The sequence below is a fragment of the Serinus canaria genome, chromosome 4 (assembly GCF_022539315.1).
Source record: "Serinus canaria isolate serCan28SL12 chromosome 4, serCan2020, whole genome shotgun sequence".
Lineage (NCBI taxonomy): Eukaryota > Metazoa > Chordata > Aves > Passeriformes > Fringillidae > Serinus > Serinus canaria.
Genome location: NC_066317.1, coordinates 14,633,055 through 14,874,432, shown reverse-complemented (window position 1 = coordinate 14,874,432; position 241,378 = coordinate 14,633,055). Strand labels below are relative to the sequence as shown.

At 41.5% G+C, this 241,378-nt stretch overlaps 3 protein-coding genes and 1 long non-coding RNA gene across 14 annotated transcripts; 3 read left to right on the top strand and 1 right to left on the bottom strand.

Annotated features, from left to right (window-relative positions):
• Nucleotides 1–27,038: 27,038 nt before the first annotated feature.
• On the top strand, nucleotides 27,039–89,565 carry SMAD1 (SMAD family member 1). 5 transcript variants are annotated; one of them, XM_030239360.2, is made up of 7 exons: nucleotides 27,039–27,058; nucleotides 66,467–67,090; nucleotides 78,550–78,807; nucleotides 81,438–81,554; nucleotides 84,386–84,607; nucleotides 86,579–86,835; nucleotides 88,191–89,565. In XM_030239360.2, the coding sequence occupies exons 2-7, from the start codon at nucleotides 66,691–66,693 to the stop codon at nucleotides 88,332–88,334; spliced, it is 1,398 nt and encodes a 465-aa protein (XP_030095220.1). In that variant the 5' UTR covers nucleotides 27,039–27,058; nucleotides 66,467–66,690; the 3' UTR covers nucleotides 88,335–89,565. The 5 variants fall into 5 exon arrangements, with proteins under 5 accessions (XP_030095220.1, XP_030095217.1, XP_030095219.1 ...); XM_030239357.2 differs by lacking the exon at nucleotides 27,039–27,058 and adding an exon at nucleotides 46,205–46,390; XM_030239359.2 differs by lacking the exon at nucleotides 27,039–27,058 and adding an exon at nucleotides 46,534–46,650.
• Nucleotides 89,566–105,570: 16,005 nt separating this feature from the next.
• On the top strand, nucleotides 105,571–111,650 carry MMAA (metabolism of cobalamin associated A). 3 transcript variants are annotated; one of them, XM_009101353.4, is made up of 7 exons: nucleotides 105,571–105,607; nucleotides 106,192–106,667; nucleotides 107,695–107,817; nucleotides 108,935–109,105; nucleotides 109,401–109,486; nucleotides 109,846–109,995; nucleotides 111,295–111,650. In XM_009101353.4, the coding sequence occupies exons 2-7, from the start codon at nucleotides 106,247–106,249 to the stop codon at nucleotides 111,580–111,582; spliced, it is 1,239 nt and encodes a 412-aa protein (XP_009099601.2). In that variant the 5' UTR covers nucleotides 105,571–105,607; nucleotides 106,192–106,246; the 3' UTR covers nucleotides 111,583–111,650. The 3 variants fall into 3 exon arrangements, with proteins under 3 accessions (XP_009099601.2, XP_050829979.1, XP_050829978.1); XM_050974022.1 differs by lacking the exon at nucleotides 105,571–105,607 and adding an exon at nucleotides 105,621–105,985; XM_050974021.1 differs by lacking the exon at nucleotides 105,571–105,607 and having other exon boundaries at nucleotides 105,992–106,667.
• A 4,291-nt stretch (nucleotides 111,651–115,941) lies between these two features.
• On the top strand, nucleotides 115,942–134,389 carry LOC127059549 (uncharacterized). 2 transcript variants are annotated; one of them, XR_007777488.1, is made up of 7 exons: nucleotides 115,942–116,880; nucleotides 119,196–119,272; nucleotides 125,985–126,254; nucleotides 128,192–128,269; nucleotides 128,719–128,848; nucleotides 130,316–130,463; nucleotides 130,928–134,389. It is a non-coding gene; the product is annotated as an uncharacterized LOC127059549 (long non-coding RNA). The 2 variants fall into 2 exon arrangements; XR_007777487.1 differs by lacking the exons at nucleotides 115,942–116,880; nucleotides 119,196–119,272 and adding an exon at nucleotides 119,326–119,617.
• On the bottom strand, nucleotides 131,570–231,618 carry ZNF827 (zinc finger protein 827). 4 transcript variants are annotated; one of them, XR_007777485.1, is made up of 16 exons: nucleotides 231,287–231,544; nucleotides 206,390–207,397; nucleotides 202,198–202,370; nucleotides 191,919–192,402; nucleotides 180,316–180,549; nucleotides 168,800–169,039; nucleotides 168,045–168,102; nucleotides 163,463–163,566; nucleotides 144,960–145,097; nucleotides 143,248–143,419; nucleotides 141,599–141,765; nucleotides 138,471–138,662; nucleotides 138,199–138,376; nucleotides 136,817–136,961; nucleotides 135,728–135,892; nucleotides 135,326–135,459 (listed from the first exon to the last, which is right to left on the bottom strand). XR_007777485.1 is itself a non-coding variant. In XM_050973890.1 (15 exons), exons 2-15 carry the CDS (start codon nucleotides 231,327–231,329, stop codon nucleotides 134,652–134,654), a joined length of 3,999 nt encoding a protein of 1,332 aa, XP_050829847.1. In that variant the 5' UTR covers nucleotides 231,330–231,355; nucleotides 231,584–231,618; the 3' UTR covers nucleotides 131,570–134,651. The 4 variants fall into 4 exon arrangements, 1 of the variants encoding a protein (XP_050829847.1); XM_050973890.1 differs by lacking the exons at nucleotides 135,728–135,892; nucleotides 136,817–136,961 and adding an exon at nucleotides 231,584–231,618 and having other exon boundaries at nucleotides 131,570–135,459; nucleotides 231,287–231,355; XR_007777486.1 differs by lacking the exon at nucleotides 135,728–135,892 and having other exon boundaries at nucleotides 135,333–135,459.
• Between the last annotated feature and the right edge of the window lie 9,760 nt (nucleotides 231,619–241,378).

Below are 241,378 nucleotides of genomic sequence, written 5' to 3'. Positions count from 1 at the left end.
TTCAGCCAGAGCTCACATGATTAGTACAGTACTCTAAGTTTGATTTCAAACTAAGGATAGAAAATCTGCTCTATTTCCATTCCTGTCCCTGTTTGTACCTTCAATGCAGACAGTCTGTATGCTCAGTTGTGCAACTGTGTAACTGACTTATGTAATGTGCTTTCTGTAAATGATGAATCATATTCTTATTTATACCTGGTAATATGAGTACGGCTGGGAGTCAATTTGGAACTCAAGAAATAACATAATTAGAGCCACTGAGTAATGTAATTCAGTATTACAAATGTCTTGAATACACAAGTTTTATTAATATTAATGAAGCAGGAATGGACAAGGAAGACTACAGTGTGTGTAGAAAGTCTAAAATAAATAGTCTGTCCCATAGAATAGGCACATTCCCTTATACTGTTCTCCTTGTGTATCTCATCCAGTAATTGTACTGGGCTGGAAGGAATACTGGGAACAGTTTAGGCTCCAGTTCAGGAAAGGGTTAAGCATGTGCTTAAAATGACATGTGTTTCTATGTGTTTTGCTGAGTGCAGTACTAGGAGCAGAACATAAGAGACCAGATTCCCTTTTTGTGCTGGCAGTGTGTGTGTCTGTGGGAGCAGTGTTTCTATGGGTAACCATAAATTTCTCATTTAAGTACGAATAATGTTTTCTCATTTCAGTGTTTTGGCTCTGTACTCATAAAATTGGTTAGAGAAGTCAATTTTCATAAAAATTTTTGAACTAAAAATATATCAAGGATTTCAAAGGAAACTTGAAAACCATTTCTCTTCCAAATATGGTCCTAACACTGGGATCTTCCCCCTTAGCTAAACCACCTGTCATCACAAATCCCAAACTAGACTTACATGTGTGTGCCCCCATGTACACAGGCAGACCCTTGTGTAAGCAGTAGTTACAATGTTTCAGATTAGAGAAGTTGACATCCAGAGGTAGTGATGGCCCCCTCAGGCTGCCCCACACTGTCACTGATGTCCCCATTGTCACAAGAACTGACCCAGCTCCCAGCCCACCTCGACTCCTCTATAGCACTCTGGCTCCCAGTGTTCCCTTGCAGAATGAGCCTGTGCTGTCCCTGGGAGTTCAGGTGAAGTTGGTGAGCTGCTGGCCTGATCTGTGGGCCAGATATGCAGCTCTCGGAGAGTTCTTCCCAGCTGACTCCTGTGGAGAGTTCTTCCCAGCTGACTCCTGCTGGGAGCTGGAGCAGCTTATCACATTTGTGCTGAGGTCTGCATCAACCTCAGGACTTGCCCAGCTGGACTGTGCTAACAGAAAAGTTCCCAGTTTGGATTCAGCCTAGGAGGTACCATAGCTCCTTGAGGATTGTCTGTCATCTGTCCCTGTGGTTATCTGTGGGAATGAAGCACCAACAACTGGCATTAGTGGAAGCTGGGCCACTCACTGTGAGAGAGACATTGAGGGGCTGGAGTGAGTTCAGAGAAGGGCAATGGAGCTGGGGAAGGGTCTGGTACACAGGTCTGATGAGGAGCAGCTGAGGGAGCTGAGGATCTTTAGCCTGGAGAAGAAGAGGCTCAGGGATGACCTTTTCACTCTCTGCAAGTGACTGAGAGGAGTTTGGAGGCAGGTGGGATTTGGCCTTTTCTCCCAGGTAACAAGCGACAAGACAGCCTCAGGTTGTGCCAGAGGAGGCTGAGATTGGACATTAGGAAAAATTTCTTCCCCAGAAGAGAGGTGGCAGTGGTTCCAGGCAGTGGAAAAGGCTGCCCAGAGAAGTCGTGGAAGTGTCTCTGAAAATGTTGAAAAAACATATGGTTGTGCCACTTAGGGTGGTGGTTTAGTAGTGGACTTGGCAGTTCTGGCTTAACAGTGCAACTCGATGATCTTAGAGGCCTTTTGCAGCATTATTAGTTCTGTGATTCTGTAATCCTATGTGCAGAAATTCTCATTTGCTTACTAAAATTTGAAATGGACTCATTAAAATGCAGTGACATTTCGTCTTCCTCTCTGATGCTTAACTGGACATCTTTCTTCTATCACTTCCATCACAAAACATTTTAAACTTGAATTTTTGGGATATGGATGTTTCTTCTAGAATTACTAATTGGAGCCTACAATGCTTGCCTTGACACATTTCATAAACATTTTTTATGTTCTGTTTCTATTAGCTCTCTTTCTCCTAGCTGTCTCCTCACCATTTCCTTTGAGAGGCATCAAGATTGTTCCTCTGCCCTATTTCAAGACCTGAATAATTCTACAAAATTAATGCATGATGTCAAGTATGGGTAGAAATAAGCCATTATGTCCCTCATCACTATATTAGTCATTGATTTATTCAGCTCACTCTTAACCTTCATACAAATATATCACATCTTATAAAATTTCTGTCTGTTGCTATTTTTAGGGGATAAACATCAACCAACAAAATAAATATTTCCATTCCATAGTATAAGATAGAATGGAAGAAAATATATTTGGTTCCTCCTATTAATTTCAGTTGTCCAAGTAGTTTTTTTCCTCACTGTTTTTGTCTAGTCTTTGCCTGTGTAGACATATTTCTATAAATTCTGGAACAGGTCAGTTTTATTCTGTGCACAGCAACATCAAGTAAAAGAATCAGCCCCTTACACTGATGAGCCAGTGAGTAATTTTCCCCTCTCTCAGCCTGCAAAATATTCAGAAGTATATATGTATATATATGCATTTTTTATTACAATATATCTTTTCAGAGAATGTGAAATTTCTATAATTATCACAATGCACACAGTAAAGCAAGAGTACAGACAATTACAATTTGCACAAAGTGAATGGAAGTTTGTTTTCCCATAGTGCAGCAGGTAAGGAAAAGACATAAAACCTCTCTGTTGAAAAGGGATGATGTTTCCACATCTCTTACAAAAAGCACTTGTTTTGTAGATTTACTTAGTTCCACTAAAAAAATCAGGCCCAAGAAGGGTGAATTGAATGCAAAATTTTTTTAACTGTAAAATAAAATAGTACAGGGGTAGAAGTAGAATGTTCCAAGGCACTGGTCAGGCTGCTTTTGTACCCTTCAGTCCTGCTTCAGCATTTACTGCCATGCTTCATTTCCTTTCTCAAAACTGCAGCAATCCTTTAAAGGGATTTTTTCCCCTCTTTGATTTGAAATTTTTGCATCAATGCTTAATAAACTGGTGAATGACTTGCAAGAACCATGTGATGAGGACGTGCTTCTTAAAAGCATCTGACATTGAAGTATCTGCCATGCAACCTGGAGTTAGTTGCCTGTTTAGGAGACTGCTTACTGCCTCTTACACTACATAGTAAAAGACAGTCCAAAAAAGAATATAAGTCATTGGAATTCTGGTGTTGCAATAAAAAGAGGAGAAGTTCTTTCAAGCATTAAATTTATGAGTTCAGCTGGATTTTTTCCCCTCTAAGAATCCAGATTAAATTAGTTTCTGAAGTAAATCTAAACAGTTTCACTTGAAAATCAGACTGAAAACCTCAACATCTTGCATGACTTTAGTGCCCTCTTGTTTCATTTTGTTTGACATACCACAAGAGTCAGACACTTTTGTGTTCATGTTTCAGTGAACACAATTCTCAGGATAAATCAGTATTTACACATGAAGTGTCTTCACAGTTAATGTTAAAAGGCAGATACTTCTGAGCTTAATCGTGGCTACTGGGTATCAGTGCAGAGCAAAACCGAGGGACAGCTAGGAGAGAAGTGAGGTTCAGCTCAATGGAATATAGTTACCCAGGCCACATTTTCCCTATTCGTCTTCCTTCTAATCAGAGAGTGCTACAAGCTGTCTCTTTTCCTGGTAGGGAACCAGCTGTATCCTGCTTGCATACATGGAATCCACTAGGCCAGGACACAAGGGATACAGTGTCCAGCTCAATCATGCACCGGAATTCGCCGTAAGGAAACTGAAACTCAGAGAGAGAAACATGATTTTCTCAACCATCTCTCTAGGGCACCTGAGAACCATTCCAAATCATCCCACCATGTTTTCTCTGTCCAATATGGACTTCTTAACTCAATGACACTATTAGGAATATATAAGAAGGTAGCTTCTCAGAAGCAAAATAGCAAACACTTAATGAGATATTTCATAACAACCAAACAACACACTGCATACCATTCTACAAGCTAAAAATTATCACACTTCAATTCAATTCAATTTCAATACTTGCTTTTCAGTTTGTGCAATAATACAGAAGTAGATTTGATTTCCAAATGATGTAGCTTATTAGAACAGCTGGTTTCACACACAAAAGCTGTGAATATTAGCTTTGAATGAATATTAGCTTTGAGTTCTACTTTTTGCAATGCTTTGAGAGTCATGACTAATGTATGAATTATAGAGAGGATGTTTTATAGATTTTATTTAGCCTAATGTATAAATTTGTGATTGCTTCTTAAGTTCACTACTGGTAAATATCCATTTGCCATCTTTGAGAACAAATGTTTCAAGTATCAGAAAATTAGCTGTAATTTTAGCTGTATGATACACCAAGAATACAAATATTGTAGCTACTGTTAAAATTTTCTGTATTGCAGATAAGTAATTTGGTGTGCTTTTCTATTTATATGATGCATTCTGATATTTGGAAACTTAAATATGTACATTTCAGTAATTTTTTTAATTTCACGTTCCTTTTGTTGTAACTCTCCTTCTGACTGAGAAAGGATTTTGAAGCCAATACCACTAAAATCCATGCAGCTACTGAAAATATTCTCCTCTCTCCAGCTGCAAAGCTTGCTGCCTAGTGCCAGAGAATTAATAAATCATGTCAAAGGGACAGTTAAGGAACAGCTTGACAGCTTGGGAAGCACTGTCAGCCCCTCTGCCCTTGGGTTCCCTGTTGATGTCTACTCCAGTGGCCCAGCTCAGGGCTCTCACCAGATGTGATCAGCCGCATTTCCCACTCGGGGCAGTGGGGACACAGAGAGCCTATTCATCCCTCTGCACCGTGCATGGGCAACTCCCACCCCCCCAGGCAGATCCCCAGGCAGCTCAGAGCCCCATCTGGTAGCCATTTGGATCATGTGAACCCAAATATTATTTGAAACTACTTCTTTCTTCTTTCACTAGGCCCCATTGTTGTGATGAGACATCACAGCTGATGTGAAGCCCAGAAGTTACTTCATGTTACAGCATTAGCAGCAAACAGTATTATGAACTTCTTCCAGCCTGCTCAGAAGCTTGGAGGATGCTTCAATGCGGAAACTGCCAAATTTCATCAAAAGTTTAAATAAAAGGATAGATTTAAGTATCTGTAATATAATTTATTTCAAAAGCATCTAGGAAAGGAACTGAATAATTATTAACCACTTTGGTTACCATCATCAAACATAGCTGGCAGTGAAAAGCATCTAAATTGTAGTTCTCTCCTGGTGTTTAATGGGTTACACCAGAATAGGAGCAGAAGAAATATTTCTATTCCCAGGCAACAGTATCTTTCACCTCTCATTTTACGTGTTGGCACTGCATTATAGATTACAATAAATGGGAGGAGCTAAGCAGATTTTCCAGATACTTCTCTGACTGTCACTGCCTGTAAATTATGGTTTATTATGTAGTATTTAAACTTACTTACGTAATACCAAGTTCTCCCTCATTTTACTCAATTTGTCAATGAGATTGCTGTAGAAATAGATCTGAAAACAGGAAAAAGTATGATATAATCAGAAGAGAAATGAGTCATATTTGCTGCCCTGAGGACTAGCCTGACCTATTGACATCATACACTCGAAGATCTTAATTAGCTTGTCAATTTTAAAATGCATCTCTTGGTATATGTATAGTCTTCAGCTGTGCACAAAAATAAAAAGGATCACATCATCCTGATTTGGTTATGAAATCAAAGGGTAGGATTTTAAAGTAAGAATTTTAACTAAAGGTTATCTAGAATGACTTGGATTTAAAAAATGAGACTTTGTAAATACAGAGATAATTATAGTAGTCTTATGTGAAGTCTGAGAAAGAAATGCCTTCTTTAAAAAAAAAGGTGAAGTGAGGATCAGAAATTAAGGTTTACCAATTCAGAATTTGTCTACCTTAGACCTTGCATCTGAGCACAGGAAAATCTTCAGCTCTCCAAGTCCACTATAGATAATAGGAGTCTCCTTATAGACCAGGAAAGCCCTCCTCTACTTGCATAAATGTCAAGAAAAAAGTCCTGAAATGTGTAACTTGAAATCAGAGGTGTCACCACCAAGTTTCTTCAGGAAAACACCTGACTTTAATTAATTCCCTGAATACAAACTCTACAAATCTGCTTTTTACTGAGGCAGATCTTGAGCTAGATGTATCCTGTTATCAGATGCAGCTCAATGCAATAGAAAGCCAGTAAAAAAACCACAGGGTTTGCAAAAGCTCCTAGAATGATATTCCAATATAGCCAATCTCAATTATGATGTCAAATTTGGTTAATTCAACCCTATCCCAATCCTAAAGTGAATGTGCTTTCTATGGTGCCTCAGTATATGACTGGTTGGCTCTTAGACCTATAAATATGAAAGTGTTTCAGAGTGCTCTACTGAACTGCTGTGAAACTTCAAGCACAACCAAACCCTGTTATACTTCACTACTGCTGGTGCACTTTGATAATAGAGATATCCACACCAGAATCCTCAAGTGTGGTGCCAGGATCACTTGCACTAATCTAAACTCAGGACTGGTGCCAAAAGGAAAGATCCTACTCTGCCCCGAGGTGTGCATTTCCACAGCCTCCCTCAGGCTTGACATAGGCATTAGAGCAGCCAGGAAATAGGCCAGATGACAAAATGGATGTGGCTTTAAACTGTCTCACTAGAAGAGAAGAACCCATCAGAAAAAAAAAAAGTGAGCTGGAATAGAATCTTTTCTTTATCATATAATGATCATATGGGCTTTTTAAGATACAGGCTGGAAATCTTCCTGGTAAAAAAGGACCTGTGGGTGCTCAACAGCCCCTGACCATGAACCAGATGTGCCCAGGTGTCCAAGAAGGCAAATCTCATCCCAGCCTGGATCAGCAACAGTCTGGCCAGCAGGACCAGGGCAGGGATTGTCCCCCTGTTCTGAGCCCTGGAGAGACCTCACCTCAAGCTCTGTGTCCTGTTCTGGGCCTCTCAGTAAAGAAAGTCACTGAGGGTCTGGAGCAAGCCCAGGAAGGGCAGTAGAACTGGGGAAGGGTCTGGAGCACCAGTCTGATAATGAGGGAAGTAACAGAAGTCCCCTAACTGTGTGGAACAATGAGCAATGGCATATGAATAAATTCTTTTTTTTTGAGAATGTTGTTGCAACATAAATTTATTTTAAGAGGCACTGTAAATAAAAGAATATTATCAGGATAAATGTTTCAATTGAGTTAATGTAAAAAGTAATCTGCAATATTAGGTCATAAATAAAAATGAACATATAGGCACTTTTGTCTCCAACTACTCCCAACACCAGAATAAGAGACACTTTGACAGAGGCCTATGCAAAGAATTACCTCTCCTCCAAAAAGCTCAAGATACTGATAGTGGGAATCCTACAAGCCAACAGTGGGAACAGGCTCATCAGTATTTGTATGGGAACGCACAAGTCTGTCTGTGCTAAGCTTGGCTGAAGCCACTGCTATGAGTCACTCACAAATTTAAACAAAAAGTGTTGTGGAAGATTAAACAGAGACTGAATAAGGAGTTCACAGTCTTCACCATGTGTATTTAAGATCCTGGTCATTTTACTACAGAGTGACAACATGAACAAAACAAGGGGGCATTTAACAAGTGTTGAAGACAAACGCCTTCACTGTTCCAGGTTTTGCCTCACTCTTCCTTCAACTCCTTGCAGCAAACTGAAGGCATCTAAAATAATTTGTTTAAAATAAGTGTTTTCTCATCAAAAACATCCTTCATATTTCAGTGGGGCTAGCTATGTTGGTGTAGTAGAGAACAAAATTTAAGATATGTTATTTGGAATGGTTATTGACAAATATTTTTAAAATTTAGATCTCTCCCATCTTTCTTCCTTACTGAGGAAAGCAGAATGTTGAGAAGGGATATCTCCAGGTTTGTGGGTGGAAAGACAGTAAGACGGGACATTTCTGTCAGTTTTATATAAACCAAAGAGGTGGAAAGCAGCAACAAGTGATACAGTCACTGTTATTCCATTACTTTACCAGTAAGTGCTGGTAGTTTCAGAAGGATGCAGAAAAAAAGGGATTGATTCTTCACCCTCTCTGTTCTGGTTTTATAGATCTCTGATGGTCAAAGCCTGGTATTCATTTTTCATTACTGGAGGCTTTTTAGGTATCTAGAATAGGTAAAAAATAAATACAGTTTAATATACTAGAAGAAGGATCCTATCTTCTTTGCCTTTTAGGTGACTGTCGAGTTAAGTTTGTACTTACACTCTGGATGTTTGTCAGTTGCCCCTCTGGAAGTAACAAATGCAGGAGATCGTTCCCTTATCTTGTAAATTAAATTACATTCTAGTCAGCTGATATGTGACACCACCAGTGTACTGCCGCACATCATTCAATCTGATTTCATTTTTCTCATCTTTGTGTGCCACTTGTTAAATCCAGCTGTATTGCCAAGCTCTTCAAACACATTTCCAGCAGCAAGATGAGCTGAACAAGAGCCTCTCATTCCTTGACAGACTCCTCAGGCAGCTGCGTGGGTGGCTTTGGAGCTTCTTTGTGGTCTTTCATGTGGTTGAGTTGCTGATGGGCTGTTTTGTCTGCTTTGCCCTCCTGGGTATCAGTTCCCTTTGATTTTGAGGAATTTACACATCTTTATCCATCTGAGAATATAGTTCTGGGTAAAACTCCTCTAAATTATGCAGAATCTACTTCTTTGTTAGAAAAGTGTATCTTCTAAATCCATGACCTGGATTACAGTGGGAGTGCATAAAAACTCAAAATCTGACATTGAACATTTGATTTAAATTATTTATTTATCCATTTTTAACAACAGGCATCCTTATGACACCCTGATTATAGTTTATGAAATATTAACAGAGAAATAGGAAATAGAAATTAAATGTTTTCCTGTGAAGTTTCTCAAGCTAAATTTTATGACTGCTGTATCCAAACAAATCATATGTTTAAGAGATATTGTTGTGTAGAAACCGGATGTCACTGAATTGCAATTTTAAACAAACTGTCAAAATTTTAAGAGTATTCTTGTTCTTTGTTGTTGTTGTTGTTGTTGACTGATTGCAGCTGCTGTCTGTGATCCCAAGAGTTTAGGGACACTATTCTTACTGTTCTTCTCTACCTGGCTGCAAAATAATACCATATGTAATCACATTCCCTCTAGCATTTGCTATTTCCCTACACATAATAGATAACACAGAATTAAACCACGGAGTTAATATGCCAATAAATATATTTTAAAATAGTAAAGATTAGTCCTGGGCTCCTAAAAATCTTTGCTTTGAACTGCTGAAGTGTGACAAACTGTTAGATGTAAAATCTTGGAGTGTTTGTCACCACCTGATAGCCTGTTACCACTTGTTACTGAGCTGGGCACTGTTTTTTTCCCTGAGGGTGGCTGTTTGTCAGGGAAGTTTTATCACAGCAGGGTTCCTGACACAACAATGTTTACCGTGTAGCAGGAACAAATAAGTGCTCCTGGCATCTGCAGATAAATATGGAGAATGTGAACAGCGATGACAGAAGGAGAATGTATTTATGATAGCTCAGCTAATTAGGATGATTAAATTAGAAACAGATGGGATAAACTGCAGCATACAGTCAAGTATTTTTTTCTTGACTCTGAGTTATTTTAGTTCACAAGATATTCTGAGTGAAATGGAAGAAGCCTCTAAACTGAACAAAGCACACTGTTGTAGTAAGTAGGATGACAGAGTAAATCTTTTTGCCACTAACTCCTGGGCTATATTGTTTTAGGTCTTTATGATCTAGGGATACAGGAAGCTCTCTGACAATAGAAATGGTAGCAGTGAGCATAAGAATATGTTTATTTCTCCCTTATAGGCTTACTCTTTTCCATTGGCAAAACTTTATTTGGGCCTCTCTTAAAATTATGATCCCATAAAGTGGTTTATATTCCAAGCATAAATTTTCAATATACTGGTTTTTAAAAAGAAAAAGTCACAGTAAAATAAAAAGCCCTACAGAACTGGTATTGTAAATAACCACATAACACATCTCTGTCATAACAGTGACAGAGCTGGTTCTGTCCATCCATTAACTGCATAAACTGGAATTTATTGAAAGGGTTGCAGCAAAAAAGGTGGGTTGCAGGTCTGCTTTGATGTGCCAGTGAAACCAAGGCTTATTCCTGTCCATTTCACACCATGGAAAAGTTTGTCTGGTTAAGGTGAGTACAGGTGAGAGCTACCTAGAGATAAGTCTGGGGCAATGCTGGCCCACGGGAAGCAGGCAAAGCCAAGGTGAGAATTGTGTCTGTTTCTGTCACAGATGATACAGATCTGCCACTTTTGTTCTCCATGGGAGTGGTTTGACCTTTTGACCAAGTCCATGAACCAAATCCATGATAAAACACTGTTGAACTGAGCATGGTTATTATAATTTGGTGTTTGTAGGCATGGTCTCTTTTCCTTTCATGGAGCAGTGAAGAGAGCAGGGAAGAAAAATGGGATTCAGAACTCATTTCTCGGTGTTAAAGTGCCTCTCAGTGCTTTGTCTGATGAATAAATCAGTTTGTACTCTGTCCATCCACCTTGTAGAAGGGAAGTGCCTTGGGCCACTCTCTGGGCCTAAAAGAGGTGAGGCATGGATGAGAATAACAGACTCATCAGCTGCTGCATCAAAAAATGGAAAGGAATTAGCAGAAATTTTATGCTACAGTGGTTCTGTCTGTATTGATGATAATTTCACCATCTACCATACAGACTTCAAAAATTATGATTTTCAGTAATGCTTTTCAGTAATGGTACAAGGGAATTGGATTTGGATCTGTCAAATCGTGGCTACATGAGATATTCAAACACACCATCTGAATCTGCATTTCTCAATCTGTTGTGGTGTTTTTTCAGGCAGATGTCTGAAAAAAAAATAAAATCCCTTCTGGTAGTTTCAGTGTGATATGGAATCCACACAGACTTGCTCACACAGACACTGAAACTGATATGACTCAGCAAAGATCCTGAAGTGACTTGAAATGATTTTCTGCTGCCATTTGCCCACTTCTTGGCTTACAGCCTCAGCCACACATCTTATTAGCTTCCCAGAAATCTGTGAAGTATAGAGCTCTGATGCTTTCCCTCAGCCACAATGAGATGTGAGTGCTTTAACCATTAGTCTCCTTTAGCACACCAAATAAATACGGTCTAGTGAGTTTGAATTAGGAGACTTGTCAGTATGGAGCTCCAGCACCTTGGCAGTTTAGAAGTAAAATTCCTATGATGCTCATAAAGGAATGTCAAGCCAAAATTTTGCTCTGTCTTTTAAATAAACTTGTCTATATCACTGGTCAGTTATCAAGTGTTGCTTATTGAATGCATAAAATACTGTCTCCAGTTATGGTAAAACATGCATGCTATTTTAATCAATATTGAAAGTGGTTATTGAGAGGATTTTGACTGTATCTGCTGACAGATAAATGTATATGAATAATGTACACAGATATGCTTTTACTGCTCTGCCAACTTTCTCTTCTGTAAGCCTAGAAGCAGCTAATACCAAGTAGCTGTACAGAAAGCAGGTTTTTGCTCCTATTGTCCTGAATTGCTTGTATATAAAAATCTAATAGGCACAGTTCAAATCATGGTCTTCTATTCAGCAGCTACATCAGTGGGGCCATATTGTTAAGGAACTGAGTTTGAGCTCTGTCATAAAATAACACTAATTTGTTTCCAGCCTGATACCTGCCGGAACATAAAGTGTGTGATAGCTGGTGATAATCTGCTATGAAAAATCAAATTCCTTTCCCCTCTGTCCTCACAGTGAATTGCTGACAGGCTTTCTTGATGCTCTCCTTCAAGTAGAAAAGCTGCAAGTATTTAAAAAAACCCTTATTCTTGAGGGAAAATAGATTTTGAAAAGCAGGGAGTCTGTGAGCACAAGGCTGCTATTTGGAAGTACTTTGCCTCACCGTCTGTGTGCGTCCCAGCAGTGTGAGGAGGGAGGGCTGCTGTGTGTCAGCAGTTTACCTCATCAGGAACCCAATCCCAGGGGCTATTTATTGGCCTCACTTTCAGACCAGTGGTCAGGACACAAGTCTCAGCACTTTTTATAGTTTTGGGTGGAAGGACAGAGCTGCTGCTGTGAGGGAAGCCCAGTAAGTATCTCTTTAGCAATCTCTTATCTCTTTAAAGTGTCTCTTGGAGCTTAAGTTTTAAGGAAGCTTCAAGAGACACTTGAGCACATGAGCACAAGGTAATTTTTTTTCTCGCATCAGGGGACAGATTATGTTAGAGGAGAGATGTAGCTGGAGCCTAGGAGAGTGCAAAGGGCTTTCATCTTTCAGATTGGGGCCCACTGGTTAGGATAAAGGAGGTTGTGGTAGTGCTGCTTAGTAAATATGCCCCCCTCAAGGATATCAGTCTAAAATTTTTCTTCAAAATTTGCTTTTTGATTTTTTATGTATGACAGACCTTCCATGTGTCCTTAACAAAACAGGCAATTTCCTTGCTTTCCCTTCTTGTGTTATAATTGTGATAGTGAGATTTGAACATGGCCACAGATGAAGTTTATTCATGTGCTTGGAGTAGATTATGCTTTGGGAAAATGACAATATTTGAGCTAGCTGGCAAGTATATTATTGTTGCTTGTAACACCCCTGGTAAACTAAATATACCTGTGTGGGTTACTTCATTCAGGATGAGAGGACATAGTCTCAAGCTGCACCAGGGGAGATTCAGGTTGGACACCAGGAGGAATTTCTTCACAGAAAGGATGATTAAAGATTGGAAAAAACTGCCCAGGGACGTGGTGCAATCTGGAGCTGTTTAAGAAAAGTGCCATAGTCTGGCTGACATGGTGGTGTTCAGAGGTTGAACTCGATGATCTCAGAGGTCTTTTCCAACCTAATAGATTCTGAAATTCTCTGATTCCTTATTGTAGGCTGCTACTCTGAAAAAAGGCTGTGAAAATACATCTTGTCTTTTCAAGAATTCTGTGATAAAGCAACTATCTTGCAAGTCAGTCTTGGCTAACAGGAGAAAATCAAGAGCTTACTTTAGTGAGTGAGACAAATAACTGGAATTCATAACAGAAGGAGCACTTGGGTTAAGCCAGAATTTGCTGTATATACAAGTCACTCAGAAAAGATGCATCCATACTCTTCCTTTCTTATAACTGATGTCAAACAGTCTGGTGTGTATTAGAGGTTGTCTACTTAGCCATGAAGGCCTAGCTCAGCCTTTCCAACACCTAGAAAGAAGAAAGTGGTTATCCCACCAGGATGCCTGTGTTAGGTATCCAGACCCTGGGTGGTGTCACTGGAGAACCAGAGCTCTGAGCAGGTGACCCTGTGAGTGGAACCTACGTGTGATGGGGAGCATCACAGCCCCCTGCTTAACATCACTGCTGCTGTGTCAAGTCTTAGAGAGACCACAAGCCCCACACATTTTGGCTAGCAATACCACCATTTCCATTTTTGTTTTTTGTACTTAGTCTACATTGCTTAGAAACTGAATTTTCCATGGAGCTTCACTATCTTGCAAACATAATGTTTGTTGCACCTGCAACAAATGTTTAAATGTATCATAGATCTGGGTGTGTGTTATCTGTGGTTGTAAAACTTCCTTTGTCTAGGTGCTACAATGTCTTGGGTTTTTTTTCCCATCTGAGTACAGTAATATATCATTATTCAGCTTATCTGCTCTCTATATGCCATGTACATATGGTCTCAGTTTTCTTCAAAGGGACTGCCTTTTCCAGGGCTCTGCATGTCAAGAGGTACAGGGATAAGTGGAGGCTGATGAGTTACAGAAGATGCAATAACATTTCTTTCTAGCTCCTCTTTCAGTGGCTTCCAGCTCTACTCAGCTAGTCAATGTATAACAAATCTTGTAAAAATATTAACACTGGTGATGTAATTTTTGAGATTTGGAACCAATGCTCAGCCTAAGGTAGTTTGAGGCAGTAGTACACAGGTCCTTAGATATGCTTTCCCAGTTATCAGTATCCTTTCTTAATGCTAATTTTTATACAATTGCTAAAGAATAGCAATATATTTGCCACAAAATAAAAACATTAAGTTTTTATTGGAAAAAGAACTACACTGAGGAAAGAGATAAATTGACAAGTCTGAAAATAACCAGAAATACAGACTTTTGTTTCATATGGTAGGTATTTTCTTTAAACTAAAATACCTAAGAATTTTCTTAAAACAGTATCTAAGCTCAGTATAGACTGAAATACCACAATGTGGCTTCAAGAAAGATTTTAGTAGAATAGATTATTAGCAATTGCTATCCCTATGGTGCATGAAAGTGGAAACAAAGTCTAGTGACTTTTTAAATAGTTTGGAATCAGAAGGGCCAAGGTCGCCTCTTATCCTCCAAACAAGGAGTTTCAAAGAGTATTTATCATTACGAAAAAAAAAAAAAAAAAAAAGTATGTATAGGAGTTCTTCATGGCACAGCTAAACGACTTGACAGCTATTTCTCTCTCTAGGTGTGTGTTTCTGATACCACTGCTCCCCTTCAATAATTGCACCAATAAGGTTTGGGTTATTCTGCACTTTATTCAGCTCAAGTGAAAGGTAAGCTGCAGAACGGATTTGCAACCATAAAGATTGTAGGGTTTATTTCTCTCCCTTTTAAACAAATTCCCTTGCTATCAGTAATGCCAATTCAGAAAACAATATGAATCTGAGTATAAACTTAAGCATTTTAAATCTAAGGTCATTAGCTCCAGTTGATCTCAGACAGTTTTTTTAAATGATTTGTTCAATAGGAGACAGAGTTCTTAGTTACATTAGGATTAATATGCTTTTCACTCTGAGCCTTTCTAAGCAGTTAATCCTGTGCAAAATCCACTTTCACACTCCTGATAGCTCTTGGTGTTGTTATTGTTGTTGATGTTTGTGGGGGGTTTTGGGCTGTTTTTGTTTTTGTTTTTGTTTCTTTTTTTCTTTTTTTTTTTTCTTTTTTGCTTGTTTGTAAGAGATTTTTGAGGTTATTTTTATTTCATTTGTGCATCTAAAAGTATTGGAATGCCTGGTTGTCTATCACAGTTATAACCTTACTGCTGAGGTTTGGTTATGTGCCACAGGTAATGGAAACAATATAACCATTCTATTGTTTTAAAGTTAAAGCTTAGCACCTTTGAAAATGTTCCCAAGTACAGAGGAGTTTATTCCTAGCTGTGGCATTGGCATCTGCTACTAGCTGTTCTCTTTATTTCATTTTTTCAAAACCAGTGAATGCAAATATTTGTGAAAGAGATGTAACTTGTTTGATAGTCACAGAAATTCTGGTATAAATACATCTGTGGCCTCTGAAAAGAACATAAACCCCTTAACTTAATCATGTGGCTTTTAAAACTCATTGTCTATATGGTGTTAGAACCCAGAAAGAATAAACCCTGTAGGTTAAAGTCCAAAATGTTCTCTTTCCTGAATAAGCAGTAAAGAATTTTGTTATGTCCCAAGTAAAACTGCTAACTGTAGTAGTGATAAGGTCTCTAACAATATTGACATATTAATTGATACAGATAGGATTCAAGGCCAGCACACAACAATGACTTTGCAAACTTCTCCAGATATTTCTGTACATGGACCTTGTATAAGCACAGATGGTTCCTCTTTAATTGTTGATAACAGTCTAGATCAGCCTCCCTGTTTGCAGATTCACAAAGTGTTCCTTATAGCAGTGCAGCTGTCTGCCCAGCAAACTTTCATTTGCTGATTTTAATTCCTTATCTCTCCATGACCCTCTGAAGCCACCCAGAGACATCTTGAGTTCCACAAGTTCCAGCATTTTTGTGGCTCAGCAGCTGAAAATTTTTCAAGGTTCTAGGCCTGTTCAGGGACCTGCTGAAAAAACTGTCAGAAAGATAAAGTGGTCTTGAAAATCTGTACTCTTCCACACATGCACAAGCACAATCACTTTTATTTTCAGTATAAAACATTAATGGAAGTTTATAAAAGATTTATTAATTCTTTAGCTGGTTAAAATATGAAGAGGAAAATTTGTGAATGTTTTCCATCTTATGTCCTCTTGGTTTTAATCTGCATTTAAAACCAATAGGTTTTAGAACAGCTTTTATGTTTTTAAAGAAGTTGAAATAAAATTCTGCTAACATAAATGAAAATACTTTACACTGCTCTGGCTTGAGAGGCTGAAACCATGATTTTCCCACAGATTTTGAAGTGACTCGGACAGCAATAAAACTGCCTATGGCTCTGAAAATCCTGCTGTCGTTGGCCAGAATAGCTCTCCAGAATAATTGTGCATATGTGAACTGTCATCCAAAATAAATCAATGATTTTGTGGAATAAAAATGTCACAGTAGGGAGTCATTCGGGGCTGACACCACCATTCCAGAATAGCTGCACTATTTGCTTTTCCTGTGCAGTCCTGCAGTGTTGTCCATGTTTTGCCCATGTTTTATTGCCTTGCCTGATTAAAAGCTTCTACTCGCTTGCATAAAGTAAATTTTAAAAGGAAGAAATATATTAATGGAAAGTCCCAATCTCTTTATGCTAGCAACAAATATTAACTCAAAGCCTGGATCATTTAAAAACAGTGACATTCTGGAAAGGTGCTTCTCTCCTCACTGCCACCATCACATATAGGACAGTATTTTTTATGAAGCACATATCAATTATGCAAAGAATGATTTGGGGTGAAGGGACTTGAAGATTTTCTAGTTCCACCCACCCCTGTCATGGACAAGGAGGCTGCCCATTAGATTAGGTTTCTCAGGGCCCCCATCCAACACCTGAACACTTCCAGGGATGGGGCATCCACAATTCTCTGGGCAACCTGTTCCAGTGACACAGCACCCTTTGAGTAAAGAATTTCCTGCTACAACTGATCTAAATCTCTGCTCTTTTAATGTAAAACCTTTTCCCTGTCTGATCACTATCATGTGAAAAGTTGCTCTCCATCTGTTTTATAAGCCCCTTTTTAGGGACTGGAAGGCTGCAATGAGATCATCCTGGAGCCTTCTCCATGCTGAGCAGCCCCAGCTCTCAGCCTGTCTCCACAGGAGAGATGTTCCAGCCCTCTGATAATATTCATCACCTTCCTCTGGACTCCCTTCAAGAGGTTCATGGCCTTCTGATGTTGTGGGACCCAGAGCTGGCCACAGCTTATGACACAGACTCTGGACAGTGTGGCTAAAACTAGTTGATGAAGAGCTAGGAAGTAATTTAGAACACAGTTAAAATACCTGAACGTAAGAACTGTTCACATGAAGACACATGAATCTGTGTAGCCTAACTTCCATTTTGGAGCAGCAATGGGCAGTCAGAAATGCTGAGGATAAAGACAATAAGCCAACAGATGTACTACCTGCTTGTTAATTGTCTGAGCTTGTGTGCCATCACATTCAAAAGGAGCTGGAAATTCAGGTGACCCTTGCATCAGTGTACTAGAGCATTCTAAACAGTTTACACCTGTTGCCCCATTCAGATGTTAGGTCAGGGTCTCATGTGCCAGGACAAACAGAGTCATTGCAGGCTGGATTTGGAAATTCTTTCAGACAGCTGGTGTGCCAAGGCCAAACAGAACCCGGTAAGATAAACCTGACTGTTCAAGGCCAAAACCCAGGAAAACAAGGACTCTGTTATGTAGGCCAAGTGCTAGAATGAGATGGGCTGGTCTAGGGATGTATTCACTCTGTTGTTTGACAGAGTGTCCAAGAATGTGCAAGGTCTGACTGAGTTTTGTTTTTCTCATAGTCTCAGGACAATATCCATAAAGGAGGACTCTGTGGATTCCCAGATGTTTAATAATTTTATGCTTCTGCCTTTCCCTGACACATACCTGATAGGCAAACATAGAGAAATATTTTCAGAGTGCTTGCCCTTTGTGCATTCCCTTTCTGCATAAAACTTTGTAGGAATCTGATTGCCTTGAGATCTCTGTGCTTTATCAAATCCAGCCACATGAATGTGAAAGGTATTCAGGTTGACAGTAAGATGTGCAGGGAGGCACTGGGATCATAATGATTTTGTTTCCATTAGGACAAAAAATAAAGAGAAATTTTATCAGTTATTTTTAAGAAGTTCAGTAACCTTTCAGCTTTCCAAAACTCCTAATGATAAAGGGAAAATCTCATATGCATTAATGCAGCAGACCTGCCCTTTACCTTCTCCAAAATGGGCCTTGTCACAAAATAATTGCATCTTACCTGAGGAGGGTGGTTCAGCCTGAAACCAGAATTCCATCACTGTGCAAAAACAAAGAGCTCCCATTCTCTAATGTGCCTTTGGCTTAGTAACCCCGGGGAGGGGAGAGATGTATTTTTGCTGAGGTGGGGGGTGTCAGCATTCCAGCAAGCTGCTGCTCATCTGGAGTACCCCTGCTCCATGTGCATCCCACTGATTCCTCTGCTGTACTTAAATCCTAGGAGTCACAGTGGGTATGCAGTAAACAAAGAGGGCATGTGCATGCTCTGAGCTCTGTATAGGGGTGCTGGTAGTGCTTTTCAAGGTGTCATGGTCAGTGGCTGTTTATTTAAGAGAAATTGCTGCATAGCATGACTTTTATTTGTAATTTGGGCAAGAAAGAATACAGTCTGGAAGACATCTCTAGAAAGCTGTCAATCCTAGTCTTTTTTTAGCCATATAGGTATCTTTTTCATGTATTATTGATTAGATCATATTGGTCTTCAAACTGGATGTGCTGCTGTGGAAGCTTTTTCTGTCTGACAGCAAAATCATTACGACTAGCATCACAGCTATTACCTTTGCTGGTAGTCAAAGTAAGAAGATAAAGTATCAGCTGCAAGTAAAGGCTAGCATTCTGTAGATTGCCAAAGCCTGTGACTGCCTATCCTTTCCAGTTTGTGAGGCTTGGAAGATGAAAGAGATTTTAAAATACTTCTGGTCTTTTTCCTTATGAAGAGTGCCTTGAAAATATAGCACAATTAAAAAAAAAAAATCAAGTGGAAGGCTGGTCACAAATTTTTCTGAGATTTAATAGGTTATTTGTGGTTCTCTGTCAGAAACCTAGATCTGGAGAGAAAAACTTGCCTGTATGCCACAGTTTTCTGGGAAGGCAATCTGTGATGCTATCAGCCAGAGCAAGAGGCTGTGGCAAACTCCCTAATAGGTATCAGGAAGGATTATCTGAATATAACACAAGGTGTAGCTTGACCAGGTGGAGCAGAGAACACTGATAGTAACTACCTGGCTGGCCTGTGAAATACAGGTCAAACATTCAAAGGACCTAAAATTGCATTATGTGTTGCATGCTGGTGTTATGGTATCACTGCTTACAAGGTTTTTTTGTTCCAAACAAAAAAACCTTGTAAAAAAAAAAGCATTACAGGATAGGAAAACTGGATTTTCTCCTACTATGGAAATAAGTTAAGGTTTCAGAACCTGTTTTATGTATTGGCAAATTCTGTAGGCCTTACACCTTGGGAAGAATTAGGGCAAAAATGAAAAGTGCTTCTTTCTGGCAAGAGGAAAAATACTTTCAATACCAAGCTTTTATTCTGAAAGCAGGTGTAAGCAGACACATTAAGAACAGCTCATCATTTGTGCTGTGCAGGCTCCTTTTTACAGACAGATATCTTTCCCTGGTGTCTGTGCAACTCATCCCTGCAGGGACTCTGACCAGCTCCACATTGCTTTTCATGCTACTACAGGCTGCTCATAGCTGACATGCTGACACTCAGCTGTAGTTGGTTTTTTTTTCTGAGCCAGAGTATCTGCAGGCATTACAGGTGAATTGACCAGCATTCTGCTCTGTGAGTCCCTCTTGCCATCAGTGTTGTTGCTGTCACTGTATCTTTACTTGTCTGGCTGCTTCTACAAAAGATGTTCTTTAATTGTTGTGGCAGCTAAATGTTAGGAATTTGATAGCCAAACACTGAGGTGCCAAAACAAAATAGGCTATGATTGAAAATGTGCATCCTAATCCCAGGACAGTGTCCTAGCATCAGTGTAGTACTGAAAGGTTGCTGAAAACCCTAGCCCATCTTTATTGGCCACACTTTGCTGTCTCTTAAGTTTCTTTAAAGTGCTGTCCATTGTTTTCTGCCAGTCACTCTTGATAAAGGGTTTTTCTCAGTTGCCTGATTTACAAGAGGAGATACACAGCAGCCTGGAGCTGAAGCTGCTCCACTCCTGGTATGACTCAGAAGCAACAACGTGAGTGGTACTACCAATGTGAAATCAGAACTGCTGACAGAGGCAGCACTGAAAACATTTGGAGCTTGTTTCAAAACAGTTGTGGTCAAATGGCAGGGAAAGGGTAGAGCAGAGAAATTAGCCTTCACATGTAAAACTACAGCTGAAGACAGATACCAGTGCCTGCTGTGGAACAGAAAGTACTGAAGGGAGAGGAATGCATTTATGTTGTGGACAACATCAACTATAAATCTTAATTGTCTGTGGCATTTAATAGTCTAGAATTCAGCTCAACATGTAGGCAGCATCACCTCACCTTTCACTGCTGTTAGCTCAGGCCCTGACTTGTTTGGAGAATTGTCATTTGAAAATATTATATATGCCAGCAATTATGCCAAACTGTTCTGTCAGTGGAGTGGATCAAGCAGTCAAAATGATGCAGCATTTACAAAGTGCTTAGTTTCTCATTTGCTTACTACAGCGTATGAATAAACATTAGGCCGTGGTCTACTCCGAAAGAAAACTTTCCCACAAATCCTTAGCGCTTCTAACCTATATTTGGGAAAGATATTTAAAAATCGCTGGTGGTGTGAAGCTCCAGCTCTGGGGACACACTGCACTTGGAAAGTGTTTATCGGGCTGGGACACCCTTCTTCACTCTGTTTCCAGTTCAGGATCCCGATGTATCTCAGGCTTTGCTAACAAAAAAGGGTTTCCTTCCAACAGCGCTGTGGGAAAAACACGGGTATATTTGAATATTGTCTGTATGACAGCTTCCTCAGGCTCTACAGCTGACAGCAATCCTGATTAAGGGTTACACGTTCAAAAAAAATCTCACAGTAGGCAAGGCCCTGCTGACTTTTATTAAAGTTACTCACATGATGACTACAAAATCAACAGTTGTTTTTCCCATATAAAGACCTGTTTGAGAAAAGGTCTTCAGGAAGAATTGTTTAAATACAAACTAAGTATTGGAATTTTTAAAAGAAACTGCCACTCAATTCACACTAGAACAAAGTCGGAATCATTCATTCAAGGATTTCTTTTTTTTCAATAGAACATTAGTAGAACATTGGTAGATTAGCAAAACAAAAGCATTCGTAGCTCAACGTCCTTGCTGCTATTGTAGCTTTTAAACAAACCCATTTCTGAGTTCTTCCCTGGGACCTTTTTCCCTAGACTGATTAGCCAATGTTTGTTGTCTGTAGTTTTGTAATTTCCACTTCTTTGGAGAAATGTAAATTAAGACAACTTTATTATCTCGGAGTTTTGTATTTCCGTGAAAAAAAGGCAAAAGGTTTACTGTTAAGGCTATGTGTGAAAAGCCACCTTCTCATATGTAAAGAGCTCAGCCGTCTGTCTTTGTTTTGATGTGGGTGTGGATTAAGCGTTTAACAAAAAGTGTTGGTAAGGTTCACACTACTTAATGCTTTTGGGAAAGCTTGCTTACATACAAACTTTCTAAAATAAAACGTAATTCAAGGCTTCTCAATAAACAAACGTATTTTAATTCCTTCTTTAACTTATTGATACTCACCTGGGAGCCTTTGCTCAATTATAATACTGTCTACATCAAAAAGACGTCCTGTCTTTTATATGTGAAATCATGGATGATTTTCCCATCCCTAACACTTGTTCTAATAAAAGGCATTACCTCTTCCTGCAAACATTGGTTTACATTATTGCAAAGCATAGCAGAAATAGATGGAATTCAAGAGGTTATTATGGAGAGATTTTTGAATAAGAGTCTGAAAAGATCAGAACTTTTTTAGAGAGGAAACCAAATACCTGGCCGATGTATAGTAAAAAAAAAAAAAAAAAAAAGCAGAAAGGAAATAAATCTGATCTGGTTTCATTGCAGGAGTTTATAGCCTGGTGACCAGAATGGAGTTTGTGTTAACTGTATTTCTGTTGCATTGGAAATGAAGTTTGTGTTAATTTAATTTTACTATTTTACCTTGCTTTTTTTTTTTTTTTTTTTTTTTTAATATAAAGATTAATAGCTTTAGCAGGAAGCTTCTGTGATTTGAAAACTCCCCAGGGAAAGGTTTACTTCTATTTCTTTTGCAGCCAGGTTAAAGTCACTTCCTACATCTGCATGGTTGTAGCACTCATACATGACAAACATGGGCAGGTCATCATGGTTTGTAATTAGGACATGTTTTTGGGACCCAGGAAGATCTTATTTTCCAACACCAACTCTGCAACTGATTTAATGAATAATTGTGGGCAAATCATTTGGTCTTTCTACTTCACTTGCTACGTTTATAACATCTCACCTCAGGAATAAAATCTGATGAGGCTGTGTGTGAGTTTTGATTAATATAAGAAACATATAACATATGTTCCTTATGTTAAAAAAGGATTAATGTTTATATTTCACATTATATTACAGGAAATATCACTGTACCATTATATACTGCAAACATTTTTGAATGTCAGTGGACTGAGACTTGGGAATATATTCTGAGCTAGAACAGTAAGGAGTTGACAATTTTCCTGTGGGTTTTTTTGTCTTTAATAGGAGAGCCAAGCTTGTCTTACTCACACTTTTGATATCAACGTGACTGCTATCTTGTAGGATGGGATTGGTGACATGCAGAGTAAGAGTTGTGAAGTGCTGCCCTATGAGGATAACTTTCTGCAGGATGCAAAAAAAATCTGTGATTTCTAGCAAGGCTAGTGGCAGTTATGGGTGAAAAATATTGTCATAGGGCTGGAAAGACAGGGGCATACACTATTCATTTTGATTTCAAAAAAATATTTTAAGTTATTATCCATTATTTTAACAAGAAATAACATTCCATAGTTCCTTGCTTTAAAAATAGATTTCCTGGGGAAATGGGTATAGTCTGTTCAGGTTTTCCTTGTTCACCAGGCTAAACCTATCTGCCGAATTGCATTCCACAGCATCCAAACTCTAGCATTGATTGGAAAAAGCCCCCAAACAAACAACAAACTTCTCTTCACAACTAGATTATCCTAAAGCGTTTAAAATGTATCTTTGTAGAGCCTAGTAAAGCAAACACTTCACCCGGTTAGTAGTTATCATGAGTAATTAACCGTTAACAGTGTTCTCAGGAAAAGCAGGACATTTTGTTAATGTTCTGCAGGAACACAGAAATACAACCAAGGGAGAAGTTTGTTGGGAGCATCACAAAGATAGCTGGCACGGAAGAACTAGAGGAGATTGTAACTTGGGAGGAAAGGAAGGAAGATTAATTACTGCTACATTTCCTGGCATTCACCTTTATGGTTTCAAATCTTGTGGTAGCATCTCTCCTCCAACCCATGAAGAAATATAGGAGTCTGACTCCTGTAAATTTAGTGAGTTTGTAACAAAGATGTGTTCTGTAGATAGCATTTTTTGTTAAAAGCAGTATTTCTCTTGAGTTTTCAGAAGCAATTGCCTTTTCCAGGTGGATGACTTCCATTTCACTTAACCCAGCACAGAATTACAATTTTGCTGGCTTAGTGAAAACTCTGTAGTAACTGAAAGTTAAGTTCCTATTTCATTTTTCTGATTTTGACTGGGACCTTTTTAAAAGGATATTCTTCTGCTAATAAAAGAGAAATTATTATGACAAAGTGATACAAATCTCATAGTGCCAGGCCACTGTCTGGCTAAGAGCACCAATGCATATTCCCAGCAGGACACTGGTATTATGTGTATTTCAGTCTTGCACTTCTTTTGGGCCAGGGTATCACCTCTCCAGGGAGGTCTGCCTAATATTTGAAGAAGCTTTAAAAAGAGAGAGAAAATAATATGCGTATCCTGGGAGAGAAGTGGGAAGAGAGACGAGGGAAAGGCAGCCGACAGGAGAAGGTATGGCAGTAGAAAGCACAGTAAGTTGAAACTGGGGAATTACGTGGCTCACACAAAAAGCCTGTGCTTTCAAGAGCATCCAAACCACTGCCTCCTTCTCCTCCTCTGTGCCCTTCCCTCTGCAGGCCCAGGGTGAGCCCCACTGCTGCCACGGCAGCTCGGTGGTTCTTCCTTTGCTGCCCGAGCCCGGGCTCACCGGTTTGGGCACGGCAGCTGTGGAAGGCAGCTCTGAAGGGCAAGGCTGGAGGGCAAGAGGTGGTTGTCTCAGGAGGTGCCTTAGCAAGCAGAAGGTGCAGGTATTAGGGAAATGAAGGGAAGGGCCCGGAGGCAGTGCTTTGATGAGGCTCTGAGGAGTGCAGAGAACCAGCTGGAGGTGCTGGGGGCTCCTGCTGGAACATGGGCAGTAGGATTGCCTGGGTGAAGCCTGCACATACTCTGCTATACATTTTTTCATGCGAAAACTTGTGGCAGGGAGAGCAGAAGGTGGGCAGTGTTTCACTTGAAGAACAGAAGCACCTGGGCTGGGACAGGCAAGAAAGTGAAGATAGGAGTAAACAGGAATGGAACAAAGAAGGATAACAAAAGGACTGAAAATGCCAACCGTACTTTAAAAAAACAAGTAGGAATTCGAAAACTTCCCAAAGCTGGGAAGTTACTTAAACTGGTTATAACTTAAACATTGTAACAGCCTTGAACTTTCTCTTGCTTTAGCAGCTTGTGAAGACTGTTCTGGGAAGCAAGGCTGGAGATAAAGACAACACCTTGAATGAAAAGTGGAACATCTCTCTTGCTAGCTAGGGATGGAAGAATTTCCTGTGTCTGTTTCTCCAGAAATTATGTCTGGTCATTTTAAGTACTTAGTCACAAAACCTTTCATGTAAGCAATGTGTCCTGCTGTTCAATATTAGCAATGGCTTTGTCTTGATTGCAAGGTTGTCTTTCAGTGATATGAAGTGGTTAGGAAAGACACCCTCCTTCTTGTGAGGCAGCTCAATAAACAAATGCAGCTTTTTGGAATACCTGACAAGATCTGCATTTGTGTAACTTAAAACAGATCAAATATTCCACCTGCCTCAGCGGGCTACTGTGGTGTGGGAGGAACAGTCAGTGGCAGGAGCAGAGGAAAACTTAATGCCTGTGTTTCTGTAAAATCCACATAGTTCTTTGAATCTGTATCATTTAGGATCCTATTCTACAGTGGTTTTGGTAGAATATTTGCAAGTTCCTTAAAATTCTTCCCTCTTACTGACATCAGCTTGAATTTGCAAATTTCTTTTCTCACCTTCACTGATCACTTTCTAATACCTGCCTGAGGATGCAAAAGCATGACTCAGTGGATTATCACCTGTTTATTGGTAAAGTCAGCATATGAGCCTCTAGAATCACTCACTCTTCAAATGTGCTTGTCTAGACTTGGATAAAATCTTAATTTTTGAGAACATGTTAGCTAGCTTCAGCCTTATCATCTAAATCTCATGAAATTGCCTGGTCACTATCAGAAATTTAGACCATTTTAGAGTTCACTCACCAACAAGCAACAAAATAACCACTCTATTATTACACTGAAGGTAAAACTTGACTAGTTTGGGGCATGCAATAAAAAGAAAAGGGGGACTCCTACATCTTAACAGGCTTTGGACAGAAAGATAATTGTTGGAAATTAACTCCACACTTCCATGGCTCTCAAATGTGTTGTGCCCTCACTTTTGAATCACTTCTGATCTATACTGCATGCTGTTGCACTCTTTGTTCAAAGTATTTGCCCTGCCAAAGTCTAGACACCTCCTTTCTGTATTGGATCCCTTTTCTGCTTTATTGGTGATTTAAACTGGCCTAGGAAATGGGTCTGACAAGCTCTGAGGGGTGCAGCTGGTGAGCAGAGTGATGATGATGCTGCTGTGGGAAGACTGGGCAGGCCAGGTGAGCAGCATTGGTGAGCTGTGGACTTCATTTCCACCACCTGAACATTTTTGGAGGGTTTAACAAAGCAAAGACTTGTGACAGCAGTGGAATCCACAGATGAGGTGAGCACTCTAAGACCCTCTCCTAACCTGAGCCCTATTCACATGGGTCATGAAAAAGCAGTAGGTTGAGTTGCTGCTTTGCTTGCCCGGGCATCTTGATTTGGCTTGAATATGTTTTGAGTTCCATTGAACTTTTTTCTTCAGAGGGACAGAAATCAAGGTAACTCCAAATAGTATTGAACTGTGGCACCAAAATGAGACATTGCTCACAGTTAATTGGGCAGGTCTGTGACTTTATCTCCTGCCTACTGCTGAAATAGTTAACGGTGTTGACATGTAAATTATCTTTACTGTTTGTTTAATAAAGAGCAGAAGTTGTTTCTTCCAAACAGGTACAGTCCACCCAATGAACCATTACACAAATACCCCAAGACTTGCTCCCAGCTACTTGGTTGCTTAATTACATACCCCACCTCTTCCTTATCAGACCAGGAACCCTGTTTCATCAGCAGCAAAACTGTCACAGACACAACATAGCCAGCAGCGCCGCGCTCCTCGGATAACTGCAATCCCTTCACCTCACACGCACTGCCAAGACACTGCTGGCCAGCTCATCCTCAGGGGACATGGCTCTCACAGTGGACACATCAGTGCTAGGCAAAACCTGCCTACCACAGGGCAGATTTCACCAGGCCTGGGATATTTGGACATGGCAGAATTGCCATCTCCAAGGCTCACACACTTTCCAGTCTCATTTGTCAGCCCAGCAACCCCAGGAATCAAAACTGACAACAGCAGTGGGAAAGAACCTCTGACACTATTTTACTTCTGTATCCTTCCCAGTCAGGTGAACAACTACCTGCCTTTGGGCTCCTTTGCTGCTTCTGGAGCCAGTTTAACTGGTTTGGATCTGGCATGGTCTGCTCTGCCAAAGCCAATAGTGCCTGGGGCACCCAGGACAGCCTGTTGTGCCTGTTGGTACTGCAGAGGGTGCTTTGCTCTTGTTCAGTAGCTTTTCTATTCCATGCTGGACGAACTTCTTAAGAAGGTTTCTACAGATTTGATGACATTGATTGTTTTGTGACTGTTTGGGTGAGTTTTAGAATTGTTTTAAATCTTGGTTTGGTTAAAAATACAAAATGCTTGCATAAATAATGAAGTGGACGGAGAATTTCTGTTTCTAAAAGCTATCTCCTGTTAGAGACTTTTACACAGAAATCAAATTGCATGTGTTCTGGCACAAGGCAGGAAGATGCTCAAGGATGGGAATATGCCAGGGGAAGCAAAAAGAACAATGGGGATTTTTGTAGGGAAAATATGTTCAAATATCTGTTTAACTATGGCCTCAGTCAGATGAGCATATCACACTATCTGTGTAGCTTTGCTGTGAACCAGAGAAGGCAATTAAGTGCTTTTAGTTCTTTTCCTTTCTTACAGCTTGGTTAGGTCCCTTATTCCCATTCCCAGGCACAGCTGTGCACACTGGCACAAGGGGAAAGATGCTGTAAGTGAAATTTGGACAGGTATAAACTGTGTATGTGTGCAGGGGGAATTGTTCAGCTACACAACAAACCAGTATTACTGCTGAAGCTACAGCCTGGGGCACTACCTCCCCTCAAAAATAAAAGGAGGCAGCTGAAATATTTTTATTTTGCCTGAGTTTGGATATCCACTTTGCAGCATAGTCCCAGAAAGTGGCGAAGCTGAAGGAACAGGATGCAGCAGCTTGAGGTCGGGACAAACAGAAGGGGGATGCTGGGAGTTCTTGCAGCCTCAGTGTCTGCACAGGGAACCACAGCCTTGGGACTTCTGGCAAGCTGGTGAAGTAATTTATGTGAAGGCTTGGACAGTAACTCAGCACAAATGAAGTTGTAGGTGTAATGATGTTTTGAATCAAAACAAACTAGTTCAAAATTTAAATCAATAACAAGTGCTTAAAGCTATTATTCAGGAGAGAACTACTACTGGCATAATGGTCCACCGTTTTGAAATGCAGATCAGCAAACCTCTCTGAAGGCCATTTGTTGGGCTTCCTGTGAAAATATATGTGGTTCCTGAGATAGGGCTTTAATGCAAAATGTGTATCAGCATATTCTTAACTGTAGGTATGTGAAGTCTTGTTTACCTGCATGGCTGAAAGGACACATAGGATGTTGTTTCACAATACTTTTAGCTGACATAAGCCAGCACTGCTGCCAAAAATAGTGCAAGAGTGGAATTAGAAGGTCCAGTTGAGCCAAACTAACAGGTCATTGCTGCTGAAAGGGGGAGATTTTTCTGTCCTTCTCCTCAGCCTGTCTCCCTGCCTGCTGGCCATGCACTCCTTCCACTTCTCTTGCTCTGTATTCCTCCTCTCCTTCGGTGAGCTGTTCCAGCTCCACTGCAGTTAAAACTCATCAGCAGTGTCCCATGGCTTAATGAGTTGAGCTGGCTCAGTGCAAGGTCACTTGGACTTTAGGAATGCACAAGCAAGAAGGACCTGGCTGCACAGCTGCAGACAGGTGCAGAGGAGAGGGGGAAGGAGGGTGTGGGACTGATGTTTTTGGCAGCAGCAACCCAGTAAATCGGCTTGGCTGCCTCTTCTAGCTGGAAGCAGAGCTAACCCTGCTGCAGTCCCACACAGCTCTTGGTTTTTTCTCCCCCCCGACCTCCCTCCTTGTGCCAGCACCAGCATTTGCACAGCCAGCTGATGAACTGTGCCAGGCTCCTTAGCCAAATCAGCCAAACAATTGCTCAGCTCTAACCAAGATCAGCTTCACAGATGAATGGCAAGGGGGCAGGAAGAGTGGGGCATGGGAGTGGAGGGAAAAGACTCTGGGGTTTCATTTCAGCAGCAGAGGCTGCTTAAGGTGTTGGTTAAAGTACATCCCTGCAGGCCTGCTACTGTGGTTAAGCCCTAGAAAATGAGACATAACCGAGTTTCCAGAGCAGATTTGCATGAAGCTCAGAGGGTAAAGGCTGTGGATTCCTCTGTTTCACATTTTGTTCCCTGACTTCTTCCAGAGGGTAATTTGACCCAGTTATCCATGTCAGGCAACCCCAAATTTCTCCTCCTGTTAAAATCACCCCATGATTTAGTAAGGAGTGTGGAAGTGAATCGCCTTGTCAAACAAGTGGGAAAAAACCCACTGCCTTTCACTTTTTGAACATCTTAACTGTTTGTTTGCTAGATATTTGCTTTAAACCATAATAACTGTTATTACTGCTGAGACAAACACAATGCAATGCCAAGAGCTAAAGTGGATTCACTGTCAACTTTGCATTTTTAAGTTCCAGTTACCCAGGCTGTCTGTTTTCAGTTCCAAATCATCACAAAACAACCAGTTTTATCTTCTCAAGAAATGTTGGATTTACTTGAAAGAACTTCATAGATATAAAGAGGTTGTTGGATGTGTTTTAGAGTTGGCTGTAATGGCTGAAGCTTAAAAGCTTGAATTTTAGATTACACAAGTCTAAGGAGGCTAGAGCCAAAAATGGAAAAGCTGCAGTGGCGATGGGAGTGTGGCCCACACATTGGCTGCAGGGCTGAATGCACAATCACACTTTTCCTCAAGAACAGCCCTGATAAGCTGCCCCACAGAATGCTCATGAAGTGGCTTGGAGGAGGAATGGTGCAACAGCTGGGCCCCTGAAAGGAACATCTGTATGGCTGTAACCTGCAGGGATGTGTTGGTGGGCTGCAGGGAGAGGGAGTAATGGTGATGTGGAGGGTGTGAGGCTACGCTGAGACTGCCACCAAACACCACCTTCAGGGAAATCTCATCTCCAGCTGTGGCCTTGTTTACATGTTTTTAGGGCAACTGCTTTTTTATTTATGATTGGGAAAAAAACCCCTCACTTTTCCACATTACAGCATATTTACTGCATTGCTTGCACATTTGAAAAGCCCTTTATTATTTGCTTTATGCCAGTGTTTAGCTGGCTGTTATTAGCTAGGTAGGCTATTTTAATGTGCAGGAATTTTCTTTTATCTATTTTCTTTCTACCTGTGAAAGTAAATTGAGCTTCTTCTGCAACTGAAATTTCCTTTCTGTATGCATGTATACACAAGTGTTCATGGGGAAAAAAGAAGGGTCAAGCAAAAGATGAATAAAACTAATTTTAAAATCTGAATTCACTTTAAATTTAAATTTTTTTTTTTTTGTGCTGCAATTACGCTTCTGAGTTCCCTTGCTCTAAGTAATCTGCTCCATTAATTGAATGTGTGTGTTTTCAAATTAACCCTTGGAATGACAGGCTAGATGAGAGCAGAGCATTTTAAAGATGTATTTTATGAGAGTCAGAGCCATAGTTACCACCAAATGCAAGAAATTATTAAAAGTCAGTCAAAATTTGAGATGAGTAAATACAAATCCAAAATATTCATTCCACAAGAATTCCACTTAGTATCAGTTTGAGCCAGGTTGGCCATGTACACAGATTTTTAGTGTGCTATAAAATGCTTTTAGGAACAGGCCATCTTTGGACAAAGTCCACTCTGGTAAGAAGCAAGAAGAGAAAAACTTTTTCACTCCAGAAAGAAATATCAAGAGACAGGCCCATATTATCACATCACTCATGATAATTAAGAACATCATATTTCATGGTATTAGAGCTACTTAAAAAGCATCTCCTTCAAAGTAGCAGCTCTTTTTTCAGTCATCTAAACCAATCTTGCTGCTGCAGCCCTTTCTTTGCACTAGTGCTGACATCTCTCTGAGCTGCCCCGTTATGCTCATCCAGCAGAAAGTAAATTCAATAGTTTTCTGCCACATAAGGAGTATCTCTACTCTCTACTACTCCTAACATGTCACCACTACGTATGCTTGTCTATAATCCCCTTCTCAATTCTTCTTGATATATGAAAATGTCATTTGGACAAGGGGAAATGATTTTAAATTACAAGAAGAGAGATTTAGATTAGATGTTTGAAAGAAATTCTTTACTGTGAGGGTGGTGAGGCACTGGAGCAGGTTGCAGGTTGCAGAGAAGCTGTGGATGCCCCATCCCTGGAGTGTTCAAGGCCAGGTTGGATGGGGCTCTGAGCAGCTTGATCCAGTGGGAGGTGTCCCTGCCCATGGCTAGGGGGTTGGAATGAGATGATCTTATGGTCCCTTCCAGCCCAAGCCTTTCTATGATTCTGTGATTGCTATGATTCTATTATTCCATTTCTGTAAGGTTCAATTCATATTTGTAGCTCTCCAGAGGAAATCACATGGCATTTTTTTCATCTTGCCCCATGACTATAAATCAAAATTTACTTTTTTTTAAATTTGTGTTTGTTCATGCATATATCTGTTTGATATTGGTTACCTATTTATGGCTGTGTGCTCTCCAATCTCTTAATATATTCAAATTGCATCAATTTGCACTGACCATTTGAAATTTCACCTATTTTTTTTTAATCTAAATGTAGTTTTATACTACAATAAAGATAAAAAGGAATACAAATATTTTATGAATTAAAAGTTCCACTATTTAAAATGAGGGCAAGTGTAATTGCATTTTTATTTGGTTGACCTTTTTTATACACCCTCAGAACATAATTTAAGAACAACTCCCATATTTTACAAGCATGGGGCAATAACATACAAATACACCACTGACACCTGAAAATTTAGATCCATTATTCATGTTATACTTCAGGGATTTTAGTACTTGGTGTCATGCATGCTGCTGAAATAAAAGCACATTACACCTATGCAATTTCATCACCTTGTCATTTAGACTGGACCAGAACAGAACCTGAGATGATGCAGGCGGGGAAAATACAACATACCACTCCTTTCACTAACTCACATGCAACATGCTGAATAATGTTGTTACTCCTTCTGAATAACCCTGTCATACCCATTTCTACTAAGGCTTCACAGCTCAGTCCTTGGAAGTTGCTGGTGAGGTTGAAAATGAAGAAGAATGATGAAAATACCATATGAACTAAGCTGTGAATCTCTCTGTCCTCTCAGTCTGTTCCCACTGTTGCTTTCCCTCAGACATGGTGTTGTAAGGCAATTAATATAAATTGAGATTATTCATTTTGCTCATCCCAGAAGTATGAAGTTTCATGTATGTATGCCAAACTTATTGTCTCATATATACTGTAGTTCATGTTTATCCATGTTTGGAAGTTTCAGAGAGCTCATCAGAGGAAAATAGATGTAGTTTTTCCATTGCACAGTGGAGCAGACACAACGCTATTCCAATATTGTACCTGTGTCCCATTGTAATATCTTTGTCAGTTTAAAGACTCTAAGTCCCTCTGGGAGTGTCACAAATCCATATAATGTCCCTCAGTGCTAGATTTTTATTTTTCTATCTCTGATTTAGTAGACAGATGTGAAAAAGCATATGATGCCAGATAACTCCCTAGTAACCACACAGCTGCAGATGTTGAAGAGAGCAACTTGTTCTGGCTAAGGCAAATATTAATTTGTGCTCAAGACTTTCCTTCCAGACATGCCATTTTTTGATTGTATAATATATCTTGCTGGTATTTTGGGCTGATCCCTCCCACATTGATCAAACTGTTTCCCCATCTGTGGCCTCTTCTAGCATGAAGTTGCTTTTCCTGGGCAAGAAGAGTAGTCTTAATTCACAGACAAAAACAAGACTGGGTTAAAAAGGTTGAGACAGCAGAATTTCAAGGCTTTATGATCTTCTATATCTACGAGAGTTTGCAAAACCTGTTTCCTCTCTACCTTCATCTTGTTATTTCTGCTCGGAAGGGCAAAATAATCAACAGAAAATAAATCCTCATTTTCTTTTGTCACTGGCCAAATTCTGAACACTCATGTCTCTTTTTCTCTTCCCTTTGATCTATCTAAACTTTGTACCAAATTTCCATTCTGCTCTGACCCCAGGTAGTTTAAAATAAAAGGGCTGCTTTGCAGTCAATTGGCATTAGCTAGTGGTCATTCACAGCAGGGTAATGTGGTTGTATAGTACTTTCACATTTGTGGTGGGCTTGGTAATGATGCAGTTTTAAAAGCTATTTTTAAACCATAAACTTATTTCCTTTAGCTTGGACAACTGTCTTTCTCATAAAAGAAAAAGTAAGTTTTAAATTTTTAAAGCATATTTTAGAAGATTCTATGTTAGTGGAGGTAATTCAAAAGTCTGAAAGTCCCTTCTGGCATCCTTCTGAGTTTAGTAGGAGCCTTCCCACCTTTGTCAAACATGACGGGGTGTTCAAAAAGCACAAGCATCCCACCTTCAGTGAGAAGGCTTGAAACACAACATGGAATGTTGCAGGCATCTGCCTTTTTGCTGTGCACCAGCCAGCAAAGTTATAGAGCTGCCCTAACCCAGCACTTTTAGCAGTTCTTACTAGTTCCAGCTCAGTACCACGGTCATGAAGCTGAAGGGCTTTAGCTCAGCTTGGAGCATGGAGCAGGAGCAATTTGCATCTGCACATAACAGGTTGTGTAGCTGCACCTAGAAAAGAGCACGCCACTCACGCATTGTCCAGAGCTGAATGGATCTATCAGATTAGGTCCGTGCACCAGCAAATAATCTACTGCCTCTGGGAGTAGAGCAAGAGGAATTCATTTGGGAAGGAATTTATTCAGGTTTGGAAAAGAGTACCAAAAGAAATGTCATAACCTACTGGGACAGGCTAAAAATGGTACCAGTGCTACCTTGGTATTATTACACAGAAATTAATTGTGCCTTCAGATGAATACCTGTCTGTGAAATATATGTCCTAAAACTTTCCTCATCTGGCACATAAACACCAGGTTCCTCACAGTAAAATCTCAGTCCTGGCCCATGATCACAAGTGGGAACAGACTTTTAATTGGATCTGTAGCAGCAGGACAAGGGACAAAGGTCTTAAACTAAAAGAGGGTAAGTTCAGACTAGGTATATGAAGGCAGTAGCACAGGGCTGCTCAAAGAGGTGGTGGATGCCCCATCCCTGGAAACACCCAAGGTCGGGTTGGATGGAGCTCTGTTCAATCTGATCTGGTTGAAGATGTCATTGCTGGGGGGTTAAAGTAGATGACCTTTTAAAGGCTCCTTCCAACCCAGTCCATTCTGTGACTCTATGACTTGTGTCACAACACACACTATTGTGGTGTTCATGCCTGGTGATGGAAACAGCTATTTTGTTTCTGCTCCTTACCAATTTTGCCTGCAGGTTTTCCTCCACATGCAACAAAGGTTCAGTGTTTGCTTTTAAGGCAGTGCCAGAGGATTTATTTTTCCTTCCTTGTAGCCACTTGGGCTGGAAACTAAGAGACAAAGTCAGAGAAAAAATGTATGGTCTCAAGAGAAAACAGCAATAAAAACAGCAGCAGCAGCAACAACAACAACAACAACAACAAGTTTTTGCAAAATTCGTATCTGGGGAAAAAATATGAGTAGACTGTTATGTTTGTAAATCAGTGACCAGGGATCTGGCCAAAGCATGCCATGGTTCCCCCTCAGTTAGAGTGCCTGTGTTTCTCCCCCTGTGGTGGAAGGCAAAGTGGGAGTCTGATGAATGAATGTATCTGTCTCACTCAGATAAAGCTGTAATGGCTGGCTTGCACATCCAGGAGTTTGGGAGCATTCTGGGTGCTTAAGTTAAGGTATAGTTTCTGTGATCTTTAGTCACAATGAACCAGCATGTTAACTGAGTGGGTTTAGTGTGGTTGTAACCTTTTGCATTCTTGGACTTTGGTGTTTATCTGGTATTTGTATCAGATACACATTTAAGGCACTCCCTAGATCCTGGTTTTGTTAGTGTGTCACTACTGCTTATGCCAGTGGTTGTGTTCTATTCTGAGAGGTGTTACTTTGTCAATATACACTGCCCCTTAAAATCACTCTTATTTATTGCCTACAGCACACATGTAATACCCATCTCGAGCAATTTGCAGATGATCTCTTGGAAATGCTGCCAAAATTCCAGGAAGGCTTCATGATGGCTCCCTTTACTTGCTGGATAGAGTGTTTAATGGCGAGCTCATTTCTTAAATGCTTGCCATGTTTGTTCAGCTGTGCACCTGCTTTGGAAAGAAATTTGCAGTGGAGCCTGGTGCTGCCCTCACAAGACAGAGCAGGCTAACCCCAGGTGCAGGATCACACCCGGCAGCAGAAATTCCAGTCACCAGGTTTTGCAGATGCCAGATCCCAAGCTTCAGCTCTCCAGCACTGAGCAGCAGCATGCCATGGATCTCATGCCAGAATCAAGGTTGCCTGCTCGTAGCATAGACATGTCTTTCATGTTTGAAATTATGTCTAAGGAAAAACCGGAGATAAGACAGATATTGGCAAAGGGAGAGAGGAGAAAGGAATTTCTACACTTATTAGTCATGTTATTGAAGAAAGAGGGAAGATTTTATCGTGCCTGTCTTGCTGAAAGCAAGGCTCTGGGTTCACAAGATTGCTGGCTAGAGTGTGTAACTGAGTCTACTTTCCTGCAGGTTGATGCTCGAAGGTTGCCGCTGCTTTACTCACAAAAAGGGGAAAAAAAGTTCTGTCAGCAGGGTGTGTGCTGCATGTGTGCCTCTGTAGAGACGGTCAGGAGGTGAGAATGAAGCTGGCATTTTTTCTAACCTTGCTAAAATGTGTGTGTGGTGGGGAGGAACAAGGGACTAATCCCCACAGGGATGGAAGGAGAGCTAATGCAATGCCCAGCCGGATGAAAGGGCTGAAGTCCTCCCAGATCCCCACAGCTTGGTAAACAGGTAAAGCGCTTATCAAAAACGACATAAAGAGTAATGGTGTGAAGAGAACTACAGCATTCCTACTTATGGAAATCCCTTTAATGGACAAAAAAAAAAGACTGACTGACTAATGGGTTTTACTGTTTCACTGGTGAGAGGAGCATGGTCCCTTTAAGAGCCTTGGCCTCCTTTTCTAAACGCTGTTGCTGAGCTGTGCCCCACCCCTGCATAAGCAACACCTGCATACCTGCAGGGTACTGTCTTCTTGATAGCTTGTACACCTTAATAATACCTGGTGGTGGAGTGGTCTAGGGTTGGGATGTTTCTCTATCCAGCCTATTAATGTGAGGACGCTGAGGTAGCATCTGCCAGATCCCCAGTGATGTCATAACACACAGTGCTCCTGATATCCTTCCTACAGCATTTGTGTTCGTGGTAGCCACCGAGCTGATGAGTTTTAAAAGGAAAAAAAAAAAAAGGACACAAAGGCATCTCCCTCCAAGATAAACTCAAATGGCAAATCCTAGCAAGCAGAATACAAACCAATTCCAGATGAGGTGGGAGCTGTGCACCACAGTTTTCTCAGCAAACCAATAGTGTTCCAGTTTCTCAGTGCTGAATGACTGCTTATGACATATGTTAAGCTGAACTGGGGTATGTGCAATTGCTCTGGATACAGAAATGCATAACATGTCCAGGAATCCTCAAAGTACAGATCCTATGTGGTCTGAGGAAGCCTGATGGATTTTAAGGAAGAATGAGGCATTTGGGAGTCATAGAATATTCGAGGCTTCCAGGAATCTTTCTTCAGCATGCTGTATGTGTTGTGCATTGCTCTGAGAAGACATAGTTAACTTGCAGAAAAAATGGAAATGGAGTAAATAAGATACTCTTTTGACAGAATTAATGAAATCTTCATTGTGTGGGAAGGAGAGAGAGAAAGAACAAAATCAGGGACACAGAAAAGTAGTTCCAGAGCATAAACAAAATGTAAGCTGCAGAAAGACACACAGAAAAACAAATGTGGGCTTACTGGGTTAGGACAACAGGAGTCAGAGGGATGGTTGGCAGGGAAAAAACCCAAGCCATGTGCATGCCCACCAGAAAGAGCTGCACAAATATTAGCCATGCTCTCCAGGACCAAAGAACAAGTGCAGTGTTTCAGTGTGTGCTTGTACAGAGTATAACACATGCAATTTCACTCCTGATTACTAGTAAAGACAGCGTATACACAATCAAGAATTATCACATAAAAGCCCCAGTAGGAAACGCAAGACAAGGGGTTGGCAAACCACTGGCTGACCTAGTCTGTCACTCCTTGTTTTGTTCCCAGTTACTCATTGTAGAATTAATTAGTGGCAAATTGCAGAACTGAAGTCATTAAGACTTAGAACTCCTTGTGTCTTCCCCACCTAATTTTAAAACTACTAGAGTGCTTTGGTAAGTTTTCTTTTTGTAGGCAATGCCACTGCATTCAAATCCCCCGCCCCCCTTATTTTGGCATTTGCACATGGTCACTGCCATCAGTAGGGCTTCTTTAAACTCAGCACACTGGCTGGAGATCTCCCAGTGCAGACACACTGCTGTTCTTTCCTCGGGACCGTCGTCATTCCCTGGAACAGGCAGGAGCAGTACCCAGATTCTGCCCCTCGTGCTTCACATCAAAAGGACCTTTCTTGGCTATAGATGGAAAACTGAGCTGCACTAGGAAAAACTTCCAGGATGACAGACAGCTCTGGAAAATCCAATCAGCTTTAAAGAGAAACACTGCATTCAGCTGTCTCCGTACTGATAATGAGCATTTACAATCCTGAGATCCTGACAACTGCACCATGCAGGGGTAATTGTCTGTTATAAATGGCACCAGAGCAAGGAGGAGACCAGTGATCTGTCCTTAACATGATTACACACCACAAACCAGCGATGAGGCAGGCATTGCTCCTCTGATTCACTTTCAGCAAAGATAAATGACCATAAGGAAAGAAAAACAAAAGTCAAAACAAAGCACATAATATGGGGATGCTTTGCAGACTAAAAAAATCTAGAAATTAATTCTTTTGTAGACTGATGAAATCATAGAGAGAATGCAAGCTTTATAAATTAATTTTGGCCTTGGCATTTACTCTGCAGCATCCTGCACCAAACAGCATGCAGGAGGTGTTCTGCTGAGAGGGCAATTAGAGAGCAGAATGAGTCCTGACCACTTGAAATTACCTAAATCCTTGAGGATCATATTTCTGTTTAGCCCATCATGTAATTTCAGTGTCCTGGCTAAATTTCAGTTTGATTTCAGTTACATTCTGACTACTTAATTTCCCAAGTAACATACTTGTCATCATCTTTGATTATTTGGAGATAAGAACTTGCATGGTTTTTTGAGAATAATAGTTATCCACAAAATTCTGCTATAATACTATATTTTTCAGGCAAAGAAAAATATACAGAATTGAAACCAAGGGGCTGAAAATAATTATAAAAATGAAACCACATTAGACCAGCATCTGGGGAAATTAGTTGAGGTAAACACTGTTAGGTGGGAGTGTGAATGGATGGGAAATGTGAATGTAAAGGAAAAGGAATGTATCTGTAAACAACAGATTATATAATTTTCTTTATTTTGCATGTGTCTTGCTCAAAAGTTCTCATGGTGTTTGCAGTCTTAGAGGAACTTAAATATCTTGAGTTTGGTGCCCTAGTATTGAAAAGCTTTAAAATGGGATTTTGCAGGGAGAAGACTAGCAGGTTGTACTAGGATCATAGAAACCAAACAAGCTTCTTTTCTCCATTTATGTTGCCTCTGAAAATGTCATGTCCACAAGCAAAGACAAGCATGATTTATTTAATTAATCACAAGGCATGACTGTAATTTTATTTCTGGTCTGAAAAATGAGAAATGTGGTTCCAGCAGTACAGTGCCCCTTCTGCATAACAGACCAGGGACCTGTTTGGGTACCTCAGACGTCTGGGAATCTGGCCTAAAATTGGGACCGTGCCTTGGGAGCTCTGTCAGATGAATCCTAAATCTGAATCCTTAACTGTTTCTTACAGTATCCATGTTTTCCCTGGAGTGTATCTCATCTGAACACTGACCAACCTTGACCTATTTTGTGCAAGATTTGATTAGATCACAGTGCAAGCCTGCAAGCCATAAATCGCAATCCTCCATCTGGTTGCTCTCTGACAAGTGAACGTGGTCCATCAGCGTTGTCTGCCAGGTGCTGCAGCCTTGGGCACACGAGCAGGGTGGAGTAGCTGTGGGGTCCCCCAAGATCCTGTCAAGTTCTGTGCAAATGGACATGGTAGCAGCTGGACCAGCTGTGCACTGACTGTGAGGCCTCTTTGACTCCAAGTTTTCAGACAGAATAAGGCAGCACTGCTATCCCTTGCCATGCGCAGTTTTCTCCTGGGGCCTTCTGTGGTAATGTCCATACTGAATGTTTGATCCCTTTCTGTAAAAATATGGTACTTTTAGACATCCAGATAAAATGCTTCACATTAAAAGCTACTCTTTGTCTGAAGAGTGGGCCTTATTTTTTTTTTTTTTAATTTTCACCCGTTTCTGAAGAGCCACTGACTGTGGTATTTAAAGCCATGTAAACCTTTCCCTTCTCTCTGACACCTCCAATAACAGCAGGATCTGGATGTGGACTGAATACTTTGGTCCTTTAAACTATATTATTAGTGGACTGAGATCATCACTTGTAATTCAAGTTGCCCAGTACATCCCCCATTGAGACAATATTGATTTTATGTGTTTAGAACATCGTCAAACATTAATTGTACTTGGTGTGTGCTTTGGGCAGAGTATATGTAGAAAATGTCAGTGAAACAGCTTAAGTGTATCTGAAAAGAGGATAAAAATAGTGCATTTATTTGTCAGGGGTGAAAATACAAGAGATTTTTTTTTTCTTTGAGAAGCTCTAAAGCTCCTGTTCACTCAAGAAGAGAGCTTAAATTTGGCAGGGAAAAGGAAGATGAGGGATGAGCTGTGTTGAGGATGAGCTGTGAGTCGCAAGGCAGTCTTAGTTTTGCAACTATTGCTAAACCAGTGTTCATAATGACTAGCTCCAGCATGAACCTGGGGAGAAAACAAAATAATTTCCCATTATTTGACCACTATTTGTTCAGTTCACTGAATAAGACAGGGTCTTTAGGAAGGAACATAAATGAGCACTCAATTAAAGACAGGTACCAGGATGCACTCAAACTGAGTTCTTAACTAAGATTATACTAGCAATGCTAATTTGGATGGGTTGCAACTTTCAAGTGTTGAATTTATTTTTTTTTTTAATTACTTATACACAGGATTTACCAATGTGATTTGTGTAACATTTTATGAAATGTGGAGGGTTTTTATATAAAAGCTGCTCAAACCTGTTTGTCAAAAATTTGACAATTTTGGGTGAAGCAAGAAAATAGTGGCATTTAAAATTGGTCTAAAAGCTTTTGTCATGTGGGCAACCTTTTCCAACACTTTGTGGGACTGCCAGGTTGTCTGAAACCTGCAAGGTAATTTCCTCCTCAAAGTGCAAAAGGAAACTAATGTAACACACATACATTCATTGTCAGGGCTGTCTGCTATTGAGAACTCTCACTAAGAGCACGTTGCCTTGTGATGACTAATTAAATCTGATTTACTTACTCTCCAAAGTTCAGTTTCTTCCACGCCTTAAGCAAAGAGCAAAGGAGGACTCTGGAGAACATGGGAAAGGAAAAAACCCATGGGAATGCAGGCATACCCAGTGCTGAGCTATCGGCTTCTTTTAAGCCAGCTGAGAATAACTGCCTTTTGAAGAGTCAATTAATATTTTTTGGTGGGATCCTTGCAATTCTTTAGCCTCTGGTTGGTTCATGAACAGCAAAAGAGCAACAGGTTTTTTTCTTTTTACCATGTAGTACAATGTCTAACAGCTGCCTTTTCTAATATGCAGTGATCACATCAGCTCACTGAATTTCTCAGTCCAGTCACACATTCTCCCTGTCTTTTGTTATTCACCAGTGAGCCCTGTGCATATGGTTAGCAGTTAGTGCAGTTCTAAAAACATCTTTGCAGTTATGCTCAAAATTAAAGTATTTTTCCTCGGTTTAAAAAAAAAAAAAAAAGCTTGCTTAGTCTATCACTAAGTTTCATAACCACCTTAAACTGACTGAAGTCAACAACACAATCAAAAAGATAAGTTTCACCCTTCCTCCTACCTCAGTCCTGCCTCTGCACAAGATCAGCACAAGGATTTGGACAACCACACAACGAGCTAGATCAGGAAACTGATCCAAATTAAAAATGAGCTTGGCCCCTGAAACATTTGCTCTCCCCAGCCATCTGAGTTCCCTAGGCCTGTTCAGCTCACAGCTGCACAACAACTGTGCCAGCACAGAGAGGGTGGGTGACACCGGGTTAGGGCTGAGCAGCCCTTGTGGAGGAGGGAGGGTGGGACTGGTTCACTACTGACTTACTCAGCCAAGAGTGACACTGAGCTCAGGCAACCCGACTTAGAATTCAGAGCCTTTTCCTTTTATGTTTTCAATCATCATATAAAATAGGCTGAATATTTTGTCACAAAACATCAACAAAAACATGGAAGTGAAGGGATGCATTTAGATGCAGTAGGTGTCATTTCATTAGTCTTCCATTGGTGTGATATAGTGGTCTCCTCTTTGGGTATAAATGAGACAGGACCCTCTGTTGAGACAATTTCCATGGTTTTTCCAGCCTTCACACGTTGCCACAAGCAGTTGTGCTCCAAGGCTCCTTATCCCGTGGATGCTAGTGCAGCTGGGTGACCGTGGCAGTCCTGAGTCTGGCATAGCAAGCTGTGGCACACAGCCACTCGCACAGCCCAGGCATTTGGACCCTGCTTGTGCAGCCACTGCAACTGAGGGACCAAGAAATAACACCTCAGGATTGCCAAACCACCTTTGATTTCTTTTCTCATAGAGTTATTAGCTTTAATTTTGTCTCTGCCACCTGTCTGAATAAATTTTAATATATCATCCTCTGGTGGTTTTCGCAACAAGATGTAACTGGGACAAGGACTGTAAGAACTTGAAAACAGTAATTAAAGTGGGAGATAAGATTAATCTTAGTGGTGTCTTCCAAGAAACCAGCAATAGAGCTAGGTTATTCCAGTTATGTAAATCTTTTTAAGCTGAATGACTGAAGAGAAATTTAATTTTCAAAGAACCAATAATGTTTGATTGCACTGAGTCCATTATCCCTTACTGAGGTGATAGCCAGGAGAAAGTGAAACTACCTTCAAAAGCTTCTACGTGCATTCAGGCAAGATCCAAAGGGAGAATTCCATTCTCTATAAAGTACAATACTGGTGCAGTGCAGTGGGCAGGAGTACTGTGTTTCGTGGAAGCACGTGATGAGCTGTCAGAACTGAGGGCAACCTCCCTTCTTTACCAGAAATGTAACATTGCTGGAGCAAAGTCCTTACTTTGGAGTCTGATGAGAAAACCACCAATAAAGGAGATAAGGGAGTGCCCTACTTAATACTTTGTTTCAGCCCAAACCTTTTGGAATTGTAACTTTTAATAAGGATCTTGGCAGCTTTAGCTGGGCCCATTAATCTTAAGAAAGTAATGAATTTAGGTCTGATTCCCATCATCCCAATGGTGGAAAAGATGAATGACTACTCAATCTGATCAAAGACCTTTCTGGTATCTGCAGATAGATTTATGGTAGAAGCCTTATTTAATATAACAGAGGTATACACATAATAACCTTGTAAAATTATCAAGTTCCACATTTATTCTATATGAATCCCACTTAATCATGGTGGGCCAGTTTAGGAAGAACTTCTGAGAGAGAAATGGATTCTCTGTTCTTTTGCCTATGACAGTGAGTCAGAACATTAAGGCAGGTCCAAAGCAGATATTTGACTCTATATAGAGTCAAACTAATGCAGGGCATATTCTAGAAAATGGCCAGACTCCCCAAAGCAGGACTACAGAGAGCCCTCGTGTCACAAGTGCTGCCTTCAAGGCCTTTCACAACTTAGCTCCTTTTTTCCTGGGCTTGTCCTGTGGCTATACAGGACCTTGTACAGGAAAACCATATGCAGTGTTTCACAGTTATGATGACCTCCTAAAATGCTCCTTACCTTCTCCCACATGCTGTCTTCTGCCTGAGGCACCTTTCCCAAACAGATCTATGTAGTTGCTAAGCAGTCTGCATATCCTACGTTAATAATGCTGAGGTGGGAGGCTTGTTTGATGCCTACTCAAAGACGAAGCAGACAAGCCATGAAGGATAGAGGGTGATAAATTTTATCAGCCAGCTCAAGAAAGAAGGGAATAATGAAATCCAGTATCCTTAGGAAGCTATTATTCTTCTTGAGAGAACTGCCTCTTCTCTCTGAAAATATTGTTGGTATTTTCCCACGCTAGGGCAACAGTGTAATGGCTGAAAAGAAAATTACTCCAGTGATTTTAATGTAAATAGTAAGTCGTCTGTTTGATATAATTTAATTATTTAATTATCCATGAAACTCTTAATTTCTGGCAGAAACCCGATGTACATGAAGGTGAAGCAAAGTTACTGACTTTGGAGCTAAACTGTCTCCAGAAGACAGTCTCCATCCCTGGAACCTCTTGAGTAAGCCAGATGAAGCCTGGCTGAAGTTAACAAGAAATACCAAATCATAACCTACATATAAACTTGGATTTTGGAGGAGGAGCGAAAGCCAATAGTTATTGTAGCCACAGCATTATAGCAGTAGTATTTCTTAAATACTTGTTACATAATAGAATAGTATAAAATATGCAGCATAATGAATGTCTTTTAGCACTCAGCCTTCTGATAATCGGTTTCTGAGACACAGATTTTAAAGGCGATTGGGCAGGTGCTTGGTGAGGTGTTAGAAAGTGTCTGTGAGATTAAAGATTCCTTTGAGAATCATATTAGACATTTATCTGCCTAAGTGCCCCAACTCCATTAAAATTCAGGTTCACAGGCCTTATGACTGATGATACCATCAGATTGTGCACCTAATCTGATGAGAAGCGAGGCAGTTTACAGAAGGAATGGTTCTTCTCTTTCTTCACTGCCCCAGCCTCACAGCCTGTTTTCCTTGCACTAGTCCGAATGATCACGTCGTTGCAGAGCAAAAAGAGAAAAAACCCATTCTCTGTTGTCTCTTGAGATAGCACAGCCCAATGCAGAGGAGCATCAAGGTTGATACCCAGGTGTACACACCTCTCTGATCTCCTTTTTTCAGTTTTCTTATGTTATTCAGAAGAGGCAGGAAGAAGTTAATGATTCAGGGTATTAAAGTAGCCAACGGAGTTAGAAGTGGTGAGTGTGCAGTAGGACACTGCTGATACTGCTCAGCCACAGAGTAATGGGTTTGGACAGTCACCTCTGCCTGCACATCCTAAAGCAGGGGCAGACTTGAAGTGTTGTTCTGGCCAGTGTGCCAGCCCAGCCCAGCCCAGCCCAGCCAGGGAAGCCTTGAGGCAGATCTGACCAGGGCACACTGTTCTGCCTTGTCCCCTGGCCTTTTCACACCACTGCTCTGTCTGAAGCCAGGCTACCCAGCCCTCTCCAGGACAACCACTCTGGTTATTAAACATCAGAGAAAGACCCTCCTAGGCTGTTTTACAGCCTTTTTCAGGGAAAGGAGCATATTAATGTGATTCTCCCCAAGCCTCAACGTAAGTAGAAAATAATTTCAGTCTCTCATGCCAGAGCCAACCAACCGGTCAACCCTAACAACAACAACAAAAGCAGTAAAAACGTGGTTCTAACAAGACACCTGACAAACTGCAGTGCTTCCCTAATTATCTCCTTGTCATTTCTGTTTAGTGTGAATCATGAATTGATACTTCAGCAACCAGGATCCAGTGGATGGAGCTTGTGCCTGCCAAGTCAGGGTGCAGAGCAGAAGTCAGGCACACAAAAGGCCTTTTCCATCTATTTCTCTGTGTGAGACTGGATCATTGAGACTGCCAAGCTCTTGGGGCAGATACTACTGCTGCATCCACTACTCTTGATCCAGGACACCTGGATCCAGATTAAGCATTTCCACAGTACAAAAGCCAGTATCAGTTTCATGTTTCTTCTGTACCTTGCTTGCAAATGTCTTCGTTACCCTGCCAAAATTTAAAGACCTTTCAGTTTGTCTTGAGATAAACTTTACCAGTTGTATCTGCAGTCCAGTGCTGCACTGTATCTGTGATTGCACGTAAAAAGAAAAGTTTACTTGCTAAGTGTAGTTGTGTACAGTGCAAGCACAAAATACACATTAAGCTGATTACAGAAGTTCACTCATCTTGAATCATTCATGGTTCAAAATTTAAGCAGTAAAAGAGTAATTTTATTCCAGGCTTTCCCCATCAATATTATGGCATCATCCTGTGTGGGAGATCCTCTACTATTATTGTAGCATAATACCTAACAATATAGTACAATTCACCTGTTTGCAATTTATGTGGTATTTACATGGCAATGAAATGGATGAATTTTAGTTTATGAAGTTAGAAAGAAGCGCTGATACCGTCACAGGCATAGACCTGGGTATTTTTTATTGCTGCTCCTTCTCTGACCTTGGTCAAGCCATTCCAGTTCTGTGTCTTCAGACTCATAATGCACCTGGGTGGGCAGGACAACTGTTCATCAGGTAAAACTCTCAGGGCCTTCAGTCCTCCAGGCCTCAGTGTTGCTGGATTTTAAAATGAGTTTAAAGTCACACCAGAACTGCCTATACATGTGAAAATTTACTGGCCTAAGTATAGGGATATAATTATGCATATAGCTGTATCAGAATATTTTGCCACGTAGAAATATCTTGCACTTGTTGCTACAAATCTCCTTCCAGGAACGATGACTGGGTAAAAGCCAAAGTGTTTGTTAAAGAATCAGTTCCAGTTCAATCTTGCTTGTGCAACACTTACCTGCCTACTGTAAAGATCCTGCGAGCAGGCAGGAGAGGCTCGCCCTTCCACATGTGGGCTCCAAACTTTCAGCCAGTTCCACTTTGGAGCTGACACTTGCAGGTGCCAATGGAGTTGAAGGCAGAGGGACAGCGGCGTGAGGCTTCATTACTGTGGCTGTGACTGCCCAAGAAGCCTCACGCACTGTAATGGCTCTACTCGCATGAGCGAGGACTAAGTGCAGCAACACCTATGGGCAGGAGGATGTCCACGTGTAAAACACCTGGGGCTAGAGAGTGCTCTGTCATTGGCAGGTATTACTGCAATTACTTCACTATTAAGACTAGACCAAGTCAAGGCTGAATCACCTGTGGCAAGCGGCAGGACATAATCCTGTTCCATCAGGAATTAACTTTAACTCCGACAGTATCTGTCGCTGTCCCCGAAACTCCGCTGCCGGAGCTCCCCAGCCGCTCCGGCGGGGCAGAAACACCTTTTAAGCCGCATTGAGGATACCGGAGGAGGCTCACACCCGGGGCGGGGGTCGTGCCGTGGGTTAGGACACACAGCGGCCGTGCTGTGGGTTAGGGCACACAGCGGCCGTGCCGTGCCGTGCCGTGCCGTGCCGTGCCGTGCCGTGCCGTGCCGTGCCGTGCCGTGCCGTGCCGTGCCGGGGCCGCTCTCCGGCGGCGGGCGCAGCGCTCCCAGCGGGACCCGGCGGCGCGGCGGCGGGGGCGGGAATTTGGGGAGGATCCCTGGCCGGGCCGGTGCGTGTGTGTATGTGAGTGTGTGTGTGAGTGTGCCGGTGAGCGGCGCGGGGCGGCTCCGGCCGCCTGACGCCAGCCGGGCCACATCCATCCTGATCCCGATCCCGGCGCGGAGGAGCTGCTTGCTGGCCGCCCGTCACTGTCCGTCAGCCGGTAACAACTTCGCGTTCCCCCCGCGCCTCTACCCTCTCACTGCCCCCGGCGCCGGGCGGCTGTGCCCGCGCATCCTCCTCCTCCTCCTATTCCTCCTCCTCCTCCTCCTCCTCCTCCTCCTCCCCGCTCCTTGCCCGGCGCTGCCGCGGTGGTCCCCGGCGGCGGGAGCGGCTCCGGGCAGCGCTGCGCTCCCGCTCTCCTCCCCGGCATGATGGCGTCCCTGCGGCGGCCCGGCGGGCACCGCTCCCGGCTCCAACTTGGTGGGTAGGTGCCGCGCCGGGCCCGGCGGGCGGCAGAGCCCTTCCCTGCCGGGAAGCCGCCGTCCTGCGGCTCCTCCCCGGCCTCGGCCCCATCGTGGCCCGCGGGGACGCGGCGGAGCCCCGCCGGTCGGGGCCGGGGCTGCCTTTGTGTGTGCGGGAACAGCCCTTCGCCTCCCGCCTCGGCCCGGCCGCGTCCCTCTCCCTCCAATTTATCTTCTTTCTTCTTTTTTCCCCCCTTCCTTTCTTTCCGCAGCCCCTTCCCCTCCTGTTTTTTTTTTTCCCTCCCCTCCCCTTCTTTCTTCTTTAATGACAAATCTGTGCTTAGAGGTCAAGGAAAGTTCACTTTTTTTTTCTTTTCCCTGTTAGAGGGTTTGGATGTTTGAGATTTTCCCCCTCTTCAGTATAGTTGCTTCATATACTCGTACAGCCAAGTAATCTTATCCTGAATATAGATCTTTAAAGCTTATTAAAATTTACTGGTGTGGAAATATTCAGTCATGCGTTCGAAACGATCTGGGCCAAATGCTGACTTTTTTCTTTTTTTTTTCTTTTTTTAAATATAAACTGAAGTCAGAGCGAGTTCTGACCGAGGCAGGGTTGCTGTGATTGCTCTTTTGTTAGTAGATCAATCTGAAGAAGGTACGTGGTCCGACCTTACAGTTTGCTTTTACAGTATCTGGATAACAGCTTATTCTGAAAATTAATCATTATTTCGGTGTATTTTAGGATAACATGATGCTCACTGCATGTCTACAGTTTTATTTGGGGAAGTATTTTCAACAGAGGCTAATAAAAACAGTATTGTTCGAGCCAGATGGGGAGGAGTAAAAGTAGATGTGTATTTCAGATACAGGGAAATGGAAAAGCTCATTGCCTGAAACATGTCAGTGTTTAATGGATGTCAGTGTTCAAAGATACTGCACCTTAAAACTAACAGGCTTCTTAGGAAAGAGCTGTCATAGCTGATAGTTTGAATCTGTTTTGCACTCAGAGGGGAAGTCAGAAAAAGAAAACTTGTTTAAAATTTTTTCTTCCGATAGTTATGTGTATTTTTAAGCAGCATTCAGGAGTAAGAATTAAAACTGTGGAGTCCATGGAGAACACTTTTCTTTGCAGGTGTGTGTCTGTAATTCTTCATGTGGCTTACTGCATGAACCTTGTCATTTCAAACAATAGGAACAAATCATTTGAGGGAATCTAAGTTTACTGTGAAGCTTTTTCAAGGTTCTCATTGGATTTTAGTGCAAGTTTTGAGTGCTCCCTTCTCTGTTGTGACTGGAAGAACATCACTATGAAAATGAGAGCGATCTGACCCTTTTTGGAGTCCTTGCTGTGGTCTTAGGGCTGAAGTCTTGCAATTTACTTCAGACTGTAAGTAGGCACTTGAGAGAAATTTCCCTTGATTTGGGTGATCCAGAAGGCTTCCACAGCTATGAGAAATGATCAGTTCAAGGCATGATCAGGTTACCCTAAGGGTAGGGATTTGTCCTTGCATCTGTTTTGACCCCATTACCATTGGGTATGTAATCAAATACATTTTTTTCCTACTCTGTTCTTTCAACTTGCTTTTTTGTGTACCCTTGAAGATGTGATGATCTGATACATTTGAGAGAAGTGACTGAGTAAACAGATGGAGATCTTTCTGTTTTCATATAAATAGTAACTATCAAATCAAATATTTGAAAACTGATGAGTTTGGTGTTTGCTTTTCCTCTGTAGTTTGAAAACAGAAGTAAAGAGTTGAACGTGAAGAAAAACAATACAGAGGTTAATAAAAGTGCTATGTGTGTTTCTGACTACTGGGAAATTATTCAGATGAAACTATGAATATCTTTGCTTGCTATAAAGATTTAAATTTTAAAAATGAAGCGGTTATGACTGTTTGGTTGTTTTTTTTTTTTTTTTTTAATTAAAGCATGAATGCACTAGATATTACATATTGCCAGTACTCTGCTCTGTGCAGCCCAAGCTGTGTGAGTAAAATATCATTTGAGTAGTCTTACAGGCCTAATGGAGGCATCATCTCAGCTTTATAAATAATGTAAGTTGTGTATAATGTGGAGTCCCCAGAGACTGCAGAGAAAGCATCATTACCAGCCTTTTCAACCTGCTGGAGATCTTAAATTGATTTACAGCACTGAACTGGTGCAAAATGATACATCAGGATGACACAGGGTCAACCTGTAAAAGTCTATGATGTGAGCCTGTTAGTTCAGTCATCATAATTAAACCATATTATGAGGGCAGCGAAGCAAGTGTCTGTGACATGTCCCATTGTGCTTCAGATATGGCTGGTTTAAGAATCAAATAAAGAGAGCACCGTGTGTGTTATTTAAGTTATGCAAAGAGTAGTTGGAATTAAAGTTTGTGGCCCTGTGAAGAGTAAAAGCTGAACCAGTTTAGGTTAACTCTCAACCTCTTCCTTGCAGTCCTTAGGAGCTGAGATAGACAAAGGCACATGCAGCTAGGGAATGTATGAGTGGGGAAGTGGTTGTGAGTGAATCTCTGAAATTTATACATCCTTTTTTAAAGGATCAGCTAGACTTTACCTGCTGACTGTGCTATCAGATATCAAAAGGAACAAACAGGCAAACAAACCAATTGTTTGGATTTTTTCATCCTAGTATTTCTATCCCACTCAAGTTTGTAACTGCCTGTTAAAACATTCCTGGAGATCTGAGTACTTGTATAAGATGGAGCATTTTAGTCATTTCTTGAACTCTATGGCCAAACTTCTAGACCAGAGACTGTAATTTTGAATATGAATTGGCATAGGTCACTTTTCTTAGTGAAGACAACTGAGGCTTCAGATTTGTGTTTTCCTCTAACAGCCCTAGAAAATAGCATGCCACAGGTAGTAAAATTTTTGCTAAATACTTAGCATCTTAAGTCTTGCTGTTTCTGCTGCTAAAGTCACTATGATGTGTTTTGGGAAAAGTCCTGCAAAAATGACTTTTTTTTTTCTTCTTTCTGCTAGTCAGTCTGCTGCTTGGGGATTTGAGAGTTTTGCATTTGTTAGTGTTTAAACCACCTCCTCATACCTGTAGTGGTGTGAGTTTTTAATCTCCTGAGGTTCTCTCAGCCCAGAAAGAAATGCACCTTATTTTTAGTCATGAATATAAGTTAAAAAATAATTTTGAGGCATGCAAGTGAAGCAGACAAAATAAATGGTCGCTAGTGGTAAGAGATTTATTAGTCTCCAGGTTCAGTTGCACCTCAAGAGTATATGCTTTAGCTAAGGTGCTTTTTGAGTGGCAGATAAAGAATTAAAGCTCACTTTGGAGTGCAGTGGCTTTTAAAACGTGGATGTGGAGCTGTCTTCTGCTGTGTCAGTGCAGATGAAGAAACTGTCGGAGAGAGAGCCATAAAATCTGTGAAAATGAAAGTTGGATTGCACAAATTGCTTTATGGTTGATTAAGTGATCTTACCGATATGTGGGGCTTTTGTTTTTTTGTTGGTTTTGTTTCTGGTTATTTTTTTTAATTTCTGGTTTAGGTTTTCATGACAAACTCACTCAGTTTTGCTTTCAGAGTGGGGAAAAATCTGTTCTGTCCATAAAAACTTCACTGTTTTTCCCTGTAGTAAGAGCAGACTAATGTTCTTCCACTGGCCTTTCTTCTGTGTATAGTATAAAATTGAATGCATACCAGTCTTAATAATTAAAAGATGATATGCAGTTCCTAGAAGTTTTCCTTTGAAATGTACTGAGTGGAAAATTCGAGTTTAAACTACAAACCCCAGCTTGGCAAATGAGGTTTGAAATGCTGGTGACTTACAGGCTCATCTACACAGGCATCTTGCAATTCTCAAGCTATTTTGCTCAAGCTGTAGAACAGCAGAGAGAATTTTTATATTAGAATGGAGGGTTTTGCTTGGGGTGGGAAGGAAGGTATTGTAAATTGATGTTTTTAAAGTTTTAGTGTTGCATCCCCGCAGTCTGGGGTATAACTGTTTCCATTAGAATGTTGCTACTTTTCAAGATTTGGAATAACCAGAGAAAGTGTTCCATTGGGCCTTCTGTGGAGGGCTTTACAGAGGGTGGATTTAGGGGTGAGGACAGCCTTGGCTATTGACTGCCACAAAGATCCCTATCCTTCTCCTCAGACAAATGGTAATTTGCATTACAGAAGCTTTTGGGGTTGCTGTATATTTGAGTGGAGGATGCCCCACGTGCTTTTTAATGGGATGGAGAAAGCAGATGTTTCATAAGGTATGCTGATTTCAAGGAATGAAACCATTTTCTAGAATGACCCCAGATCATACAGGATTCTCTCCCTGCATCCATTCTCTCACCTGCATGTGCTGGCCCTGGAAGTTCCTCCCAGTTTAATGGGAGCAAAGGTTGAGCACAGTACTCCTGATTAGGCTGTGTGAGTCCAAGTGTTCCTCACGTGAAATGCCAAACTCCGTCGAGCTGTGGGGATGGGTCCATTTGTATGATTTTTTTTTTATTTTGGGGGGAAAGGTGGAAGGATGTGTGGGGAACTGTGGCAGTGGGATTGCTCTGGTGGAAGGGTCGTGGGGCTGTAGTGCCAGACAGCAGCTGGGCTGAGCCATCAGTGGATTCCAAAGGGTTTTCTGCAAGCACGGATTGTTTTGCTCAGTTGTACTCTTCTGGTAACTGCTGTCTTGGGAGACTGTGTAGAAGCTGAGTATAGATCAAGAGTTGAAGCTTTTTTCTTCCTGTCTCTAGACTTTCCAGTGTAGGGAAGCTGACCAGTAGAGCTATTCTGAGCACTTGCACAATTTGGTTGTTCTAACATAATTTTGTAATTGTTGTGGACTACGTCACTTTAATTCCAATGTGTGTTATCCACTCGGGAGAGTGATATTAGAGCAGATGTCACCAATCTCCCATTTGGTTCTTCCCTCATCCTTTCTCCAGCATGCACAGGCAAAGTCTAGAGTACAAGGAGAAAAACAAATTATTTTTAAACATGTCTTTATATAAGTCATTATATTTAGGCACTGTTCAAAGCAGTATCATCCAAACCCAACTATTATGTTGAGTTGGCATGTAAGCAAATGATTAATGTGGTTCACCAGTGATTTCTGAAGCAGTATTTCATATTTCTGTACTTATAAAGGGAACTCTTCCCAACATGGCAGCAGATGAGACTGTCTAAGCCAGTGTAGACAGTCTGAATTATAGCACTTAATGGTATTCAGAAGTATATCACTTGTTGCATGTTTTTGTCATTAAAACTACTAAAATGCCAATCCACATCAAAGTGATCTATGGGCTATCAATCCAATATTAGGTAACTTGAAAATAAGATACCCATTAAAATTTTTTGTAGTGCTGAAGTGATTATAGACAGAATCATGAGAGTTTTCACTGTCTCCTTGTGTCTTTCCCCAGTATGGGTGTAGGAATCTCGTCTGCCCTCCAGTTTTGACTGATAGACTTGCTTCCTTCAGTACTTGGTTCATGTTTGAGGGGAAGCTGAAAATATAGATTTCAGCTCAATACAGATTTCATCCCTGAGCAGAACTTGGATTTCAGGGTTTGCAGCATTACAGAGTTTCTTCTACAGAGGTGGCAAGACTGATGTACATGTTTGGGCATATCTAAGTAGATGAAAGCAAAAAAAGCATATGTGCACACACTTGCCACTTCTGTAGCAGGTTGAGAGGTTTCCCATGAGTTCTGAGAATCTTGTACATTCAGATTGATTGGTACATGCAGTGACCATAGTTGATGATACCTCTACTTGGTTTTCTTTCTTACTTTGTTCAACACTGCAAACCGGTATCTCATTCTTCTGTGTTGACATGAAAGATTAAATTACTGAGATATTTTTTTGTAAATAATTTAGGACTTGTGATTTCAAGCATTTTAAGGCATTGAAAATTATATCAGCATTCTGTCTGGTGTAGCATGTTGAAACCAGGGCATGAGACTCTTAAATATATTTTAGTCTTACAATGGTGTGTGTATATAGGATCCTTCAAGTGGATAGGTATGCTGTATGTGTGTGTGCACAAATGAATACCTAAAACAATATCACTGCTGTTGAAAGTTAAATTGTTTGGATCAGATAAAGGTAGGCTACACCTATATATAGTTGAGACTGTAAATTTATCGAGGTCTGTGTATGTAGTAACTATTTATATATAAATACTTAAATGCTGTTTAAGTGCTTGAAATCAGTTTTGATTAAAGATGAAGTAAATAACTGGAGAATCATGTTGCAACAAATTGTGGCTTCCCCTTAAATGTGTTCCTAAGGGTGATAGGAGGAGGAAACATCTGCTGTTTGGTCAGATGCTGTTAATGAGCTGCATATTTGACTTCATTCTGCCAGTGTATTTCACCTTTGTATCTGTTAGGTTTCGTTTGAATATTGACGTGAGAGGAATTAATCAAGTGCCCTTGTTGTCTTACATGCATCTTACTAGGAAAGACTTCATTCAACTGATCTGTTGAGGGAAAAATACGTAGCTTGTAATCGGACATATTTTCCGTGGCAGGGGAGAGAGGGCTCCCAAAATTTTGCCAAGATAAGCATGGTAATATGTGTAAGAGTGAGTGAGGAAGGTGGTGTGGATCTGACATCTCCTGTTCTTTCAGTTGATGGTTTAAATTTCTGGGGTGTCCCTGTGATTTATCCAGAATTATATCCTGAAGAATAGCAAAAAATGTATGGGTTGGGTTTTTATTATTCTCCGTTGTTTTTTAACTCCTTGTCCTTTTCTTTTCAGCCCTCCCAAGATGTAAAACAAACTCTGATCGTGGTTTGGTAGGACAAAATAATTGGCAGAACACCCTTGCTCGCTGCTGGCCAGTTGTCTTTTTTCCAAGGGTTTCTGAGCTGTCTTACATGAAGCAAGAAATTTACTTTCAAGTTAGGCCACACACTAGCACCTGCTTAGGAGTGTAGATTCTGTTCCCAGGTCCTGAGAAGTGACTAAAACTGGCTCATTAATGAAACACAGTTCTGTTTGATGAAGGGTCTTTCTTTTGGTACCTAAATGCTCTGGTGTGAAATTTGACATATTTTTACCACTGTTATGGTTTCTGGGCTGAAATATACTTTGAGGAAGGTGGGTTTGGAATTATTTTAATATAGGAAGGGCTTTATTCAGGTTAGTAAAACTACAGACTACAAGATTTTTTTTTTTCCTGTTGACTTAATTCCAGGTGTAATAAAATAATCCATCCTGCCTTTGCAGATGGGCTGGGAGACAAACAGGATGTGAACATGACAGGGCTTAGTCATGGTTGCTTAAGGTATCTGGTGCTACAGTGATGAGCATGGGATGGGAACCTCTGTAGATCCGAATCTTCCAGTAGCTCACAAGCAGTGAAAAATGGGGTGGAAAAGTGGCTTCTTACCAGGGCTGTTTGTGAAGCAAGGGGACAGTGATGAGGACTTGTGTTGTAATTGAACAAAGCCATACATGAAGCCAAACTTCAAGTGTACAACCATAAAGGGAGGAAGAGTGAGGCAATTCAGAAGGCTTCTGGACTCTCTGAAGTGGTCAGAATCGGGGAGAAAGCAGCTTTCTTGTGTGTCTGCCTGTGCACAGCAAGCAGAGCTCAGTCCCTCCCTCAGTGATGAGACGTTGTAGTTGTGCCAAGGCAAGTGGAGTTCTATCCAGTTTTCTTGAACCAGTTGCTTTTCTGAAGTGTGACCAAATTAATTGGCAGGCGGTTGTTTTGGGAGTTTCCCAGAGTCACAGTACGGTTGAGATTGGAAGGGACCTCTGGAGCTCATCTGCTCCAGCCCCCTGCTCAATCATGGCCATATAAGTTGTCCAGGACCATATCTGGTTAACTTCTGTTTTTCCAGTTGTGTGACAACTGCTCTATTGTTTTGTCCCAACAGTGAATAAAGTAGATTAGAAATTTATTTGACCCTCAAAAGACCTGCCAACACGTACATGATGGCTTCAGGGATTGCTGTATGCACATGCCATTACACTGGTTCATTTCAAAGGTGTGGTAGTATTCCAGGAATCCCAAACACATCTAAAGCATGTGCTTGCTTCTCTGTACAGGGAGCGAAGAGGGAGATGGGAAAGACAGAGACCCAACTTGAGTGGCTTTGCTGAGGTCTTACCATGAGTCTCCAACATCCAAGACCAGAATTTTATCTCCCTTCACACAGTCTCTTGCTCTTTGCTCTTGTCAGACACTTTTTTCTTTTTATCACCAAGAAGGTAGGTAGACAGATAGAAAGATAGACAGATAGATAGATAGAACGAACAGACCTTGGTGATGTCATCATCTTAGTTCTGCTAATTACCTGGTGAATGCAGTGAAAAATGTGAATTTTGACCTTGCTGAATGTCTTGAAACAGCTGAGTTACATATAGGTTGCCATCTTGACTGTTGCAGTTTCCTGTTCTGCATTTTTGCCTGCTGCTGGCTTTACAGTCTGGCATATTTAATAACAGGCCCTTTATTATCCATGCTAGCTAGTGTCAGTGTTAAGTGCTTTCTCTTGGATGTAGTAGCCAAAGGAAAAGCCTTTGTCTTTATTAGCTTGAAACTTAGGCTAATGCAATTATAGTTTCTGTAATGTGTCGTGTTATATTTCATGTGGAAAATATTTTATAAATGCTCTTGGGTTAAAGCTCTGCAGTGTGTGGTATTTTTGGATAGATGGATATGAAATTGCTCTTTTTTCCCCAACTTTGCTGTAGTTACTAGAGCAGAAGGCAGTGGCAGTAGAGGGGGCTTGAATTACTTGCAGAAGTGTTTGGTTATTCAGAACCAGCTAAGGCGGGGCTCCTTGCTCTGGGGATGAGAACAGGTTTTGTAAATCAGCTGAAGTACTCGTGTCTGAGTGTTAGCTCATCTTTGACCTGGATATCACTTAAAGTTTGAGGGTGGCAGCTCCCTGAGATGGAAAGAACTCTTAAAAGCTGGGTTTCTCTCAGTCCCAGGCATGAATTTCTTCGTGTAGGCTGCCTGGATGACTTTGGTGCTCTGAGCTGATCCTGCAGAAGGTGTTTTTTGGTTTATGTTGGTTCTGCCAAGTTAGGAGGGTGAACTGACTGGCAGGTCCAGGGGAAGTTGTGTTGCAGTACCAAGGCTGGCACAAGGGAGTCAAGTTGCTTTTCTCTCTGGGTGGAAGTGAGCCCTTGGGGCTGCCCATTGGCTTGTGGACCTGTGACCTTGCTGGCCCAAGGCAGCTGCTGGAGGTAGCCAGTCACAGGCAGTGCTGGAGCACTCCCAGATGAAGACTTCCTTAAAGTGCTTGCCAAAGAAAGGTCTAATTTACAGGGGTTTTTTCCCAGATACTTATGTTGGTGATTAGCGGGGAGAGACTTGGCTGCCAGCAGTTACGTCAGCCACAAAGCCCCAGTGTAGCTCTCTTGGCAGGAAAATGACAGTGATTAATGGTGCAGTATCTTTTATGGGGGGTGAGGGAGGACGGAGGGAGAGCAACACTTCAACAAGCTCTCCTGGTCAAGTGTTGTTTTGCTAGTATAAACTGCAAGCTGTCTTAGAGATGTTTTTCTAGTTTAATGCAACTGCATGAGTAGAACACATCTAGTGCATGTGCTGTGTGAGACAGGACAAGTGTTTTCCCTCAGGAGGAAAAGAATGTCCAAGTTTAACTTCTTGGTAGCAGAAACTTTATTTTCCTCTTTAGAGGATGAAATAACTTGAAACAATTGGCAAACTGGGTACAGTTAGCAGCATTATCAAGAAATCAGAGAAAAGGCAAATATTAAATCCGCTAAAAACCCCTCTGTAAAGGCAGATTGGTGTTAGCAGCAATCACTGCCAGTGACGACAGCTGGGACACCTGAAGCTGATCTGTGCTGTGAGCCAGTGCAGTGTCTGTAGCTTTCCTGGGTTCTGCACCACTGCATAAATCACTTTCAAATTTTTGGCTTGTGATCCAATTTTCTCAAAAGAAAATTAGAAAGCATTTGTTTTGGTGCTACATGATAAATGTGTTTAGGAGCCCTTACTCATTTTTGTTACTTGCATCTTTGTAGTATATTTCTTAACTTTAAGGAATTAGACTATTTACAGATTTAAAATACAAACTGTAGGTATTTCCCTAGCAGCAGGAGCAACTACTTTTCCAAGTGCTGGAATGAGGTACTCACTGAATTCTCTTGTAGCCTTCTGCTGTGCCGGGGAACTCTCCAGAACATGGGAATCTGACTGTAACATCTTTCTCATTTTTATCTCTGGTTTGGCTAGAGGCTTCTTTGCAGAAAGCAGCAGCATAACTGGCATAAATGCTCCAGGGCAATTTACTGCAGTTGACTGGATAGCTGTTCCCTTTGCTCTTCTCCCCACCAGTTTATCAGGAATGACTCTTGCTCATGGTCAGACCCAATGCATCTCCTCTGGTTTGTGAGCAGGGAGCACTTGAGAAAGAAGTGGCAGTGTGGTGACAGGCTGCTTTGGCTCAAGTCTGATATTCCTGATTTTTTCTGTCACACCTTTGCCTACTTTCTTGCTTTCACTGATTTGGGACGTGAGGACTCTCAGTCTTCCAGGCCAGCCAGAAGTCAGGGTTGTTTGAGCCTAAAGGCTTCTTATTGTGGGAGCTGGGGAGTGCTGGTTTCAGCCCCAGAATTAAAGACTTCTATGGAATAGCTAAAAGACAAGGAGTCTGAAATCTTTGTGTCTTCTTTCCTTGCACTAGCCTGTAGCCTAGAAGTAAGTAGTCTTGGCAGGTTCTTTGGAACTTGGAGTTCTTCTGTCCATCCTCAGTACCAGGCCAGCTGTGACTGTTTGTTCACTAGCAGGCAGCAGTGGAAAATTTGGAAGTGTTATGGCTGTTTTAAGCTAGCCTGCTGCTGACCTTGCAGAACATGGGGTGTTTGGAAAATGCTGTGTTTCGGTGTCTCAGCTGTAAGAGACTTGCAGCTTTGCAAAACCTGACTTTTTTGAAACTTCAAACTGGTCTCAAAAAATTATGCTGGAGTGATTAATAGGTTGTCTTATTGCCATATGCAGTCGTACAGGCTCTGTTAAGAAGAAAAGCTTGCAGATAAGGGAAGGGTACTGAGTAATTCTTTATGTGGCTTGGTTCCTCTTCCAAAAGTCATGAAAAGCTTACAGATAACCAGGGAGTCAGACAGATTACAGCCCTTTTCTCCTGTTGTAAAACCTCTGTATTCCCAGTCAGCAGTGTAGGAGGATATCTCCCACTTCCTTTCAAGCTATGCTGTTCCCAACTGCTGTATTAACTATCAGCTCCTATCTGTGGGTTGAAGCCTTTGTACAGAACTCTCCAAAGCCTTGATCTCAGGAATATGAGAAAACAGTTTGACGTGAGATTCTGCAGATGTTCTGGCACAGGGCTATGACAGCTGCTTTTGCCTCATCCCACAGTTTTTTGGATCTTTCTGACTCCTCATGAATGTCTGCACCCTTGTTTTGCCCTTTTGGGAGGGGAAAGGTGTGTCTGTGACTTCTGGATCTGTTTTTGATGTTGACACACTCAGAGTTGTACCTCAACTGCTGGTAAAGGCTGCAATCAACCCTTTATGTGTGTTTGTGGGTGTATTTTGAACTTTGTTAACCCAAAGCGTCCTTGACTTGGTGTCAAGAGGATCCCTGATTTGTACTTGCCTGTAAGTCATAAACTTTAAAGAGCTTAATTGTCTTGTGTGTAAGCTGAAGGAGCATCTATAAACACTGTGATCTTCCATTTATAAAGGGTCTGTGACGTAGGATGGCTTGATAAATTCCTAGGAACTGCCACGGAGTATTTGCTGTGGTGGGGTTGTGCAGCTGCTCCTCAGTGTCCTGAGGACCTGGAGCACACTGGGCTTTGTGTCATCTGAAGTCCAGTCCCTGTTTTCAGTGGGCCACTCGTGGCATGCTGTAATTAAAGAATGTTTCATCAGATGGTGGAAGTGGGGTAAATATTGGTGTTTGTGTCTGAGTTGTATAAACTTGGCTTGGAAAGCTTTGTCATCTTTAAACACTTTCTCTGTCCAGAATGGTAGTTGTGAATTGCAGGTCACTTGATTAAATTCAACATGGACATTTTAAAGACATGAAGAAGGTACAGTGTTTTAAAAGTTGTTTAAAGGCAAAAAATTAGCTCTTTAGTTTTTACAGATAAGGCAAAAACCAGGAAAGCCGGAAGAATCCTTTAAATTGAGGAAAGCTGGAGGAATCCTTTAAAAAAGTAAAGAAAGCATGCATCTCATGAAATGCCCAGAAATGTCTTCAGCATTGGCAAACTGACTATTCTTATTTACGGTGCTTAAATGGTGGGTGGAGGACTAGTTTGTGGAAAGATTTATTTAATTTAGCATTACTTTTTAAATTTAATTTAGCATTACTTTTTTGATTTAATTTTCATCAGTTTGTTCTGCTTTGCTCAGGCTTGACCCAATAACTCTGTTATTAGTGAATAAGTAATTTTTCTTCTCAGTTTTTGTCATCCTTTGATTTGGTGAAGGATTCTGCTTTAAAGCTGGGATCTTGAGCTGTAATTTAACATCTTTACTTAATCTCTGATAAATGAGGTCTGGGTCACTGTCTTTAGAAGTGGTTAAATGCAGCTGATGTAACTGTATTGGTGCAGGCTCTTGGTGAAATGAATCATTTGTAGGAGCAGTGACTTGCCTCCGCTGAGCATAACTGGAGAGCATTTGGTGGGGTTCCCCTCCTTAAAATATACCCTGTTGGAGCACTGCTCTGGCTGGGGCTGACAAACCCCTTTTTAAATTCATGCAGTCTGTGCTAGACTGTCCTGTTCTCTGAAGACAAAACACATTTTGCATTTTATGAGCTTTACTCAAAAATTTTGATGCCTGAGTGGTGATGGGCATTTTTCTTTCTTTTCTGTTTTAAAGGTTTTCCTTTATGCTGCAGATGTATGTTTTAACTGCCTAAAAAACCCCCTGAAAGTGACATGTCAGTAAATTTTCCGCATCTCACCTGTGAAGGAAGTTCCTCCCGCCCTGTGCTGATGAATTGGAGGGAAATGCTTTTTTGAGCTGATAAAAAGACATTAAATTCCGTGCCCTTCCCAAAGGAGGAATTCAACAATTGGACAAGTGATGTGGGACCATGTGTTGGTTTGTAAAAGGATATAGTTTGTAAAGATGTTTCCTTTGATGCCTGTGATGAATATGGATGTGTTTCCCTTGGAGAGGGTTTTGATTAAATTATGCAATTAGAGCTGACCAGACAGATCTAAATATAGGAAGAGGTTTCAGTTATCCTGCCTTTGTGTGTATTAACACACCCACACAGATGTGTGTTTGTTATTGTTGTAAACAACACCTGTTTTCTAAAGACAGTTCAAAAAGTCAGGAAAGGGAATGGTCTTTGTGGAAAAAGGGAGTTACACAGGAATTTTATGATGAAAGGGAAAAAAAAATCTGTTTTCCCCAGAATTTTCACCTTTTAGAAAAGGTCTTCTAACTTACTTTTATAGGTGGATGTTCACAAAGCCATGGCCAGTGCTGCAGACTGGTCTTAGAGGTTCTCCTGGATTTTTGGGACTTGGTCTGTGTCATCTAACAATGCCGACCGAGATCCTTGGCTGGTCCTGTGCTCCTGAGTGCTCTTAGCGTCCTGGTGGGACAGTGTGTGGAGTTTAATACAACAGAGCACAAATGAAATGAATAAACCTGCCCCAAAGATGCACAATGAAATACCCCCTGCAGTGGCTGGTAATTCATAATGTCTCTGGACTACTGTTTCTTTGGATATGTTTTTCTTTTGAATGTCTTGCCATAGTTTGAGGATTTCTTTAAGAGGTCTTTAGCTTGGAGACAGTGAAGAATGAAGAGTCTCTTCCTGCACAACATTAAGGAAAAAAAAAAACAAACCACCTTATGAACACTATTCTGGCAAGTTTTGTGATTCACAGTCTTGTGTTCATCCTATAGGTTATTTCAGTGAAGTTCATATTTTGCAGTCCCATCTGTGCCAGAGTTTTGACTGAATCATCAAGTTACAGTTCCTTCCTGACCTTGGTTAAAGTACTAGGCTGCGGTTTTAGAGATAATCTTTGAAAGCACATCCGATTCAGTCCGGCTGACACCAGAAGGGGTTTGTGCACACCTGGGTGGATGTTTTGATCTATCCTACTTGTACTAGCCCTGCTGTGCACCAGGCTTACCCAGCTTCCTGAACAACTATCTTGGCAAACTTGGTTTTAGTTCTTTCCTGTAGTCTTGGTGATATAAAATATATATAAAATAAGCACGGCAAGGAGACCAGCAGGCGGTAAAGGAAGAGCTGGTGTTTTGTGACTTAGTGGAATCTCACATGCATCTGAATGCAAGAATGAGTAAAATTCAACAGTGTGTTATTCACCTCTGGTGAAAAAGGCAGGATTTGAGGATCTGGTGATCACTTAAGAGGCTGTATAGTGTTAGTGGTTTTTGTAAACATGGTAGAGATAAAACATATGAAGGATATGGTATTTAAATTTGTTTTCAGGAGTATGGTTTTCAGTGGGTCAAAACTGTTGCAAAGATATTGGGAAGAACTGTTCTAAACCAGGACAAGGGCAGGTCTGATTGTTGTTAAAACTGGGAAAGAACCTTTGCCATGTTCTTTTCTCACAGCGTTATACTTGCTTAGAAAGACTTCTGTGCCGTTTTAGTTACATTGTAACACAGGATTCGTATCTAATGTCTGTGGAAAGCGGGTATTTTTTCTGGGGAAGCAACAGCAAAGTTACCATAAATCTGGCAAATCTAGTACCTTCAAATCCAGAAAAGCTGTAAGAATTTGCTATTGTTTCTTACTCTTGCAGTCATGATAGTTGAGTGTTCAAGGGCAAGGAGCAGTGCCTTGTCTGCCAGAAGCCAATGGGGAGGCGAGCGGAAGAAAAGCTGCGGATCACTGTAGAAACCGGCCGAACACTGTGTTCTTGGTTTGAACTTTGGGGAGCACTGGGGAGAAGCTGGCAGATTCTGATAGTGTGAGGTTATCCCTTCATGCTCTGGACTAACAGGGCAATGGGCTTTTGGGTTTTTGTTGCCCTCCTCCCCTCCACTGGTAAATCCTACGTTGCCCCTGCAGTTTCATTTTGCTCTTCCCGCCTGCTGAACTAAAGGGTGTTTGTGGGTATCTGACAGGATTTTCCCTGAGGGCTGTACAGTGATACATGGGAGATTTTCTTGGAAGGGCAGTGCCTCAGCCAAATAGCACAAGGGATGGCCCAAGAGGAGTTCTGACAGAGTGGGTATTTTGGGCTGGAGCAGAGGTTACTTCACAGAACAGGCTGCAGATACCCATCCTCCTGGCCCTTGCTGGGTCCAGGTAAGGAAGGGAGTCCAAGGCAGTGTCAGGAAAAACCTTGCCTACTCTGTTAGGTACAATGAGGTATTTTCAACAATGCTGTGTTCGATGTGTTGTATATCAGAACACAGGATCACATATTTCAGTGGTTTTTTAATTCTTTCTGCCATGCCAAGACAACATAAAAGAGTTAATTTTTTTCCTTTTTCTTCTTGTCTTTTCCAAACCTACCAAGGAAGCCAAGTCAGGTTGTCAGCTCTCTAATGAGTTCTACAGCACTCTGATGTGAAATGTGCTTTCTTTTTGCATCTGTGTTGTAATGTTACTGAGGTTTATACCAGGTTTAGTGCATTTTTCCAAACTGAGCAAGATCTGATCTTCTGCCATAAGAAGGTGCAAAGAAAGAATTTGTTGACTAAAAGAAAGGTAATTCAGCAGAAGGCTCTGGACTTTTCTGTTTCACAAATCACATTACTTGAAGAAAGAAATTGAAAAGTTTTGCTACTTGCTCCAAGAATAGGGAGCTAGATTAAGTTAGTGCACAATATGTTGTTACACATTCTAGCATTGCAGCTGCTTAGACTTCATGCCTTTTAGTAATACATGGAAACTGTATTTATTCCTGCTGGAATAAAGAGACAGCTCCCTGCCTTCTATGCCAAAATCTGTTTGGGTTGGTTTCTTTTTTAAAAAAGGTCTAAATATTGTACTGATTACACGAGTTGCTGATAATATGTCTCTCTCAGAGAGGGTAAATGACTAAATATTTTTAAAGAAGCAAATTAAAATCTCTCTGCGTGTTATTTCTTTATAGTGTTACTAAGTAATGGATGCTGGGAAGAAGTATGTTGACTAAGATAAATTGGATTTTTAAAATGTAGTCATAGACTAGACAGTTTTCTCTATTAACAATTATCCTCACTGTGGTTCCTGCCCATTTTTATGTCTAACTGTGCTAAGCATATATTAAAAATATTTAATAGGATCCTTTTTGCCTGCATCACTGAGCCTGTAATACAAATAATGAAATTAGTAGAAGAGTTAGAGTCATTTCTTGTTTGCCTGAAACTTGGGCTAGAAGTTGTTTTCCTCCCCCATCCACCCCTCTGGGAGAGGATCATCTAATTGTCCAAACCCTTTCTCCACCCATAAAAACAGTCATTTATGCAAAGTGGGACAGTTTCCTATGGGATCTCCTGTGGGAATTTGAAAGCACTCTCATTGAATATTTTAATGTCTGCTTTGTGTTGCTGATGGAGTAAATATATTTTGTTTGAGGGACAGAAAAATAGGAGTTCACTCTCAGTGTGTTTGTTTAAATACAAGGCTGGTGGAACAGATATATATAGAGATATAATGTTCACTTATTTTTTTATAGGCTGCATACAGGTTTGTGTGTTAATCCAAAGATTACAAAAAAGACAGCAGCGGAGAAGGAAGACAAATAAAACAACATCGGGATTTGAAAGGAGTTTGTTGATTCCAACACATCCATCAGCAGACAGAACACGTAGTAAAAAGTGCATGGGTTTGGAAGTGTAGAGAGCGTCTGATAAGTGGGTAACAACTCAATTTCCTTTAAACTGATGCCAGATGCCTTTTGGAGAGTGTTCTGTTGTTTGGCCCAGGTTTCTGTCTCATCCCTACCTTGTGAATAAACAGACCCTTCCAGGGCCGGTGGTCACTTAGCTGCTGGAAATACTAACTCCCACTTTCCCAGAAGGGCACGTGGATTTGGGGAACAAACACGCAGACTGTGTCATCTGCTGACTCGTGGTTTAATCTTTATTTTGCACTTCCAGCTGATAAGACCACTTTGTGCAGAAGTAATACAGGAAATGATGCAGTGCAGAAACCAAGAGTGGCAGAAAGGGAAATGGAATGTACTGGCAAGGGCTCAGCCCTGCAGACAAGCTCTCTGCTTCTTGGAAACAAAAATCTCCACATACATTGTGGTTTGGGTTTTATTTGTTTGGTTTTATTGTTGTTTTTTTCTTTGTCTGGTTGTTTGTTTTATGGGGTTTTTTTTAGCTTAATATTGGTTTTGGAGCTTAGAGAAACTAGTGTACAGCAGCCTGTGAGTTTTGTCCCCCTTCCCTTATCTTGCTGCTTGTTCAGGGCTTGGGGTGTGCTTAGGCTTTGTTTTGGAGGCAGGACTTCAGCAGGAATCCCTGGCTGCAGGCTGGTGCCCAGCTGGGTCCTGCTGAGCTGTGTTATTTCCGAGCTCACCTCCAAGCACTGTGCCTAATGCTCTTCCTCCTGCTCCCAGCAGCTGTTGCCATAGAGATGCCACCATAGCTTTGATGGTGAGGGTGAAACTTGTTTTGGAGTGCATGATTGTGGGAGTGGAATATGTGTGTGCTGCAGGATTTGATCCAAAAACTTCAGAGAATCTGTTCCTTTGGTCTGACTGCTTGGGGCTGCATCCGAGAGTCATCTTAGTCTGTGCAGAGCCCGCGTAGTAGCCCATGTTAGGGATGGGTTTTCAGGCACTGGTGTGAACTTACAGTCTTGGCAGACAGGACTTCTCCTTTTTCACAGCAAGTAGCTGGGTGAAAAATGGGTCAGGCCTAGGTAGAACCATATCTGCAAACATTATCAATGTTGAATGAAGCTCGGGTCGAAATGTAGACTTTGTACTTCCTCCTTTATTAGTGCTTCAACTCAAGCCTTTTAAATCTCTTCTGTTTAATTCAAATGGAAGTGGAGGAGAAAGCTTTACTTGATAAACTACTGGAACTTGTAATTTCTGTGTGTGGAACTTGTATCTTTTGTTTGAAAAGTGCAGAAAAAAGATACTTAAGAGTATTGATTGAGATACAGACTATATATAAATTGGGAATAACTCAGTTACAAACATTTAAAGCACTGCACTGGGGTTCTGGTAATTCAGTTCTTAAACTAGCACAGCATTTTAATAGAGCACTTTACAGTGCATGTAAGGATAAAGTATACCTGGAGTATAGTCAGTGACAGTAATGGAGTTTTCAGTTCATTTAACAGTATAGCACATGCCCACGTAACAAAACAAATTCTTAAACTTGCCCCAGGCTCATGCAAATCTTCCCTTGCATTGACATTATTATTTCAAATACAGTTCTTAGCATAAAAGAAATGGGATGTACCAGTTTGAAGTGTAGGTAGATGTAGCCTGTGTCTTAGTCCATAATCATTACTCACATAAATGTAGTTTCTGCTGTCAGCCAAATAAAAATGAACCTCTGCAATTAGGTAACTGTTCTAGTGACAAGTTAATTTGAATAAAGTGGATGGTTTTCAGCTTAAAGTTCTTCAAATATAGTGGTATACTATGAAACCATCGCAGTGTATGACAGTCAAGAGGATAAGTGTGCCGTGGCATTTGCAGTTTTAAGGTCTACAATCTTTTCTTGGTATAGCTGTGAAATCCTGTCTGACGTGGGTGTGCTGACACCTTCTATTCTGTGTGTACAGATTGCTGGTTGGTTGGGTGTTTTTTGTGTTGTTCTGATGGCAACAAAAACATTCATATCCTTTTCCCCTTCCCCCTTCCTCTGCAACCTGTTGGTATCCAGTCCAGGATATGTTTCCTGTCTTGTCTGTCTATTTGAAAATCAGTGGTGTGGTGCTCTTTGTCTCATTTTCCACCCCCTGCCAGTCCTGGGTCTCTTCTGTTTCCCTTGCCAGAGCCTTTTGCCTGCTCCCAGCCTGGACAAGGACAAAACCTGCTGCTCACGGTTGGGACTCCTGCAGATGTGGCATTCCTCCCCCTCTTGACCCATCTCTTCAGTCCCATTCCTTGTCTCCCAGCTTGAGGACTACTGTGCTCTCTAAAATCCTCTTATCTGGACTTCCTTGTCCTTCCCACTCCTTCATGAGTCCTTGAGTATATCAGGCAGACATTGCAGCACTGAGGGTCAGTGGATAATCAGTGAAGTTCATTATAGCTTTCCCTTATGGGCTGCTCAGGAGCTCTGAGGGCTTGAGGGCTCTTGGGTGGGGTGGGCAGATGCAGATTTCTTTCTCATGTGAGTGAGTGAGGGATAAGATCTTTCTAGTTTCATCTTTTTTTTTTTTTCCTTTTTTTTTTTCTTGTTCCTCAAAGTAGGTAAAACTGTTTGGTTTTTTTGGTTTTTTTTCAGATTGAGTTATGCTCAGGTCTAGTGTAGTGATTTTTGAACTTCATGCCTGGCAGTTTTGGAGAGAGCTGGACAGCACATTGCTGTTGAGGAATATTGCTTCCAGCTGCTCTCTAAAATAAATAATAAAAAAAGCACTAGTGGTCCTGCACTGTTTCCTTGAGATGTTTTGCTGGTTAAGGTTGCAACAGCTGACAGGCAGATTGTAGCACCCCTCACACTTAATAATGACAAATTTAAATTGAGGGACTGTTTTAGGCTAGACTTAAGGTGAACTGGATTTCTCATATAGGGGTGTACTGGATTCAGCAGCAGGTCCTGCTCCTTAAGTTTTCATCAGATGTGCCTTGAGTCCAGTCCTGGAGGTTGTCAGCATTTGTTGTTGTTTTGTTGTTGGTTGTTTTTTGATCACACCACTCGTCTGGGTTGAGGTGGGAGACATTTTTAACTGCTAAAGGTAAAATCCTTTTTTCCCCTCTTTCTGATGCTCTCCTTTAGGTTGTCAACCAGAAGGATTTAGAATAATGAGGAGGTTGTGACCATCAAGGGGGGATGTCAGCACTGCCTTCCTGGGATTGGAGGATTGAAAAGGAGAAAGGACCAGAACTATTTGATCCAGGCTGCTTTTGACTTCTGACTCAATCTGCTGTACCCTGGTGGTGGTGGAAGAACAGGGCAGTCGTTCCTGCTTGGTTCTGTGGTATCACCACAGCGAGGTCACCATGAATGTAACAAGTTTATTCTCCTTCACCAGCCCAGCAGTGAAGAGGCTGTTGGGGTGGAAGCAAGGGGATGAAGAAGAGAAGTGGGCAGAGAAAGCTGTTGATGCATTAGTGAAAAAACTGAAGAAGAAGAAAGGTGCTATGGAGGAGCTGGAGAAAGCACTAAGCTGTCCTGGCCAGCCCAGCAACTGTGTCACAATTCCTCGTTCCCTGGACGGCCGGCTCCAGGTGTCGCACCGGAAGGGGCTCCCGCACGTCATTTACTGCAGAGTGTGGCGCTGGCCCGACCTGCAGAGCCACCACGAACTGAAACCTCTGGAATGCTGCGAGTTCCCCTTTGGGTCAAAACAGAAGGAGGTTTGCATCAATCCCTACCACTACAAGCGGGTGGAAAGTCCTGGTAGGTTCTTCCTTGTTTGTACCTTTACACCTTATCTGAACGATGCAAAGTGTGGCAATTAATTACGTGACTCATCGGCTTAAATAAGCAAAAGTGGCTGTTTGCACATGTCAGATTCTTCCTCTGCAGTTTATCTGGATGTAAGCATTAATTAGCAGTTCTGCCTTTCACAGGGGCGAATGCTTCACTTGCACAAATGTTGTAGCACTGCACAGAGGTAGCCTTAGTATGTGTCTCAGGCTGCTGGGCCTGGTATCATCTGGGAATGTTGGTACCCACTATCCCTCAGTTAATTCGTTGTTTACTCAACTGTGCAGACCTGTGATTTTGTATGAAGCATTGCAGGCTAACATAAAGGATTTATTTGCATTATCTGTGCTTGGAAACCATCCTGACACATAGCAGTAGTAATACTGCTAGTATTAGTAGTAGTAGTATTTTCAAATTATTATTTCACTTTATCACTACAGTTTCTCCAGAAAATAATATTGTTTATTGTGTCTCTCACAATTGTTGCCTTCTAAAAAGATTCTGAGTTTAGACAGCAGATTATAATCCCCTCATTTTGAACTTAGATAGCACTGTTTGATTGTATGTGAAATTCTACTGTCAGCTGTTCTGCAAACACAGTTTGTTTACCTGTTACCCACTGCCTCACTTCTTTATTTAAGGTGCCACCACCCATTTTCTCTCCAGTCTCCTCTTCAAGGGCCACACCTCTTTTTGATAACTCCGTGCTTAATTTCACTCATGCAAGTTTATTATCAGGGAATACTTCCAGGGACTAAGATGAACTGTGCTTGGACGTGTCATCACTAGTTTCCAGCTGTTTGTGAGGGTGTACAGCTGCAGAAATGCACTGCAGGCACAGGTGGACTTCCCTGGTTTACGTATGGGCAGTCCATCAGTGTTAGCCATTTCACAAACTCTGCAGCTGTCTGTAGAGTGGCAAGGATACACAGAACCATGATGGAAATGAGGTTGTTACAAGATTGTTTTGCTGTGGATGGAAATTGCATTTGTCTTGGATCTGCAATGCATAGTGCATATCTTGATGTTAAATATTTCCCTTTGCTATGTTAGTATTAACTTGGAAATCATGTGAACAGCAGATGCAATACCCATAATGTATGTATTTACACAGCAGCAGCTTGAACAAAGGAACTCAGCTCTGGAAAAACAGTTCTGAAAAAAATTAAAATTAAAAAAAAAAAATCTCAGCAATTTCATGTTAAGTACAGGAGGGATAATAAAATAGTCATGTACTTCTACTGCTAGTTGTGTGCATATGTCTGCATTGGTTGTTTGCATTCAGTATTCCAAAATACTGAAAATGAAGATTCCTGAAACACCTCTCTTTCTATCAGACTGAGCAACAGTGGGGCTCTTACTGTAATGCCAGATTTCATGTTCTAACCATTTTGCTTTAGTATTGAAAACAACTGCTGAGTTTGAGAACTTTCTCATGTGGACCATTCATGTCACATTTAAAACCAGGTGTTTGTAAATATCCAGTCACTTCACAGAATCACTCAGGTTGGAAAAGACCTCTGGGATCATTGAGTCCAACCTTTGACCAGACACGACCATGTCAACCAGACCATGGCACTGAGTGCCACATCCAGTCTTTCCTTAAACACCTTCAGGGATGGTGACTCTACCAGCTCCCTGAGCAGCCCATTCCTACATCTGATCATCCTTTCTGTGAAGGAATTCTTCCTAATGTCCAACCTAAACCTCCCCCAGTGCAGCTGGGGACACTGCCCATATTCTGTGTTCACTTCAATGAGTTATGCAAGACAGACTAAAACTTTCAAAAGATGTCTAACTGAAGTGTACATTTTCTGCTGGGTATGTAATGTAGGAGGGGTTTGTGTTTAGTCAGCCACAGATTGTTTTGAGGGATACTGCATGGAGCTGAGTGGGAAAACAGCTGAGTGGGAAACAGGGAGTAGCTGAACTCCCATTTGACTTGAGAGCTGTGCTCCATAACTTCTGACTTCTTTTTTCCTGTCCCTTTCTTGTTCTTGCTGTCCTCCAAACATGATCTTTATCTTCATTTCATGACAGTCACTCCCAAATTCTGCTAACCATTTTTCCCCATTTTTGCCAGGACACTAAAACACCTTTAGTGTCACATAAGTGCTTACACTTTGAGATTAATGGGTAGTGGGAATTCATGCACGTGTCACCTTTTACAACAATCTATGGACTCCAGCAGATATCAAGGTTTGTGTTTCCCAGAAGGCTTAGACATAGGCTTTCTCTTGACAAAGCAAAACTGGAAACTCAGATTGTACATGATACATGTTTTGTGTGCAAGGTACATCTCGAAGCTCTGGCTCTGCTTGACAGCGTGGTCTCTGTGTTTAACTGTTCTGTGCAGAACCAGCTGCTGGAGATCTGAAGGGTATGATCCATGCATGGGATGGCATCTGTTCCTTCATTCTTCTGCTGATTGTTGTGGGATTTGTTTCAGTGTTGTGTAAGGTTTGAGGAATGGATTAGTGGTAAATCCTCAAATATGTGAAGTAAGGTAGTGCTCTTTGTTGGGAAGTCAGTGCTGTGGATGCATCTCAGTTTCCACAGTGCCAGAGGCATGAATGGATTTTCTACCTTGACACCTTATTCCAACCTCACTGTTTAGCTTGTGAAGATAAGCTTGGAAAGCATGACAACTGGCACCCTGTGGTGTGTCTGCCAGCTACAAAGCTACACCTGAATCCGAGTGAGATTTTTTTGTTAGCCAGCCTAGATAGGAACAGGTTGTAAACAGTGAGAGGAGGCAGAAAACTATCAGCAGTCTCAAAGAGGGAATCTCCCAGTGTCCCTGCACAGGAGGGGAGTGTGGCACCTGGCAGGCACATGGGTGTGACACAATAGCACCGTGCTCATGCCTGACCTCAGCAGGAGGCTCTGCACAGGCACAGGGGTCTGTCTGTTCCTGTGGTGTATCAATCAAGAAAACTTAGCTCGTGGAAAACTGCTTTTTGGCACAGTTAACTTGGCAAGGTCAGTGCTTTCAGCTCGCTCACGTGGAGCCAGACGGGGGCACAACAGCATGGGGACCAAGGGTGGAGGTGAGGAAGGGTGGCTCTCCTGTGACACTGTGACACTCTTTCAGCCTGGAAGCAGCGAGCTGATGGAACGCTGGAGCTGTGCTCCACGGCAGGGTGCATGGGCTGCTCCTGCTCCTTGTGTTGTGCCAGCCCTCAGTTCCCTAGTGCTGAACTAGATCACAGGCACTTGTCCTCTGCCTGCTGTGTTATCTTCCAGGCTGATCAGGGCGGCACAGGGGCTTTCCTTCTGGCTGCAGGAACATCTGCTCCAATACGGCCCTGTGAAGGACATCTGGGAAGGAGTGGAGGTGGAGGGACATGAGAGGAGAAAACAGAGACTTGTTGCTGGGAGTGGGAATGCAGCCTTGCACTTTGAGTACCAGGGGGAAGTATCTCCTCAAGATGGGTTAAAGTAGCCCACTGCTGCTGTTCCCTAGTCTGTTGTGTGCAGGATTATTTCTGGAGCTGGGTAGTTAATGGCTGTTGGATTTCTCCCTTGGCAAGGCAAAGCCAAGCTGTTAATTAAGGAGGGCAAGGTCTGAATTTGATGCCTCTTAAAAACTGGCACACTTAGCTGAACTGGTGCTTGCTTGGCTGAATCTGCTGCTTCTCCTCAGTTTTATTTTTTGGTTTAGAGATACCTGTTGGGATTATCCTTACTTGCTAAATAATTAGGTGTACTGCATACACAGAGGCTGGGAGGAAAAACCTGACACAATGTTTCTCATCCCTCTGAAAATGCCACAGATGACCTCTCAGGGCTGCTGGAGAATGTGTCTCTCCTAAGACACTTCCTTACAGTCTCTTACTCCTCAGGTTTCTGCGGAGATGCAGCCTCTGCTGCTGCCTCTGTCCTCAGTTATGGCAATGGGACCAGATGAAAGCTATCATCCAGGATTTTAGGGGAAAAAAAGGCCTGGATCCTGTTTGCTCTGACAGCAAAACAAAAGGAATGGAATATGGAACAAGGAGGATGAAGAGGTGCTAAATTGCCACTGCTATTAAAAATAATAATAATAAGTCACACCTCTAATGTGGCTTTAGGGGAGGAGGTTCAGTTGTTTTGCCTTAGCTAAAGGGGAAGGAAGGAAGATGAAGAAACTGAATATTTAATTTTCTAAAGTGCTAGTGAACACTAGCTCTCCTCCATTCTGATGCAGATTTGTGTTTGCCTCTGCTGTGTTTGCCCCATCATCCTGCTAGGTTCTAAATTTATAATACGTTACAAAGGAGGCAAAAGAGAAATTAACTTTGTTTTCATGTTTAATGTGTGGAAGTGGTTGAAGGTGCAGTGTTTCTGTAGATGGCTATCCCCCACTTTTTTGCAATTACCAATAAAATGTAGATTAAAAGGGCTGAATGGTTTTCTTCTGTTAAGCTTCTCTTCTTCAGAGAGCTGGCTTCACCAAGCTGATGGTGCCAATGTTCCAGCCAAACTGGGGGCAAGCAGTGGTGCCTTTTTGGGGATGCAAATAACAGTGTCATAACAGTTGAATTTTCACAGCTGAAAACTGTGATGTTCCTTTCAATTAAAACCATGAATTCAAAGTGTGTGTCTGCTTCAGCAAGCTTGTTGCTGGCCAGAACCATTTTACCTGTGTGTACAGCTGCTTTTTGCCACAAGAGCAGGCCAGGTCCCCAGGCTCTGAGTAGAGTGGTGGGTGTGTCATGCTGGTTTTGCTCTTGGTGTGGACTCTCTGCCTATGACTTTAACATTATTATTTTCATACTTGTCTTTGATCTCCTCTGCTTTTTGCTCTCACTGAGGCTCTGAAAGGCAACACACCTACTGCAGGCTCTCACAGAACCAGGCCTGCTGGAGGATAATGCCAACAGTGCCAGGCATCTGGTAGAAGGGGAGAGGAGGGGGAGGAGTGGAAAAGGCGAATGGGAAGCTGCTTCTGGGGTGTAAGGGAGGGCAAAATTGCTGCATCTCTTCAGAGTTAATATGTAGAACCAGGTTACAAAAGTCCTTCTCCTGTATGATTCCCATAGCAGGATTTCTGCACAGTGTCATCCCTGAGAAATTTTGCTGTGCAGCCTTGTGTGCACTTGGGTGTGACTTTAAAAATAGCATTGCTACAACAGGTGGGCACAATTATAGGATGGTTCCCCAAAATAGCAAAAGCAACTGTCAGTTTGCTTGGCAAGCAGAATAAAACTTCCTTCATTTTGGCTTTGCAGAATTCAGCTCTAAAATTCCCCACCAGAGCCAAGCTGGGGGAGAGGAATTGAAATGAGGAGGTGGAAGGAGGGAATGGTCTAACAGCAGAGCTTTCCTTGTCTAGCCTCAGCATGTGTCAGAAAAAGAAACTGCAATAGAGGGATAAAAGTTATCAAGAAAGATATGTTTCTGTCGTATTCTGTGTGTGTTTTCTTTCTTCAAAATTAACCAGACACAGATGTTTCTTCTGATTTGAAAGACCAGACTTCCAAATTTTAACCTACTCAGTAGGATGGTGACTGTGGCTTTGGTACAGGTAATTTGAACTCTGGTCTGTGTAAATGTCTGAGTTAATATACACTATCACTGTGACTGCTCCTCCACCAAATCTGCTTACAAGGACTGCCTCACTAATGTGCATACAATTAGTACTAAATTCTGAAATTGACCTTGGCAAATGTCAGTTTAATCAGAATGTCAGCTTATCAGAGCATCCGCAAATAAAATCTCCTGTTAGCTGAATATTGTAATGCAGGAAATGTCCTAATATTACTTGTCAACTGCATTTGGACCAGATGTCTGATGTAAAAGCAAAGTCAGTAAAGTAACAACTGTTTTGCTTTTTTTTTTTTCCCCAAGACATACAGTCTTCATTTTTAACTGCACAAAATGCCAAATCAAGCTTTGGGGTCTCCCAAAACTGCAAAATAAAATTAAGAGTCGAGAAAACAAGACAGCTGTCAGCTTTCTCCTGGAGTAGAAAGTTTGTCTTTTTGTCACCCAAAACAGATTACTGAGTACCTATAATTACTAGAACAGAGGTTTGGAGTGAAAGTCTCAAAGACTGGAATTTCTCCTTTTGAGAAACCTGCAAAGCTGTGATACCACAGCCAAGGGTTATTGGAAGAGCTTTAAGTTCAATCCTCAGAGATGGCTTTTGACACAGTGCTTATTAATTGTATGTTTTTAACCAAGAATAACTCAGGCACATGAGAAAACCTAATGACATAAAAAGTTTTCTCTCTACCCAGTGTTTCACTGTTTACAAGCAAGATCTTGGCAAGGCTGGCAGTCAGAAGGCTTCAGTGGCTCCCTGGTGCTGCAGAGAGCAGCACGTCCAGCTGAGCATGTGTTGGTACCTGCTCTGTTCCCATCTCCCACCGTGGGACTGGAGTGCTCATCAGGATGCCACAGCCAGCTTCAGCTGCTGTGACCTCAAAGGCAGGAAATGAAGCTGGGAGTCTTCAGGAGGGTTCAAATTTATTAGTTTAACACTGCTGCTGTCTTTTGTTGCTTCTGTTTTTGTTTTTTTTTTCCTTCTCCTAACTCTTCCCTTTTTTTACAATTTAGCCTTTGCAGGATTTTCTTATTTCCAGACAGTGTGAACTTTTGTTTTAGGATTTTCCTCCTTCCCAACCTGTAGTTCTGTTTTTCTGGCAAAACATACGTGGCTTTGCATAAATTCAGATGAAAATGCAGCTATGTAATGCTTGGAAATTAAAGCACTCTGTCTAATGATAGTGTTGTCAGGTCTTCATTAGCACTGAGGGCCCTGTTGTGGTACAAACCCTTTTACAGAACATATGTCAACCAAGTCGTGGTTTTGAAGTCCAGCACCAATTGCTTATATTTTTCTTTTTTCATTTATTTTATAAATATTTTTTTTTACAAAAGGAGTAGAATCTACTTTGGCAAGGAAAGTGGATTAAAGTCTGCTTTCTTATATGTGGCCCCTTGTGTTTCCTTACATAGTCTTTCAATTTCCATACGTGGAAAGAGAGATACCTACCCAAATTTTCACATAACATGCAAAGGGTGTGGAAAAAATGAGCCCTTGAGGGAAACTAGCTGTCATCTGGGCCTTGTGTAAAGTAATCAAAACCCATCTGGATAGAAAATATGCTTCTTTGAAAGTACAGCAGGTCCTTTGGATTGGATTAGTTTGAGGTTTTTCATAGAGAAACTTAAAAAAAAGAAGTTATGTTCATAAATTGGATACTTTCTGTGTTTGCTAAAATCATTATCTCTGGAATGTGAAAATAGAACAAAAAAGAAAAGTAAGAAGATCTTTATTTAGGATAGCACAGCTGTTAGTTTTCTGAAGAAGAACAGGGTGACATACTGGAGATAAAAAGAGTAGAGATCAGTTAGTTTCTTCAAAGGCCACTATTACATTTTCATAAAAGCATTTCTTCCTTGGTGTGGTTAGTCAGAACATTTATCTGAACAGCCAGGTTGCCTTTGGTCTATCTTCTGTATTTTTGGCATTCTTGGCTCCTAGATGAAATAGCCCTGTGGGTTAAATTGCCCTGTAGCTCTAATTTCTTTAATATAGCTCCTCTTGTTTGGTGCAGGCATATTTGGTCTTATTTGCATGGTAAAAACAAGCTCCCCAATTCCCAGGCTGGCTTGACAGACACGGGATCTCAGCTACAGTTCCACAAACACACCCAGCCTGCTTCCTGGGGCTTTATCCCCCTCTTCCTTACTAGTGACCTTACTGGTAGTAGTCCTGTATTAACTCTCAACTGCAGGTCCACATTGATAGAAAAACTTGGGAGCAAAATTTAGCCACAATATAGCACATAAAACCTTTTAATCTGGTGCTTGAAGAATTACAGAAATCAAGCTGTCGGATGACTTGTGGTTCTACTCCATTAACTTTAATGAGCTTGAGTTGGCAAATCTGTTGCAGCAGCTTTTTAAGACAACAGTGTATTCAATATTATGTTTCCTCTAAATATATGCTGATGATACTGATGTTAAATTTTAAAAAAAGAAAGAAAATGAATTTTTTATTGTATCAGTGTTCCCTTCCGCTGAAGAGGAAGGGAGGAATTGTGTTTGCAAATGGTCAGAGCCACATCCTGCGGAGATCTGCACAGCAAAGATGTGTGCTGCTTCATTATTTCATAGCAACAGGTGTGCTGGCTTAGCACCGAATAACTCTCTCATGCTCTCTCCCCTTCAATTATACCTCTTCCTGGAGCTGGCAGCTGCAGCAGAGATCAGCCTCCTCCCCTGCTGCACTGAGCCTCAGTAATTTGTTATTCCATGTGGCTGAGGTCTGCAACCTGACCAGAAGCTCAGTGCCTTGCGCAGGGGCGAGGGGAGCAAGAAGGGTGTGCGTCCCCCTTATGGTTTGAACTCCTGGCAGCCTTCCATGCTCCAAAGGGCCCAGTCCCTGCTCATGTCTTTACTCCTGAGTGAGCAGCACTCAAATTAACTCCTCTGTGGCTCCACTGGGAGCAGCTTCCCTGCAAAAAAACTGGGAGCTGCAGAGAGATCAGGTTCTGGCAGTGAGTGACTTGGGGTTGGACTAATTATGGCACTGCAGGCTCTGTCCTACCTGATGTGGCCTTTCAGGGCTTTTCCTCCTCATTGAAGGTTTTGTGTATGCAGGGAGGATATGAATTAGGGGCAGCACTTAATAAAAATTCTGCAGTGATATTTTGGAGACTGTTTGTGTTGTATCAATACGAGTTGTATTCTTTTCCATGTGCATTTTGAAGAAGTTGGCATTTATTCACTTAAGGTTGGCGTAGTTGGACAAAAAGCATGGGTTTGCATGAAGGATACCTGGGAAAAGGAGACTTGTTTTTATCTCAAGTCCTTCTAAATTTTGCCAGTGGTTCTGCCCAACAGGAGAAAACATGTATATTTACCTTGGGAAAATCTGGCACTGCATTAATTTAATTACAGAAAACATACAGAAAATATCCTGTTCTCCTGCTATTTTAAAATGCCGTAAATCATTTGGCTTCCTCTGATGTCATGTGTGTCATTGTTTAATGTGAGGTAGGGGATGGGAAAGGTAGGTGATGTACTTTCTGCACAAATTAACTCCATAAAAGTTAATGGTTTGACCTTCATCCACAGGAAAGGAAGAGATAGGAAAGCTGTGTTTTTAATGCTTAGAGAAGTAAGGAAGAATCATAAAGACAGGAAAGGGAAAATACATTTTAACACATGATCTCATTGTTAATTTTTTCACTGGTAATTTATTATCCCAGCAAATGTTGACTATGACAATTAAATAGTACTTGACCTAGCTGCAAAAGGACTGCTTGATTTAACAGAACAAGCTTAATTCTGAGAAACCCTAATATCCAGAGAGCTTGGCTCTGACATGTTGAGGATGAGGGATTTGTGATGTCCACCTGAATGCTGAGTAACTTCTTTTATGACAGCCTTTTCCAGTGGCATGTCAGAATGGTTGTGTTGGAGCAAGAAACAGTCTGCACAGCTGGGGGAGATACAGCTTCTCCTGGGGTGTTTTGCAATTGAGAACTTCCACAGAATGACAGATGGATGTGTTTTGTTTCAGAAAACACCATAATTAGGAACTTTGCCTATGCCTTGTAAAGTGGAGTTGGGTTTTTTGACATCTAAACAAATCTACTTAAGGGTGACATCTGCCTCAAATATTTGAGATCTCTTGGAATCTCAGCAAAGTTTCTCTAAGAAATTGAGAGATCAGATTAAATGCTTAAAACCTGCTCCTGCTTGGGCAGCCTGAATTTCAGTAGTGAGGGTTTGGGTTTTTTTCAGTGTATGTTCAATGAAGATTTCTGGGATCAGACTGCTCCTGCATTAATGCCACTAGCAGGAAAAAACTGGAGCTTAATTACTCTCTTAGGCATATGCAAAAAAAAAAAAATCTGAGCAAGGGAAATGTACTTCTTTTCTTTTTAGTTAATCTGTGACTTTAGGAATAGACAGTGAGTTTTTGGTGAGAGTGAGGGGGTTTTTTGACATTCATTTATATCCCTTTTAAGCATGAACCTAGACCTCAGACCTGGTCTATGTGTCAAGGGATTATCCTGGTACTCTTGGACTCCAGGACACTAAAGTGCTGTTTCTGTAATAGCAAAATGCTGGAAGAGTAAAGATGCCCCGGTGTCCTGGAAGAACCTGTTTGTTATGTGAAGAAAATGTTTGGTTTTGGTTTTTTTTGGCAATTAGCTTGTAATTCAGGCTTTTAATAAAGCAGCTGTCTCCAAAACACCTTTCTTAATCTGAATGATAGCTATGTCTGTGTAGGCTTGTTGATCACACATGCTCCTGTTCCTCTTCTGTGTGCCCAGGTGTTGAGGCCAGAGCAGGAGTCTCAAGGAGAGGGGATGGTAGCCTTGGCTTGTTTTTCCTGGGTTTTGTTGGGTTTTTGGCACCCTCTCTTGAAGGCAGACTATCTGGGGGGGGTGGGGGGGTTTTCTTCCAGTCCTGCTCAGACATGGAGTTGGGAAACAGCGGTTCCAAAGGGGGAAGACGTGAAGAGGACTTGATTTTTTATTTCTCTCCCACTACATTGTGCATGGACCTCCCTCTCCCTGACCTTGTCTCTCTTCTCCTATCCATCACCCAAACATTTCTGTGGAAAGAAGAGCTTTTAATCCTTCGGATTTTGGACTTTGGTGTGAGGCATTCAAAGACAGAAGCTGAGGGGCTGGAAAAAGAATTGATTCTTTTATCTTAGTGTATCTGGTATCGTGTTCATATTCTCAGTTTGAAAGAGACCTTTGTTTCACAGCTGAGAAGGCTTCAGAAGCGTGGTGAGACTCGTAGTTTCTGATGTTTCTCTGATCCCATAGTGGCACATAGTTGCAGCTCAATTGCTGCTCAGTTGGTTTTTTTGAACTAGATAATTTTGTTTAAATTGCAGAGTTTGTAAACTGACTTGAAGAGTTAATAACTGTTTTAATAGAAACTTGTAAGAACATAGTCTAGGTTAAAAATAAAATTACAGCTGTTGGGACCAGACTGAGTTCAAGGCTTATTAGTATTGTCTTCAGAAAAAAAAAAAAAAAGGTGTTCTTATTAGCAAGGGTTTGGGTTACAGGCCATTAGGTGATTAGTCAGATGACAAGTGCATCAGGAGGAACTGCATGTCAGCATTGTCAGGCTCTTCCCCCAGCACCTCTTCGTGCGAGTGAGACCGAAACACAGAACTGTGGTTTGTTCTTGGCTCCTCTTCGCTGGCCCTGTGTGAGAACAGGCTCCCATCTGGCGATCTCGAGCTGCGGGTTTGAGCTGTGCAGTGTCCGGATGTGAGGGAAGGAAGGAAGGAAGGAAGGAAGGAGTTCTTGCTTGGACATGTGCTCCCAGCTTTGACTACCTTGTTTCTGAGGCACCTGCGGATATGCCAGGGCAGGGGAAGAACCTGGGCTTTTTCCCCCTGTACACCTTCAGGACCGAGTCTCTAACGCTGTGGCTTTTCTCTCTTTGTCCCTTTGCAGTTCTTCCTCCGGTGCTGGTGCCGAGGCACAGCGAGTACAACCCCCAGCACAGCCTCCTGGCTCAGTTCCGCAACCTGGGGCAGAACGAGCCCCACATGCCGCACAACGCCACCTTCCCGGACTCCTTCCAGCAGCCCAGCAGTCACCCCTTCCCACACTCGCCCAGCAGCAGCTACCCCAACTCGCCTGGGAGCAGCAGCAGCACCTACCCACATTCTCCAGCCAGCTCAGACCCGGGAAGTCCTTTCCAGATGCCAGGTAGGGTCAGCTTCCCTTGAGGAGGGAGAAGGTGGCTGGACATCACTGCTGTCATGGACTTTTTTGCTCAGTAACACCAAATGATCGGCCAACACTTGTGTTTAATAGAAAGCTAACACTTGTAAGGTAATAAAGAGTGCAGAATCTCTTTGTCTGGTAATATTGAAGGCTTTGAGATTGTGCCTCTTTCAAACACACTTCAGACATTACTCTTGTGATCAGAACTCTTGTAGAACTCTTGTAGAACTCTTGTGAGGTGTGGGGAGGGATCCAAAATGTTTTGGGGACCAGTTCAGCTGTTTAGCCCACAAAGTGTATTGTTCAATGCACCAGAAGTGTGGTGCTAGAGATCATCCTTGCTTATGATGATAAGTTCAGCACAAGGCTTTATTTCCTCCGAAATGGGATATTTCTCAAGGTGATCACGTTATTGCTACTTGATAAACAATTTCTTCTCATAGTGGTGTAATTCCAAGGAGCTTCAACTGAAAATCAGGCTCTTCAAATAACTCTTCAGGCTGTTTTACTAAATACAGTCAGAGAAGAGCCTTCCTTTGTTGACTGGTGTCTGAAGGAAATTCCGTGCAGCTGCCGTTTTTTGCTCTTTACATGAAGCTGGATAAAAATACTGCAGAAGCAATCTGTGGTGCATTTCTTGATCTAAATGCTGGGAGAAGGATGCAGTACAAATGCTTACTGATGTTGTTTGCCTGTTTCCTTCAGGGGCTATGGGGAGGGTATGTGTAAACAAAGCAACAGATTTGTGAAAATCTGTTTCCTATTGCATGAAATTAATATCCATAGATTTCTTCTCTTGCTAATTGTTACAAATTTTTCTCTGGTGAGTGAAAACTACTGAATTTGCTGGAAGGAAGGAAAGAGTTTGTATTGGCTTTTCTAAAAAATGTGAGAATTTGCTGTGAAACCAGTTAGCTGTCTTTTTTTTCTTTTTTCTTTTTTCTTTTTTTTTTTTTTTTTTTTTTTTTTACATGATTGCTGTGGTTGGGGCTCTTCCAGCAGAGATAAAGACCTAACAAGGTCTTCCTGAATGCTGGCTTGTGGAAGTTCACTTGATCTTTGAAGGTCTGTTCTGTCCACATGCCCTTAATGTCTGCAGCTGCAGTGAAGAAATTGAGTTAGAGGGGAGGTCAGGATACTGATGTCCTTGATGCTTAGGCCTGGACAGTTGTCCATCTTGCACTAATGGGGAAAGAGGCTGACATCTGGAAAATACAAAAACAAAGGGGCAAAGCAGTTAGCCTTGAAAACTTTCTAGATACTGCTTAATTTGTTGCCTGTGGCCTTGGACTCTTGTGCATGACCAACATCGTATTTGCACACACATGAGCATTTAAGGCTTAGTAAAACATGGGACTCAAAATCCAGTGCAGTTTGTTAAGCTTTTAATGCAACCCTGTTGCCATCTCTGCCTTTCTCTGCTGCTTTCTCATCCTGGATGTGTTCAAGTTACAGAATTAGCCAGGCACCTGCCAGCATTAGATGTAAAATACAAAATACCTGGTAAACAATAAGTTAGTTAATAAATTTCATGAACATATGTTTTCTTAAAAAATACATTAAAAACAATCCAATCAAAACCGCCACTCCACAAAAAACCCCCCCAAACTTACAGAGCATTCTCCTGCATTTTGTTAATGCTAATTTGGTTTTCAGAGTTTTGGAATCCCCTGTGATTGCTGTGGTAGTTTGCAATCCATACTCTCAGTAATGGAAATAAATGTGGATGAGCAGCAGCAGAGACATCACAGTGGTAATCTAATCCCAGCTTTTGCAGCAAAAGCTTGCAGGGATCAGGCAAGGGTTTCTAGCTCTTGGATGTACTTCTGTGCAATTGATCTGGAGGAGAGTGTCCTCTGGTTTATTGGGAAATGGTGACATTGGCAACTTACTGCAGCTTGTAGGAAATCTTTTGGGAAGCTTTCCCAGGAGTGGAATAGGCAGCTGAAGGGCAGTGCTGTCTGGGACACTTCAAACAGAGCTGACAGCCGTATGTTAATGAGTGTGGGCATTGTGCATGGGCTCCTGTGCTAGTGATGCAGCCCTGAGTGGGACAGGACAGAAACACTGACAGAGAAATTCCAGACCCACAAGGCCACTTTTGTAGGATTTGGGTTCCTGTACACTTTCTGCTATTCCCAGACTAGGGAAACAGAGCTAATACTTTGCACTGACAATGATAAGGCCCTGGATATAGCTGGGATGTTTAAATAATTTGCTGGTATAATTGTGTTGGAAACAGAAAAGCTTCTGTTCACTTTTAACATATTCAGTATCTACTGCTGGCTGGGCCCTGAGACCTTTTTGTGCCCTGATGTTTGTATGGCACTTTCAGCCTGCAGAACTGTGGGTTGGAAACACAGCTGAGCTTTCTTTTGTGGCCTTATGTGGGGGTGAAGTGATTTGTTTTTATTGCAGTTGTGCTTAATATACACAGTAATTCTTTGCTTTCCTTATTCGAGGTCCATGATTGCTTTTTCAGATTTCTGGTGGGTGGAAGTTTATAGCTGAGTTAGGCTGGAAGCATTTCCAGGCTCAAACTGTTTATGTGGATATGTTGATGTGCTTTAAAGAGAGGGAAGGACTCATGTATCTGCCTTTTCTATATTTAGCTGATACTCCCCCGCCCACTTACCTGCCTCCGGAAGATCCGATGACACACGATACCTCGCAGCCCATGGATACCAACATGATGGCACCTGCAATTCCCCCTGACGTGCACAGAGGAGGTAAGGACACCTCCTTCATGTTTTCTGCTTTGCTTCTAAAGAGTAAAGAACCTCCAGAACTTAGGAGTAATAACTGAGTTTTAATTTTGGATCAATGTTGTTCATGAAAATTTTTCTCTGTGGAAAAGAAAAAAAAAGGGACATGTAATTTTTCTTCTGCTGTTGTAAGGGATAAAATAGTAAAGCTGGAGATTATTTATAAATGTAAATATTTATTTAAGAGAGGAATTCATCCCATGACTCTTTAAAAATGTAGAATATATGGAGTTTATTACTTTCTTTCTCCCAGCCAACTCAAAGACCAAAGCAATTTTATGTTTTCTATTGGGAGCTTCCACTAATCTCTGAATGGAAAGAACTTCTCTGAAGTTGCAGAATACAGAGCAATCTGCCTAAGGTGTGGCATTGCTACAGATTTTAAAACTCTGTATGAAATAAAGGCCTATTGCTTTATGTACCGTGACCCAGACATCTTTTTACACACTGCTTGTTGAAGCCACAGCAGCGGCCGTGGCTGCTGAGCAAAGGGTTCAGTGCATTCATCATCACCTTGTGAGAAATGACCCCTTCAGAGAACATTTCAGCTTGCACACTTGTGGCCCATGCCAAGAAATGCCAAGAAAGAGCAGCAAGCTGGATGCTGTGCCAGGACGATTATCAAGATCACAAGCATATGAACAATTGAACTGTTGTGGTTTGGATTTTTTGGTGTTGGTGGGGTTTTTTGGGTTCTGGGGTTGGGGTTTTTTTTTTGGTTTTTTTTTTTTTTTTTGGTATTTGTTTTGCTGCTAAGGTCAACATCTTGGTTCAGGAAGTATATCTGCTCTCTTAGCACAATTTGGATGGCTTTTGTGTTAGCCTATTTACTCTCTGCTTGGAATGAGTTTTGCATGTGATAAACTCAGTCTGTAGCACTTCCATTTTTTGCTGATCACACAGACTACACTTTGAGGGTATAAGTAGTTTGCAGGAATTTTGGGCCAGAAATTTACTGTCCCAAAATACATTTCTCAAACTTTATTCCTAACTGCAGACCTGTGCATTTGTGTCTCTCTCCCAAAATGTGTATTATAGAATTCCTCTAACACATGAGAGATGACAAAGAAAAGAGGGTTTGTATTTTTCTTCTTGCTCTTTATAATTCAGCCATTTCAAAATAGAAATTGTCTATTGATATTTTTCTCTTCTAGTACTTTAGTACAGTGGATTTTCCTCTCTGTCCCTTCATTAAAAAGAAAGACTTTCAGGTACCTTCACATGTTTATTATTCACATATGTATGCTGTGATTGCGCTACTTTTAAAAAAATCTGCTGCAGGTTGTAGAAGAAAAGTTTTTACTGTGAACTTACTGCATCGTTTTTTGTTGCAAACTTTGTAGAAGCGTGTTCTTCATGGTGATTTGTTATTCTTAAGAGATTTGATTGAACAAGCTGCATCCTGTCAATGAAGTTGGGTAATTTCCATTGTTGGCCCATGCTGGGAATAGAGAGACCAAACGCACCTGCTCTGCATGACTTAAAGCAAATGTGAGGAAGTCAGTATGAAATCTGTGTGAGAGAGATATGATTAATTCTGTAAGAATGGCCAGCTGGCAAGATTTCTTCCTGACTTTGAGAACTGGGGCAAAGCTGCAGCTTTGATAGTTGCTGGCATCTTTATGGGAATTAAAAATGTAGCAACCTCTTACTAATAATTAAAGACTGTTTTTTCTTCTTTTTTTTTTCCTTTCAACAGTGATGTGAAGGGATAGAAAGTGCCAGATTATCAGGAAAGATCAGCTTTTTACCAGTGTTTTCAAGCAAGTTATTAGCAATAAACTCTATTTTCAGTAGTTTTGCCACAGTGATGTAGGATGTGTTATCCTGCTCATGATTATTTGCCACCTTTTGTATCAACTGTGTACTGCTGGTTTGTAGGGGACTTTGGTTTTTTGTTTTTGTAACAGAAACTCATTGTGGTGTGATCTGTGAACAGAGGAAAAAGTGAACACTAATCTTAGTTGATTGATATCTGTAAAATCTTGGAGCTGGGAGAAGGAAACCTCTGGCCAGAAAAAACAAGTTTTCCCATATTACCAGTCTGATTTTCATTTTAGCATTCTGCCCTGTAGTGGGATCTGCAAAATTGGTGTTTCAGCAGCAAGTCCAACTTTTCTAGTCTTAGTAGTGAAATAGTGTCTTTCATTTAAAAGAAGGCACACATAAAGCAACCACAACCCCTCAGCAGCCTCCTTTTATTTGGGGCTGTGCTTCATGCATGTTCTGCAGCCAAATGTCAATCTTTTTTGGGTTCTTTGAAGTCTCCTACCATTCTCCCAAAAAACCCAGGAGAAAGATTTGGTCATGCTCTGAATGCTGAAAAATTGATCTGCTGACTGTATATTTAAGCTGCCTTGCTGTACTTCTTTGTAAAGTGAGAAATGTTCTTTGATGCAGTCATGTGATGCTGTTTCTTCCTGTTGCAGTACAACTTTGCAGTAAGCAAACAGTTGACTTGTAGTTAGTTAGTAAAATGAACTGAAGCAGAAATCCATCTACTGAGTAGGAAAGAAAGCTGAGTTGTAGAGTTACAGCATTTCTCTGCTGTCTGGGCCTGCACTGTATCATGTTGTAAGAAAAAGGGGCAAGGACACTGGGGCACTGCTTGGGGTGTGCCCAGGAGCTTTCTGTACTTTTCTGGTCATACCTCGTACCAGCCTTTGTCTCTTTTGAGTCTTGAGTTGAAATTTTTTCACCCTGTGCAGCCCAAATCTGCCGGGTTAGGACACTTTTCTCCTCAAGCCTGTGTTCCTGCCCTGTTAGGCTGTAAGGTTTCCATTGTGGCTTTGCAGATGTCCAGGCCGTTGCTTACGAAGAGCCGAAGCACTGGTGCTCCATCGTCTACTACGAGCTGAACAACCGCGTCGGGGAGGCGTTCCACGCGTCCTCCACCAGCATCCTGGTGGATGGCTTCACTGACCCCTCCAACAACAAGAACAGGTTCTGCCTGGGGCTGCTCTCCAACGTCAACCGCAACTCCACCATTGAGAACACGAGGAGGCACATTGGCAAAGGTGAGTTTGGGATCTGGCCATCCATTCTAGGTGGGGGGGGGGGGTGTTTCCTGAGACATGACTGCCCTCAAGAGTAAACTGCTCTTGCCTAGCATGTGGGAGAGGTGCTTGTGTTGGTAAACATATAATTTTCTGGCCTAGTCTTATAAACAAAGTATTGTTCCTACCTGGTTTATAATTACAGGAAGCTTTTACCCTTAATCAATTTTTATTTGCCTGAAGGCTATCGAAATCTAAATTAGAGGTTAAGGCAGTTTGTCTAATGAAATGTCTTGATTTATCTTGATTATTGCTGTATATGGAAATCCAAATTGTGGTTCTTGGCACCAAATGTTCTAGCTAGCCTTAGTTTTAACATAAATTAGCTATCCTAACATGGATTTTGGGAGATAGCCTGCTAAAACAGTTTATTCCAAATGCATTTTTCACAGGCGGGTGACTCTTTCAGTGGGAATTTTGTGCTTCTCTTCTCTGTCTGTGACAGTCTTGCAAAAGATAAAATCTTCACCTTTATGCCTGACTATTTAATACAGTCCTCTTTTCTGAGAGCTCACCTGTAATGGCAGGCAAAGCTGACGTTGCCCCCTGCAGTGGGCCATTCCTGCAAGGCACATATTTTAGGTATTTACATTTTTAGTAAACTGTAAATTTTCTGAGACAGTTGAGGGTTCAGCATGCCCAAGCAGTGGGGTAGATGTGCCAGTTCATGAAGAGGAGAAAAAAACTGAAGCTGAAGAGAACTGTCAGGTCCTCAAGTCTGAGCCCCTGGTCTGGAGAGCTTTTCTCTTCATGAGAACTTGTGCAGCTTTCAGTAGTGTGCCACACCTGTGTTGTGCCACTCAAGTGTTAATACTTCTTCCTTCTTTTCCTCCCCATCCATCTTCCCAAGTATCAGGATATTTATTTAACACCTCATTCATTTTTCCTGTTAGGAATAACCCAGCTGCAGGCAGAGTTCTGCTGAAGCACTTAACTGCGTGTGTACCAAAGCAGAGTGTGGGAGAGACAAGGATGCAGTTCAATAAGTAAAGGTTTACAAGTAATGGTGATGTGGAACTGTTAGTCTTTGAGAAAGGAGGAGTAAATCCCAAACTTGAAGACGTAACCATAAATGTTTTTGCAGATCAGGTGAGAGTATGTATCTACCCACACAGTCAGTGGCAAAATCTTGCATGACAGAGCACAGTCAAGGCTTTCTTACTAGACTGCAGTCGAGTTTTCTAATTCTCCGTGTTCACCTCTGTGATTTGTGACATTGGGGGAGGTGAAAGGTTTAAGTCGCAAATAAACCATTTTTAAACACAGAAGGTAAATTTTCTTGCTTTCTCAAAACCTTTAGAATTGACTTATTGACACAAAGGTTCTCTGTCTGTTACTTTTTTGGGGCTTTGCTGCTGTGGATGACGGGTGAAAGAGTAGGCCCTAGATGGGGAGAGGACGGTAAAATTGGTGTGTAGCCTCATTTAGCAGATAGGTCTGAGGAATACAAAGGCCTTTTTTTCCCACTTAGCTTTCTTGAATTAAAGCTAGCTGACACAACTCAGGCTACCCAAATTAGCATTCAAGACTTTTCCAAAGAATCAAGCTTGGGGCTGCTTTAGTATCTACAAATGATGCAGCAGATTTCTGCTCTCTCTGCTTGCATTCCCAATTACTGCTTCACTTAAATATAATGAGAAAAAGTTCAAGTGGTCACGTTGTCCAATGGAAGGCATCAGAACTACTGTGCTTGCTAGTTTGGTGTTGTTGAATATACAACATGTTGATTCCCCATACATACATTCATGCAAACATGCATACATGCATACTCTTCTTTTAGATTGCCTGCTGATGAAAGAGAAAAGTAGAAATGAAGACAGATGATACTCTGATATGTAATTAAGGTTTATCTCTTTGAACAGAAGCCTATCTCTGTGGAGACAGAGCATGAAAACAGACACAGAGTGTGAATTTGCCACCTTCTCCTCGCAGGTGTCCATCTCTACTACGTTGGAGGGGAGGTGTACGCTGAATGTTTGAGCGACAGCAGCATCTTTGTGCAAAGTCGGAACTGCAACTACCACCACGGGTTCCATCCCACCACGGTCTGCAAAATCCCCAGTGGCTGCAGTCTGAAGATTTTCAATAATCAAGAGTTTGCTCAACTCCTGGCTCAGTCTGTGAACCATGGCTTTGAGACAGTGTATGAGCTTACTAAGATGTGCACTCTCCGGATGAGTTTTGTAAAGGTATGTGGGCAATTTGCTTGAGATTATTTTGTAAGCAAAGTAAACTATTTTTTCTTAGTGCAGTGATTTTGAATGGTCCAGTAAGTCCCTTCATCAGCCTATTTTAAGTATGGAACTGCTCATTAAGTCTAAGACAGATCTTAGTGAAATGAAGTATTTGTGGACAAAAAACCATCTGACCCACATACTTAGAAAGCTTGAGGTGACTTACAGAAGATGTTTCTTCACATAAGTCCTTTGTATCTTGACCAGCAACTCCCAAATTACGAGCTGCAGTCATTATTTAGAATAATATGCCATACCCTTCTATTCTTGGAAGGCATGCAAGGTCAGGATTTGTGATGTGGCTGTTGTGTGAGTGTCAGCATAGGTACTGATATGAAAGGGCTGGTCCTTAAATGAAAGTAATCAAATGAAGATGGTGATATGCTGCAGTCCTCTCCATGATGGGAGGAGGAGAACTTTCAGATGTGTAAAGACAGGGGTTCCTAAAATGGAATAGTTTGTTTACAGCTCTGCATCCATTGCCTAAGCAGTCAAACAGGAACTCTTGTGTATTGGAAGTTGCACTGCACAGTGTTCAGAGCTGCTGGGAGCTGGGAAATCCCTTCATTAGGGATTAAATTAATACAGAGCAGAGCAAACTGTACTTACAGATGTCATAGTCTGCTCTTCAGACCTGCTGCAAAAAGTTCGCTTACAAAAACAATTTTGAATGCTTTTAAATATCTCTTCATATCTTTGGTAATTACTGTAACAGAATTAGGTATGAGCTGAAACAAAACCTGTCTTAAGTAGAGAAACAGCCTGATGAGGGATGACCATGCCCTCTTTCTCCAAGGAGGAATGCTTCTGACTTACTGCTCCATTTATCATCCCCATCCTGAGAATGATACTTTGGTTCTTGTCAGACAGATGCCTCAGCCCCATTTCCACATCAGTCTTATCATTTCATCTTTTAAGTTTTTGATCTGCTTGGCAGCATTTCCACCCAATTTGTTCTATTTTCAGTCTTGGCAGAGAAGATTTGAATATCCCCCTCTTCAGAGGCTTTATAGGGAGCTCAGGCAGCTGGCAGTGATGTATGGGGAAATTTTGCACTGCTACAGGTTTTGTCTTCAAAGACTTCCATTCCAAGAGATCTGAAATGATACTTTTCCACATTTATGATTTTTTTAGCTTCTGATTTGTTTGTTGAAATGTGATAATAGTTGATGGGTGCTATGGGTGCTGTGCCACCCTGCTGATAATGACTGCTGAAAGCTATTTTGGTGAGAAGTACGCTTTTCACACATTTAGTATTATAATATAAGGTGATTTGTTTTTTCTTTCCCCACTTATGATTCTGTTTCCAGGGTTGGGGAGCTGAATATCATCGCCAGGATGTAACGAGCACTCCATGCTGGATAGAGATACATCTCCATGGTCCCCTTCAGTGGCTGGATAAAGTACTTACTCAGATGGGCTCTCCTCATAATCCTATTTCTTCAGTGTCTTAAAAGGTCCCAAGCTCCTGCATTTTGGAAACAGTTGAGCCTTGCATGTACTTGAAAGATGTATGAGTCAGACACACGTTTTTATTTTTTTTCCCCCTCCTCAGCTGGCAACAGCTGAAAAAGAGCCATGAAAACACTTGACTTCTGTGACCAACTGCTGGGTTCAGAAAACAAAGATAAATAAACCCCTTTGACATACTGTTGGTATAAAGAATTTTAGTTTACATTGTAATGTACTGTTGTGGAGTTGATTTACAGGGCTTAGTACAAGAGGGGCAACAGAGCCAAAGCCAAACTCAGTGTGCTGGACAGAGTTCCCAAAGGATTTTCCTGCAGCCGTCACTCTTAAGGTTCTCCTTCCTTACATTCAGCACTCACTTGTTTCCCCCATGTCCTCTGGAGCTGAGAGTGGATGTTGGCCAAGTCTACTTTCTGCAGCCCCTCTTCAGTACTTCTTGGAAACATTACACTGTTCTCTTTAAAAGTAAAAGAAAGCATAAGGTTTAATCTCAGTAACTGTGTGCTATCTCTGAAATTGTGTCCTGACCATACTGCTGTAAGAATGTTAGGTATGTTCTTTTGCTAAATGTATGTATGGTGTATTTGAAAGTTTAGAAATTAATTAGATTTAGACCATAAAAGAATTAGGAATATTTGAATGGGGGGAGGTGGGAGTGGGAGGGGAAAATGACAGCTGAAATGTAGAATATATTGTAAACATAGCGTGTTAGTTTAAACTGAGGTCTGAAATTTGTTGTGCATTTTGTTTTCATAGTGGCTTCATCTTGTTAGTTCTGACTATTTTTTGCCTCTTCCTTTTCCCCCAAAGCAATTGTGCAGCTTCTTTTACCCATGAAGAGGACAAAATTATTAATTACTGCAGTTTGAAGGCTGTAGCTATATGTATTTCAAGACAAATTTGTACAGAGTGCTCTCTAACTATTGAGCAGTTTTATACAGTTTATGTAACAAAAGTAGGCTTTTAATTTTGTGAGAGAATCTTGTTTTGCCAAACCTATTAACTGTTAATTGTCTGGAGGACTTCAGTATCCCTTTGGGGGGTCTATTTCAAACTTAAAAAATATATATATATTTTTAATTTTTTTTGCTTAGTTTATTTTCTTCTCTTTGCTGTTTTATATTCATGTAAGCTGTAGTACTTTCAAGTACTTTTATTCCAAAACTAGTGGGTCCTCTTTACTGGAAATTTTGAATAAAACCTGTTGTTACTGCTTACATTTGATTAAAACCTTGTCTTGTCCACTTCTTAGCAGACTCTTAACAAACCAGATAAAGGTGTGGTCTTGGAGGAGGAGCAACTAGAAATGAAGATGTGCTGAGCTTAGATGTAATGATTAGTACAGGTTAGTAGCCCTGCTAAACTCAGGAGCAAGGGGAGGCTAAGCAGCAGAGCTCATTGTGTGTTCAGTCAGATACAGAATTAATCTGTCTGTCTCTGTAATGAGTAATTGAGTGATAGCCCTTTTTGGAGTATGAGTCAATGCCACCTTTCTCTCTTCTTTTTCCTCCCTTTTTTTGGTGTTTTTGTTAAAGTTAATTCCACAGCTTGTCTCAGTATATACATTTTTTTAAATTAAAAAATTTAAAATTCTCCCCTTGCTCAGGGGAAAAAAAATCCATCATTTACAAGTTCCCTATTGAGAAGAACCTGCTGCTTTTACATCCCAATAACAGGTTTTTTGGTTTCTCTTCAGATTCAGTTTGACATATCTTTTTCATAAAGAAAGGGTCATAGCACAAATGTAAGTCTTAAAATTAAATAAAATCTAGAGATGACCAAAAAGTGGAAGAATGTTGTTTGCTGCTCAGGCACTGTCTTTGTTTTTGATATCTTCAGCCCCTGCTACAGAAACTCCCAGCTGTTCCCAACAGTTTCATTGCTTTTTATGGAATGCAGCTGCGAGGTAGTGACTTCTTTTTTAATTAGTGCTGTAACCATCCATCATGCAAGTCTTAAGGAGTGTTTCTACTTGGATGTTTTCCTATTTGGATGATCCTGTGCAAGTTTATCAAAACTTTGAAAAAACGTTGGAGTAAGAAAAGACAGTTTTATGTTGTGACTGCTTTGAATGTTACTGTGTTTTATGTTTTGGGCTGTAATGCCTCACTGTTTTTCCTAAATAGGGGTTAAAATTAGAAAATAGTAGCTCTGCAGTGCCTCAGAAACTTTCAGCAGTAATCTGAATTAAGTGGGACATGCAGGATCCCAGTTTTTCTAAGTTCCTTCTGTTATCAATTTTTTTATAATACTGTTGAAGCACTGGGTACGCAATATTTTCATTATCTGTGATCCAGCTTTTTGCTTGTGGTGTGGGGATACAAGGAAGAAGTGTAGCTTCATATGATGGCACAGAGTATCTCAGGTGCACTTCATTAAATGAGTGGATTGCAGTAGCACCTGAGACTCTCAGGTAGTTTAGTCTGGGTTCATATTTTTCCACAGAATTGGTATGGGGCTGTTTTGGATTTGTGCTGGAGACAGTGTTGATAACACCGGGATGTTTTCCTCACTGCTGAGCAGGGCTTGCACAGATCCTGGGCTTTTTCTGCCTCCCACCCCACCCGTGAAGAGACTGGGGGTGCACAAGGGGTTGGGAGGGGACACAGCTGGGACAGCCAACCCCAGCTGACCCAACATACATCCTGTGACGTATGGAGTCATGCTCAGCATGTAAAATGGGAAGAAGGAAGGAAGGAGGGGTGTTTGGAGTTTTGGAGTTGTCTTCCCAAGTTACAGTTATGTGTGATGGTGTCCGGATTTCCTGGAGACGGCTGAACACCTGCCTGCTTATGGGAAGTGGTGAATGAATTCCTTGTTTTGCTTTGCTTGTGTGTGCAACTTTTGCTTTGCTTATTAAATTCTCTTCATCTCAACCCACAAGTGTTCTTACTTTCACCCTTTCCATTTTCTCCTCCATCCCACCTGGGGTGAGTGAAGGAGCAGCCACTGAGTGGAGATTAGTTACCAGCTGGGGCTAATCTACAACAGACTATCAGCCAGAAACAGAGGAGGTAGGACAGAACTTACCTGGGAAGAAGCAACTGCTGGCTTCAGGCTGCTGTGAAAAGTTTTGGAGCATTTTGAAGAAGTCTTCCTTCTGATTTGCCCTGCTTTGGATACTTGGAGTCAGAAAGCTTTTAAAGGCACATGACAAGAATGAAAGGAAAAAGAGTTCCTTAGTGACCTCTCACAAAACAGAGAATGTTGAGAACTAAAAACATGGACAGAGCCTACAGTGTCAGCTCTGTAACCAGGTAAGTTCCTGTTGCTTATTTGGTTTTATTTCCTCATAGTTTCCTCCATCTAATCTTCTAAACAAGAGTTAAACACAGAAGATGCTACTTAAAACCAAGATGAGTCTGTTAGGAGAAACTAAAAAGACAGGGATATTTGTATTCAGGAAAAGCAGTTTATGTGGATGCAAATACTTCCATGGAGCTGTGTTTTGAAATCTCTGCTTTAGCTTTCGAGGGCTGGAAATCAAAATTCTCCCTGAGTGGAGATGACTTTTTAATCATTAAGGAGGACCTGGTGAACTCTTAAAAGATTTGTTGAAGGCTAAGAGAGGTAGTCATGCTTACCTGTACGTGTTTAGGAAGGTATGGAAAAAAAAAAATCATGTTTTATCATATCCTGTATCATAATCATGGGCCTGATCTTTTAATGCTTGCTAACCTGGTATTGCTGGCTACTTTGTTAAAGCCATTTGCTGCTAAATCACTGTTCTTGCTACTGTAGCTCTTGTGCTTTATTGTCTTAAGACAACTATAGTTGTCTTTTTTAGCCTCTAAGCAATACAGGTGTGAGTATCATTGTCTGAAGACAACAAATTAGCATAGAAGTGTCTGAAATTGATATGGACCTTTCTTGGTGTGCCTATCTCCTTGGCTTTTCCTTTGCCTTGTCCCACTCTAGGGTGGGACAAGGTGTTTTTGATGGACCCCTTGGAAGCTAGCTGTGATTTGGTGCTCTCTTTAGTAATTGCTGCTGGTTTGTTCTGTGAAGTACACTGTAGCCTCTTAGTGTGCTCTTGAGATTTGTGATTCATGGCCATGAACCGGCAGTCACCTTTTTCTGGACGCTTGCCTAGATATACAACATAACTCTACCATCACCACAGTGGTGGAGCAGGACGTTTTTTACACGCATCATCTCACAGCTCATTTTCTTCAATACATTTGTGATTCTGTGCAGGAGGGAAGGGAAAGTGACTTGTATTTTCCTCTGGCCCTCTCTGTCCTTGACTTAGTGAAGAGAGACACCCTTGCCATGTTGTCCTTCAGGGGATGTTCTCTCCTCTCTGTTCCTTAAGCTCCCCTCACTGACTTCTATATTCTGGATGACTTCCCTTGTTTTTCTGAACTCTGCAAAGTGCTTTTTGTCATCCCCAGGAGGTGCTGTCCCTGTGCTACTGTGGGTCATGTGTCTGTGTGTCTTCACGTGCTGGGAGCTGCTGAGGCAAAGTGCTCTGGTTCCCCAGTTTTGCTCAGTTTAATTGAGGTGTCTGACAGGTGGCTCCTGTTTCATTCACCCCACCTGCAGTCCCTTCAGCTGGGAGGGCTGTGTCCCCTGGGGTGTGTGGTGAACTGTTTTTCATGGGGCAGGTGTGATGGAGAGGCAGCCTCCTGATCAAAGCCTGTTGCAAACAGAAGTGGCTCCAGTAAAATTGACAATGTAAGCATCCACTGGGCTTGATGTGGTTACAGAGCTGAGTGGGTCTACTGCAGGGAATGGACAAGATGGGTACAGTTTTTGTGCAGGTCTGATGAATGCCTTGCAGTTAAAAATGATCCTCAGTGTATGTTCTTAATTGATCTTGTGTGACTGAAGTAATCAAAAATAATGTTAAACAAACCTCCAAATTTTACAAACAGTCCAAAAGTCTGGAATTTGATTCAATCATCTTTAAGGAATGTAAAGATTTTTTTTATTCTAATGTGTGCAGATTGATCTTTTTTTTCCTTAAGAATTGGCTTGTGATTTCCCCTTTTTATCCTGCTGCTAAGGCATAAATTAAAAAATCTCTGTGTTCTCTTCATGATCCTGCCAGCTCATCTGAGACTCTAAATCTTTAAAGCTCAGAGGAGGCTGCTGTAGTTTAATTTTGAAGAAGTAAGCACTGTCACTTACTCCAGATTGTAGACAAGAGTTAAGATATCTCAGAGTAGTGCTAAAAACCTGCCACTTACAGTTGGGTACTACAGTAAATAGAAAATGAGCTATAGTTATATGACAGGCTTTCTTTGCTCAAAGAGTTTGGTTTATATGGAGCAGTCACTTGCTCAGAAGTGCTGGGAGAGCACAGTTTGCCTTTGTAAAACATATTCTGATTTTCCTGTTGGAGCTTTCCTCAGTGTCCCTGTAACATGTAAAAACATTCTTTTCTCTAAAGAAAAATAGTATGCATAACTTTGCCTTCCCCTTTCTCCTAATATAACGCTGAACTTCTCGGTCTGCTGTTCCTTTAGATTACTGAGCCAAGCTTAGAACAAGCAGGAGAATGAGACTGGATGTGTGTAGTGCTGCAGTTACACTTTACTATTTTTTTGGAGCTCTTGGTTCTTGGCAGGAGAGCAGGGTCTGTCTCATCTCTGAGCCCTTCACTTCTGTCTTCTGTTGATACTTTAGAGATTGGTAATCCTGAGTGTTTTCAGATATACATGTGGAGACTGAAAGATGGCTGCTGTCCCATCAGATATTTCTCCAAGTTTGTGGACCAGTCTCCTCAAGTCAAAATCACCATAGGCCATAGTGTTGGCAACACCACTATTTAGAAACTGGATCCAAGCATGGCTTCATTTTGAACGTGATTCAGCCAATGGTTTGGCTACAAACACTTTTCAAACCTCTCAAACACAGCTTGATCCCTCTGTGTGCTGGATTTGGGCCATGCTCTTTTCTCAAGCAGCACAGAAAGAAGCTACCTTGATCTGCATGCACTGGAGACTCAAAAGTTCAGGAATTGGGTTTTTATCTTGTGCTTAGAGAGCAGTTCTGTAAATACTCTTTCATGGGGTAGCTTTGAATTGCAGTGTGGGGTTTCTTTGTACCCCTACTGCTGATGATTGATATGGCTCTAATTCAGAACACACTGGGCACTGGGGCCATTCTGTTTTCTGACCCACTGTGTTGCTCTTGGTCTTTCAGGAATCACATCATTGCCTCAGGTGTCCCTGTGATTTCCCCAGGTCACAGAAGCAAGTTTGAACAGATAAAGTGGTAGATCTTCAGTTGAATTTGATCTTACACTGACAGAAAGCAGCTTACAATCAAAATATTAAACCACTGAACTCTCTAGAAATTGACCATCTTCAAAAAGATTCTTAGGAAAGCACTGGGATGTCTTAATATTGGCAAGGGCACAGCAGTCTGAGCTGTCACCTCAAGGTGGGAGCCTTGAGTTTGGGGACCCTGATTTGGCAGTGTGTACTTATGAGTAAGGGGCCATCCATTCCCTCACAGGCTCTGTTGGCACCATACGGGCCCCAGCTGAATCCTCATTGTGAGTAATCAACAGAAGCAGCAGAAAAAGATCCATGTGTGTACAGTGGCAAGGGAAGGTTCACAGCCAGGTTTTCTTGCCATCACCTGAGGAAGTACAGGAAATGCCCATTTCTGTGCCAGCAGCAGTGGGTGGGTGACAGGGGTGGGGTAGTGCCATTACATGGAACAATCCCAAGCATGGTCAGACCTGGAACTTGGCAGCTGAGTGAGCATGGAGGTTGGTCTCACATGTGAGCATTTTGTTGGATAAAATGGGGGGAAAGAATCCCGACCAGACTGTGAGTGTTCTTGTTGTATTTGGTGTTTGTTTCCCTGTTGTTTCAGAGTTGTCTGAGTGCTCTTGCACTGTTGTTCCTTTGATAGTAAGGTGAATAAAAGGATATGCAGATTATGTGGGCTTTCCTCTTTTTTTTTTTGTCCATGTTCTGGTCACCCCTTGTGTTTTGTAAAACATTACTGTGTCTTCTTTTATTGGGAATTACCATGGCCTGACACAGGTGGGATATACAAGAAGCCCAGTCAAAATTCATTCTCTCTACAACTGTATGTGAAATGCCTCAAAAATGTGACATTGCCCATCACATAAACAGGAAACAGCCCTTGTAAGGGACTGAGCGTAGCTGAAAGCCTAACCCAAATAACATCTCCATCTGGGAACCTTTCAGTGCCACACAAGTTTGGAAAGCATGGTTGTGACTGGCTTCCACATGTGGGATGAATGACAGGTACCAGATGTTGCCTTACACATTCAACTCTTTTTCTCTAAATTCCATCTGAGACACAAATGTTCTATCTACAGCACTTGAGGGTGAAAGCCTGCACATGTGAAGGTTTTGGTGTTTGCACAGGAACAAGGCTGGACCTGCACCACTGGAAGCAGGGTCGAGGTTTCTCTGGTCATCAGAAGTTCCTGATGACAGTAAGCAGTAAAAACCCGAGAGGTAGCAAATTAAATACGCAGTTGTCAGAGGTGGAATGCAGCGTACTTCTAAGTGCTGGCTAGTATGTCTGTGAAAGCTGGCCTCATTTCCTCCAAAAGAACACCATGGAATGTAACAATAGACTGATGATATCCTCTTAGGGCATATGTAATAATTAGGCACTCTTAATTTCCATCTTTTCAAATTTATGGGCTATGGATTATATCTGGTGTCTGGTTTTAGTTTTCCAAATGTAGAACCAGGAGCTCCTCGTGAAGTTCCTACCTCTCAGTACTTGTAGCCTGCTCCCTCCTTCCACAAGCTTTCTTCCCCATACTTACAGAAGTTTGGAGAGCACACTAAAACAGCTGGTTACTGAAAAAAGTAGAGCATGAGTTCATGTGATACCATGAGAAGATACTTAGTGTATACCTGGAAAAACAAGCAGTTTTATGGGGGGTATTTTAATTTCTGTTGTTGGGCACTTTTGAAGTATCCTGTTTATTTTTTTGTGGGTTTTTTTTAGAAATGTAACTTCCAGACTACAAGTCTGAGATGGTTAACCTGGTATTGCAGGTTTGTTACTAAGGTACAAATCATAGAATTGTAAATAATTTAAAATTCCCTTTTTTAGAGAAGGCATATTCTGTAAGATATTATTCCTACTTTTAAGGAATAGTTTTGGTTGGGTTTTTGTGTTTTTTATGGAAAGCTGGATGAAAACAGGTGAGAAATTTACCCCCTCATACCTGCAGAGGGGCAGTACAGGGATCTGCTTCACTTTCTTCCCTTCCACCTCCCCGAAATGAATTATTCTTCTGTAGTTTTATGGGAGGAAAGGGAAAAATCTGGAGGGACTTGCTCCATGTGGTTTCCCTCTGGCTAAAGCTGACCCAGCCACAGGGAGAGAACTCACAATGGAACAGATGCTGTGTTCTTCAGATGAATTATGAATTTCAGCCTCTGAAAGAATCCATCTAAAAGCCAGAGGACTGTGAGGGGAGGGGAAAATAACTTTGAAAAACTAAAACATCGCTTTGGGTGCATAAAGATTTGAGAGAAGTTTTTTCAGGAATGCTGCATTGGAAGCATATTTGAGCCTCTTACATGTTCTACACACGCAGAAGTGCAGTAAATGCTGGTCAGGTGAGGGGCTGGCTGCATCGTGCATCCTTTCAGTGGTGTATGGGATGATCAGAAGGGCTTTCTGTAGGTTCAAAGTAAAATTTAGAAGGCACTTTGAAGCTTCCCTACAAACCCTGTTCCACTTATTAATTGCTTTTGTAGTTAGAATGTTTCTTCTCCTATTTGGTTGAAGTTTGCCTTGCTACAAAATGGGTTTGCTTTATAGTTATGTATTATGTCTGTGTATTTTTTATTGTCTTTTGCACTTGCCTTTAGTGATTGTCGCTCCACCAGAAATACAGTGGGTTTCCGTCATGTTTTCCTGGGCATCCTGAGGTATTCTTCATTTCATGATGCTTTCATAAGGTTCTTGTGAAAATGAGCAATGATTCTAGGAAAAAGTTGGCCTAATCTCAGGACTCTTACATAATTGAGCTAAAAAGTTTAAATTTTTTATCTCCTGGAAATTGATCATGTGGAATGACCAGATTAGTGCTCAGAAAAGATTAGTTAAACTAATTGACAAAGATTATCCCCTTAGATTAAGCTATTATTTTTGTTCTTGCCCCTTCCTTTTTTGACTGCTTCTCTGATATCTTTTACCACTAAAACTCTTAAACCTTTTGTTTGCTAAGTATTCACTGTTCTTTTTAAAATAAGAGTTAAACCATTTATCCAAGAAGCACCTGAGAGTTACTATTTTAAAAAATTGCCTTAAAGTGAGGAGGCAAAAGTTGGGTGGTTTTTTTTTTTTTTAATTTTTGTCTTATTTCAATGGGAAAAAAATGTATGTGCTGTCATCTTTTTCTTAGATCAAAAGGAACAAAAAGAGTTTTCTTTTGCAGGTCAGACTTTAAAATGTGGTCTTTGTTATTTAGAATGCATTAATTAAGAAAGTATGTGGTTAGATAACTAGCATTAGATATTTGTAGTCTTCTTCCAGAAAAGCTGACCAAAGGGTTTTCAGAAGTAACCTTTGCTGAATTACTTGCTGCCCTGCTGTCTGAGCCTCTGAGACACTGCACTCATCAGTAACTAATGCAGGAGTGTTTGTGTGCATGGTGGCACAATCAAGTGAGGAAACTGCCTGTTTATTAACTTTTGTTCTAAAACATCATGGTAAATAAAATGTGCTTTAAAATTAACTGAAAGGGTCAAACCTGGAAGTTTTGAAGCATGTGTAGGTAGCTATTCTGGGGAAGAAGAGTTAAATTCCTATTCTCTGCAAAGCAGAGAATAGGACAAGAAATAGCAGTCTTAAACTGCACAGAATAAAATTGAGTCTAATACTAGGGGCAGGGAGAAGAAATTTGTGTCAGTTAAGATATTAAACACTAACAAGTTATCTGGATAGGTTTTGGAGAGTTGATCATTGGAGATTGTCAATGTCAGGTTAAAGAAAGGCATATTAGGAATAGCAAAGGTGGTCTTGATGCTTTCCTACTGTGTGCTGTGTTTAGGGCATGGGCTGAACTTTGAAGAGCTGAATTCTGTCAGAGATGTTGAGGATACCTTTGTCACCCGAATATATTTTCATACCTACTGAGACATAGTGATTTAATATAAAGCTGGCAAAACTATTTTCCCCCTCTTCTTCTTGTTCCATAGGCCTGTGTAGTTAAGGCTGAGTTGCAGCTAAAAAATGCATTGATTTGCACAGCTATCCTAGTAACAAACCTCACTTCTGCTCAGGAGTGTGTTCTGTATGAGCATTTAGTCATCTTTGGGAGTGCTGGAGTATGAATGCCTCATATAAGACCATCTGGAAAAGAGCTCTTCCTGAAGCTTATCAATATTCCTAACAGGAACCTACAGAGTCTTTGCTCTCAGGGCAGCAAGACTGAAGAAGCAGTGACAGCTGTAATGGCAGGGTACTAATGACTTTGGAGAAGTGTTACTTGTGTAATTGGAAATGATACAAACACTGTCATTAAAACAGATTGTTGATGCCACCTTTATTCTTTTCATAGACTTAGTTACAAGAATGGATGCACTCTAAGGAGACGGTATCAGAATTTTTATGCTTCCCTCAACTAGATGGGTAGATCATGACACTTTAAAATATGAAATGTTGTTTTTCCAGAACACCAGCTAAAGGAACTATGGATTTGAATTACTGCATACTTTTTCTTCACTGGAACAGGAGCACTGGGAAGGTGAAATGTCATTATCATGTGATTCTGAAACATGGAGTAAGAGCTAAGAGCTCTGACTTGAGCTGTAATTTTCTTGCATTTTTTGATGTTGGCAGAAAATCCTTTATAGCTTCTTCAGTGTTCAGTATAAAATTTAAGAAGACAAAATCCATATCCCTTCCCTTCAAGAAACATCTCCTTTTGCAAGTAACTGCTGTTTTAATCCTTTCAGCCTCCACTCATTCTGTCTTTTTTAGAATAAGTTCATACAAGAAGGTAGCAGCAGAAACGGATGGTGATGGGGAGAGACTGCAACACAGGAGGCCTCCTAGAATACTTTTAATGCAACACTATCAATTTTTTTGCTTAATCCATCCTTTTACATTATTTTTAAGAACTAATGGGCTTGTAAGGCCTTCTGTCAGACCTCCACTGTTGGTGACTGCACACTCATTGACATACTCAGCATCTGTTTTAGTATCTGTCTTGCTTCATGAGAAGAAGGTAGCACCAGAGATATGTTCTCTTGGAATAAATGGCAACTCAGACTTATATTCAAGACTTTCTATGTCCATTTTTTTAATGTTTCATCCACTGACAATTTGAATAGTCTGTCTCTGGCTGAGCAAGAGAGAGCATTCCTGGAAGTTCCTGGAAGTGAAGTATTCCTGGAAGTTTCTTTCCAGAAACGGCAGAAAGCCTGAGTCTAGGCCAGACTAGAGACATGCAGATAGATACAAAACTAGAAATTTTGTACAGACCTAGTTACAGTTTTTGGCATCTGACTGCTGCTGTTTCTTTCCACAGCCCTGTGGAAAGAGCCATCTAACATGTCTTATAGATTAATTTAAATCGAATAAACAGCTGGGTTTTCAACGCTGAGAAACTGAAATGGAATAGCTGATCAGAAAAACAAAACCCACCCCTCAGCCTATCCCCTTCCATACAAAAATTCAGTTGAATCTGCTCTGAAAAGGATGAAGGATGCTGATAATCACAAGCCATCTGAGCTGTGAGTACTGCAGATTTCTTGTCTTCGTTCTAAACAATAAAAAACCTTTAACATTAATGCAACAAGGCAACTATTCATATGTGTCCGATAAAGATAAAGTTTTCTGTTTGTTTCCCACGCTGATACTCTGAGCAGATGTCTTAACACAGTAGCAGAATTTTGGTTAAAATGTATGCCTTGTATTTTGTTTCTGGTTTAGTTGGGGAAATAAGATGACATTTGTAAGCCTTATGTTACCCAGAGATTCCTTACTTGCTGCGGTGACCAGAGACAGGGCAGCAGCAAAATCCTGCTGGGAAGTCAGAAACTCGCTGTAAGGGACTCCTAAACAGGGTTACAGCCACTTGCTGCTGGTCATCTGGGAGTAATTTTCCAAACCGTGATGGAACCCATGCTTGCAGAGAGGCTTTTGTATTTTACACTCTGAAACCTCCTGGATGCGCTCTCAATAAATGTTCAGTATGTTTAAGTTCCTCAGGTAGTTAAACTCTGCCGTGGCCAAACAGGGCAGATTTTCGATGGTGATGGCGAGCTGAATTCCCGTGTGTTCAGAGTCCATCCGGGCTGTGCGACTCAGCCGCATAGCACTAGCTTCCCCTTCTGGCCAGAAGAGGTAAGGGAAGCCTCATGGCGAGAGTCTCGGGAATTATTTCTCAATTTTATTCCTCTGCACTAAAGATAAACACAAATTTTCAGACAAAAAATGAATGGCTAACTTCCAGTGGGGGGGAAGTGCAGGTGTTCATCTTTGATTCTTGCAACATAATATAATGATATATTGAGATGGGGTTGCTGGTTGAATGTGGAATTATTTTCTAAACATGGACCTAGCTGGGAAAGCAATTAGATGAAAATACCAACTACTGAACAAAAAGGTTTTAATTTCTCTTCTAGATCTTTATTAGCTGGTCCTTGAAACAAATATTTGACTTCTTTGCATTTTATCTGTGCTAATCTTCCCCACACAACTGCATCAGTTACGATTGCAGTGGTGTTTGTTGTTTGGATGTTAGAGTTTTTTTGATTCCCTTTTTGTCTTATTAAAGGATTCTTCTTTCATCTTAATTCTGCGGTACAATATTTTGTATCATTAGGCTAAGCTTTGTAAATGTAGGGTGTACTTACAGGAAGGTGTTTGTTTACTTTGTGGTGTAAAGCAATGACACACAGTATGATCCAACAGGCTTTTTAGCAAGCCCTGAGTCAGTCGGCCTCTTAGAATGCTGTTGTGTTCTATTTCTGGATGGGTTGATCATACAGCATTGAATCTTAGCAGAATCTTCCCTTTTTGTCCTTTTCACACCCATCTGCTACAGCTGCCTGGAAAATAGGACATTTAGCTTGCACACAACTTTGGATTGTAAGACCAAAGTCTTGCTTTTGTGGGCATGTTGGTGAGTAAGCAAGCAAATACCCACGCAACAGAGACTTCCAGCTTGAGGTTTTGGCAACTACAGAGCTTAAAAACTGGAACCAATTAGGCCTTTCCTTAAGCAAAAACTAGCTAGGAATGAGGGTGTCTCAGCAAAGTCAGGTGTCAGATTGTATTATATTTTTTATGTTTACTAATATGCTTACTATGGTTTCATTGCTGTATTAAAAAAAACAGGAGGAAGCAATTAATGATTTCCTTTTCAGCTGTGAAATGATGAAGTACATGAGAAATATTTTGATATCATGAGTCATTGGTGGCCATGGAGAAAAACATACTCTTTAAGCCAAGCTTTTAAATACTTTTTTTAATTGAAAGAAAAAGAAATATTATTTTACTGGCAAGTGACTTGCTCTTCCAGGTTTATAATTTTAACAATTAATCAGTCTTGGTGAATATTATTTAAATGGCTTTTACAAGCAGTAGTAATATATGAATAATGTTTGGGAGTTTTGCCTATATAGTAAATGTCTTTCCATTTTTTTACAGAAAAGATAGTTGCTTTTATAAGAAAATATGGTTTTATCTGTCCCCTTTAAAAATCATTTCACATCAGGGAGTGCATCATTAACAATTAAAAAACTTGTGCATAAGCAGTAGAAAACTTTCCTGTAATGGCTAATGTAATTTCTCACTAATGTGCAATCACTGCTGAGTTCATACCAACAAGGAAACACTGAAGTCACTGCTCTAAGGTTTTGTGAAGACACTTCAGCTCCCTTGTTTATAAAAATGTTACACAAATACAAACCATAATTATTTAAAATCATTTTTCCTTCTGCTTTCTTCAGATGCTCTCTTGTAGGTCTCAGCCAAAGCTCAAAGAGCAAATTTCCTTTTCCAGGCTTTCAGGCTCCAGCAGCCCTGACAGCCTTATGGCTCCTCACCAGCACAGGTACAGAGAATCTGCTCAGCCATGGAGTTGTCCTCCTGTGTAGGTGGCTGACCCTGGCAAGCTGTGGAAAGGCTGTTTTCGCCACACCTAGCCAGGCAGCTCTCCTGCTGCTCTGTCCTGGCCTTTCTAGAAAAACCTTGGGATGCTCACAGTCAGCAGACACCTGTTGGGGTAGCAGTTGCAGAGCTTTGGGGAGATGGCCTTTTCTTCTGGTGTTTCCTTGCCTGAGGAAATCTTGTAACTGCAGGTCTGAGGCCTGGGCTGAAGTTGCATTTCACCAGGCAAACTTTCAGCTGTCATTTAAGATAAGGCACGAGGTATATTTTGTCTAGAGTGCTAAGACAGGCTAAGCTTTTCAAGGGGAAGGCTGTAATCAGCAGTTACCTTGCTTCGTGTTTTGCTGTAAAGAGGAGGTTGGATCAAACTTCTCTGCTTCTGTGAAAATTGAAATGAATTGAGAGGTGCCTTCTGACATAAAGGGCAAATGATCATTTGGCCACCACTGTAGTTTCAGTTTGTACCACGGCAGGGACTGTGGTTTTGTATTGGCCTTTACAGTACATTGCTGTAGGGAAATGTCTATGGTGATATTAAATATCATTGTAATAATTATGTGCACAAAGATTACTTTGGGTTTTCTTAAAGACGAGGTGAACAGAGCAAGGAAATCAGTGTTGCTAGAGAAAGAAAGAATGAGCTAATCCAACTAAAACTGCAAGGGGAAGCCAGTTAGAATGTAAATTTGCACAGTTGAATTTGGCAGATTCTAGTGTTAATACTATTCCTGCTGTAAGAAGTTACAGAAGGGTCTTTTTCTATTCTTTTGTAATTATCTGGATTTGGTTGCACTTTTTTTGCCTGAATGTCTGTGCCTCCCTGCACCTTTAGCTCATGGCACAATATTTATAACACTTCACAGGATGTTTTAGTATTGGCTCAGAAGGAATACTGGTATTTCACGAGTTACCTATGAGTATTCCTTTTCTTTAACACTGGGATAAATTTGCAGCAAGGAGGTTAAAACAGGTAATTTTCTTAAATCTTGGAGAAGTTTGCAGACTGTGATGGAATAACTATGGGGGGTGCATTTTTATTCTTCTGACACCCTTGGGGAAAAGAAGCAAGGAGAACACAGAATATGAGTTAAAATTGAAATTAAAAAACCTCTCAAATCCACACACTCCCCCCACCCCAAATTTCAAAGATAATTTTTAAGAAAAAGGAGAAACAGAGCCTGATGCAGAAAGCTACTGAATTACCCTCCTGAATAGCTCAACAACAATGTTAAGTAAATTAATGATGAATGGATAAAGAATACAGAAGCCAAGAGAAATCTGTATGTTGGAGACTAGAAAGCACAAATACAGTGATTCTGATGTATGCAACTAAAGAGTCTCCCTCTTTAGTTGCATACGTTAAAAGACCATAGGAGAAACACAAGAACACTGTATAGCCTGGCAGGATGTAGATTAAGAAGACTCTAGATATGATCCAGCTATCAGGGAGTATTTTCCCTATTTTGGATGAGGTTATAGTAAAGAAAAATCAGAGGTGGTAGAAGAGCACATAGTTCTAGCACACATATATAATCTCTCATATATGAAAGACATATATTGCCTTGTCAACTTCCTATTGCCTTGTCAATGACATACACCCTTTCTCATATATTGAAAGGGTGTATGTCATTGACAAGGCAATAGGAAGTCTTCCTCTCATATCTGGCATTTGGAGACTGTAGCCTCTGACTGGTGAAAAGCAAACTTGTTGAATAACAGAGCTGGGGAGAAAGGGGAACAAAAAAGGAGGATGACTTGAGCAATTTGGAGTTGCAGATCTCACCAGCATGCAAAGTCTTGAAAACAGTTCTTGCAGGGAGATGACTCTACAGCACATTCATGCCTGTTCGTGGCCATATCAGATTGGCAGTACAGCTGGTGGGCTGTATAAAAGAACAGCAGTTTTGTTCTGAACTGCTGAGTGCACACTTTTATCTCACTCCTATTATTCTGGTCCACAAGGTTATCATAGAGAACTGAACAATCCCCTCTCCTCTTCAGCATTGATGAAATGTGCAGTTTTCTATGCCTGTTCATCAAGTTCACTGACAAAAGTATTCAATTTGGGAGAACATGAAGGGGCATGAACTGAAGCATCAATTAAGCAGTAGTAGAATGGTTTTTTGTGTTGTTGTTTCTGCTGCTATTAAAGTAGTAGTGTGGATGTGCTACCTAGGTGTAAGTGCAGCACTTGAAACAGAGAGCCTTAGAAAGCTTGTTAATGAAGAGATTACAGTGATCCAGGCTAACTCTGGAGAATAAAGACCTGGTTAAACAGAATGACCTCACGAGGCTATTTTGGAACTTCTCGTCTCTTTCTGCCGTGGTTTCATCCCATGCTGATAGGCACACAAAAATTGCATATTTCCTTAGCCCTGTTCTCTTTTACAGTTCTCTGTGTAGCATCATCTTCTGGACCGGAATAACAGCAGTGAGATTAAATTGTGCATTCAGCAGCTCAGAACAAAACTTCTGCTATTTAATAGTCTGTCACTGTCACTGCCCATGTGATGACACTGTGAAAGTCTTTGCAGGACAGTGCAAGGCACTGGGAACAGCTCAGCCAGTGGAGTCCGTGTGTTTACATTCATTGGAAATAGATCTGTGTCCTTCAACAAGAAGACGGGCAGAAAAAGGGTTGTGAGATGACTGGAGAAATAGTAATAGTTAAAAAAAAAAAAAATTAAGGAAGCATAACAAACCCCGCCTGACGATAAACCAACATTCCACGACAGGAAGCTAAATTTAAAGAGGAGGTGTTTAATAAGGCTGAAAATAAACGTGATTTAATAAACACAGGTGGGGATTTAAGCATTTCTTCTCCCTTCCTGGTGTACGAAACGAAGGGGGAGGAAATACTAAATCGACATGCACGGATTCAGAGCGGATACTTCTAAATCAGGAGGGAAAAGACCATTTGAAACATCCATCACTGTAAGGCCAGGGCAGGGAGACCGTGACTCCACGGCCACGGAAGTTTGTGTATCCAAGGAATGGCCAGACCCGAGCCTTGAGGCCCTGACCCCTCGCTCGGGGAGGCCCTGGCAATGGCGGGGGAGCTCCCTGCCCTTCGGCAACCACCTTCCCCCGGCCTGCTCGCCCCTTTCCCGGCGGGGCGGCGGGTTCCGGCTCAGCCTGAGGGCGTCACTTCCCGGGGCGGAGCGGGGCGGCTCCGGTAGGTGCCGGGAATGGCGGGCAGCGGCCGGGCAATGCGGGGATCGGCCGGGAATGGCGGCTTTTCCCTGCCCTCCTCCCCTCAGCGGCCGCCCCGGGCCCAGGCGGCGCAGCGGGAGCGGGGCTGGGGCTGCCCGGGCGCCTCGGGGAGGCTTCAGCTCCTCCTGTTTATTTCTAAATGTTCTTGAGTCTGAACTCTTCCCCCACCCCCCCTTTTTTCCTCTCTCTGATGGAAATAGGTGCCAGTATTCCCTCGTTCCGAATAATTGTTAAAAACAGCCCTAAAATAGCCCGTCAAATTAGAATTTCCGTAAGCATAAGGATTGATTGCTCCTGCATTGGTAGTGTCCTGCGTGTGCTCTCAGAGGCTTATTTAAAAGTACTTTTTTTTAATATTTTCATTTATGAAGTATGATAATAAAGAGATGCTGTGCTTTTGATTCCATAGCGTGTTTTTATTGTGTCTGTTTGACGGGAAAAGGGAGCAGGCACAGATTAAATCAAAGCTGATGGTCAGGGGTGTACATGAACTTGAGTCCTCACAAGTGCTTTGAGGAAAGTAAAAATGTTCTTCCTTCTCTTTAGGGTGTCTGCAAACAGAATTGGTCTGACAACTCTGGTATTTTTAGTTCCAAACAAGATGAAGATCCCCTCTTTGCTGCTGAGATTCCCTCGTTGTTATTTCTCCAGAAGAACTTACTTCGTCAACTTTCGCTTCATTTCCCGAGCAGATTTCCCGGGCCTTGATTCTCTTGGGCCAGCTCTTCGCTGTCACACAAAATGGATTTGTTCATCAAACGCTCTGAGCAGAGAGCTGTGCCAGCAGGCAGCCCCTGAGCAGCAAGCAGAGGCACTTTCTGACCGGGAGCAGAGACTTGTGGACAGACTTTACCAGGGGCTAATCCAGGGCCACAGAGCCTGTTTAGCTGAATCCATTACACTCATAGAATCAACTCAGAGTAGGAAGAAGAAAGTAGCCCAGGTGCTCCTTCAGAAGATATTATCCTACCACAGGGAACAAGAAAAGTTAAATCAAGGAAAGCCACTTGCCTTTAGAGTGGGTTAGTCCTTTTATGTCTTGTCTAGTAGTTGCTTATATGTAATTACTGTCCTCACCTTTTATTATCACTGTTGCTTGCGGTCTGTAGTCTTGCATTGTTATTTTTTTGTGGTTTTAAAACCAATCTAGATTGTTTCTGATGTCCAGTGGAATTATGGCTTGAGGTGAAAAATACCTATGAAAGTGCTTTAGGAATTATCATGGCTTCTTGGGAGTGTTATTCAGGGTCAGTTGTGTAACCATTATAAGATGAAACATTAGTTAGTTTGCAGATTGATGCAGATATTATCTACACTTAGGGAAAGATGGGTTCAAGCACACCTGGTCTTTTCCTAAAGGTGTTTTTTGGACACTTCTTGAATCCCTTTTTTAGTCTACAGAAGGAAAAACATGCGCCTTCCTGTTTTATGGCCCTCTGTTAAGCAGCCTGATTTTCAGCTGAAGGAGACTTGAACCTGCTTCTCCTGGAAGCTGTAAAATGTTTTTCCCTTACAGGGAAGGACTGCTAACATGTGTCATGCCCAGCTGTCATCTCTCCTGTCTGTACAAAGGTAGTAAGAACAAGAACTGGGGCATGGGAGTGAGAAAAGTTTGGTGCTAATCTTAGTTTGTGAGCTTTGACATGCAAATAAATGGCCTCATTTTTTGGGAAGAACAGCTCTTCAAGGTACAGGCTTGCTTTTTCTTTTGGATTGTTTCTTTTGTAGTAAATCTGAAAAATCCAGTTCTAATATATAACATTTTGAAAGTTATGAAGGATAAGTCATACAATATAAGTAGTTTTATTTGGAGGGGAAGAAACAGATGTGGATAAACCCAATGTTATGTTGGTGTCAATAGGATGAGGGTGGAAAAGTGCTGCTGTGTTGCCGAGCCTCCTATTTTGTTTTGTCATAGCTTTTATTTGCTTTTTTTGTGATGCTGTGTTAGAATATTAATTGTTGTCAACTAGATGTTGATGGTATTCATGAAATGTATTATTAATTTGACTAATAAAATGCTTTTTTCTTCCTAATGTCATTATTTAGGGTTGTCTGGTCCTCCTGGTGCTGGAAAGTCGACCTTCATAGAATGCTTTGGGAAGATGCTTACAGAAAGAAACCACAAAGTGGCTGTGTTGGCTGTAGACCCTTCCTCTAGTACAAGTGGTGGTGAGTGTGAATTAAAGCTTGAGTCAAGTTTCTTATACCTTGTCAACTACTGAAGTATCTCTTTGGGCCAAGTGGAAGAAAATTTGGTGCCTATAACAATAAAATGTAAAAGAAATCAAGTTTTCTTATTTTTTCCTTGTAAAATGTAAAAGAAATCAAGTTTTCTTATTTTTTTTTCCTATGTGATACAAAATTGGAAAATATGTATCAGTGTTGTAATTCTTTCAGATTTCCTCTTTTCCAGTGTTCAAATGTCACCTTACAATTTATTTTTCTAAATTTGAATTTTTTGAAGTTGTGCAGGATTACTGATGACAGGCTGTGATCTGTAACTCTCCAATAAAAAATTGTAGGGAAATTACAGGCTGAGCATGCCTGATTCTTGGTATCTCTGGTACAAATAATACAATCTTGACTTCGATCTTTCCATAAGGGGCAGCTGCCAGGCAGCATCATTAATTTTTCCAGCTTCTGTGCTGTTAGAGGTGTGTAACTATTTATAAAGAAATAACTAGAGCATTGCAATGACATGGGGCTAAGATGGACTGTGTTCTTTGATGCATGCCTTTGGGATGCATCAGTAGAGTAGCAAAATGTGACAGCACAAGACTGCAGCAGCTGGAAGAATTGAGCATCTCTCATCTTTTGGAGTGTGCGTTGAGTGCGTAGATCCCGCTGAATCTGATTTGCAGTTTGTTTGAGTAGAAGGAAGGCAGGGACACGTGTCAGCTCTCATAAATCATTCAGCTTCAAGGTGTGTCAGAGCCATAATGCAGAAATTTGTCCCTTTGGGCAGGAGCAGACCAGAATCATCTGTGTGGCCTGATGTGTGTAGGCTTCAAAAAAACATTCAGGAGTTGTAGAATTCATTCTGACCTAGCACAGATTCTTCGTGTTTGGTAGCAGTAAGGTCTGCCTGTCAGGCCTTTCCAGCTTCTGAGAAGAACCAGACAGTAGCTTCCTAGTCCTCAGCTAAGTCTTGAGCAGCTATAACTAGGATATTCTTATTTGACTGACTTTGTACGAGAGATCTGTCTTTCCTCACTGGTTTACTGCTGGGAAGGGGGAGAAGGGGCAATTTGGCTGTGTTGCACTTCTGAAATAATGTAACATTAAGGTTCCCTGCTGGGTGATAAAACACGGATGACTGAGTTATCAAGAGACATGAATGCATACATCAGACCATCTCCAACCAGTGGGACACTGGGAGGTGTCACAAGGACCACAAATGAAGCCATTCTGCTCTGTGAAGGAGGCGGCTATGATGTCGTTCTTGTGGAAACAGTAGGTATGTGCTTAGGGTTTGCTTTGATTGTCCTGTTCTGATATGAAAATAATCTGTGCTAATAATTGCATGTCCCTGCCTTGATTTTGCCCGTGTTTTTGACATGGTCACTGCTTGAACACAAATCTCATTTTGTCTTGTTTTCTAGTCCTGTATATCTTTTACTAAACTGTGTTGCCTGTCTTTGATTTGTTAGTGGGATTTGTTTGTGGGGCAGTGCTGGGATCTGTCACAATTACTGTCATTAATGGGACTGAAAGTTTGTAGTAAATGGTAAATTCTGAATTTAATTTTTTAGGTGTGGGCCAGTCAGAATTTGCTGTGGCTGATATGGTTGATATGTTTATATTACTGCTACCACCTGCGGGTGGAGATGAATTACAGGTATTTTTCAGTTTCTCTTATTAGTTACTACCTGGGACTAGAAAGAGAAACTTAAATTCAGCATGTAGTATCTGTGCAGAAAGTCCATATCAGTAGTGTTTTGTCCATTATACTGTTATTATTATTAAGTTTTTCAGTGTCATCCACTTACTGCACAGTTAAGCACCCTTTTTGATTTTAAAAATATTAGGATGTAAACTTTTGATACTCTATGGCTTAACTTTGACATGTTTACTAGTTATATATTTTTTGGGGGAGAAAACCAGAAACTGCCAAAGCATTTTGACCTGCTTTTTGTGCTGAATCAGAGTGTCACAGCCCCTCTGGGTACTGCTGATTGCTGTCCCTGTTGCATTTAGGGCATCAAACGGGGCATCATTGAGATGGCAGACCTGGTTGCTATCAATAAGGCTGATGGTGATTTAGTTGTGCCTGCCCGGAGGATCCAGGCTGAGTACGTCAGCGCCATGAAGCTGCTTCGCAAGCGTTCAAAGGTTTGGAGGCCAAAGGTTTGTGGACTTCCCTGTGTTTTGTGAGGCTCTTTGGGTCTGGTTTGGTTTTGTTTGGGTTTTGGTGATGGTTTGGGGTTTTTTTGTATTTTTCCCCCCAGAAAATGTGCTGAATGAGTTAAGATTGGTCTCTTCTCACTAGCTGTCCTAGTCTCCCTGGACTCTCTTTAAAAATTGCAGTTGGTTGTTTAGTCTCAGTGTGCTGGAGAAGTGATTGCTGCAGTCTGTGCCTCACCTCTGGTCTTGAGGTGTGCCACATGAAAGACTGCAAAGCCAGTGCTCCTCCCAGGACTCCTGCCCTGAGCTACAATCTCTGCACTAGCAGAGCTATTACTGACATCAGGAGTGGTGCAAACTTCACTTGCCTTTTGTAAAGTGCATATCTAAAAATGTCCCTTAGTCTATTTCTCCCTCTTATAGCTCTGAAGCCTGTGATTATCTTTGGTCTTTCACAAGTTCATGTGTTTGCTTTATTGCTTTAATTTTTTTTTTTAGTTTCTCACATAATAAAGATGGCTAGATAATTGGAATTGTCATCCTGTGAGTCTTCAGTTTTAGTGCTGTATTTTATCTACTAAAAGGTTTTGGTGGATTTTTAAGGAGAAGATTCAGTACTAGGTTTTAATGTGTGTATATAGAATAAGCACACACACACTCTCACTTCCTTTATAAATAAACTATCTGTGAAGGAGGTTTGTTCTACCCTGGTGTTGAAATTGACCCATTAAGCTGAGTTTAAATCGCTGGGATGCCTGAGGATTAGCCTTTCTTTTCTAAGTATGGAAAAGGAGAGAAGCTTTTTAAAAAAAAAAACAAAAAACACCCAGGCTGTTCAATTTGAAAGATTGTGCTGGATTTCTGAAATATTATTGGCAAAATTAATTCCTGATCTGGAAAGCAAAGATTTAAAAAAAAAAATTTAAATACCTTGTTTCTGGCATATTTTAAGTGCAAAAGAATAGCTACCAGAATATGCACTTAACTCTACATTTAAGTAAAAGAGCAATATTGTGCCTCTTAGCTGAAGGACTTACTTATTAAAAATGATTCTCATAACAAGCAGCTGGACAAATATCACAAATAGTGTGGATCTCAGGGTCTACTTCTAGTTAGTAGAATCCCGGATTTTTGGGGGGGGTGAGGGAGAAAGCACAGAAATGCTTAGAGCTTCATGAAGCAAGTATTGAAGGAAGCTTCCCTCACACACTTCTTGATTTCCATGCAATCTACCTGATCTGGTCCTGGAAGCCTTGAGGCCAGCAGGTAACCTGGCTTTGGCCATTCCTCTGAACCCACCAGGTAATGCGCATCTCCGCCAAAACCGGCGAGGGCATCTCGGAGATGTGGGATAAAATGGCCGAGTTCCGGGAGCTGATGCTCAGCAGCGGCGAGCTGCTCGCCAAACGGCGCAAACAGCAGAAAGTGTGGATGTGGAACCTCATCCAGGAGAACATGCTGCTGCACTTCCGCACTCACCTGGCGGTCAAGGATAAGATCCCGCTTCTGGAGGAGAAAGTTCTTAGAGGGGTCTTGTCTCCTGGGCTGGCAGCTGACCTGCTGCTGAAGGCATTCAAAGATGGTCTCTGAGCGTTGTTTTGTACTCTGTTCTTGATGAGTGCTTTATGTAAACGTGAACATTAAATGCACTTTTTCGATGTGTGGGTTCAGATGTTTCGCTGCAGCGGAAATTAATAGAAAGCCTATCCAGTGCTCTGCAGAAGAATTCTGTTGGATTCTGTATGTGCAGTGATCATGACAAATCTAAATACTCGCTAAGAGATTACTACACCCTATTGGAAAAAAATAAATTTCCAAATCTTCTATTTCTGCATGCCTTAGATCTCCTGATAAACACTGGATGCCCGTGTAAAATGATTGGGTTTGGGGAGGGCAGGAGAGCGAGGTTTGTGGTGGTGCAGGGTTGGATTCTGGTTGTGGGGTCATCTCAGAGCAGTTGACACTGCCGCTTCCCATTCTAGTATAGCAGCAGCTGTTACCAGAATGGATTGCATTTTCTTTCCTCACCTTCAGTGACAGCTAGAACATTGCACTGCCTGACAGCACCAGACCACAGCCTTAGTTTTAAATAAATTGTATGCCTATAAATAGAACATAGTGGTGTTTGGTCCCTGTTTGGAAGCTGTAGTTAGTTATTACACACAGTACAGTAGGAGAAGGGAATTTTAAGCATCCCAGTTTCAAAATAGATGTTTTATTAAAAAGCAAAATGTAGTTAGACTTTTTTTTACGTGCAGACATCAGATGAGACAAATGTTACCCATGATGTTTTAATAGCAAATGTCTTTATACTAGAATACTTTGTCTCTAAAAATAATGTTTTGTGGTTTTCTGACCTGACTTACGTTTTTTGGATTCAAACAAAACGGCCAGTTGTGTTTGGTATTTTTTCTTTATCTCTTGCAGAAGACAGGACTGCTTCCAACAAAAAAGCACTTTTATTTTCTATTTTCCCTTGAGAAAAATCTGGAGGAAACATTTTCCTGATCGATGATCTAGAATGCACAGCTCATCTGGTACCCACTAAATATGAAGGATAAAGTGGAAAAGTGCTGATTTTTGAAGATGTGACAGTAAACCAAGAGAATTTGTGAGCCTGTTGGTGCTTAGATAAATTAATTTTTAAAGAAATATATTGGAAGTGATAATTTTCACAGTTTTGATTTTCTGGACATGTATGTACAAGGCATCTTGACTTTAGCTCAGTTTCACCTGTTTGGCTTCTGGCAACCCAATTCCAGTATAGCAGTGAACTGGGTTACTTAAATCCTCTTTTTACCTTCATGGTGTTTGTTTTTGTTCAGGGTTTTTTTCCCCTCAAAATATTTTTTCCTCTTCATTCCCCTTGTCTCAGTTGTCACATCATGATCCCAACTTTTGCCTGCTAGGCACTGTTTGCAGTGAAACACTAAGGAAGGGCACTGTGGTGTTTTGGGGGCCATACAGCTGAGGAATTTCTTTGGTAAGAAAGTTTACACTGCTGTAGCTGGTGGTAGTGTCACCACCTAAATTGTCAGAACTTCTGAGCTCTGACCCCTTACTCCTGTTTCTTAATCACTACTTTGGGATTGTTGCAATCAGTTGCAAAGAGGCAGCTGAAGGAATGTATGGAGTGGCAGAAACACAGTGACTTTGTTATGACCATGCTGAATTGTGAGAGAAATGCAGTGCTTACACTTTCTTTTTTATTTGAACAACCTCTATTGAATATGACAGAGTGCCCTGAACCAAAAGCAACTTCTTGTGTCCTTTGAGTTCTTTCAGCTTTAAATACAGTGAGTATTTTATGATACCTGGTAGAAGAAATGGCAGTCAGGTGGGGAATGATTTAATGAGAGCAGCAGCATTTTAACCAGTGAGTTCTCAATTTTTTGATAGTCCCTTTGTTTCAGGTGCCAGTTTTTGAGGTGACCTCATTTGTGTTTATCTGTTAGATCAAACCTTTATTTTGGTCATTGGCTTCTTCTGTTAGGGCTGCTGTTTTCCTTGTCTGTCATACATGAGCTGCCAAGCAAGTAAAACAGAACCTGCAGCTTTATTTAAATGACACCTGCTCAAGCAGAATATGTTTTACAGCTTCTTCAGTATTTATTTTCTGGATGCAGATCTACTGATCCACTCAAGCTGTGGGCTATCATTATTTTCTCATTTTGTTGCTTCTTTTATGATATTGTTAATTTACAAATGAACTCAGCAGAAGTACAATGGCTTAAGCAGGTTCTTCAAACTGCATTTTCCTTTTAAAGCAGAGCATTAAATTAAAATCTGATTTGCCTTCTTTATGTGTTCAGTTATGCCTCATGCTTCGGTAGATGGAGAAATATCCTTATATTGAAAGGAGTCTTTGGAAATGAAACAGTAAATGAGGGTGCCTGTTTTGTTTTCCAGTGACTCCCCTACCAAACTGAAAAGCTGTCCTGTGCAAACTATGAACTGAGCCTTCCATGTGGTAATGAAATAGTTTGTTTTACAGCCTGTAAAATTTTGCTGTGATGTGTTTTGGAGTCAACTGCTGCTCAGTTTATTGTGCAGTTTTGTTCATGTTCTCATGGGCTGGGCAGATGCATTGTCTTCAGAAGGACTGCAGAGCTTCAGCTGGTCAGGTATAACTCCATAAACCATACTCTGTGTTCCAAGATAGGGAAGAACATTTCCAGCTCATAATTTTTAGGTCTGTGGGATTAACTTGGCTAAAATACATTAAAATATTGTTTTTCAAGTAAACAGGCTTCTGGAAAAAGATAGTAAACAAATCTGTTGAGTAGGATGTTGACATATTCTTAGTTTCTGGAGTTGTCAAGCTGCACTCATGTTAACACTTAAACCCACAGCTATTGCAGAATAGTATGGGAAAATAACATAACTTCATGAGAAGCCAATAGCAAGAGGAGGTTTGTAGCTGGAGGTATGACAGATTGTTAGACAAATGAGTTAGGGAGGTAAGGAATAAACTGTTTAGGTGCACAAAGTCGTTTTCTACAAAGTCTTGCAGTTGTCTGCAAGTGTGAAACTTTTCCCCAGGTCCCTGTGTAATAGATGTTGCTGGTATTTCACAGCTGGCAAGAACAAGTGTGGTGAGATCAAGTGATTTACCCAGGACTCTGAAACAGGTCAGAGAGTGTAAGGGTTACAGTTCAATCGTCTTTACTCTGAGCCCCACATATATTTACAGCCATGTTACTTAAGGTTGAAAAAATGCTCTTAGCAAGTTCATGCTCTTAGTGTGACTTATTCCTTTCATATCTAATCTCTCTGTTTTCAGTGACAAGACCCAGTGACCCCTTCTTGACTACTGTTCTGTTGTAATGTCCTGCTTTAAGTAATAAAAAACTTTCCTTTGATATCTAATCTGCTCTTGCCTTCTGTAAATGCATTACTTCCTGTTGTGTATGCTGCTTCAGCCTTTATGTTCTCCTCACATATATTGCTTATTTTTGAAATCTGCAAAGTGTTGGCTGTTTGAGATTTTGGGGCATGGGAGTTGAGTAAAGCTAAAGAATACAAACTTTTTTTTTTTTTTAACTGTATGCAGTTCCCTTCTTAAAGTTTTCTTTCATAATGTGGCAAGATTCAATTACTGACTTGCTCTGTACTGGTACAAACATTCTTATTTCCCTTTTATTTTCCCTTTACAGAGTGCTCTGTTGCTCTCCCTTGGATGCAGAGTCAATAAGTAACATAGTCCATGAGTTAAAATGAGAAAAACATTTTTACAGAGTTTAGTGCTTCTGTAACTATTCCTGCTGGACTGTTCTAAAACATTGTAATTTGATGAAAGATTGAACAAAAGTTGGTAAAGAATGTATTTAAGGAAACATTAGTGTGTTCCCCTGAAGAGTTGAACAGTCATCAGTGCACAGACTGACTAGCAACCGGATTCCTCTTCCAAAAACCAGTTCAGCTACTCCACAGTCATATTCTTACAGTTTATTTAAACTTAGCGCACTCCCCTCATAATGGAATATTTGTAAATTGAGAAAAAAAATTCAAAATTAAAAACTCAGAAGCAATTAGAGTACATACTCAGAATGGAAGGATGACAGACATACTCTGTTCCCTCCTGTCATACTATGGTATGGTTCAGCTGATGAACAAGGAAGAAGAGGGGCTGACATTCATGACAGTGTATGGAGAAGGTACATTAGGGAGCAGCAAGAGGAATACATATTTTTGTCTATTTTTGTCTATTTTTCCTCCTATGGGAGCATAAGAATTATCTTGGATAATTCACTGTGAAGCCACAGAAACTGATGTGACTGACAGTGTTTGCTGTGTGAGGCTTACAAAAATTATAAATTCAACGCCTGTTCCTATCTTTGTGATTTGTGTGTTACGTGGGACCATGTGACACTTGTCCTTTGGCAAGGGTTTCTTTGTCCTAGGTGGGTTTGGTTGTAACTGTGCTCGAAGTGGGGAATAGTTAAAAGTTCTTGTAGTTTGAGTAAAAGATTGTAGCAACTTTAAAGCTTGGAACAACTTTAAAGCTTCACCTTTCAGAATGCATGATAGGATTGCTGTGTTCTTCCTTAAAATACTGTGGCAAAGTGAGTTCCTGCTCTGTGTCACTATGTCTTCATTTCCTCTTACATCTCTTCCACTGTTAGAGTAGCCTATAAAATCTTTAGTTATGCACCTTTTACCATGACTCAAATATTCACAAAGTTAATCAGGGCTGACAACACTTCTGCTTTGTTTCTTCCACTGAAAGGGACCACTACAAGCTAAAGACTACAACCTAAGAGAAGCCAAAGGCTTACAGCTTCAGAGGCCTGGGCTGACCTGCCCTGTGCAGGCTGCAATGGCTGGGGATGCCGGTGTGTGTCTAATGAGAAGTTGCTGCATGAGCTGTGTGACTGGGAGCCGTGCACGCTCACATGCTAAAGGTTTTCTCCCGGCCCTGAATCTGTGATCCTGTTTGTAGTTCTCTAATTGCAACCAGCAGAAGACAAGGGTGATGTTGGTTTTTATGACTTGTTGCTTAGCAGCGTTGATCAACAAAAGCACAACCTTTTCTTTTGCTGTGACCTCGGTGAACCCGGGCTTGGACAGAGCTCACCAGCGGGGAACAAGGGTTTCTGAAGCCGTGTGAAACTCCTGTGCTGTGCCTTGTTAGCAGTGTCTGAGGGAAAGCATCTCTTCTTGACCTCTTTGTTGCCTTTGCCCTTTACTCCTCTTTCTCTCTCTCTCATCAAATCTTAGAAGAAAGCAGGCACCGTCCTAGGAAGATTTGGAGGACGAGAAATACAGGGAGACGTCAACTACACTAAGATGTATCCTGCCTCTTTTCAGGAAAAGGAGCTAAGCTGGTTCCCAGACTGTGATGTCAGACCCTCCTCTCATGGAAGGAGAAGGACTTCAGCCATCACAGTAAGGTCTATTCTAAGCTTTCCTAGTATTTCAAAGTAGGCAAAATAATCCATCGAGGAAAGGGAAATTAGGGTGCTAAGAATTTCTTGGTTTACATCTTTTCGAAAAGATTTCACAAACTGAACCAGAAGTGGTATTGAACGTGGTTGAAAATGATTGAGGGTCTGCACTGAATGTGTGCCTTTATCTGATCAGATCTGGCAAAGCCTGTAAAATAAGAGCAAGGAGTAATTTGCTTGTTTCACCTTAAGTCTAAACTGTAAATTGTTAGTCTGACTGGACAAAGGCTCTTTAGTGACACCAGAACCTGCAACATTTAATGTGCCTTACCACATCAGAAGCTTAGACCAGGAGCTTTTGCTGTTGCTCAGATGCTTGTCTTTTACACCTAGATCTGAGTAAGAAACAGCTGAGTATTTGTATACTTTTTCTGCCAGAAAAAGTTGTTATCCTGAGCCACCTTAATGCTCATGGACACTAGGTCACTGTTCCTTGTCAGTGTGGTGGTTTTCTCCTCTCTACCCTGTCACCTCCAGCCCTGACTTCTCCCCTCTATTCATTGGTGGCTTTTCAGAGCACTACAGGTCAATGTGTTAAAAGGTCAGCATGTGTTGCACAAGCCTGTTATGCTCTGGTGTCCCTCCTCTTCTGCAGTTTAAAGAGGAGCTCTGCTGTTCAGCTATCCCAATCTTGTAAAATTAGTGGAGAGGACTAATATTGCTGTAATTGCAAAACTGAGATCAGATAGCTCATATGTTCATTCCAGAACAGGCAGTTACATAAGAAACTGGTTTCTGCCCTATATGCATGGCCAAAGCATGGCAAGTGCATGGTATCTAGCTGAGCTCAATCTAGTAAAATAATCAGCAAATGGGAATGGCAATTACATTGCAAATATTGTTCTTTTTTATTTATATTGCATGAATCTTAATAAAATTATCTACCTGGAAATCCTGACTGCTCTCTGAGGCTGAGAGAAATGACTTTTCATGCCCTTGCTTGATGAACAGAGCAAATTGTGCTCACCCAAACAGGATTTCTTTATTTTGAGCTGTGAGTATGATTTGTCTGTCTTCACTGAACAACAGCTGCTAATATCTGATATCTGCAGGACTCAAAACAAGGGGCTGAAGTAATGTTCTTAACTTCTGATTTACAGGAGAAGGGGGGAACTCTGGTTAAGATCAATAAGCTTTTAGAAACAGTTTCAGGAAAAGTAAAAAACCCCTTTTTTGTTGTTTATGAGTGGTACAATGCAGCATGTATAACCTGACTGGTTCTTTCAGTGTGCAGTGGCAATAGAAACTGATTAGATTTGAAAATTATTGTTTCAGACTTCAAATATTGTTGTCCTTCACTTTTCCTTTTCACCAACCATTAGAATGTGACATTCTTAGGAATGAAGGAGTCTTTAATGTGGCCCTCTTTAGTACTGTCATTTCCTCACCTGCAGCAATGGAGCAGAGCATGGCTACTGTGCAGCACTAGTATGACTAAAAGCCACTGAATGCTTTATTTCTGCACTGACATTAAAGAGTTATTTTGAATTGTGATGTGTTGAAAGTCCAGTTCATGTCTTGCACATTGCATGTGGCTTTCAGTTTAGCTGGAGACGCTGCTCCAGACACTCATTTTCACCACTCACAATTCCTTCCATGTTAGAAATGCTGCTGCTTCTCCACACCCTGAGGTCAGGAGAGGTCAGCAGTGGAGCATGTGCCTACACGTGATGGAATAAGGTCCTAGAATAAAGACTGCCTGAGGTTTGTCCTGCTAGGCAGGTCAGATTTCCTTTTTTGGGCTGGTAAACTTCATATGCAAGGAGACAGGAAATTTCAGAGGGAAACTGGGATAATTAAAATAATCTTGTTTGGCCCATTGCCAATTCTTTCATCTCAGAAAACATAGCTGTGGAGACAGGCACAGATCTTGTAAACTAGTCTCGTCTGAATAGCTCTCATCTAACATTTTGGAACATTGAACCTTAGTGAGCATCTAACATGCAAAGGCATTTCTGTGGGACAATTGGAATACTTTTACTTTTGCTTTATTGGGCGTTCCTGAAGATTAAGGCTGGAGAAAGTGGATCTTCAGGTTAGTGTGGTATTTCCTTATGTAGATTGCATCACAAAACCACTCCAGAAGAAGATATTTTTATGAGCAAGACTTGTGTAAATTACAAAGAAAAAAAAATTGCCTGGAAAAGCTGAAATAGATTTAAATACTGCACAAGCTGGATGGAATTAAAGCTACTTTTGTTTTTCAGTTTCTAAATCTTGAAGCCATAATATTTTCTCCTCCTGTGCTTAATCTAGAGTGTTTGTAACAAACCACCTTGTCTGCATGCCAAGAGATTGCCACAGAGAGAAACAAATTGCTGCTGACGACAGAGGTAAATCTTGTTATTCTGAAAATTATTCCTTGGGCAGCTTCGCGGTAACTTCCTTTTCCAGCTGGTTCCTGATGAATCAGTGGCAGCGACTCAGAGAGGAAGCAGTTGCTCAGAGAGTTGTGCTGTGGTGACACTGGTGTGTGCTGGGAGCAGCAATCCATAGGTGTCATTCCATCCATCCATCCCCTCAGCAGTACTTATGGAGAGCCCTTAGATGGTGCTGTATGGCAGCGCTCGGCGCTTCTGCTGCCTGAGGGATGCCTGGGCCCCACCTCAGGGCCAACATTTGGCCACAGTTCAGTCTGGGGAAGGTGAAAAAGCCGTCTCTGGGCACTCTTAATTAGGGTGAGTAAATGAAATCTGTCGGTAGAGACGTATTAAATATTAAATTCAAACATGGATTTCAATAGCTGCTGTAATTTAATCCTTATAAACTTGAATCATGTCAATGCTTAAACTTCTATGCCAAATGTATTGCTCTCTGTCTGTAAAACAAAGGGCTTTTAAATAATAGTTAAGGAGTTTTTAAAGGGCATTTGAGGATCATCCTGATGGAAGAATAGTGCTCACCCTGGGAACTTCCTAATGCAAATATGGGTGTGGTGGTGTGGCTTTCAGGTTAAATCTTCCAGGCTGTGAAACTCTCTTCATTTCTGAAGAATTAGGGATGCAGATTTAGGAATTTGAGTTGTGATGTCAATTACAATGGAATTGAAATGGAATTTCCTCTAGCAGGATGGGTTTCAAGCTACAAAGTAAATTTTATTTGGAAACTGTTGGTTAAATTACTAAAGAGAGTTATTCGACAACTCTAAAATACCGATGGTATCTTTTGTAACAACACAGGAGAGAAGTGAGGTGTTGAAAACAAATTGATCTCTGCCCCTCGGAAAAGAGTTATGTGACTGGTTTTTTTCTAAGTTGGGAATGTAGCCTTCCTGTAGTTCCACTGCTTGCTTATGCACACTCCTGTATTTTGTTAGTGTTTTCTACCTGTTCCTGCAGCTTGAGGAGGTTAAGCCTGGGAATATTCTGCCAAAGCAAATGAAATATGAAATAATTCGTGTTTTCAGAATGACTTCATTTAGTCATGACTTTTATTTATTTAGAGTGAGAGAGAAAGAGCTGGTGTTGTTACAGTCTCCACTCTCTCTGCTCTATTTTTTCAATCTCTGGAACTTCCTATAACCCAGCTTTTTTTTTTTTTTTTTTTTTTTTTTGACATTTGAAATGTCCCAGGCTGCATAAACTGAGTATCTGCTGTGTGTTCCTCTTGTCCCAGTAATTCTCATCCTGTGGTCCTTGTGTGCTGTTATTTTAGGTGTAGCCTTTACCATCATGTGGGTTGTTAACATTACCCTGAATCCTGCTGCCATGTAGGTGGGACCAACACTGAGATTTTCTTTCTTGTGAGTTGAGAAAGAAACTCTGGCTTGAAAACACTGACAAGTTACTGGGTGGTGATTTGTAACCTAAAGCTGGTGGCTATAAATTCTCACCTGTGAAAAGAGAACCTTGTAGCTCTGCACAATATGTTCTTCCAGCTGCAGCTGAATTTCTGCACTGTTAATATCCTTAAGCAGCTGCAGCAATGTATCACACCGATCTGGCATTTTGCATCCCCAAAGCTCCACTCAAATATTTGAACTTACTAAGGCATTCCACTGAGCTGAGAGGGAGGCCAGTGTCACTACAGCTTTACAGAAAAAGAAACAGCACCTGGGAGGTTAAAGCAACTCTCCCTCACCATGCAGCAAGTCAATGGTAGAGCTGGAATTACAGCTCAGGAGGTTCCTGGCTTGTGCTACACCAGGCTGTGGAGAAAGGTCATTTCCCAAAATAGTGCAGAGGTTTGTTATTGATAATAGGGCAACAAAGGGCTCTAGATGTATTAATAAGTGACTGTGTGCCACTCTAAGTAATACATAATTTAGCAGCCTTGCAAAACGGGCTACATCATATTTTTCTGCTGCAGTATCACTTTCACAGTTAGTTTTGTCTGCTTTACTCTGGGTAGGTATTTTTGTTTTGGCTCTTCTAGCACAGTTTTATTTAAAGTGAATTGGAACATTTACCTAGTAGGCATGGAAAGCCTCCTGATTAGCAGCCACATTAAACTGCAATATTCAGCTCACCTTTCAGGTCAGCACAGCTCCTCTGCCCCTTGGAAGCCACTGACCACTGCTCTGTCTGCCTGAGGAGAACAGAGGTGACAGAGGATTTTGATGCCAGTCATACCTGGCAGTGCAGGAGCTGGGGTTCAAGGATGGGAGCCCACAGGGCTGCCAGGTTTGGTGATGGCCTTAGGCCTCCCAGGGAGGCCCCATTCCCACCCACTGGGACAGGGTAGAGGGTGCTGATACTTGTGAAGGGGTTTTCTTTGGCATTTGGTCCCAGCTGTTCCTCAAAAGACCTTGGGGATGGGGTATTTGGTAGCTGCTGTTGGATCTTGTGGATTTTTATTTCAATTTGCCTTTTATAAAATGCTGTTGATCCCCTTTGAACTCTTTTACTTCAGCAGCGTACTTACTGAAGGATTTTGTTTTTTCTCAAAATGAATTATTTGACCTGCTAGGTTATTCAGCAAATTCAAAAGTCCCATGTAGGAAACAAGTTTATTTTTTCACCAAGCACCTGGATCTGTGCATCTGCAATTGAAAGAAGAACAAAATGGTATTTTGCCTTAGCCAACTCTGAGGAATTGCAGTGAATAAAGGTGGGAAGAATGACAAATCAAATAGGTATTGAATCAATTTATTCAGTCTCATTATGATTTCAGTTTGGGTGAAGAGTCTCCAAACAGGGAAACACCAGGGAAAGAAATGTGGAAGCCAAAATGTGTAAGGAAAGTTAAGCAGAGCACAGCAGCATCCAGAGATGGCAAGGGTGCTGTTCTCTCCTCTTCATCCTCATCTGTGGATCCATGTATTTGAGTTACCAGAGCAATGTGAGCTGGATGTGCTGCATGTGCCTTTTAATGCTTGTTGGTTGAAGTAATTGGATCTATTGTTGTGGGCATTGGGAATGCCAGCTCGGCTCTTAAGGTCACCGACTTGTGAACAGGACCTGCTGGAGGTCCCACCACTGGAGAGCTTGCTCTGGTTCATTCTCAGAGGTACCAGTCATAATAGTCACTGCTTGAAAAAGCAATGTCAGTGTTCCCTGCCCTCATCTAGGTTGTTGTTTGTGCTGAATTGGGGTGTGCTTTGTTTTGCTCTTGTTTTACTAATTCATCTCCTAAACTATCTTTTGGTGGAGTCAGAGTTTTGAAGTTTGGTTGAATTATTTTTTTCCCCATGTGTGTGTTTTGGTTTGGTTTTTTTGAACTACAGTTGATTTTTCACAACTGAAACTGGTTGATCAGAGATTGAATTGTAAATGTTAATGGTTTTGAGTGATGTTTGGTACTTGGTTGGGCATCCTGCTTTCATTCTTGCAGATGATGAAGTCAGCCAGATGTAGCACAGGAAAACACTTTCTGGGAGAGACAAAAAACTCTTTTTGTGATTGAGCCAAATGATTCATGGCAAATGCTAAAGAATACATAATTTCAGCCTTGACTACATCTGCCTTCCCTACTAGGGAACTCAAGAGAGACCCAGTAAACATCCTGTACCAAAGGAGAAAAATGATCTCTCTAGAGTGTCTCAGTTCATGCTCCTGGTCTGGAGCATGCTTGAGCTCCTGTGGCAGAAAGGGAGGTTTCAAGGTCTGTGTGGTTTGTATTTTCTGGCATCAAATGGTTTTGTGGTTCTTCACAGTGTGAATCCTTTCCAGGAGCTCAGGGTGTTGCTGTCAGTCCTCAGCTTTCCCTGTACAAACCTGTCCCAACTTCCAGGATTAAAGCACTGAGCATGGCGTGGAACAACCCAGAGATTTTGATGCCCATCTGGATTGGCTGGACTTGGAGCAAAGCAATCATGGTGCTGGTGATTAGACTGCCCACCATAAAGTTCCTGGATGGTTCTCATGGGGACAGTTGTGCTTCCTCAGAGCCTCTTTAATTCTCCCTAAAAACTCACCAGGATATAACTATCGTGTTGCCCCTGTCAAAGATTGTGTTTTAGCTGATTTAAATATGTTTTTTCCCAGTCTTTAGCCTTCTTGCACCACATTGCTCCTTGAAAATGCTCATGTTACTAGCTGAAATTTGCATCTGCTGTAGGAATTCTGTTTGGGACTGTGGGTGGGCTTACTCTGTCTGGTGTGGTTTTTCTGGTGTTAGGAGAGTTTAGACCTCCTTAAAACTGAACTCCTGCTTACAATGGATTTGAGTATTTTTATGTCTTGCTAGAAAGCCTTAATTTTTTTTGTGCTGCTCTGTGGCCTGATCAGGGCAAGCAGCACGTTGTATATCTGCCTGCACTTGTTTGGAATTGATGCTGTGCTCTGGGTGTTGTGCACAGATTTACAGCTGAGGTAAAAAGAACAACCACTTGTTACCATCTTTTTCTTTCTCCCCTCCTCAATGTGTCAAACTGCTCCGTGGTCCTTTGGAAGCGTATTGGGCTACCCAGAACCAGGGGTTAAAAAATGGTGAGCAGAGTCCTAAATCAGTAGTCTCAGGTCTCATTTCCTTCAGGGTTCTGCATTTCTGACTCTTTGGTGAGGGTTTTTTCACTGCTTTGCAATAGGCAAGAGCTACTGAGGCTATAAAATGTTTTGTTGCTGGAGAAGAAGCAGGGCTGGGAAAGTTAGGAGTCACAACTGTAGTGTAAATAGCTTTAAGGGCATAACTTTTCTGAAGAGGCCTGTTTGTGGTTAAGTAGTTCAAGGCATTCTCTTAGTCAGGAAACCTGTTTTCTGTAGCCCAAACAGAATAAAATCCACTTGGATCATCTCACAAACACTTTTTTTTTTTTTTTTGCCTGGATATCTTTGTTTATGTGGTATGGCCTTGCTAAAACTATCCATTTCTCAAAGCTTCCTTCTGCTTGTACTTTTAGATTCTTCTGAAGGTGTATTGTGTAATTCACACAATGAATTGTATTATGTATTGTTCTCCTTTTCCTCATTTCTCCCTGTAGATGGAAAGCTGCTAGAGCTGGGGTGAAATCCATGCTACCTTTAATTACTAAGGGCAAAGTCCCACTTTTGCAAAGCACTTGTCTTTCACTTCTTTCCACTCTGTATCTTTGCATCTTTGTCTTCTGAGCTGTTTGACATTTCTGGCCTGATAGGGCAATGCTGGCAAGAGTACCTGACAGGTGCAGCCCTCTTCACCACTGTTAGATGAGGGAAAATGCATTTTTCATCTGGAGTTAGAAAATGATCCACACTATAGTCCCTTGTTCAAAATCCAGGCTGTTTCTCTTCAAGAGATGCTGAAGTTATATCATGCATCTGACGGGCTGATGCCACAGTATGGAGCCTTTATTTATAGATGTGTATAAATAAAATCAATCTTCCTCTACAAACTGTCAAATTGTATTTCCCAAAAGCTGAGGAATCTGCAGTTCATTAAATCTGGAGATAATGAATGACCCCAACTCTCTAGAAAGAGCACCTTCTGTTCAGAAAGACTGGTTTGTTTTAATCTGGCTGCTGTCTACAGTTTTTTCCTGCAAAAAAAATGAAAATATTATTTTTGATGTGTTAAAAAAGTTACTGCACGATGGTATTTAGTGTAATTCTGTTAATTCATGCTAAGAATTAAAGGGATCATGAATAGTTAAAGGTGTATGTGGTGATATGAGCACAGACAAACCCAGATGTGCAGGCAGGGGGTGAGGAAGGGGAATTACTTAAAGAAGGTGTTCGTCTTCTGACATTATTTGTTCAAGGGAGAGAGTAGATCATTGGCAGCTGGTGCCCTGAGCACTTGGTATGTCTGACTGCTGTTCCCCTTTTTGGGATGTGGGTTGGAATTACAGTGTTCTGTTTCATCATTATCAGGAAAAAAGAACCACATTTTGAACTGAAGTACCTCAAGGTTAACTCCCATGCTTTATAAATTAAGAAAAAAACCAATTGCTTGTCTTCATGGCCAGCCTATGAGACACGGAGGATGCATTATCCATTTCCTAGTGAAGCTGCATTAATCTGTTTTCTGACTCCTCTCATTTCCAGAACAACCTGCAGGCCCTGTCAGGGCACAGCCATACTGAGCTGCCTGGTGACAAAGGATTGGTTTCAGGACCTCCAAGAGGTTTTTAATTAGAGTGTGGAACTCCTGCTTCTCCATTCCTGGAGAGTTTTATTGCCAGTCTCAGGTCCTCCCTTTAAAGAGCTGAAGACTGGATGGGCTTTGGCACATGCTTGATTGTTCATTAGCAAGAGTAACTGTGCTAATTGCCAAGAACCCCCCAAGATCCATAGGGCTGGGCAGATGGATGGTGTGAGGACAGGCTTGTCTCTTCTCCTGCCTCTGCCCAGTGTCCCAGGTTGCCTGCTGGAGTCCAGGAGGGTGAGACCTTTCCCCTGCACTTAGCAGCAGTCTCTGTCTGTGGCTGGAAGGTTTCCCTGTGTTCTCTCACCTGGCTGAAAGACCTTCCAAAGATCTTTGAAAGAGGTGGGAGGGTATCTTTCCTTGAGGGTAGCTTCCTTTGCTGCTGTCCTCTTTATAGCCAGGAGAGAAAGGGTAAACAAGGATACCATCAGAATTCAAGCTGGATGCATCCTTGGGATGGTGTAAGATGTCAGATTTCACTTGGCTTGACTGACAATAATAATTGTGTTTTTGGGTATGTGCTTTTTCCTTTTTTGTTTACAGGAAAAGAGTCTTCAGAAAGTCCCTTTCAGAAAGCTTGTGATGAGATGATGTGAGGGATGTGGCAGTCTTACATTGGAAGCAAGATAATTGATTTTGAGTTTATGACACTGCACCTGGTTACAAGAAGCAGTCTGCCCTCTGCCAGAGCAGAGCAAGAGGAGAGCAGGTCTGTGCACTTCTGCTGGGGTGGAAGTTCCTACTGGCTTTCAGTGTTTGCACAGTGAATTCAATGTCAACATACACAGACAGCAGATCTCAGAGGAGTCAGAGGTAAGTAGCCTGGCTTTTTGAGGTTTCTAGAAAGAGCTGCAGAACTAAGGGATTTCTTCTGACTTTTTGGGCTGTCATGAACTGGCAGATGACATGGGAGGAGGTAGTCCCTGGTCATTTGGCAGTGCCAAGAGCAAGCTTTGAACCATGCAAGCTTCTGGCGGGTCAGGAAACATTCCCACTAGACATTTCAGAGTCCTGGCCTCTTGGCTGCCAGTGACAGTTTTGGGTGATCTTTTCATTTATAAATGGTTGCTACTATTGACTTGTCTCAGTTCCTCTCTTAGACTAGCCCAAGAAACTGAAAAGTTCAATGGGAAACAGATTTTCTGAACAGTGCAAAACCACACCTCATGCATTTTCTTCTGGTTCTCTAAATGTGGAGGATTCTTGAAATCTCTACCACCAAATAAGAGCCTGGATCTTGACAAGCTTTTGATAAGTGACAGAAAAAACTAATGACAGCTCTCATGTGACTTGGGCTGAATGGCAAATACAAAAGTTGAGTGCAGTTATTAGTTTTAACAGACTAGCCACAGGATTGTGACAGTGTGAAGATGGGGAAGACTGGCCTGGCTGGATAGGGAGCTTTTGGTGAACTCAGGGAGGAAAAATAATTTCTGACATTTAGAAGAAGAGGCAGACAACTCAGGAAAAGTACAAGGATGTCATTAGGTCATGTAGAGAGAAAATTAGAAAATGAAAGCTCAGCTGCAACTCAATCTGGCCTTCCCTGTGAACGATAATAAAAAAGTGTCTTAATAAATTCATTAATAACAAAAGGAGGGCCTTGGAGGTCTTTTCCCACCTTCATGATGATAGGAATCTGTGAAATACATTTATCCTTGAAACATGATACCCTAATTTTTGTGAAGCGCTTAAATTCACCCTCAGTTATCTTTTCCTGGTTGGAGTTGCTGGAGGACTGAATTTCCTGGCTCTGACTTAGAGAAATCTGTCACTTTGAGTAGGAATGAAACTTGACTGATGCAATCTTATCACAGTATCACCATATAAATGGATCTTATTTATTTTTAATTGAAATGTCAACCTAAAAGATGCAGTGCATATTTTTAAATTGCACTGACATTATATTTAGATATTTTCATTAAGTTCTGGGTATGCAGTCCCATTAAAAATAGGGAGCTAAGTATAAAAACATGAAGTCTTAATGCTTGCTTACTAAATATTCAAGTGCAAGTGGGCATTGCTCTGGTAACACCTGTGAATAGAGCTATTCTGGTACATTTTAAAAGTGTCACTGCCATGAGTGACAGCCACCAATGTATTCACAGTACTTCAGAACCCTGCTGATGGAAGGAGCTTTCCTGCAACTATTTATCTTTACTTACATTCCTGTCCCATTTAAAATGTTTTTCTCTGTTTCAGGAAAGAAAGCTCCAGTGATTTTTATTGTTAAAACAAGCACTGCTTCTAACTCTGCTGGAATGCAGCTGCACACTGTGTTCTGGAAGTCTGGATGCCAGGGAAGTGTTAAGCCCTGCAGTTTAGGAACACCAGACAGGGATAGTTTAGTTTGTCTTCATTTGTTTTGCTGATTCTAGCCCCTAGACCAGGCTCATGTGGTAATTTGAGGCAACTTGAGGCAGTGAGAGCAAACCTGCTCCTGTTCATTGATGCAGTCTAGCACCTACGGCTCCAAAGTCCTGCTCACCCATGTGTGAGCACCTTAGTTAGGGCTTTGACCCTCCCACATGCCTTCCTGGTGAACCTCTTAAAAGGCAAGGCCTGGTGTGTGAATGAACACTCCAGGCTGAACTAGCAGGAAAGAATCAAGAAAGTATTTGATGCTTTGTTGACCAGCCAGGAAGCAAGGCCTGTTTTTGGGTTTGGTCACTTTAGGCTGTGCTGCAAACATTGGCATGAAGGTCTAGGGGCTCAGCGAGAGAACATTTTTCTCTTCTTTATTTAAACAGGCCCATTCCCAGAAGAGTAACAATCCAAAGTTTACACTTCCAGTGAGATGCTGTCTGAGAAGTGCTGGAAAAAGAAAGGTATGTGATAGAAAGTAGAGGTCTGAAAAGTAAAGTAGAGCAGAACTAAATGCAAACAGAAAAGGAACTTCTACTACAGAAACTTGAAGTTTTTTAAAAATTAACTATAGCCTAAACTGGAAAAAAAATGGGGGGATTTAACTTTTTTTAGAGTTGTGCCATATGTTGATTTTAATCACGATTAAGGTGGCAGAAATGAAACAATTACAAGGAAAACCAAAACAAAGCAAAACCAAGCAGGGAAATAAGCTGCCACAGTCTGCAAAAATAGTGCCATACTATCACCTCTGCTCTGCTCTTCTCCTGTACAGTTGTTGGGATTTTTTGGGGTGATGCTTTCTTTTTCTTTTTTTGACTTAATGAAACATTTCCAGGCAGTGTGTTCCCCTTCCCCTGCTACTGCTCAGTTCCAGCCCTAAGTTTCCTTTCTTTTCCTTTCCCTTTCCCAGGCTGGTCAAAGGCAGGTGTTGTGCCCATGTGGAAGCCCAACAACTGCATTCCTGATGTATTGCCTGGCATCTACCTGGATGGCTTTCTAGGATATATTCCCAAGAGCTCTGCAAGGAGCCCAGCAGCCAGGTAAAATCCCAGTATTTGGTTCAAATGGAACCTGGGGGTTCAGTCAAGGTGTGCCCCCATCCCTTTTCCAAGGGCTGTGTTCAAGGTTAGCTGTTAGTACAGGGATTTTTTAATTGCATCTCAGGGAGTTTTTAAAACTTTGGTGCAGGAGAAGATGCCTTTTTCCTTTGCAGACTCCTTGAGTGCTCTGCACTGGGCAGATGATGTTCCATTTGCTGCAGCTCCACAGACACCGTGGTGGCTGGCAGACTCCAGGCAGGAGTGATTGCCCTGGTGTTTTATTAGCTCCCAGAAAATATATGGCAGGGAAAGAGGCCATGCAGGCTCCAGCACAGTCTGCCTGAGCTCTGACCCCTCGGGCAAGAGGCTACATTGCTTTTACAGCCAGCACTTAACCTTGCTGCTAAGACTTGTCAACAAGGAGGCCAATTAGCAGCAGATAAGATGGTGGATGATATAATGCAGATGTCTGTCTGTTAGGAGCATAACTGATGTATTTTTAACACAACAAGGATCTTAAAACGTGGCTCTGCATAAATGATGCCATCCCCTCCACTGTAGAGAAGCCCTCTCGACTGTGAACAGTTACAGAAAATTGTAGGTTTGTTGCTTTAGTTTGGTTTGGCTTTTTTTTTTCCCTTCCCACAGATTCTCTCAAAGCCTTGTTCTGCTAGGCTCATGATGGCTATGGCATGTGTAGGATTGTAAGAAAGAACTATGAAAAAATAGCAATTTTAAGCTTATTTTTTTTAAAATGTCGATTAAAAATGTACATAGATTCAGAATGAAAACAGGGCACTTCTTGTTTTCCTGAAAGTCAGTACACAAACTGGAGCTGTTTTCTGTAATCAGACATGGATATTGGAATATTATCAGAAAATACAGACGAGGGAAATCTGAGCTAATTGATTAAAATCATGCAGGTCTTCAAGGCTGTTACAGCCTCCCTCTGCAAAGGGCAGGGGCTCCTTGTCACATCTCAGCATGTCACACTAACACCCCTGTTTGGGTGAACACAGGGGTTTTCTGTCAGACTAAAGCTACAGGGGCTGATTGTAGACAGTTTATGTTTTGGTTGAGACCTGCTGTCAGGATCAATGAGCTAATTCAGGCCCCTCCCAGCTTATTTTAAGTAATTCTTCAGTCTGGTTTTGGTGATTTAGAACTTATTTAAACAATTCAGCCACTTCTTCATAGAATCACAGACTGGTTTGCATTGGAGGGTTGGAACTGGATGACTTTAAGGTCATCCAGTGCCAACGCTCCTGCCACGGACAGGGACATCTTCTGCCGGACCAGATTGCTCAGAGTCCCCTCCAGGCTGGCCTTGAACATTTACAGGGATGGGGCATCCACAGCTGCTCTGGGCATGAGTTGCATGATTGCCTTTTAATTGCTAGGATAACTATTTATGTCTAGTGCAAAAAAATTTCCACAGAGAGTCTCAGTGTATATTTTCTATTACAGCTACAGTGTGGGCAGGAAGAGAGAGACACACCACATCTTCTTGAGAGGCACCATGACTTACCAATGCTGTGTCAAAGCTTTTCCTTCAGCTAAGGAGTCAGCAGCAGAAGAGGAGCAGTGAATTCCAACACCCAGCAACATGTACAAGGTACTGATAAAGGCCCTGAAAATTCACACCTCAGGAGAGTAGAAATAACTGTAAGAAGTTTTTTTCAGTTGAGTAGACATTAACACTGCCTTAACTGCAGGAAAAAGGCAGTCCAGATGTATTTAATGTTAACATTAATATATCTGAGGATAATTCTTATCTAATGAGCACCCAGATTATTTTCTTTCCTTGGTTAGTGTTTAAGCAGTCTAACTTCCTTTTAGGATGTTGAGTATTTTTTCTTGTTCAGTGGAGTCAATAGAAATTTCTTGGACATTTGACTGTTCTTAGGGTTTCCTTCTTTAGTGTGCTCTGTGAAATTTAATTGTTCCAATAAGCTCTGATTAAAAAAGCAGGTTTTTCTAAAATGTTGATATAATGAGTACTCAATATTTTTACAATTAAAAAGAAATTATTTTCCTGACAATGTTTTAGTGCACTGTGTTCTTTCATTCACTGCTTAGCTCATCTTTAAGGAAATTTCCTTGACTTCATTTGGTTTACTTCCAAGCAAGAACAAGTGCACCAAACTACTGCTTAAGGATCTGATTTGTTTGAAATGCTTGACTGAGCAGAGTGTGCAGAAGAGGAATTATCCCCCTTCAGAACTGACCTGGAAGGTTGCTACAAGCACAGAGCCCACAGAGTGAAGTCCTGGAGCTGTCCTTGGACTATTTGCTGTATTTTCTCATCAGGAGTGAGAGACAGAGCTTTCCTTTTCAATTTCAAAATTGAAGATTAATATCATTGATAAGAAGAAAAAAGTGAAGACATTATCTTCTTGTCTTGTAGAAGAATCCTTTATCCCTCCCTCCAAATCAACTCTAAATATATTTAAGGTGACTAAAAAAATGAGAGGAAGGAAAACCAAAAGAAACCAGAATATAGCCAACCTTTTTAATTAGAGTATATTGTACTTCCAAACTGGATACACTAGAAATTGGCAATGCAACATAAGATGCAAAGAAATATACCAGTTACTGTCAAAATGACCCTGTACAGCCTTATAATGCAAAAAGCTTTGTACAATACAAATTTTTATTAATGTACACAAACCTTGACAGAATGATATTTGAACATAATACAACAAGTAAAAAAAAAAAAGAAGAAAGAAAAAAGTGCTGAGAACTTTAACTGAATTACTGAATGGAAAAACACGCCAGCTTTCATTAAAGAATGCATAGTGAAAACCAGTATGAAATTACCTTTATGGTGGGGGGAATTTATCAGAACTGTTGGTCATTAATCAGTAAGGGGAACCTCTGGAGAACATTCTTGTCTTTAGTCTTGAACTGCAAACAAATTATTTTAATATGCAAGAGTTCTGATAAATAGGGTATTTTTTTTTTCTTAAAAAAATAAAAACCTCCTAACACACTTTTCCTTACAGAGAAAACTTCTATAACTTGCCAGAAAGGATGAATTTATCCTTTCCAAAGTGCTAAACAAATTTCCCAGGTACACTAAACATTGCCAGGTCAGATACTGGTGCAGTGGAACATGGTCAAAACACGTGGTGGTCACATGCGGGCAGCTTGTTCTTGGAAGCTCCAGCCCCATTCAAACTGCCCTTTGATTTAGGTACAGTGGCCTACAATTGTAACATTCCTCCTTCTTCTTCCTCCTGGACAGCTGTACCTTACCTGGAGTTGGTGTGAAAAACAAGCTTTTTGATTGGGGAGTGTTTGGTTTTCTGTGGTGTGGTCAGAGACGCGCGTGTGGAGCGTGTTTTACAGAACTGGTAGAGCTGCTGGGTACAGATTGCAGATTTCATGCTGTCAAGATAGTAACTATTTTATGCTCTGGGTATTTCCCAACACAGTATTTTCTTTTTAGTCTGTGCTCCCAGGGAGGTGTGAGCAGGAGCTCTGATGGAGTAAAGCATGCTGAGCAGGGCCCTGAGTTAGGTAAGTTGTTTACAGAGGTTTACGTGCAGTTTGGAGCAGCTGGGTTCTCTCTGCTGCATAGACAGACCTGCCAAGTGCTCATCAGAACCAAAACTGTCTGCTGGAATGTAAACAAATGGTGAGACTTCTCTGTCCTGTAACTAATAATGCCAAAGGATAACCTGCTATGATTTTGGATATTTCCCCCTTGTAACTAGCTTCCAGTATGGTAACAGGAGTGTGCAGATTGGGACGTCCTCAACATACAGGAATAATTTGGTCATGACAGTGGAGAATGTTTGGCCATCTCAGTACAAAACAAACGTAGGGATCTTGCAAATAGGTTCAAGTGATGCAAGTTTTGCATCCAGAAAGTCTTTCTACACAAGCTTCATTGAAGAACTAATGAAGATTGAGTTACACTTCTACTTGTCCATATGGCTAAGAGCCCTTGTGGACAAGAAATGCCTTCCTGAACCAGGTTGTTGCTTTCCTGCTGGGGTGGTTGAATCCCCCCATCCCACAACAACCTGTTGAGGAAGTTCCTTCAGGACAGCATGAGGGTGGGCAGATAGCATGAAAGATGTGACTCAGGGCACCTCCAACAGTGGCTTGGACAGGGAGGGGACTGTGGCAAAAGCTAGGTCAGACACTTCTAATAGCTGGTACAAGACAGCCAGGTCCAATTACAAAACAGTAATTCAGTATGAAGGCATTCCTGTACATCACATGATCATTCTGAAAGGCTTCACATTTTATACTTCCAATTGTAAAACAGAGTGCTTTTAATCCCAGTCTTTCTTCCCACATATTAAGTTGTCTAAGGAACAGAAATCAATTAATGGTCAGTTAGCTTCTCTTGCATTAAGATCACTCCTGGCATTTTGAGATTAACAAAGGTTATATAACCAATCTGCATTTGCTTCTTCCTGCAATAAAGTGCTACATATAACATGTCATTTTAATGACCACAAGTAGGAGCAGTAAATAAGTACAAAGTTGGGTTCCTAGCAGGACACACTCTATCTGCCATCAACAGAAAGGAATAAAGTATTACTGATGACATGGCGGGGAGCAAGAGGACTGTCAAATTTGCAAGTACAATTGAAATACTGAGGGTATAAAAGAGAACTTTATGGTTCCAAAAGCATCTTTTTATAGCTTTATATTTCAAAGAAGTTACTGGTACCTTTTCAAATAAACAGTCTTATTAACTTCAGCCCACAATTTTTTTTTCTTTGTTTTTTTTTTTTTTGTTTTTTTTTTTTTTTGCAAGTGAGAAACAAACTAGTGCAAGACTAAAGCACTGTGCAAAACTGCCTTTTTTTTTTTAGTCTGAGTATTTATACCCAGAATTTATCCATACCCTTTTTAAATCCCCTTGTTGGATTTTTTTTTCCACCATAGAATTCTAGTTATACAAGTTGTTCCTGCAAAGTAAAAGGTAACCACTGCATAATACAGTATATATATATAATATTTATATGCCCTTTTAAAACAAAAGATGTATGCTGTAGCCCAGAGGCAGGTGTTTGTCACACCTGTGTAAGAGCTGAGAGTTGGGCCTGCTGTGTGGGTGTGTAGGCTGCACACACTGCATGTGTGTGGACATACACACTCTTTCCATTGTCAGGCTCTCATCCTGCAGTGCTGAAAGCAACTTTTTTCCTCACCAGTTCTACCCCAAATCCTCAGACCTTGACAACTGAATACAAGGCATCAAACAATTAAAGGAAGCTGCAAACAGCACTGAAATAATACACCAGTTCTCCCCCTGCCCCGCCCCAAACATTGCTCCTGAACAGCTCCACGGTTCAGGGGGAGGCCGGGGGAAGGCAGGGAGCGAGTGTGTGCAAAGGGGAAAAGAAGGATGATTAAAGAAGCCAATCCAAGGGATGTGCAAAAGCAATGTCATGGCACACTACAGGCAGCCTCTCTTCCACGCACCCGCACGCACACAAAGCCCAAAAATAAAATGCATCAATATGTCATCTTACAAGTGCTGATTGCCAATAAGGACACTCCTTTTTTTTTTTTTTTTCAGCTTAACAAGACAAAATAGTTTCTTAGATAAAGAGTACTGGGAACATGCCTCTGAAGGTAGAAGTATGCAGTAGGTCACCTCTTGGAGATTTAATAAAGCAGCTTTCATGTCAATGCAATAAGAATACACACAGAGCCATTTGCTAAACCTCACTAATGATATAGTACAAGTGTTCGTTACCTCTCGGGGCTACGGCTTGCAGCAATGTGTAACCTGCTGGGTTTGTCGGGGGATTTTTGGTACAGAATGCAACTGCCCTCAGACAGTTTCTGCCCTTTCTGTTAGTCCAAGGTAGGCAAGGAAGGAGTGTTTAGGTGAAGAGGCACCTCCCGGTGCAGTCTGAGGTCTGGGTGGATGGAATGTGAGATCGTAGTGGTTTTTGGGGAAAAACATTGTTAAAGGAATAAGGTGGGCAAACTCTGAGTTCCAGTATTTATCGAAGCACAGGGAAGTGCCGTTGATGGCCAAGGCTTTCACTGCCAAGTTTGGCTCTGCCCCACTGCCGTGTGCGGCCGACATAGCTACTGTTTGCAGGGCCTGGGAGGCAGACATAACTGAGAGGGGTGACAGAAGGTTCCTGGAGCTGATCACTGGGAGGAGCGGACTGGCTTCCTTGGAGGTTGAATACTGGCCCTTCTTCTCCTCTTCAGAGCAGTCCCCGTTCTGGTGCTTCTTCACGTGGCGGCTGAAGACAAAAGGGTGGGTAGTCTTGAACAGGCACTCGTCACAGCTGAAGGTCTGGCGTGGAGCATGCTTCAGTTTCTTGTGCAAGTTGAGATTGTCTTTGCGTTTGCAGCTGTAGCTGCACTGGTCACAGTGAAAAGGGCGCTCGCCGGTGTGGACACGCACGTGCTCGATCAGCTTGTTGGCCGTCTTGGACAGGTAGCCACACTGGTCACACTTGTAATGGTTGCCAAGGCGGTGCTCTCGGATGTGCATCTCCAGCTCCAGCTGGTTGGCTTTCACTGTCTGGCAGATCCGACACTTGTACTCCATCTTGTAGTGAGTCTTCAGGTGGCACTCCATGGCTGCGGGGCGGTTCGTGGAGTAGATGCAGAACGGGCACCTGGCAACACAGCAAGGAGGGGCAGGGACAAAGAAAAGAGGAGTCACTCAGCTGGCAGAGCTGCCTTCCTGCTTCAACCCTGGCGCTCAGCCCCTTTCTGACCTACTAAGGAGGAGAAAAAGGCACTCGGTTCTCCCTGTGAAGCCTCTTTCCGATATCTGGTTCACCTTGACACATCTCTACCTAAAGGAGGTTTGCCCATTCAGTGGCATTCCTAGGAAAACATTGATTCACTCTGAAGGAGCATCCCTTTAACCTTCTGGCTTACCTTGACGGGGTCTTCCCCCAAAGCAGGCCGGGGAGTGCAGGGTGGGTGACTGATGCACAGGTACTTTGTGTAACGATTCCTAGTGTTTGCACGAAGTCACTTTGGCCATTTTTTTCCATTAAGAAGTGGTTTAAAGTGAGTGTTTACAGATGAGTATGAAAACAGCTGTTTAAGTAAAGATGGAATAAACTTGTAATACCACACGTACAGCAAAAGCTTAGGAATTCCCTTTTATGTGACCATGAACAATAAGCTTGCTAGGAGCAGCTGAAAGCCAGGCTGTTAGGATGATTTGTAGGGACTCCCATTTCTGGGAGATGAGCTAGGCATGCTGAAAGGGGTGTGTGCTTGGCAGTGTTTGCCTACAGCCGCCTCTGCCGTGGCAGGAATTGCTCCTGTGTAGGGACAGGATGTGGCTTCTTCTTACTCACAGCAGCAAGTGTCCGGCCTGGGGTGGACATGGCAAAGGGCCTCACCCCAGTTCCTGAGCCAGGAGAGGCCAAGAAGGGTAGAGAAGGGAATCATGAAAGTTTGGAAAGAAGCCTGAACTGCATGCTGAACAAGCCTGGCCACCCACCAAACCCCAAACAAACCCGAAACAGTTGCTTGGTGCAGCTGAGAGGAAGTTGGTGGGGACAGCTCCCTGCCAGGGGTCTCTGCTGTATTGAACCAAGCACGCACCTTCCACATGGAACTGGTGAGCTCAGAGAGCCAGGCTAGATAAAAACTTACAACTAAGGCAGCTGGCTGCTGTCTTCCAGCATCCCTAGCTGCCACACATCTGCATTCGCTGTTTAGCAGGTCGGCTAATTGTGTTCTGGCATTTTGGAGAATTTCTAAGCTGAGATTCTCTCCCTACATGTTTTCCTTGCTACATCTGGTTGCACATACAGGTATAATAATGATCTACAAGTTAATCAAGAGATTTTTGAGGAAAGTGAGGAATAACAGGACAAAGAGATACAAAAACACCTGGACACATTTCCTGATGTACATCAGGTACTCTGATCCAGAGAGGGAACCTGTCACTGAGGCTTCTAATGTGATTATCTCTTTCACCAGAGGACTTAGCTGTCAATGCACACATACCTCTCCTGGGCTGGGTGCTCTCTGGATCAGAATCTCAGATTTTGACCTGGAGCTGGAAGAATCATGTTTTTTTTCTCTTCCCCCACAGCAAACAGGAGACAGAAAAATACAATTTACTTAGATCTCTTCAGGCTCTTCTGGATGCCTTAAAAAAAAATAAACCAGAGCTTTTTCTTAGATGCAGCTTTCAAGGTACCTAATTATTACTTGAATTGGGCAGGAATATAGACTGAGAAACCCATTCTGTCGGGAAGACTTGAGTCATATTATGGTCATGGTTTTTCCTTGGTAAATAGAACAGATTTTACGTAGCTTAAACCAAATGTGCATTAGACAACTGGTCTGTATTCCAAGGCAGACATCCCATCGTTCTGACACAGCGCTTGTTTCTCAATCTGGTCTTCTTTCCACATTCAGTCATCTCAAGTGACCACAGATCCCAGTCTGTGGAACTACTGAGCTGGAGACCAGAGGCTGCCTGGCAAACAGGACCAGTTTTCCAAAGCTGCACGCGGTAACGTTGGACGCGGTGCACTCCTCGTGTCCCAGCCACAGCACACCGACATCAGCCTGCTCAGCAAGAGCAGCAGAAGCTGGGAGCCCTGTGCTCAACCCTAGCTGGGCTCCCAGTGGTTCCAGCCTTTTTTCCTGCAGCAGCTGAACCAGACAGAGGCCAGGGATGTGCCTCTTTCATAACATCCCACTGTCTGCCCAGAGACAAGCGTATGGCCCCAGCAGTCCCTCCTTCCCTCAGAAGTCAGACTTGGACATAAGGGCACACTCATTCTCTGGAAACACTGCTCTGCACCAAAGGACCTTAAAGATACCACCACAGCCAAAACCAAAGGGCTTTTATCTTAAAAGACTGTATTACTCACTACATGTTAATTTATACAATAGTGATTGTTGTGGGGCATGCAAACAAAGCAGAAAGCATCCAAGTTATTCATTCTTAGAGAGAAATGACTTTGAGCATACAAAGGCTATAAACTTTAAGGTTGTAACTTCACACCTAGAGGCTGTACAGGACTTAGTTTCTTTGAGCCAGTGCTGGGAGCTTCTTTTTGCTCTGATGCCTTGGAAAAACCCCTTATTTTGCCAAAAGCTCTCTGCAGTACTGCCTCATTCTCTGTAGGACCCATCACATACTGTCACCTCTTTGACTTGAACAGGAAAGTTTGTTAGAGCTCCTCTGCTGCTAGGTTACAAATCTGCTGTAATGATGCAAGCCTGAAGAACAGGCCTTGGGTCTTCTGAACACAAGGAAGCCCCAAATCTGGATTATTAGTTAACCAACCCTTTCTGACTGACTTCCTTTTGTCCTATCCCCACAGTATTAAGGTGCTTAACACAGTAAAAGTTTGTGTACTTGCTTTCCTTACTTGAGCCCACCGGTGGGGACAGTGTGGCATTTCTTGTGCTCCAGTAATTGCTCAGGTGTCTTCATGAACTTGTGGCACACGTCACACTCGAACATCCGTGTGATCAGGTGGATTTGCAGGTGACGCTCAAACATATTTTTTGTTTTGCAGACAAAGTTACAGAAAACACATTCAAAGCCTGAAAAACAAAACAGCAGAACCTAGTACTTACACTGTGGCCAGATTGACTGCATGGAGAGTGAGAGTTTGTATTTGTTAAACAATTTTTTTACCTTTCTCTGACTTCTCTTCAGTGCTCACTGAGGTCTGACTACCAGGCACTACAGAAATGACCAGTAGGTTGTTCGACCCCTTGGCTTTTGGGGTTATATCTGCATCTTCTTTACTGTTGGCAGAGTCGCTCAGTGCTGACAGTGAAGATGAAGATGGACTGTTAGACTCACTGGGTGTCTTCCTCTCTTCAGCTGAAAAACAAAGAACAATAACTAGTTCAGCAGGTTAGATGGAGTCTCCATGATTCTGTTCTAAACTTAAGGGAGCACTTATATTCAGAGTTAATTCAAAACAAATCTGAAATTAGTTGAGCTGATTTAAAAAAACACTGTTGGGCCTCCTTCCTTTTTATCAGTGTTTAACCACAGTACATCTCTCAGTTTTTGCTGCAATTGAGTGCTTCTGTGATGGTAGAGAGAAGGGATCATACAATTCTAACTCACTACTGGACTGAAAAAAATCCCAAGAAAACACTTTGATTACTCTGTGTTCAAAAGCTTGTCACTCAGAAAGGGAACAGAATTTCTGTAGGTTTGAGAGGCAGAAACCAAAAGTACCTACTGGTCCAAGCTAAACTTCCCCCACCTTTCCATTTATGTGGATCCAGTGAGTAAATTTGGGATGAAGGGTAAAGGAGAATAATCTGCCTCATTGCACTGAAGAGCATCCTCAGTAATCATTGCAGAGGTAACAGCATGGACTCAAGATTTATATGTTTTTATTAGGATCTTCTTCAAAGATAATTGAAAAGCATGTTATTTAACTGGACCTAGAGACAGAGCTTCTTTATGGAAGAAAGAAAGAAAGCATCAGCACTTCCTCATGTGTGCAATAAATGTATGAAGTCCAAGTCCCAAGTCTTATCACACACTAGAACTGAACAAGAGAGAGAGTTCCCATATGAGAACTGCCATGAGCCAGCGAGGCAAGGATGAGCAAATTATTCCCTCCCATCCATGTGCTGGTTCAATGAGAGCTGTGTTAAAAGCTGAGACTTCACTTAAACTTCAAATTCTCCATGTGATACAAACCCCTGATCAAGGCCTCTGCAAACACCAGCACCTGTGTACTAAACTTTAAACTGAGTGGCACCTTTAAGATAAAAACGTAGGAATGGACTAATGAAATCTGATGACCCGAGCTGCCAATAGGGAGGATGACTGGATATCATACAGAAAGATTCACTGACCTTGGGGACAAGAGTAATACAAATGGAATGAAATTTAATAGCACAGAGAACAAGGTTATGACCTGAAGGGCCAGTAACAAGAGTTTTTGCTACAAATGAGAAGAGCTTAGGTTGGAAACAGTCAAGGAAAACAAAAACAGAATTGGAGCAGAACAAGGGATGAATATGAGCAATCAGTGCTGGGGAGCCTTCAAGGAAGGTAAATGTGATCACAGAATGTTATCTGGTTTGTACTGCCACCACTGCTTATTTCATTTCAGCATGTACAGCTGTGATTGCATATGTCTAGAACAGGGGTTCCAACAAGAACACATGCAGTGAGAGATTGGTACAGCAGGGAAATCGTGTTCCATATAGGAAAAGGCTCAGTGTACATTTAGACGGCAGAATGTTGTTCTCCAGAAATGTACCAAGGGAATAAATACTGTGGAAGGAGGGATGAAAGGTGGAGGGAGGAAAAGGAGGACTGGTGTTTCAGACAGAGGGCAGTTCTGGACAAGAACAATGTATGTGTACTCTGGTTATCACTACGACGCACACTGGAAATTTTAAAAAGGTCCCTGATCTTTAAAGCAAGAAGTCTACAGCTGTCTGTCTCTTGAAATAGTTCATTTAAAACAATGATACTTATTTGAAGGCATATGCCATATCCTCACAAACAGTCCCTTTATGGCCTGGTAACATCGCAGGATAAGGAACTGGAGTCAAGTGACCCAGAAAATCCATTCTGTTTTTCACTCTGTATTTGCCATATGTGTGAACATTTGGCTGAATCACCAGCTGAGGGGCTCACTTGGGCAGGGTGAAGGAAGAACAAGGGGGTTTTGCCTATCACCAGACAAGTAGCAGACAAAAGACAAGTAGCAGTTTCAATCTTTTAGCCACAATAGGAAAATATAGCAGAGCACAGCTCACTTTTGAGCTCTGAGGCTTTTCACATAGCTATGGGTGGTGTTTCTCATTTGCCAAGAACTCCTCTTTATGAAGTGAAGTAGTGCTGAGAGCTATGCTGGCATAAAATCCCTTGAGAGCCTTCCAGTAGTTCATATTTCTGTGGTTCCATTTAACTTATGTATCTGTGAACACAACCAATTGTACTCTTCTCTCCCCTCTTCTTCATCCCTCCTGTTTTCCCAATTTTTTTCCTGGTAGGACAAGAAAAGCAATTTAGTGGTGGAAAAGTTGTGCTGGATGCAATCAGGTTCTGTATTGTAAATACATCTGTGAGTAGTTTGTGGCAGCAAAAATGCTTCTGCCAGGTCTTATAAAAGAAATTAATTAAGAAGATTCCATTTTTCTTCTCCTTAAATTGTGCCAGACTTCATTAGTTGGACTAGGCATATGGAGCTTGTTTGAAAACTTCTATTGCTCTTATCCCTGGCTATTAAGAGAGCAGGACCAGGGAGCGAGCACGACTTGTTCTGCTATTTAATATAAAGTACATTTATGGTATTGCTAAATCAGAGTGTCACCTAAACATCAGCATCAAATTCCAAACTGATGGACTAGAGGGGGCAAACACAGAGAGGAGCAAAGCTCAACAAAATGTTTATTTCAGACTTAGAGCCAGGTAGGCACAATTAGCCCTCAAAGTCACCTTATCATCGCTGAAGTCAAAGCAGGATTTTGATGAAATAGTAAACCAGAAAAACAAATGAAATATTTGACTGACTCAAGCAGGAGAGGGGATTTGGGGGATAAGTGGAATAGGAAGAAGAAGGGCTAAGTAGTCCTTCATTTATTTCACTAAGCTTGAAAATTGATCTGCACTACCAGATTATTTGCCTGGCTGGAGTCCAATTCACTTCAATTTTGAGAGATCAGGCCTTAATTAGCAAGCATTTCAGTGAAAGCAGAGTGCTAATGGGAAGTGTGAAGGTTGCACCTAAAAAGCAAGGAAGAGAGAGATCACTGCAGCTGGGAGAGAGGGATCATCACCTGTGTGCTTGTTGTTGACATGAGCCTTCATATCTGCCTCTTCCATAGTGACAAAATCGCACGCCGTGCAGCAAATGGAGAACATCCACTGCTCCTTATCCACGTGGAGGGACATATGACTGACAAACTGGACATTCATCTCTGTCTCAAACCCACACACATGGCAGCTGCAGGCAGAGGAGAATTCAAAAGTAAAAGAAACATTAAAAACCAAATCAGAAACAGAAGCCTATTGCCTTTCCCCGAATTTGTAAGAGGAAACTCACAGCACAGTTTTCTGCTCTTCCTCGCTGCTCAGTGCTCACTGCAAAACTCTTTTGTCTGCTGAACTGCCTTTGAACTGATGGCCATGCCAATGTGATTAAGGGCAGGCACAATGCAACAATCCTGTACATGTAATAATGATGCTAAATAATCATAAAGTTAATTAAAAACTACAGATTCCAGATGCTGTGCATCACCTAACCGATTCCTTTGGGCAATAAGAGGCACTGCAGCTTTGCCAAGATGTTTAGTACAGCTGATACACTGACAAACAGAGAGCTTGCTGCACACTCCAGGAGTGATTTCCAAGCTCTGGAATGGTTCCCATGCCAAACTGGGATCTTGTGCAAAACTGCCTGGCAGTTTCAGTGTAAGCAAGTAAAAATGGGTTCAAACATTTCTTATGCTTGACTGGAAAACAGCAGTCTTCAGCTATGCAAATAATTAGCAGGGATACAGATTTTGCAGCCAGCACATAAACAGAGTGATACTGAGAGGCAGTGGAAAGGACCCTTTAATTTAACTTTCTTTGCAGAGTCCTCCTCTTGTTTTGATTAGGCCATTAACATTTAAAACAAGCCAGAAAGATTGGAAAAGGCACATACTCCAGGGCACTATTTTGCTTTCCCAAGGGGAAGCACTAGATAATCTAATCCAGCAGGTCTCATTTATTTCTTACTTCTATGATTTTGTAATTAAATCTGCTCTTGGCACTTTGACTAAAAGTAAGAGTGATTTGGTAATCTGCTTGGCCACTAGAGTGCACATCACAGTTTGCAGAGTGCACAGCAGTGCATACAAGAAGAAGAATGTCTAAATATCCATTTTATCTGGGCAATTCCTTTCAATTTGTCAGGCAAATTCTCCTGAAGGTTTTCTTTCTTTCATCATGCTGGTCACAGAATGTATAAAACTCTAGGAAACAGAGGAAATGTGGAGATTGATATGACAATTCTTGATAACACTTTTAAGCTATTGGATTTCATGGGTTTGGCTGAAGACAAGGGCACAGTCAGAGGTGACTGGAAGCACTGGGCTTTAGATTCACTGTGAATCTGTGTACCTGACAGGATGTTTCCAAACACAAAACTTTAAGGAACACTGCTTAAAAAGTTAGAGGGGCTTCTAAGAGCCCAGCCGGCTCACAAAGCCTCTTAAAAAAACCAACCCCACAGCAAACCCCTGAGTCCTTCCCAATGGCCAGCCAAGTCAAACAGCACGAAGCAGCCAGCTGGGGTTCGCTGCTCATCCTAAGCCAGATACGGGCAAGACAAATGCTGCAGTCATGGCTCCAAGCCCGCAGCACCAGAAGGGTGGCCCTGTCCCATGTCCCCAGCAGGCACACAAGGCAGTGCCTGGTGCCCAGTCCCTGTCTGGCTGCTCACCTGTAGTAGTAAGGGTGCTTCTTTCCGTCGCTGCCCTCGGCCGTGACGGCGCTGACGATGTCCTCGGTGTCGGTGCTCACCAGCTTCACCGAGTGCACAGTCAGGTGCTGGTTCAGGTTAGCACGGCACTTAGCAGCATAGGGGCACAAGTGGCATTTGTATTTTCTCTCTTCTAAAAAAAGGAGCAGAGAGATGTGAGTGTATACCTCAGTCTGCAGCCAGCTGCTTTGAAAGCTGCCATAACCAAGCGTGCATTCCTTTGGGTTTCTCCAAGAGGCTTTCAGGATGAGGTACTTGGGAAGCTCGACATTTTAGAAGTTCATAGGAGTCCACAGAAATTACCCAGAAAAAAAAACCCAACTAATTTGAAAGTAGTTTAGGGCAAGCTTTTTTAATTTGCTCTACCATTTGTAGTTGGATAATATAAAACTTTATAAACTGGAAAACTGGGGCAACTGCTGTTCTGGGAGCTGCAGCAAAGCCAGTGGAGAAACAGGTCAATAGTCTACAACTACTTCCTTTACCCAGCATCTTTTATTTGATTTTTGGACTTATTGTTGAGGTTGCCCATGTGATTGCTTGCAGAAAGCTGATAGTTGATGATTTTTTAAATTAAAATCTGATGGTAGGAGGAAGAGGAACACTGTATATCATCAGTCCAGTTCTAAACATGAACTAATGAAAAAGCTCACTCAAAGAACAGTGGAAAAAAATAAACTAATTCATCATGAGTTTCTGATGCTTCACAATTTTAAATATTTCTCTTTTTTATTTTAAATTAATCATTTCTAGATCCCAGCAGCACAGTTTTTAAGCATGCACCAGGCTGCATTTTGCAAAGGGTTGATTAAAATAACCATTATGTCTGCTTTTACAACCTTCTCCTTTGAGGGTCTGCTCCTCTAAAATTGAAATATAATGCTATAAGTGTGAGGGGAAAGGCATTCCATAAAGCAGCTTAGGACTAAGGAAACCCCACTAGACCATGGAGCATCTGAGCCTTTTCAGGATGGATCTGCTGGATGGCTCAACATACACTGGCATTATACCAACAGGATTTCTCAGCACTACATGGGAAATTCTTGCTTCCAAGTGTTATTTTATGCAATGCATCTCAGCAGGCTGACAGAGTGCACCTTCCTTATAAAAACTCTTGTCTCAGCTGATTTGGAGCAGATTCACTTCAAGAAAGTTGATATGGGGTAGAACAGCCCCTGTTCCTCTCCGAACTGTATGATGACAGCAAAGATGAACGAGTTATTCAATTCTTTCAGTTTCACAGATCTAAAACACTAAAGCCAAATCTTTTGTTGTTCAGTGACACTTGAAAAGTTCATCAGGTGAGTGATATTTCTGTCCAAAAAAACCGTAAATCCATCCAAAAAAAAAAAAAAAGGCTGTGCCTTCTCTTCAGAACTCCATTACCAAGCTTGATTATCAGTTGGTGTCTACAGTCTGATCTGCTGGAACCTGGACAAACTTGAATCGACAGGTTTTGTAAGGAGAAGTTTCACGTAGGCTGCAAAGAAATAAAATGTTCACTCCCCCAGCCTGCTCCGACACTATGTCCTGCTCCTGTGCTTGGCTCTGCCCCAGGTGAGCAGAGGATGGCTCACACACTCCTCTCCTGACCATCTTTCTCCTCTCTGAAACAAACCCCACAGAATTCCCAAGTGACAAGCTGTGACCAGCACAGGCAAGCCCTGCCTTACCTGTGTGCAACGAGAGGTGCCGGGACAGAGTCTGCTGGCGACCAAACACTTTTCCACACACGTCACAGGGAAACAGCTGGTCGTTAAATTTCCAAGATGGCAATCCATTTCCCACCTCCAGCCCCAGCTTTTCTGTTTCTATGCCAAAAAACACAAAGCCATCTTCAGAACTCTGAAGACTTGCAGATTTCATTCAGTAGAGCCCTGTAGGCGTCACATAAAATGCAGCACTTTGGCGGTGTGCTGTGTGATCTGGCACATGAGCTCATTTAGAAAGGAAACTCCCATTGCTGGAAAGGAAATGAATCTTTCATACAGGATCTTTCATACACACTCTACAGCAGACTGCTGAGCCAAAGTGTTCTGGACATAGGCAAAGCCAAGGAGTTGAACCAGGTTATGTACAGAGAGAAAGTCAAGAGTGAGCAGGGCAAGCAATAACCTCTAATTATGGTTTTGTGGAACAACCACTCCTTTGGCTTTTTCAGTCACCCACCTTTGCCTGGTGCATGAAGAAGCCTGGTCTGAGATGGTCTATCTAACACTGGAATATTATTCAAAGCTGAATAAAGATTTTCAGATTATTTCTTTTCTCCTGAGGCAGGAATTCTTGCTACATAGAATGACAGAATCATTTAGATTGGAAAAGACCTCTAAGATCAAGTCCACCCATTAACCTTACACTGCCAGGTTCATCACTAAAGCCATGCTCTAAAGTGTCAAATCTACACACACCCATGAGCAGTCTGACTCTGAAGGCCAGAAGATTGCTCAGACAAACATTAAAACAAAAGACACAGCACCCCAGTATATGGCTGACATCCAAGGTAGGCTCTACCCAGCACTGCTGTCCTCTGCCATAAAAATCCCCAGCAGCTCAGAGGGCCATTGAAAAACTGTGAGCCAGAGTGAGCTATTATCTTTTAATAAGTAGTTTTAATTGTTTCAGGAACAGACAGAGTCTGCAACCCAGAAAAAAAGAAACCCCACAGAGCATAGAGCACAAATATGAAAACACTCAGTAAGGAAGTAGAGAGAAAGGGACTGGGAATGAAGAAGAGAGAAAAAGGTTACACAATGCTTCAAGAAGTTGAAAGCGTGGCCAGTTTTGATTTGGACAGAATGGAGCAAAAAGCAGGTAGAGGCTGGGGACAGCAGTGTACTACATAAAACAATAAGAGAAAGAGTATCAGCAAGTCTTGAGTGAAACAATACTGTGTGCAAGGGCCCTGTTCCCTGAGGAGAAGGGACTGCTGTTGTAAGAGGTGCACAGACCTTCAAGGGTACTTTTTAAACACAGCAGCCAGTAGTGAGGAGCTTGGTGTAAATCTTCTAGTTCCACTGGAAGGAAGGATGGCACTGGCAGAGCACTTTCTCCAAACCAACACTGCCTCTGGGATTGCTGCCCAGAACAAGCTCCACAGTGCATGTGAACACGAACATGCCCTGATGGAAGAAAACCACCTGGCTGGCATTTCTAGGTAAATGGGGAGAGGAGCTGGGGACAGGACTTAGTTTGGCACAAACAGCAAAATCTTCATCCCATGAAGCACTGAGGAATAAAAAACCCCCCACCCTGCACTGGCAGCCCCTCACTGACAGTCAGCTACCACTGCAGATGTGACTACCATGGCTGAGAGACTCTCTCCTTCAGAGAGAGATCTTCACACAGCTCCACTGTGGTTTAGGCAAAGAGCTGTCAAATACTGTATTTAATTTCAGCAATAATAAAAACAATGCCTCATTTGGGGCAGAGAGTCCACATAGCAATCTCAGCAAATTTAGGGCTGGCCACACTTGCCAGCCCCTTCTTCACTTACTGCTGTTTCATTCTCCTGTGACCCTGAAATATGTACAATATTCACACCAGAGGAATTCTGAGCTACCTCTGAGAGCTACCATCCAACAACACATTTTTCTTAAAAAGAATTCTAGTTCGAAAACAAGTTCTGCTTATTCAAAATACTCATTCTGTGAAATTAAAAAGGAAGACACCCCCCCATCCCCTAAGGGCTGTAAGTGACCCATAACCTCTAAGAACTTCAATAAAGAAGGATTCTTTTTCTTGCTACCCTTGAGTTCCAAACAATGGAAAAATCTGACTCTGTGGTAGCACTACAGATGTTTTAGCAGAGCTTTTTGAGTACATAATCAAAACAGTGCTTCGAATGAAGAAAATAGTAATAATTATAAGAGAAGGTCACAAGGGTGTAGGTTGCTTCAATATGGTCACAACAAAAAATGAATTAATTGGGACATGTACCAAACAAGCAGGCTCAATTAAGTAAATAAGTCTCTTAACAATTCATTTCAGTATTAGTCATCAGCCCTCTTTTATCTCTTAAGAAAAAGAAATGTAATATCTTCTTCCCAATGAGGGATTGTCCTGGGAAGATCATAGGAAGCTGGAAAAATAGCAGCTTTCTGATTATGTCAAACTGGTGACAGCCAGTCCCTTGCAAAGCAGCTGCATATTTTTCATTGATGCAAAAGAAGACACTGAGGTGCTTTGAAAGTCCTTCTGTTTACTTGAAAGATGCATTTGTGGAGTCATAACTACAGTGCTTCTTCCTTCTGACTGAATCTTCTCTCTGCACCAAAGTGCCTTTTCTATTCAGCAGCTTCTTAGCTTGCTCATGGCAAACCAGAGCTGGTCTCTTGCAACAGGAGCCTCAGCACTTTTTTCCCAGCTCCAAGAAAAACCACCTATTTCCACCCATCCTACCCTCTGGGCAAGCTTTGGCTGCATGCTGGAAACTGGAGCTCTGTGTCCATGCACTGGTCCAGAAATCTTCCCAGAACATGCCTGGCCCCTGACCTCACCAGGGACCCGAAGAGTCACGTGAGCCAACTTCTACATTCATTCCTTGGGCTCTGGCTCTAACTTATTAATTAATTAATTAATGCCAGGGAATGGTATTTTCTGGGAAGTGAGTACAACTCTGGGCTGTGCACAATGTTCTCTGTGCACTCCTAAGCCCTGTTCCCAGCAGCCAGTATTGTCAGCCTTAAAGAACATCTTACACAGTGGGCAGGAAGAAGATGGACTGAGAGCAACTAATGTTAAATAATAAATCACCATTGTGAAAGATGCCTCACAGAAATCCATCATTCACCATGACATCACCTATACTAAAATGAAAAGGAAAACACAGAGAGGGAAAAAAATGACTTGATACAAGATTTCTGCTTTAAATGTCCACAGCAAATTCCAAAACTCTTATGTTAGAAAGTCATACAAGACAAAGTAATATTGAAATTATTAAGCAACAGATTGGATTTCTGTGTGAGTTTTGGAGTTTAAAACAAAATATGCTCAGTAAAATGAAAGGCCTCCAATTTCTCCAGTATAACATTAGGAAGAAACAGAAGGATTAAGACTCAGAATATTACAAAGCTAGCAATACAATTATTTTGAAATAACTTTGTGTAGAACACTTAAAAGCTAAGAATCTTATGTAAAGGTAAGACTTAATAAATATAGAGAAATACATCTTTATGGACACCTTTCCTGCCCTCCCATCACCTGGTATCACTCCCTTTCTAGCCACAAGTCAGCTTCATAATGAGTAGCTGTGTGGAGCTGAACATCCAAGAAGGTTAGGAACTGCCACCATTTGTATTTCCTCTGAGATGAGGACATTAACTGCAGAAACACTGTTCTGTGCCTCCTCTTCCCCTTCCAAATAGATTTAATTTCTGGCAAACAAAGCACTGCAAGCCTAAAAGAGTAACCATTTACCCCTTTCCTGAGGTGTTGGGCATACTTCTGAACACCCGTGTACTTTCAGTTTTCACATTTAGTAAGTAACCTTTTCCTCTTCCTCTCCAGCTGGTGATATCAATACAGAGAGTGTGTTAACCACCCCTTCTGAAAGTCTTTATCCTGAATTTTGTCAGGACATGCTTGGAGAGAGGACACCATAGCTGGTGGAAGCTGTAACTGAAGAAGAGGATGAGGTGTGACCTGAATACAAAAGTGACTGTCTGGAGTAATCCAATCAGCCTTGTGACTGCTGGTGGCTGTCAGGCTCAAGAACTCCCCAGGGACTGGCTTTGGACTCTTAGATTTCAATTATTTATTTTCTTTTACTTTGACATACTGGTCAAAGTAAAAGAAATAATGTAGCATAAAACCTGCTTCACAGGTTTTTATGCTACATTATGTTTTAATATGCTGTCTAATGCCCTGCCCAACTTTATCTCTTTATACAAACAATGGAAAGAATGAAACCACTATTTAAGTGAAAAAGACAAGCCTAAGAAGACAAACAAAACATGTGCTGATGTATCACTCAAAGAAGATAAATTAATATTTATAACCTTTGCTGGTTTATTGTCTGCTCTCACATCCTGTAACTCACTTAAAACAGCTGCTTCTCTGTTTTATCCTCACACCTCCATAGACCTTGGAAGCAACCAAATCCACAAGGGTAGATCCTTATGGTCAGATGGACTCCCATGGATATAAATGAAATAGATTATTCTCTGCAATAAGTATTCCATGTAGAGATGGGATTGAGAGGTGCTGATAAGCTTTAACATGGAAGGTCAAAATTTCTTTTCTCTCCATTCTTCTGGAAGTGTATGTCAGGGTTATATTGTGGGTTATTCAGACAGTTTGACACCACACAAATGGTCAAGGAGAAGCCAGGCAATTAATTTTGAAAATCAAATGAACAGAAATCCTGTGAAAATAGAGAGCGGTGGTTAGAGTGCTTTTAATAGATGCTGCTTGCAGGCCACCAAACCAAAATTAATAAACTGACTAAGAAACAGTGGACAAGGTAACCAGGGTTCTGTGAGCTCCTGGCAAGAGGATGAACACTCCTCTGCAGATGTCCAACAGGAAGGCATCTCACTTTGCTCAGAAAGACTTGGGACACTAAACAATCATCAGGAAACTTTTGGCTGCTCCCAGCCTGAGGTGAATTGCTGCTTTTTCCTTTGAGATCTGTCAAGTACCCCACATTTACCCAAGAGGTAAATCCACTGCATGCATCTCTACAGGAATGTCAGAAAAGCTTGATCCATTTGTAAGGTTATTTCTGTTTGGTTATGTCTAAAAGACAAAAACTTCAAGAAATTATTTATTCAGAAACAAGGTATTAAGGTCCCATAATCATGTAAACATTGCTTTAAAAACATTTATTTGCTCAAAGAAATTTTCTTTCCTTCTTCTGTCTGCATTTATCTATCTTATTATACAGTCTTCCTATTTCTGCAGTGTTCCCATCATCAAAGATGCATTTTATTGCTTTGGAGTCTTCCCCTTACATGTTCATCCATCACCTCTGGCAAGCACACTGTATTTAAAAATTGAGAACTCCTTTTATGAAATATGTAATTATGGCTCTGTTGCAAGCTTGTTTGCCAAAAGCCTGTGAAAGGTTCCCAAGCTCAAGAATATATTGACTATACAGAATTGCAGGGCTCCAAATATTATATATCTTACTCCCTTTCCAACTTGCTTCCACAAAGGTTTTATTTGTAGGGCCAGAATCCTTATTTCTAGTAAGTCAGTGAAAATAAACAGTGGAATCCTTCCAAGTACTGTAGTTCCTAAGGGAGGTATCTCTCAATTTATCTAAGGTATCAGAGATCCTGATTGGCCCTGCAGTCTTAATTTGTCACCCCCTGCATCGCTGCACCCTGTCTGCTCTTAGTTCAGGGTGTATCTTTTACTGTGAGCAGACTCATCCACTATTAGCTGAGATAAGCAGTTGCTTTCTAGACACAACATTTTCCTATATTTCTCACAAAAATACAAAGAATACAGAAAACTCTAGTTCCACATGTGAGGAAGTCTTGTCATTTTTGTTTAATAAGCCCCAAAAATCAGCACATAATCAATCAGAATGACAGAACAAATGCACAGAGGAAGCAGAAAAAGTCTGCTTTTCAATACAAAAACTTTAACAATTAATGCTCTCATTTTTTCCCCTCAAAAGCCTTGCAAATGTGTAATGCTACTATGGAACTTGATAAAAAGCAGGAATGTTATGATAATTTTAAATCCTCTATACAGAAGAAAGTAGAACCAAGTGATTTTATCTATCAGTAGCACATTACTTAAGCTGCTCTTTCTGAAAACAGCAACCATCAAAGTTGGAAATACTTCAGTGAAGTGCTTGCACAGCCCACCAAAAGAAACATTAATATTGTGCACAGAAGTAGTCCAAGTGCACAGCAGACAGCAGCACTTGAAAAGGTTGCTGAGAAACAATAAAGATGCCAGGGTTTGGGAAAAGAATAAAAACAGGTAAAAGATGAACTTTAAAGTTGACTCCATAGAGAAACATGGAAAAAATAGTGAAGCCCCTTCACTGCTAAGACTGAGCCTATTGCTCAAAAATGGACAATCAGAAGCAGAGGAGAAAATCATGGCAAAGAGAAGACTGGGATGACAACATCTGACTTTAAAACACAAAGCCACTCCCACATTCTACCTTTGCATCAAATCTCACACCTATTTTCACTTCTCTTTTACTTCTGAGCAAACCATATGACAAGATACCTTGCCATAACCTTCATCTGCATTACAAAGCTCTGGGATTTGCTTTTATTCTCTGCATTAAACTCAAAACTTAAGAAACAACCAAGAAGAGAGAAAAAAATCCAGTAAATTCTGTGCAAGGTGGCTGAAGTTGCAGATTTTTGAGGAATCTTAAAGCTACAATAATGTTGCAGTCATTACTTGAAAACTACTTTTACAACATGTACATCATGGCATCAGTTTGAGGATAATGCTGGGCAACAATCTCTATTTCCCCCAGCTTGTATTCCCACTGTCTTGCTATAGCATGAAGCACAAACAGGACTGGCTTGTGCTAACTGCATCCCTCACACAAGAAGAAAGAATAGAACAACATAAAATTCCCAACAGATGCAAAGTCAGGCCCTCCCCAAGCTCTGAATTTGCTGGCTGAGAAGTAGCAGTCCTGGAAGAATCCCTTTATCTCCCTGCATGGCTCCAAGGGCTCCTCCATCGTTCACAGTTATCACAGGGAACATCAGCTGGGTTTTGTGCCTGCAGATGAGGTGATGCTATATGGCCCAGAGGAAAAATAAAAAATGGCAGATTTTTTTTTTTTTCACTGATGGTGCTGAGACATTCTAAAAAAGGCAAAGGAAGCACCAACAAATCTGCTCCCAAAAAAGGGTTTTTCAAAGCTTTACCTCATCATTGTTGGCCAAGAACAACTGAGCCTTCAAGTAGCAAAAGGCTCTATCACCATTACTATATTTTTCTTGTGTAGAAATAACAGCTATGGTTAAATTCTGTATCTATTGTCAGAGAAAAACCTGGTAATGTGGTCTCTTATCTTTGCATAATATATTTAATTTCATATCCTCCTGAAAATATATTCATGAAAACAGTTAGATGTACATAATAAACTTACCTAAGTTTCCTCTAACTCACTCCCAAGCAGGTGGCCCTCACATCTATCTCAAGCATTTACACTGCTTGCAACACTTCTTTTGGAAGCTCCAACACTGAGTTCCTGTGGACTTATGAAAGTATAATTTGCTCCTATTGCTATTTTTAAACCAAAGTTAATTCGTTTCCATAATGCCAACAGGTTTCAACCTTTTTAATTTTTTCCTTACAATTCTGCTTAAGACACACTTCCAAGAAACACTTTTAAAAATCACTCAAACATTTGTGCACATTAGGACCATTAAGGGGCATAGAAATTTTCATTTTTTGCTTTTGTTTTTGCCAATGTGACAATTTTTGCTTGCAAGTCCACAGGAAATATGGGTGTTTCTTTTCTGTAGAGAAGATAATAGACACACCTAGGGCACTTTGCAGAGGCTAACAGTAGTAGTTCCCCATCCAGCATTCAGATACAAATAAAGACAAATTGGCCTTTAGATTATATTTTTCTTTTCAGCTTTCTGCCTCTTTTGGGATGAAGCAAAATCTTCTGTACTTGGAAGAAGCTGATAAGCAGAAACCTCAGTGGGGGATAAAAATAAAATAAAGCACCAAATGCAGGTTGAGTTCCTGAGCTGAGTGAATTAACACAAAATATTCAACACTGGATGAACAAGTAACCACAAACATTTGGCCAGAGCCACCTTTCCCAAGGTGCTTGTGATTGCTGCTGTGAAAGAAAACGTTTTTGCTGCTTTTATTGCAGATTCCCCAAGTGATAAACATTGAATCATTTTGCCATCACACTGCCATTTCCTTGAGGCCTTTAACTCACTCTTTTAAAGATACTAACATCTCTCCTTGCTCTCTCTCCCATCACCAGCCCATGCATCTACCTGTAAGCCATCCCCTCCTGCATAATTCTCCCATCTGCCTTCTGCTTTTGCAGGGCACCAGTGAGCACAACTGCCCCAAACTCAACTAAAACACACAGTAAAAAATTAGGGCAAATTTGTACTCAGATTGAAATCATCCTGTAGAAGAAAAAAAACCCCAAACCTGTCTTCAGCTTTGCTTAAATTACTTTTAAACAATACTCTTCATGTCTATCCATCTGTCCAAACAGCTGATGAATTTTGCATTTAATTTACTCTTAGGCAGACAAATGTTATAGAGGACAAACTTGTACAAGATAAGATAGGTGAGGACTGAAGAGTCTCAAGGTAACCCTAAAGAGAAATGTCAGGATTGATGTGTTCCAATTCCTTTTGCAGAGCTAAAAAGTAATTTTAAAATCTGTCTCTCTATTTCAAGTTGAGCTTGTATTTGGAAAAGTTTCATCTTTGGGAAACAATTTGACTCAGTGCTGATGCTCACATTTACAAAAGATTCTGATATTAGGAAAGACAAAAGAGGATATGAAACCAGAGACAGGTTTGAATGAGATGCAAATTCTAAACCACAGCATGCTGAGTATCAGTAAGCCAAATGCCTCATCTATGAAACCTTTTTCAGGCAGTTGTTCAATCACCACTGCAGCTTTGTTACTGAACTTATATCTCAGAATTAGAGCAGGAAGGGACTCCCAGAGGCCAGCTTGTCTCTCCCACACCCAGAGGCACATCAGTCACTCACCAAACTTACCCATCAGTCCCAACAGATTCTTTTCTTACTAATTTTTTTAAAAAACCCTCCTGACACAGAGGCTCCAGAGGCTCCTCTGACAGTTGTGCCAGTGCAAAACCACCCCTGTGTTCTACTGCTAGAAAGTTTCACTTGGTGTTTAGTTGCAATCTCCTCTGCTGTCATTTAAGCTGGTTATTCCTTATTCTGCTCACATGAACTCAGGCAAGGTTTATTATTTTCCTCTCAAAGCTGTCATTTTACATATCTGAATACCATTATCATATCTCCCCTCTTTTCTTCTCCACACCAAAGAAATTGGTGAAATTCTTCAACCTTCATGCACAGCTCATGTGTTCTAAACCTCTGACCACTGCTGTCTCCTCCACATTGTTCTTGGATTACAGAGCCAAAAATTGAGCTCTGGGCTCCAGCTGCAGAGCAGAATTACCACATGTGCCTTACAGACAACATTCCCAACACTCCAGCCAGATGTTTGTCCTTTCTGCAATGCCACCTCTTAACACAGTGTCTGACCAACACTAATGCAGATCCCTGCCTCGAGCTGCACTGCCTGGCATTCATCCCTCCCCTTCCTTCGTGGCACTCACCCTTCCTCCAGGCACAGAACTCTGATCTCACTGCATTGGCTGCTATTTTTCATTGTTTCTTCAGTTCCTCAAGGTAAGTCTGAACTCTAGCTCTGTCCTCTGAAGTGCTTATAGCACCTCCTAGCAAGGTGTTCTGCAGACATTTAATAAACATCCTTTCTCCCCATCATCCACTGCATTAATGAAATGAATGAATGCCAGAGCAAGCACAGCCTCCTGCAGACGCCACCTGGTCCCTGGGCTGTGACAGCTACACCTCAGCCTTAATTAGAGCTGCACCTACCCTGGGTTTCCCTGCTCACCATGGGCATATTGTGGGAGGACACACCAGAAGCTTCACTCAAACCCAGAGGTCATTAACTATTGTTAGGCTTTTTTCCATATGCACCTCCAAGTTGGTTCCAGTTGCCCTTCCTGAAGCCAACAGGCTTAATTTTGCTGTTTTCCCTTCTTCCTTTCCCAAAACCAATTCTACAACTTTGTGCTATTCTCTCCCAAGCTGTCTTCTATCACATGCATCAGAAGACAGCTCCCAAGAATTTGCTGGGTAGCCCTATGCTATCCCAAATTCTCTTCCCAGAATAATACATGGTAGACAAAGTCCCACATTTCTCACTAAATACTTCCAATGATTGTAGCTGCTCAAAAAACCCTTCTCAGATTTGACCTCCATTTGTGTTATCTGGTTAAGAATATTTATGGCAGCAATGGTTTTACTTTTTCAAAAATCACTTGCTATTGAGTAACTATTACTCAGCAAACATATTATGGTAAGTTAAATAATAAGAGTTGCCAAAATAATAAGAGATGTCAGTGAGCGTTTTTGCCTGTATGAGAACACTGCATGGTATTGGAAAATAAAATTTACCCTATATAAGGGCAGCCCATGGTAAAACAAGAAACACAAGTTTTCAGATAGATGTCAAGTGCCTTTCAAGACAGCCATTAGACATGAACTCTTCTTGTTTTAATTAACACCTTTCATCTAGAAGGTCCTGTAAACAACTGGCAAAATGATCAGTGCAGTGACTTCACAGGGAAAAGAAGTGGAATCTATGTGGCCACATCAATTTGTGCAAAGTCCTGCTGTTTAGCCTGAGAGGCTGGCCAATTCAGCAGGAGCTGGTGAATTACTGGGCTGCTCAGAAGGATATGATCACATTCCCTGCCCAGTAAATACTGATGGTTAAGCAAAACTAAGACATGTACAACGATGCACATGCTGCACCTTTCACTTGTCCTGCTTTAGCCAGAAAACACACCATACACATGCTTGAGCATGTTTTTTTCAAATTTGCTGATTTGAAATTGTTTGTTCTGCATAATAAATTATATTTTCAGCTCTGAAAGGGACTCTGCTACTAATGAAAACCCTGTGGCTGCTCAGGAGAGAGCCTCTATTGCTGCACCACACGTGCAGGAGATGCAAACCTGCTTGGGAGCAGATCCAGAACACACTGCAATCAGTTGAAGCCGCCTTGGCTACAATCCCATGGAAGGAACTAGAAATGTGGAAGCCTCTGCTGAATGGCTGAGGTGCAAAGTGGTTGTCAAGGCAGCTGAGAGCACAGGGAGAAGGCTGCAGGCAGGCAGGGGGATCTAAGGCAGGATGTGATAGATGGAAAACATGCCAGAGCCGCTATCAGGCACTTCAGCACTGAATGATGGTGAACAAATTCTGCAAAATCTGTCTGGCTTTGGAGAACTATGCCAAGTACAGCCCACTTCTCTAGCAGTCCAACTCTCTCACCTTCCTAGAATGACTTTCCACAAGTTGCCAGCTATCTGTCTCCTGCTATCAGACTGCAGAGAGCCACACCAGTGCCTGACTGTCCCTGGCCTTCCAGAGAGCTCACACCAGGCACTTGTACCCACAAGTCATTCTGTTTGTAGGAAGAGTTAGCATGTTGGGGATAAGGAACTCAAATCAGTTACTAAAATCAATCTGCCACCCCTTTCCTACCATCTATGAAGCTGCCACACAGGTTGGATTTGTTAGAGGGACATCTCTCCTGGACCCTTTTTTTATGCACCTGAGTGGATTTTTACACAGCCATACACATGTACAGCCCTGTGTACACACACCCACATAAAGAAGAGTATTTGGTTGAATCTTACTCCCAGACAAGTACCAGAAGAAAAATAAAATTAAAAGGTGCTTTTGAGGGCTGAGAGAGGCAGACTTTGCACGGCTTAGGGAGTACCTACAATTGTGCCCTGCAGGCAGCAATGACTGTGCAGCATCTGCTTCCAGCATCACTTTCCCCAAGCACTTTTCAAAGAAATTCTAAGACAGAAATGAACAGCAGGACCAAGTGCCTGATAGAACATGCCTCGGTAGTGAATTAAATGCCACTCTCACTTTTCTACCCTGACAGGAAGCCAGCAGGGGTCAGGGACTCCCATCATCAGGAAACTGAAGGAGGTATCCAATGTCTTGGATGAGCAGAGCTCATAACTCAGACCAAAACTGAAAGCAGATAAAATGACCATGAGCACTAATAATGGGATCAAGCAAGGTGGGGAAAAAGCACTGTGGAAGTCAATTCACATGCACGTGCACTCCCCCCCTGCAATTACGCTGGCCATAAAAATTGCTGTTCCGTCACAGGGACAGAAACAGCTGCCAGGGGCTTGAAATATTCTTTTAGGCTTTCAAAAAAGTCTGAAGTCCAGCAAACATGATTAAGGGAATGGAGCAGGTGTCATACAAGGAGAGCCTGAGAGAACTAGGACTGCTCAGTGGGCAAAAAAGGTGACTTGGTGGGATCTTTCCAACCCAGATAAATACCTGATGGGGTGAAAAAGGATGAAGTCAGGCTCTTAGTGATGCCAGTGGAGAGGAGGCAAAGGCACAAATGGAAACACAAGAAAATGCGTTTAAACATAAGAAAACAATTTTTCTTATGGTGGTGAGCAAGGTCAAACATTGGCACAGCTGGCTCAGAGATTGTCCAGAGTCTCCATTCCTGGAGATATTCAGAACCTGATTGGACATAGCCTTGAGAGCAAGATGACTCTGCTCTGAGAAAGAGACTGGAACTAGACTTTATACCTCAGTCATTCTGTGATTCTCTCAAAAATAATAATCCATGGGTTCTGCTGTCCTGAATAAATTCAAAATCGATTGCTTGTAATCATGCTCTTAAGCCCTGGCTTTCATTTACAAATTCTAACGTTTGAACATTTTAAAAAAGCCTTCCTACAGTAAATGGGATTACCCACAATGTGGAGTTAGAGGCTTTTTGGCAGATGTAAGCAAACAACAGTAAGAAGGTGTGAATCATTCTAATTAACTCCATGGGTACGTAGCAGGGATGCTCCACAAGGGCAATTTAAATGCCAACATTTCACTGCCGGTCACTTCAGCGGAAATTCACAGGGTTTGTCTGTTTCATGGTCCCCTAAGGCCATTTTCCAGGGTGACAGAAGCAGCAGTGATCCCACACATAGAAATCAAACCCTCAAGGTGTCCCTTTGTTTCTCAGTGTGCTTACAGTGGTCTCATGGTGATGACCCAAAATTCAGAGCTGGTTGCTGTAGAAGGTTGCAGAAGTTTGGTTTCCTGCAGAGCACAAATCAGAACAGAGCACAAATACTGCCAGAAAAGAGTGGATATGAGCACCTCTGCTGGCTGGACCAAAAGAGCTCTTGCCATCTACTTTCTAGATGCTTGGAGTCACAGAAAAATACAACATCAAGAGCTATATTGGCCTTAAAGCATCTTTGAAAAGGAATTAGGCAGGAAGATACATACAAACTCATACTAAAGAATGTGGCATCTGCACACCACCACCACCATGACTATTTATCATATTCAAGCTAAAATTTTAAACCCTCAGGAGTTCTTTTCCAGCTACAGTATCAGAAGAAAATAAACAAGATGAAGTGTGCTCATGGGCATGCCAATCTCAGCCAAAAGCTGAAATTTCACATGGTTGAAGGATACAGCCTCCCTTCACCCTGCTCACATCCCACCACTCCCACAAACTACCAGTGAGAAATAGGAGATTAGTTCACTACTTGCCCTGCTGTGGCCACAGAGGTGTTTGCAAGTCCTGCTGTGAGCAGAGTGTGCAGAGATGAGGCCCTGGGAGCAGGCAGGTTTTCACCTTTTGGTGTTCTGGAACTTACAGTGGAACTACTGCTCTAGAGAAAAGGCCAGTGTGGGTATGAACAGGAGCAGGAGCAACCTGCACATTTGTAGAATAGTCCTGCAGTTCCAAACATACTGGAATCTTTGTTCCACATATTACCTTAGATCCATAAACATAAAAATGGGCTGATCCCACTAATGACATTATCAATAAAACAACTGAAACTGCCAAAATGCAAAATTTTTGCACTATGTTTCCAAATTTCTACTGAACTAAGCACCATGCTACTGATTCTGGACAATCCTGAAGAGGAAGCACATCCTGTCTGTCATCCTACAGGTCAGAGCAGAGTGTGGACACACATGGCAGAGGAGGCTCTGATGCATTTCAAAAAGGGACTAGAGCTTTACTGGCTTTATCTCACTGAAACAAACCAACACCCAGTAAATTAAGCTGTGGTAAAATTTAAAAAGAGAGGACTTTTCCTGGACTACAACTCCCTAAGACCTACATCCTCCAGTTCCAAAAGTTAATTTTAGCCATGTGAAATTCATTTACCACCATCAAAATTACAGTGCTGCAAGTAGTACTAAGTTCTCACCAAAAAATGGACTAAAAAAAAAAGTTACTCCACTACAGATGGGATTATTTCAATTTTTGGTACTGTCAATGGAAATGAAGGAGAATACCTTGATAAACAGGAGAGGAATAATGAAATATTATTACACTATACACAGATAGATATACATGGAGAAAAAAATCCCAAAAAGCCATGGCTGAGGTTTTCACCAATATTAATGAAACATCCAGAAAAGGAATAATGAATATCACTCATCTGGCTTCCAAGAAGGCAGGTTTGATTTACAGAATGAGTCAATGAGATGGTGTAAAACTATTAAAGTACATTAAAGACTGACTAAGGGTCAGGAAAAGCAGCATAAGATCAAGTTTTTTTAATTTATCCAGTGATCTGAACTGAACTATACAGTCTGACATCAAACTATTCTGTCAAAAGAAGAATCTTATAAAACAGAAGATGAAAATGTCCTTTTTTAAAGTGACTGTTTGACATAGAAATTTTAATTTCTTATCCCTACCTTTTGCTAGATTAAAAGAGGCCACATTCTTATAGGGAGCAGCTGAAATTATTGAATTGGTTTGGATATGACTTTGTAATAGACATTACTTTGATACTTTTGAGCAAAGTGTGTTTGGTTGATGTAGATATCAAAACTATTTCATTTCAATTTTTGAGTAAAAATGAAGTTATTTGGACAATAAAACTAATACAGAAAAGTGCAATATAATAATATGGTTATTAACATACAAAATACCTTAAAAAGTGAGAGAATCAATTCCCCAAATCTAACTGGCAAATTTGAATTATATACCCTAGAAAACCCTGTCTTCCCTTCTCAGAGTATTAGGAATTCACCACAGATTATCAGGGAGATACCATGACTTCTGTGGGTCTGATGAGTCCCTTCCTGACAGCTGGTGGAGATTTCATTGTTAGTTCCTTGGATACCTGAATTAAAATAACTCTCCTGCCTGTGATACTGCTGATTTATTTAGGATTTTTTTCGCCTCCACTAAATACCCTTATCAGTGCATTGCATTCACACATCTTTTAATATTCTTCCCTAATTATTTCATACTCCTTGGGGGATCTTATCTACTCAATGCCCTACAAAGAGTGCTCTGCCACTTAAAGACCCGAATTTGCAATTTTCTTATAAACTGGCTATAAAGTGAAGTGGTTTGTGCTGAGGGGGCCACTAAGCTTAAGTCTCAAGGACTGAACTTTGGACCCATTGTACTTAAAAATCCTCTTTAATAGCTTCAACACACACACTTACATGAAACCCCCAAACAAACCAGAACTGCATTAATGGAAGCAATATCAATATGCAGAAATTTCAGAGTACTAAAGAAATCATCTTGAGAGCTAGAATAACAAGTGAAACAATTCAAATTACAAGGTCATATGCCTAAGAGTGTAGGAACAAGAATTTCTGTTGCATGCTGAAATCATCAGCTGAAATTATAAAGGAAAAGAAATACATGTTACTATTTGACCAGCAAGAGAGACACCAACATGTTCTAGTTACAAAGCTGTGATTAATCAGGAGAGGCATTTCCAATATGCACTCAGAAGATTGCAGGCTGCTGAAAAAGTCAGGGATAAAACCTCCTATGAAAGAGCCCATATAGCTCTGACTACTCATATTTGCAAAAATTAATGCCCCTAACCAGAGGCAGAAAAAGGCTAGGAAATGGAAACCCTCTCGTTTCAAAAACCCAAAAGACTGGCTGGCTCACTTTCCCAAAATGAAGGCAGGATTAGAGGAATGTAAGGAATGGCCCATCAGATGGTGAACATCTCAAGGAAGAAGAATTATCAAAGCTGAAGGACAGCACTGGTGAGATAACAAAAGTAGAACTTGCTGTGAATAAATTCAGGCTGGAAAGAGAGTGGTCCCAGTTCTCCAAAGGGGTGAGCTTCTGAGACAGCATCCTCATAAAAATAATAAGGATGATGGGGTTTAAGATGGAGCTGGTAATGAATAAGACTGCATAATGTTACCTAGTACAGAAAAGAATCAAATTTGACACATGAAAGATCTTACTCTCCTATGTTCCTGTCACTTTTCCCAATTCCTCTACAGCTAGGGTGCCAAAAAGTCTGCAGACAGAAAGTTGGCAAGAGTCTGGGGACACAGCGCCCATTTTGGTGCTCACTTGAGAAGCGGCAACCTCATACATGGGGTTCCACCAGGGCCACTGGACTGGGAATTTCCTATCATTTGCTTCTGCTGCTCTTTTCTACTTCTTACTGTCCTGTTTCAGGGATGGAGTAACACAAAACAAATCTCAAGCAAAAGCATTTTTATGTGGGAGACCACATACACACTTCCACAGCATTTTCTGTAATGCTTTCTGTAGGCCTTGCACAATGGTTTGTTTCTGCTCCTTAATGCTGCTCTTTGAAGGGATAAAATGTTTTCAGAGCTATCCATAGCAGAACATAGGCTATTTCTTCTTGCAAGGCTGACACTAACAGGAAATTTACCTGTGGGTATTCTGCTGCTCTTTTACATGAATATAATATTTGTAATTGATTACAAAGTTAAATCACATTGATGTTACTGTGAAGTTGCACTTCAGGCCCAAGAATTTGTTGCGAAGCAGATAAAAACCAACATATTTGGAATGATAAGAGTTGTTCCAAAAATAAAAATGTAGCAGAAACTGGCTTTTTAAAATTTTCAGCATACTTGCTACTATTATATATCACTCTTATAACCACAGACCTATCAAGGTTCCACAAAACAGATTATGGAGCAGCACAAACATATGTAAACCCAGTTCCTCAGAAGCCTTTCTAACACTCTAGGATGATCTAACCAACAAGATGCTTTACATCATTTAAGCAGAAGATCAAACATGTCACCAAAACCCACTGTACTTCTAGTGGCCTCGCTGAAAGAGAAGTCTTAGAGAGAATTCAAATTCTTCTGCATTTATCTAGGTATGATGTCAGACTCTTGCTGCTAGAGGCCATGTCCTCTGAGGTATTGAGCCCTGCCTGAGCAGTCTGTGGATTCTCATCTTTCATCTGGGCATATGAATATTCCATGTTATGCCAAGGTCAAAAGCCAGGATTGAAAGTGCTAACCTGGTTTACATTTTAATACTTAAAAGCACCACACCTGAACTGGTTCTCCTCACCCAGAGGTATGGAATCCACTGCTTCCTTGCAGAAGTGTGTCTGTGCACAGCCTGGAGACCCTTGTCCTTATCCTACAATTTTTTTCCTTCTTGTTATGCATATTTACCCTTAGACAGCATCTAGCTCTTACCCTCATCTGCCACTTTGCAAGCTGTCAAATGACTATTCAAGCATTAAAAAAAATGAAGGGTCTGTTAAGTTGTAAATTAAATGACAGTCTATAGCTGAAAATTAGCAGTAACGTGCCCAAAAGTTTATTGATTGCTAAGAAAAGGTGAATAACCCCCCCTACAGCTGACTGTGTAATTACTGACCTTTAGAACCCCAGAGCTATTAATTTAAGAACAGATAACAGTGAACTAGCAAACGAGTTATTTTTCAGCAGGATAGTGAAGGCACATATCAAGTTTTTGCATGCGTTCAGTGCGACCTTGAATAGTATTATTACATGCCTGTATTTTCCATTTTAATGCAGAATATAACCCAAGCTATATCTGGACATAAAATGCCTGTCAACTAGTTCACAAAATCAGTGGGAAGGCACCCACAGACACTGTGGCCTTTCAGTACATTTGAAGAACTCCACATCCTTCCAGAGAGGTTCTAAATTACTGCTAAAGGCAGGAAAATTGTATTGCCAAGCTCAGCCACCCCGGTACATGTCCTGCAAAGGTTTCACCTGTACTCTGGAAATGGAGATGGAAATGGCCAGGAACAGGAGAATAGCAGACAGTAATTCAGCATCAGTACAGCAGCAGACACACACACACACACAAAAAAAAACCCCTCACCTCTCTTGATATTGCTAAATTTAATCTGCAATAGACTATTGCACAATTCATAGAAACAGCAGCCTAAAGACTATTAACACAAATGGCCCAGCAATATTTAACTTTTCTCTTTTTATGCCAAATGATCAGCAATTATAATGGAGAAACAGCTACCTTTTGACAAAGCAAAGCATATTTTAAGAGCATTGTTCAGGTGGTGGAGTTTACAGTAAGAAAATTTAAAAAATATCTGTTAACTGGAAGTAATGAAAGAAAAAGGTATCTGACCTGGTGCAGAGGTCCTTCCATGAAGAGCAGTTTTGCTGGGCAGGAGATCTTTTGAGTTGGAAGTGAATGGTGATTGTCTAAATGTGTCTTCAGAAAAGAAAGGGCTATAGGAAAAAAACAAGATGCCTTTTTTTAAAGAAAACAGCAGTTAACAGAAGAAGAAATAAATATGAATTTTGACCTCAACATCTTAATAGTGTAAGAAATACCATCTTGTTAAAGAAATGGTTTCACTTACAGAATTCATGCTGAAAAATAGGCAGACCATGAGGCAACGTGCTCTGGTAAAATTGCATTTCAGAGTGAAAAGTGAAGACCTCACCAAAGGCTTTTAACTACATTTCAACATCTCACATTTGCTACATCACAATACAACATGGATCATTAAAATTAACACTTCAAAAATTTGCATTCAAATCCATTGTCATATCTGAAGAGGGCAATCAGGAAAGATAAAAAATATAATTATTTAATAATCTGAAGCATACAGTAGTCATCTTTAAAACAGAACTTTTCAAATATTATGGTAAGATGCTGAATAGTTATATTCTGGCATGGCCTTCCATGAATTAAACTGCCCCCGTGAATTTGATTTTTAAAGCAGGAAACAATTCATAAATTGAACAGGTGTATCCCAAAGAGCACCAAGCACAAAAATTACCAGCTACATGATTCCAGAAAGAATATTTTGCTTTAGTTTTAATCACCAGGTAAAGTTAAAAAGTTAATTTCAATGGTGAAAAGGCATCTCTGCCAAAGTATTTGTTTTCTGCTCAATTAAAGATCATAACAGAAATAAGCATTCCTTGTCTGCAGTACAGACAGACATCAGCAAGAGGTACATAAAAACATTCAAAATTGAAAACTACAGTCTTTCTTGAAAAAATGCTTTCTAAGGGAATGTATTCCACCTGCACGCAAACTATCAATTTCTTCCAAGCAAAGTGAGAATCACTTTAAATCTGATCTTTACCAGACTGAGAATCCTTAACAGGCTGGTGTACAGTGGGTGTTTTAAAGCTGCAGAACAGGAGGCCAGACCATTTCTGCAGCCTTTTCTTACTCAGGAATAAAATCCAAGAATCTTTTCAGGATAAAGGACCTACTATGAGGCCTTACAAGATGTTGCACAGGGGGTAGTCCAGACTCAAAGTACGTGCCAGCTGCGCCAAGCTGACCTCACCAGTCCAGATACCCAAAGTTTCTGTCCAAAAGGCATCACTTGCCTGTGCTTTCCCCTCATGCAGTTTTTCTGCAGAGTGAACAAGGTGTCTCCACCAAGTCACTTGCATTCTTAGTCAGATCTCTTCTGCCTCAGGGAAATTTGCTGGTAATTAGTTGACTTGATTGTGAAACACTTCTGGCAACCACGTTGTTTTACTTTCCTATTAAGTTTTTTGGACACTATTCATTTTGTGCTGTTCCACATTTGACAGTTAATGGGATATTTTGGTCTTCTACAAAAGTCTGTACACATCCATAAGCAGTCAGCATTAGGCTGTGCTGAAGAAGAAGGCGTGAAATTGTCCCAAACCTGAACAGTTTGGTGAATGCCAATAGCTGAACAATGCAGGATACTCCAGAAAACAAGTAACCAGGATAAACCAAAACAGCTCCAACACACATGTGCAAAACTTAACTTCTTCCAAGACTCACACTCCCACTCAGGGGTGACATAATACAAAACAGACTGACACTGTATAAAAATACACCATGATTTATTACAACATTCCTCTCACTGGTTCAATAATGATCTGAAAGAAAAACAGCAATAAAAAATGTTTTATTACTATTGTAACTCTTCAAAATCCTGTAATCTGCTCGGGTTTCCATGTTGGCCTTTCCGCTTGTGTCTTAGATTCAGTCACTGGGACACTGCTCACTGCTGCTTCTAAGCAAAACAGATGGTGCAGGGTTTATCTATTTCAGGTTAGGCCATAGATCATGAGCAGGTGCTGTTGAAGGCCACATCATGTCATATCCCAAGGATCTCCCTCTCCTCCACTGGCCTCTGGTGAATTACAGAACCATTCTTGGATGCCTCTTCTCTGCCTTCCTCGAGAATGGCAGCAGTCTCTTCAGAGGGGGCCCTATCATTATTCCTATTTCAGCAGATCTGTCCTCCGATTCCCAGTGCAAAGTGTGGAGGGAGGAGCTCCTGCTTCTTAGCAAGAAATTACACAGTCCTCAACCACTGTGCTAAGTCCTTTCTGATGAAGGTTAAGCTTTAGGATATTTTTTATTTTTCCTCTGGCTGCACTTTTCCAGTTTCATGGCTACACAGTTCTCTAGATGAAAGAAACTTATCTTGGCATCTTATGCTGGCGTACTCGCTTCTCCACTTTCTGTCTTCTCATCACAGATGGCAGCTCTACCATCTCACTCAGCCACTGAACTGTGAGGAATCCTTCCCAGTTCTGGCTGCTTAAGCAAAGTCATGTGGAAGTATATGCTGGAAAAGTCCAGGAATATTCACAGGAGGAACAGCAACAGATAGGGGACAGTTAGAAAAGCTAATAAGGAATAAGACAGCAAAAAGTGCTTGAGTACCCATCTTGCTGGGGTTTGCTGATTTAAGCCTCAGCAGGGACACAGCTAAATCTTTGTGCTTCCCAGCTACTCACAGGTGGACAACACTGACCTCACCTTGGCTCCCTGCAGCTGTCAGCACATTGTACACAACGATTGTGATTCAAATGCCTTTCTGTCATTACTCCAGATGTGGGTTGGTGAGCCAAACTGCAAAGCCACATGTTTTCTTAATGCAGTCCAAGTGCCTCTATCCTCCACTGGCTTCTCCATCACATTCTATTTTTGAGAAGGCGTCATACCCTCACCAGTAAAGACTTCCAGCTGTTTATTTGGTTTGGGGTGGTATTTTTTTTTTTTTGGCAAGGTCTTTCAAGTCAATCTGTTTGAACTCACAGGATTTAGTAGACTGACTCACTTCCCCTCTTTAAGAAGCTCTCCTCATTCATGTCTTCTTCTGCTGATAAATAGGCAAGATAAGAAAAGCACCCAGAGAAACTGAACCAGGCACTCAGCATTTCATGCCCTGATGGGTAACAGCCACTGTAAGGACGTCTCAGTAAAGCTCAACACGAGTTTGACAACAGCCAACTGCGCCATCCTCTTAAAAGCTGGCAGCCAAAAGAAGGGCAAGTTATCTTTGAACTGTCCTCAACCTTTCCAATTGGGATTATCTTTGATAGATCCAAAAGTAGCTCTGGATTCTCACACCAGTCCTGCTGGTAACATCATGAGACACTGAAATCTATTTTCAACTATTTGTCAGCCCATCCCTGCAGTGCACCCTGGATGGTTAATGAGTAGTTGGACAATATGTGCACTGCTCTCTGTTGGTGTCTCAGGCTTCTACTTTTTAAGCAGCACAGAAAGGCTGTGCAGGCTGCATATCCGATAAATTCCCACACTAGCAAATATGGGAAGCATTCACTGTAACCAGAAGCCAAAAGCTCAATTGAATTATCTTTCAACTTGTAACATCAAAAAGTCCCTAATGTACATTTACTGAGCTGGTCAGTTTATTAAAAACAAGTTATTTATTGCAGCTACCATGAATGAATTGGATAGGCCTAGAAATTTAAGTACAATGTATTTCAGAGACCTCTTCTTTGCAACTGAAATGCTTTTCTGTCTGGGCAAAGTTGTTTTAAATTAGCACTGAGAACTTCTGTAAAGGGGCTGCAGAGGCAAGAAGCTCTTACTCTATCTTTGAATGAACTCTCATCACTTCAGTGTGCTCAGTCTCCACTCCAACCACAACAATTAGGGAACTTTCAGGTGAGAAATACATCCTTGTCAATTCCTGCCCACTCCTCCTACCCTGCCAAGGGCTCCTAAGCCTTTACCAATTGCAGATACCACTTACTGCCAAGAGCTTTAAATCTTCCCATAGGGACACTTCACCTTGCTGCTCATGGACACATAAACACCTTGTGGGCTTCTTCCCAGCCACAGTGCTGTACAGTGCACATTTCTTTAAGAGCACAGGCCACAATAGGATCATGTTTTTAACTCCTGCTTAATTTAAATTATTGAAATAAAGTAATTGTAGTCTTTAACACATCTTGTTAGCACTGTCTTACAGTCTAACTTTTAAAAATTAATCTCTAGAATGTATTGAGATGACATAAATACTGAATTGAATTTTTTCTAAAGAAATCCAGCTAGACTTAAAACAATCAAAATCCCCTCTTCTTACACTGGTCCATGTCTTAAAATCCAGTCATCAGCCTGATCTTCCCTCAAGCACTGCATATACCCTGCAGTTTCTTGTAAGTTTCAGTTTTTGTTGAAAATAATAGAATAAATAATTCTTAAAATGATGTGTGACTACTTGATCAGAGGAGAACAGACAGAAGCCCCTGGGCCTTTTAGACTTATGAACCCTAAGCAATCAGATCTATAGTTGTAGCTTTTCAGATATGGGTTCCATTACTCATGGAAATATCTTACATTTGTACTATCAGGTCACATTTGCAGGAGAGAGGTTTGAGTTCACAAGGCAAAAGGAGGCAATGCTATTTACAGTGCAGCTGTAACCATGGGCTGTACTCACCTGGCTGTAGTTCTGATGGTGTTATCTTTATTGTGGTTGTGCTCTTTGCTCACCTTTTCTGCAGAGGAACACACATGAGTTTTGTGATTAGCATATGCCATATGTTCTCTATCAAATTTTATTCAGCAGATCTATTTTAATGCTTTCAGGTAACAGCATAACCCAGGGTAATTTAGGATAAATGGTTCCAGCATTATTAGAGAATGGGCATGAATTTATTTAAATTAACACGCAACAAGTTTTTTCAGCTCCACATGTCAGTGTTAGAACTCCATGCAGAGTGTGCAGTGCAAGTGTTCATTGAACACAGTGCTGGTCCCACTGCCTTTGTGTGACAGATGAGGTTCACCTTCTTTGCCAAGGGAAGTGGGCAGTGCAGCCCCAGGAGTGCTGCATCCTGCAGCCACTGGCCACTTAGGCCAGGAACTGCCATCTGCAGATTCCCCTCTACAGGGATCAAAGCAGTCGTCACAAATTATTTAATTAGCTTTCAAAAATACAGGAGTTGAACTCTGACTTTTCCAACTCAGCTGAAATAGTGTGAGCCTGACCTCGCTGCCACCGTGCTTTAAAGCACATGCAGACTATGGGGTACATTTGGCAAGGCCTCTGTGTTTCAAGTGTGAGGGTTGGAAGGTTCCTATTAGTTTTCAGCCCTGGCGATCTCACAGTTTCATAGAACTTTGGGGTCACACAAAAAAAACCCTGATTTTGCTCTTTAACTTCAGCTAGGGAGCAGTTTGCACTGGATTTACCTGATAGCTGGAAGAGCAGCTCAGATGCCATCTTCACAGATATGTCCTGGCTGAAGAGGTTTCTCTCTGGGAGCACACGGCCCTCGGGTGCCTTCTGGCTGCGCTCGCCGATGTCGCGCCCCAGTAAAGTGCTGTAGCCGCTGCTCTGGCCGGGCGACGCCGAAGCCTGCGAGTCCTGGATGTCAACTTCCATCGGCTCTTCCTTTATCTTTACCATCTGGGCTTCCTTGAAACTCTCAGCTGCAAATATGTATTAAATAAAAAAAAAAAGAAAAAAGGAAAAAAATAAACAACTGCCATAATTATTTAATTAGGCTGTAATTTTTCAGAGTGCTCAAAGCAGAAATCACAATTACCGAGTTATAATTTGTGTACCGCATCCCTGCAAATGGGAAGGGAAGCAAGCAGCTGACAGCCTCAGTATTCTTCTGGCTGTTATAAATAGAAGCAAGCTCTTGAAAATAATTTTACAAAAAACAGTTGCATATTTGCAAATATGAGAGTTACATCACTTTCTATGAATACTGTGTGTGTGATGACACACTAGTTAGTGAAACTTTGTTTATATTTCTTAAATTAAATTGCAGCTCCGCCCCAGTTCTCCTGAGGTGGGCACTGAAGGCCCCTTACAAACTCCAAATTATTCTGTTTCAGCAGAAGTACCAGCACCAACAGTCAGAAGTACCAGTATGGGAATAGGGGCACACGAGGAAACCTCATCTTCTCCTCTCTCTCTCTCTTTTATGGAAAATTCCAGCAAACCATGTGAAGAACCTGTTCATTACACCTGCACAAGCTTTCTAGATGAGAGGAATATTCTGGGGCTCATGCTTTTCTCAAGGCTGACAGATATTCCCTCATGCATTACAAGGTCCATTGACCTTAATGAACAGTTTTCTTAAGCCCCTATCATCCCCTCCTTGCCTTCCTCTCCAGTGTCCCAGGGCTAGCAAACAAAACCACAGAAGCCAATTTCTAGAAACTCCAGAGACAGCATAAAAAAGGCAATATGTCTGGAGAACCAAGAACATAAATAAATGCATGAACAGAGTTAAATACCAGAACATCCAGGTAAGGAATCATTCCAACAAAATTTGTTTGTTCTAGTTTTCCCATCCTCTCTAACTCACGTGTGAGTGTGTCAGCTTCACAGATTTTATTCCAAGTTTGAAAGATTCAGGCCTTTCATTCTCAATTACCTAATATTCCAGTGGATCTCAGAGGCACCAAAACATGGTTTGGTTATCCCCAAAAAGGTTTTCAGCATCTTCAGCTGGTTGGTGTCATGTTGTCACTTCCAGCAAAAGACAGACAGAATCCCTTTATCACGAAGGCATAAGCATTCTACCTAAAATTAAACTAATATGTATCACCAAGTCCTTTTACATTACCTTGGTTTTTGCCTCTCTCCACATTCCTAGAGAAGAGAAAAAGTGGCTTTACTTCCTACGGCTCTTGAAAAAAAAAAAAAAAAATTGCAGCCAGGAGATAAATGCCCCTTGGATATGTTCCAGGAACAATTTACATGAAGTGCTTTCAATCTTTTCTTATGACATTTCTTGACCTTTAAAAGACACATCTAAACATTGATAAAAATCTTTACTCTCTACTATCCACAGATACATCTCAGGCTTCAGAAATTTTTATAGTGACTTCTCAGCTGAAGACCAGTTAGAAATATCATAATGCCTTTTTTTGCTCTGTTAAGAAGATTTTTCTCTTTTTAAAATTTTGTTTAAAGCTTCCATTAATCTCTTATTATAAAACCACAGAAGCTTGCATCTGTGTTAAAAAGTGTAAAAATAGCATGCTGTGCATTGAAAGTGAACACAGAGCAGCAAAGAAAAGCATCAGGTAACAGTGTCAATCAAAAGCTCAGGTAACTCCACAAACAAATGAGTTCTTCAGATGTTTGACAGACTGAGCTCTGCACCCAACTGCCAAATTTAGGTGCAGAGTCAAGCTGACCTTTGCTGCTCTCTCTGCTTTTAAAATATTCTTTCTATTTCTGTTCCTGCTCCACACAGTTTAATTCCCTGTCCTGCAAGTGCTTTTGTATCAGACAAACTGACAGGACCCCAACTAAGGCAAGAGCCAAGCAATACCAGTGACCTTCTCTCCCTCACCATCAGAGAGCACTGCAATTGCCTTAACTACATCTACATATTTGATCATTTCCTTTGACCTTTATCTTTCCAGCTGCACCCTTTTGATCTGACAGAATGTCTCTGCCAAATGTGAATTCTGTCATACTCTAAATCCCCAAAGCAAACACACAAAGAGAAGACTGAAGGAGAGTTTCTGATAATTTTACAAGAGTTAATGAAAGGGAAACACAGTCAGTCTGTCCCACAAGAAGCAATCATAGGCAGAAAACCCTGCTGTGCTAGATCTTGTGCTGGCAAAATACTGTAATTAAGGTTATGCCCGTACCTGTCTCACCCTATAGGCAGTCTAACTCCAGCTTCTTGAGGATTATTTTCCCTTCTGTGCTGTTCATTGTGGAGTAAGGTGATAGCCCTTATTTCTTTCCATAGATATCTCACATGGTTATAGCACAGCTAAAGTTTTTCAAGTCAAGTACAGGTACACTAAGAGGTCACCTGCTTTAAATAACTAAATCATTTTATCTGTGACTTTTATAGGAGACCTGGTAGGTGAGCTGGTTAAATAATCTGCAATATATCAGAATGTGAAGTCAGTATATGAGAGTCAGGTTTTTTTCTTCAGGTCAGATTTCTATAATAGTACAGCAAAATCTGTGGGCTAAAGAGACTCAAATAGCTTAGAAGTATCCAGACCACAATCTCCAAAACACAGTCTGCTACTCATTCAAAACTAACCTGAGTGAGGCTCAGAATAACAGCACAGCAGTGCTGAGACACTTCATAGGGCAAAAGATGAACTAAATCACCCAAGGTGTCTTTTCCTGCTATTAACTATGTGATACAGAAACACCTTAACAAAATAAGAGGAAACTATTTTATACATGGATGTACTTTATCAAGCCACAGAGATGCTGTTTCTTTACAGAGCTGTGTAACCTTTAATCATCTTATCTATGAAAGCCTTAATGTATGCCATCCTATTCACATTGAGTGAGACAATTTTCCACATCAGATATGAAAAATAGAATACTGGACAGGCTTGTTCCAGGAGGAAGCAATTTCTTCCACAGGTGTAAGGAATCACAACATAGTGATACTTGCTAAAAAAGCCCTGCAAAGCTAGAATAGCAGAAACGTAGAACAACACTTGTGCTGAGTAAAGCCTAAAAGCCCAAAAAGCTCAGGGAACAACATTTATCCCTGAAAGCCTGACAGTGTCACCTCTATAAGGTGCAGCAGTAAAAGCACTTCTGGAATTTAGTCTCAGACAACACCATTCTACAGCCTAGAACAGAGGCTGGCAAGTTCTAGAAAGACCTTATTCAATCTCTCTGAAAGTTGGGACTATCATAATCCAGCTCCAATTGACCACTAGTCAGCAAAGTGCCCTTGTGGCACCCAAGGCCAGCCCTTTTTTGGGCCTCATTATCAGATCTGCAGCCATCAGGCAGAGGGAGGGGATTCTTACCCTCTGCTCTGCACTTATGAGGCTGGATTTAGGGTTTTGTGCTCTATCTGGGGCTCCCCCAGTACAGGACAGACACTGACATCCCCAGAGCATGTTCAGTGGAAGGCAACCAAGGTTGTCAGAGGGCTGCTGCAAGACAGAAGAGGAGATCAGCTGTGAGAACTGGGCTTGTTCAGCCTCAAGAAAACAACACCAAGGGGACACTTTATTGCTGTCAACAGCTCCCTAAGGAATAAAGGGAAGGTGTAGAGAAGCTCAAGTCAAGATTTCTTTCATAAATGCACAGCGACTGTATGAGTCAACAGACAAGATGGAACATGGGGAATTCTGTTTATATATACAGGAAAAAGAATTCCCATCAGGATGGGGAAATGCTGACACACATTGCTGAGAGAAGTTGGGTTCTCTACCCCTGAACACATTCTAAACTTAGTAAGATCCTCAGCAGCCTGCCTGGCTTGACCTCCTCTGAGCAAAGGTCTGGAATAGATGACCCTGGAGGTCCCCTCCAAACAAAATTATTTCATGAACAGTCAGCACTAGGCCAGCTGCAGGTTAATCCTGCAGGACTTTCAAAAGGAAAGTAAGACTTGTTCCAATGCAGCACTAGAAACTTTTCTTAATGTCCACTCTGAACTTCCCAAACTGAAGCTGGCAGCTGTTACCCCTTCTTTTACCATCTGCCTCTTTTCCAAGTTTCCCTCAAGTAGGTGCAGGCTGCAATTAGATTGGCCTTTAGTTCCCCTGTGCCAGCCTGAACAGGCTCAGCTCCCCCAGTGCCCCACAGCACAGGGAAACCATGACCTGATGGACCTGATCAGAAGGTTGGAACACTTTCTCTGTGGAGACAGGCTTGAGAGAGCTGGAGTTGGTCAGCCTGGTGAAGGGAAGGCTTCAGGGAGACCTTACAGCAGCTTTTCAGTACTTAAAGCAGGCTTGTGAGACAGCTGAGTTCAGACTGTTTAGCCTGTTGTGACATAAGAGACAGTGGTTTTAACCTAAAAGAAGGTAGATTCAGACTATATATAAGGGAAGAATTTTTTACAATATGAGTGTTGAAACATGGGAACACGTTGCCCAGAGAGGTGGTAAATGGCCCGTGCCTGGAACTGCTCAAGGTCAGGTAGGACAGGGCTCTGAGCAACCTGATCTCGATGAAGATGTCCCTGCTTGTTGCTGAGGGGTTGGTCTGGATGACCTTTAAAGGTCCCTTCCATCCCAAAACATTCTATGATTCCATGTAGCACTCATGCTCTGGAAGGGACCCTGAACCCTTCCTAATACAGCACACTCTGCTTTTCCCATTATTTGAGACAGAAGTCAAAAATAAGGGATAGAGTTCATAAAGAACACAAGTCACGCAGTAAATATTGCTTTGGCTGACACAACAGCTGTCCAATATCCTTGCATTGCCAAAATCAAATGAATACTTGGTAAATCATTCCTGTTTCTTCCCACCATTTTACTTAAAATTTTACCCTGTGACTAAAATTCGAAGTTGCTCGTATTTGCTGAAATGCCCATCAGCTTTACAAATCAACTTTATGAATCAACTCAGAGAAGAAAGCCTTTCCCATATGTCTCATAAATTGGACTCATGTACCAGTCTCCACAACGAAGCAGACAGGGGTAAATAGTGGGTCAACTTGTACCAACTTCAAAAGCTTTCAGCACGGAGAATCAGGCGTTTTGTTATGCTAATTGTTCTGATTTGCTAGAAATAAACATGCCCTAAAACAGCTTAAATAAAACCTCAGAGGTAGGGAACAGTTGGCAAGCCCTGAAGGTTCTGCTACAGAGACACAACAAGGAATATCTGACGTTCCCTAGGGCGCTGTGCTTGATGCTTTATTTTGCTAGTATTTTTTTCAAACTGCTGTTTTATATAAGACAATGTCAATGAATCAATATAACAGGATCCTGCATTAAAAAAAAAATCATGAAATGGCTCATATTTATTAAAGTGGAACCTCTGAACTCCCATGTTACAGAATTTTGCAACTACAAGCTGCTTCACAGAAATGCGATCCAAGGAAAAAAAATGGAGCAAATTAAAGCCATAGACTAATTAGAGTTGTGATAGACATCTGCTGCCCCTTCCATTTAAATGGTGGGATGATGCTGCTTACCTGCAAGGCCCTACTTGAACAACATGGTTAAAATAAAAAACCAAAACCAGAAAAAACCCCAACAAAACCCACTTGGCCAGTAGCAGGGTTTAATGGCCATGGTTTGCCATTTCTCTACCTCCCACAAAGAAAAAGTCTTATTTTGGCTCATACACTTCCCCACTTATGTTCTGGGCTCCTACAGAAGCCCCAAGGAACAAAAGACTTCCCTGTATTTTCCCTTCTCTGCCCATGATTGAGGCTTTCCAAGCAGGGATGAAAGCCTTGACAACTCTCCTGCAATCAATCCAGCAGCAGGGACTCTCACGAGGTACCAGCAACAGGGATCTCCAGAGACAGCAGCCTAACTCCACACAGGCATTTCCCAGAGCAGTCCACAATGTTGTGGAAAAGAAATATGCAGCAAGATTAGTTCTGATCTTCATCTTATGTTAGAATTGTACTATCATTCTTTTCTCCTTGTTTCACTCTTTTAAAATAGTTGTTCTAATCCACGTGATTTCAATTAAATGTATGATTCAGTGTCAAAAAAATGAATGACAAGGCATGAAATACAAAATTACCATAAAATTTTTTAAGTGGATATAGGCTTAACAAAAAAAAACCAAAAACCCCATCACACCCCTGCCCTGTAATAACCAGTTGTTCCAAAAGAGGAAGTATCATATAATTAGCTGCAATAAATGGAGTTGATCAGGAATGCTTTTGGACTCAGTTGTAAGCAGCACCTTACTTTGTGTGCTGAGATCAAGAAGTAAGTCTGCACTAATTGCATGTGCTGATAACCCAAAATTAAGACACTTTGTTGGTCCTGTTGTACAAGAAAACACTGTGTGACCTGAGGATTGAAGAACAAAAAATCCAAAGGAACCAAAGGGTACAAATGTCATGCACTTGCCTGGGCTAACAAGGAGATGTGCAACACATGGGGAATTGACCCACAGAAAAAAGAGGGAAGGAAAACAACCTGAGTTACCTGCAAAATGAACACATTTTAAAAATAGGATACATCTGAAATAAAGGTAAATGTGATTCAGATAACATTTCTGGGAAAGACAAGGACATACTAATGTCCCTGGGCAAAACATTACTTAAAAAGTGCTACTGCCTGGAATAGATTTTATGCTCTTCCACCTAGACACTCATTTCTGGACCAGAAGACAAAACATTGTATGCTTCTATAAGTTAATACATGCCCCAAACATATCAGCAGCATGACTATTTCAGCAGAAAATGAGACTTTCAGCTCTAACAACGGCATGTAAATGCAAATATTTGTTTTTAATTTCAGTCTCCTCTGAAATGTACTTTTCAATTTACAAGACTGAGTGTAAAAAACTGACCAGGAATCATTGAGGGTGCCACTTAAACATTTTGAGCAATAAATTAGCTTTTCCATGAAAGAGAACTGGCAAAAATGTAAAAAAATGGGTGTATTTGAAACACATTACTCCCATTTCTTTTAACTGATTTTGTACAATATTTGATGGGAATTTAAAATCTTGCAGGGATGGCACCCTTTCAAACAGAGATGAGAGCAATTTGCCCCACTCCACTATCTCCTCAAATCTGTTTGCTTACCACTGGACCTAGTCTCAGTCAAGACTCAGCAATGGATAGAATTCCCAGCTCACCTTTGTGCACTCATACATATCACAGTGGTAATTTTATTTTCTTCTGTGGAATGGAGGTTAAAAATCTGCTTAAACTTTGCCTGTTGACTTCCAAACACCATTCCTTTCAAATGGGTGCTTGATTTATTCTGAAATAGCAGCTTGATTGTTAGGAGGTTTTCTCCTGGCTGTTTGGAGGGAAGTGGGTTCTGCCCAGACATGCCCAAGAGACATGAGCCCTCTGAGCCTGGATAATCCTTTAGAAGAGGTGTGAGTAGGTATCAAGTCTAGGAACTGTGGGGTAGGAGACCTAAGTCCCAGGGGAACATGGAAGAGAAAGAACTGGTATAAAAGGTCAAATTCCACCAAAGTAATGTGTAAGGCAAGGGCTTGATCCCAAACTGTGGCCATGTTGCTAGAAGCAAGTGTCCAGAGAGCCCTTCAGCTTGAAAGAGAGAGTCTTGTCTTGTAGCCCTAAAATAGCTGTGTGTGATTTTCTCTTGCTTCTTTCCACCTGCTTCTACAAGGACAGCTAACAAATGTTCTGTTAATGTTCTAGTACAGGAATTGATGTTTATTCTTCTAACTTTTCCTAGCTCTAGAGTAATTTCTGAGTAGCTGAGAAATGGGGGCTGACAAAGGCCTGGTGATTTGGAGTAAACCTACCCTACAGTATGCATCCGACCAAACCAGGCTCCAGAGATGGAAGGGCCTTCCACTACCCTGTACAGCTAAGAGCTGGCAACACAGCACTTCTGTTTGGGAAAAGAGATTTCCCAGTGAAAAATATAAACCAGTTTATCCCTTGCATGGAAGGAAATAGCAAGGTCTATGCCCAAATCCCAGTTGGCTCCCACCCATGAGGCTGAAACAATCAGCAGTACTCTTGCTCAGAGGGTAACAGCAGCATGTATGTCAGGAATGCAGGAAGCACAACACTGTTATGTTGGAAATTCCTTCCTGAATTTGTACGTGATGCAGGTTTTGGTGATTAGCATTACGCAGAAGAAAGTGAAAAGAACAAAGCAAGAACACAATCCATTCAGTCCTTACCTTATCCTTACAAGCATAGAGAATCTGAAGGGACTTGACTTAAACCCAATTATAAAATATATCAAATTTAACAAGGGCACTTGACTGAGGATTTCCCACAGAGAGTAAAACATCAAGACAGACTTGTTCAATTTTTTTTCTTTCCAGTACCATGAAAAAGGAGGAAGTTTGTTCTTGTTTTCCTTTTAATCTCAAGATGTGGCTCAGGAAGAAACGTGGATGCCTCATCCCTAGAAGTGTTCAAGGCCACATTGGATGAGGCTCTAAACAATATCTTCTAGTGGAAGATGTCCCTGCCCATGGCAGGGGGGTTGGAACAAGATGATTGTTCTCTACAGCTCCCTGAAAGGAGGTTATAGCTGGGGAAGTCTCTTCTCCCAGGCAACCAGCAACAGGACAAGAAGAGATGGCCTCAAGCTGCTCCAGGGGAGGTTCAGGCTGGACATCAGGAAGAATTGTTTCACATAAAGTGTTGCCAAGCACTGGAACAAACTGCCCAGGGAAATGGTGAAGCCACCATCCCTGGAGGTGTTCAAGAAATGACTGAATGTGGCACTCAGTGCTGTGGCCCAGGACAAGGTGGTGATCAGTCAATGGTTGGAGTGCATGACCTGAGTGGTCTTTTCCAGCCTAAATGATTTTGTCATCTTTAAGGTCCCTTGATGCCTTGAGAGGCTACCTAGAAGTGAGTCTAGACAGTGTTAAAGGAATAAAGTGTAAGTATTTATTAAAAAGGCCTTCAAAGGATACACTTCAGACAGCACAAGAGCCTGGCTGAGGCTACACTCAGGATGGACAATGGGTCACATCTTTTCATGCTTCTGTAAGTTTTGGTCCATTTACTTATTTGGGTTATTTGTCCAAATACAGCTTCAGGTTATGAAGCCCCATCCTCCCAGCTGCTCTCCTCAATTTGCTCTTGTTTGTACTTTTTGGGCTGCAAGATAGCAGCACTTTGGCTGCACTGAAGCTGCAATGGTGCCCTTGGTTCTCAGGCTGGGAAAGGATTGCTTTAGCAAACTAAACTGTGAGGAGAACTTGCTAACACCTTATATGAAGTTCAGAGTTAGATACTAAGGCAGAACAGAACCTGGATAATATGAAAGCTAAAACTTAAGGCATCACCATCTATGATTCTATGAAGAGGCTTAATTAAGTAAGTTCTAAGTCACCAAAACCAGGCTGCAAAATTACTTACAGTAGGCTGTGAAGTCAACAGTGATATGGGAGTATTCTACCAGATAAGGTAAAGATTCAAAAAAACCCAAAATAAACCACTAAAGAGGCTAATCATCTTAAGATTTTCCTCTTGTTGTCCCACATTAAACTGTATCTCAGTGTTTTCCTCTCCAGTTTCTGCCTTAGATGGTAATTGAGGGAAGTGCAGGTTGAAAACTGTCTGTGACAAACTGGGTGTAACCCCACCAACCCGTGGCTGATGCGGGAATACCCACGGCAGCAACACCAGCTCCACAAATGCAAGTCACTCTTCACATCCTAATCTATGCATTAGCCAAAAAGACCACTGTCAGCAAAAACTGCTCAGTCCCTAAGAGCTTGTAAGAGAAATGATACACTGGTGTATTTCTTATTAGAGCCTTTAAAGCCTGGGAGATCCCAACATGAGCTGAAGACTTGACCAAGTTTTAATACATGCTGGATTTCTCTCATATAAACAGGTATTTAAGGAACAAATATTCTAACATAATAGGCAGCAATAGAACTATTTAAACACAGCCTGCCAGTGCTGAACTCCAGACTGACAATCCAGAACCCTCGTGTCTCTGAAGTACTTCACAAAACATTAAATTATGGAGCTCTTTCTTTATAAAAAAAGTTACGTAAATTTATATGCACCAAGAAAAACAGTCACAGCTTAGCATTCATTAGGCTGCAAAATTTTGTTACCAAAACACCTCACTCAAACCAGTTACCAGCAGCAACTGGTATGTATTTGGGAGTCTGAGAAACAAGTCTGGAAACTGGTGCTCTGATTGGGTTTTGTACTTGGGAAACACTTTTTGCACCATTAACATGGAAGGCTTGATTCAAATTCTTCTGCAAATTAAAATGTGGAGGCATGAACAGGAGTGAATTAATTACATGTTTTATGGGGGAGATCCCAGTCAGCTCAAGTCTTTCAGATAGTTTTTGAGTTTGAGCTCAAATTCACAGCTGACAGTGTCCAATCAAGACAACTGATTTCAGGTAGGTTTGACAGGGATCTCAAAAGTTACTAAACTTGTAAGGATTCCCACCAGCATTTGTTGCATGACTTTGGCACAATTAAAAAAATAAGTCTTGTCCAGTTTTGGAGAAGACTTAAAATTTATCAGATCCAGCTCCAGTTCAAGTGCAGAAGCACAAAACCCAGTCTGCCAGACCGACTTTCATGTCTTGGTCCTAAAAACTGGTCTGTTAGAAATTCAAAGCCTTTTCATCATTCACTTAACCTGATCCCAGTGGGAAGAATTCAACCCTTTTACTTTCTTTTAAACCTTGATTCTGAAAGGTAGACAAATCATAATTAGCAGAACATACATTTTATTTGACTCCCTCCAGCTTTAACACTGCCTATGTGTGTACACTGCCTACTTGTCTGGCAGAAGACTCTATCCCTGAAGCAATGGAAGCAAGATCAAGTGGTCTTGCTAAATGCAGAAAGCTGGCTCAGTTTACACAATTTTTTTTAACAGTGTATCTTATAATTTTGAGTACAATGTATAGCCAGAAAAAAATAAAAGCTTTAAAAGTCATATTCTATAAAGCTATGCCAGGTACAGTACAGAAATGTTCTTATGATGTTAATGAAGAGACACCTGTGAATAAATTGGTATTAACATGGGTAAATTTACATGGTACATTAAAAAAATTATAGCACTTAAAAGCTTTAAGGCATCATTTCTTTTGACTTATTCCATAGTCATTAGTTTGAAAATCAGAGCAGAGATAATTAGATAGTGTGGCTACAGACCACACTGAGATATTTCACATACGTGACACTTTGTAGACAGGCCTTTTCAATTGTTCCTTGGCTTGCTACTAAAGCTGAACCTACCTTCTTGCAAGGTAACCCTGCTTACATACACCAAAAAAAAAAAAAAAAAAAAATTAAAAATTCAGTATTATTAAATGAAATATCTACCTGAGAGCTTCATGAGGAGCTCAGATGCTGCCTTGACTGACATGTCCTGCCTCATCACATTTGCCTGTGCTTCTTGTGGCTTGAGTTTCTCTTCAGGGACATTTGGAGCTGGGGCTTCAGACTCTTGGCTGAACACATAGCTGGGCTGAGACACGGCTGAACTTCCAGCTTCTTCATCCTTAGGCTCCTCTTTCACTTTAAAATTAGGAGTCAAGGGCTCTTTTTGATTTGCAGCTGTTAAGAGAAGGAAAGAAGTGAGACTTAGTATAATACATAATCCTGGAACAGCTAGTAACAGGAAAAAACCATAACCTGAGAAATGCTAGAGCAGGTACAGGCAGCAGACACATCAAACTGTGCTCAAAGATGCTTCAAGGGACAAACAAACTTCTGCACCTTTTCTACAAAGGGGCAGTTTTGAAACACAACTGCATGTACCAAAGCTCAGAAGAACATTCTCTCACTTTTTTCCCCCTGCTTCTCCTAAAAGCTCCTCCCTTGTCATTGGTTTGTAGGTTTTCTACAGGCTTGGTGGAAGTTTAAAACCTCATTTCACCTAAGGGCAAGTTTGGCAAAGCCCATGGGTATGACATACTAAGGTTTTAACACATGGAAGACAGGCAAGATATGAAGAGTGGGAAGATGGAAAACCTAAGAGGGAAGTAAAAGGGAAAAGATAGCAAATTCTGAGGTCCTAAAAGCTGCTGTATTAAGAAGAGAACTAAGAGAATTTTAGAAGACAGCTCTGCACTGTCTAAGCTCTATACCCATAAAAAGAAAGAGAGTAAGTTTAAAATACTCCTTTTGAATACTCCTCCTAAGCAGCTATACAGCCTCAGAGGAGAGTAAGGAGACCATGGGGAGCTGCTGAAGATCTACACACTGAGCAATGCTTGGAGGGTCTTTCTGATACCTCTTGACAGCAGCAAAACCTCTGCACGGTGTTTGGTTAAAAGGACAAAACCAGAACAGCTCTTAAACAATACTTCCAAGCCCAATCAACATAAATTCAGGGGCAGAGGCACAACAAGCAGAAAGCTAAAGAAGTCACACTATTCATCAAGTAAATCTTCTAATATTTTTTTTATTTAACCATGAAGAGATACTTCTTTCCCTGTCTGTTCGTGACCTTTTCTTGGTCAAAATGTCCCTTTAAATTCCCAGTAACACACAGCAGATGACTTGTTGAGTGCCTTTACCTTGGCAAGTTTACATTTTTCCCACCTCTCTAAACTTCTGTGTCCACAAACTCAAAAGACAAAATCTGGCAACATTTACCTGCTTAAACCCTTGGTCTACTTTCTCCTCCAATTCAGCTTCTTACCTACTCTGTCTCCTCACTTTTTTGGCTTATTTCCTGAGACACTCTCCTTCTCCTGGAGAAGGACTCCTGGAGAACACCCCCAAAACTCCTGGAGAACCCAAATTCCTGCATCCTACCATGAAGTGCTCACCATCTCCCAGACACCTGAACTCTAAATATGAGGTATAATTGCCATTGTTATCAGAATTAGACACATTTGCTACTTTGAGGCTTTGTTCATTTCCACACAGGTTAAATATTTCATGTTTGTCTTTGGGGGTGTGCTAATGATTTTTAGAGCTACTGCATTACCCTGTAACACAATGCATCTTTTCAATCCATATTTCAGAGTTTGATTTTCCTCCTTGTTGCTGGGCAAGCCATTACCAAAGAACAGGATCAAGGCAATTGGTATAAAGAGTGCACACATAAGCAATGTGCACATACACATTAGTTCTAGTCACTTCAGGAATTACGTTACCTTATTTCTGGAATTTTAAACATAACCTATAGGAGCTTTTACCAGCATCAGGAATTGCTTCTGCATTTTATATTTCACAAAGAGTGAAAGCAGAAATATGAAACATTAAAACATGCTTTAAACCATAAAAACACAAGTTAGAGCTCTCAAGCCAATCTTAACTTTACTAAGGTACTAACCAAAAAATTCCATCTATCTTCTTTATCCTGGCCTCAGCCTATTCTGGGGTTTGACCTGGGGTGATGAACAGTCACAAAAACAAAGAGACCCAAGTCTTCTCTGCTGAATTACCTTCTGCTATCCTTTGCTTTTAAAACATGCCACTCCAGCTGCTCTGCTGATATGAAAAATACCTCCACCAGGATCTGAATGCAACTGAGAGAGAGCAGTCTGCCTGAACTTTTCAGAGAACACTGGGGAAAGAAAAGGTCTTTTGAATTTATTAATTTCAAAAAGGTATTAATTCAAATTTGTCCCAGAAAATAAAGGAAGCATGAGTGTGAGTGAAGAGGTAAGGATGACCCACTGAGAACAACCATCAACCTGTGGACCCAGCCTTGTCTCTGCCATGAACCAGGGCAGAAAATGAGCCAGGTAGAGCAAGCACTACAGGCTGGGTGAGCCTACACTCTTCCACCATTTAAAATAGAGGTGATATTAAACTTGCATAGGTCAGTGTAAGTTTGCAACCATAAGCCATGGCAAAAACATCCATAAACAAATAGAATGTAACAGAATTCAGATAATATCACAGACTTAAGCAAGGTACTTATTACAAGAGTTAGTTGCTATAGTATGCAGTGGCAGATACTTATTGCATTACCTTACCACAAGAAAAAGGATCAAAAGGAATGCTTCTGGAAGAAATCAGCATTTTTTAAACCCTCTTATCACCAAGTCAAAAGTCAGCAGCCAGTGTGACCCAGTCTAAGGGCAGGTGTAAGGTGGTGCCTTGATGCTCTTCATCCCAGGGTATCCTCAAACCCTACTAAGATGAAGACAAGTTCTAATAGCTCAAAGGACCAAAATTTCAAGGTAGATCATTCCAGAGTTTAAAGAGTTTAGTGATAGTCCAGTTCTTGGCCCTTCAATTCAGGAAGAACTTTGAGGTTCTGGAGTGAGTCTAGGGAAGGGCAACAGAGCTGGTGAAGGGTCTGGAGCACAAGTTTTATGAGAAAAGAAGGCTTGGGGGCCACTATCACTCCACAATTCCCTGAAAGGAGCCATGTCTGTCTTGTCCCAGACAGACAGACAGGATAAGAGGAAATAGTCCTAAGCTGCATCAAGAGAAGTTTAAGTTGGACATCAGGAAGAATTTCTTCCAGAAAGGTTGATGAGACATTGGAATGGGCTGCCCAGGGAGGTGGTAGAGTCACTTCCCTGGAGGAGTTTAAGGGAAGACTGGATGTGGCACTCAGTGCCATGGCCTGGTTGACAAGGGGGTGCTTTGTCATGCATTGGATTCGATGATCTCAGAGGTCTTTGCCAAGCTGACTGATCCCATGAAGTGACAGATGCAGAATGAATCAAGTTTCCCTCCTTTCCCCTGTACACCTTTCCCTTTCTGTCCCTACCCCACATGTGATCCCTCCTGCAGTGTCAGCACGTGCTGCTAGGAGCCACTGCCTCCTCACACTTCTGAGCCATCATCCAGGGTAACAGTGATAAACAAAACCATGTTGATATCAAATCTTCCAGCACAGCATCAGACATAATCTAAATGAGCTCTTCATGAGATATTAATACTCTGTGTGTTTACAATACTTCACCAATAAGAAAAAAAAAAAACAACACATTGTCAGGGTGCCCCAATGCAGAGGAAGCCCTAAAGGTGTGCCTTTGGCAGTATCACATGAAGGAAAAGAATCCCAGACTGCTGTTCTTACCCATGTCACTGATTCTGCCTGGTCTATCTGCTTTACCTGCTTTGTATTGGACAGAAGAAGGAATTAATAAATTAGGAAAGAAGCAGAGTCTTATTTCTTTAATTAACTGGCAGCACATTCCTTGAACTGATGATGTTTTCTAAAAACCAAACATTTAAATTGTAGATAAATCACAAAAATAGAAGAGTTATTTGCCTCATTTTTCTCCCCCCAGAAAATAAAATCATAATCCGACAACTACTGGGTCAGTTTCAAGGCAATTGCTATAATTAATAAGGTTTTTACTCTTTCTTGAAATATACTAAAGCAGAGTGTAATGTAAATGAAGCCTAAAACAGAAGGACAAATGAAAAAGGGCAGGTTGTCTCATTTATCAGATCCATACATAAAAGCTAGAGGGGGAAAAAACCCACAACACAAAAAAGACCCCCTAAACAACAAAAGTCCCCACCACTCTTGCCTCTGTCCCATCTTGGATCCACAACTCTGGACAAAATTGCTAACACATGGGGAATGCAAGCATGATGCATCCACCAGTCATTTTATGGAAAACAATAAACAGATGTAAGAAAAAAAATTGCAAGTAAGGGAAATAAAATTTTACTATGACCAGTTTTTAAAAATCCCATAACTGAGGAATCCTTAAAAAAAATTAGAACTAGACTTTAAGAATTAAAAAGAATATGTTGAATGTTATTAAAATATACTTGAACGACAAAATTATTACTCCCCAGAAGGAGTAATAATAAGATATCTTCTATCTACATACAAAAAATAGATACACACACATATTCTAATCTATATTTAATTTACATTCATTCTGAACAGCAGTGAGAACAGAATGAAGGATGTGTTGTCTGCACACTGAATAAAAAAAGCCCCAGCAATTTAATTTTGAAATACACAGCAACGAAACAAAACAAACCCACATAGCAAATGAAACCAACAGGCAGGAATCTCTCAAGCACAGTGGATAATGCTCCATTTGTTCTATTCCATATCCAGAAAAAACACAGATCAAAGAATATTCCAGACTGCTGATTTTTATCTTCCTGGCAACTGGAACCATTTGAGCCATTTGGCAAAAGTAGATGATGAAAGTTATAACACTTTCCTGAAACTGCCAAATGCCACAAGAAAAGCTTTGGGCATCTGCCACTAATCTGAAACACTCTGGTAGAAGCTGCTAACTCCATCCTTCCACTTAAGAGGATTTCTAAATGCTCAAAATGTTTATAACTGAATGAGGAAAAATGTCCTGATTACTTCCAAGCCAAGCTCAATTTTACAAGTCACAATCAGCAAGAAGCTGGTCACTGCTCCATCTGCCTGAGAGAAAAACATGAAGGAAAAAACAGAATCCACAACAAAAATTCTGCCATCAAAAAAGGCCATGAGAAAGACCATCCATAGAGTCTGTGTTGAAAGGAACTATGATGAATCTTCCATCCCAGACAGTAAGCTCTGAGCTGTGGTGGTTAAAATGAACTAAAGGCCTATGACAGATCAGTTCTGCTGTATTTGGAGGACACAGTCCCTTGACAGTGGGCATCACATCACCCTGAAGGCAGCTGTGGTCAATAAAGGGTGTGTCTTGAGTAATTTACTATTCTGTTCTCAAGCAGTTGAAACGTCCAGGTAGGAACTGACATTCTGCATGGAGCCCATGGGTTATATTTGATGACATTCAAGAACTGGGAGAGAGGCACACAAACACTGCAGAAGCAGCCCCAGTGAGCTAATTGCTTTGCAAGAAAAATCTATGGTATTGGAACTTGTTGGAGAACCTCCAGACTAAAATCCAATTGGGCTGATAAATTATGTTCATCTGATTAACCAGAGAGGCTGCATACACAGTAGGTGGCCCAAAAGGAGAAATACTGTTCTTCTGGCAGGACATTCTAGCTGGTCTGTCAGTTCCTTTTAGTGCCTTTTGCCCTGGAGTATTAATATGTCCCAGAGCACTTCATGCTACCCAACCCTTCTAGGAATTCTCAGTCAATTACACCTGAATTTGAAAGCTCTCTACTCTGCCCTAACTAACCTATTGGCTATAAGGGACAGAAGGGGCATTACCAGTGAAAAAGCTACTCCTGACTCAAGGGTGCTCAGCATGACAACAATTCTTTTTATCAAAGCAGTGCAATGGCAGAATAGACAACCACAAATATGATGATGCCACAACCTAGCACCCCTGGGCTTCAGGAGATCACTTAAAATATGAGGTCTTTCAAACCTTATTGCTTAGGTACATTAGAAACTGCAAGCCTAGGTTAAGAAAGACCAGCTAAGAAAACTGATCTTCTTTAAAGCTGCTCTGTGTTTAGAAAGCTGGAGCAAAGCACAATGAGACATAGCAAAGGAGAATGACTAGTCCTGCCACTGTGCCCTCAAAATCTCCCCATGTTCTAGTCCAAGTGGAATGAAGGAATCAGGCAAATTGCTAAGGCAGGAGCAGAATCACACATCCCTCCTGACACCCCAAGATGTCTGCTGCTGAGCCAAAGTCCCACAGGGTAAACAAGGCTGTAACATCTGCTAAAAAACATTTCCTCCTTTCCAGATGAAAAGCAAAATAGCAGCAGAACAGGTAAGATTGTGAGGACACTGGAGAAAAGAGAAGAAGCAGTGAAAAGAACAAGAAGGCATTTATTGCTGATAAGAAAGAATTACTTGCAATATTGGAATGTTTTCTCTCTACAAAGGAGCAAAAACAGGGGAGAGAAATATCACCAGACTGGCCTTTATATTTGTTTAACAAAACAAAAAACAAAACAAACAATCAGAGAGGATTGAACTAACAGTGTTTTCAAATCCCATTTTGGACAGATGAGAGAGAAAGGCTCATGAGCTCGGACTTCTGCCCAGAGTAATGGTGTATTCAGGGAAACAGAAGAGCCATTAGCCTAGTCCAGTCCTATATTCCTAATGTAAGAGTTTGTTTGAAGACATTAAATTGTAAGTACAGACCTGGTCCAGAATTATATTGCTGGCTTTTTTTAATTTGTATTGGACTGAGTACACACAAAGAAAAGGTGTTTGTTATTCTGCATTTTAAATTGCTGGATTAGAACAGAGACTACACTGATTTATCTTGCTAAATTCTACATGTTCCTTCAAGGTGTAAACACGACAGTGTGATTTTAAGGACGTTTGAAAATTGTGGATGCAAGACTAGAAATTGCTGAAAAGAGATTATTAGGGTGATGATATATCAGTAGCAAAGATAAGAACAAGATTTTATTTGCCCAAGTAGATATGTTATTGCATATCAGAATTTTACTTCAAGCTAAAGGTCTATATGGAAACTAGGAAAATGTGAATCTGGTGAGACTTCAAAGGGAGAACTTGATGACATGAGGGGTATTTACACTGCCAGAGGCATTATGGAATTCACAGTATTTTAAAGTTAAGGACATGGCTCAATAATTGCCAGTCCTGTGCACTTACAGATTCTAATTTAAATTTTACATTCTGACATAAACTACGAATCCCAAACATAGACAGCCTGGTCTTTTCTTTGGAACTTGCTACTCAAATACATAAACTATGGCAATTAAATTGGATATGCTTTTATTTTATTAAAAATAGCTGTTTGAAAAGTTCAAGCCAGCCAGTTCAGCACAGTCAATGGCAAATGATAAAACGTTTCAAATTGCTTGTGTTACCTTTAAGGAACACAGTAATTTTCAAGAGCCTAACAGAACAAATAAACTAAATGATTAGTTAGCTTTTCTACTAATCTGTATGTAGTATGTAGCTGTCTGATGATTTACTCTCTCATTATTCCATTAATGGAATCAGCTAATAAAACACAAATTAAAAGCCCAAATATTTTGGACAGTCACCAAAGTCCCATGGTGGCTTTATTTCCCAAAATAAAGACTTGACTCCTCACATGACAGTGACAGAAGACATGACAAAATGAGAGAAAGCAGTTTCTAATTGGTTTAACATGGCCAGCCCCAAAACCTCAGCATTTTAGTTTCTTCCTCCTGTCTTCTTTTAAGGCTTTCCATGCAAGTAACTTGGGGAACATAAAAAACCAGCAGAGGCAGGGCACACTTGATACCACTCCACAAGATGAAGAGACCTGCTTGCTGGAGCAATGCACTTGTTTAAACCCAGAGAGGTGGGGGAGAGAGGCCAGCAATGAAGGATGTGTACCAATTACTGTTTCCACACAGAATCCCATGGAGAGCAATAGTGCAAGAATCCCATTCATTTTGTTGGGATTCATTTATTTCCAAATGTTAAAAGTTACTGCAGCACATAACATAGGCACAGTAATAACATCACTAGGGTGCACTGGCCATTGTAGTTTGGATCATTGTGAAAGAAATTTTTATTGGGAAAAAAAGAAAAAAAACCAACACCAAAACTCAAGCCTGAAAAGTGGGTAGAAGGACACCAGTATTTAAAGAGATGTGTTGTATAATGTCTGCCACTGAAATCTTTGAAACAGGAAAATCAAATAATCTTTAAATTAGGACATGAATGCTGTTATAAAGTTTTAACATGGAATTAATGGACTGGGGGAGGAAAACATTCTGAAAAAGCACTGCTACAGCAAAATACTGGAAAAATTTAAAGTGTACAAGCAGACCTACTGAAATCAGAGGAGCAAGATTTGAAGTTAAAAACATGCCCATGATTAAATATTCTTTTTTTTATGTGTCTTCTTTTCAATTGTCTTTAGAAAAAAACTCTGAATAAAGTGTCAGAGAACCCTTTTAAATTTCTTGTAAATTTAAAATCCTCTCCTTCCCTAAACTAGGACCTAGAGGATTGAATCTAGGGGAAAAAAAAAAAAATCAAGATTTGTTCTGAGGTTTAGATTTACATTTGGTGATTTGTTTATGCCTTACTTCATAAAACATGTAACTAAAAATCTTTCTGGCAAGCAATGGCACAGAATTGGGCATGAAGTGGTTTTGAAAAGGTCACCCACCAGTATTTCTCAATCTCTTTAAATCTAAAGCTCCCCTGAGCCTTTCTGAAAAAAACCTGAATGGCTGTTTTGGGCAGTGTCACCATAATTCATCTCTGGCCCACTCCAAATCAGGTCTAAACTTCCAACATCTGTAAATTTTCCCTCAGTTTGCATCTCTGCATCTTGCTGCTTGTTTTAATTCAGATAACATTTTTTGCTACTGCTTCTGACATTCCTATGGTCCACTGATTGAGATACACAGATTTAGTCCATATTACTGCTTCATATGTGACCAGCCATATCTGACAGGCAGCTGGTTTTACATCTCCCCAGTGGCAGAGATGCCACAATCTCTCCAGCCAAACTATCCTAGAGGTATAAATACCTCAGCTTGGGAAAGATTTTCCTAATACTAACTTGAACCCTACAGTGAAACAATCCTTTAACTTTTTGTCCTAATGACAATGATTTTATGATTATTTATTCTAATCTCCACTCTCCTGGAAACTGTGATAAAGGTGCCAAGCATTTGACACTGTCACATGTGACACCTTTTGTCTCTAAACTGGAGAGATGGGATATGATGAATGGACATCAGCAGGTTTCCCATGAAACCGGAGGTATACAGATTGACAGCAAGCAAGAAGAGGAGCAATAAACATTGGCAAGCAAAAATAAATGTTCATTTAGAAGATCAATATTCAATAAGAATGAATGCCAAATTCAAAAAGTCTATATATCTACTGCTTCTTTCCTAGCCACAAGGCCTGTCAGAGAAGAAAATTAGATTGTTTTGACATAATTTGGTCTTGAAAAATCTGTGTTGGCTGTTAAAATTGGCATATACAATTTGAGATGTCAAAAGATTTAGATCATTGGAAAGGTAGGGCAAATAATTGAAGCTCTGATGGGCCTAACAAGACTGCTGTAATAAAGAAATCACTCAAAGGAACTTCGTTCAGCAGAGCTGAACCATCAGAGCTGCAGCTAATACTCAGCCAACTTGCTAAAAGAGAATTACTTCTACTCTAAATTTATGCACTCTGTATAGAGGAAAGCATGAACCAAATGTATGTAACACATAAATCTCAGAAGAAAAGAAATTCCCTTCCTTCTGACATTGCTCTTCCTGCGTAGCAAACTTGGTGACTGGCAGTACATTTTAATCCAAATATGCACACATACAAAATTACAGATACATCTTGCTCCCCCAGCGACTTTATAACATGTTGCTAGGTAACAGTGCATACAAGTCAGGTTTCAAGACCTTTAGTAAGTCACCATAAAATAACTGCATAGGCCTTTTGCATGAATAATGTACATTTGTATCCTTTCTCTGATGCCAACAGAGCAGACACCGAAAACATGACCGTCTGCCAAACTGTGAACAGCTTCCCATCAACAGCTACATGAAAAGCCACACACCAAATTGTTGTATGTTCTCTCAGCTTTCAGGCTTTCCCCCCCTCTCCTGCACTCTGCTCTCATTCCTGCTCCATGCAGCCATCACGAGCACCACCCTCCCCAGGCCAGCCCTGCTGATGTGCAGAGCCTCTTGGAGCACAGCAACCCGAGTTTGAGATCGACATCGGCACCACAACATGTGTGGGACAGCTGTTGGACGGTCAGAGGGACTGCAGATCAAGTCCAAATTTGAAACTCAACCAAAGAAACGTACAAGCAAATCCAAACAGACTGACCCTGCCCGCTTTTTGTCAGTCAGAATAATCATTTATATTGACAGATTGTTTAATATTTTTTTCAGGGGGAGGTCCTGTGGCTTCTTCCAACCAACACAGCAAGCCATTTGTGCCAGCCCAATTCACCTCCTGCTTGCCCTCAGCTGTTTTCTCTTTTCCTGGCTGGCTCCATGAAGCCTCAGTCTTGATTTCTTGTATTAACCCATTCTACTCAATTCCTCACAGAACTGTGATCCCAGAGGTATAAAGATCTGGGAAGATGAGGAAAGAAAGATTTTCCTAACAAATGGCTGTAGTTTCACCCAGGCTGGGTATTAAGACAGAACTAATTCTTTCATTTATCTGACAAAATTTGCTCAAATACAACTTACTTTCCATTTAAAGGAGAAAGCTGACTAATTTTTTTCTCTTGTAAAGGTTTTCTTCTATCTCCAAAGCCTAAAATGTCCCATGGAGACTGAGATTTCCTTAAGAAACAGAAGCTCCTTGAGTGACATTTTTCTTGACTTCTTTCTCTTCAAAAAATTAGAGGCCAATTTCAAAAGCATTTGGCATAGAACACTCCCCAGCATATCAACTGTTCTGAAGTAGTCAGGCAAATCAATAAAAGAGCACATAAAATACAACAGATCCACCCTAAACACACACTTCAGTCTAACACATGGATATCATTCTTAGAGAAATATTCTAACAGTGAAAAAGCAGTAAATACGTGTTTCATTAGATATGGATTTTGATTAAAATAATAATAATTTTAAAAATTTGTACATGAATCTCTAGGACTGCTGTTCTTTTAAAAGTGTTAGCAACAAAACCCAAAAGCAGTGACAATCACACTTCCCATGCATTTACGGCACAGGCCTCAAATAGCTTGGAAAGGAAGGTGACCAATCCTTTACTGGTCCTTTTTAACAGGAAGATTAAGGCAGAAAACTTAAAAACTGAATTTTTAAACATGCTGGGCATTTAGGTGACCCTCAGTGATTTCAAACTGGAACTATAGGTATTCAACATGCCTGGAAAATGCATCAAAAGAGGTTTGCCAAGGTAAATGCTAATGAACATGAAAGCCTGGATAAACACTTCTCACTCCTAATCCCAGCAATTAAACAGCAAACCCCTCTCTCCTCTCACTGTTTCCCCTCTGCCCTTCACCATACACCTCTGCTACCAAAAGAAACAAGAAATAATAAGTTAAGAAGCTACAATGTTTTGCTCCTAGCAATTCTTTGACTTAGTAAAACCAAGACAAAGTGTCTCCTAGCCCATAAAAGAGCAGCCAACGCTGCTGCCCAATTACCTGATAGCTTCATAAGAAAATCTGATGCCATCTTGACGGAGATGTCTTGGCTGAATAGTGCTGATGCTGTATTGGCCACGAAGTCAGAGGAGTCTTTCAGCTTTGTGTTGTTTGGGGCTCTGTCAGCAGTGCTAAGGGCAAAAGGTGCAGCTGAGGCGCCAGCGTCGTCTTTGGGCTCTTCTTTCACCAGCAAAGGTGGAACAGCCCCAGCAGGCTGCCCAGCCACATCGGGTGTTTTGGATACAGATGCCAATCCTGGGAGCTCAGGGCCTGCTCCTTCCCTCAGTGGTCCCGGGCAGGAGTCGCTGTTTAGCTGTGGTGACCCCTTCACCTCAGTGTCTGGCATTTCCTCCTTCACTTTAGACTCTGTCCTGAGGAAATGCTGGTGGCAGCGCATGTGGAGTTTCAGGCTGAAGTGGCGGGAGGAGGTAAAAGGGCACAGCTGGCATTGGAAGGTCTCACCCCGGTCCTGGTGCTGATGAACCTGGTTCGAGAGGAGAAAGAAAAAAGCATGTATTAAGCCAAACAGATTAATAGAATTGCAGAAATCTCAACTCTGTTTCTTACACTGTTTGAAAAAAAAAAAAAAAAAAAAGAAGAAAATATTACCTAATGAGTGAACTGTTCATTTTGAGCACCGGGAAAGTGGTCAGACTCCAAGAACAGTAGGATTCTTTCACACAAGTCAAAGAACTTAAGCATCGGACTCAAGTGAAAACAACAACAACAACAAAAAAAAATCAGGAACATCTGCTTCTGTAGTTTGGAAATGATGATATCTGCCTTGGATCAAACAGCCCTTAGAATCAGATCCTGATGACCTGTCAGTGCACAAAGACTTCCAAGCTATTACTAATAGCTTTCTTGATTAAAAAACAAACATCACTCTGTGCAGCCTAACTAATAAAAATTGTTCAGAGCACCTAAAAAAACCCCAACCAACGCAGCAATGTCCATCATTGATTTACGTATCATTAGAGTAAAAACACAGCACCTGGCAATACCAAGGAGCTATTGAAACAGTTTGCTGCAAATTAATTCTACCAGAAAATAAACAGCTCTTTTATGATGCAATAGAACATGAGAGATGGTGTCTGCCATTTATTCTAGTTTATCAGTCAGTTAAGGATCACAGTTAATTTTACTGTCCTCATATTTGGACTGCAGGCTCTTTGTCATGGAGCCTGCATGCTCCAGTATGAATGCGATGCCTGCCATCCCCAGGCTCCATCCCGATTACCTTTCAGAGGGAACTCCATCCATCCGTACACAATGGCTCACATATTATAGGAACAGACACACTCATTAAACTATATAAACTACAGACATATAATTATACAATTTCTTGCTTCATACAGTACTCATTAAAGAGAAGGAGCAACTGAGCTCAGCATAATAGCAGCAAGGCTGTTGAAAAATCTTTTCGCTACGGCTTCACAAATAAATTTAAAATCCTGACAGCAGCACTCCAGGCTACTCCCTGCAAAAAGGCTGGCAAATACATACATTTGTTCCTTACTAATGGATGAACATGTGATCAGGACACACTGGCACCAGCTGAGCTCCACACATTCGCTTTCACTTGTGACTCAAGTTGGTTGGAAACATTTCAGTGAGACAGATTTTTGTTGGAAAATGGCAATTTGTTGAATGCAAAATATTTCACCTGAAACATGGAGAGGTTTGATGAACTCTTGGCAAACAAGGTGTGATTCCCTTACTACTGAGTAGGCACTCTTCCTTCCCCCTGCTCCCTGGGCTTGGCTCAGAAGAAGCCAGCTGTGCTGGCTAAGGTTTGCTGCTACAGCTTGGGAGTCCAAAAGCCCTGAGGGCTGCAGATCTACACGAGGGAGCTTAGAAAACCTAGCTTTAGCTAAGGCTTTGTGCACTTTCCAGTCTCCTGCAGAACTGAGATCTAGATCCTGAGGGTCCTGGTGCAGACACCACAGTGCTGCAGGGTAACAGCAGCATTTCCCAAAAAAGGCTTCGTCAGAATTCAGACTGGAGTTTCAGATAGTGCTAGACTTGGCCTGATTAATTTTCTATATTGTAAGAGGAATTCAGTCATGAGCTCAGATCCAGGATTTCCAGTTCTACACAAGCCCTCAGCTCAGGTCTGCTGAAATGTGAAGCTGGGGGATGTCCTCATGTACTCTTTTCATACTTTTTGCATTCAGTGAAAACTCATTTCACTGGTGCTGTGTAACTTTTCATTCAGTGGTTCTTTGGTGGCTCTAGAGGTGCTATACAGATAGCAAGACAAAATTTCTTTTGGCCAGAATGACATTCTCAACACTAAGCATGACATTTATAGACAAAGCAATTCTGGAATTTTATAATTGCACCTGACAACGAGAAAAAGAAAAAAAAAAGAAAAGAAAGAAGCTAGTGCTAACCTAACACATATTTAAAACAACCTTGCAGAAGAATAGCAGCACAATAAATTCCAAATATTAGCAGGTTACAATGAAATTGCCAACCAGATTGCTTGTGTACACTAGTGGAAGCAGGATGGTCTGTGAGCACAGCAGTGTGTGAGCACTCTTCACAGAGAACACTGAGATGTACTCAGGGCAGCAAGCACCCTCACCATGGCAACTTTATCTCTTACACCCACAGATTCTGTGTGCCAGGGCTTCTCTCCAGGATCCCCTTCAGTCAGCATTTCCCTGCCTATGTGTTTAACCACATCTTCCAGAGTTCCTTATCACAACCATTGATCCCATGCCTTCAGAAGGCTGTCACTGCAGCAGGCAGGTGACAGAGCCTGTGTGGGAGCCCACCTCCTCTCCCCAGGAGTATGGCATGCCACCACTGCAATATCTTTTGAGAATGGATGAAAATAAGAGCCACTGATTCATTCGATTTGAATTTTTTTCTCCTGCCCAAAACCAGTAACTTCATCACCAATGGATTTCTCATAAAATAAAGAGCATTTCTAACTCACAGCCAGGGAATGACAGAGTTCAAACCCAAATATTTTAAGTATTGCAAGGAAAAATTTTAGACCAAGAAGAAATGAAAAAAAACCATAAAGCCAAAAATTTAGCCCCCCAATATCCAGAGTCCAATTCCACCAGAAGATTTTAACTTTTCTTTTATTTTCAATAAATAAATAAAATTAATTTAAAAATTTGAACACTAAACCTAAGCTAAAATCCCTCTAAAGGAAAATCTAGCCCTTATTTTCTCATTCAGCAGCAGCTAAAAGAGCCAAGAATTGCCACTCTTTGCCATTTGGGGGAAAGAGTCAAGGCAGGAACTACTTGCTGCAGAATGAAAAACAAGAAACCCCGTAGAGCTACACAGAAAGCCTCAGGGGAGATTTAGGCCACGCAATATTATGGTCCAAAAAGCTGCCTGCTCCCTCCATGAGGCAAAGAATAGCTCTTATACTGTGCTAATGCTACCCAAAGCATCAGATGTCTTCTTTAGACTCCAACAGGCTCTTCCTGCAAGAACCACAGGCAGGAGGAGACAAGAGTGCAGCTGGCAGGTTTTCCCCAAAGTGCCAGCCTGAGCCCAGCTGCTGATCTCTCTGAATTACACTGCAACAAACCACAGTGCACAACCTGCTCATACACAATGCTTCTTTCAAAATCCCATAAAACTGCTGTTTGACTTATGCCAGAACCACTTAGGGGCTTCTGGCTTCAGAGTTTATTTCCTTTAACCAGGGATGTTCTCCTTGACTGGGCAAAGGACTTGTACCCTCTTGATTCTACCCCTGCAGTCTGCCCAGTCTCAAACAATATTTTGTGTGGTTCTGCAGTTTTTTCAGTGTGTGCTTGCTATGACACTTGCAGTAATTTTCAACAGAATTACCGTGCCCTTACAAACTTTAGGCTTTGTTTGTGGACTTGAGTACAAGTTATCTCTTGGTCAAAATTTTAAATTTTTTGTTTCTCCCAGTTTCTTCTGCTGCCTTCTCATTCTCACATGACAAGAAAGAAAAAAAGAGGCCATTCAGTTCATCTTCTCTATCAAGCATTATTCTGATCACACCTCTCTCACCCTCCTGGCAGTCCCATTCTTTTCAGCTCCTTTCTTCAAAGGCAGTCCTTTCTTGCCATCCCACTAATAATTTTCACTACCAGCTTTTAAAATCCCTCCTATTTCTCATGTCTTTTCTAATACAGTGACCAGAAGTGGCAGCATACCATATGCTAATAGTAACATTGTTACATTTTCAGTGTTATTTCTGTTTTATTCTCCAGACACTCAAATATCTAATGTACTTTTTAACCACTGCTGTGCATGCCAAGAAAAGGTTTTCATTGAACTGTCTATAACAATATCCAGATATTTTTCCAGTTACAGTTCATTATATCCAACAGGCAGGTGCATTATTAGACTCTGGTTTCCAAGGTACAGAACCTTCTATTTGTCAACAATAACTTCATTTGCCCCCTTGTTTATCAGGCAGCCAGCCTCCTTTTGTTCCCTTTGAAGCTTTGCCTTTTTAAATCTCAATTCATGCACATAAGGTTGCACCATCTATAATTCTCTTACCCACAGACATCACTCTGTGTAGATCATATTTGCTAAAATATGCACAATTTCGCTTTTAGTAATGGAACACCCCTCTGTTAGCCTTTTGTCATGCTTAAAATTGCTAATTCCTTCCTACCCTTTGTTTTACTGTCTCTTGGTGAATTTCTAATTTGCCATAGTACATCTCATCGCTTAATTTATTTGGCAGCTTCTCTGTGAGAAGCTTTGCCAAAGGCTTTTTTTATAGACCAAATAAATTTCAACTGATTTTAAAGTCCACGATTTTCCTGACATGCTCAGAACATCTTAGTAAAGGAACACATGATTTTCTTTTACAGAAACCACATGTCCCTATCATATCACATCATTTGTATCAATGTGTTGCTTTTTCTGTTACTTTTGTTGGGGTTTTTTTGTTATTTTGGTTTTTTTTTTTTTTTTTTTTTTTTTTGTGGACATTGTAACTTTCCTGGTATCATAAGCCACTTCTTAAGTCATCTTTTCATACTTACAAGCAACATCCCTTCTGATTTATCAGCCATACAGATGTACCACAGTTACAAATACATGTGATCCCACCCAACAGGGTAAAACAAGAGTAGGAGTGAGGAAAAGGGTGACACAGGCAAGCCCTGCAATTTTGTGGTACTGCTGAGATTGATCTTTTCCCTTCCCCTTCCCTAAAGCTGGGCAAAGCTTTGCACAGACTCTACTTTCTGGTTACGAGACACAGGCATTCACGTTTCTTTTGTGGGATTATTTTAAAAACTGAGTACACTTTCCATTTTAACATCTAGCACGTGCCCTCTGCTTTTCCATTTCATGCTCTTTTTCAACAAATTCCCTCATTTTTAAAATATTGCCTTTTCAAAAGTTTAGTGCTGTGTTGCTAGTTTTGATCTGATCCTTCCCTTCAAGACACAGATGTTATTTATATAGTATTTCCCTTTTTAAAGTATTTCCTTGCTTTGCTTGAAAACAAGGGGGAAAAAAATGCCTCTCTGCAGTGCTGGACTGGATTAGGTGTTAAAAAAAATTATTTTTTGAAAAGATTTAAGGTCCTGTCTTATACTTGTCTCATATGCAAAAAGTGAGACTAAAAGGGAGATACTTGAAATCGTTTGTGTGCCTGTCTGAGACTCTGGGCACAGATTTTATGTGTTGAAAAGCTGTGCAAATTTGCATTAGTTCCCCTCAGCTGCTGGGGAGGTCATGGAACCACAGGTTCTTCCCAGGGCTCTTCAAGTTTAACTTAAACAAAAACCCCTCCCACAAGACACATTCAACCTCCCTCTCCCAAGAGGTGAAGATGCTTTGAAAAGAACCAGTCCTACACTTCACCAGAACAGATTAGGAAAGCTTATACAGTTATCTGGCACTAGCTGAGGAAGAAAAAAGGAAAAGCAAATCGGCAAGGGGAACTGAACACCTGGCTCCATTCCTCAGGACCTTTCCTGATTCCTGCTGTGATAGCATTAATAGGCTCCCTAACTGCAAGGCTGGTTATAACCCTCTTTGTATTAGACAAGAACATTAATCTGGATCTCACTGAGATGGTTGCTCTCCCCAAGCAGGAAAATCCTGTGGTTGAGCATCACATGACCTGCCTACTACTGCACTGAACCTTCCTGTTAAGCTTCATCTTCCCTTCCCTCATTTTCTATCAAACCCTCATGTTTCACCACATGATCATAATGCCAAACTTCTTTTCCACTGCTACAACAGATAGCTCACCCATTCCTGCCTTATGCCTATACAGCAGCACAAGGAGCATTTATAGATATTGTTTTTGGCCATATGCTCCTCTTCCTCACTCCCCCTTCCAAGTGCTCAGCTAATATCCTGTTGCTTTCTTGGAACATATCTGTATGATCTCACAGCCTATCTGTCCACCAATTGCTGAGGAAGATATGTGAATGATCCAAAGGCACCAATTGGCCAAAGTCTGACTGATGCTTGTGGTATTGCTCTGAGGAAAATGTGATCCCTACCAGGAAAACCAGAAAAGCCTGACTACATCTTGCTGAATTACATCACCACTTTCCATTGCTTTCTGAAGAAGTACATAGGATACTGTCTCAAGAAGAAAATATACTCTAACTGAACATATATTTTGAAAAACAGAGAGAAGGACTCAAGAATAATATTTGCTGCCTGCTTGGACAAGACATCTCTCTCAGTTACCCATTCATTTTGTCCAGCTTAATTTCCAGTTCAGTGCTCTCAGCATCCCTGGAAACCATACTGTAATACCAGAATCAGCTCCCCCCAGATTACTGGGAATAAGGGCCTAAACTTGTGGTTATGCATGCACTATGATTTGCCTCCAAAAAAAACCTAATAAATTTTGCACTGCATCTATTTTTGGATTTTTATAGGGTGCCTATCACTGTGGAATCTAAACACAACATAACAATTATAGTTAACACTCTGTGCCTTAAAAGGCAGGCTACTCAGCCCCCCTTGTTTGTTGTGTGTCTGTGTGGAAACTTTCCTTCTGTTTTCCTTCTTGCTCCTTTCACTTCCTCGCCTCCAGTTGTGAGCTGGCCTTGGCAAAGTGCCCTTAGTGGAAGAAAGCTTCATCCATGTGGTGGGTAGCACATGCAGATCTGAATATGGGTCAGGGCTGGATCCATTCCAGCTCTCTATTAAGATTTCCTCCATAGCAGGGGACAGGACACCAAAAATGTTGGCAATGTTGAGTTCTGGGTCAGCCACTTAGACATTACAATTATCATAAAAATGACACAGTGTATATATATTATATTGTTAAGGATCATTAGCCTGAGGACACAGTAAGGAAGGCCCATATGGATACACACAGACCACTCAAGGAAATGAAATCTCCAGATAACCAGTTTCAGTGGAGAATGCCTACAAGAAGCTAGAAAAAACCAATAAGGTGGCTCAAGCTCATGGCTATGTTGCCTAGGAGGATGCAAAAGCAAAATAATCAGATTTTGAGGACTGTAGCTGAATAAAACACATTTTGCCTCTTATCCTTATCAACAGAGAAAAAAACCCATGAAAACCAAAGAGCAGCATGAACAGAGATTTTAAGGTGATTTACCTGCTCCTGGAAAAAAGCTTGGTTTGTTACAGCACCCTGGAATAAAAGTTGGCTTGTAATGAATGACAAACACCAGCCCAGTACCTCAGTTCTGAGTGGCGTTTTTGGTTTTGAAAAATCTGTCTTCACCTGTAGGCAGAGCTGACACATAGGGAGAAATGGGTGGAGAAGGGGAGAAACGGGTGGAGAAGCAGAAGCAGCTCTACCTTCATGGGCTGCCTGCCAGAAAGGACACAAGGCCAGGTAGCTCCCAAAGGATACTAAGACAATAAGAAAACCAACCCACCCAGCTGGCATAGCCAGAGCACTGCATCCTGAGTAGCTCCAAGCTGTACTGTACCATTTCTGCTGTGCATTCAGTCCATTTTGAATTCTGTTGGCTTATATATGTTCCAGTGTTTATAATATCATATACATATAGATTTAAGGCAGCACTGCTTATAATGAGAAAAGAAATCTGGTATTTCTTTTATTTTTAATCTTATTATCAATTTATACGTCCACCAAAAGGAATTCAAATTATGTTTGACACTTTTGGACACAAGACTAACATGTCCCTTCCTCATTCACCTGCTTTAGTTTAGATGTGATAGAAAATAATTTTATTAATGGCTTAGTTAAGAAAAGTGTATGAAACTGTTTCAAACTAAGGTAAAATATTATCTCAGATTGTTGTGCTTGTGATTCTTTGCATCTATCTGTAAGACCAAAAAACAAATGCAAACCACCTGGTTTTGTAAGACAACTGGTTTCACCTCAAATAAGGACAGCTCTGCCAGCAAAGATGCCCAAGTCCATCATGACCTTTATGACTGGACTGCAGTGATGGAGGAGACTTCAGATCAGGCCTCCACAGTGAGGCTGAAGGTGGCTGTAATCTCTTACATTGAGTCAAGCAGGCCTGACTGACCTCAGGGGTTTCTAACTGAGCATTACCCAGTCATAATCACAGTACTACCAAATAATTAACACTACATGCTACATGATTGTACAAGGAAGTATGTTTTAAGCAGATGCAGGCTCAGTTAATGAAAGCATTAATGCTGGGAGGGGAGCAGAAAAAGGCACAAGGGCCTCAGGAAGCCATCACTTTGAGAACACACAGAGACGGAGAAAAAGTCTCTGATTTTGTCCAACATCCTACCTGTGACCACATGCAGAAATCACTGTGCCAAAAAGGAAGGGATAGATCCTCAACCTTCAAACAATGTTTTTTGCCAGTAAGGCAGAAAAATGCAGAGAACAATTATTTCTGCAGGGAACAATAGGGATGTCCTTTACAAAGCAGGGGACACCAACAGGTCTTTGCCAGGTAGTAGTGAGATTCTAGGTGATGCACACTTCAGTGCAGTTTGTCAGCAGCTGACAACAAACAAACAAAAACCCCCACACTTTCTTTCCATGCTGTGTTCCCATCCTATCTATTCATCCTCTGCTTAGGTTGGCCATCTGTGCCCTCTAGTCAACATGGAACAGCAAGTCCTAAAAAAGAGAACCATAAGCATTGAGCTTACTTGATAAGGATTAGCATGATACACTGAGGATGCCTGGGAATAGTGAACTGATCTACAGCAGAAGTGTTAAGGAATGAGCCTTCAGACCATAGGGGGAGGATTTAACACATAGCAATAACTTAAACTATAGTAAGATCTAATGTTGTGACAAGAGGAATCTGAATAATTTACACAGAAGGGAACAGCTTCTTGAGTGTAAGCATGGCCATACTCTTGTCCAGTAAGCTCAGATTCTGCAATAGCACATATGAAACCTGAACAGGCATTTCTGTCCCCCCCTCACATCAGTCTGATACCCTGTTACACACATTCATCTAAAACAGACTATAACTATATAAAAAAAACTTCATAAAACTATATAAACTATATAAAAAATTTCACTATTATTATAAAACTCAACTGCAATAACAAGAGAAATGTTTTCACTTCAGCTTATCAATCAAAGGGCTAAGAGGACAGGTTCCATTTTAACTTTCTCAAGAATATTCTACAGCTTGCAAGACTCACCACTTTGTAGTACTTCAGCTAAGCAGACAATCAGTTTCTTAATGTTTTTATATTTTTCTGTATCAACACAGATGTTGCTTCCTTCAGAAGGTCATTTTCAGCTTAAGCCCAAAACTTAGGCTGAGTTAAAAACACACTTTACACTTGAAAACAAAATATTGCAATATGATCTGTCATTAATTTTGGTTTGGATGATTCACTTCTGAAATGCCCACAGTTAAAAGCTACAGCAAGAAAAAAGTTAAAACTGCAGGTCTGTCTCTAGAAAGTGATGGAGAGATCCCTGCTAGAGCTGGCCAAGCTGGTTTGCCCACTTACAGTGAGACACTGGCATGCAGGGTTATTAGCTGGCATCCTGGGAGTAGCACTGATAGGACTGTGTGGTGTCACATCTCAACCAACATCCCTGCTTCTGCTGCTTCCAGCTCTGGAACTGAATCAGTCACACACAGCTTGTGCTGTACCCAATTGACATAACCCAAGGCAGTTTCCACGTTGCATAAAATGGAAAGGCAAGCAATTGAATGAAAGTTATTTCTTTCTTTTTATGGCCTCTTTACTTAAGTACAGGCATCATTTGTAGTACAGCTAGGGAAATTTTATTCTTGCAAATGCAAAAGAAATAGCTTTGTTATACTATCAGTTTTTGACTGATGATTTTGGTATTTTGATTGTCAGTAAAGGTTTCCCTTACCTTCATGTGTGATTTGAGATTGTCCTTGCGTGCGCAGCGGAAAGGACAGAGTGGGCACTGATGGCTCTTCAAACCTGTGTGAATCACCATGTGCCTTTTCCAGTAACTCTTCCTCTTGATAACCAAACCACAGATGGGACACTGGAAAGGTTTTCCCCCTTCTTCTTCTGAGGCTTAGCAGGAAGAAAAAGAGAGGATCCTTTACAGCCACTTGTCAAATACTTTCCCCTTGTAAACATACTCAAGATATTATTTCTCAATGATTTCCCAAGTTTCATCTGTAAAGAGACATTGGTTAAACAACAACAGGTACCAGAATTTTCCATTCCCCCCTGCATATACCTTGGATTCCCTGGATCTAGTTATTATCCCTCTGAGAAAGGTCACCATAATTTATAAAGGTTAATGCTCCAAACTTCCTTTCACTAATCAGTAGAGGATGCTCCTCTCTTTCACCTGGGTCCTAATGTTCCTTATAATTGAACTGCACTGAGATGAATGTCTCTCATAATCATCACTTTTCAGCTTCATTTCCTATCAAAGGCTGGTTGTAGCAGAGTATGGAAAATATGCATAACTGTTAAAAAATGATCCATTTCCACATGTGATGGTTAGCCAGCTGGGAAGCAGGATATAAAGCATGGAAGAACCACAACTTAACAGGAAAGAATGGTGGTATTTCATGGCAGATATATTTAACACCAGAATTGAAAGACTTTGGAAGTCCTGCTGCTGAAATTGTTTAGTTATGGCTCAAGCAGATACTGCTGCAGCACCAGCCATCAAAGGTCTTCAGGTCATAGGTTTCCTTCTGCTCCTCTAATTGCCAGGGCTTTAAATCTACTGCCTTCCTAAATGTCTGCACTCTGCTTTACTGCCCAATTCACCTAAATAATTTGGTGGCTTTGATCAGGAAAATATGGTTAGACTTCCTAGTGCAGAACTACCACTAAGTTGAAGGAGAGAGAAATTCCTTGCTGCTGACTTTGCACAACCATCCATCCATCCATCCATCCATCCATCCATCCATCCATCCATCCATCCATCCATCCATCCATCCATCCATCCATCCATCCATCATCCATCCATCCATCCATCCATCCATCCATCCATCCATCCATCCATCCATCCATCCATCCATCCATCCATCCTCTCACAACCATTTCTTCTCATTATTGTAAAGGAAGGCCTACTATTACAGTAGACTGGATGTCCTTTTCCTCACTTAAAAGACAAGACTGTTTTCAAATATCCAGAGCTCAGCAATGTGCATCTTGCTATTCAAAAATTCTCTCTGACTATTTAATCTCATTACTATCACTGATAAGAATCTAGCAAACATCATATTCCCTTGATGAGGAACTAAGTGATAAAAACCTCCAGAAAGATTTGTCTTGTCCCAAAATACAATTCCTGCAATTAAGTAAGAAAGAAACCCACTGTAATTCAACTGATTAGGCAGTCATTATGTAAGTACAGAAAGGGACATAATGTCAAAGCATGTACTATTGCAAGTTCAGAAATTCTCCTTGTAAAATATTCTATCACACTTAAAATATCAAATTTGTTCCCCTCTCAGCCTCTCTAAAGAGTAGGCCAAAACCAATGTCATAACTGCTTATGTTTGTTTGAAAATATTTTTACTTTTTTTCTTCACAAAAGGCAGGAGAAAGACAAACCACAGAAAAGATACATGGGTGGCTTTTTTACCTATCATGTCTTTTCCTTCTATCACATCTTTTCTTCAGCCTCTATCACCCAGAAGAGAAATATGCAACATTATATTACCTGGTTTTGACCCCCTTAATAATAAATCTGCAATCAAGATGAATCAACTATGATCTTGCACATACAAAATATGCGTGCAAGTGGGATGAATGCATGTGACCTCACCAATAACAGTGACAATTAGTGTTACTCAGGAATTGTGCCAGTGTGCTCCAGAGCTCAACCATGTTAGCTCTATACTACTTGAAGCTCAGACTAAAAAGAAAATCAGGGGTTTCAGCTTTCCTTCATTTATATTGATGCCTATTTCATATCACAATAGTACTCCAGTGAGGAGAGAATAAGCCAGTGCTTCCCAAAGAAGTTTTGGGAACAAAATTAGAAGCATCACAGGCATTTACACCAAATAAGTATTCAGTCAGTAAAAGAAAGGTATGTCATCCACACTCTACCAAAACAATCAGAACTTAACAGATATTTCAGGCTTCCTTTTCAACTTCATCCCAAATGTGTAAGCAGTTTATAAAACTGGCAATAGTAAGAGACTGATAGAAAAGTTAATCTCCTCTGTACCAATTTACTATAATAAACATGCAGGTCATTATTAGGTTGACCAAACCTGACAAGCCATTTCAGAGGCAACTATACTTTGATAAGCCATGGCTCCAGCTTCTTGCCTGAAATAATTCTGAGCAAATAGCTCAACGTGGTGGACAAAAGAGCAGCAGACATGCTCTTGTTATTAACTTACTCCTCTTTAAATAGCCTCCATCCTTGCTGCTCCTTACTTACATCTAATTAATCACACTGAGTATTGATCTTATAACCAAAGCTACACGTTGCTGGTGGGGAAGTGATTCAGATCTGTAACAGCAAAGCAAACTCATCAGTGTAAAAGTTCAATGTATGAGTGTGGGGAAAAAGACCTCTCAAGCTATACCTACTGGGAAAAGATACTTCTGTCTGGGAACAAGACAAAAAAAGTCTCAAGGAACAACCAGACAGACACAACAAGATAAAGCATTATATAATTTTAGACCTTTTTTTTTTTGTCTTTTTTTTTTAAAGTTTTAGAGCCATAGGGTTCTCTGAGCAAAAGGAATTAGGAATATGTAACATTTATTTTCATGGCAAATGTACACATTCAGCTTTTAGCTTATGTTACTCCAAGAAGGACTTCATCTAAACTAATGAAAACCTTAGGCCAGGCACATGCCAAGAATAGTCTGCCACTTTAACTGCTTTGGCAAAACACAGCAGTTAAGCATTTATAGAACACATGTATAACACAGAGCAAAAACTGGTACTGGCTGTTACTCATTGCATCCCTCTTCCTCCTCTTCCAAGGGAGGGATGAGCACTGCTGTCCATCCAATAGCTTCTAAGCTAAGAGTGTTGACCAAGAGCTGCACAGGGACAGACTGGGCCTCAGGATACCCCCAAACAAAGAGGTTAGGGCAGAAAACCAGCAGGGCAATTATACAACACGCATATCAGGCTTCATATTTGTACACTGGCTTGCTACACCTGTGCAGCCAGGCTAGTACTTCTGATAAAGCTCAGCCTGATAAAGCTGGAATATGCTAAACCCCTTTGTGCATCCCATGAAGATACCTGCCATGCTTCCTTTTCCTCTGCAGCAGAACACTGGTGACACCTGAAGCCATATGTTCCACCATAAATTTGAATCTGTGATGTGAACTTTTTATAGAAAGAGATGAAAGAAATTATTTTCCCTTATTTTGAAGATGGATCATTTAAATTGCCCTGCATGGCTTGCCAGCTCTTTAAAGCTTTTGTTACCCAGACAGTTTTTTCTTCTTCCCTATAACCCTGATTCCTTGACTGTCAACAGCTGGAACTGATGGAGGAAAGTCAGATGTGTAAAATGGTTCTTGTTGAGCAAATTACAGAAATGCAGTTTAGTTGGATTTTTTTTTTGTTAACAACAAAGAATTGTAAAAAAAAATTAATGAAAAGTGGCAACACAATAATATACTCTGATAAATTAGGACAGGATAGTAAGCGATTATACAAAAGTCCATTTATGACAAAGACAGCAGGAGGGAGAATTCTCCCTTGTCCAATATTTCAAAAGGACTAGTTTTGTACATGCTCACTGATACTGTGAGCTTCCTCACAGGGATTCTTTGATCTTCTCCATTAAATATTTTTGTGGACAGATTCTAAACTTGGTAAGAGAGGAAAATACTATTGTATGGAATAAAAGGGGGAAAAAAAAGTACCGAACTGTACACTGACACCTTTAAAATAGGGAAACATTTGTGACAGCTTGGTCTCAAAGTGGTACTTCAAAAAGCTTTTCTATTGTTCACCTAAAGTATCTATTTCTTATTTTCATAAGACATGGAATCAAACCAAATCCTGACCCACCGAAGAGATGTTATATAAGCCTATAGCAAAACAAATACATTCTATTTTGCAGTTCAAATTGTATCCATACCTGTACTAGTGGGTTTGGATGCTCTTCCCTTCGGGACTGGTAGTAACAGTAATTCCAAAGACTGCGGTGGAGTTGTTTTCTCTTGTTTCATCTCTGAAAGCTGCAGAGGATCCTCAGGAACCAGTGATTTCTTCTCAGCCAGGAGGGTGCCTGCAGCCCTCGCAGCAACCTCCTTGAGAAGGGCAGCTGAAGAGGTCATGGAAGCCAGGGAAAGGAAAGAGCTGGCTGGAGGCGGGTGCTCCTGCCCGGGAGTCATGCTTCTCTCACTCACTTTCTTAGATAAAGCTGCTAACGTGGAGCTGGCTGACTGAGAGCTAAAGGGCGAGGAAAAGGATTCGAATCGTATCGTGTCCTCAGTCCTGGAAAAAGATTTGTCCTGCAGAACAGCATTGGCTGCGGCTTTCAGCTTCAGGATAGCTGAATCAGGGGACAAACCACAGGTGGTGGCTGAGTTTGGCAACCACTTACCTTGATTCCATATAAAGTGACTGCCTGCATTGTATTGGTCACTTTGCTCCTGTTTCTCAGCAAGCTTTCTGGCAAGCACACTTAGCTGCTGGGCATGGTGAGCAGGTGGAGAGAAGGAAATGTTTGAGCCAAGATTTGCGGGGGACTCAACTCTGCCATTGACTGTAACAGCAGCATCCAGCTTGAGGGAGCCAGCCTCCAGGAGCCGCCTCAGGTTACTGCTCAGTGGCTTGTTTGGACCAGGAGGTTCCTCTTCACCCAGAGAGGACACATCTGGAGAAAGGTGCTCCTTGCTCTGCAGTGTGTCTCTTAGTGCCTCATTTTCAACAGACCCCAGCTCCGCTGTGTTGCTGCTTGGCGTTGCACTTCCCAAAGAGGTATCGGGGGAGGTGGACTGCTCTTGAATTCTGTCCTCAAGAGACAACTTAAAGTTCTCCTGGACTTCTCCATATGATGCTTCCGAAGGAGTTTCTGAAGAATTCCCAAACCAGCGTTCTTCTTCACTGAGCTCACCTTCCACTTCTTCCTGTCTGGTACCATCTGTGTGGAACCATGAACAACAGCATTATTCCCAAATCTGTGTAAAGCAGTTTCTTAGCATGAAGTATGCCTGACCTCTGCATGACCCTCCTGAATAGTCCCCTAGCACACCCCCCTAAAATCCACAGGCTTGGAATCAGCCTGGATTCAGTGACCAGAAAAAAGACCTTTTCAAAATGAATAAAACTTTCTTAGAAGACATAATGATGACAAACCTGTCATCTTTCAGTCTGCATAATTAAAGTGGCAAAAACTGCAACAATACCTATAAACATAATATATAGTCGTATATCGCAAACAGTTCTTCACTGGCATAGTCTGTACATCCTGCCAAATATTATGAACTCTCTGGTATAAGGCAGGGATTTAACAGATCAGAAATTATTGGCTATTTCTCTATTTGTACAGCCAGCACACGTGTGCCTTCAAAGGCAGATCAGGTGTGTAGCTACTCAAATCGCAGACCAATCCTGCAGTGACCCCTATCTAAAATAAAATAAAATAAATTTGTACTAATAACACACAATTCATTCCTGAATAGCTGTATTGACTAATACATGAATGCAGGCTAAAGCTCTCATCTCTCCAGATACTTGGGAAAGGAGTATCATACACACAGTGTTGTCATATACAGACTCTAGTTGCTCTTATTTATTTGTCCCTGTTCAATAAAGTTTTAAAGATCATCCTAAACTGAACTCAGTTTAGCTGAAAAGAAATAAAAAAGGTAAAGTGTTGGTTCCACTGCAGTTAAGTTACATTTTCTCCTTTCTGGTAACTGCAAAACACCTGAGTCTCTCCTGAGATCTGGCAGCATTTAAAGCACTGTGACCCTGGATTGCCCCTCTTCCTGATAGGTATTCAAAGTCATACAGATGTGACCAAGACTTTTTTTTTTTTTTGGCAGATCTTCCTGCCCAATCAGAACACAGTAAAGAGCAACAGCAATGCTAGAATTAAATTCATATTATCTTCTCTTGCCAGATACATCTCACATTTCTTGCTTTTAGATAGTGTCCCAAGCTGCACAAGCATCTTTGTAATCACACTACAGCAAGACAAAAGTATTTAATATAACCCTCCACTAACATTCTGGAAATAAGCCTGCATGATATGCATTGTGTCTATGCTCATGTATTATTCCCAGACCCCCAATTTAATTCTAGCAAATTACAAAACTTGGAGAGAAGTTAATAATAAAACTTAGATTTCTATTATTGCTCTGATCCAAAGAATTTAAGGAGGAAAACCTCAGACAAATGTATCACGTGTATAGAGATACAAATGTACACTCTGAAAGCAGTCTTTGGAGTTTTTATGTTATATAGAATATGAGGCACAGTCTCACAAAAAGTTTCTTTTATTCAAAAGCCTTTAGAAAAACATCACCAATATTTTAGAAGCTGGCAATGAACTCAGTTACCTTAGGTTTGTAATTCAAGCAGAAGTGGGTTAGCATATTCCCTTTTCAAAACAAGCAAAAGCCAAACAAACATCCAAGCTCTTATCTAGAATTATTTTGGTATTGTCAAAGTTAACAACACAGGCTCAGCAATAACATGTGCATAAAGGCCAAGTACCATGCACATTCAAATAAAGGAGAGAGATGCTCATCAGTTGAACCAGCACTTATGCAGGTTAAAGGAGAACTGAATGTATTCCCTCTTCACCCCATGAACATTAAAAAAGTAACTTGAGCATGTCTGTACAGCTGGGTGCACTCACATGAGAGATCCATTCACTCATCCCAGATGCAAACAAGTTTGGAAGCCAAAAAAGCATCTTACTGGCACTTTGTCTGAACTCATACACCAAGTGCAGGGCACATCCTCTGGGACACAGCCTGGAGCTCACCCCACTACACAGCTCTGGAGCCAGAGCTAGCCTGCTTCCTACCACTCATCTGGCTGTTGAAACAATCTCTCCTCAGCCCCTGCAAACCCGACTCTCTCGGTTTCTGTACTTCCCATCTATTCATAGTGAGGGAGAATTGCCTTTCCCTTCACTCAGAAAGCCATTCAAACATTACAGTCTGAGGCATATTTAAGTGTAAATGGATCTAAGAAGAAGTAGACTCTTGTTTTAGAGAAATCTACGGCTTACTAACCCCCCAAACTTCTCTGTTCCTTGCTGTGTACCTCAATTTCTTTCTTTTTTCCAGACATGCACATTCCCCATTGGTCTTGCCTACACAAAAGGGCAGCCACCACCATGTTATTGACAGGGAGCAGCAGGAGAGCAGGATTCTTCATTTAAGGCTTGCTCCCAAGATCAGGATTTCCCTCCTCTTTAGGTAACACACTGAGAGCTCCCTCTCCTGTTGCTAATCTACCTGTGACCACTCAAGGCCTCTCAAAGCTCCATGCAGTTTCTATAATAAAGAGCAAATTTTCTCTCCAGTCTCACTATCCCAAAAGCCAGCAGGATACTTTTTTTTTTTCCCCACCAGTGCAGTTTCTTTCTGTAGCCAGAAATCAGACCTCTAACTGCTGACACTGTTCTAATTTTCCTATTCTCAGTAATTCCCAGTTGCTGCAGCATCAAGCCCACTGTATTTGAAGGCTGTAAGGTTAATGCTGAAAAAACCAGCATCAGTGTCTTATCATGAACTCAGTCAAGCCTCCCTTTAAACACCAGTGAACTGGTTCAGAAGCAGAACAGTGAAGCCTGGCAGTTTCATTGCTAAGCAAAGTTGCCTTTCAAGGCCTTCAGGGCAGAATTTTAATTCACATTAACTTGTGAGCCTGTGAGTTTGAACAAGCTTGAGCACTCCAGGAGAAATCAACCCAACTACTTCTTTATGATTTCAAATCATATAAAAACTTCCCTCAGAACCCAAGGGGTTCATGGGTCACCCAGACCAGGTTTGTCTTAAGCAGGACCCAACCTCCACATGTCTGTCAAGATATTTCAGCTGTATTTCACATCTGTGGCAGAAATCTGCATGACATATTTTTCTTTTCTCTCACTACACAGTTATGGAGCTGTTCTCATCATGATTCAAGAGTCAAGACCTGTCATTACTGCTTCTTCCTGATTTCCAGAGCGATTCTGAACTGAGAACTGCTTCCCAAGCCCTTTGCCACTGGCAGAGGCCAGTTGGGAATTACAGACAGCCTGCATGTTTCGGGACTATCACATTGCACACCATCCAGGAGCCTCAAAAAATATTTTCCACTCTTGTCAGCAATGACAAAAGGGACCAAAGTACTGCTGGGTGACTGCTGCCACTGCTATAGCCCATGTACCCATCTCTGGCAAAGCCACAAATGTGTGCAGAAAGCACTGTTTGAAGAAGTGCCAGTTTCCCTCCCTCGCCAACTCATCTGCTTGCTTTCAAATACAGAGAAGTTCATTTTCCTCTTCAAGAGATTGGTTTGACAGACAAATCTTATTGATCCCAAAGTGTGTTATTTTACTTTGTGACCATCTGCCCTTTTATTTAGAGTGCTGATTAGAATCTGACCCTGGTACCAATAGAAATGTAAATATTAACTTGCTCAAACTACTTATATCTGAAAACTGAAAAAGACAAACATGTTTGTTGATTTATACACTGAGTCACTCAGTTCAAATGCTGGAAACTTTAACTGTACCCACTGCAATGTACACATGCCATTCCAGAAAGTGGCAAGTGTGAGATGATCCACAGCTTCGCTTTGTAGGACTTGGAGGGGAGAAATATCAATGTAGTGAGTTGGATCTCCAGGAAAGGGAAGAGTCTCAAAGTTGTGTTACTGAGCAACAGACATGGGCAGCTCAAGCATGATGGAAAGAACACTATTTGAAACACTAGAAATTATCTGAGAAGAGGCTACAGCTAAGGAGCCCACCCCTGAGAATGATTTTTCATGCTAAGCAGGACAAAATTCTAATTTAATCATTCACTGAAATGAGTAAATTACAGAACTTCAATACAGAAATTCATATGCTGCAATGATAGGAAACATACAGAAATTGTAATGATGGGATTATAGAGTGAAAATTAAAGCAAATGCAAAAGTAGGTAGAAGCAAAATAATTTCAAAGAAATGCACACAGGAAAATTTCTCATGCAATAAATTAATCAAAATTGCCCTTTTTTCAGCACTTAAATTTCAAGGAAAAACTGGGAACCTACAGAACCAAGATTTAAAGTCATAGGAGAGCCAAACCTCATCTTTATTATCTTGATATAAATTACCCTGATTTGCATAAGGATTTCAGATATGATCATTCAAGTTTGTGTCAATCTAAATAAAGTTACAATTACATTTTTTGTCCATTTGACACCCAGATCATCTTCCTAATTTGCTGCCCCAACAACTCTGTCATCTCTAGTACCTACCATAAACCATCCTTTAGATTATTTTACACTGAACCCTCTGCCTAGGCCTACTGAAAGAGCTGGGATTAAGTGATAGCTTTACACTAGGGAACTGAGGAGCTCTGCAAAGATACCTAAAGAATTTAAAAGAATGCATTAAACTTAAATGAAGCAGGAAGCCATCCAAGAGGAGTGCTGCAGAAACACTGACTGGCTCGGTTGAGCAATCAGTTTAAGGCCAAGTAAATAGGCAGATGCATCAAAAATAAGACAGAGACAATACCTGAGCAAGCTAGGATTTAGCCTTGGGTGACTTTTATCAGTGACAGCAAGAAAAGTGGAATGAGCAAAGAGAAGAAACAGTCGAGAACAAAAAGGCAAGGATAACTGTAACGGATTTAACCAGTCACGGACAAGGCAGTGAACTGGAACGCTCATATCTGGCCTCTAGGATGAGTTCTCTTGTTCTAGTCCTTCCTGATTGTTTTCTTAGAACCCTCAAATGAGGACTAGGGAATCAGACCACAGGCCAGAATTTGCTGTCCTGGCAGTCCAGTTCAGGATACCCTCTCCTGCTGTAACCCAGGTTCCATCATGATTTGTCATCACCATCACATCCAAACAAGATATGTTTGCCCATCACATGGTGGCTGTTAATTCAAGATCAGTACAGGCCCCCTTGTCCCCATCTTACCTCTGCAGACCAGATAATATGGAGGAGAAAAGAATGAAGGAGCTAAAGACCAAATACAATGGATATCTTCAGGTGAACTAGGTAAACTGTGTAAGTGCACCACTTTAGCAAGGGTAAGTAATAATTGCAAGAGATCACTTGCTAATATCACATCACTTTCTAATTCACATTTTCTCTGAGTGTCAGCTTCACATAAGCCCTTGCTTATTTCACAGTCAGGTACTACAGAAATCAGAAGGCACAGACCCAAAAATGACAGTCATATCTGGAAAGTCTATTCTGTGGTATCCTACATAAATTGCTCACTCTAGCTGCCTGCCTACAAACTACCCTTTTGGCATTCAGGCTGATTTTTAAGTATTTAAAATAAAATTTAAAAAAAAAAAAAAAGGGTGAATGTAATATCTTTGGGCTGAACAACTTTTATGGGCTCCCACACTCATCAAACCATGCAGATGTGTGTGCTGTAAAACTACCTCAAAGAAGTGGGGCAAACTGTGCACCCACACCCCACAGTTTCCATCTCTAAAAAGCATTTACAGCCACATCTGATGAGCCTGTATATCCAGAGCAGCAGCTGTGTTGATTTTCCCATAGGGGTGCTTGCTAGAAAATCATGATTTTAATAAAAACACAAAGGCCTGCCTTAACTCCTTTTAATATATCTACAGCAGCAAATAAGACTTAAAAGTCACAGTTGCATAAATAGTCATGTGCTGGAGGGCCCTTGGTCCCCCATTTTCCCTTCATGATTTCTGTGACCTATAATAGGTAAGCAGCACAGGAAGTCACCATCCTCTTTGAATGGAATTTCAGGCTCGCTCCTTATCAACGGGATGATTATTCAACTCTTGACCTCCTCACAAAATGGTTTAGTAGTGTTGCCAGTGCTTGAACCAAATTTCTGTACTGCAGGCTGACCTAAAGAGAGCAGCACAGCTGCAAGAAGGATCTGCCAAAAAGCCACAGCTCTTCTGTTCTGTCCTTCTCCCCTGTGTTTAGGTTATGTGAAAATATTCACACAATTAGACAGGGAAAGAAGCCCTAGGTAGGACTCTGTATTTCATCTCCACATCTTCCAAGATAATGATTTTCCTAACTGGAGGGAAAGAGGAAAGGGGAAAAGGAAGGCACAGCTTTTAAAGACAGGGCATACATTCCCTACTTTTATCCCTAACTTAAAGGGACTTTGAAAAAAATCAACATACAAGAAAACCCCAGAATATTCACCTAACAATTTCTCTAGTACTGCTTTTTTTGAAAAAGGACTCAGAGCCAAAAAAGGTTAGAGAATGTTAGTTATTTTGCAGTAACTAGAACACTTCAAGATGCTTTGCCTATACACACAAACAACTGAATGTGCCCAAATATTGTAATGTTAGGCACATTCAGGTTTGCAAACTGCTAGACAGCCATAGATTATCAAAATGCATGTACAGTATCTCAGTTTCCTCTCAAAGGCAGAATCCAGGTGTGATGGACTCTCCCAAGGGAAAAGGGAATCAGGACAAATTACTGAAAAGCTTGTCACAGACAACATAAAACTGCCTTTATTTCCTGCCCTTCAGAGGAGAGAGAAGTTGTGGTAGATGGGAAACAGAGGCAGCAGCCTTCTATTTTCAGCCAGAAGCCCCAGAATAATTGTGCCAAAGGTGTTTCACTAGCTGGCAAAAAGATCCATCTTTTACTAGCTAGCATCCATGGAAGGGGACAGAAACACATGGTCAGCTCTCCTGAGAAGAGCTGTCACTACTTGTTGAAGGTTCTGTGGGGTGGTTGACAGACCACAAGATAGGACCTTACAAAGACAAGTCTGATCTCCCCCAAAAGCAAGCTCAAAAGAGAATGATGAAGTTTGACATCTCACCTCCAAAAAAGATTAGCTATTCTTCTGTTTTAGGCAGGAGGTTATAGTGACTAGTTGTGGATTAGTGTTTGAGGAGGGCTACTTCCACTGGGACAAAGATGTTTAAAGCTACAAAGAAACAGGCATCACCTTACAGTGCAGTGAGGTGATACAAGCTCAAGGCCAACAGAAGTGGTGGTCCTGTGCCATCCCTTAGACTTGCTCTGTTGTTTGACTGCTTCCTGAGCCTATTTCAACTCACCAATTTGGCAGAAAACCACTCATTCTGTCAAGAAATCAACTAAAAATTGATGCAAAGGAGACAGGAATGAGAAAACAGGTGGAATCAACAACCTGAGCCACCTATCTCCTCTAGTCTTGTGGGGTACAAAGTACATCACATCTTGTCAGTGGAAAACCAACTGAGGATTCTCTGTCCCGTCCCAAACCTCCACAACATACTGCACCTCTCAGGGAAGAGCTGGCCTGTGCAGTCAGGATGGCCACAGCAGTCAGTGTCATGTAGGCTTCTTCAGAAGCCTGATCTGGGATATCTATAGCTGGCTTGGCCCCTGTACACTCTGATCCTAATTAAAAAATCCTCTTCTCTAAAACCGGTAGGCAGCATCTTTCTGAGAGAAGAAGAGTTCTAAAGACCCAGAAATAATACCTTAACAGTCAGGCACAGTAATCAGTAATCACGAAAGTTGGAGGGCAGAGCAGTATGTCTTATAAAGTAATCAATAACAACATTACATATAAATAGTACACATGTATAATAATGTATGATGATATTTGATATTTGCTTACTATATATGTATGATATTTGCTTACTATAATTTAGAATTAGCTGATTCTAGCTGGATTTTGCCAGTATTTCAGGCCCAGTGAGCTGAAGAACTTGAGGTATGCATGTGAAACAAAACAAAATACACACAGCCTCAGAGAGGAGTCTTTTGAAGATCATCTCTCAGGAGGTTTGCTACAAAAGAACAGCCTGCACAAAAAGCTGCCATCAGCTGACTTGATCCAACTTGATCACCAGGGAGGTGATCCTGACTTCTCTGCTCAGCCCTGGTGAGGCATATCTGGAAGGCTGTGTCCAGTTCTGTGCTCCTCAGTATAAGAGAGACATGGGGCTCTGGCCCAGCTACACTGACATTTAAGGGACTGGAGCATCCTTCTTACAAGAACTGGCTAAGAAACTTGGGCCCATTTAGCCTTGAGTAGAGACAACTGAGAAGGGACCATCAATGTATAAAAGGAGGGGGGTCAAGAGGATGGACCAGGCTCTGCTCAGTGGTGCTGGGCAATAAGACAAGAGGCAACAGAAGAAACTGATGCCCAGGAAGTTCCACCTGAATATAAGGAAGAAATTCTTTACTGTGCAGTGACCACACACAGGAACAGATAGCCCAGAGAGGCTGAGGAGTCTCTCCTGCTGAACATGTTCACAAACCATCTGGACACAATCCTGTGCCATCTCGTGCTCTGGGATGACCCTGCTTGGGCAGGGAGCTTGGAACAGATGACCCACTGTGGTCCCCTCCAACCTGACCCATTCTGTGGTTCTGTGATCAACACACAGAATAACTGGAGAGAAGGTATACAAAGACAGTTGATTTTTATGATGGAGGTTTTCAGAAGAAACAAATATTTCTGAGGTCAGCTTATGCTGCAAAGGCTGCCTAGTAGCCCCAAGACAGGTTCATAAAACACATGAAGTGTCAGTAAAACAATAGAAAATCATGTTCCTTGCAAAGCCTATTTTATGTTACCAATGTGCTTGCAACAGTTCTGTGGAGGCTGAGCAAAATACCACAGCCACACTTACTGAAAGTTTCTTCCACAGGCCCTTACCAGCATCCTATAGTAACCTGTAGTTGAGGCTGGGCACATGTTTCATAGAGCACAAGATACTGATCAGACTGACTTAGACACTACAGGAAAATGGCCAACCTAACACCTGGAGTCAGTACATAAACATATCAAACACCTCTTCTTCCTGATGTAAACAGAGAAGATGACAAACCATTTCCTATAAAACCAAACAATTTTTAGGCAGCAACTTCTGAGACAGATTAAAGTTCCTTATCAGGAATTTCAGGCTTCCCTGTGTCTTTTAAAACCAGCTATGATATCAGTTTTTGACTCTGATAGATTATTATAAAGTAGAGAAAAAACTGTATGAACAGGAGTTCCACTGTTATTCCCACAGCTCTGGGGGAATAACAGTGGAACTCCTGTTCACTGTTCACTGCAAATGGGAAACAGTATTAACAATCTGTGGTGGTTTAAATGGTTCATGTGCAAGTCTATCCAGAGAGATTCCCTGCACCTGGAATGGCAGTGTATCCTTGACATCAGTGAACACTTGCCACCCACACATAAAGTTCAGCACAGCAATTAAAAATTCTACCTTTTATTAGTTATTAAGAAGCTTTAAAACTCCTTAAAATTGTTTTTAGTTAGCCAAAATTTACTTTGATTGCTCATTTGTTTTGCTCTAGATAGATGTTTAACTCAATAGGCTGCTGCAGTGAGAAAATATCAACTATCAAATGATAATAGGGATGCTGGCACCTCCAAAATAAGAAGAGCTAAAAATTATTCTCAAGACCTCTCTTATCTTTAGCATACAGAGACAAGACCTATCATGTCAGCCTACCTCATAAAGGAGGGGAAATATTCCAAAATTTTGTAACATGGGCCTTCAATGAAAATGAAACCTCAAACAATTCTAGCAAACAATTTGTAAAAGCTGGCTACAACCAGAAAAGTCCTGAAAGGAGGAATTTTAGTTTCCACTCTAGGTCAAATTATTATGGGAGAATCACATGAATACCAAATATTCAGTATAGTAATCCATAATATTTTAAAGCCATCATTCAATAGCATCTAACTCCATGAATAAGATTTTCTATCCTTTGGCAGGTCATTAATGAAACCTTCTTAAAGAAGTTGCTTGTGAAACACAGAACTGGTGTCTCTATTAGGAAATTCTAAGCAGAAACACAAAACTACCTTATCTTAAACAGTCTAGCTGCAAAGCAAAGGCTCAGTTACTCATTTCCAAATGGCTACGTGCTTTCTGGTAGTTCAGTCCTTGTCACAGGCGCCTCCATACCAAAGCCGAAGTAACTATGAATTCTACAATTTCTTAGCTTACATTTTGTATCCTCTAGGTGCCAAAAAACAAAACAAAACCAACCCCACCAAAAAAAAACCTACCGGGAAGCTTTACTTTCTAATCTTCATTTAACCTCGTAACATAAATTTGGTGGTCTGCTGTATTTTGCAAACCTCTGTTCTCTGGTCTTGAGCTACATCTGTAAACTGCCTGCTCTGAGTGCCTTCATCAGCCAACAATTCATCTTCATTAAGGCCTGCCCCTGACCTGCCACCTCCCCAGACCTGGGTGCAGTGACAGCTGTCTCAGCTCTTTGCTGTGACAAAATGCATCTTCATTGCCCGAAATGCACTGCGAACTTCAGCACCCACAAGCCCAACAGTAAAAAAAGGAGGCACAGGAATTCTCAAATATTCCTTGCAACTTATGGCAGCCAAGAGCAAAGTGATCCATTTGTACTACAGATTATTGCACTGCTGATTAACCATCAATAGCTGTGACCCATTTTAGTGTGGCCTGTCATCTAAAACTGACAGGGTCACCACAGCAACATGATTTTTGTCACCCTTACAGGTGGAAAGGAAGCAGAGGAGAAGTTGCAAGCAACAATGCAGCTGGCAAAAGAAGTCCAAAAAGTGTTCAAACAAATCACTTTGTTGCCTATAGACTATTTGCAATGAAAATAAATAATTCCCTGATTACAACTGCAAGTTGGCATATGGCCTGTGAATGGCCATAAGTTTACAAAAGTTTTCACGGTACCCAAAAGACTAAAATTGATCTAAAATCTCCACAAAAAAAGCTGTAAATCACCTGTGTTCTGAGCTGTGCATAGCAATTCCCAACTTTCCTAGGAGACAAACCATTGACCAAAGGGCTAATTGAGGTACCAAAACCAGGCTGGCTGATTACCTGCTCCTTCACCCATTCATTCCAAGGAGTTGCCCTCATGTGTTGTACACACCATATAGGATTGTGCCCTTAAGCAATCCAGAGTAAATTTACCATAGCCATCACGATGTATCAGAAAAAATTGTCTGCTAAGGTTGATAAATCAGTCAATTACCTGCTTCCTTGGCTTTTATTCTTGTGTAAATGTTTTCAACCTGACATTAGCAATACCTATAAGAAGATGACCTGCACATTGCCAAAACCAACTATTTAAATTACTAGCAAATCCTTAATTACTATAAACAAGATTACAACAGGCTTGTTTAAAAAAGGTTTCTAAATACCAAAGTGATAGCTCCAGAAAATAAAGCTCCCTTGCTGTCATTATTTGAGGCTGCTTGTTCCACACTAACTCTGGCTCTGTGTAGGACCCTCAGAGCTGCCTCAGCCCACCTGAACACCACAGCAAGAGCAGCTGCTGTCTCTCCATTGCTACTCCTTGCCTGGCTGAGAACAAACACGGGGCAGGAGGTTCCCAGTCTCCTCAACTTCTCCTATGAGGTCTAAATCACCTTCCTCCCCAAGCCATGCACTCCCCTCAAGTCTATAAAATAGGGAGAAATCTTGAAGGCACGGAGGAAGGTAAAGACAAACAAACACTACTGAAACACTGCAATTATTGATTTCATCTTCAAGGCAGAGCTGCTTCAGTGCCCCTGGTGGGAATCTAAAGAACAGTCCAATTCTCACAGGTGGCAGAAGAGTGTTGAAAATCTACAGGCCATGGTCCTTGCCAGTGAGCTAATTTGGGCTAAAAATGGAAGGTTAAACTTATGGCAAGGTAGATGCACATGATCTCAAGTAAAATTTCCCTTTCCATACCTCCTTTCTCACTATAATAGCAAGAGATAGCAAGAGATTCCCAGAACAGGAGAAGAGAAAATAGCTAATGTGCAGATGCTGAAACCAAAAGAATGATTATATGTATCATCCTTCTTCCTCTACACTCTAAACACAACAAACTGTGCAATAGAACTGGTTTCCTGTTTTTCTTCAAAGGCACAGTCAAGTTTGGAAATTGAGAGGGGACAAACTGCGACCAGGGTTTGTACAGGGACAGACTGATGTAAGCCTAGCACAGCTCTGATACTCGAGGAAAGCTCTGTTAGATGTTTTCAGCAGTGCTGCAAAACACACAGCAGCATCCAGAACACATCTAGTCATTTAAAGAAGCATGTTTTTCAACTTCTTCCCCGCTGACCTCTGCTCCTCTGAGGGACAACTACTCTACAGATACACAACCTCAATGGCTTAGCTCAGCTTCCCCAATAAACTACTAAGTGTATCTTTCCTGCAGGACCTAACTAGAAAACAGGTTGTCATTTAGGCTGAAATTATTTTTTTGTTTGGTCATATGTGCCTAGGACAGCAGGTTAACTCCCTAGTCTGTAGTCCTATGCACTACCAACAAAGGTGGAGGAAACAGAATCTCCTTGTCTCTCATGCACAAGGTAATCTTTAAGAGCATTTTCTGATGTCATACTGCTACCACAGAAAACAGAAATTCAGGAGACATTCAGCTGAAAGAGTAATCAGAAGTCCTATAGAAGAACATGGTTCTTCTGATCTGCCTTCTCCACAACTACTGTCTCTAATTTCCTAAGGCAGGCCAAAAATGTCAGGGATGATACAAATGGCAACCTTTACTTCTCCTCTCCTCTCCAATGCTTAAAGGCATGCTGTATCTTCTCTTGAACCAGTTCCAAATAACTTCTCTTTCTATTAACTTCTGAAACCACCAATAGCACTCAGGGTGTGACACTGACAAAGTATTGCTATTGCCAAAATGAAAAATGGCTATTTCTATTTCTTTCTCTACTTTCCTACCTTTTCCTGACCAATTTTCTTCAGATGTCATAGAAAGCTTATCATAAATACTGACTGGCAAAGGGTGAAAAAGAATTATCAGCAATAAAAGCAGTGATTACACCACAAGTGTTTTTGAAGAAAGAGAAAAAGAAGAAAAATAGATCTCATCAATGCACTATTGCTATACAAGGATGAAAACTGAAAAAAGCCAGGTGTGAAGCTCTGCCTATAGGTGTGAAGATTCTCTAAAGAAAACTTCCTGTTGAGCCACAACTTAAAAAAAAACCCAACCAAACAAGAACTCAGAGAGATCTGATGTCTGTATACCATCCTGCTGAGCCTCCAAACATCCCCACAATGATCACATACCCCAACAGCTCTGTCATTGCAATCTAGAACTCCTAGACCCAAAACTGTTTAAGGAACATAGCTTACAGCACCAGAAAAATAGCAAGAAAAAAAAAAATCTTGCTTGTGAAGGGAGGTTTTCATCTCCCAGGCACAAGGTTAACCCAGGTAGCTTCTGAGGAAGGCAGAAGAATTACTCTCTCTATATGTCTCTATTGCTGCAGGTGTCTGGCTGGCTGCTCTTCACAGAAAGGACATACTGGAGTTTGAAAAACTGTCAAAGAACTGGTTGTGTTTGCCTATCTTGATAAGATGATGTGCTGTTGTACATCCTGACCTATGCCTACCTTGACTGTTTTGGCTAGCTCATTATTCCCTTCTCTGAGCATGAATAAGACATCTCCAATTCCCAGCAATCCCTGTGGCACCCTGGCAAAAGCAGTTCATTCCACTAAATTCAGAAGAATAGTTACCACTACATATTCAATAATGCCAACACTTCTGACTGATTTCCAGGCAGGGCCACGTTCTCTCCTGTGACATACATGGGTATGTGGCAAAGGAGGAACACAGCATGAGCTCAGATTGTCCCTTGTGTTTTCTAACCCAGCCTCAGCCTGGAGATCAGCTTAGCAGCAGCAGCAGCTGGAAATGGCTCTTAACAAGCAGTAAGTAGATCAGAATGCATTCCAGCTGTGGTTTCAACTCTAACCCTTCCCACCTCTGATGCACAGCCTATTCCAAGCTGCAGTGATATGAAGATGTATGAAATAATTGAATTATTCCTCTCCTAGAAATATCCCCATGCAATAAGAATCCCCATCTGGGGACCAACGCAACTTCCATAACATTTGCATCACCCTAGCACCACAAGGGAGATCAGAAGAAGGCTGTGAAGATGGCCCATTTCTGATAATAGACATTAAGTACAATTTAAAAAATAATGTTCAGGGAACTCACTGAAGTCATCTTAAATTATTCTAAATATAGAAGTCAGAAAGGTAGCAACAACAAACACTGTGAGTTTTCCCTTTTACTAACATACAGAAAAAGGCACATTAAGCTCTCAAAACATTGACTCCTGGAAAAGGACTTTTAAAATATGTGAAATTGTTGCTTTAAAACACATTTATTAAAGATGTTCCAGGGATCAACAAAATAAAAGAAACAACAAAGCCAACTAGAAATCCCTGTCATCTTAATATGCAGGTGGCAATAAGAGAACATGGGAAGCCTCAGATCAAGGTGCTACAGTGTCTGTAATTATCCCTACTGTGCTCACAACCCCTATCAAGGGGTCACAAAGCAAAGGGAGGAGCTCACAAACTGTGTGGATGGCAATATTCAACCACAGCAGGTGACAACACTCAGAGCACCTGCTTTAACAAAAATCCCTTTTTGTTTTAACTGGTTTATTTTTGCTATAAGCAACTTCTCCTGCTCAATTTCTGGTAAATAATGGGCTCCTCATTTACTATTTTACTCTGCCCCATTACTCACCCGAGGTGTTTTGTTGTCATTAACCTTCCAAATGGTTCAGAAACAAAAAGTTTAGACTTTAGATAATGAAATGATTCCTTCCTGTGCCTCTCACAGGAATCTAGTTGCCTATAATTTCATCTTTTCCTCTCTCCCAAAGTCAGATTAAAACATGGCAAATTATATTCCCAGAGTTTCTAATTCCTGCCATAAGGATGATGGTAAGGTATCTAAGAGAAGTTTCAAGAAGTGTTTTGTCGTGCTGTGTTTGCTACCAAAGACAGCTGCTTTCTCTGTCCCTGAGAGGATTGCTTGGGGTTAACAAGCAAAGCCAAATAGGAGAGGATTAGGAAGCTACTCATAGTTGTAAGAGAGCACACAGCAGCCATGTGCAACAGGCACTGCCCACTCCCAGACACATGGTTTTATGCACTACACCTTAGCTTTCAACCTTAATTCAGAGGTCACATAATCAATGTGCAAGCACTCAATTAGAAGTGGACATTCCTCAAACCTTACCTTATTTAAAAGAAAGTTAGGATTCCGTGCCAAGCTCCCAGGACAAGAAACTACTACTATGGCTACTTAGGGCACAGGCACAGCAGAAATGACAGCAACGTGTTTGGACATTCTGTGTAAAATCCACCTAAAATTTCAATAAAGGGGAATAGCTAGAAGTGAAGAGAAAGTTTCATGTTCATGTCCAATCCATTCCCAGCTTTTTCTGCTGAACAAACAAACAGGTGTGACAGTGGTAGTGAAATCTGATTTTACTTTTCCAAAGTGCATTTCTTGGCTGAGAACTCCATGGGCTTTACCAAGAACTTTTACAAAGGCCAGTAAAAGCCTTCAAAGACAACAACTTTGGTTCTCCTGAGAGTGTGTCCATACTAAATACCACAGTGCTATGTGGTGATATCTGAGCCAACTGGAATATACCCACAAGTAGTAGAGCTGAATTAACCTGGGCACACTGCTGTGATAACAGCCTCCTGCACACAAGGCAGCTTATTTAGAGCTGGCTTTGTTATCTCAGTGTCCCACAGCACTGTGCAGGAAGACAATATAAACAATTATGATGAAGCATATTTAGATCTTATGGGCAATGTTCAAGTACCTCAAGGTGGGCAGAAGAGCTCCCTTCAGAGTTATTCACTGTGCAAAGAACTCCCTTTGGCAATGCAGAATTGACAAAAGGATTATGTCAGCCTTTCCTTTCCAGAACAAGGAGCAGGGTGAGAGCCTGGGGGCAGCAGAAATTGGAGCAGCTCTAGGCTGTTATGTTTACTCTGGTGCCTGAGAAGGGTTCCTCATCAGCTCAAAGTGCCAGAAACAGAGAGGTAAGTAAGAGGAGTTCTGCTCCAAACACATAAAGAAATGGGTCCTCAGTCATTAGTTGCCAGGTCTAGATTTGGCACAGTGGTTTATAAAGGGAGAGACTCTGGCTGTGCTTCAAGAAAGCACACAAACACAGCTACACCACCAGCTGCTGTCTAAATACACTTGTCTGCCACCCTCTCTGTTCCTTACTTTGCACTCCAGATAATGATCATCTAGTTGAGGAAGATCTGTTCGTATTTTAATTTTTGAGATGAGTAATTATTTGTCCTACTACACAAATCAAAGTGAAGTCTAGAAGCTTGCAAAGAATTTGTGTTCATTAAAGTCACACATGGGAATTATTCATTAAGCTAAAGACACACTTAGTTAAACCAGCAGCTCTTTTAATGCATTTTTCTAAAAGTTACTTGCCCTGATACACAATGTAACAAGCACCAGGATTCAGGACATGTCCAAAATAAGAAGTTGTAACTTTACAGCAAGCTTGTGCCAAATCTTTTCACTTTCAGAAACTTTCAGATAAAACTTGAGACCATGCAGGAAAGAATTATTAGCACCTGCATAGAAAACCTGGCAACAGAGGAAAACCACATCCAAGCTGCAAACCCCAGATGAGGGCCAGCAGAGCTACAAACCCTTCTTGAGGAAGGGAGTTCTTAGAGTAGGGCCATGCAGAATTCAAAGAGATAAGGACAGTAGCTCAGCTTTGAGTTGCTTCAAAAATGCTATTTCTATCCTAGTGAGAGTACCCCAAATAAAAGAAAAAAAAAAAAACCAAAAAAACAGTGCAGATGTTTGGAACCTAATTTCATTTGCTGAAACTGCTGATTACACCACTCATTAAAAGACTGCTACCACTAGGTAACCCTTTAATTTTTAATGGGATTTATTCTAAACAGCAACTAAATCATCAGTCTCGCATGCAACCTTCTCTCTCCTGGTCTCCTGTGCTATCAGCACTAGTCACTCTTTCCCCTCTGCTCCAAATCCTGTTGTCTAAGCACTGAAAAAAATGAGGAAAAGGACTGTTTATGCAGCCCAGTTTTTCTCTCTTCACTGAATGTTTCTCAGAAGAGAACCCCAAACATGACTTTTGTGTCATTCCAAATAACCCTAACTCGGACTCTGGGTGAATTCTTAACCTGCAAAATGGAGCAGCCTTATCTTAGCGTTAGGCTTAACTTGGAACTCCAATACTCAGTATAATTACACCCCAAACAAGGAACTCCCTTGAAAGGCAGGAGACATTTCAAGGAACAGAGCTAACTCCTAAACTGCCAGGTTTAGACAGGACATTCAAACTGCACATTCAAAATATTTGGTGTCTAGACCAAGAAGAATACCAAGCAAGGAAAAAAGAAACTGTCTTTGGAAGCATAACAGTACCATAAAAGTAACTGTAAGTCTGCAAAAGAGAAAACCTGAAAGACAAGCTTTCAAGTGAGCTTATGGGTACAAGTTGCTGAATCCTTCACTGCAGTGCATAAGTGCAGCATGGATGCTGTCTGTACCCTAGAGAGTGTATCCCTTCAAGTGAAGTATGGGTCTGAGTTTTTTTATTTAACTACATTTAAAGGAAAATCCTGGAGAAAGGGGTATTATCCACCTTTTTGAAGGTTTGGGGTTTTTTTTTTCCTTCACCCCAATATAAATTATTAGTCTTCATCCCTGTATCAATACATAGCATGTATTGTTCAGAGAAGACATTTAAGGTAGAACAAAAAATTTTTACTTTGGGGGGCAAAAAGAGAGAGGAAGAAAACTCCCCCCGTCCCCATGAAAACTGGATTCTATTACATACTGCTGGCTACTTTGCAGTCCAGGTATTTTGTATATTATTATTATTTTTGAAAGGTGTATGGTACTTTAGCCTCCAAACATCCTGGAGGGATTTGTATGTGTAAACCCAAATGATACAAATCATGTACCATGAATAGCAAACTAGGCAACAAAAAACTAGGGAAAAACCCCAAACTGTTATTTACAAGATATACTCTTAAAAAACTTCAGAGTCATGCTTGAAAAGCTGCAATAATAAAAGGATTCTGGACACAAGACATATCAGCTCTCCCTAACCATCTGAACTCATGTCTATATTATGATTTCTTTGCAATGTGAAAGGGAAAAAAAAGTCCTCTATACAGAGCTTCATGACAAATCACATGCCTTGTGAAGCTTCATGTTAGAAACCCTTTTAACTTCCAAAAAGTCCTCTTTTGTAGGTCATGCTCTCATTATCTTGCTCTGGGATCTGGTCTGATTAAATTATAGGAAATTACTAATACTTCACTTTGAACAGCCAGCTCCTCCTGGCTCCTCTTCTTCCTTCTTTTTTTTCTAAACTTAATTCCTCCTACTCCTGCCTTCTTACATATGAAAAAGACAACAATCACTCTGCTAGAAAGATTAAGTCATTCTCATTCTTCATCCATTTTAAAAGTAAAAATGTGTTCTGTCCGCATGCTCTTGCATTTCCCATTCCACTGCTCTCTCTGCTGGTTTGCTGTTTGGCCAACTATAAGGTTTGTGGTTTTGTTCTAAATCTTTGGCACCCCTACCCCCTCTAAAATCTCACTCATAAGATCCTAAAGACTTAATTAACTTAATGAGCACAACACTGACTCTTTGGTAGCCCAATCTATACTCCAGTGTGATTTATCCATATTTTGTACTGTCAGACAACACTAAGACATAGTCTACCATTGATGTGCTTTAGACGTTTATCACTGAATGATCTTGTAAAAGTGACTTAGTTCACTTAACAAACAAACAAACAAACAAACAAACCAGCATATAAATTTAAAGAGACAGACTTTTCATGTTAGAAAGGGTCCCCATAAAGGGAGAAGGTATTTTTGAAAAATCTGTGACGACTTCATTAGCACAAGATGGACAAAATGAGAGAAGTGTTTTCAGATGGAGTAACGGGGTTGTTACTCAATCCACCAAAAGGCTGCTGTTTATTTGAGAGGTGCATTACAGCACCACCAGGACAACCATAATGAGAGCATTGAAATTATTAACCTCATCATACCAAGAATAATAATTTTCCCTCTGTGGATTCTCTTGTGGACTATGTGCCATATCAAGATCCCTGCAGTGGTAAGAGGTCAAAAATAGTTAGTATGTTAGAAGAATAAATAAATCATGTTAGAAGAATAAATAAAAGGTTCCCCTTATATATGCTAGGTGTGCTAGTAAAGTAAAAAAATTCATCTGAAAGATTTCTGCTCCTGGCAAAAGTGTTTTGTCCTGGAGACAACTCTTAAATACCAAATAACAGCAAAAGCACTCCTGACATTGGGAAGTCTTTTGAAAAACCCATCCAATGCATCCTCTCTTGCTATCAGAAAGTATCAGATGAAGTGAGCTGCAGAAATAAAAAATGAAGGAAGCTCTAAATCACTGTTAATTTACTTGTTTGACAGCATTTTTTTTCCTCTGATGATATAATCAAGCAATAAAGACACAATATAATAAAAAGCTTCACAGAGTTCAAGTGTTTTTTTACTGTATAGAAACAGCTGAACACTTCAACACAGTATCTGGAACACCCAACACTGTACCTGACCATAGAACGAAGAAGAATTACACCTGCTCATAGTCAGATATCCAGCTTTTGATATGGAAACTAATACTGTATCAATTCTGCATCTCCTTCTTTAACAAAACAAATCCAGCAGAAGCTGCCACTGCAGTTTGTCCTGCACTGAAAACATTCCTCAGAAACTAGCAGCAGTTCAAACTTCTCAATGTAGCATTTAATTCTGCCTGAGACTGTAATAAATGCAAGCTTTGAATAAATGGAATTGTGGCATTCATTCGCAAATTGCATTGCTGACAAGCCTCTGAGACAGAACCAAACCCCAAGGAGTATCGATTGCTGCACTTAAGGCAACACAGTGCTCTAGATCTTAAACATTTACTTGAGTGCCTGAAGACTTCCCAAAACTTTTACTTTTCAGGCTGAGCTCTTCCGAGTCACACGAGTTCAGAGGTAGCAGACTTTCAGGAATCCTCGGTACAGAAAACAACAGCCTGAGGTAGAATGGAAAGTGAGGCAACAAGGAGAAGACAGGGTTGTGTTTCTACATGTATTTTTACGGATTCTTATGCTGAGTCAGTGAGAAACAAATATCTAACTGCTAAAGTAGCTGAAAGGGAAAAAAACTCCGAATGCATATACACACAGAAATGAGCAAAATTCCTTAAAACATTCCAGTGGAAGTGAATTGACTTGCCCAAGTTAGCCACATCCAAATGTAATCATAAGACACACATGTACTGGGCAGAAACTTAAGTTATAGATTTAATTCTGCCATTGTAAACCAAGTCCACACAGCTGAAGTATTTTGGTTGGGTATGAACAAGCCATGGTCTGTCAAGGAACATCTAAAATCCTTTCCTCATTCATTTGTATCTTAAATTAAGAAGGATGCACTTTCTCTTGTGTTTCACAGAGTGTGATTGAAGACATTCTGCTGGCATCTGTGACTAAACAGTTCCCCAAACTTGACTTCTTTGGACACAAAAACTCCACAATATGTGTAAATACTGGAGCCTCAAAGGGCCCATCCGACTGAACACTGAGGTTCATCCTTCTTTGAGCAGGGGGCTAGGCCAGACGACCTCCAAAGGACCCTTCCAAACTAAATTATGTTGCAAACAACTCCAGTGACTGAAAGCTCAACCTTAACTCTGCCATTTTAAGAGATGCCACCCAAACACATTATTATTGTGTCTAATAATATCAACCCCTCTCTTCCCTCAAACACTGAGATGTCACTATCTAGCAGCTCCCTTGGAACTGAATTAAACTCTTGCAGCAGCCTGGTACATCTCCAGCAAAGTCTTGCACAGAGCACTTCTTCAGTATCACATGTTTTTTGGCAGGGCAGTCTTCTCAAGTGAAACTACCTGCAAATGCAGGTGAGGGCTGTCCAGGGGAGTCAGTGGGCAGAAGTATAAAATCAGGGTGCTAGTCAGCAGAGACGGCAATCCTCAGGTGCTCTGCAGGGTATGTAACAATGCCTGAGGAATTAATGAAGGTCTAGAAACCCAGAGAACAGGGCTTCCTAGCCAAGCCGCACTAGAGCCGACAAGGACTTGCCAAGCTAAGTTACATTTGCTCAGTTACACTGTAACACTCACAAATTATGCTGTGTATCCACACATGACTATTTATTCGCAAACCACTGCTACAGAAGCTGAAATATCCCAGGGAGGTTTGAGAAGATGCTACATCACTCAGGTGTCCTGGAGAGCATTCACGCACCAGCAGCAACCTGTAACATGACTTGGGAGTGAGTCACAGCGCGGTGCCCACAGTGGGCTAGAGTCAAGGTTGAGCACAGCAGCTGACAGCTTCTTCTGGGATGCGCATGGGGCACTTTACATTCTTCTGCCACCATTAATACTTCAACGTGAAATATACCCTCTGTCCCGCTAAGAAATGTATTGCTGAAACTAGTGAGAATCAGAGAATAAAAACATATTTTACACTGAATACCCCTTAAAGCAACGTGTTGCTTAAAAAAACCCCAACAAAACAGCAACAAAAATATCAAACAAAAACCCCATCCAAACCAAATCACTATTTACACCATCTGCACACTGAATTCCAAGGTATTTCCTTAATCTAGAACACTATTATTCTGAGTTATCCAAAGTATTATTACTACTGTCAGATAATAGCTCTTGATCCAGTGCAATCTAGTTGCAAAAGAAATTAAAATAAATAAATCCCACTGAAAGATAGCATTCGTGTGGGACGAAGGTTGGTTCACACAAAAAAGAAAAAAAATCCCTCCTCTCATGAACTGAATTATAAAATTAATCCGAAAGAAGTACAAATTAGGCTGTGTATTAAAAAAAAAATAAAAATAATAACACACGCCGAACTCTATGTGCACAATGGAGACAATTGTTCCTCGGCCCAGAAAAAGCCGTGACTTCCCCCGGCGCGGCGGTCAGGAGGTCGGGGCCGCGGGCGGCCTCAGCCGCAACCTGGAGGCGGGGGCAGCGCAGGGCCGGGCCCGGCAGAGCCGAGCCGAGCCGAGCCGAGCCGAGCCCCCGCCGCCGCGCTCGGCAGCGCCCGGCCGACCTAAGATGGAGCCCAGGTTTGATGTCAGCCCCAGGGGCGGGCGGAGGGCAGCGCCGGGGCGGGAGCGAGGGCAAGGTCAGCCGCCAGCCCGGCGCGGCCCCGCCGCCTCCGCCCGTCCCGGGAGCCCCGCGGGGCTCCTGCCGAGCCGAGCCCCCCGCGGCCGCCCCCCGAACCGCCCCTGCGCGCCCCGGCTTGGCCCCTGCCCCCGCCGGCCGCGCCGGGGCCGGGGCGCTGCAGAGGCGGGCGCCGCGCTCCCGCCGCTCCCCACGAGCAGAGCCCGGCCACGCTCTGCGGGAGGAACCGGGGCTGCTGGCTCAGCTCCTCCAGCGAGCGGACCGCCAAACTGCTGTGCGGGGGCAAACGGCAAGGAAGGGAGAAGGGGGGAGGAAACCCCCCAAACCGACCTCACACATTAACCCTCCCGAAGGAAAGCCCAGCACAACTAATGCCCTTGCCTCGAGTCGGCAGGAAAGGAAAAGGGGAGACAAATCTTTGCCGGGCTGCAAGCGCTTCCCCCTCGCCCCCAGCCTGCCACCCCCCGCGCCCACATCTCCCATCCCGGCCCGTGTGCCGGTGCGGGAAGGGCGCTGGGAGCTCTGCCCCAGCCCCTCCGCCCGCAGAGCGGAGCGGGGGCCGGGCCGCGCTCCGCCCGCAGCGGCGCCCCGCGGGCAGGGGCAGGAGCCGCCCCGGTGAACTCCCGGTGACCGAGCCCGGCTCCGGCACCGGCAGCTCAGCTCTCGCCCTGCCCCGAGCTCGGCGCGGAGGGGCTGCAGGCACGCTCCGAGCAGATGTGTCGGGGACAGACAAATGACCCCTCCATCCACCCCACGCTCTCCTTAAAGCAGCCCTGGGGCCATGCAGGGGCAGGGTATTTTTAGGTCCCTTCCCCTCCTCTCCGCCTCCCTCTCAATAGCTGCCGAGCGCTGAATACAAGGAGAGGGGGGGAGAGGGAGCGGGAGAAAAGTTAACTGTTTTGCAAAGAGGGGAAAAACAGGCAGGGAGGGGGGAGGGAGCGATCAGGAGCAGAGCAGGGTGAACCGTGTCAGGGGATGTGTGTGTGGATGTGTGTGTGCGTGTGCGTGAGCGCAGTGGGTGCCTGCGAGCGGAGGATCGGATGCACTTTAGCCCTGTGCTCTGCTGCTCTCGTCTGGGGCAGCGCCGCCGAAGCCCGAGTCTCGCCTGACCCTTCATTTCACTGCGGCCAGGAGGAGCCCAGAGCCCGCCGCCGCCTCCTCTCCCTGCTCTGCAGGGACCTCGCCTGCCACGGTCTGCCTCCCCGCCACCCCCTCCCACGCCGCCGGCGGCGGCCACGGCCCCCTCCGGGGTGGCCCTGGGGTCGGTGTGGGGTGCCCCGCCGGCCCCCTCCGCTGCCGCTGCCCGCCTACCCCCCGCTCCCGGGCCGCCCAGCCCCTCCGCAACCTTTAGCCGGGGACAGACCTCTCGGCTGGTTCCGCACAAGACGCCAGCAGCCGCTTCCCCTCTCGTCGCCCTCCCCTCCCGTGCTTAGCCCCCCTCCCCACCCCAATAAAACAGACCCCCCTCCCTCCGGCCCCAAAGAGAAACCCACACCGCCCCCCCTCCACCCCCCCCTTAGCACAAATGCACAATCACGGGCGAGGGGAGGGAGAGGGAGGAAAGGGCGAGAGACGCGAAGAAAGAAGGGGGGAAAGGAGAGAGAGGAAAAATTAAAAGGGCACAAGGCTGTTCATCACCAACATGGCTGCCTTAGCTCAGACCTAAAAGAGGAATAACCCAGGCTGTGTCTTTGTCAGTTTCACCTCTGTAACCCTAAACTAATGCACGAAACGACGGAGGCGGCTGCAGAGGGGAAGGAGACGGGGAGAGGAGGAAGGAGAAAATGGCAAAAAGAGGGGGCACTTACGTGAAGAGAGGCGCTTGGGCTGCTCCTGCTTCCTCCTGGGCATTTTCCCCCTTTTTTCACATTCTCCTCCTTGGTTTAACGGGAGATCAAATAAGACCGGGAAGGGGGGGCACGGACGGGCACAAAGCCGGGGCCCCCGGGGGAGCTGCTAACCGGGGCGGGTTTTCCCTCTTCGCCGGGGGAAAGGGGGCTTGAAGCCGGTTTTCTCGGAGCCACCGCGAAGGGCTCCCTCTCCCCCTCTCTCTTTCTTTTCCTCTCCCCCCCACCCCCCCACCCCCCCGCAACCCGGTCGTGCACCTGGCTTGTCCCCGGTCGCAGTATCCCTCAGCGGCCGGGGATGTATTCCCGGCGGGCGGGCGGGCGCCGGGCGCCGTGCCGGGGCGAGGGATGGCGCGGCGGTGCCGAGGGCTGCGCCCCGCGCTCCTCCCGGCCCCTAACTAACACTAACGCCGGGATCAAAGGGCAGCGGCGGCGGCGGCGCTCCCGGCGCGCCCGCGGGCGGGCAGGGACACCGCACACACCCCCGCACAGCCCCGGCGGGCGGGCACACGCACGGACACACGCACAGACACACGCGCGCCCCGCTGGAGCACAGGGGACGGTGCCCCCGCTCCCCGCGGGCTCCGGGCGCGGCGCTGCGCGGCGGCGGAGGATGCGCTGCCCCGCTCCTGCACCCGATGCCAATCCGCTCTTTAAAAAAAAAGAAAAAATTAAAAAAAATTAAAAATAAAAAAAAAAGGTGTGTGTGTGTGAATTTGTGGGTCTCGACCATTCACACTGTAATCCTCTCGACTGTGGTGGGAACGAAAATAATATCATCAACCTTTTTTTTTTTTTTTTTAATTACGGCTTTTTGTCTTCTTGTGTTAGAAAAGCAAAATTGTGGTGGTGCACAGCTAACCCCATAGAATTTTTTGGATGGGCTCAGCTATCCCTTCACAAAGCACAGGGGCTGAAGGTGTTTATGCAGCCAAACTTCGGTGTGGGAGGGAGAGGCTGCTTTACACACAACTCCCTCCAGGCCAAAACAAGAACCCAAAATAAGCCAGAAAGAAAGGTGGGCAAGTTGGTATCCTGACAACTTCTAGTGCAGGTTTTAAAAAGTGGAAAGAATACAAGCAGCATGAAAATCACAACTCCTTGAGAGTGTGTGTGTGTGTGTGTGTGTGAGTGTGTGGAGGGGGGAGGAAATCAAGATTAGGTCACCCCTAATGGTTGATTTAACTGCTACATGATACGTCTACAGTGCACACAGCAATCTGGACTTCTGAAATTTACTTTTTTTTTTTTCCTGCTGTAATGCAGGTATATGAAGCTTGATCCTGAAGCAATTCCAGTGTGCATTATGAAGCCAGGATAGCAGCTTTCATTAACTGATACATACTCTCATTACTTCACAAATCACACATCTTTCTTCAAAGACAGACATGAAGGTGGAGAAAAAAAATAGAAGAGGGATTGAGTCTCACTAAAGCACAAAAGGTACTCCGTGAAAGAGAAGTGCTCTCTTTGTGACTTGCAGTCATTTGGATAAAAGTTCACACGGAGGTTGTTAATGATTTAAACTCCAAAACCCGTTACAACAATTGAAGTAAAATTATTTGAAGCATAGTTGTTTCATATAGCTCTCTCTTTGTATAAGAAAACTTTGAACTTAGCAGAATACATAATCAAGATTGTGAGTCAGATGTTGCAAAAATAAAAATACGCATTATTCTAGCATGTATACCTGTTAGAATATTTTTGGCTTTTGACAACCTGACTCATCATTTTATCACACTATTTTTCATTCCAACTTCAATTTCTTAAAAATAAACAGCTACCTAGGAAAACACAAAACACCAAATCTGCAACCTAAATATTTTTAAACAGTAAATTTAAACTCTTAATTACCTCAATTTAGAATAGTTTCACATAATCTTATACTCATTTTACAGCCACACCAAGCCTTTCAGAAGTAAAAAGAAATCTAAATAGTATTTAAAAGATTACGCATGTGACAATCTCAGGTTCACTACCATGCCTGTGCAATTCTGAATTTCGAAACCACACGTACAGGGTACACATCTACTGAAACAAAACAAATTCCTCCTGGCTGCAGGTGGTTTATCATTTCACAACACAGCTAAAATACTTCATTCTCATGGAGAGATTGATTTATTTTTAATCCAGAGGTAAAACCAAAGTGTGTAACTGTCAGTACTGGAGATTTCGGGGGAAGGGATGAGTCCAAACAGCTGCCTTACTCATGACCAAGAGCATCAGAGACAGGAATCCCTCAGAAGATTTAGGTCCCGTCTTTTCCCTCAGTTCTCCAGCTTATACCGGTTTTGGCGATTTCTACCATGTTAGTAGTGATAACCAAAAATATCAGAGGCCTTCTCCACTGTTGCTCACAAACTTCAATTTCTACATGCCTGGGACTAGCAACAGAACTTTGTTCACTGCAGGAGTTGCAATGCCAGACCCGCTTACTTATTTTTTCAATACATTCTAATGGCCACTGTGCTGAACTGAGCCAGCTTTGTGAGCAGAGACCCAGCGATCCTCTCTGTGCAGGAGGCCACAAAGTAGCCATTTCAGAGGGGAGAGAGTGCTGGCTCTGTGCTGTGATCCACCACAGCTGTGGCAGCCCTTCCCCAGGTGCTCTAGGAGAACAGGACACAGGAAATACTCTGTTCTTCACTACCACTCTTTCCACCTTCTATTCCTCATGTGTTTCTGACATAATGTTGACATTGTCAGTATTAATTTACAATGTGCCATGTGGGTTTTATTCCCCTCCATCACTTGAAACCCCCCTTTAGGGGAGTTGAGGTGGCTGCAGCAAAAAGGCACCACGGGAACAGAGCTCTCTGAAAGGGCCATGGAGACTGGCACACATTAAATCTCTCTGAGGGTGACCTTGGCTTCCACAGACATCCTAACAGTTTTCCTAGGAGTTTAGTGGGCCAAGCCTTAAGAGTGTTCTGCAGAGTAAGAAATCCCAATGCTTGAATGAATTATCAGGAGAAACTTTATATACTCTAGCTTTGAAGAGTTTCTAGCCCCACACCTGGAAATATTCTCTTTGGGAACAACTTGGTTTTTCATCTCTATCCTGGCTAAGTGCATTACTCTAGGTCTTGTCCTGGTCAACAGATAGTATTCAGCCTTCCCACCAAAACCATGGGCACAGCAGTCCCCACATCCCACTACTTTACACATTGATTTAAGGAAGGTGACTCAGGACAAAATGCCATTTTAAAAATAATCTCCAAAAATGACTTTGATAGTATAGCACAAAAAGAAAACATTAAGTCAGCTGACCACAGTTTTGAACATTTTTAGTCCAAACACAAGAAAATAGTTGCAAGTCTTCCACAGATAACATAAGATAAATAATGCATTGCTTCTGCAGGTCCTGCTATTAATAAGTAATGATTGTATGCACCTTCCAAACACCAAACCTAGTTACACATATGAATTAAGTTCAGCTCCAGAAACCCCTTTTGAACAAAGTAAATATTTTCTTCACTTACACATGAGAAAAATGAAACAAATTGAGTAAATAAGGTTTTTAACAAGTAATAAATGATGTAACATTCCTAAAACCTCTGCAGCATATCTAGCATCCAAACTGTCTTTATGCAACATACCAAATCCTTGAAAATGTTGCTAAACAGAAACTTAAAAATTAGCTGGCATCCTTCTTTTATTCTTTGAGACTTTAAAGAATTCTGCTCCCAGGATCAGATTTTTTAAAAAGAAATGCACTGAGGGGAAAAATGAGACCATTTCAACCAGTTCCTGGGCCCTCTCAAACCAAACTACAGCCACCTCTGCTTTAAGTATCACCTACTAAAAGGAAGGCCAGTTCAGTTCTGTGTGTCCCTTAGCATGCAGTGTAGAGTTATTCAGGCTCCACAGGCTCTTTTTAAAGTTACTCTTATATTTGGATTAATTTTTTGTTGAGCATAGGCAAATACCTTCTACAGCCTCTGTATCTTCAACATGTACAATAAAGCCCACTAGTTTTAATTGAAATTACCATCTCTCTCACATGTTCTGGCCATTACCCTTAACAGCATAAACTCTTCTGTCTTTAATTTATGCCAATATTTCCTTGCTCAGCAGTAACTATGAATCAGTCCTTCAAACACCATTTGATTACAAACTTCTCTTTGCTCTTAAGTACTTGAAAGGCAAACAAAAAGGGCTGAACATGCCCATAGGAGAACAGCTCATGGATACCATCATCCATGCTTGCAATTGCTCTGTAAACAAATAACATTAACTAACAGGTTTGTAAGAATAATTAATAATGATAAGTGAGTGACTGGCCCCACAAAGGCCAATGGCAATGATCAGAAGCCATTCTGTCTGATGAGTGTCATCCTAGGACAGGTAACAAACAATTGCCAAGTGGGAGATGCACTCACATAACCAGCAGATCCTAAATGACACAAGGCTTCAGCTTTTTTAAAAGACTACCAAATTCTCCTTCCACAAAGTTTTTAACCTTTTCTTTCTTAAAATGAAAGTACACAGCCACTTCTAGGCAAGAACTGTTACAGAGGGCATATTGAATCACAAATGTTCTTGAAGACCAAAAATTCCACTTCAGTCTCAAAGCCTCCAACTGGAGAGGCATCAAAGAGGAAGAGTGCAATATGACCTATGCCCCTTTGCTAAAACACAGCCAGTTTTCTCAGAATCTTGTGTGAATCCTGGCAAACTAACTAGCCATCATCACTTTATAACAAACTTTAGCACAAGATGCTTCTAGTTGAGCTGCAAATTTAACACATTAATACTTCTCCAGAAAAACCATGGTGTTCATAGTTTTCAGCTGTTAGAATACTACACTACCTAGGAAAGATGATATATCTTCTAATTTCAGTTTTAAAAAATCAACACTTTAAGGCTGGGGGCCTTAAACCCATGCTGATATAAAATTCTAGATTTCGTAGGCCAGAAATACATTGTCTGTGGGTCCGAAAAAGGACCACATATTAGTGTCCACATAATTCAGTTGCTACTTAAATACTATAGGATGCTTCTTCAGAGTTACCAAAAAGTTTCATGATTCTTATTTTACCATAATTGCAGTTGGCTTTTCAATTTAATAATTCCATAATTTATATATAATGTCATGTTATTACATATAATATAATTATATATATTATATAGCACCTCTTCACATCCCTTTGCTGTAAGCCTATTTTGCAAAAAAACAAGAACTCCAAACCAACCAAACATCTGAACAAAAACCAAGCAACCACTCACCTGACCCTAGGACTATTTGAGTTAGGCCTACAGGTACCTGAAATGCAGAATTTCTCCCCCAAGTCTGAGTGAGCAACCTCTTACCCAGAACAGATTAAATATAGAAAAAATAAATTAATATTTTACAACATAAAATACTAAGCAATTTCTGAACTGATGAAAAGAATTTGTTTAGTCAACTGAGGACTGGAACACTTAGCTCAGGGCTACTGCAGTTACAAATGTGGAAATAAAAAAGGATAATTATCTGCTCCAGTCCTGATCTTCTTGCATAATTTTATATTCTACATTTAAGTTGCATTGAAATCAATAACTTTACCCCATCCTAAGAATTGCCAAAGGTAAATCAGAGTAAGACCCAGAGAACTCCCTCTCTCATTTTGCTTCTGCTTAAAAGTTTGCTAGTCACTGGTTAACTGAAGATTTAGGCACAGCCTTATTCGCAAACACCAGCCATGGTTTAAGGCATTACCTCCTCCTGGAAAAAACACCCCCCAAACTGGCAAAACAGAATGTATTTATCCTTCTGTCTACTTCAGTGAGAAGTCTTGCAGCTTCGTTAAGTAGCAAGGCAACAGCATTTTAAGCCACAGCTGTTTGCTAAATGGAAGTGTGTCCAAGTTTTTAAACACCTTGTTACATTTACATTGAAAGGCAGAGTCTCTGTTGCACCAGCAAGGTGGCAAATTCCTCAGGGAAATCAATTCTGGTTTCTCAATTAACTAGCTAGTTTTCTATTGTTCAAACACCAGAGTAATAGTGAGACTGCGCTGGACCATGAGAGCTGACAAGACCCCAAGGAGCTCAGCTGCCATCCAGGACTGTGCATTCACATCTCCCTCTGACACAGCGGGAGGAAGGCAGGCGCAGAGGGGCGTGGCAGTGGTGCTGATGCCAGCTATGCCCTCTCTGAAATACCTAAAGAAGGGTGAGATAGAAGGGCATTTGGGAGACAAGAAAATATGGTGGTGCTGAGACTTTACATTCCCAAGGGAAAAAAATCCACTGGGACAAGGGAGGGAAGGACCATGCAGAGATCAAGCTTCTAGCAGAGTTCATCTGCCTGGTGTGATGAATTCAGAGGGATTCAGCTATGCTTGACCATGCTTCATTTTCTCAGTGATCAGCCATCACCTACTGGCAGGCAGAAGGGTTTGGGCTGCAAGTCAGCCTGCTGAGCACGAAGGCACGCAGCCTGTAGGAAATCTCTCCTTGCGTTGGCACTTCCCAATCAGGCTGTACAGCACAAAGAAAAAGGTTATTTGTCTTTTGAGATATTAGAAATACAGACTGGCTTCCTCAACCCCTGCTTACACTGATGGAAATACTGTTTCTGGTCCCTACTTTTCAGCAGTCCTACCACCCATGCTCTTTCAAGTCTGTAGTTTACAGTAAGACGCAAATTATTTGTCCAAAAGAAATAGACTAATAATAGTGAAAAAGCCCACAGAGAAGCACTAAACTTCATGAGTAGGAAAAAATCAGAAGTAGTAATACCTGGAGAGAAGCAGCTTTCATTTCCATACAAAAAAAGCTGAGGATTGCATCCTCAACAAGTTTGCAAATGATTTAAAACTGGAAGGAGTGGCTGATAATACCAGATGGTTGTGTCACCTTTCAGAAGTACTACCTCAACAGAAGTGGGCAGAGGAATGTCCTGAAGTTTAAAAAGGGAAATGCAAAGTAACGAGGAACAGTCCTGGGCACCAGCATATCCTAGGCACGTACCAGCTGGAAAGCAGCTTTTCCAAGAAGGACCTTGAGATCCTGGTAACAAGAAGGGAACCACAAGCCAACAATGCACCCTTGAAGCCAAGAAGGAAGACAGCTGCCAGCAGGTGGAGGGAAGTGATCCTGCACCTATGCTTAGTGCTGGTGAGGCTGCTTCTGGAATGCTGCAACTCATTCAGGGCTTGCTGGCACAAGAAAGATCTGGACTTAACTGGAGCGAGTCCAGTACAAGGCCACAAAGATGATTAAGGGACTGGAGCATATGCTAAATGAGGAGAGGCTGAAAAACTGGCACTGTATGGCCTGGAGAAGGGAAGGCTCAGGCACTTCATCCATTTGTACAAATGCCTGATGGCTGGGAAGGAGATTGAGGAAGTCAGACACTTCTCAGCAGTGTCCATTGACGGAAAAAAGGTGAGGGGCACAAAATGGAAAAAACAATAAAAACCAGAGCAATGCTCTAAAACCAAACCAAATAACACAATACCAGTGTTCCATCTGAATGCAAGAACTCAATTTTTATGTCTTTTTACCATCAGAAGAGTCAAACACTGGCTCAGGTTGACCAGAGAGGTTGCCTGAACAACTTAGCTTACCTGTTTGAGCATTGAGGCTGGAATAGATGATCTCAAAAGGACTCTCCCAATAAGAGAAAGCGTTGTAACATGAGCATTTACTGTTTCCTAAACATAGTATTCATGTCTGGTTTTATGGGAGTAGTTTACAGAACACAAATATTCCACCAGGCTTTTTTAGCTACTAGGACTCTTCACCAAAAACACCCTTATGATACCCAGAACTCTTTAATGTCCAAATACTTGTTCTTAGAATTGCTACTGGTTTATGAGCTACTTAATGGAAAATATTAATTAATCATTCCAAACTCATGGTTGGTGTTTTAATTCCACACTCTTCTTCCCTCAGTATCCTGATTATACAAACTAAATGAACTTGAAACTGCAGAGCAGGTAGAAGATTGTATTTTTAATCCCTCTAAAATGCAAGCACTGGAAGTTGGCTGCCTTTTTTCTTAGACATTTGCAAAGCATCATTACCTCCACCTTTCAGCTGGGGACACGCGCTCTGCCTGTGGTAGTTCACCAACAAAGCTAGATAAAGAATTTTAAGGCTGATATTCCCAGCAAACCATTATCATCAACACATCCCTGACATGTAGATGTTGTGGCCACAGGATTTAATTGCTTTTCTCACTAACTTGCAGCCTTACTTCCTTAGTGCTATTTTCTTCTTTCACCAGTAAGCACACAAATTTCCTCGTATATGTTGTCTCCTTGCACTAAAGGTGCCAAGGTCACAGAAGTAAAATTCATGAGGTACCCAAATAATTTGACTTCTTACTCTTGCTCTCGTTTGGGTTTTGGGAGGGACAGAGATACTGCTGTGCACTGAGAAACACCGGGGGAATTTCAGTGGTGTCACTCAAGACCTAAGGGGCTCGATGCCACGGAGGTCGTGGTGGCTCTCGGTAGAGAGTGGCGTGCTCCTGCCTGCAGATGGAGTCACGGTCCCAGGGAACACGCTCTCACACACTTCTTTTCCCCCAACTCGAGCAACAAACAATTGGAGTTGTGGGGCAGGGGGTTACCCCTTTGTGTTCTTCCCTCCTCAAAAAGCAGCTTTATGAATGAAGAATCGAGGGTCTGAAAATGGAAGAATACAGAGATTCACTCAAATACTTTCTAGTCTCTCTCTTTGTACATGTCCCCCTTCTAACAAAAAAAAAAAAAAAAAAAAAAAAAAAAAATCCACATTTTTTGTACTGAAGAAGCAAGAGGGGAAGAAGATGAAGTGTTCTTCAAGGGAGGAGTACTTTTTTCTGTATTTCCTACACGGAGGATTTTGCATGAGCCAGAATCACTGGAAGCAGGTGGGAGCTTGAACAGTAAGTATTCCCTGCCTAGCCAGAGAAGGTGTAGGTCTCCCACTTAGTCTTGCAAAGGTCATCAAATAGAGGATAAAAGGGAAAAATCGAGGTGACTGACTTTTAGAGAAGAGATCCAGCAAGGCCATAGACTTGTGCAAGATATTGTTGGGTTTTCTTGGAAATCTTTATTGAAGTTTGGAAGTTTTATTCATTCTAATATGTTGAATGGCAGCTTATAAGAACATGAGTAAGCCTTCTTGATCTCAATAATCATTAAGTTAGGTGGCCTCTCCCCCAGGGTGCCAAGAACAGTGTCAATCAAACCCAAAACATTTTGGTTGCCTCATGCACCCTACAGGAGCTGTATCATTTCAACTCAGAAGGAAGACACTATGGTGCTTTCATTTACATGGGGAAAACGTAAAATCAGGGGCTTTAAAATCATCTGAGTAGCAAAGCAATGGAGAAGTGGGCCAAGAAGATACTCAAGAGCAGCTTTCCAAGAGAAAACAATATTGGAGAGGATACCACCATGGAGCCAGGACTGGGAAGAAACAGGGTGGAACATCTTTCTGGGCTTGTGTAAAAAAAAAAATGTCTGCACAGTGGAGAAGAGAAACTCTCCTATTCAGGGTTTGTCAGGCTTCTATGATTCATACCAGCCTCCAGTCCCCACAGCTGTGAGATACCATGTCAGACATAATTACTTCTGCTGTCCAGCTGGGTATGCTAATCAAGGAAGCTGGGTCGAGTCTGACACCACACCTACTTCTCCCTCTTCCATAGCACTTCATCAACTTTTTAAAAATGTTGAGAACTCCTAACGCTCTTCACTGGAGAGTATAAAAATGTGAAGACTGTCATTCTCCATTGCTGACATTGTTGGTGAAAGCCCATGTGTTGTGAAGGCCTCCAAAGGTCCTGCTTTATATGCACTCAGTGCCTCTGAGTTAACATAAAGTAGTTAAACCCAACAAGTTATTGAGAGCTAGATACTCCAGGTTCCAAAATAGGAAACAAAAAAAGAAAAACAAAACTAAAATATCACCTAAGCCCCATCCAAATGAAGGTAAAAAGATTCAGATATTTTAGGTTAGGTAAGGAAAGTCCGAAGACTTCCAGCTTGACAGCTCAAATGTTTTAGCTGGCTGAAACTGTCACACCATCATGTAATAAGAGAGAATATCTAACGTATATACATTTTAAGT

Coding starts and splice junctions, on each gene's coding strand:
- SMAD1 (XM_030239360.2), top strand. CDS start 66,691: ATGAATGTAACAAGTTTATTCTCCTTCACCAGCCCAGCAGTGAAGAGG. Junction 78,808..81,437: donor AAGTCCTTTCCAGATGCCAG/GTAGGGTCAGCT, acceptor TTCTATATTTAG/CTGATACTCCCCCGCCCACT. Junction 86,836..88,190: donor TCCGGATGAGTTTTGTAAAG/GTATGTGGGCAA, acceptor TTCTGTTTCCAG/GGTTGGGGAGCTGAATATCA.
- MMAA (XM_050974021.1), top strand. CDS start 106,172: ATGTTCTTCCTTCTCTTTAGGGTGTCTGCAAACAGAATTGGTCTGACA. Junction 109,487..109,845: donor CGGGTGGAGATGAATTACAG/GTATTTTTCAGT, acceptor TGTTGCATTTAG/GGCATCAAACGGGGCATCAT. Junction 109,996..111,294: donor CAAAGGTTTGGAGGCCAAAG/GTTTGTGGACTT, acceptor TGAACCCACCAG/GTAATGCGCATCTCCGCCAA.
- ZNF827 (XM_050973890.1), bottom strand. CDS start 231,329: ATGCCCAGGAGGAAGCAGGAGCAGCCCAAGCGCCTCTCTTCAC. Junction 145,098..163,462: donor TGGAAGGACCTCTGCACCAG/GTCAGATACCTT, acceptor TTTTTGGCATAG/AAACAGAAAAGCTGGGGCTG. Junction 138,663..141,598: donor TGTCAACAACAAGCACACAG/GTGATGATCCCT, acceptor TTTGTTTTTCAG/CTGAAGAGAGGAAGACACCC.